This window comes from Molothrus aeneus, chromosome 4, assembly GCF_037042795.1.
Source record: "Molothrus aeneus isolate 106 chromosome 4, BPBGC_Maene_1.0, whole genome shotgun sequence".
NCBI classification, from domain to species: domain Eukaryota; kingdom Metazoa; phylum Chordata; class Aves; order Passeriformes; family Icteridae; genus Molothrus; species Molothrus aeneus.
In genome coordinates this window covers 67,337,275-67,625,632 of record NC_089649.1, presented here as the reverse complement: position 1 = coordinate 67,625,632, position 288,358 = coordinate 67,337,275, and the positions used below count along the sequence as shown (strand labels likewise).

Below are 288,358 nucleotides of genomic sequence, written 5' to 3'. Positions count from 1 at the left end.
ACACAGAGCTCCGGCCCTCCATCATTAGCAGATGTCCTGCACACGAACTGCATTACCTATAAAGTCTGCTTACTCCAAGCAAATGTTTCTCCATCTCTTCTCCTTTTTTTTTACTTCAATTTGAAGTGAAAGGTACAGTATAGGATTCAAATGCTTTTGCATTACACGGGTTTCTGACCACTTGAAAAACCCCTTGGAAAAAATGACTTCACAAACCTGAAACATTGGCTGAATCATTTTGCTGCACTTCTTTCTGCCTGGCTGAACTTTCTTATGATTTCTTTTTTTTTTTTTTCCTCTCTCTCTTTACATGGCATTTGCTTTTGCTTGTTTAATTTTATTTCTTTATTAAAAAAAAAAAAATTCATAGCTCCTGTTTCAGCTCTCACTTTGTGTCAGTACTTTTACCCTGTGGATGTGTCACAGAGGCAGGAACATCAGGAAATTGCCCAAAAGGCAGAACTACAGAGTAGCTCAAAGGAAGAAGCAAACCTGAACGCCACAGCATGGTTTGGTGTTGTCCCAGCTCTTGCCCACACCAAATGCTGGCTCCAGGGCTGCAGGCAGGGAAGTGCAGGCTGCAGAAGTAAGAGGTAACTCACAGAAGGGTACAGAAATTGGGCTTTGTCACCGACAGCTGGCTGGCCTGCTTGCCATGATCTGAATGGCTCCTCTGGCTTTTCTTTGGCTCAAAGATTTAACATTAAGGCAAAAATAAGACACAGTGTAGAAGCTCCATCAAATCTTTGGCACAACAGCAACAACAACAACAACAAAAAATTACTGTACACATGAGCTGAGAGGGTAACATTTCCCAGTTAAGCAAAGGGAAAAGTGCTAAATAAATTGCACGTACGAAAAGGTAGCTGGCTTAACAACAATAAGAAGCATCCCTGTCCTTTTGTTTTTCCTTTTCTTTTCCTTTTTTCCTTTCTGTTCCAGAGATTAAGAAAGTTCCTTGGCCAATCGTCATCTCCAATAGGGGTTTCTGCAAAAAAGCTGCTTTCAGTCTTCATCTGGATCGTGCAACCTTTGCCAAGACCAGATGTAACTCTGGCTGGAAGCTCTTCTGAATCCTCCCTTCCTGGTTGTTACTCCTGGAAAGAGAAAGATGCACCATGAGATCAGTGAACACGTGGTGTCCCTCGCATGGACCGTCGCTGACGCATGCGGGACCATCCTTGGGGACTGCTGGCCGTGGATCTGCGATTTTTAAGAGCTGGGCTCACAGTGGAACCATCTGTAGGTGCCACAATGGAGGCCAGAGCCTGCACAGAGGAGAGGGAGTGGCAGACAGGAAGAGGAAGGCTTGGGGAAGAAAAACAACACAGTAATTTGGTGTTGGGTCCAACTCCTGCTGAAAAAAAAAATAAATTAGAAGTGATGGCAAATACCCGCTATTTTCACTTCAGGAGCTGATCTCAGAAAGCAAAGGAATGGCAACTAGATGGGTTTAAGCAGGAGATGGGCTTTCCTTCCACATTTTAGTTGTTGTATTGAGTTTTCTGCAGGCATGGCTGCTCAGTCTGTGGGACTGCAACTTGTCCCATGTGCCTGTGCATCCCCTGTGAGTCACAGCTGTGGCAGATTACTTGGGAAATTACACTGGGCTACAGAATATTATGGCCAGGTCCATAGGAAAATGGTCAGCTCCAAACCCATGGCAGCTTTAGACAAGGAAATCTCATCTAAACCCCCTTCAGCATTAAAATAAGCCCCACAAATATCCCACAAACAATGGTTAACATAGTTCAAAACAGAAGAAAATCCTCAGGGCCTGAGGATTTCATGAGATCACATCCCCATTGTCCAAACTGCCTCATCACGTGGGCCCTAAATCCTCTTTTAAATAACTTAGGAATTAGAAACTTGGAAATGAGATCACATTTAGCTAGGGCTACCAGTGTTTCTTGCTTTTTGCCAGTGGATTTAAGAACCTTTCAGGGCGCAGTACAGCTTCTGAAAGTCCTTTGGACATAGTCACCAATTCCCTGAACAGGTCAGCCATATTTCTGTCAGTCTTAACAAGGTCAAACTCCTTAAAGCCTGGCCTGAAAAACTTTCTTCCCCAGTCTGTTTTGTTTCTATACTGCCTCTCCTTTTCCATCACTGCATATTGTAACATCAGGGTATAAAGTACTAGAAACCTACTGGTATTTATTTGATTTATGGCTATCATTAGGGCAGCTGCTGTGAGATCAACGATTACAGCTGATCATCCATGACAGGCTAAGGGACAGGGGAACCTAAAATCTACCTTTCACCCCCTCCTGTCAAGTGCAGACCCAGGGAAGCTCAGGACTGCCCCAGGACCATCAAAGTTTCTCTTGAAAGAATATTCCACTAAAAGCACCCAGGTCATCCTCCATGCAATAAGTGCTGGTGCCTGCTGGACCCCAGATTCCTGGAGTTGTCTCTGGACAATCCTACCTAGTGCTGCTCAGAGAAGATGTAGGAACTTGCTCTAATTCAAGGCTTTATTTGAGATTTTGAATAAATGAGGTTCAGGTGGGAGAATGACAAACAGCCTTATGTATTGCCAATGTTTCTGTTGGGACCCTTCAACAATAGGTAATATATATTAATAACCTGTAATAGAAAAGTAGGTTGTTTAATTTATCCCACATTTACCTATGGAAAGAAAATGTAAAAGAAGGGAAGCAATGACTGCTGTCATTAATATTAAAAGACAGCAGAGAGATCAAAAGCATTTGTGGGTTTGGGGAAGCAGGATGGCTTTAGGAAGAGGAGTCTCAGGGCCAGGTCTCTGCTCTGAAGTCTCTATAACTGCAGAAGATCAACCATGGGGGGACAAGAGGGAATATGCACAAACCAGGCCAGGGCATTTGTGCTGTACCTTCCAGACACAGGAAATGGGAAGGGGAATGGAGAGATCCCCCTGCAACACGATGGAGATGCTCAGCACACCTCACTGGCACCACTTGATGGGTCCCCAGGCATTGCCCAATGCTTGGCCATGGGTTATGTTTGGTGGGAAGAGGCTTTTATTTCCCCCTCCACCCTTTTTCACTCAGCCAGGAGCTCTGAAGACAGATTTATGAGCCTGGGTCTGCTTTAAACTAATAACATCAGAACTCCCATGGCTCTTGAATTTGACAACTGGCCCAATGACCTTGGTGAGTTTGCAGCATCCTGGAGCATTTCAATCTCTATAAATCAAAGCACTTCTGGAATTGAGTCAGCCTTTGTTCCAGGGCTTCTCCTGTCTCTTCTACTCACATCTTCCTTTTGCTGCAGTTACCCATTATCTGTGGGGTGGATCTTACCCCATTCTTGGCAACACCCTTGCTACAGAGGGGATGGACCTTCTGCTGGGATCCTGCTCCCACCAAGGGAGCAAATCCCTGGTCCCACCCCTGTGCTGTGACTGCTGACATGACTGCTCCAACACCCTTTAAAGCAAAGGGGCTGTGATGCAACAGGGGAGTCCCACATCACATCCTTTTGTAAGGAAAAGCTTCAGGCCCTGCTCTTTGGGGTACTGATGCTCAATGCCCCAGTGGGCTGATGCAGGGTGTGCAGTGCCCTTGGGGATGCCCTTGGGGTACCTGCTGCTGCCTCCCTGCCCAGAGTTGGGTGATCTTGCTCATGAGCTCATCACAAGCCTTAGCACCCATGCCCCACCTGCAATCCTTGTTTTGGGCTGCAGGACATAAAAGGCACAAGTGATAAAGTGATTAAACAAATTAATCTCACTACCCTCTCACTGCCTTGTTTATAACCAGGTCCGTGGGTGGGTAATCCTTCAGCCAGCATGCAGCAGGGCTAACTCATGGCTGGGCACACCCAGTCCCCTCTGTGCCCCCAGGGATGCTGTCCCGTGGTCCCGTGGCACCAGATGGACAGAGGGACAGGCAGCTCAGGGCGGGCTGCTGCTCTCCTGTGGTCCAGCTCCTCCCTGGAGCCCGCGGAGCTGGCGGCCGTGGGGATCAGACTGGCTGGCTGCCCGCTCGCGCCGGCAAGTCCTAGCAGGGAAATGAAGCTATTTTTAAAGAGGAACCTCTGCTAAGGCAAACTGCAGGGGAAAGGGAGGTCGAATCTCATTATGAGACACCCCCCCCCCCTCCCCACACAGGATGGGAAGCCACGAGGAAGAAATGCCATGCAGATCATCAAGGTTTTACTGTGCTGGCTCTGAATGGTTCTGATAATCAATATCAGATGATCAATAACAGCGAGACCCTGCAGCCAGGATCATCCGCACAAACCAGGGGGTGGGAGCTGTGGCTTTATCTCGGGGCTTTGTCAAAATAAATCACGAGTCATGATACAGTGTTATCAAAAAAATATGCTCCAAGCAAATGGTTTCAGTGCTGTACAAATCAAGTCTGCCACTACCATTTCTCTTTTATAATATAAACCCTCAACTTGTTCACTCCTGCAGGTAAATATGCCTGCAGAACACCCTCCTTCTAATTTTTTCAGCAGGAATAAGTGTTACCTACAGCAGGAGCTCTGCTTTTAGCAAAGTAGCAATAAGGGGGCATCAAGGCATGGCACAACACCACAATAACTATTTTATATAATGCAATAATTACATACATAATGTCAGCCCTTTTAGTATAGCAGGCTGCAACAAACAGAGAAGCTTTTCATTCCATATATGTTTCTATATAATTTAATTATCTGGGAAAAGACATATATACAGCTTATTTTTAATTTTTAATTCCTTGCGTCTGTGCTCATCCACACACACACAGGCACAAAAACAAGAAACTAAATTCCAGCCGAAAACTTTTATTGAGCTCCAACAGCTCGCCTGTTATTCATAACCCAGTTTCCTCCCTCACAAAGAGACCTTTCGCATGGTTTTGGTTTTTTTTTTTAATGTGTGTGTTTCTTTTTTTTTTTTTCTTTTTTTTTTTTTCCCCCTTCTGCCTCGCTAACAGCTGCTCGCAGTGTTGTATCCTGAGTGATGATGAGGTTCTGAAAGTGTTTTTTTGGAACAGATGGCCAGGAGAGAGCTGGGGAATGTGCCAGCAGTGAGCTGGGGAATGCGCCAAGTCCTGCAGTGACTGAGTACTCCGGGTTCCAGCTCGCGTGCCTTTCCCCTGCCCTCTGCCCCAAGTGGCGCCAGCAGGACTTCCCAGCTCGCGCTCCGAACATCTGGAGTCTGCGACTGCCAGAAGAGCCGCGACGGGGGGAGGATGAAGCAGAGAGAGAGAGAGAGAGAGAGAGAAAAAAAATCCCTCACCCATCCCTCCCTGCTCCGGCTGAGCTCCCATGGCCGCGGCGATGCTGCTGCCTAGCACGGGGGCTGATCCCGAGGGGAAGGGAAAGAGAAGGAGCCTTGCCATGGGTGTTTGGGGTTTTGGGTGCTGGGTGCGCCGTGCAGGGTGTTGGTCCGTGGCTGGATCCTGCTCTGTGTGCACTGAGTGACTGTGGTTGTGAATAAAGTTCTGCCCCACAGCTTTTGGGTCAGATGCTGTGGGGCTGGGGGGCTGTGATGCACAGCTCTGCACCCTACAAATTCCAGGGAGAGCCCCCAGCCATGCACCCTACAACCTTATCCTGACCCTAAGCTGCTTTCCTGCTGGGCACCAGAATTCAGCCCTGGGGGGGAAAAGCTGGAAAGAAGAGATTCTGGGACCAGCAAGCTGGACCCCAAACACCACAGAATCCCTGTGAGGCTTTCAGATAACCCCTGGCCACTGAGGATCCTGTGCCATGCAGAAACGGGGTACTTTGGGGGTAAGGAAAACTTGGACTTCCCTTTCTCTTGCTGCTGCTGCTGCCTTTCCTTTCTCTGGGCTGCTGGAGAATGCTCCTGGCTGGAGCTGAAGGCAATTCCCCCCCTTTTTCCAGGATATCAGCGTGGCCCCTGCAGGACTTGGGGCTCTGCTGAGGGTGTTGCAACCCAGATCTCCAACGTGGTGCAACTCTTGGGTGCATGGTTAAGGACAAGGCTTAGTCCAGATCATTTATAACCAAGCAAGAGGCAGCTTTAAAGAATGAAAACTATCATCAGAATTCACCACCACCACCCCCCCACAGTCAGCTTTTTTCTTCTTTTTAAGAAAAGGCATCTGAAGCTTCCTTTGTTGCTTATAAATGAGATCTCCCATCACCAAACACCCTCAGTCAAATCTCAATTGCAAGAACTAAAATCACCTTATAACTGTAGTTAAGACAGAGAAGGGGATTTTTTTTTCCTGACAACTTTGAAAGACTAAAGCCAACTTTTCTAATTAACAAAAATGGGAATAGAAAGGGGGGGGGGTAAAACCACTCAGTAAATTTCCTATTGCAACAGCAAAATATGAACAACAACCTAGCGTTAGGGACACAGGATAATTTGCCCCCAAAAACAAAGCAAAAGGCAATGCACAATCCAGCAAATGCAACATCTGGAGTCTCTGCCTGCCAAAACAAACTCCAACCAGCTACTTTTTTGTGCGAAAAGATCACGGTGCCACAGCACATTGCAACCAGAGAGCTGAGAGAGTGAGAGAGGCAGACACACAATAAAATGGAGATGACAGGAGATAAGGGTGTTGTGGACCCAACGTGCAGCTCAAGGAGCGCAGGTCTGTGCTCAGGATCGCTGGGATTTTTTTTAAAGAGAGAATATAAAAGGAAACTCAAAAAACCAGTAACAAAATAACAACCACCCCAAGGTCGATAACTCAGAGGAACTGCTCAGTGAGTAGTGGTTTCAGAGACCTGATTAAAACCACACAGAGCTCACAAAAACGTGCCGATCTCAACATGAATGAGAGCGCGGCGATTTTGGGCCAAGCCATTGTATCCTCATCCAGCCGCCTGTGTGAGACCCCCCAGGAGAGACATCCCTTCTCACCACCTGACACCCAGAGCTTGGATCAGCTGCACAGCCATCCCAGATCTGTAATCTCCCTCTGACAACAGCCTTTTCCTCCCCTGTGCTCACGATTTGCTTGGCTCAAGGAGAAAGGGAGATGTGCAAGATGAGTCCTCCCAACCCAGGCTTTGCATCCCTGCTCCCATCTACTGGGATTTACCAGAGTTACTCAGTGGTACCTGATGGTTTTGGCTTCATCAGCAGCTGGATGTGCTCTTGCCATCACCTGAGCAAATACTGCTGGAAATAAAACTGTACTTGTCATCCTTAAGGGAATCTGTGTGCTCCGGGGTTGCCCTAAACTGGCAGCAGAACTATAAATTCCAGCAAGACATGCAAGGCAGAGCAGGGATTAAGACCCTGCCTCGGGTACCAAGCCTGGCTTTCTTTTCTGAGGGGGCTTTTGGAGAAAGTTTAGGGTGAATGTCCTTCAAGAATGTGGAGAAAAGGCAGATTTTCTCCTGGTGATGCTGTTTCTGTGGGTTGGTGGTGACTGGGAGGTGCCCTGGTAATGTTCCATTGTTCAGGCACTCTTGGTTGGCTTGGGGCTTTTCTCCACGCATCCACTCTGAAGGGAACCACTGTAAATGGAAGGCTCTTAAATCTTCATTTAGTTTTTAAATTAAGGATGGGCCCAGCTCTAACCCTCAGATGTAAACACCCTGGGATTTGGAGCCACTTAAAATCTGGCTCCTTGTTTCCTGTTTTTAAGCCTGCACTGGTTTACATATGCCAAGACAATGGGTCTCAGCCCACTGGGCACCCAAAGCCTGAAGAGCAGCCCAGAAATGTGCTGCAGCCCCATGAAGGATGCTCATTCTCTTCTTTCCCTCCATTGTGACTTTGGGAGGGGACCCAAGACCTAACTAGCAATCTACTAAAGCCTCACAAAGGATGCTCATCCTCTTCTTGACATGGAGAGGGGCTCCAAGACCCAACCAGCAACCTGCTAAAGCCCCAAAAATTATGCTTTTCTCCTCCCCCATCTTAACTTGGAGAGGACACCCAAGAACCAACTCTCACCTTGCCCCAGGGTTGGTGGCACTGCTTCAGTGTCCCTGGGACACCGCTGCCTGTGGCACTACAGAGCCCAGAGTGAGCCCCCAATTTGGGGCTGTGCCCTGGAGCTCCCCCTCACCTCCCAGTCCCAGGCAGTGCTGTCAGCTGCGGGCATGTGGTGCTGTGTCTCTGTCTGCCTGGCACTGCTGCTCCGTGGGCATAAATACGGCCCCTGACAGCCAGAGGAAGCAACAGGGAGTGTGCTATTGTGTTTATTTATAAACTGAATTGCTGCAGGATGATTTGTTGGGCTAAAGAGGAGGAAAAGTGAGGAAACCTGCCCGAATCAGAGGCAGATCTTAACAACACCGGGGAAGGAGCCTGCTCCCCAGCTTAGCTGCCCATTCATCCATTAAAATCCTGCTGATTTATTATCCTGCCTGACAAGCAAGCTCAGAGAGCAGGGGGAAGTTCAATTCAAGTTTACAAAACTCTTTTTGTCATAAAAGCCTGAACAAAGACATCAATCACTCCTTTAATTCACCCATGTCACTCTCTGAGAGGAAAACTGGCAGAACGCTCTGCTTCTTCCTCCCGCCGCTTGACGATGATTTCACCTAATTGGTTCAGTGTTAAGTAACCTAAAGGAATGCAAGGCATAATTAGATTTAACATTGTTTCCTCAAGATACCCACATGTCCTTCAGGTCATACATCTTACTAATGTGTTTATACATATAATGTCTCCATTAGCTACCTTTTTTTTTGTTGTTGGGTGATTTTTCTCAGAGATAAGTGTGAGATTAAACAAAACAGAAAACACAGGAGGGTGACAGTGTTTTACAGGCTCCCAAAGGCGACTCAAGGTTGGTTTGGTTTAACAAGTAACAGTCCCAAGATGACTCTTAATGGGATCAGCTCGTGTTGAAACACACGATGGGCGACTAACGAGGGGAAGAGCCTGGCGCAGAGGACGGGGAGGAGAGAAAAGCTTTTGATTAGGGAGGAATGTGGTTATTACAAGATCAGATGGATGGAGGAGAAAAACAGAGGGAGAGAAAGGCAAGGGATAAAAAATATCAGGCAAATTTCACAAGGTTCAGAAAAGAAGGAAACCACTTTGGATTTTTTTTTTTCGGTTTTTTTCCCCTCCCTTTTGTAACTTTTACCATTTTTTAGGGGGTGAGTTGGGGGAGAGGCTGTAACATACCTTCCTTTTTTTAGATCTTCCTTCTGCTTGTAAGGTCCTAGTGCACTGCTCCACGCATTCAGAGAAGCTCATGTTACTGTGGTCAGCGCTGTAATCCAGGTCTGCTAGTCTGGCCAGGGAAAGGATATAGTTACAGGCTATTCTCAAGATGGCCAGTTTGGACAACTTTTGACCATAAGAATAGCAGGGAACCTAGAAAGGGCAACAGGGAAAAAGAAATAATTAAAAATTAGGCCAGATAAACAAAATATCTCGCTTGAAGCATGACAAAACAACTCTCAGTTATTTTCTTAGCAGTTTTAACACAAATAGAAACTCTAGTGATAAAATACCATATGGTCCCAACAGGTTTTTAAGAAGAACTCCCCTGCTGATCTCCATGGGGATGAAAGCAGCATGAAGCCTCTTGATTTCAGCAGGGCAGTTCTGCTTAAAATGTGATGGCAGGATGCGGCCCAGGACATCTGCCTGCTGCTCAGGTCACTTCTTGGAGGCCCTGTTTCTTAGAAACCTGCATCCCCATGACTCCCAGTAACTTGTCTGGAGTAACTTACTCCCCACAATTAGCTCCCGTGTCATCACATGTCTTGCAGAATAGGGCAATAAGAAGGCATGAGCAGTTATATCATAACCTGGTATTTTTGTGCTCAAACATCATCAATTGCGACTTTCAGCCCATGCAAAAACATGGTGCTGTTGAGTAGCAGGACCTTGAGCAGGCAGTAATTTCTACCTGTTTAAACACTCCATCATGGTACCTCACCCCACAAAAGAGACCAAAACAGAGCCTGTTTCAGGGAGCTGGGTGTATCTTATGCAATTTATTTCTTCACCCTTAAAGATTTCTAGTGTAATGTGAAACATTTGAACAATTCAAACTAAACTGAATGGGTCTCAACAACTGAGCAGTATGTGGTTCTTGCTGCAGAAGGGTGGGTTGCTTTTCAATCATCATCTAGCAAAACTCTGCATCTAAACTTGATTTTAGGCATAAAACTTTAATATGTCCAGCCTAAAGAGAGGTCTTCTGAATTCGACAGGCTTGGGCACCCCATTTTCAATTTGCAAAATTGCTGAAGGTCACTCAGCCTTTAATGAGCAAGAGTCTCTTGCCTACAGGAAACTGAAGCTGTGCATTCATGTGAAATCCATCCGAGCCCCTCAGGTTGTCTGACCACCTGTCAAAGTCTTCACAGTCATCAATCATTGGAACACCTCAATGTTTCTCCACCACCTGCCTCCATGCCAGTCTCCATTCTCCACAGCCCTCTAGGGTGTCACACTCAGCTTAGGGCTGCAGATTTTTGTTTCCTCTTGCTGTGCTCGTGCCTCAGCTTCTCTCTCCTCCACAGGGACACAAAGATGGGATCACCCCCGGAATGCTCTCACTGACTTTACAGAAGGTAAAATGGGTGCAGCCCCTCCACAAACCCCCCAGCAGCCACACACAGTTGCCAAAGGAGGAGCAGAACAGCTCAGGCATAGACAGGATTTCCCCAAGTGTCAGGCTCCAGCTACCATCACCTCCATCACTTCAGTTAGATGTGCCATCCCTGAATTTAGCAACCCATGATAGATCTTTTCTGCCCATGAACTTGCTCTGGTAAGCTGAACCAACCCTGTTGATTTTGAGGAATCACAATATCTTTTTGCAAAGCGTTCTCTCCAGTCTATGTAATTTTTTTCTTTTTTTGCTTGTTTTGAACTTGGCTCCTACTGTCTTTCCTTGAGGTACTACAGTTCTGTATTAGAAGAGAAGACAACAGATATTTATTCACCTCCTGTGTGACATATGTTTTTTAGTTCACCATCATCTTTTCAGCCTCTTCTCCAAAAGAAAAAGATTAATCCCCCTCAGCAGACAGTTCTATGGAAGCCATCCCATATCTTTGATGGCCCTTGCTGCTCTTTCCTGAACCTTTCTTAGTCCCTTTGGAGACGAGATGATCAGAACAACACAAAGTGTTCGTGCTGTGGGTGCATATATCTAACAGATGCTTATGTTCTATGTTTTGTTTACTATTCCTTTCTTCCTAATTCCTGATTTGATTTGTGACTGCTCCCAGACACTGACCTGAGACTCTCCTTGAACCATCTAGAGAAACCCCAAGGTCTCCCTTCTCTGCAATAATGGTCAGTTCAGGGTCTATCACTTCATATGTGGACTCTGGTATGGGTTTTTCCATATGCATCATTCCACTTTATCTGTGTGGTATTTATTTCTTCTGCCATATGATTACCTCATCACTCAGAGTCATGAACTTCAGCACAGCTCACACAGCCACAATTTCAGGCAGTGGAACCTGACATTCCCTGTTTAAAGCAGAGCTAAGCTCAGAGTCAGATCCTGGTTTGTCCATCCATGATGTCCCTCCCTGCAGGAACTGGCCCTGTTTCCCTACCCACCATTGCCTGCCTCTACACTGATCACTGATCCACACTCCCAGCCAAGCTGCTTGGTTTCTTCTTCCTAGAGAAGACCTCTGCCATGGTGCTTATGGAAATCCAAACTGATTGCTTGGCTCACCCTAACCCAAGAGCACAAGGGTTTTAGTGCTGTTGATCCTATGGGCCATGTCTTGTACAGCACATAGAATTTTTTAGGCTGGAAAACACCCCCAAGGACATGGACTCCAACCATTAACCCAGCACGGCCAAGGCCACCACTAGACCCTGTCCCCAAGCAGCACAGCTACACATTTTCTGGACACTTCCAGGGATGCTGACTCTACCACCTCCCTGGGCAGCCTGTTCCAATGATTGACCACACTTTTAGTGAAGGTATTTTTCTAATACCCAATCTAAACCTCCCCTGGCACAACTTGGGGACACTTCCTCTTGTGCTATCACTTGTTACCTGCGAGAAGAGACCGAATCCCACCTGGCTGCTCCCTCCTGTCATGAGTTGGGCAGAGCCAGAAGGTCCCCCCAAGCCTCTTTTTCTCAGGCTGAGCCCCCCAGCTCCCTCAGCTGCTGCTCATCAGACTTGTGCTCCAGACCCTTCCACAGCTCTGTGCCCTTCTCTGGACATGCTGCAGCCCCTTAATGTCCTTGTCAAGAGGGACCCAAAACTGAACACAGGATTGGAGCTGTGATGTGGCTGAGGTGCCTCTCCAGAAACCAGCCATAAAACTTCAAATGGCCTTTTTTTCATAAGCACCATCTACTACTGATTCCCCTAAAAATACAAGGAATCAGAGAATAGCTTGGGCTGGGAGAGACCTTTAAAGGTCCCCTAGTCCAAACTCCCCCTGCAGTCAGCAGGGACATCGCAGAGATTCTGTTTAAGAGCCCCTTTTTATCTGACAAAACCTCTCTCTAAATCCCTGCCTTCACTTTTTTTTGCCAGCATTATGCTCCCAGCAATGCCCCTGCCCTCAGTACCTGGTCCCCAGATGCAATGAGCTGAGTTATTTTGAAAGCAAGAGCTCCAGGCAGCAGAAACACCCAAGGCTCTTTGGACGCCAACGCAAGGAAAGCGGCAGAGACCCCAGATCAAACGGCATCAGGGAAGAACAAAGCAAGATGGAAACTAAAATGGAAGGATTCTGTGAAATGTGGGAGTAATTTCAGAATTAGAGCAAGAGGGAAGTTAAATTGAGTGGAAGGAAAATAGACCATGAAATCCTTGAGGCTGATGCACAGACGCTGTCCAGTTACAACACGAGCAGGCAGGCTAATGTCTCCTTTCCTCATCTGTTTTGCTCTTTCTTTTGTGTTTTGGGATTTTTCTTTTTCTTAAGGAAACAAAAAGAAACAAAACAAAACCCAAACTATTTTGTAGGACGTGTTTGCTACAAAAGGCAAGGAAGATTTCAGTGCTAACACAGCTGACAAAACCCTCATCTGGGATTACACAGCACTTTTCCCACACTACTGCAGCAGAGTCCAAACTGGAGCTGCCCGGTATGCCCATGGGAAGAGGTTCACCTTGAGGTGTTCAGATACTTCTGTGATGGGTGCAGGGCACCAACATTAAGAGATAAGAGTTTTTTTTGCCATGGTAACAGTGTTAGAAAAACTATTTCATAGGAACCCTCCCTGTCTTGGCTCAGCTCCTGCCATTTTAATGTTTCCTTTTGAATTAAACATGGGAAATTAGGAGAGGAATGAGCCACTTAGTTCAAATCCAGAGCCAAAACTTCCCCAAGTGTGTCTGTGTGTAACTTTGGTATTACCTCTTCTTTAACACAAAGTCTACAGGAAAGAGGGGACAGATTTGTACAAACTGCAGTAAAGGGTGTCAGTGGCACACCTGGATGCCAAGAAATCTTCAAAATCCAACTTAAAACAGAGAGAGAGTGTTTTAGAGGTGGGAAAAACACCTGAGGCTGGTGTGGCTCTGCAGGTGTAACCCTCCCAGCTCCCACAGAGCCTCCACACAGGTCTTTGGCAGGCAGTAACGTGAGCAGGTATCTGTCATGCTCCTGGCAAGGACCAAACCCTTTCCTTCTGTCACCTTCTTGCTCCTCATGCCTGAACTGAACAGACTTCAGTGCTTTAATGGGGCAGCTGTGATCTGAGCAGGTCCATACAGAGCCAGGGGGAACCAGGCTCGAATTCCTGGGCAGTTAATGAAAATATTTCCCTTATCTGACCTCACTGGTCTCTGCTGAGCAGCAGCACAGCTCACCATCTTGCCTGCAAAATTTGCAGTGATTATTAAAAGGAATTAGGAAGGAACTGCAACTGATATTTCACATCAGTCCTGAGGAATGCAGCTGTCTGCTAGAAAGGCAAGGACACCAGCACCATCCTCAGCTTTGGGGCATCAGCACAGAGTGAGCTGGGACCACAGGAACCAGAGCTCCAGCCAGAGGATGTTTGTTAGTTGTGTCTGCAAAGGGCTCTGCGGAGTCTCATGGGTCTTATCAGTGATCCCCAGGCTGGCAGGAGTTGAAGCAAGGCAAGATGAATGCTCCTGGGACATATTCCTGTGCAGAAGAGCCCTTCTTTGGCAGGAAAATAGAAAGGGATGTGACCTAACAGGTCTGTTCTATCCTTGACGTCTCACACTCAGGGGCAGCGCCCTTGGAAAACCAGAGATGCTCCTTTGAAGTCCTTGGGAAGTCTGCTGTCCTCTTGACCTGCAGCCAGCCCTCCTGAGGGGGGCAGAGATCCACTGCAGCTCCCCAGAGCATCACTGTCATCCACCAAAGCCGTGGGCTGAGAGCTGGTTCTGACTTGGCACAGGAGAGGAGGCTGCAGGAGGAGTTTGGGGAAAGCTGGAGATGGGTGAAAGGGCACAGCTGTCACCCTGCCACGTCAGGGTACAGAGTGTGTTCACTGTGATGGCAACACCAGGAACATCCTGTGCACTTTGGGAGCATTAAGCTCCTCACACCATTGAGCTTCTGTCTTTATAAAATAGATACCATTTCCATAAACACCCTCTGGACCTGTGCAGATAACATCTGTGAAACCAAGTCTGCTTTTACACTGTGTGAAAATGCTGGGGTAAAGAAGGGTGTTGAGTGCTGGGGGTCCAGATGTCTCTGTTACTGTGCTCCAAATGTGATTTGCCAGCACAGACATGCACAGATCCTCTCCACAGAAGGTCACACAGGGCAGAATTGGGCCCCACAGGCCCAGCAGGGAAGATGGGACAGCTCTAAGGCAGTGTAGAGCTCTAAGGCACTGCTCTAAGGCAGAGTTTGAGATGCAGCACAAGCCAAGCCCTCCTGACAGCTAGTTCCTCAACATGCCATAATAAGCTGCTGAATCTACCTGTCTGCTAATTCATCTGGTTTATTTTTATGCTTGGAGTTAAAACACATCAGGGCCCCTCTCCTTGCCCCCCTCCCCCAGGAAAACATTTGGCTGCCTCTCCCTGCATCCCAACACGCAGCCCAGCGGCGCTGCCTCATTGTTAGTGCTGAGCTTCCTGCCAAAAACATTTCCAGAGGTTCATATAAATGTCCAGTACTTAACAGTTCTGGCTGTTGCACATCCCTTTCTAACCCAGGGTGAGTCAGACACTTCCTGGGGCTAAGGCACCTTGGGGGAACAGTGGCAGGGTGGGGCAGGGGACTGACAGCGTCCCTGGCTTGTCAGCCCTGACAGGGGAAGCCCCTCTTGCATGATCTCAAATTATCTCCAGGCTGGCATCTGTAGAGCTGCTGTGGATGTGTGAATGCTCATCCCTGAAAGGATGTCTCATCCCAAGGCCAAGCTGGATGTGATTTTGAATAACCTGGGCTAGTGGAGGGGTCCCTGCCCATAGCAGTAGGGATGGAATTGGATGATCTTTAAGGTCCCTTCCACCCTAAACCCTTCTGTGATTCCATGAGTAAGATCCTTAACAAGCTGAAGGCCTTGCCCAGAAGATCATTGCCTCTATTCACGATACGTTACATTGTAGGGTGTTTTTGGGAAGGGTTTGGAGCCAGCCTTTTTCTCTTCCCGCCCAGATCTGGGGGTGAAGTGAACACAAATGTGTCCTCTTGCTGCTTGCAGGACTCATCTGATGACTTGGTTCAGGTTCACCAGCAAGGTGACTTGGCCTCCCTACCTTGCTCTCAACAGCTGCAGGCCCTGAGTCCTTCTATTATTCCAGGTGGGACAAAGATGACTTACACAGCTGTAGGATGGAAAAGCCTGCAAGTATTCCTGGGACATCCTTTCACAGTCCTATCAGATCCCTTCAGAGCTGATTCCCAAATACCCCTCCTGCAGCACAGCAGCAACCAGGACCCACCCATGGCTCCTCTGTGCCACTGGTGCTCACTACCCTGACCTGGACCTTTGGGGCAGCACCCTTGGGTTTGAACCCAGCCAGATCTGAGGCCACCTGTGGATATATGGCATGGCTCTCGGGGAACTGCTGCTGGAAAAGGGCCCCAAAGAATCACAGAATAGTTTGAGTTGAAAAGGACCTTTAAAGGTCATCTAGTCCAACCCCCTGCAGTGTGCAGGGAGATCTTTAACTAGATCAGGTTGCTCAGAGACCTGTCTAGCCTGACCTTGAATGTTTTTAGGGATGGGATATGTATCACCTCTCTGGGCAACCTGTGCCAGTGTTTTACAAGCCTTATTAAAAAAACCTTCTTCCTTATATCTAGTCTAAATCTACCCTCTTTTAGTTTAAAACCATTGGTACACCCTATTGTCATAGGACATGGCATAAACAGTTTGTTCTCATTTTTCTTATCATCCTCCTTTAAGGGGAAGGGGTGAGGGGGCTGGAAAAAACTCCCAGAACCTTCTGTTCTCCAGGCTGAACAATCCCAACTTTCTGAGCCATTCACCTGATCAACCTGGTGGCCTCCTCTGTGCTTGCTCCAACAGATCCACATCTTTCCTGCCCTGAGGATTCCAGAGCTGGATGCAGCACTGCAGGTGGAGCCTCACAGAGCAGAGCAGAGGGGAAGTCACCTCCCCTGACCATCTGTGGTGTCACAGTGTCAGATGTTCCACAGAGCTCTACTCCAGCCAGCAGTGGGCAGCTACTCCACGCCATGGGTCTTTGAGAGGTTTTTGTTTTCTCTGCCCCCAAATGCAGTGGCAGAAAGGGGCAGCCCTGTGCTAGCAATGCAATCCCAGCAGTCTGAAAGCAAGCCTCACCCCTGCCTCACCACAGGGAGCAGAGTGCTCAGCCCAGGCCCAAACCCAGCTGAAAAATGCCAACAAGAACAAAAGCAGCACCGCTCAGGCAGGAGCCCCAGTCCTGACAGAGGTGCCTTTGCCTCTTGGGTGGGTCCAGGCTGTCAAACAACCCAGCTCCTGGTTCCCTCCCAGCTCCTGGCTCCCCCATCACTCACATTACAAAAACATGAGTTCACTCCTTGGAGCGAATGAATTGGCTTCCTCCAAACAAAACCTAGGTGTGGTGCTGGGTGAGTTCACCCCAGGAATCCCTTCCAAATGGCAGTCTGGTTAATGCTGCCCCAGGCCTGGCTCTGCTCCCTTTTGGACAGTTGTCCTGAACTTCCCACAGAGGTTTTGCACCCCCAAAGCCTCCTGCACGTCCTCAGGGCACACACCCTCAGTATCATGCCTGAAAAATATCACATTGCTGGTTCTTTGAACCACTCCCCAAAATAGTAACTAGACAGACAATTCCTGGGATTATCAGAGGAGAAATCCCAGGGCTACTGGGCACAGAAAATCTCCTCTGAAAGGGGCTGCCTTCCAGCACTGCAGTAGGGAAACACTTTTTTGGGTGGTAGTTTAGTAGTGGCCATCTGCATCTCTGAAGTCTAATGGATTCAAAACCCCTGGTAAATACAAGAGCAAGCTCCACTGGAGATAATGGCATTAACTCAGCTTGGACTTGGTGACTCTTCAGTCACCAGCCACTGCTGGACACCATGGGATTTTCCCCTCCCTTGCTGTCACTGCTGAGCCCCAGGAGCTGGGATCACGAGCCTGTGGCAGCTGCAGAGGAGCACAGGCTCCCACAGCACGCTCATGGCTCTGTTTGCATCCCTGCATGGCACAGGGGGCAGTGCAAACCAGGACCAGGATGGGATATATCACCTGGGGAATACACATGGCACTGACCAAAGGAGATGCAGGCTGGGAACAAAGAGCCTGGGGAGCTCTGCTGCAAGGTACTGAAAGGCGTCCCACCTCCCTACTGCAGCCCAGAAAGGAATTTGACAGTGGATTAAGGCAGGGAGCAGAGGCTGGAGTCAAAGCTTGATGGAGAAAAGCAGACTCTTTTCTCCAGTTTCAGTGGGAGCCATAAGAAAACACAGAGGTTAACTCAGGGTGGCTGCAGCAGGCAGAGCAAACACCTCCCGACAGGTGCAGGATTTGTAGCAAAGGATAAAATCAGCTAGACAGCAGCCAAGGGAGCAAAAAATCCCTGTTCTTGGTGACACACAGCCATTGTTTTCATGATTTTTGTCCTTTTGTTTGGTTTCTCCCTTATTTTCTTTCCTCCTGTGCTGCTTCAGGCCAGTATTTTGTCATCTTCTTTAGCTGTTAAACCACAGGGCTGCCCCAGTCTGGGCTCCAAATATCCATCAGTGTCACTTGGGACTGGCAGCAGCCATGGAGATGCTCTGGTTAACACTGGGCTGTTCAGTGACAACACACAGCAGTGGCACTGCACACTGTGGCTGGAAGATGCTCCTGCTCTCCTGAAGTCCAACTGCATCTCTCCAACAGCCAAACCTTCCTGCCCAGCCTTCAGGCCCCGGGAGCTCAATGGGTGGTTTGTCTACAGGAGCTGGGTTTTAAAGCATCCTAGGGCTTCCTGCTGGTGGGATCACAGAGGGATGAATCACTGGGAATAGGGCTGGGAGATGTCAGCAGGTGACCAAGGATAGCTCTCAGCCTCCCCACCACACAGAAAGGACATGTCACCAACACTGGTCACATGCAGGGTCCCGCCTGCAGAGGTGACAAACCACAGCCACCCTTGGGATGACACACAGAGAGGGTGAGCACGGAATGATGCATCCACAGAACAGCCTCAGCCTCTGCTGGCTTGTGGCTCAAGCCACAGCTCCTGCCTCCATTTACTGCCTGGTTTGTCCCTTCAAACCCCTGCAGACAGTTTGTCCCCACAGCCACAAAATCTCCTCCTGTAGCCTTGAAGCTTCTGCTCCTGATGTCCCACCCTGCTCCCAACGGGAAGGAGCAGGGTCTTTTCTGCACTGATTTAACAGCAAGCCACAGCAGCCATGTGCATGCCAGTGGCACAAAGTGAAAGGATACCAGTGTGTGTGTGTGTGCGGGGAAAAGCCTCCATTCCAGCAGCTAAAAAGCCCTATAAAACCCTAAAGTATCTCCAGAACCCACACGAGTGCAGAGAGCGAGGCTGTCAGCTGCTGAGGCAGAGAATGTCCTGGCAACGTGGTGGTGAAAAGATTTAGGAAAACACCAGTGCACTTCAAGGGAAGATAAATGTCTGTGGACACATTCGCTGCCGGCAAAGGCTGCAGCTCACTGTGGCTCGATGCATCACTTTCTGCAGGAGGAGCTGGACAGCAGTGCTCCAGAGACAAACCAGATGTGCAAGCCCAGGCAGGCTGCAGATCAGGAAGGCTGCTGTGGTTGTCTCCATCCATCCAGGGAGAGTTTGCTGCCACCTTAGGGTCTGTCAGCACAGCTGAGGAGCTGGATCCCAGCTCCTGGGAGTGCAACAGACTGGTTTGCTTGGCTGTCCATGCAGTCTCATGGTGAAGAGCACAATTCTCTTCTGGCTAAGGCTTCCAGCAGAAAACCTGGTGGCTAAGGCCATACTGCAATAAAAGTTACAATGGTTCAGTTTCACAGATGGGACTTGCTGGAGGATGAGTCTCCTGCTGCCAATAGGAATTTGCAGACAAAAAAAAAGAGACAGAATTGCACTGCATGGAGAACAGTTGCTTTGAAGATAGGCAATGCTGTTGTCACATCTTGTCTCCTCCAGACAGTGGCACCACTCCGTGAATTTGAACACCCATCAGCAAAAGGATGGGTAGAGGTCTTCACATGGAGGACAAGGTGACCCCAGGTCCTTGTGACCTCAGTGCTGTCTCTGTCTGCATCAGAGATGTTTGGCTTCACTGACCACCCACGATGGGAGGTAGAGGAAGATGAAAAGGATGGAAGTGACAACCCCCCATGTCACATGTGGAGGGTCCTGCAGCAGCCAGGGCAGTGCAAGTACTCACTGACCAGCACCTGCCAGGGCATTTGAGGGCAGGAGAGCAGTGCTCCAGATAGGAGCTGCCCAGTCACAGGGACAGGAGCAGTCCCCAGAAGGGGACACCAGAAAAGCAGCAGCAGCAGAGGGACAGCCAAGTACAGCAGAAGTATCTCACCACCTCAAAGTGCTTCAGAGCAGGTCAGTGTTTTCCAAGGAGAACTACACTGTTTGCCTCAGGAGCCTGCTGTCAGTGGAAGGATCACTTGGAAAAAGGATACTTGGGGGACTAAGGGGTAGAAATCTCTTCCAGACTTAATAGCTGAAGACCACAAGTACCAAGACCAGGGGGAAGAAGCTGTTTCTCAGGAGCATCTGCTCTTCAGTCCAGCTTCAGTGCTATGGGCATATGGCAAAGGCAGCAGCTCAGTTCAGAGAGGGAGAGAAATCCTCGTTCCTGGTGGCTGTGACACCAAGGGGTGAACACAATGGCAAGGACACGTCTCTCCCAACAGCAGGCAGCTTCCCAGATCTGGCAGCTGCCCGCCTACCTCCCACCTCTGAGGGGGCCCTGGCCTCTGAGGCAAGCTGGGGACAGCTCAGTCCTCAGGGACACAGCTGGGTTAGCCTCTCCTTGAGCAAAACAACTGTGTTTGGCTCTTCCTCCACCAAGAACTGGGAGAAAAAAAAAGAACTCACAGCCCTTCCTGCCATCTGGAGAGTCAGCCAGCACAAGCCAAAACATGTGTGCCATATGCAGGCAGCTGTGGAGCGCCGGGACGCCGCCGTCAGCCCATCTGTCCGCTGTGCTTGCTGTGTGCCAGGCGCCTGCCCTCGGGTGGGCTGCTGAGACAGGGAGAGTGTCCTGCAGAGAGGCATGACTTCCCTTTCCTGCTCCACCTCCTCCTCAGCAAGCATGGATGGGCTCCCTGCAGCGTGGCCGTGGTGGGTCTGATCCTGCAGGCAATGGGGTTTTGTCTCACGTGTGCCAGTGAGGATGGGTGTCTCCACTCGTGCATCCAGCAGGGACAGGGATGACACCACCTGTGGGTGTTGGGTACCAGAGGCTGAGGAAGGCTCCTGCTTCCAGCAGCTCCACACGCAGCACCTGACCCCCAGCCAAAGGAGCGTGGGGCCAGGGTGGGCTGTGTGCAAGCACGGCACAATCCCCTGCTCCTCACCGCCTGTCTGCAGGGACGGATCAGTTTCAGTGCCTCAGGAAAAGCCTCCCAGCTGCTTAAGAGCCTGATATGTGATGACAAGGAGGGGACGGAGGGCTAACCAAGGAACAAGAGGGGAGGCCTGCAGCAGACAGCACACAGGGATTGCCTCTCTCAAGGGGCTGAAGGCCCTTGGTATGCCCTGGCGTGTGGGAAGCTGGTGCTGCCCTGAGAAAGCTTCCCTGCTGCGTGTACCTCCACCAGGGCATCTCCATAGCCCTGCTGCCCACCTGCTGGCCAAGGTGTGACAGAAAGGAACCTCCTGTCTCCTGATCTGAGCAGCACCCCAGAAACCCCTCTGCCGTGAGGGCTGCGGATGCCGTGAGTGCCAAGGCAGTGCTGGCGTGTGTGCAATGAAGCTGGCTGTCACCTGATGTCACCGACGGCACCAGGCGTGCCGCTGGCAGCCCAACAAGAAATGAATACAAATGTCATCCAATGATGGTCGGGACAGCCAGCCCACCCCTCAGCAAATTGCTAGGAAAACCTCGTGGCAAACATTTCCCAGAGAATGATTTCTTTCTCTCTGCAGATTGAGCACAGCTCTGCCAGTTTGCTCCTGTGCTGACCCTAGAGACCGGCTTTCACGGGAGGAGAGGACAGCAGCTTGTTCTCCAGGCTCTTTGGGCTCCCAGCTGAGTCCATGGCTGAAGTGATTTATAGAGACAGGGCCAAGGCCAGGAATCTGAGGCTTTTCAAGAGTTGCCCATTTCCCAAAAGAGTGCGGCTTTAATTTGTTGCCTGCCCGACTTGTGCTTGAGGCTCAGCCTAGAACAAGATTGCCAGTGATTTGGGAAATCAGTGCTACTTCCCCTTGCGGTTTTGGTGGTGTAGATGTCTGTCCATGGAGAATCAGACTGACACTTCCAGGCGTGTTACACACAGTCACCAAACAACTGAAATATGGAAGCAGCTCACAGAAACAAAATACATCAAGTCTGGAGTTTGCACAGACAAGGGGCGGCCTCTCAGCACCGGGGTACAGCACCCAGCACACACAGGGTTACTGGGATTATAAAAGGAGCAGTGAGATCCCACCACTGCACAGTGATCAAAAATGCTCTAAGTTTAGTTGTTCACCAGCAATTCTCTCCTGCCACACAGCCCTGGTCTCAGCCCCTGAAATCTGTTTGTCAAAGTAGATGATTGGAAAGGATTAACTCTTGGGGTGCAGCTACCCAGGACACAGCAGTCATTGAGAACTCCAGGCAGCATGCTGAAGATAGGAACAAGCAGATTTCCTCTCAGCAGGAGAGAGGACTGAGTCCTAAAGTGAGCACACTTGGGGAATGGCTCAGATTAGTAATGTCCAGAAGATGGTAGGGAAAAGCCTGCATGTGTGAGCTCCCCTGCAAGCAGAGCACGCTGCTCCCACCAGGCTGGAGGGACCATCCTGGGAGAGGTGATGCTTAACACCTCTCACAGTCAGCCTCATCTGCAACTTACCACACTCTGAGTGAGCCCTGTGCATCTCCTCCTTCCTGCACACCGGGAACGGTCCCATCAACATTTAACAGAAAGGCAGCACAGCTGGGCTTGCACAATGTGACAGCACATCTTTGTCTATCACTGCACTCTACACAGTGCCTACATGCAGAGAAGGCTGAGTACAGGGGCCAGGGCACTGATTTATCCTCGTGCAAAAGATACAAGAGCCTTGTGGCTTCTATGCATCTCTTCTCATCCTGGGGAGGTAATGGAAGGATTTTGACCAAAACCTTTCATTTACCTTTCAAAAGTGCCACCCTGACACTGTGAACATATCCTTTACAGACAACCATGAGGATTTTCAAGTCCTCTCAGCAAGAAAGCCCAGCACCAGACACACTTCAAACCCACACGACAGTAAGAAACATGGGAAGCTAACTGGCAGAGGACCTCAGCTCAGCTTGGCTATCCCAAGCACACAGGGCACAGAGAACATTTCAGAGGCTGCTCCAGGGGCTCTGAGGGATCAGGCACCCTGCACCAAAGTCGACAGGAGCACGGTGCTGTCCAAATTCCCGGTGATCCCTTTGGGGGAGCTCACCGAGCTGGACAGCTGGCAAGTACACGTGCTTTAGGTACAGGAGCATCACCCCAGCTCCCAGCTTGACCAAGTGCCTCTCTACACGCTCTGTTCTCCCTCAGAGGGATTTATCGGGTTTGCTTTATTTTTCGCTCTCTACACCACTCTCCCTCCGGGAGAGGAAAAAAAAAAGTCCAAAACTTTCTAACTGCAAGCAAATTAAAAGCCCTTATTTTTTATCTTGAATGTTAGCACAGTTCTAGGGTTGGTACTTCCAGGCATTTTGAACCGACTTCCCCTCCTGTCAGGCGGCCACTCTGCTCCTGCCCTTCACTTCCCCTGGCCCCGGGGCAGCGCGGGCGCTCCCCGCACACCCCGCGGGGTCCCGGCGGGCAGAGCCCGGGCCGGGCTGGCGGAGCGCTGCCCGGAGCCCCCCGCCGGCACTGCGGGGCCGGGCGGAGCGGTGCCCGGGCGGCGGCAGGTACCTGCTTGCGCAGCGCCTCGAAGGCGGCGCTGATGGTGTGGACGCGGGTCCTCTCCCGGGCGTTGGCCAGCAGCCGCCGCGTCTGCTGCAGCGCTTTGATCTCGGGCGAGACGCCGGACGCCTCGCCCGGCCGCGGGCGCGGGGAAGCGGCGGGCGGCGGCGGCGGGGCGGCGGGGAAGGCGCTGTTGGCGGCGGCGGCGGGGCCGAGCGCGGCGCTGCGCGGCTCCCAGGCGGGCGGCGGGGCGGCGGCGGGGGGCGGCGCGGGGGGGGCGCGGAGCCCGGTCCGCCGCCCGCTCAGCACTTTGAGCTCCACGCGGAAACTTTTGCAGCCGCCGTGCTTGCGCCGCAGCCGCCGCAGCCCCCCGAGCTCGGCGGGGCACAGGCGCGGCCAGGGCTCGCCCTCGGCCAGCGGCGCGCTCCGCATGGCGCGGGGCGCTGCGCGGCGAAGCTCAGCCGCGGCCGCTCCGCCGCTGCTGCTGCTGCTGCTGCGCCGCTCCCGATGCTGCCGCTGCTGCCGCCGCCCCGCTGCCGCCCATCTGCGCCCGCCCGGCCGCGGCGGGCAGCGGAGCCCCGGCTCCGTCCGTCCGTGCTCCGAGCCGTGCGCCCGGCCGCAGCTCCGCGCAGCTCCCCGCAGCCCGCCTGCCTCCCGCCGCCGGCAGCCGGCCGCCGCGCAGATGAGCGGCTTTAAAGAAACAGGAAGGCTGGCCTTTTTTTTTTTTTTTTTTTTTTCTTCCCAAAACAGCTGTGCTGCCAATCTCCTTTGTTCATCCCCCCCTACCCCCCCCCTTTCCCTTCCCTCTCCTCCCACCCCACTCCCACTTTCTTCTTTAATCTCGCTCTTCCATGCGATGGAAGAGAAATCCTGCCCCCCGGAGACTCGCCGCGACCCACCGTGTGCGCTTCTCCCCCAGCCCCCTGCTTTGCTTCCCCAGGGAAATCTGGGATTTGCTTTGGTTTCCAACCCGCTTCATTCCGCTTCTCCTCCCTTATCACTGGTTTTCCGCATCAAAACCCTCATCTGCGAGGCATGGGGTGCCTCACTTCACGTCGCCTTCCTGAATGTGCCTAGGAGCACAGCGGGCACCCCGGCGGGATGGGAAACTGGGGGAGATCCGGAGCTTCTCACACACGCATCCCTCCCGCCGCTCGCGGAATCCTCCCGCCGCTGCTCCGCCACCGACTCGGACCCGCTAGGAAGAATTATTCCGCAGCAACAGTCTGCCCTGCTTTTCACAGGGCTCACAAGGGAGTCTGCACTCGTGGGTTACTGCTGCCAGCTTTGGGCTGCCTTCTGCTGGCACCCCAAAACCCCTCAATTCCCCTCACCTCAGCCTTGGGGGGCCAGGGGTCTCTGCAGAGTGGGCAGACAGAGTGGGAGGGAGGGATGGAGAGGTGCAGTTCACAGTCAGAGCTGTGGTACAGCCGAGAATAAACTGCATTTATCAGGATTGTAGGAAAATTTTGAGGTGGAAGGGACTTCAGGAGATCCTTTGTAATGTTTAAAAGTATCTCTGTTATTTAGGCATCTGGCTTTTCAAGTCATCTAAACCCCTTAGACATTAAGTTGTACTGAGAATCAATGGGATGCAAGTGTGAGATGCTTGAATTCACAGCAGTGAAAGGGATGTTGGTTCCTTACCCTCCTCCTCCTCCTCCTCTTCCTCCCATGGTATGTCAACGTAGCAGCCCTCAGCACTGTGTGGGGTGAGGAGAAGGAGCTTCCATTGACCTCCTGTAGGTCTGTGATGCAACACCAGCGCTGCCTGATGACTAATTTCCTCTTGCTACTGTGGCCAGGCTGCCCTGGAGCAAACATTGGAAGGGTTTCCTCATGTGGAGAAAGCAGAGGTTGTGGAGAAAGTACTGGAGAAGATGTGCAGAGTGCTGGTTCAGCACCGTATCTGTGACAGCGGTGCTGCCTCCTCCATGGCATCCCGTGTCCCAAGTGTCACTGCAGTTTGATTTTCCCTTGCAGAAGGGCTTCAGGTGAGTCAGTTGAACTCAGAAGTGCCTGACTTCCCAGCGTGGGTAGCAGCACCCCCCTGCCTTGTGGTGGTGCTGGCAAACCGCCCTGATATCCTCAGCTAGAGCCTGTGAATTATTGCTGCTAATGCTAGGGCATGCCTTAATGACTATTTTCTCCATCTTTCATCTTAGTTCCTCTAACTCCCAAAGCTGAGAGCCAGCAAAGGGATTTTCAGTTGACCGTGTTTCTCCCAAGCATCCCAGTGAGTGGCAGTAGCACCAGCCCCTCCAGCAGGGTCTATCCTTCAGTGGGAGCCTCTGTTAAACTTTTGGGGGCTCTTCTCATGAGAGGAGGACCTTGGGCCAAAATTGCAGTCTCATCCATTAAATTCTGCCTCCCTAAAATCCCCTCGCTCTTCCAGCTTGACTCCATGAACCGAATCCATCTGGGCAGTAAACAGATGAAGGCCATTAAAACCAAAGGCATTTGCAGCCATTCACACAATTTTTTCCCTCATTTTGCCCCTAAGGCATGTTTATCTTCTCAGTGCTGGTTATGTAGCTGCTCCCTTGGCGGTAGCTGCGTTTCGGAGTCCTTCCAAGAAGAAACCTAAACCTGAGTGTCCCTAGTCACATAACCCCCTGTCAGACCTTCCCCTTCTCTCCTTTTAGTATCCCTGTGGTTATGGGTATCACAGGATGGCCAGGGTGGCCCAGCTCAGGGCTGAGTCACGCTGGGCCTCGTCCCTCCGCGTGCCCGCAGCCCGTCCCTGCCTGTGCCCATTCCCAGAGGGGACAGCAGTGACAGCTGCCAGCCCCAGAGCACAGAGTGTGAGCACAAACCTGCTCCCACCCTGATCACCTCTCGGGATCTCTGCTGCTCACGGTGACCCCAAGATGTGTTAGAAAGTCTCTTTTCCCAGCCTGGCGGTTGAAGAAGGAGTCAGGGCTCTTCAGTTCTTGGTCTCAAGGTTGTTTATTGTTCCTTATCTATAAAATTCTTTCTCCTGACCTGCCAAGGTCCGCTCAGCAAGACAGTCAGAGGCACTCTGCCTGCCCTGGGGTGGTGTTGTCTTTTTATACTAAAAACTACATTTACAATAACTTCCCAATACCTGTCACCTATGTTAGACAGTGAGCTTCTACTCTAAACCAATCTAAAAGTGCCAACATCACAGCAGAAGATGGAGGCCAAGAGGAAGAAGGAGAAAGGCTGGACACGCCCAGATTCCTCCATCTTGTCCCCTGAACCCCAAAAAATCTATTTTTCACCCCGTGATAAATTCACTATCATTCTACTTAAACTTTTGTGGCTTGTAATTCTTCATATAAGGTTGGTAATTGTTTTTTTCCAAGGGCTAAATCAAAGGCACAGGGGTCTTGGGCTCTGTGCCAAGGTCTCTGAGCCCCCTGGGCAGGGGCTCGAGTCCTCCAGGACAGCCAGAGGAATGTCCTGGGTTCCAACACTCACCTTCCTTTGTTAAAGCAGGGCAATCTGGGGGGGACTCTCTGTCACCATCCCATTGGGTTACTCCTCTTTGCCTACACAGAGATTGAAACTGGAACTTGCTTGGGACTAGACTGAAGGGAGAGAGATTTAAACTGCAGTGAAAGAGCTTGTGCAACCTTTTCTACCAGCTTAAGTTGTTTAGATGAAGGTTTGCTCTTTCAGTTAGGCAAAGGTGAGTTTCCTGAAGAGCAAACCCATCCCTTCAGTGCATGCCATGGCAGCCCCCCACATGCAGTGGGGATGGGCAGTGATGCCTGAGCTCACCACCTGGCCTCTGGAAAACAAAGCATTGTGCCTGTGCTGGCATTGGAATTTGGGCTGGGAGCAGTGTGTCCTGGTGCAATGCCACCAGAGAAACATGGCTTTTGGGAGCAAATGCAAACAAATCTGCAGGTGGTGCTGCCTGCTCTGTGCCATATGGATGCAGCAGCTCATCCTGCTGTGTTGTGCCTACATGCCAGAATGATGGCATGAGGTGAAGAGCAGATGGAGGGAATCACCTGGCTGTGGGGGAGTAATGCAGAGTGACAGGACCATGGCTGCGAGTTGTAGTGAAACTTTTGACCTCTCCTTTCTGCAGGCCACATTATGTCAGCCTTGTCTGCACTCAGAGCTGTATCATTTTAGCAGTCCTGCCATGTCCTGTGGATCCATTTTTCACAGATATGGATAATGCAGGTACTTGCAGGACATAGACACACTCCAGGGAAGGTTTCCTCTCTGGCACAGCCAAGCTGATGGTGCCACTGTCCTATCCCATTGCCCTTTCTCCTTCTTGCTGTACTCCCATTTCCTCACTTTGCCAGCTCTGAGGTTCTCTGTGCTTGGCTGAGCAAAGATAGCCCAGCCCAGCCCTGTTTGATATGCCTGGCATTTTTTGATGTGGTGATGTGGCCATGGCTACACACTGGTGAGGTGAGAAAGGAGTTGCTCCTGTGCTTGGAGACAAACTGAGAAAATAACTTCAGCATAAGCACCAGCATCACTTGTCATGCAACTCTGCTACCTTTGCCTTCAAGGGTAGATAAAGGACAAGAGGAAATGGCCTCGGATTACACCAGGGTAGATTTATATTGGATATGAAGAAAAATGTTGTGACCAAAAGGGTTGTCAGGCACTGGAAATAAGGAAATAAACCCTTTGCCTGTCCCTGTAAAGAACATAAGAGTCCTGGGTAAAAATCACTGGAGAAGTGGTAAGCTGTCCTCCCAGCATCCTGTGTCACTGAGCTACTCATTCATGGATTAACTCCACCCATACAGGGTCAAGCTCTCCCTCTCACTATGCCCTAAATCAGCCCCATACCCTAAATCACACTCTGCCTTCTGCCACTGGGTGACACACCCTGTTGGGTGGCTCTCTGCCCTGATGAAAACTAATGTGGTTGTAAGAAATTACTGTGAAAACCCAGAATGTGCCTTCAGACAATATATATATTTTTTAAAATAAATAAGTAGGAAGGAAAAGGAAATGGAAATAAGCGACTAGGCGGCAAGAATTAGTTGTAGGTGCAGTTGGGATGTTGGAAAGGCTTCTCTTCAGAGCCCAGGAAAGACATGCTGCAGGTGGGTGCCAGGGAGATGTCTCAAAAGCAGTGCCCAAGGGACAGGACATTTTCCCCAGGAAGGCATCCTGAACATTTCTGGAGGATGATTCAGCTGGTGACAGCTTTGTACTTGTGAAAACCAGAACACACTCCAAACCCTGTGAAAAACCAGAGCTCTGCACTTGTTAAAAAGGAACATCTACTCTCATGTACAGTTTCCAACACCCTCCTTAGGCAAGAGGAATTATTTTAAAATGCTGTTGAAGAGCAAAAGCAGAAGTCTGATTGCAAGTGGCATGTTGAAGATATCAATGTAAAGTTGAATCATCAAAGTGAGGCTGAGATGCAGCCTTAATCCTTCTTCTTTTAATGTTTAAATCTGTGTCATGCAGTCTGACATTATCATTAATAGTCTGACAGCATTTCAGCAGCCATCTTCCTCAGGAGGTTTCAGAGCTTCAGTATGTGTTTCAAAATGTACAAGATATAAGAAAGAAGAAAGGGAGAACTTTTTGCAGTAAAAATTCCATCGGGAGCACATTCTTTTATTGTGAAGTATTTAAATAACAACTAAAAAAAAAGGAAAAAAAGAAAGAAAGCATAAGCTTGGCAGGCTGAAAGTTTTGTCCAGTCCTTAATATGAGGATAAAAAAAAAAAAAGAAGAAAAGAAATAGAAAAAAATGTCTCTGGTTTTACAGTTCTATGAAAAACACATCTTAAAAAGCAGCAATTTGAGAATATAGGGAGGCAAGGAGAGGAAAAGTGAGGAAAGGCTGCTGAAACACATGTCTATTATTAGTGAAGAGAAGTGAAATTTCTCCAGCATTATGAAAACCATGTAGCATTTCTAAATACCCATAAAATGTACAGTGGGAGTTGTAAGAACCTGTAAAGTTGGTGGTCTCTCATCAGTGGGGTTTTTTAAAGCTATTTGGAGACTTGGCAAATGTGCATGGGCAGGATTATGGGAGTCCTCTTGAATAATATGAAACTGAGGAAGGATAGTGAAATGAGATAGGAAATGAGAATTATTCACACACAATGTAAATTGGAATCATATCTGTCATTGACTTAAAATTGTATTTCTTTTTAAATGCTTATTTTTTACTTGACACAGTCAATATGCATTTAGAGGAAAGAAGTGCTTATGACAGTCTGCAGCTTAATTTTATTCTCTTAGCTTAGAATGATGAGATTTAAGTATCTCCTCTCCTCTCCTCTCCTCTCCTCTCCTCTCCTCTCCTCTCCTCTCCTCTCCTCTCCTCTCCTCTCCTCTCCTCTCCTCTCCTCTCCTCGGCTCTAGCAGTGATCTAAGGTCTGGAAAATATCTTTTGGTCAGTGTATCTCAGCACAGAGCAGAGGGTGAGATGCTTTTGTTGCCTGTCCACATCTCCATGAGGAGGACATTGCTGCTGTCCAATGGCTCTCCTCTCTTTTAGAAAGAATGCAATGATTCCCAAAGGCACAACAAATGACCCTTGTGAGAAAACCAAAGCAGTTGTGCCAAACATAATGATCAATACATAAAAGAATAGTGGAGTCTATACTGATGGAATTGTAGAAATAAAAACTGGACTCAATTCAAAAATAGATGTTACATTTTAAGCTGGGGACACGATGCAGGAGTTACTGTATGAATTTGTGTGGAAAGCTGGACTAAATAATTGTACAGATCCCTCTTGCCCTACAATCACTGAATCCCCAGCAGGCATCTGACTTTCTGAAGCACCACCACACTCCTTGGTGGGAGACACTGGGTCCTTGGCAGTCTTGCAAATCAGTTTGGATCACTCTGCTGCAGGTGGAGAGGCTCAGCTTTATGAAGAAGCAATGCCATTTAAAATGAAAAGAAACTGAAGTTCTCAGCCTAGCCCGAGTGGAAGTGCTACTTTACCCAAAGCAGTGTCTCAGTGCCTCCCTGCAGCTGAGGGGGGACTATTGAAGTGTCTGCAGTGACTGTCAGAGGCTGGGCTATGCTGGGCCAGCTTGGACAGTGACCCTGGGGCCATGGAGGCCAGAGACAGCTCACCCGGGACTTCAGCAAGAGCAGTGCTGGCTCCAGCATTGCTTGGGTGTGAGATGTATGGGAGGCTGAATAGCTGGGTAAGGACCTGCAGAAACCTCAACTGTTTCTCCATCTGTGAGCCAATGCACTGATTTATGCACAGTTGCACTGGCAGCTGGTCTGGCTTCAGCTCCATCTGACCTCATACATCATTAAAACCAATAAAATCCTCCCATTTGTTTGCTTAGGACCTGTCTGAGGCTGGGAGGTTGTTCCTGTGGTCAGGAGAGGGGCTGTGTGTGGAGATGGACGTGAGGTATAGTCCCAGCTCTGCCAAAATCCCCTGGAGGGCTGTTCCCTGCAGTGTCCCTGGTCTCCTGGGTCCTGGCAAGCAGCAGTGCTGTGTCCTTCTTGCCCCAGCCCACCTCCTCCCTGTGCTCCCTGGCCCCTGCAGGACCAGCAAGATGCCCAGTTATCAACATTGGCTCAAACTTAGTTACCCCCTGTCATGTGCACACAGCATTCTTTAGGCTTTTCTCTTTTGAAGTTTCAGGACCCCTGAAAACAAGCAAACAAACAAACAAACAAACAACCAAACCAAACCAAACCAAACCAAACCAAACCGAACCAAACCAAACCAAACCAAACCGAACCAAGCCAAAAAACCCAACCAGAAAAGTGAAAATGATGAGGTCTGAAGATATTAAAGTCTTTCACTGGATATTATTTTATTTTAGAACAAGGACATTTGACCTTAAATAGGACATAGGTGCAGGACAGACTCTCTTTTAGTTAAAACCTATAAATTTTGGGTGGAAGTTTACTTTTGTGGGTGAGGGCAATGCAAACATTTGTTTGCCAGGCTTTTCAGTGGTGGCTGTTGACTGTGGTCTGCAAGGGCCCAGGAACTCCCAGTGTCTCTTAGTGGTTATGTAAAGAGTGTGCAATTAGAGGCATATTTATTCCAAATTATTTATTTATTACTCCATATTTATTTCACCATTAAAAGCTCTTTTACACCTGGAGAATCCTGGTCAGATTCTCCAGGTATGAAAGAGGTTTTAATGGTGAAAAGGGAAGAGTACTATCACTCACAGCTCCACTTAGATGAGCTAATGTGCCCACATCTCCAGTGGGCTGTTCCCACCATGGTGGAGAAATTGAGGTTTTGGAAAGGCAGAGGATGCTTACAGAGGCTGCTCTTCATGGAGGTCTTACCATCTGCTAAATTTATCATTTTCTTCTATTAATCATTCATCAGAAAGGCTGAATTTATTATTTGAGCAAACCAGTTGTGCATTTTGCCACAAAATCTCATGTAGCACCTTGTCTCTGGTTAAGTTTGAACTTCATTTCTTTAGTGGCATATTAGTGAATAAGGACATGGGGTCCAGGGTCATGCTGCTGTGACTTATCTTGAAATCATAAAATAGAAAGATGCTAACAAACTGGAAGAAATAATAATTAAAAAAAAAAAAAAAGAAGCACATTGAGTGCAGAGTGGTGGTACCTGTGGTACATCATTCCAGCTTCTGGCAGTCAGCAGCCAGGGAAATGCAAAATTCCAGAGGCATCTCCTGAGGTTGAATTTGGATTATGGTGTTTAACAGCCCTGCTGGAGCTAGCCACCATTACTATTTTAAGCCCATTTGTACTAATTTGTAATTTTTAGTGCCCATGACATTCCCATAACTCATTTCTGAGAGTATTGTCCTTTTTTTCTGTTCTTAAATTGGTGTCTCATAATTTCATTAGTTAGTGTCTATCTGTCCCTTAAAGTTTTGAGAAATGGTGCACTTATTTTGGATAATAATTTGCAGTTATTTCCTGTTCACCTTCTCCATGCAAGTCATGATTTCACAGACCTCTCTCAGATCCCCTCTGCTGGTTTTTCTCCCAAGATGAAGGGGTTTAGCCCATTCTTTCTCTTCTGTCTGGAAACTGTTCCCTGTCTCTGGTGTCTTTTTGCCCTTTCTTGCCTTTTGTAGTTCTGTTCTATCCTCTGTGAGATTGGTGCATTGGAGCTATGTGCAAAAATTTGTGATACTGCTCTGAAGTATTTTCCTGCTAGTTTTTAATTTTCTCTTTGCTTTTTTAAATTCCTGTGGAGCACTAATTTCTCATATTTAGAAAACCATCTAGGGTAGCTCTTACCATGAAATTTTTCACAGGTTCTCACATTTGTAAAGCCACATGAATGGCATCACTCATGTCCTCATTCCCTCAGTGCCAGCCCCAAAAAACTCAATCTGTGAATCAGAATTTCGTCCTACAGATACAACACTTGACTCTTCCCCGTTGCACCTTGCTCTCTGATGTCTCTAATGTTCTTTTTCATAATGTTTATCAGTTTGCCTTACATGGAATCACACTTGTCTCTATTCATTCTTTCTCTGGAAACTGCTTTTTCATTCTGCATCACATTTACTGCTTCTATTCTTTTGGCATAGGCTGACTGAAACAGCTGGCTGGCTCTGCACCATGGATAACCATGCAGCAATTTCCTCTTTGGATTTCCACAGAGCTCTTGGGTGAATGCTGTCTGGTCTTGCAGATTGGTCTTGTTCATTTTATCAGTTTGTAGGAAAATCTTTCCTGCTGATGTTTCAGTTTGAGGTATCTCTTCAGATGTGTTCTCAAGAGGGAAAGGCTGCAGTGTGGGATGCATCCTCAGTATTTATTTGACTTTGCTATCATGAGATTATGTGTTTTCAGTGCTCATCTATCACATATTGATCATCTATCAGTCTGAACAGCTGTCTGGAAAACTACTTGCTGTGAGGCAGCTTTTGTTATGAGCTTTCAGAGCTGTAGAAAATTGCTTTTCAGAAGGTTTTTTAATACATTTATATTGACTTCTAACACTGGCTTACCTGAGTGCATGTTTCTTCCATATTCCCTTTCTGAAGTTCATTCCCATACTTTGCTTCTGATAGACTTTATTCTGTTTTTCACTCCACTGACATTTAGGTACTGTTCAAATAAAGTCTGTAAGTCCTGAAACCATTTGACTCCTAACTTTCCCTTTCAGCTTCCTTTCAGTACAACTCTTCAGTTTTGTATTACTGCCTGTCAGCATCCTGAAAGTAGAGAAAAAGCTCAATTACTTAAAATATGAAAGATGTGACTGGTAACCAATACATCAGTTTAATGCATGACTTGGGTTAGTACGAGTCAGTAAATGTCTTCCTACATTTAATATGATATAAAATACAACCCCTGCCAAAATTCAAGGCAGTTTTGCAATACAGTTTCTCCACCTTGGCCTCCTAACATGTTTCACAGCACATAAATGCATACTCTGTGGGCATTATCAACTTTCTGACAGTTTGGTCTGTGAACTTCTCACTTCCATCCTGATCAGGGCCCTGCTGAACACTGTACCAAAAGAATACAGGGAAAGAGAAATTAGGCTGAGAGTCTCAGAAAGGTGGCCAGGATTGGGCAGGGCTCATAAGAAGTGAATGAAAATAAATGTGATCAATGGATATGAATTTGAAGGATACAGTGGTCTGGATAAGCAAGATGATGAGCTGAAGATTTGGCCAAAATACATCTAGGAACTCTTTCAAGAAGAAAATAAAAGTTTAGCCTGGGATTAAGTTGAAGATTGATAAGAGCAGTAGCACAGGTGAGGACCCAGGACAAGGACAGATGGGATGGGAATGAAGTCAGGGAGATGTGGACCAGGGGTAGGCGAGGTCATGCTCAGGAGATACAATCACAACCCAGAAGGATGGTAGGGAGCAGAAAGCAATGAAAAGAACTCCTTAAACAGTGACTGCTTGAGGCAAACCTGCAACCAAACCTTCAAGAAAACAACCAGGTGCTCAGGCACTTTTTTTTTTTTCCCCCTGGCTGCAGACCTCAAAACTAAGGCAGAAGTCAGCACTGGTATGGGAAATATTTTGGGACACAGCCAGAGAGGACATGAGAGGCAGTGACACAGAGACTTCAGGTTCCATGAATAACTCTGAAAATGGGCTGTGAGTAGTCCCTTGCTGTACTTGCCTATGTTTGTGAAACACGTTGATATTTATTCATGGTATCAATGGTGTCACCGAAAGCAAAAATAGCCACAGAGCTGACACATATGAGTTTGAGCAATGGCTTAGCAGTGATACTTCTGGTCTTCTCTAAATGCAATGGGACCAACCTTTTCCTAGGTGTCCAGATGTTTTTTTGGAATATGTTTGCTGCTGGTTGAGAGCTTGTTCAAAGGACGAACACCTTCCAGCAAAGCTGTAGAAAGCAGTTTTCTAAATAAAGTCTTGCACTTTTAGACATGATCCAAAACTGTCTTTCCATTGGTTTTCAGAGGTTTTTGGATTAAGTTTCATAGGCAGATTTGCCAATGCTCTCAGATGAAAAACTGTGAAGGATATGGAGTGCCAGATGGCATTAAGTGGATTTCATTGGGTTTGGAGGTAACAGAAACCCTAAACTGAGTGGACCCAGAAATTCTGGCTGCTGGATTGTGATTCCCCATCTGCACTGAACATCAAGGTGGCTCAAATAAAGGTCAGGGACCCACATTACCATTGTCTGTTCCACTGGTGGCTTATAAAATATTTTAGGATGCACTGAGTGGGCTGTATAGGAACAGACTGACTAGTTTAGCAGATGTCAGCACTAGAAGAATGTCTGCCATGATCTGGTGTCTTGTCCTTTGATAGCTGTTCAAAGAGCAGGCAGGAAATTGCACTGCTGAAAAATAAATTGGATATTAGCACACCAGAAAGAGCTGATAATGTTTCTCTTTGTGATTCTGGGGCTGAGCTGATCAGAAAGCCAACCTTGGCTGCCCTGAAACAGGAGCCTGGTGAAATATGTGCTGTGGATCTGACTCCAGTTTGCATGTGGACATTTTTATTCCTGTGCTTTCCACCCACCTTTGAGCAGAGCCAAACATGATACACAGTCAAACAAGACATTGAGGCTCTTTAATTTTCACATTTACCCTAACTTAAAACCCTTTTCCTGCTACTGATTGCTCCTAATGACATTCAGAGCCCCTGATACATTCCTGAGATTGTAATTTGCTTTCAAATCCACAGATGCATCATGATAAATATCAAACGTAGTCACAATCAAGGTGGAAATGGGATGTGAGGAAAGCATAGAATCATTCTGAGGATCTATTATGGAGCTTACCTGGAAGGGAGGATAATAAAGATTTCTCTATTTAAAGGTCCAGATATCTGTGTTCCAACTGATAGTTAAAATAGGCAATGTGCACTGCACTGATCTAGGCAAAAGAGCATTTCCAGGGCTGCTCCAAAATATTTACCTCTCAAATGCTTTCTGTCAGAAAATGCCTTTGTGGATTAAGCAATATTTTTTCCTTGATAAGTGTCTCTTTCTTGCATGAAATTTCAGATGTTTACTGAAGTTGTATATCTAAAAGCAGAAAGTTTATTTTTAGCTGTCTCTATTTATTTTAAGCAAAAGTCACAATTTTTGTGAGAGAAGAAAACTGAATTTTTCAGACCAGCTATAGTCCATTCACTCTTCCAGATGAAGAAGACCCTGAATAATGTAACTTTGAGGTGTCAAGCTCTGTGTGAACATTGGAAGCCCTTAGTAAGGTCTTGACTTCACAAGACTTCACTCCCTGTCGTGGGAGAGACTGAAGAAAAACAAGACATGTTCAAAGCCTCTAATAATAATTTCTGACAAGCCCCTAAAACTTGTCAGAGTTGAAATAATGTGTACATGTTAAATGTATGACTGCCTTTAGTGTAAAATAGTTTCACCCACGAAGGCTCTTGGAGAGGTTGGTTGAGTGACTCCTGTTCTTGATGGTGGAGGCCTGATGGGTTTCCAAAATTTGCCTTGCTCTCCTGTCACAAGCTCTAGGTGCCTGCTGCTGCTGCTCAGCCAATTCTCCCTCTCCAGTGCCAAATCCCATGAGGGCTGGATGAACCAGAAAATTAGTTTGGCAAGCTAGATACTGCAGGAATTTGAGAGTGTCCTTCTCTTTGGAGATAGGGTTTGTGCAAGGTGCAAGGCCACGTGGCGTCTGTGGGGAAGGGGAAACCCAGCTCTGCAGTGGAGAGGAGTGTTTTGCACATCCTCATATTGTCACTGTGATATTTTCTGGAAAAATCCCTTCGCCAGGATTTCTCCTGGGAAGCTGAGAAGCCTTTGAGAAAAATGTAAATAATAATCTGATTTGCTTCTCCTGTGTTTGCTGCTTTGGAATGTGGTCTGGACATTGTTTACCAACAATGTGCATGTTTGGTTGGTTTCATGTGAATTGTTTTTACTTAATGACCAATCACCATCAGCTATGTCAGACTGAGGAGTCAGTCACCAGCTTTCACTATCATTCTTGTTAAGCCTTCTGATGTATCCTTTCTGTATTCTTTAGTATAGTTCTAGTATAGTATTCTTTAATATAATATAAATATAATAAAATAATAAATCAGCCTTCTGAGAACATGGAGTCAGATTCCTCATCTCTCACCTCCTGGGGACCTCACAAACACCACACTCAGATGATGGTGGATGTGTTATTTGGGACTGCTCAGTCACAAGTCCTGGGGCAATTCAGGTTTTTAAGTTGCTTCAAGAGCTCCTCGTGGGAGTTGAGCCTCCAGCCCTGAGGTTCACAGTTGAGATTTGCCTGAGAGGATGACTGCTCCTTTTCCCTGTCACCTCTGCTACCTTCAAGCACAGAGAGCCCCACAGAACCCCCATGGGGTCCCAACCAAGCCCTGACACTGTGCCCAGTGCCCCCAGGGTTGGGTACGTGTCTCCAGGCATGGCAGGTTTGAAGTGCTCAGAGTCATTGTTTGATCGTTCTGTTCCACAAACAATCCTGCTCCCTCTGCAGGAGGACTTATCCTGTTTTCCATCAGTTGATTTTGGATCTTCCCACTGTGAAGCGATCCAAGCAGTGAAGAGCTCCTTAATCCCATTACTGTGTTCTGAATAAACTGACCCACGGTGAAGAGGCTGTTGCTGCTGAAAGGCTCTGCATAAAAAGGAGAGGTTTAGCTTCTCCCGGGCTTGATGCACAGCCTCTGCTTTGCTGTTGGATTCCCATGTGCCACGTGGGGACCCAGCTTCGTGCTCCTGTGGCATTCACATTCTCTGAAAAATCCCTTCACTCAGGATTTTTCTCCTGGGAAGCTGAGAAGCCTCAGAGAAAAATCAAAACAATTCTTATCTCATTTGCTTCTCCTGTGTTGTGCTCATGTGGAATGTGTTTGGAGATTGTTCACCCACAGGTGATTGTTTCATTGGATTCTGCTGTGAGTTGTTTTCACTCTTTGGCCAATCAGGGCCAAGCTGTGTCCGGGCTCTGGAGAGAGCCACGAGTTTTCATTATTATCTTTTTAGCATTCAGTAAGTATCCTTTCTGTATTCTTTAGTATAATATAGTATACTATTCTTTAATATAATATAGTATCATAAAATAATAAACTAACCTTCTGAGAACATGGAGTCAGATTCATCATTCCTTCTTTTGTCTGGGGGAACCCAAATACAAAATGCTCCTGCCCCAGAGGCTGAGAAGGCAGCACCTCTTGGCTCTGCCTTGTGCAATAATCTTGGCCACTGACGTGTTGGATCCTCAGGGGGAGTTGCTAGAAGTGATGTGGGAAGCTAAACCTGAAGTCATCCTTCCCTGCTTGCCAGCATGAATCATTAAATCATTTGCTTTTGCAGGCTGTGGCCAACTGTAAGCACCCGTGGAAAGGGAGAATTCACTCTCCTTCTGCCTCTGCAGCCACTCGGGGCCAGATCCTAGCCTGGTGCCAGTGGCTTAACACTAATGATATTCATTCTTTTCAAAACTAAGGAAAAAGTGGGGTTTTGTTTGTTTATTTAGGGTTTTTTTTTCCCCCCTCAAATATGGTCTCACCCAAAATTTCTTCAAGGTATTTTATGATGTGCTATTTGGGACGGGTCAAGAACATTTCTTGATGTGTCTAAGCATCTTTCCAGAGATTCCTTTCACTTTCCCACCTTGGCAATGTGGGGTAAGAAGGGCGAAGAGAACAAGAAGGAAGTTACCTGCACGCAGCTGGAACTCCCCCTTTCATACAGAGATCCTTCCTCCCTGGCACCTGATGGTCTGCCAGGAAGTGTCCTGTGTCTGCTGAAGATGAACTTGGGCTGCCACAGCTGGCTGGGGCTGAGCTAAAGCTGTCAGACCTGGTTTTGGTTTCTGTTGGATGATCCTGCTGGCAGCAGGAAGGAGGAACTTGTTGAGAAGATGATTTTGTTTAGATTCAACAACTTTCCTAAGCACAAGTTCCTTCAGAAAATCCAAAGATGATGGCTAGCAGAGGCTTTGGTTGGTTCTCTCGTCTCATTTCCTACTTTTGGCTGGGAAAAAAGTGATCCCTTTTCTCTCAATTACTGAGACAGCCTTCTTTAAAGATGGAAAGGTACAACAGTGACAAAACATAGAAATACCCCAGCAGGCTATGGACACCAAAATACAGAAAAATGGCTTGAGGTGTAGAATAACCACAACTGGCACGTGACTTATGGATTACACCCGTCATATGATCAGCCCTTAGCTAGTTATAAATATTATATTAGAAGTATTAGTGAAACCAGATGGGTTGCAACCAGTCCAAAATGTGGTGAGGCTGCGGCCTGAAATAAAGAGAGATGAAGCACAATGCTTTGGCATTAAAAATCATCTTCATGTGAGAACCAAGAACTGGTGAGGAAAAAGAGGAAAAGTCACATAGCCGGCTGTGCTGTGCACATGATGCTTGGGAAATAATTTTTATGTGTCTCATGGCACCAAAATGTAATTCTTAAGAGTCTGCAGTCCATGTTGGATGTTTCATCCCGATGCTAATTAACTCTGGTAATTAGTCAGATTGCTCTTACTTTGGGTGAACAGTGAAAGGAGGTAGAGAATGTGAAGGCCATCACCCATTGAGTGTTTCCTGCAAAGGGGCTGGACATGGCAGGACCTGTCCTCTGGATGTGCAAGGATTGCTCAGGGCTGGTGCTCAGGTTGTTGTGGAGGGGGTGATAAAATATGTAAATGTAGCTTTGTCCTCAATGCCTCCTTCCCTGACCCCTTCACATGCTATCCCCCATGCCTGAGAAGATCTTAACTTCCAAATAGTCAGTGCCTGCTGCAGCTCTTGCCTTTGGGTACCAAACACACTTAACTCTTGCTTTTTCCTTGGCTTTTTCGCTTTGCTCTTGCTTCTGCTTTGCTCTATTTCTGGTCACATCTCACAGCAGACATTAAGGAGAATTTATTTTCATGGGGCACTGACATTGCACCAGCATCAAACCATGACACTGAGACACTTGTGTTAGTTGTCACTATGTCAGCTCTTCTCCAAAGATGCTGGCCTCATCTTTGCTTGGAGTATCCCAAGCATTCAACATTTACATCAGGAGACCTTTAGAGCCACATCAGCTCCAGGGGCTGGACCAGGAGCCCCAGGAGCTCTGGGCATCCCGTGATCTGGGGTGCCCAGGTGTTGAGTTCTATTGTCAGTACATTGCAAGGGTTCCATATTGCTAGAGTTTCATACCTCCTTGATGTTTCTTGTAGGCAGCTCCTCTAAGCACTGATTCCAGTTTCCCTCAGCCAACCAATCCACTCTTTTATAACACTCCTCTTATTGGCTACAGCTGCGGCCTGTTAACATCAGGCCTGCGCCTAATCTTTAACCCAGCGGCAACTCTTTAGGGGGTAAGATTACATTCTATACCACCTTTATTTTCTTATGTTCTATCCCCCTACACCTGGGTGTGGTGGGGCTGGGCTGGCTGCTCAGCCCGAACCCCGACGGGCAGCAAGCAGTGGTGCATTAACACTTGCATGGATGAGCAGCAAGCAGTGGTGCATTAACGTTTACATGGGTGCCAGCTGCAGTGGAGCCCTGGGGTTACCGGGGGGTGAGGCCGGTTCACCCCGTGCTGGGACGGGCGCTCAGCGATCCGAGCGCCGTTCCCGGCTGTTCCAGCGGCTCGGGGTTGCACAGGTGCACGGCCAGCGCCGTGTGACAGCTCATAGCCTGCACAGCTGACAAAATATGCCCGGCATCTGGCACTGTCCCGGTGTCTGGGCTCCAGGCTGGCATGCCAGCCCCGCAGCCGGTGCCTCGCAGCGCGGCCAGGGCTGGATCCTTACACAAACACACCAGGAGCGCTGCCAGCCACGGATTTGGCCCTGCCGTGCAAAGCAGCTCCCGACCGTGCTTCCAGCCCTGTTTGTGAGCTCCTCACGAACCTCGCCTGTGCCTGCACCTCGCCTGTTTCCCCCGGCCAAACACGAGTCACCCACCTGGCCCTCCAGGGATGCCCAGCTGGTCCCCAGGCAGGGCCCTCTGCCTGCTCCTGTCCCTCTCCAGTCCCACTGAGGGCTCATGGAGCTGCTGGGGCTTGCAGGCTTGGTGAGGACTGGTTGTATCCATCCTGCCCGAGCCGCCACAGGGAAATTACCTGGCAGCTTCTCCTCATCCCCCATTGTGAGGTCGAGCTGCTGTGCCCTTGCTTTGGTGGGTCGTTGAGGGCTGTACATGTTTGCAGCAATACATGGATACAAATGACTAATAATAGGAAAGCATGTGCTGGGTCTATGTCCACTCCTTTCCATCCCAAAAAGGAATGGGCTCTCACCAAGAGCCCTAACCTTGTCTTGAAGGCCAGGTCAACATGCTTTGCTGATGAGGTGGCCTGAATTTCATCTCCCTCATATCACTTTTGGTTCTTGGCAGACACGAGAGTCCGTTGCTTATAATACAACTTACCTCTTTAAAAGGGCTGTTCATGTGAAAGGCCTTTAAAAAGAAGCCAAGACAATTATTTCCCTGTTCCAGATGGGGAAACTGAGGCGTGGGAAACAAAACCTATTTCCCCAAGTTACACAGCAGCACTGAGGCAGGAGAAGCAAATGGCTCAGCCCTGCCTGTCTCTGTTGGCCACCCTGGCTCAATCTGCGGCCCTGGAACACAGGGTTGGGTGTCAGAACTCACTGTGACATTTATCCTTTGGAGCGATTGAGTGTGTCCTCCCTTTCCTTCCTCACTGCCCATCAGTGCTCCCTTGGACCACACTGAGGGTGTTCTGGGAAGAACAAGGCAATTAAGGCACTTGCAGGCAATTAAGTGTCAAGGTTGAACAGACAGCTACAGCATCTAGAGCAGTTGTATGGGCTGGACACATCAGTGTGATACTCTTTACAAGAATTAATCATGTGGGAAAGGAGTTGGTGAAATGTTTTTTTTTTTTTTTCCCCAATACATTATCAGAAACTTGGATATTTTTTAAAATAATGGTTAAAGATACTTTACAATATAACCAAATAGTTGTCACTGTTTTGCTGTGCATACACTTTGTGTGAAACAGTCTCTTTCTTGAGATTTAAAAAAGCACAGTGAGGAAAAGTTACAATATCCATTTTACAGCAACAGGATCTGGGTAAAGGAGATTCTTCTCAAGATCACACAAGAAGCTGGAGACTGACCTGAGAATGCAATCCATATTAAATAAAGCCTTGGTCCAGTGATCTAATGACAAACTCTTGTTCAAAGGATGCATCTTAATAAGATGGAAATGAACTCAGAAAAGGAGAGCAATGCAGACCTTGAATGCTGAGGACATTTTAGTTCCTTCTACCCATAGCTGGATCAAGAGTCAAAATCAGGACAAAAATGTAAAAAGAAAGGTGTTGATGGAGAGACAAGAGTGATCAGGCTAAAACCATCTTTGCTGGACCAATGACTCTGGAAACCAAAAGTGGTGGGGGGAAAAGCTGTATTTCAAGTGGGCATTGTGTCCTGAGCTGATGTTTCAGTTCAAAGCCTGGTGGTCTTTGGACTTGGGTGGGCTGGTGGCTGTGTCACAACCATGCAAGGGCAGCTGCCAGGTCAGGAATCATCAGAAGAGCAGAGGCACAGACCCTGCTTAGGAGACCCCTCAGGGATCCCCACCTGCTGACCATAGCTGTGGTTTGCCTCCCAATTTCTCTGCTTTCTCTCCAATTTTTTCATGGCTTGATAAGATTTGTTCTTGCAGTAGTTTGCCTCTCCTCCTCCTGCAGCCTCAATCTCCCGGGTGACTTTTTCCTGTGGAGTGGTGAAACTGTGGTGGAAACTGGGTGGGTGTGGTGGTGCTGTTTGAGTGTGAAAATGCTTCAGAGTGGGACTGAACCCTGCAAGTTTGGAGTCTCAGGTAAAACTTGGTCTTTGGGTTTGCTTTCACAAGAGGTGCCCTCCCTCTCACACGTTGGGTTTTATTCATATGGATGGAGAAGGCAAAAAGGAGGGCAATTTTACTGCTCCTTTTTACCTCTGGAGAGCTGCCACGGCCGACATCAGCCCAACATGTGCTGGTGACTGCGCTGCATTCATCTGCTGGCTGAGCACTGATTTCCCGAGTTAGCAAAAATGACAGATCCCTAATGCTGCTGCTTGCTGCAAGTCAGGCCACCACCTCGTTTAGAGCCTCTCCTGCTGGGACACTTTCCCTCCCTGGTTTATTTGGGCTCTGCATGCAGCCTGGCACTCTGCACAAATGATATAGCAATGAAAAACTACAGATGTGCAGACAAAAATGCCTGTTGGGTCTTTCCCTCCTCCTGTGCTGTGGGGAGTTAATGGACATTGTTCATTGGGGGAAATTTTTCTTTTTGTCTTTTACCTCATTTCTCCACTCCCATAAAGCATATTGACCTTGAAAAAAAATCCTGCTGCTTCCCAAAAATATAAACAAAAGTATTTTCTGTAGTGTTTGATACTTGCTACTGGAGGAAAAAAAACATTCTAGTTTGCTGGAGGGTATTTTTGGCGGCACTGCCCCATCTTTCTGCTCCATCCCCTCTTTGGGGCTGCCCAGTGCTCTGCATCTGCAGCAGCAGGCAGGATTCAGCCTCATCCATGCCAACACAGCCACTTCTGCTGCCAGATGTGCCAGATGTCACCGCTGTGCAGCCCAGCAGACCCACGGGGGTATTCCTGCAGGAACGTGCCTTTCAGAAATACCATTCTCCAGCTCCCCAGCCTCAAAACTCCTGCTGGGGCTCTGTTTGCCTAGCAAAAAAAAAAAAAAAAAAAAAAAAGCAAAAAAAAAAAAAAGCAACATGCACACACAAGGAAAAAAAAATCTGAAGGCATCCAGTTGCTCCTGGGCAAATTGCCAGTGATTGAGTGACCTGCTGCTTCCCCAATATTGCATTCCGCTGGCATGTCTTTAGCCCTGGCTGACGCCAGCCATCTAACTCACCCCCAAAGCAAACATTTCCAGTTGGCACCACTGCCTTGTTTTTCTGAAGAACCGATTCATGCCTCCCTTAAAAAGTTTTACTATATCCATTTTTTTTTCTATTTTTTTTCCCCTCTTTTTTTTTTTTTTTTCTTTTCCCCCTGGTGTGTGGAGCCACCGGGGAACAGCTGCCACTTCAGGGATTTCTCCTTAAAATATAGGAGAAAAAAAAAAAGAAAAAGAAGGGGTGGGGGGGAGAGGATTTTTTGCCACCTCCCTTTTTAGCAAGCATGATAAATCCATTCAGAGCGCTCCTTGTGCGCGAGTGTGGAAACCTTCTGCTAAAAGAGTTATTCTGTTCTCATTCACAGATAATTGCTCCCCGAGGGGCCGGGCAGAGAGCGAGGAGGAGAGCCTGATAATCCGGGAGGACACGGATGCGAATATCGGGCTGCGGCGCTGAGTGCCTGCCTAAATTATTGGGGACGAGATGTTACTCAGCACTTCGCAGGATCAGCCCCGCTGTAATTCTGTTATTTAAGGAGAGGCAACAACAACCCACCCGGGGCCGTGGTGGAGCCGGGCGGCGTTGCAGAGGAGCACATGCTAGTTTATTTTTTACGCTATGGAAAGAATGAGCTTTTAGGACACAAAGTCCTGGCGGGCGGCGAGGGGGAGGTGGGAGGGGAGTGAGGGGACAGCCTGGCTCCGGGCTGCCCTGGCAGACCCGGCTTAGGGCTGCTGGGGTGCTGGGGGTTGGTGCCAGACAGGTGGTGACAGCACCCAGGAGCACCCAGGTGACAATTGGGGCCACCACCAGCGCCTGCTGGCTCCCACTCAGAGCACAGAGAGGGTGTTGTAGTGTTTGTATCGAATTGTGTAGTGAGCCAGCACCCCTCTGGTGGGCTATTCTTAGCTAGGACTTCACTAAAAAACTGAGAATTCAGACCCCTTCCATCTTCAAGTTTTCCTTGGGCTCTCTCTGCATCCACAAAATGGGGGTAAATTACCCAGCAGGATGCCAAGAAGCTCGAACAGAGTAAAGAAAGGTGCCTTCTCTTTGCCTTCTCTTTGCCTTCTCTTTCTGGTCCTGATGGACCTCTTCTTTCATTCTGAAATCCCTGTATTTGATGCAATTACCTGAATTTTCACTAGCCAGTTTCCTTTGGGAAACCAAAGGCCTGGAAAGAAATGTTTAGAGTTTCTGGTCCAGTTGGAAGTTTCACCACATTGAAATGTAGTGGCCTTTTCTGCAGAAGGTTTCTTTCTTTGACGAAAATAAATGTGTCTATCTGATTGTCTATTAAAGCATCTAACAGAAAGAGCCTGAACATGATGTGCTGGTTTTTCATGGGATGGTCAAATAAGGACTCTCTGTAGTAATTTGGGCTATTTACTTCTCCCAGGTTCTTGGGAATGTTTCTCACCTCAATCTCTATGTGTTTGAGTACCCATTCAGTGGGGAAAGAAAATCAACAAGCTCTTAGAAAACTCATTTCTCCTTGGACACATCTTGGCATACACTGTCAAACCAGAAGTTCCCACTCTGTCCATTTTACAGGTGGGGAAACTGAGGCAGCATGGATGAAATAAATTGCTTAAGGAAAATTCTGTTGGGTAAGGCAGTCACAGAGCACAGTCAATCTCAATCTTTGTTTAATTCAGCTGTTGCAATAGGAGAACTGAATGCCACTTTAGGGTTTCTCCACATACCAAATTATTTCGGAAGAGAAGAGGTTTCTTTGTGGCAGAAGGATTAGAGAGCCCTGGTGATGCTGGGATAAATGCTTACACTTCCCTTGAATGTATTATTGGGTAAGATTAATGGTGATTTTCAATCTGGAGGCTGAGGGGGGCAACATTCAATTGATACTTTCCCAGATTTCTCCAGTTTTCCCCTCAAAGATCAGCAATTTCTCCCCTCCTCCTCCAATTCTTGATTCCTGAGTGGTTTTTGGCCAAAACGACCCTGTGCTCATTTCATAGTAGCAGCTAGAAGAAAAGCTGACAGCTATGAGGTAGTAAAGACAAATGGTGGAAGGGAGAGTTTGGGAAAGCAGGTCTCAGGCTGTGCTTATGAGGAGTGATGACAGCAAACCCGTTTCTCCAGCAGAGTGAAATGTGAAGGGGAATACTTTGCTCTTTCAGACTGCTAATGTAAATAAAAGGCACACAGAGGGACACGGGTAGGTTAACAATCAATTAAAAGCAAATTTCCCTCCTTGTGTGATGTTAGAAGGCTGTGGTGATATAACATGAGAGCACCATGGCAAGTTTCTTCAGCAGTGCAGAGACTTCAAGCACATTACTGAACTGGGAGAGCTGGCCCAGCAGTGGGGTTTCCCCCTTTGGTTTGCAGTTTCACCTCCTCTGAGTGCTCGAGGGATATCTTTAAATTCATACAAACAATTCATTTGATTTCAACAAGAAGAAAAATGGTAATGATTCCACTGATGTCTCAAAACAGGCTATGGGCCTAATGAGATCTGAGTGTGTCCCTCAAACATCTTAAAGGTGCTGAAAACACAAGTTCAGCTCCCTGGATATGTCGTTTTTTAGCTGTTGTCTGATTGGTTGATTTAGTGAGGATGTTGTAATTCCATGACATCATATATAAGTTTTCAAAGCATTTCCATCTGGTTTCAATGCCATCATCAAGCAGGAGCAGAATGGGAGAATGGGAAAGTGCCTGTATCACCCTTGTTATGCTGCCAGGATCTGTGTGCCTTGGCTCCCTGGGACACCCCACGTCCTTGGGCACCTGGCAGCAGGAGGACCAACACTTGGGTTTCTGTCCAAGAGCCTGTCCTCACGTGGTGCAGCAGCTGGTGACAAAGTGACCCATTGATGTTGGTGCCAGGGTCATCTCTGAGGTGAAGTGCAGCTCGCTTGCTTTCCCTTTCTGCACATCACAGGACACATTCCCAGCATAACCCTACTGGACCAGCTAAAAATTCCCTCTGCCCTCAATGGCACATGAAAGCCTCTTGCTGGGTGCAGGCTGCCCTGGTCTCCCTGAAACCCTTCTCTCCCAGCATGTGCTCCAGCCAAAACATTACTCTAGTTTTTAGCAGACACAGAGTGGTACAACTCCCTGCTCTGTGTCCTAATTGTCTTTTTCATCTGGTGAGAAAGGGTGGTTTCCAAGGGTGGTTTCCCTCTGGTTTCTAACAGTGGTTTCTTTACTTTGGATGGTTCAAAACCAAACTTCCCTTCTCCCCCCAGTCAGGTCTGAGCTGTGGTTTGAACTTTGTTGCTCAGACCCATGCCTGGCTTGGATTTTTTAGTGTCCAGCACTGCCATGCTTTCCTAGGGAGCACATAAATAGCATCATAACACTCCTCGGGCTTAGGAACCAGAGTGGAAACAAAAGTACACTTAAAAAAATTTTATGTGTGCCCTGTTTTTGAAGGCAGTGTTATGACCTGGGTGCTTGACTCCTGAGGGTGACAGCTTGCCCCTGGCAACAACAAGCAATTTCTCATCACCCAGAGAGGAAAAGTGATGGGCAATGCCAGCAGCCCATCTGAAACTCTGCTGAGAATGTGGATGCTGGATGCAGATTATGCTGTTACACTGCACAAAGCACATGGTACATGGAGGGAATTTATGGGGATGCAGCCCCGGATCTGGCTAAGAGCATTCTCTAGCACCATCTAGTGCTCTGAGAGCCCAGGTTCTTAAAGAATGCTGAGGTTTAATCTTCATATAGATCCATACCATAGGGAATTTGAGCACCGTGGTGCAGAACCGTGAAGTGATGCATATCTTGCAATATATTACACAAAAGGGTGAGCATTAAATTAAGTATCAGCTGTGAACCAAGGTAATAAAATGTGGCATATATATTGCAGACAATGCAGATTTGAGATTTATGCTGGCTGGGCTCTGAAAGCAAGAATCCATATTGTTAAAGTATGTATTCAATCATTTCAGGAAATCAGAATGGATTAGTACATTTACACTTCAGGGGCTGAACCTGAATGTTCCTGAAGCATTAAAATGTCTCCTCCCTTTCCCCCTGGGCACTGCTACTTTTTCTCTATATATCTTTGTCCCTCTCCAAACATCAGCATCATAGAAAGGTTTGGGTTGGAAGGGACTTGAAAAACCATTTAGTTCCAACTCCTCCCCATGGACAGGGACACCTTCCACTAGACCAGGTTCTTCAGAGCACCATCCAGCCTTGAACACTTCCAGGGGTGTGTAATCCCCAGCTTCCCTGAGGAACTTGCTCCTTAATCCAAATAATTCCTATTTTTGCAAGGCTACCTTCAAGGCTGATGGGATTAATTCCCAGAGGAGAACACCCCAGTTGAAATAAACAAAAGGAACAGCAGCAAGCAACCATCAACACCTCCAGGAGCTGAAGGAGGGTTGCACTGTCTCTGGCTGTTGAACTGGACAGGACTAGGGATAATTAATGCTATAGAGGATACCAGCTGCCTACTTAAAATCCCAAAACTCAATTGAAGTTTGTCAGACACTTTCTCAGTAGTCAATGAAATGCACAGTAGACCTGGGGCCAAGTTTTGAGTGCCAGGAAGGGAAAACAAAGGCCCAATGCTTTTCTTTAAGTATTTTATTTTCCTTATTCGTTTGGTAGATGAGGATGTATGGGGCTGTTGTTGAGTTGTGAACCAAATTTGTGACGTTTTCTGTTTGGTTTTATGCCTGACACAATGTGCCTTAGCTCAGTGTTTTCAGGACTTGTCCAGCTCTGATGGAGGAGATATTTTTTACTAACATTTGTAATTTCCCTGGTACAGTATTTACCCAACACCACCATTTTGAATGTGGTAAACTGGTAAGAGGGAGATGGTGCTAATGGTTTTTATAACAAATCTTGTCAGATATCAGGTTTTCTTTCCTGAGAATCCTTGCAGTAGCAAAGATAACCAATAGCCAAGGGCAGGTGGATCTTGTCTGCCTATTGCCTGTGTTCAGCTGGTCTTTCTCTCTTCTCCATCACCACAGCTAAGCCAAAGCAAGAGACTCAGAGGTTACATGCTTTACATATTAAACCACAACTGTCCTCATCACTAAGTTACTTCAGCTCATCTGCATTCACTTCTCAGACTTTTGTTTGTATATTCATTTTTTAGGGGTCAGTGGCAGTGAAGTTTTGGAAGTTTTGGTAAAGTTATGAGTGAGAATTATTAAGGCTTTGTGAAATTTCAACACAAAAGCAAACCAGCCTCTAAGGCAGACACAGCAGCTTTGCTGCATGGTTTGTGCTGGTGCCAGGGGTTACAGGAGGACAAGGAGCCTGTACTTGAGATGTGGCCCACAATATTTTGGAATGCAAGTGAGGATGGGACACTGCACTTCCTTATGGCATCCCCATCACTGGCACTGCTGAAAGTCTCTCTTCAAGGAAAACCCTCCTGAGCCAAAGTGGCACAAAGCAAAAGGAGTAAAAAAGACAGCAAGAGGTGTGTGGTCATGCAGGTTACTCTAACCCTTCCAACATGGGCTAGCAATGTTTTGCATAGCATAGTAAAGACTGCAGGGTTCTCTTTATTAAAGTTAGGTGCCAAAATTATTTGCATGGACCCACACAATCATGAAAAAGAAATGGTAATAGGCTCAGCACACAAAATCCTTGAATGTTTGGGTTGGAAGGTATATTTTAAACTAGATGGGACAAAATGCATGAAATTGTGCTGATGGGGAGCAGTCAGAGATGAGGAGCACAGGGCCAGGCAGCATCCCATGTGCTACAGTGGCTCTGACTGTCTGCACTGAGGATGGGACACAGAACTCCAGATTTTTGCCTTAATTCTGTGAATATGTGGGATCACCCCTCTGGACTTGTTGGCAGTACTTTGTCTAATGCAGCCCAGGATACCACTGACCTTGACCACAAGAGCATGCTGCTGGTTCATGCCCAGTTTGGTGTTCAGCAGCACCCACAGGTCCTTTTCCATCAAGTGCTTTCCCACTGGGTGGTCTCCAGCATGTCCTGGTGCCTGCATTTTTTCCTCACTAGGTGCAGGATTTGGCACTTCTCATTTTAGAACTCCATGAGGTTCCCGTGGCCCCATTTCTGCATCCCCCTGAGGTCCCTCTGGATGGACAGACAACCCTCTGGCACACCAGCCACTCCTTCCAGCTTGGCAGACCTGCTGAGGGTACACTCTGCCCCATCATCCCAGGTGTTAATGAGGGGTTACACAGGGCTGCACTCTGTGTCTGACCCCTGGGGTGCAATTTCTGGTTGCTGCCCTCCAAGCAGACTCCACACCACTGACCACCAACCTCTGGTCCCAGCCACTCAACCAGGTCTGAAGCCAAACCCCTGCCTGCTTATCCAGCACTTAAAACAACAGCTTCTCTCTGAGGATCTTAAGTGAGACTGTGACAGAGGCCTCCCTCAAGTGCAGGCAGACAATGTCCACTGTCAGTCCAGGCAGACAATGTCTATCAGTAATGCACTTGAAATGATGCTTTCTGTTTTAGGGTAACTTTTCATAAAATCTGATGCAGAGCTGACCCACACTAGCTGTGGTTTAAGAGAATCCCAGTGGTGATATAGGCAGATAGGTGATATATGTGATAGCCCCAGTGGGGATATAGGCAACTTTATGCAGGAAAACAAGCACCACCAGAAGTGCCCAGCAGAAAGCAAAATGAAAAAAATTGCAGCCTGAATTTACACTCTGTCAGGGCAATTGTATTACTGTGATAATGCACATTTACTTGTAATGGAGTGCATGCTTCTTGAAAAGGGTGCCAAGCAAATGCATTCTCAGCTTTTGAGGCTAGACCTTCCTATGGTGTAAAAATTCTCATTGAAGATCTGGGACCTAGGATTTATCCTCTTGTGCCTGGTTCTTCAGATGGAGAAGGACCATCACCTTGGGAGACCAGTCCTCTGCAGACTGTGGTTGTTTATTTCTTTTAAAGAACAATCTCCCAAATATTTAAAAATGTTTATTAAAAATAAAAAACAAAATGCCAAAACCTTCAAATCAAAATAATTGAATTTTCACTTACTGGAAAAAAATTTCTTGTAAACAGTTTATTTCTGGCTCCATTTTAGCAATATGCGTCACCAAAAGCTATTTGAAAAACTTGCCAAAAAACCAAATATCAAATCTGTTTAAAAACACTTTTATTCTTGCCTTGTTCTGCTCTAATTCAATGTCCCCTTTACAAACATTTAAAACCCTACATTTAAAAAAATCATTTAGAGATGCAGGATACAATGGAGCAGGTAGAATATTTTACAGCAACAGACTTGACCTTGGCTAGAAAACCTTGAGTCTGACTCTAAACAAGAATGTCTCCAAAGCTGTGGGGTTTGGGCTGTCTTGAAATAGCAGGTGGCTGTTCAGATAAGAAATGCTGGTTCTGCCCATTACACAGACAGGAACCAGGTGCAAGGTGCAGATCTGCACTGGAACTTCCTGAAAATTTGGGAGTCTGCAGCCAAAATGCTTCTTGGATCTGATCACTTCTGCACTTCCAGTTATAATTATTGTATTATAGTGTGTCAAATTGCAACTGAAAGCAGAGTCTGGAAACATACATACTTTATTATGGCAATGAGAACTATGCTAATGAACAATTAATAATGAGCAAAGCTGTACTTTGGGTACTGTTTGCCTTCAAAGAAGATGAGTGCTGCTCTTGTGCTATGTGCTGCTCAGAGTCACAGAATCATGGAGTGGTTGTGGTTGGAGGCAGCTCTTGAGATCAAGTCCAGCCTTGAGCTCTAGTCCAACTCTAACCCTGAGCTCTAGTCCAACACTGCTCAAGCAGGGTTATCCAGAGAGGGTTGCTCAGAACTGTGTCCAGTCTGGTTTGAACTATCTCCAGATCATCACCAGGCAACCTGGTCCAGTGTTTGACCTTCTTCACAGTAAATATTTAATGTGTTTTAGTTGGTGCCCAGTCGCTCTTGTCCTGTCAGTGGAGTTTAATCCCTCATCTTCATTCTTTTCCATTGGGTATTTATAGACATTGATAAGATCTCCTTGAGCCTTCTCCTCTCCAGGCTGAACAGTCCCAGCTGTCTCAGTATCTCCTGATAAGAGAGATGCTTCAATCCAGTAATCATCTTTGTGACCCTGCGCTGGGTGACAATAAATAAAGTTCCAATAAATCTGTGTCACTCTTGCACTGGAGGAGCCCAGAACTGAGCAGAGTTCTGGGGCACATCCTCAGTGATTTTTCTCCTGCTTGACTTCATGTCACTGGTCACAACCCCCTGAGTTTAGTGGAACAACCAGTTTTTAATCCATTTTACTGTCCACATATTGAACCCATAATTTGTCATCCTATCTTTGATGATATTATGGGAGACAATGACATAAGATATGCTAGTCAAAGAAAACAACATCCACTGCTCTGCCCTCATGCATCACCTCATTGTGGGGGAAATCAGGTTGGTCAAGCTTGATTTCCCCTTTGTAAATCATTGCTGGCTACTCCTGAATACACTTCATGTTTTGAAGTCAGCTTGTGGGAGGAGAGAAAAAAAAGAATGTGATCTCCAGTGGGAGACCTTTAGAAATGGAAATTCTCATTTGGGCCACTGAAGAAAATCAGCACAATCCCACTATTACAAGGAGTTAATGCAAGGACAACTTAGGTCTAAGAAAAGACCCAGAGAGTAGTGAGGTGAGAGCAGTTTATGCCTGAAAAGGCTGGCTGCCAAATTTGCAAAGCTGGGCTATGGACTTCTGAGGACACATTTACCCCTGTGCATTCCTTGCCATGGCTTGAAATACTGGTGAGTGCTGGATTCCTCTGCTGCCAGACCCAGACCTGGTCTAACACCCCAGCACTGCCTGGCAGCTCAGTCTGACACTGACCTTGATTTGTTCCATTGCTCTGTTTGCTTCAGTCCCATCACCCCCAACTAAACATCAATTTGCATGCAGAGAACATTTTAATTATCCTTCTTTCAGCACTCACTCAACGTATTTAATCAGGACAAACATTCAGAGGTGTAAACTTTCCAGTATCCTGTGCTCCTTCTGTGTACAGGAAAATCAACTCAGTTACCTGTCAGGGAGGAGGAAGGGGTAAGGTCATGAGCAGCTAAAAAATGTGCAGGGAGAATTCTCAGCTGGTGTAAGCTTGCTTTCTCCTGTATTTTTACAACTCATTTTTAAATAAATAATGAGATCTCAGCTATGGCCCAAGAAACTCATCTTCATAAACAAATCATCTATTTTCCATTTGGAATACACACTAGAGAAATCAGATGGTGTCTGGTTAAACTGGAGTGTATATTTTTTTTTTAGAGTAGACAAGACATTAACAATCTGTGTGGGACTGCAGAAATTTGTGTTGTTCAAGATGTAGTTACCAGCTGAAGATATGCAAAAGCCTCATCTGCACTAGATATTGATAGTGGTGTAACCCAGGTGGCTGATGAGAGCCCTACTGAAGTTTCCAAGAGGAATATATTTATGGAATATATCACATAAAGTCACTGGAGATGAAAAGTAAGGAAAGATTGGATTTAATTGTGAGTAAAATCTTGCTGTGACATTGGATAGTCCATTTCCCATGCCATCCTCAGAGCTCTGCACCATTGAACCAGGCAGGCCCAAGCCATCCTTCAGCTCTGCCTCCAGATGGCTTTCCATTGCCTCAAGTGCATTTAAAGAGTTCTTCTGAGAAAATGGAAAAGCAGTACAAGACTGACTCATTGCAAGAGCTTTCCAGAAATGGCCAACACCTCTGTTATGGAAAAATTCACATCCCTGGAGGAGATCATATAAAAACCTTTGACAGGGCTTTATCCAGCTGAGATAAACTAACTCATGCAATTGGGTGAAAGTACTACAGATTTATACCACTTGTTTAAAATAAGGTTTTCTTTAGGTTGTTATATATTATTTTACACTTCATCTCACTTTTGTACATCCTGCTTTTAGCACTTTCTCATGTTTGTGGGTCTGATTTTACACTTACTGAAAATCAGACATTTAAATTTGCATCTAAACAACTGGAGCAGCTTTTCCTTGGGTTTCTGAGGCAAATATCTAACTACCTAATTTCACTCAGCACGTTGCACAGAGATCTGACTCATGAATGAAGGAGTTTTAAGGAGTTTTTAGGAGTTTTAAGACTCTTTGGGTCCCTCGTAAACTCAGAAGAAACTTGCCAGTTATACCAGAATCCCCTAAAGTGTGTACCCAGTACATTTCTTCTTTTAAAAATGGTTACTCAGCATTGAGCTGGGGGTCAAATTTGAAGCTCTGAGCTACTTTGCTGATCTGCTGTAGATCTGAAGAGGGAAGGGATCCTGTGAAAAGTCCTGGGCAGAGTTATTTTATTAACACCTGTGAAAAGCAACCTCAAAAATCCAGTTAGTGACTGTCAGGTTTTCTCTTCTGCTCCATTCTGTTGCTGACCACATCACCTTTACGGGGTTATGTTGGACACCTTGACTTCAAAAGCAGGGCCAGACCCTGCTCAGCTCAGAAGCTGTTGACCTTCCACAGGTTTGAAAGGCCTGGAAATAAACAGGGCAGGTAGTGCAAGAAAACTTGCTTTTCCATGGTGACCTGCATGGTTTTGTCCCCCGTCAACTGCCTGCTCTCCAAGGCAGGTGACTGTGCCCCATATTGGTTCACATGAAACTAATGAAATCACAGCATAATATTTTCCATACCTCATATTGTGTCCTTGCTACAGTGACTTACATGTTGCTTGTAAAATATTGGCTCAGTCTGTTGCAAGGGGGTGGAGAGAGAGTCCCTTTCACTTGCCTGATTTATATGTCAAATATAAAACTGAAATGAAACATGTGGCTGATTGCCTCCAAAGTTTTATGTCAGGTGTAGAAGTCAGTGGCCCCACTCATAAATCACGTTGCTCATTTGTAGCTGTTGCAACAGATTTATGCAATTTATAACTGGGTTATTGAGCTATGTCATCAGTGCAGGCATTTTCTTATTAATAAAAGCACTGCTAAATTGAGAGATGGTTTGTAAAGCAATTGGCCATAATTTTTTTCATGGGAGGAGGGAGATACCTTATTGTTTGTAATTTATTAAAACAAAACGTTTGTGAAAGTCCTGGGCCCCTCCCTGATCTCCAAAGGCTTTATTTCTTCTCTGGGGACCTGCAAAACAAGCTCCTCATTCATAAGTGTGAGATGAAGCTGTGAGGATGATGTTTCTGCTGGTGATTCATGTGATTTACTCAGAAGGTTTGATTCATCATGAAGAAAAACAACCTCTGGCAGAGGGACAGATGCTTATGGGGATTTGACATTTGATTTTAGCTGGGTTATACAGGGTTAGGAACAGGGATGGCTTTTCTCTATAAAACAACTTTTCCTGGAGCAGGGAACGAGACTAATGCCCCAAAATTTTGCCTCTGGTGTGTATTTACAAAGGAAAGGAGCCATTTCTGTAAGGTTTCAGTTGGACTCTGTCTCCTGAAATTCCTCTTCTGAAGGTCTGCATTATGCAGGAGGCTGCTAAACCAATGGCACCTCCCAAAAGGGAAAGGATGGAATTGCTCTGAGGGGTGGAGAGCCTTGAATGCTGTGGTTTCAGGATGCCTGACGGTGGAAAATGCCCTGTGATTTTTGCTATATCTGGGAGATCCTCAAGCCAAAGTGAGGGTCTTCACAGAGTTTAGGAAATGGATTTAATTGAAATTCCCAGGAGTGGCTCCAAAAGGGGCCCAGCAGATCCTCTGACCCCAAGTTTTGAGTCAGACAATACTGCTCATAAACTGGAACTTCCTAGCTCTTATCCATAACAGGTCATTTCAAAGTCCTGGGTCTGAGCATACAGAGTTCTAACTGAGGTTGAGTTCAAATTTATGTTATGATTTCACAATTGGGCGTTCTTTCTAATATTTTTCATTAAAATTTAAAAATATGTGTAATATCAAGAAATCACTCAATCTTCTAATTCGGAAATGACCTTTTAAAAAATAACTTTGTGTTTGAAGCCTCTTATATTTTAAAATTACTAAAAAAGACACAGATTTACAGTGATTTGAAACTATTTTTATGGGAGATTTCAAGAAAATGTCTCCCAAAGACTATATTTGAATCTTATTTAATGATTATTTGTAAAAAATGAGAGGCCCTCCCCTAGTGGTCTCTGTCAGGTCATTAAAACTAAAGCTCAAGTCAGATTTCATTGTAGCAGCAGCTCGTACAGCAAATACAGAGGAAACAAAATTCTGCCCTTCAAGGATGAGATTCTGAGTTAAGGTCATGAAAAAATCTCAGCACGTTTGTTAAAACCAGTCAAAGGTGACAATATTTTTTAATGTAAATCTTAAATTTTTAAAATTAATTTTTTTTTCTTTGGAAATTATTTGTTTACTTCTGTATTTAGCTGGGAATATACACAGGGCTGGGAAGGGGAGCGAGGACATGCAGATATTGGTGTTCCACAGGGCAAAAGCCAAGGTTTAGAAACTTGGTGGAGGTTGTATGGGAGGTCTGTGGTCATGCAATGTTTTTTGGGGATGTATCACTTGTGTTTCTTCTTGGAATGATGCACTCTTCCTAGAGTCACAGAATGGTTTGTGTTGGAAAGACCTTAAAGATTATTTATTTCCAACCTTTCTCTAGAAGATGATCTCTAGATGTCCTGTTCCACATGCCGTGACCAATGCAGAAGAGGAAGGAAAGCCAAAAATCTCCACAACTGAGCCTAGGTCTGAGTATTTGGTGCCCTGAAGGCTGGGGCCATGTAACATTATTAGTGATGGTGTTGGATCCAGCCCAGCAACGAGGATGAGCTTGAATTCATCTAAAGCAAGATCCAAACATGAGGCTTAAAAGGCTGCATGGATGTTTTGCTGCATCCGGCATGGAGAGAGGAAAAGCAAAAACTGGTTGGGAAGATGTAGAGGGAAATGTGGTCCCAGTGCTCCAGTTGGTTACATTTATTACCATGAGCAAGGCCAGCTTGAAGGTTTGGCCTGGTAAAGGGAATGAGTACATGATATCTGTGCTGCTCTGAGATAGGTTGGGCAAGATATGGATACCCCAAATCTTGAGACAGTGCCCATCATTCATTCATTTGAACTCCACTTGAGCTGCCTTCCCCTGCCATGCACATTTTTCTTATGTGCTTCGTTTGTGAAACATCCTGAGAAACTTGATTTTTTGTAAAGTAAGAAAAAGAAAAAAAGAAAAAGCACCCCTACCAGATTTTTCCTTTTCCATTTGGCAAACTCTGCTTTTCCGCCCTGCTGTTTCCTATGGAGCTGCAGCCAGCACAACTTTCCAGCTTGTTGATTTCCTTGTGCCATAATTTTTAGAATAGCCATAAATATCAGCTCTGCTCTGGGGAGTAGAGGCAATTCACCCTGCCCTCTCTGCTGGCTGTCTGTCCTGCTGCAAGAACAGGGTTAACTCCTGGCCAGGTGAGGATCCGTGTCCTGCAGTCTCTTTGCTTATCATAGATAAGGATGGTTTTAATAAAATACTGGGCACCGTTCTCTTCTATTTTTAACATTTCAGGATTTTTTATGGCCTTCTTGGAGGCTGGCAGAAATAAATTCTGCTCTGGCATCAATAGAAAGTTCTGAGTTTGGGCTGATGGGAAGGTGTTCAGGTGCCTGCCAGGAAGGAAGAGATCACAGAGATCTCCTGCACATGGATATCACAGAGTGCAATTCCATGGGAGAAGAAGTAATGAAAGTCCCCTCTCCTCCTATCACTTTTGGTATTGGTATTGATTGCTAAGGGCTCATTTGCTCTTCTTGGTGTTATCAGAGAGAGTCCTTGGGATGAAGGACTTGGGCTTTTTGTGGGAGATGTAATTTCCCTTTCCCTTCCAGGTGAATCCATCTATCACCTGCCAATGTGATGTGTGAACATCCTCATTTTAAATGATTTGCCATAGGTCGAAGACCTGAGTGGTTTTAACTGATTTTTTTTTTAGCTGACAAAGTTAATATTCTTGTAACTATTTGGGAAAAGGGAGTATGTCAAATGTGGATATAGACTGGGAAATAAAAAGGTCTGTCCAAAACTGAAGCTAAGTGCTCATGGCATCTTCAGGAGCATTGGATGTGGGTCTTCACTGCAGAAAGTATTATCTTAAATATGTGACCAGGCTGCTAGGGCTGCAGTTTGCAGACTGCACTGTTACCCAGTCTCCAAACAGAGGGATCATAACTCCATAATCCTTCTGGTGCCTCTGGTCTCTGCCTTCTGGTACATTGCCATTTCTGATGACAAAGCAAGACATAAGCACACGTATATTTTAAAAGAAACTCTCCAAACACCCAATTTCCTCTTTTCTAAAAAGATTTTTGCCAAAGAATTCTGTAAAAATGGGCCAAATGACAAATATTGAGGAGACAGATTTGCCTTCTTCATTTTTTCCTGCAGTAGAAGGAGAACATAGAGATAGAACAGAGTTGCCATGATTCTGATGATGGACTGTGTGGGGAAGGACCATGCTCCCGAGTCCAGGAAATCCTAACAAGTTGCAAGTTAATGATAAATACCCTGGAGGATTTTAGCAACTCTTCATGCAAATTCTGAATTGCCAAGGATCAACTTCTATTTACTATTTCGCATTGATCTTTCTGAACACCAAGGTTATGACACCAAAATGCTCCTTCCAGGGGACTCTGTAGTGCACCTGAGTATATGTTACTGCTGTGCAGTAAAGGCCCACACTAAAGACATGCCTAAAAAACACAAAATTCTCAATTGTATTGTTCCCATCCACAGGACATGCCAGGAGGAAGAAGTGGAGGCCCCATGGAGAGGATGGTGATGCTCAGGTGTGGAGGATCTCTCCATCAGAGCCTGGGGAGGACTGGGGCAGAGGAGGGATGCGCAGGAGGGGAAAGACAGCAAAATGTGTAGTGGAAGGCTGACAAGCTCCACGTGGCAACCTCCATCCCTGAGGCTATTTAAACAGGAACAGAGTGAAATGCTATTTCATGTCCTAGTTAAACCCAGTTACACCTTGTGTGGTCCTCTGCTGCCAGACCCTGCTCCAGCAGAGCTCCCCACTCTCACTGTGAACAGCTTCCCAGGGCAAAACCACAGATTTATTTGGGGGGGAAATTGCCTTTTAGCCTGCCTGGCACCTGCTCTAGGCCCTCCAAGGCTTCAGAGCAGTGTTGCTCCAGAGAGATGAGTTCAGTATCAATTTCATTTTTATATATTTTATTAGAGCTGTAAAATAAACTAACCTAAAACCAAGAAAACATCACTGAAGCTAAGACTTTTATTAATAAAATATTGAACTAACCCAACAATAGAATACTTGAACTACCAAATGGACTGGCTGGGACAAGACAGTTTCAGAGCTGGGCTGGAGCTGAATTACCAGTTGTATTGAAAGTGTAGTTATCTCTGTTTTAAGTGTGAAGAGGTATTCAAGAATATGGCTAATTGTAAATGGGTAGTCTGGAATTTTACCACTGTCATTCAAATAAAAAAAATCTGATTAAATCACTTAAATATCCCTTGTCTGGACCACAACATTTCCAGGTCCTTATATTTCAGTTCTCATGTTCAGTTTCTTTTTCTGCTCTCTCCCCTAGAAGGGATATCATAATTCAGACATTAAGGAACATTTTAGGTGTCTCAGAACCTTTATTTGCTGTGCTTTCAATGGCAGTTCAAATTCTGTGAACTTCTAACCACAGGACATGTTTCACCAAGTGCCTGTAATGATTTTCTTTGGAATATGGGATCTGGAGGACTTTTTTATCTGACACGACCTTTTCCCATGGCAGTTTCTGAGTGCACTGGGAGTGCACTGACACCCTAAAGCTAAATGGGGCCAGGGGACAATTTGGGCAGAAGCTCTGGTGAATTCTTGGCAGATTCTGGTGAAGTTCTGGGATGTATCTGGTACACTGGAGCCCTGTAACTTAGTCCAGTCAAATATGAATTAGGTCACTGTTGGTTGTCACTAAGTAGGAAAAGTCCTGCACATGCCAAGAATTTTTAGAACGTTTAGCAATTTGCATAGCAGAAATGACTGCTAGGTTTCCCTCCCAGTAAATAAACAAATAAACAATGAAACACAATATCTTGGGACATCAGGTCACTTTGGAGTAATTTTCCATGGCCTTATTTGAGTTACTAGCCCTAAGTTTTCTGAGAAGTTGTCATAACCTTCCCCAGGCAGGATGAATAGGAAAATCTCAGCCTAGGTGGATCAGCTGCCCAAACCCCCATCCAGCAGCAAAATCAAAATAAATTCACAGAAGCAGGAAAGCTCTGCATCATCCTTCTGTCCCTTGCCTCTGAGAGTTGACAAAAAGGCTGATTCTTTGTGGTGACAGGGTGATTTTAACAACCTCTCTGTTTCTGGGCAGTTTGTGGTCAGGGATGTACATCTCAGTGGTGCAGTGCTGCTGCAAGAATGACCAGGACTAGGCTTATTTGAAATACAGCCTTTAAAATTATCAAGCATAGGGAAAAAATGCATGTCCAAAGAAAAACAAAGTTCTGAAAGCAAGTGCTCAGATTAGGTGCCCAACCATCATGAGCTGAATTAGGAGCTGTAATTCATTAAAGCTCCTTGTGCAATTTGTATGCTTCTGTGCAGGGAGAAGTTTGCTGGGGGAAATTCAAAGGATTCAGTGCCATGGGGAAGGCTGTGCTCAGATCACAGAATGGCATTGCTGCTTCTCTTCCCACCCTTCCCAGCTCTCCAATGGCTGTGTCCAGATGTGTTTGTCTTTCCTCAATACTCACTAAATATTCCTTAATTTATGAGCTGTTCCTTATTTAATGCAAGCCACTGTGTTGCTGCTCTGCATTGTGCTTTGGTCATTGTACAAAATCCTTTTAAGGGATGGGCTCATGACAGGAACAAAACCCAGGCCCTGCATGAAGAAATCCCCCTGACTGGTGAAGAAATCTCTACAGTACAGAGTGCTCAGCTGGCATTCCCTGTGCATCCTCCCTTGGGTTTATTGCTTCACATATTGGCTTCCAGCTGTGCTGCCCACACAGGATAATGGCTCTGCCCCATCACAGGTGCTGCATGAGTTGTGTGTGCTGGTGGCACCTGGGAGCTACTAATGTGAATTTAGGTCAAAACCTGGCTGCTGCATCATTTTTCTGTTTCTTCCTCACCCTGCACTATGTGTAGGACCTGCAATGAGCTGGACCTCTAGGGCAGGTCAGACCTCCCAGAATTGGGAAGGTAGCCTGAGACAGGACAAAACAAATAGAAACAGGGCTATGGAGAACCTGTCACATGGGATGGGATGTCTGGATTTAGCTTGTTTAGTTTAGCAAAACAAAAGCTCATGGGAGGATGTGACGACTCTCTATAAATATACCAGGGAGAGAAAAGAGTTATTTCAGCCTTGGGACAATGTTGGCACAAGAACAAATGGGCATGAAGTGGCTGTGAATGAATCTAGGCTAGGAATTGGGAAGGTTGTTAGCAATTGGGGTAATGAACTCCCTCCTAAGCAGGAGGGAAGAAAACAGGTGTTGACTGAAGATGGAGTGGGGTTGATTTATAGGAGGATTTCCATGCTGGTTTTGCTTAGGATTGCAAGGGTCAGCAGCACAGGAGATCCTCCCAGTCTGTGTCCTGGTGCTCACTGGTGGGGATGCTGCCAGTGGTGCAGTTGCTAGGCTGAAATGAAGTGCAGGTGTTTATTTTACAGACTTTCAAAGCCAAACCAGAATCTAACACCCAACTGCTGTGACCTGTCCCAGCACAGGAGGTGCTGGTATCAAATTCAGTGTTTCTGTCAGAGTGTGTCCTTACTTCAGGCAAACACCCAAAATGATGGGGAATTCAGATGCCTTTGGGATCCTGTTCCTCAGGGTGCACACACAAATCTGCTGTGCACTAAGGGACAGCCCTGAGCAAGCACCTCTGTGCTCTGTGATGGTCTTTGCAACAACTGCTGTGATGTCACCTACAAAATATAAAATATAAAAACTCTGGGACTAAGAGAAGGTAAGCAAGCACTTCCTTATGCATCTTCTGCACTTCCTGGTGTATCTCCTGCTGGCATTCACAGTTCAGATAGTGCTACCAGGAATCTTGAGGAGCACTAGGATCAGGACAGCCAATTTTAGGAACACAGTGACATGCCCTCCCCACCCCTGCCTGCTGCACTGGGGCAGGGGTTAAGGTCTGATATTTCCTCCAGCTTGTTCTGCTGTGGCTCTGAGCAGCAGCTAAAGGAGGGGCAGGCTGGGAGAGACAAACCAGGAGGTTTTTTTAACAAACCAGGAGGTTATTTTTTCCAGATGATTTATCAGGCTCTGTTTTTTGCAGTGGAGGGCTGTTCCTGGCTGCTCTGGCCATGACTCATGGGGATGGGCTGCAATCAGCACAGTGATGGTTTTGTCACTGCAAATGGGGAAGTCAGGAAACCACTCAGACTTTTCCTCCTTCTTCCAGCCCTGGAGAGGAGACAGGGCTGAAGCATGGGAGATGTAGAACAGATTTAGGAAACTGTGGAGGTGTTGGGCAGATTTGGGTTCTCCTACAGGTCAGGAACATGCAAACCCACTTGACATCTCTTTAACCATGGCTTTTGCCCCTCAGTCTCATCCTGCAGCTTGGCCAGTTGTCACCCTGCAAACCCAATCATTCCTGGGTTGTATGAGGAAATCATGGTGTGGACTGTGGCTGTGCCAAGACCTTAGAGCCCAACAAGCACACGGAATTGTTGGCAATTTCCTCTCACTGGCATTTCTCAGACAAGCCAGAAGAAGCTCTTGCTTTCAGGATGAAAGCCATGGATCCTGGGAAATGGCCATTTCAGCAGGGACAATGCATCCCAGTGATGCAAATTTGACTCAATATTGGTGTGGTAACAGCCTGAAAAGGGCCAAGCCTGCAGATCAAGCACCTGCTGGACAAAGCAACCTAAGGAATGGCTGCACTCAGCTCATGGACATGGACTGAGCTGTGATTTTTCTGGGCATTCTGGTGGAGGATTGGATTTTCATTGTTTTTTATGTATCCTTACACAGAAAGCTGAGAGGAAGATGCTGGCTCCATATGTTTCTGGAAGACAGAGAGATAAGAAGCAGTGTCCTGTGCTAACCATGGCTGTTTCCCATCTGTTTCCTTTTGAGGGAACAGCTCCACAGAGAAAGCTGTGTAGTACTGAGGGAGGTGCTGGAATATGGCCTGGAACAGGCATATTGTGGACAGGTGAAAAAAATGCCCCACATGATGACAGGAAGGTCAGGAGTGCATTGTGTCTCTGCCTTGAAATGTGCTGAAACAAAACAAAAAAAAAAAAAGAAATGTATTTCTGAATACCCTGGGAGGATGTCATGGTTTAGAAGTGTTAGACAGCACTTTGGTGATATTTTTTCCATATGAGTTGCATAAAATTAATATATTAGAGTTGATTGAAAAAAAAAAAGAGGAAAATGTGCTGAATAACTAAACCAAAAAGTTTAAAAAGTATAAAAGGTAGATTTTTGTGGATTTGGCAGTGGAGCACAGCCATTGTAGCCATGTATTTTAATCATATCATTGAAGCCATGATCAAACCATTTTGACTAAAATGCTCAATCTTGTCAAAGTGTGTTCTCTGTATTTTCCAGGAAACTGGGAGAGCCAAAAATAGTCTGCCTGACAGCAAGACCTTCACTGCTGTGTTTTGTCTTAATTGTACAGTTACAAAATTACTTTTTTTTGATTCTCTGGACATTCTCCAGGAAATGCTGTCCTGAAAGCCATTTCTTGGAAGGGCCGTGGTTTTCCCATCTCCTGTCCTTCCAGTTCCACCCAGAGCCCCAGGTCACCCTCTTTGCAGGTGATGATTCTCCTGTTTGTGTCAGCCAAGTTGTGGAAGATGCTGAATAGGCTCAGTGCACAACTGCTTCTGTTTCCAGCTCTGATCTTAAGGCCAAGTATGATTGTATTTTTCCAACTTGTGAATGCTGTTCCCATCTTTTCCTTGTACTCTGAGAGGTTTTTTTGGGGTTTTTTTTTTAGCTTTTCAAATATCTTTCTGCAAGGATGAATGCAGTTCCCATCTTTTCCTTGTACTCTGAAGGTTCTTTGGGGGATTTTTTTAAGCTTTTCAAATATCTTTCTGCAAGGATCCTCTCTCTAGAGAAGAAGCAGGGCAAGAAAAGGCCGTGCTCTGAAGGGATGCACATAAAAGTACAGGGAGAAAGGGCAGCTGGAAAGCTTTACACGACCTCAAGTGCTAGTTGAGCTTAACATGGCAAAGTTCTCCTTGCCCACAAGAATTTATATGGGGAGGAGAGATCCTGCCAGAATAACCTGGGGCAAAGACAAACACCCAAGTGCAAAAGCCAGTGCCAAGCCAAGCAGTGTGGGGTAGCAGTCAAGCACTTTCCAGCAGTGAGAGCAGTGGGAGTTTGTCCACAGCAGCTTGGTAAGAAAAAACTCTCCACAAAGTAAAGTAACCTGTGATCCAAGGAGGCTTAGCTGCAGCCAATTGACCTGGGTGAAAAGCAGGTTGTGTGCAAAAGGCATTTTAGCATAAACCAGCCAAGGAGGTTGCTGCTGTTACTTCCTAGGATCCTTCACAGCGAGCTTGAAGTTGAATAATTCAGCAAAAGCTCCAACTTTTCTCACAAAACAGAAATCAACTGTCACTGGACGTTGATGGAGTGAGAAAAGTAATTAGGTCTAATTTCAAATGTCTAGGCCAATTAAATACCAGCTAGAAAAGTTGTGTAATTTAGCTCTGCTCATCAAAAATAAAACTGTCAAATTGTCCACATTTACAAATCTCATGCTGACTTTTTGGATGGCTTAGGGAGGGCTTGTTTGGGAAATACGCAAATTGTGCACAAGGTGTCAAGACCGAGGGCACCTTATGTTTTTCTGGTTCATAAAACTTGGATCTTTTAGGTTTAAATGCTTCAAAGCTCATCTCTGCCCTCAGACATTCCCAAAACCACCAAGGTGAGCCTGGCCAAACCAGGAGCTGTCACTGGGTCTGAGAAGAAGCCTTCAATTCATTCAATTCATACAAATGCTCCCCCAAAGGCAGGTGTGTGTGCTCAGCCTGCCAGGTGGCTGAGCCCACATAACCACTTGTCCCTGAGCCAAATTTTACAGCAGAGGTGTCTGCAACTGCAGAGCCAGATCCTGGTTGTGAATGTGTCACCTCCACGTGCAGTTGTGGTACTGAATTTGGTGGAGGTATTTGAGACTCAAGCTCACGTAACCAAAGCTGGAGAGTGGCTCCCAGACTCCAGCCCTGCCTGAGGTCCATGCTAGAGCTGGGCCAGCCCTGCTGCAGTCTCAGATATCACTGTTTTCTTGTGCTGTGTTTGCCTGAGAACATCTTGGACAGCTCAGGAGCAACAGAGAGACAGGGCCCAAAGTGCAAAGCTGCAGTGCAGAGTGTGGAAAGCCCAGGAGTGGAGCACGAGGAAGGTTTGTGCTGCCTGTACCTTGAAGGGACAAGGCCAGCAGCTCATGGGGGTCTGTCACCCTAAAGGACTGCCAGGCTGGTTGGCTGATGGGGGTTTCAGGACATAACCCTGGACCAGGTCTCAGATCCACCACACCTTTGGGTCTAGCACGAGACCCGTGCTCAGGGCAGATCCACCTGCAGCTGGTGAGACCAGTGAAGATTTCATGCTCAGTAATAGCATTTGTTTTCCTTTGGCTGCATGAAGGGTGCTCAGATGGGGGATTCACAGAGTAAATTTGCATGGCAATATGAGAACACTGTTCATTCTGTTGAAAGCCAGAGGATGAATATGGAGGAAGAGAGAAGAGGAGCTTGGATGTGTTTCTACTCCAGTTGATTAGTCTTGGCTACAAGCCCTTCTACCAGGAGAGCATGCATACAGCTGGTTTTATGAAAATAAATAATTTTCCCAACACCTTTCCTGCTGGCCCTGCTGAGACACTGGTGGGGTCACCCAGAGGCAGTGGGCTCAGGAGCCTGGCATCTGCCTGCTGGGCAATAAATTAAGGCAACCAAACTAATGTCACCTTCACCCCTGAGGGCTCATTGGATGAAGGCAACTTATATCCACTGTTTACCTGTTCTGGATTTGAATTGGTGACCCAGGGATGAAAGGCTTTCTGTCCTAGTGCCAGTACTTTGACTTGCTCTGCTGTAACAATAAATATCCCCCAAATCCCTTGGAGCTCCCAGCAATTACAGCCTTAAAATAAACTTATAGCATAGGATAGTGATTACCAAATGTTTCTTATTGTTTCCCCTCTGGGAGACATGTATCCCTCAGGAAATGAGTTTCTAATTACACAGGAGAAGCAGGAAAGTAACCATAGTGTGGGAAAGCTAAATTAATAAAAGCTCCTAGGTGCACTCTGACCACCCCTTTTAGGGGAATGATTAAACATGAATGGTCTGAGGGTTTTACTTTGTCTCTTCTTGGGGAATGCCTAGACTGGCTGTAGCAGAAGAGATTTGAGTAGAGAAAGAGAGGAGAGAAATAAAGGTGCTCTTGAAGACCCCAGGAAAAAGTTGCACTGAGCAGCATACAGGAATTCTTCAGCCTGCAAACCCCAAACTGTGTTGTACCATCCTGTGCAGAGCCTGAGGTTCTAATACATTGGGAAGGATAATAAAATAGATGTGCATCCTTTATCCCCTTGAGGTGCTAACACAGCTCATTTCAGAGTCCAGTACTCCTTTTAAATACACTTATAAATACAATTTTAAATATACTTTTAAATACAATTTTAAGGAGTGAATCCAGTTCAAGCCAGTGCACTACCCATTCATGGAAAGCTGAGGCTGAAACTCTCTTTGGGCACTGTATGGCTCAAAGAGCCTGAGACCAGTGGGGCTGGAAAGCATTTTGGACAATAACACATGTGATGGTTCATGATGCCAGCTGGAGTCCCCAGGGCTGGCTTTGTTTCTGTGAGTGCAAGAGGAAGTCCTCTCCATCCCTTGCTTGTACTTGTTTCATTTCCCACAGTACATACCCTTTATAAACTTTGGGAATGCAAGTACTCCCTTGGAAAATATCTCACATCTCATCCATGCAGCAGTGGCATCCAGAGCAGAAAAATGGCTGCAAATGCTCTCAGTGCCTCTGGAAGTGAATGCCAGGGTCTGCACCCACACTCAGTTGCTCTCCTCATGCCTGTTGCTGCTGAAGGACAAAATCTTCAAGCTGCAACTTTCTGGGCAAGACGAGGCTCATCCTTTTTCAGAAACTGTCTCCCTTGGTTTGAAATTCATTGCCCTGGTGGAAGATACACCAGCATATGAAAGAATGTGCCCTAAGGTGGGAGCCAAACCAAAACACCCATACTGCAGTTTGCATGTTTGCAGAGTGGATGTGAGGTTGTTTTGGGGAACCCCTGTGAAGTCTTGCTATGTAATTTACTCAATATTAAAGAATGGAGAAATGCCATTTGTGTGTGTACATAGCTCAGAAGCAAAGAAGACAGTAGAATAAACAGCAACAATTCAGAATAAAACTTTGAGGAAAGAATAGGATTTAATTTTAGGTGAGAATGTTGCCCTTCTCTGGGCAGTGGAGTGCTTTATTTTGAGATGGAAAACACAGTAGTCCCTGTATGACTGAGGATGTTTTTATTCTGAAGTCAGGCAAACTATTTTTGCTGAATTTATGCTTAGCCTGCAAATTGAAGCAAATTGCAGGGATCCCAAAACTACTTATACCAAAGTCAAGAAAGACAAAATTAGCTTTGTTCTCTTAGAACCCATGCCACAGGATCTCAGCCTGTCACAGTTGTCCTTAAGATAACTAAATACTCTGTTCTTAGGATTATGCTCACCATTTTGATCAAATCCACAGTCAAAATCTGTGGTGGTTGCACATTTAGTTAATCCGTACTCATCTTAAATTCCCAATATATACATTTATGTTATTCTTGTACTGCACAATTTGCCAGATGGGCTTTTATCCTTGAGATACACAGTGAGGAGCATCATCACCTCTCCTGGCAGTGCCAAACCACACTGCTTAGGGATTCTCTTTGGGTATTAATTGAATCTGAAATGGTAGTGCCAGCAAAACATCAGAATTTCAGCAACATATGTTGAAATGGCATCAATATAGGCTGTGTATATATAGATAATATGTTCAATCTGCCTCTTGGGGAATGAGAATTTAAGCTTCTGCTGATGCATTCTATCCTAAAGGTTAGGGTAGGATCAGAGAGCAAATCATCACATTGGCATATGGCAAGGATTTACTCTCCTGCAGCTGTAATTATGTTCATTCTGGCTGGTGACAGTGTAAAATAAGACAGGACACATTCATAATAGCTCAAGGAAGCCCATTTCACTTTGCTGTTGCTGCACATGAGGAGTTTTCATTATGTTAGAGAAGGGGTTACCTGTTCAGGTCACACAAACCCAATTGCTCATGCTCTTTTGTAGTTACTCCTAAATCATCCTGCCCCAGGGTACAACTCTTCTCCAGTAGAAGAGAATAACAACTGGTTTTCTTTGCTCTAGCTGTAAATAACCACCAGCAATAAGTACCTGCAGTGTCCCTTGAGAACCTGTTTCACAGCCAGTGGGGTGTTGCTATTTCCCAGCACACAAGCAGGTTTTTATGGTGAGTACAAAGACTACAGTGCTGGTCTTCAGGAAGGATAAATTATTTGGAACAAGATTAGACATTAACACCAGCAGAGCACAAATGGGAAAATCACTGGACAGAAGCACTGAAAATTGCCTGCAGCACTGATTTGTTATTTAGTGTCCTCCTGCCCCGTGGTATCAACTTCATCTGTTTAATGTGCACCAACAGTAACTCAGATTTAGCTGTGGTTGGGTTTTCTCCCTCTATGTTTTCATGTTTAATGATTGTTAATGCACAGAGCACAAAGAGGAAAAGTTATAACTGTGGAGAGCAGTGGTTCCTCTCCCTCTGTCCCATCCTGGATTGTTTTTCACACAGATAAGAACACGTAGCCACCTGCCATTCCTCTCATGCTTAGACTGTCAACTTTCTGATTCTGTATTCGTAAGGCACAAAAAACCAGCAAATAACAGGGTAGCTGACCAGCATGATCAAAATCTGCAATGTCTTGAATTTTCATTTTGCTGAATTGATCCTGGTCTGAGTGTTGCATAATCCTAGGCTGTAAAAGGTGGCTGTTCTTAGAAGGATCAACCTTCTTGAGCTATTTTCCCCTCTTGTTAACAATTTCCATCTCATTTCCTATTTCCGGCTCTAACTCCTGCCGATAATGCTCCTCAGCTAATATTGAAACCAAGAGGGAAAAATATATGAATAGTAGACATCCGATCCAAGCTTTGTGTGTGGAATTCAGGGATGGAATGTTCTTGAGAACAAGATGGGTTTTTTAAATAGCAAAAGACTGCTTGTTTAGGAAGAAAAATTGCACTGAACACCTATATGTGGTACTGCTGCTGTTTGTTCCCACAGTGCTCTTAGGCCAAATATAACCATCCCCTTAGAATGCTTTTTTCTTTTTTTTTTCTTCTTCTTTTTTTTTTTTTTCTTTTTGTTTTCACCAAGGTGTTCTCCATGCAGAGTGTGTCTGCATGGCACTTTGCTGCACAACTGCAGCTTGTACAGACATTTTATGCCAGCTTAAGAAGGTGAACTTGCAAATGCCATAGCAGTCACCAATGGGTTTGTGATGGCATGCAGTGCCTGCCTTTCAGTCTGCAATATTGGCCTGCTATGTCCTTGCCTCCTACTCTGGCTCCTCCGTCTCCTGCTGCTCATCAGTTGGGTCAGCAGGAGATGGAGGAGCCAGAGTTGTTCCAAGCAACACCCAGCCCCTTCACTTCCAGAAAAGGCATTTCTTCTGCACACCTGACACAGTTCTTGGTGCATGGATGGTTGTGCAGATATCCAGCTGCAAGTGGAAATGAGCAGCCAGGGCTATAAGTGCATGGAGAAGACCCATCCCCTCCTATATAATTGCAGCTAGAAGTTATTCAGAGCTAATCTGGCCATTCTAGGTGGGTCCCCTGGTGCTCTTCTTGCAGAAGAGACAAAAACAAATACATTATTTATGTAATGATGAGTGTCCATGCAAGAGGTGGGTATGGGAAGTGCTCCCTGAGCAGGGATCATGTGAGGGTCTCTCTGTGCACCAGTTTTGTAACCTACCCTGGAAATACATCAAAGAGGCCTTGGCTATGAAAGGCAGGAAGGGAGTGGTCTGAGGAACTGCAGCTACACCAGGAGTTGAGCAGAGCCAAGGAATGTCCTCAGGCATTGCAACTCAATTGTGCTGTTAAATTGTCAGTCCCTGGCCAGCACTGCAGACAGCCTGGGAGCTGGCTGGGGCTCAGCCCTGAGCCCATGGCAGCTTGGAGGCGTCCCTCCCTCCTGGAGGACACTGGTATGAACACACACAGCTGTGTGCCAGTGGGCTTCTTCCATGCTCCAGAGGGAGCCACTCTGGCCATGAGCATTGGGATGGACAGCTGCTGGTAGGAAGGAAAAACTGGATTTTGCTAATTCATTTTTTGGTATTAATATTCTCTGTAATTTCTCCATAAGAAGGGAGAGGGCATATATGGCTCTGAGTCTCGTGTGCAGCTTTGGAAGTGGAGTTTGGACTTTACAGAGCCATCTCATGCTGTCTGAAGATCTGTCTCCCCTTTGTGATTACGTCAGTGCTTGGGGCTCAGAGTTTTTTCCAGTGGATATTCAGCTATTCAAGGATGGTGCTGCACAGGGGGAATTTGCTTTTGTGTAACATCCTATCCAGGTCTGCCTCTACTCCTGCTAGTGGCCCTGGCTGGCAAAGACAGGGCCCCAAGACATGCTATGGCTCAAATTCCTCCTTCATCTTCCTCCTGCAGAGTCCTGGGCACCCACTGTCTGTGGCTGGTTTCACGGAGGACACTGAGGGGAAGTGGATAACATTTGTTGGGACCATGATTCCCAGAAGCAAGCCTTCACTTGGGTGTTACAGCTGGATGTCCTCACAGACTGACACAACCTCTGGGAAGGCTCTTACACCTCAGCTTCACCTTGGTTTGTAAGTTGAGGGCCTGAGAAGTCTGATCTGTGGGAATAATGAAGGTGAGTGTGGGGGGAACAAGGCAGATAATGGAGAGCTTTTGAGCTGAGGTAAAGCTTTGCCTCGTGGTGAGCCAGGGAAGATGTTTTAGGGTTGTCTGCAGCATGTGTGACAGAGAAGACCCTGCTTAGCTGCCTGCAGTGAAATGGTGCCAGTTGCTGGATACTAGTAAGTCCTTTTGATTTTTGTAAATCCAAACCCTGATGAGTGCCATTCTGAAACTCAGCAGTGAAGGTCAAAATAATTCTTGTGTGAAATGACTTTTCTCCTGTTTTTCCCTGGCAAAGCACACAAGTGATCCTTAGGGCTCCAGGGAGCCTCCAAATCACTTTTACCAGGTTTTGGTTGCTTTGACCTGAATACTGAAACATGCCCTGAGCCCAGCAGATTTGCCAGGGCCAAGTCTTCAGCAAAGCTCATTACTGAGTATTCAGTAGCCTATGGTTGTGTTCTGGTAGCTGGAAAATGCTCTTCTTCCAGGGTAACAAGAGACAGGAGAAGAGGAAGTGTCCTCAAGTTGCCTCAGGGAAGTTTAGATTGGATATTAGGAAACATTTCCTCACTGAAAGGGTGTCAAGCCTTGGAAAAGGCTGTCCAGGGAGGTGATGGTGTCACTGTCCCTGGAAGTGCTCAAAAATAGGTAGAGATGGCATTTTAGGGACACAGTTCAGTACTTGGCAGTGTGAGGTTAACAGATGGGCTCAATGATCTTAAAGGTCTTTTCCAAACAAAATGGTTCTGTGAAAATCTTCCCTGGAGCCCATGGCAGGGGGGGAAATCTGGATGGAGAGTGAGGGATGGGGCTGGGGAGGCATTGGAAGAGGTTGCAGAGATGCCTGTGAGAAAGAGAAAGGAACTGGATCTTCCCTGCTGGTCCAAGAAGGGCACAGGATGCCACATCTAGAGAGTGATTGTTTTCTTGACAGTCTTCCCCAGAAGACAGGCATTTGGGATGAGCTTCAGCCTGAGCCGTGGGACAGGAACTGTGGGACTCTCTGCTGGGGAAGCTCAAAGGGGCTTGTGGACAGGCCTGAACTTTCTCAAAGTCTTTTGGAGATGTGTGGAGCTGAGTGGGAGAAGCACAAGTAAAGATCTGCCAGCTGGAGCAGCTCCTCTGCTCACTGCCCAGTTTGCTGCTCATGCTGGGCCCTCAGCCCTGGCAGATTCCACCCATCCATGTAGGATGTCCTCTAGGACAAGGCATCACCAGGATGCTTTGCACCTCTGAAAGTCCAGAAGCAACACTGCTGGCAGGGCCAAATACAAAATTTTTCCAGTACTCCTTGCATGGGCAAGAGTGGGAAGCTTCTGCCTTCCAACATCTCTTCAGATGCTTCAGGCTGTGAATGTCCCCATGAAGCATGAGAGGGGTTGGGAAACAACAATACTTACTTTCCTGGAGCCTGAACAACAATAGAAAGGACATGGAAGAATAAAAAACTCTCCTGAGACAGCATCTGCAAACCTTCTATCTGCCCAAATCTAGGAAAGAAGCAAGACTGTGGATGCCTCATGAGGAGCAACCCCAGCAGAAAGAACAGCACAGTATATTCTGCTCCTGGCGGGGGGAGAGGATGATGCATCTGACTCCACTTATCAGAAGGCTAATTAATTACTTTATTATACTATCTTATTCTATATTATATTACATTACATCTAAACTGAATCTGCCAAACACTCAACTCTGCACACAACTGCTCTGACTCTTGTGACTGTCAGCCCACAGTCCCAACACACACACACACACCTGGCCCTGATAGGCCAAGGAAACAAAACTCCATCACTCTGGGTAAACAATCTCCATATTGCATTCTACTTTTGCACAAACACAGGCACAGCAAATAAGGTAAGAATTGTGTTTTCTTTCTCTGAGGTTCAGAGAATGTGAATCTCAGAAACAATTTTGGGAAAAATTGTGCCTTGCTTTCCTCTGTGAAGAGAAATGTGGTGACAGAACAGTGGCCACAAGATTTGCTGCTGACCCATTTTATGGAAAGCTGAAGAGCAGCCAAGATGGGTGAGAACAGGGGAGCCCGAGACTGGGCTCTGAAATTTCATTTTGGATACCCGAGAAAGCAAGAGGCTCCTCAAACACCCTGACTGAAGTGGGTGCTGGCAGTGCTCTCTACAGAGCTGCTTCCAGGCTAAGCACTTTTTTTTTCCATCAGAAAATGCCAATTCCTTACAATGGGAACACTCTGCAGGGTTGTATCACTGCCGTGACTCTGAGAGAAGCCAGGCTGTTTTCTTACCCAATTCCTTGGCTCCTCACAGCCCACCCTGGCAGGACCTGCAGAGCAGAGCCTCCATCCTCCACATTAACCCTTCATCCCATCCCGACACCTTGAGTCCCTCCTTGCTCAGTGGCCAAGCTCCTGCTGGCCTGTAAAGGGGAAGCAGTGCTGTGGTTTTCTGCTCCCCAGTTTGATAATTTTCTGGCTCAGGATTTGGTGTGACTTTCTATCTCATTGTGCAACTTTTGGGAAGTCAACCAGGGATTAATTTCATTTCTGTCTTCCCAGGATGGTTGGGAGATGCTGGGTCAGGACTGCCTGCTTTCCTCCTGGAAGCTGGTCTGTTTCCAGGCAAATGGTACATAAATGGTATCTAGAGGGATGCTATTAAAATTACTTAATCTAAGGAAATATTTTCATGAAATTGTCTTTTGAGGGGGAGCACTAAGCTTTTGACTTGAAGCTTTCACGAAATAAATGTCTCCATGCAAAAGCTACTTCCCTTGGGCCAGCAGTGGTGGGAAACCAGAGTATTTTGATTTCAGCAGGATGCCACAGCAACAGCTTGAGGATCTGGTTGGGTTGCTTCATACCTTTTTTCTCCTGTCACTGACAAGATACCTGGGGCCAAAGACTCGGAGGTGAAATCTGATTTTCCCTTTGTCGAGACAGAGACCATGTGGCTCATGCCCCAAGCTTGCCTCCCATCAGCATTTCCATTTTCTGTTTCAAACTTCGAAATTTTCAAACCCAAACTTCGCTTTTCCTGCAGATCTGAAGGGCCTGAGCAATTGAAAGCCTGTTTTGGCTGAAATTCAGAGCAATTCTGTTCACAATCACTTCTCTTAATAAACAGCATTAACATCTGGTGAGAATTCCCTGGGCTGAGCACAATGTAGCTGCAGCACCATGCTTGAGCTGAGCTCAGCTTGATCCAGAGACAGAGCAGTGTGAGCTGAGCCAAGAGCAAGGAGGGGAGAAAACAGCAAATGGAAAAATTAATTTCATGGTAAAAAAATCCAACACTCCAACTTCCATCATCTCAGGAGTTCACAACTGGCAGGGAGTCTTTAGTAAACTAATTAGTGGCTATGGCAAATTGTGGAGGAGTCTGTAAGTTGTTGTAGTTGAATAGAAGTCAACAGTGTCTGATTTGCAGTAGCCAAAACTCTTGCTCATGATTTTGCACTGCACAACTTTATAAAAAGTGGAAGTTATTTACCATTTCTCTGTTAAGATATTGCTGGTTTTGAACGAGTCTTTCCCTTAGAACTTTAATTTAGACAGAATTTTGTTTCAGATACATAATATTAAAACATATTTATTTGAGTTATCTGTATAATATATTAAAAAATAAGTTTACTCAGAGCCTTAAATTAGCTATGAGAGTGCAAACACCTCCCATGATTTAGGGATTTAATTTGCTGCTGCTTGGAGGGGTGCAGCAGCAGGTCAGGCTCTCCAGGTTGCGTGGCACAGCACAGGGACAATTGCCAGAGTAAATAAACTCTGCCTGGGTCTCCTTAAGCAACATTTCACTCTGAATAATCCTGGTGATTTAGCTCCCACTAGAACATTAGTTTTAGTTCCACTTTGCTTTATTGCTGCCATGCTTAATTGATTCAACACCAGGATGGAACTGCATAATGAGGCTACTTAAGTGTAATGAAACCCTTCATTGTCAAAAATGAACGTTTTGTCTGCAGATTCTGGAAAGATCTCTAATTGAACACTTCAAAACTTAGATATATGCAGACACAGGAATTTATTTAGTCCTCCAGTTCTGTAGCTTTTCATATTTCCTATTTCATCCAGGCCATTCTCCAAATAATTCTTTTGTTAATTCAAATTTCAGAGGCCTTGATTTTTTTTTTTTTTAACATTCAGCTGTGAAATTTCTCTGCTTGGAGATGCCTATCACTGAGAGACACTTGTTTGTACTGTGTAGGTTGATGTTAGCTGCCTGGTTGCCTCCTGACAAGTCCTTGGAGGCTGCTGCTTATTTTGGTTTTTTTTGGTGATAAAACGAAATAAGCAGTTCAAGAGGAGGCTGCTGCATGCCCCACACCAAGGGCCTCTTTGCTGGCCATGTGGGAGTGGGTTTGTAGTGGGAGACCTGAACTAAGTTGCTTGGTCCCAATGTGTTTTTCACCCTCACTGAGCACCTTGTGAAAAGGGAGGGAAATTCAGTTCCTATAGGAAAATAAGCCTGACTATTCCCATTACATCCTTATCTTCTTTCACTGTGTTTCCTGGCATCCCTCTGCAGCCCCACTCTGGAGCGGCAGAGCAAATTTGGCTTTCTCCACCAGGTGGTACTATTAGGCTGTCGTAGTGGGAAGATTTGCTCCCTCCATCCCAAACCCACCCAGTTATCCCCGGCGGCTGAGGCTCTCAAATAATTTCCCTCTTGGTGTACTGCAGCTAAGGAGGAGCCCCGGTTAATTGCAGCTGAATGAGGGCATTCATGCCCTGTTCCCCTTCCCACTGCAGATCAAATATATATATATAGATATATATATGTTTCTCTTTTTTTTTGTTTTTTTTTGCCCCATCCCTAAGGAAAGGAAGGGTCTGGAATCTTCTGGTGAGCCCATACTCACGGTGTGCACTTGGGATTGTTGCTTTTATGAAGATATTTTTCCATAAGAGCAGTGTAACTCCCTGATAACTGTGGAAGATGCATTACCTTTAACGTGCCTGAGGACAGAGCAAAGTCTTAACACAAGTTTGTGCTCCTGATCTGATGCTCAGCTTTCCCTGGATGAAGTGGATAACTGGGCTCTGCCTGCATGACAGGATGGGATGCTGAGGTTCCTATCTCATGCAGGGCTAATGTCTGTCCATATCTCAGACAGATTTTGCTCTTACCCAGAAATCTTGTCCAGGAAGACTCTTGCAGGTCTTTTTCTATGAATTTAGTGCCTCTGATGCCTGTAATGGCCCAGTGGCTGTGCATGGGCTGCTGTGTGTCCTCAGCTCCCAGGCACAGCCACAGGGCATGTCCTTGTGTGGCTCTGTGCAAAAAGCCAGAGGCACCTGAGAAGCCTCTCCCTTGCTCAATAATTCTGTCAAGTTGCAGACATGTCAGATTTAATGTTGGTATTGTTCACCTGGGAGGGAAGAGGACACAGGTACATGAAGAGGCAGCTGCCTCACTGACATTGAACTATTAATATGCTACAGGAGCAGTGCACTTGCTGATGTTGAAGACTCAATCCCTTAAAATCTGAGGACATTAGAACTGTCTGATAGATACTGCAGCTCTCAGCTCCACAGGTAAATTGTAGCAGTGTGCTCCATCCACTGGGATTATTTATAGACTTGCCCAGGTAAGCATGATATTTTTTTGTGCTTAGTCAACCATGAATTTGTGTGTGTCTGAGCAAACACAGTCCCTATCTACTGCTGACTGTCCACACGTGCCCTTTGAGCACTTCTCTGGTCCTCTTCTTACAGAAAGGGCTTTGCATGTGCTGTGATGGGCTGGCTGACACAAGGTTTCTGCTGTGAGGCCACTGCTGTTTATAGAGCTGGAGCTCATTTGCCACTGGGGTGATGAAAAGACACTTAAATTGGAAGATCAGGTGCTTTCCAGGGCATAACCAGCTGGCTGGCAGAATTGGGATGGTTGGAGTATTGTCAGCACTGCTTTTGCAGAGTTGCAGCTCTGGGAAGACTCTGTTTCTTGAGCCTCCCCCCCTCACATGATGTTCATGACACAGTGACAGTCACACAAAAGCCCTGTGATCAGAAGGACAGCACAGGCAGCACGAGGGGCTTTGAAGAGCAAGCCTTGCTGTAAAACAGTTCTGCTGAGCAGGGAAAAACTCCTCCAGGTTTGGCCAAGTGGTGGCATTATGTGCTAGGTTACCCCAAGGATCCAGGTGCCATAACATAAATTTGTATGTTGCAGAACTGAGAAGGTGTTTTTTTTTTCTTTTATCAGCCATGCAAGTTAAAAAAGCTGCCTACAAAGCCCAGTGGACCTTGTTATAAAGCATTGAGGATGGTCTTGCATCCTTAAAATGGTGGATAGGGTGAAAAGAGTCTCTTTTTTACCCCTCCTTCATCAAAATCACAATGTAAGATTTATGCTGGTCAATCAACAGAGAAGGGAATGAAATACTTCAATGAGAGTCTCCAAATTGGTCATTTTTTCCTGCTGTCCTGTGAAATGGTGGTAATTTGTAAACAGGACATCTGTTGCTACTTGGGTTTGAATACTCTATTTTTTTGCCACTGGCATTGGGGCTGTGTGATTGTATGACTGTGTGTGATGATGTTGGTCTGTGGAGGGAGGAGAGCACGATCTGCTGCATGGGGAGATGCAAGGGAAAAAGGGCTGTTGATGGAGGAGCAGTGGCAATTACCAGGAATGTTTTTGCAATGTATAGATGGAGAAATCTTCCCTTCCTCTGTCATTAAGGGTTTGTCAGGACTTGGTGCAACCCAAGTTAATTTGGATTATGTTATTTTTTAATAGAGCATCCTGCTGGATTCTGAGCCCTTTCTGTGGTTCTGCACATGGTGTGCACTCTTGAAGTGGAGCACGGATACCTGCAGAAAGACAATTGCTGAGGGCTGAGAGCCCTCTTGGGGCACAGAGTTCACAGCAGGAGCTGCAATGTCATCTCTAACTGCCCATTCCTGCTTCCTCTCAATTTAATTTCTTCCTGGTTTAATTTGCTGCTGCCCTGTCCATAACCCCACTTTTCCCTGGTGTCATTTCTCTGTGTTCCATGCTCTGGCTGCATCTCCTGTGCTGCATTTGGGGACCAGTGGAACGAGTTTCACAAGTTTCAGGCTGCACCATGCTGATGTGCCAAAGGGATTTGGTTCCCACGTATTGATAGCTGTGTTGCAAGTGGTGGGGTCATGGGTTGTTTTTGTCTTTGGGACTCCTTAGTACCAGTCCTTTCACTCCCCTCCTAGATTTCTATTCCTGATGTGGCCATTGTTCTAGTAATACCCACCTGCAGCACTTCTCAACATAATCATATTTGTGTGTCTGGCTATAGTTTTTCTTAGGGCTTAAACAGCATCAAAAAATTCCCTACAGCTGAAATGTTCCTTTTTGATCTGAGGATTTATCATGCTTCTTTTACTGTGCATTTCCCCCAGGTATGGCAGGTGATCTATATAATCCCTTTTATCCTTTTCTTTTCCTACTTCTTTTCTTAAAAATTGGAAAGAGATGGTATTTCTTCAGTGCAATTACACAACAGAGGAAGGTGTTACCAGCATCACATTTGGCTTGCAGTGCTCAGAACATTGTGCAAAGCCTCAGTAGGCTCTGAGTGATCTTTAACATCTCATTACTGGGGTTTGGTAACAAATTCACTCACATATCCCTATTGAACAGCACATAAATTAGTGCCACTGATATTCTCTAAATAAATAAATGCCTTTTCCTACCTGGTGAAATGGAGTCTGGTGTTTTATGGAAGAAATTCTTCCCTGTGAGGGTGGTGAGGCCCTGGAACATTCTGCCCAGAGAAGTTGTTGATGCCCCATCCTTGACAGTGTCCAAGGCCAGGCTGGATGGAGCCTGGAGCAACCTGGGATAGTGGAAAGTGGGAGGTTGGAACCAGGTTAGTCCCTTCCAACCCAAACTATTTGTGATTCCACGATTCCAGGCTGCTGCTATGAAGAAACTGTATGGGAATCATTTTTACCTGGTTTGACTGGGCAGGTGCAATCACTGTTGCATCACTGCCAGTACATTGAAACTGAACTCATTTGCTGGCCTTGAGCTGGTGCTGCATGGGGAGGGTGAAGGGATGAAAGGGTGTGGGCAGGAAAATGTCATGAACATCTCTGGTGCTTGGCATGGGTGTGTCAGCCAGCACAGGGTGAGTAACTGCACAGAAGCATTGAGGCTGCCCTGAAATAAATAGCCTATAGCAAATGTAGGCACTAGGAGGAAAATCCTGCAAATGCTCCTAAGCTCTGTAATTCCTTATGATTTTTAGGAACTGGTTATCCTCTGCTTGCAAACAGCCTGCAGGATTGGCCACTACCTTCACTGGAAATCAGTAAGCATTTGGTATATTAATTAGAGACTTTAAATGGAGACAGGAAGCCCACCACACATCTTTTGAAAGTGTGGCCAGACCCCACTTTGAGAAATTTCTTGTCCATCCCTCAAAAATCATAAGGTTTTTTTTCCTTTTTCACTCCAGATCTCATGTTTAAGCCAAATAATTTGAAAATTTGAATTTTGCAGATCACATCCATCAGTCAGGATGTGTGTATCAATATGGGAGTTATCAACCAACCAGCTCTAGAATCTGTACATACCATGCATGTAGATATGGAATTATTAAGGTTGGAAAAACCATGCATGTACATATGGAATCATTAAGGTTGGAAAAGGCCTCTAAGATCCTTGATTCTAATTACTTAATTAACCTACCACTGCAAGGTCCACCATGACACCATGTCCCTAAGCACCACAACTACATGTTTTCTGAACAGTTCCAGGGGCTGTGATCTCACCACTTCCCTGAGCATACTGTCCATCAAGACAACTCCATGTAGATGGGTGATTGAAATCTTACTTTATTCCATGAGAAAGTGAGTTTGTATTAGGCTGCTGTATTCCTAGGGAGAGCACCAAATTTAATCTTCAAATGCAGCCTGTGCCTTCATGGCGCAGGGTGCTGTTGCCATTCTGCAATGCTACAGCCTCTAATTCTGTGGCATAATTCACCTTCTGTCCCTCAGCCTTTCTGGCAGCTGCACAATGTCACTGTAATTGTTGCTTTCCCTTATTTTTATCCTTCTTTGCCACCCATCTTCCTTGCAGGCTCCTGCATCCTCTCCTGTGGTGGTGAGGCATTCATGCCCAACAGTGAAGGTGCTACCAAGGATCATCTGCTGGTGATCTTGTTTTGCTTTGGGTAGCTAAGGCCTGTCTCTTGTGCAGTGGGGAATGTGACATTTCCCTGGTGTGGAGGGTGTCAGAAGAACTAGTTCTGGAAGGGCTGTGAGCTAACAGACTGTGCAGCAAATCTGGGGCAGTAGGAGCTTTTCTTCAGTGTCACAAAGCCTCTGCTCAGCTCTTTTCCTGTTGAGAAACTCTTCATGGTTCACAGAGTGTTTCCTAGAAAGTAGCTTAGAAAATCAGTTTTGCAGTTTCAAGAACTAAATGAGTGCTTTTGTGTGAGGCTTTCCATGGCATTTTGGAGGGTTGATATCTTACTCAGATCTAAGGAAAGCTGTACAAAATTACTGCTTCAACACACACAAACAAAATGTTTTTGGCTTGAAGTTTAGGCCAAACCGATGAATTAATGATTCTTAGTCCTATTGGTACACTGAAAAGAGATTTATCCCTGTAGGATAAACCCTGTAACTGAGAGAGGTGTATGTTTTTCAAGAGTCAAACTGACTGAATGCTCATACTCTACGTGCAAGCTGTGGTCACTTGGATGAGACTCATGGTTTTTCTCATGGTCACAGCTGATATTTATTCTTGCATGTAGCAGTTTCAAAATTGGGTTTTCCTACAGGTCAACACACAGAGTGCATTACACAGAGCCAGTTTGCAATATTAAAAATGAAAAAAAACCAAAACCCCTGAGTAGTTAAGTGTCATATGCAGATTGCTCACTGGAGGTGACTAAGTGGCCTGGTGATCCTTCTCCTTTCGGTCAGAAACTTTGTTCTCAGGATTGAGTCATTACAGGAAATGGAAATATTATAAGCAACACCTGGAAAGGAGCTGCTGGTTGTAGAGTGCAATTCAAATTTTAAAAAGCTTCTTGGTAATGGATGAGCTGAACTGTTTGAAGTTCAACAGAGGCAAACAGGGAGTTCTGCAGCTGGGGAAGAATAACCCCAGCTCACTACAGGCTGGGGATTGACCTGCTGGAAATCAGCTCTGCAGAGAAGGACCTGAGTGTACTGGGGGACAAGCAGCTCTCCAAGCAGTGCCAATAGTGCATTAGGGGTGCATTAGGGAGAGCACTGCCAGCGTGTCAGGGGAGGTGCAGCCACAGGCAGTCGTGGAGACAGGATCAGCAGGTTCAAGGAGGAGCTGAACAAATTCATTGACAGTAGAAGGTTTCAATGCTCACTGATGTGACAAGCACTGGTTGGAAACATGGAATATATTTCCCCTATTTGTACAGCTAAAGCTTGAATGTTAGTGGAGCAGGAATCTGAAATGACAGCGAGATTGCCCATGCAAAATTAATTCACAGCCTTCAAGGAAAATGTGTATGGAAAACATGTTGGAGCTGACCTGCACCTCAGCCTCCACTCCACAAATGGGATCTTGATCCTGCCTGCAGCCTGCTGTGCTGTGGCCACCTCTGTTGGGACTTGGCATACCTATGAGCCTGCTGGAGAATTGTGGGTGCCAGGTTCTTGCCTGGCCTCTCCTGTCCTTAGTGTGGAAAAGATGTAGGTGTGGTGTGGGGAAGAGTTATAAAGTGACTGGTTGCTGCTGGGGGCTTGTTCATGCTCTTGCTGTGCTGTGGGGTACAGGCTGTGGAAAGACTGTCAAACCTAACACCAGCACAAGGGGAGAAAGAACAGAGCCCATTTCTCATCTGGCTGGGGTCATTTTGGCGTGTACAGCCCTCTGTTGTGCTTCTCTGAGTGCTGCCTAGGCATGTGCAAGCTATGGGGTGAAACTGGGGTGAATAGACCTGGGTCTGTTCTTGAATAGCTGCAGAAAATTCCTTTGGAGGTGTTATGTGTACACAGAGGCTATTGCAGGCTTCCTGAAGGCTGTTACACCTTCCCTCCTTGATGAATCCATGGGGTTTCGTGCACTGGATTATTACAGGGTGCCCTTTTAGCCCCTTCTAACACGACACCATTTGCATTTGTTCTCCCTCTGGAGAACAGGAGGGAAAGAACAGTGAGATATTCAGGGACTTAAAACCCCTGCACTTAACAAAACTGAAATGGGATCTCATGCCAACTGTGTGATTCGCACTTTCCTTGCTTTGTGTGCAGCACTGGGGCTCTCCCCCCGTTCTCTTTTAGGTGATTAATTCCACCTCCTGCTAAATAAATTTACAATTAAAATGGGCTTATTTGTAACAGCCACTGAATTTCCACTCTCTCTCTCTGTCTTTTTTTTTTTCAATATATAATTGAAAACACACCCAAACTCTAGTCGCCTGTAAGTATTAATTTTCATTTCCACAGAATGCTCTGTCTCCGGGGCAAGGAAGGAAATTCCAGAGAGTTAGCCAAGACAATCAGGGTTAATGTGCTCTTTGAAAAGTGTGGTGCAAGCAGGACCCTTGGTTTCTCATCCAAAGGTCAGGCCTGCTGTGGGGACAATGGTCTGGGTATAGGATGGAGAGGGCATGGGTCTGGCCCAATGTGCATTTTGCCCAGGATACAGTTTGGGAGACCATGAGCAGCAAGCATGAGAATGGTGAAATGAATTTTCAGCAAGGCTATGGATTGCTCAGGGGCAGCACGTGCTCCTTCACAGAGGAACAAAGGCTGTTTTCAGTTGTGCAGGGGATGCCTGACTTCATAGCATGAGGGGTGTTGTACATTCACAAGCACAAGAAGCATTCATGGGGCTGGTACTTTTTGGCTGTGCCCCCTTGACAAGCAAAAGAATTGTAGGCTGTGGCCTTGCCACCTTGCTAGTCTAAATTATATGGATCACTGCATGAACACTCATTTAGAGAATCACAGAACAAGCTGAGTTAGAGGGGACTCCCAAGGATCATCCAGTCCAGCTGCTGGCCCTGCACAGCCCCATCCCCAGGAGTCACCCCCTGTGCCCCAGAGCATTGTCCAGACACCCCCTGAGCTCTGCCAGGCTGGTGCTGTGACCACTGCCCTGGGGAGCCTGCTCAGTGCCCAGCCACCCTCTGGGGGCAGAACCTTTTCCTGATATCCCACACAAACCTCCCCTGACACAGCTTCAGGCCATTCCCTGGCTCCTGTCCCTGTCACCACAGAGCAGAGATCAGTGTCTGTCCCTCCTGTTCCCCTCACGAGGAATTTGTAACTGCACTGAGGTCTCCTCTCTCTCCCCTCCAGGCTGAACAGACCAAGCGCCCTCAGCCTCTCCTCACACGGCTTCCCCTCACGGCCCTTCACCATCCTCGTGCCCTCCTTTGGGCCCTCTCTGACAGTTTCATGTTTTTGTTATCTTGTGGCACCCAAAGCTGCCCCAGCACTCGAGGTGAGGCCGCCCCAGCCCCGAGCAGAGCGGGACAATCCCTCCCTTGCCCGGCTGGCCATGTTGGGCCCGATGTCCCCGGCACAGGGATGTCCCTCCTGGCTGCCAGGGCACTGCTGGCTCACCTTCAACTTCCCACTGCCCAGGAGCCCCAGGTGCCTTTCCCTGGCACTGCTCTCCAGCCCCTCATTCCCCAGGCTGTCCGTACACCCAGGGCTGCTCCATCCCAGGTGCAGAATCCGGCACTTTCCCTGTTGAACCTCACATGGTTGGTGATTGCCCAGCGCTCACATTTGCTGAGGTCTCTCTGCAGGGCCTCCCTGCCTTTGGGGGAGTCAACAGCTCCTCCCAGTTCTGTATCATCTGTGAACTTGCTCAGTGTCCCTTCCAGTCCTGACCCAAGAGGTGACCAAGGGCATCTCAGTGCTCTGGATACGAGCAGGTCTGACTTTATGGCTCCTCGCTCCATGATGCACATGGGTTCATCTTGCTTTGGTGCTGTGGTGTCCAAAAAAGTCATCCATGTGCATTACAGACCCTTTCCTCTGCAAATGTGTTCTTGCAGTGTTCTATAAACATTCAGTGCCTTCTGTCCCTCCATCCCCATCATGCCAATAAGATGTGATTTCATCTCCACTTGGAGACCACTCTGTCAAAGCTGTGTTTCAAAGAGCACTAGGGCTTCTTTAAAATAAAGCTTCAATAAATATTTTTAATAAAAAAATCCCCTTCTTCCTTCCCACAGCTACTTTAGGAAACCTAAATACAAATGTGTTTTTGTGCATTGACATAAAACCTTCAAAGTGAGACTAACTTGCTGTTTTTCCTCCTCTTCAGTTAATCAAATTTGGTTTGTGTGTTTTTTAGGTCTCGCTCTGTTTCCTGGCTGGCTCCCCTCTCCCCCTTTGGAAATGGGTAGGAACACCAAGTTCTGATTGCATGATAAGTTTCATGGTCATTCACCCACATTCCTTTTCTCCTCCTGGTCCCAATAGCCAAACTGCAGAGCAGGGCCAGGGCTTGTAAGGACATTTTCAGCTTCCCTGCAAGTATCCAAGCCAGCAGCATGAGGGCTGTAATAGAGCAACAAGGGTCTTTTTTTCCTCCCTGCCTTTTACCTCCTGCTGGCAATGAGGATAAGAAGTGGTTCTGATCAATTGCTAAAGATTTTTCCCTGATGAAAAGCTGCAGTATTACTCAGGTTGAGATTAAAATCAAAATTACGCTTACCCCATACCCCTCCATGAGATGGGGGTAGCAGTATTGTTAAATACTCTGCCTTAGCAACAATGCAAAGAATTTTTGGGGTAGTTGTATAACAGTTTGGGAAGGTGTCCAGCAGTGCTGATGCCTACCTGAGTGTCCTCCACTGCTCCCACATCCTGCAGACAAAGAGTGGCTTCAGTGAATGGGAACTTTTTCAGAGACATACTGCTATGAAAGCCTTCCAAAATATTTTTTCCCATTCCAAATTTTCTTTTGGACAGATTCACAGGCCCACGGCCTAGATAAGCTGTTGCTCTGTTGCTCCCTTGACTTTAAATGCCATGTTCATTGAATCACAGAATGGTTTGAGTGTGAAATAGGGACAACACGTATGAGGCTGATCAGAAATAAAAGGAACAGCTTTTGCTTAAAAAGAGGAGTTGAAGAGGTGAGGAGAAGGAGTTGACTGTTACTTTTCATCAGGGTCATGTGCAAAATCTGCTTTCCTGGACTCTTCCTGGAAGTGATAGTGCTATGGATTGTAAAGTTGATTTTATGCAGTTGCTGTGAGACTGATCTGGTGGCTTGATAATTAATAATCTAATTAAAAAACACTTTATGTCTCTTGGGGAACTGGGAAAGAATGGAGCAGCATAGTAAGTTGGGCACATGTTAATTCCTATGGTCTTAAAAAAAAAAGAAACCTGTAATAGATCCAGACATTGATCTCTTGACCCCAAGTATTTTCTTATATACAAAGATAAAATTAGACTTTATTTCTCTATGAAAATTCAAGTTGAAGCCTTCACTAATCTCTGAAAAAATCTTGTTTCTCAGTGCTTGCTTGTCCTGAAATGCTCCAGGCTGTTTGCATTAATAGCATATTGTCTGTGTAAGAGCTTAAGATATGCGCACCTTTGACCAAAAAATAGTATATAAATCAAGAGTCTGTGCAATTATGACAATGAGTAGTTTTATTTCTTTTAATATGCAAAAACATGCAAACAATATAATGACAGTGGGTTTGCTTTTCTTTTTTCTGAGTCAAATGATCCCTTCTAAGCAGATTTTTTATTTGTGAGCCAAGTGCTGAAGCCCTACTGGTGGCAAAAGAAAGAACAGACCTGCACACAACTTTTGAGAAACAGAGGCTGGGAGAGGGGATCTCTGGAGAGAGAATGATAGAGTGGTTTGGGTTGGAAGGGACCTTACAGATCATCAAATTCCAATCCCCCAACTAGATCAGCTAGTCAAACCTCCTGCCCTAGATCTCAAAGCATCAGCCTTGAATTTTTCAGAACTGCATCAACAGGTCTGTTAATTAACTGGTTAATTGTTGCAGCAAATATAAAATGGCTGAACAGGGATAATACTGATTTTTTGCCAAATTCAGTCATCTGAACTTGAGATGATTTAAATTTGCTGTGAGGACCACTGGTGTGGATGTGGCTGCATTTTGGGCAGTTTGTCTCCAATTCAGCACTCCTGCACCTTTAGCCTGTGCACATTGAGACATTGTGCTGTTTCTCTAGCAACACTGAGACCTAACCCCCTATAACCTGAGCAGTTTGGGATGCTCCTTGGGAGAAAATGCTGTCCCATTGAGAAAGTGATTATGCATTAGGGAAAAATGTGTCAGCTGAGTTCCTACACAGCACAGAAAACCTCAGTTTTGTGGTGTCAGAGTGGTGGCTTCAGGCATCATAATTATAGCAGGGTTATTATTTTTTTCCTACCTTTGCAGCAGCAAATTTGTTTAGGAGTCTGGGGTATTGCTTTGACAATAGTGAATAGTAGAACTTTATTCCCTTTAGGTCTTTACACAGAGTCAATCAATCTAAGAAAATGCATATTTAGATAGCATGCCAAAAAGTGATTACGTCTAATACTGAACTTTTTGTATCCAAAAAAGAATAAATTCCACGTCAGAAAAAGACCAGTTCAACTTTATAAAGCTGTCATTTACATCAAGCCAGGCCAGGAAGCTATGCTATGGGTAGGGTCAAACTAAACAGGAAAAAAAAATAGAGGAGAAATGCAGTGAGTGCTCTTGTTCTGGTCCCCTTTGTATTGGGGAATCCAACCCAATTTGAGGATGAGTCTTCTTTTAAAGCCTTTATCCTCATGACTGCAGCCAGGTCTTTGTGCACCAGCGTTTACAAATCTGACGCAGATCTTTTAAAAAGCTCGTTTGTGTTTGGTCAGTCTGTAGGTTTATTCCATTCAGATTCCAACTGTGCAGAGCTCGCCATGGAAAAAGCCCTCCCTGTGAGAAGTGACATTCACCACCGTGAGAGTTCTCCTGTTACAAAATCCCCTTCAGCTGACTGGCAGAAACAACCCCCTTTCCTCCAAAACACAGAAAACTGAGGCAGATAGCCCAAACCCTTTCCCTCAGGCAGGACTGTAAGCCTTACAGTAGAGATTTAACAAACTGCTCTAAGAACTTCATGACAGCTGAATTATGCAAAAACTATCATTCCTGTTCACATGCTGGGGGTATAGAGCAAGAGCAGCTTGTGCTGGAAACCATCTCACAGACCTGGTGTGCTGGCCAAGGAGAAATATGTTTTTGTGGAATATTTGAAATGTAAAAATTACTTTGTAAATGCTGTGTATTCCTCCCATTGCCCTGCAGCTTTGCTAGCTGAAAGCAGAGGAACAAAATTCACGAGGAGCGGCTGCATCTCTTATTCTCCAAACTGATGTGGTTGAGGCAAGAAAAAAAAAAAAAAAGAAAATGAGCAAATTGTCCTGAATGTTCACCAGGAATGGGGTTTGAGGAGAGCTGGTCCCAGAGCCAGACCCAGCAAGGCTTGTCAGGGCTGTGTGGCGATCAGAAGGGACAGCTGTGTGTCTCTGTGCCCTGCTGTCCCCCACGGCTGCAGCTGTTGGAGGAGGAAATGATCTGGGGGTCGGCAGAGTGGGACAGATTAAACAAAACCCCCCTGCCCACTGTAGGGGCTGGGAGGCTCCCACCCCCACTTTTGCCTGCTTGGTAAAAAATAGTTGTGGCCATTTGTTATCCCCCTGTTGTGTGCTTGAAATGCAGCCCAGAAAGGAACTGCATCCTGGGCTGCTTCAAAAGGAGTGTGACCAGCAGGTCGAAGGAGGTGATTCTCCAAATCTTTTCCTTGTAAGACCCCACCTGGAGTACAGGGGTCCCCAAAAGAAGAAGGATATGGACCTGATGGAGGAAATACAGAGGAGGCCATGAAGATGCTGAGAGGGCTGGAGAATCCACCCTATGGAAACAGGCTGAGAGAGCTGGGGGTGTCCAGCCAGGAAAAGAGAATGCTCAAGGGAAACCTCATTGAGGCCTTTCAGTACTTAGAGGGGGCTCATAAAAAAGAGGGAGAGATGGACTGAAGCTGTCATGCTCTGTACTTCAAACCCAAATCACAGGCTAGACCTTCACATTTCTGAGGTCTGGCCTCTCCCTGAGACCAGGTCAAAACAGCAAAAACCTCATCAGTCCCTTAGCAACCCTTCAGCCTTTCCTTCAGGAGAGCATTCCTCAGGGAGAGCTTCTGGTGGATTTTTCCTTTCCCTGTCCATTCTGCTGATTTTCCTCTCTGTGTGGGCACAGTGAAGCCCATGGTCAGATGGGGCTTCCCTGCTCTTGTTCCACCATGCTCCCTCCATGCTGAGCCAAGCCATGCTCTCTGCCATTGCAGCTGGTTGGTTTGGTGTGGGTTGTGTTCAGAGCATGACCTGGACTCAGGCCATGGCCTGGCCCTTCTCTGCCATGGGCTGAGACCTCCTCAGTGACCTGGTTTGGTACCTCATCATGTCACCTTTGCAATTTCATCTGGATCCTGATTCTGCTCCGGCCAGTGAGGTACACGTTGGCATAACTCTCTTCTCAGAGGGGATTGTTGTCATTGGCCTGCTAAAATCCTGGTTGGGCTGGGAGGTGATGAAGCACAGTGCATGTGCCACAACTGTGTTTTTGTAGAAACCAGGTTGTGGAAACTGGCTCAGAAATTGTCTTCTCCAGATTGTCACCTGCCCTTGGCTTTCATCTTGGTGAAGCCTTCCTTCTCTTTTTGTCTCATCCTCCCACTTAGTCCTTCTTCTTCTTGCTTCAGATGTTGTTTGTGTGCAGATGAAGGGACCACCTTTAGCTTTGCAGGTCTGAAGCCAGTGAGAGCAAAGCTGAGCAGCTGGAATTTACTCTGGTACAGCCAAGCCCAGGATATGGCCATGTGTCATTCATATTGATTTGGCTTCATTCATTTCTTGGCCACTTTCTGAGCACATTTGTCTCAGACCTTTGGGTTTTCCTTACTGGAGGGGATTTATCTGCTGAACATAAACTGGAAAACAGCTGTATTCCAGTAAGAACTTGATAATGTGATTAAAACTGTATGATTGCCATGAAAATGCCCCTGAATTGGGATAAGAATCTTGAAAAGTTTTGAGAATTATAAAGCCTTAACCCAGCATTTAATCTTCTTCTCAAGGCTGCTTGTCTATTGATTTCAAATTTGCTAACCTTTTCCTTGGGGTGACACTGGCACATTGGTACCCTAAGAACCCAGAAGCATGCTAAAAGTTGGAAAAATTTAGATTTCCTCTGAACTAATCCCCAAGCTATAGGTGACATTTCTGACAGGGATATTTCCTTTTCATGATGTAATCAAGCAGCCATAGATTACAAAAACTCACACCAAAATCTCCCTTTCCTCTGTGCTAAAGATCAGAGGATCGCAGGGGCTTGATTAAATCTCTGGATCAACAATTCCTCCTTTCCTGCTCTCCTCTTTTCCTGTCATACTTGCTCAGCCCTTCAGGTCAGCAGGTGAGTGATGGTCCCCAGGACTCAGGCTCCTCCAGGAGGCTTCATTAGAGCCTTCCTGGCTTCAGGCTTGTCTGAAAGATGAGCCCATCCACATCCCTGAGTACACAAACTGAGTACCTACAGTTTGGGATGGGTTTGTTTGGGATTTTTTTCTTTTATTCAGCCGCTGGGGACATCTGGTAAAGAGCTCAGTGTTTGGCTGACAAATGGATTGCTGGTATGGAAGAAAGCAATTCCAATTGAGCTAATAAAATATACCTGTTACCTGTCATTTGTGAGGAAATATCCCAGGGAAAGGTATTGACTTCCAAATATTTATGCTATGTTTTAAATGGATTCTCAGGGTAAAATGGAGAAATGAGAGGGGCATTAAATTAACAGCTGCAGTGTATTTTCTTCTGAAGTGCCACATGAAATGTGTGAAGTGCCCTGAAAATGGAGTGAGCAGGTTAAATTTCTCCTCCTCCTCGTGGCTGTGGTTGCTCCATTGCTCTCCTTGCTCTTTGTGCCCACACAGAGATCAGATTGAAAATGTGGAGGTGAAATACAGCAGTTGTTGCACTGTTTTTCCCCATCTTGATGTTGGAACTGAACCCAAAATCTTGCACTGCACAAGCAAATCTTACACTGCAGCTGCAGGACCCTTGCTCTAGTGGTGGGGGCATTCTCCCAATATTTCTTCCTTGGAAGGAGACCTGAGACTCTCAGCTTGGGAAGAAAGAGCTGCAGAGATAATTTAGCACCTAAACTGGAGAAAGGGCTGGGGCTGCAGCTGTGTCCCTGTGCCTGGTGTTACCCTGAGCCCAGAAGCAGCAGATTCCTATGAGCACCAAATGGTTTGTATTCCCCCCCTGAATTCAGGGAGGACACCCCACTTCCAGCCTCTGAGTGAGCTGGTTGGGGCAAGTGCCTACGTTATAACTGGAATGTCTGAAGGTTTGAATTTCACCTGATGTCCATCCAAAGTGAAATGCCAATCACATCATTTCCCAGACCACTGAAATCTTATCTCCACAGGTTTCTGCCTGGAAGTTCCTCAGCCTGGAAATGCCTTTGCTGGGAGGAGTGAGAGGTGGGACTGGGTCTGTGTAAAACATGTTGGGCAGAGAGGGGTGAACCCCAGCTCATTTCATGGCTTGGAGCCTGTACTTGGAGCTTAGCAGAGGCTGTAATTCTGAAATTGCTGCTCCACAAGCACAGTCCTTACCAGTCTGGGCTTGTGGCACAGGAATCAGTGACGCTGGCTCCTTTAGCAGAGGGCAGCAAGGCAGAGCATGTAGGTGCATGTGTCTGCACACAGGCACTCACCCTGGTATTCCTTACAGCCTGAGAATGAATGAAAGGCAAATGCCATCCCACCTGCAGGGATTGCTGCCAGCACACTCCGTGCTCTGCAAGTCCCACTGCAGCACTGCTGGTGACAGCCAACATGTTGAAGCAAACAGTGCTTCCAAAAGCTGCTCTGCATTGCTCTGCTGCCCTTGCTCCACGCTCCAGGACACTCAGGGCTGGCTGGGCTGAAGGATGGCAGAAGAGGTGAAGGTCAGCAGCCCAGAGGAGTAAAACAGGAGGCTGGGGCGGGGTGGGGGAGGGAATAAACTTCTAAATTAAGGGACATTTGGAAACAATTTCCTTAGCACTTTGCAATGTGGCAGATGGGAGGGGGCTCCCTGGCTCTGTACTTCCCCCACCAAACACCTGCTGAGCTCTTCAGAAATTCCGAGGACTGGAACTCTCTTTATCACGAGGTCAGACTGAAGGAGCTGCTGGCTTGGGGTGCTTACAATGAAGGTAGTGTCACCAATGCCAGTAAACTCGCCAGATTCAGCAGAAAAGCTTCCTAGAGCCTTATCTTAAACAAAGTTGCAGTTTAGTGATCTGAAATCATTAATCAAGCTAATTGCAGCTCATATTTATTGGCCTGTAGCTGCTGTGTAGCCACGAACAGCTGAACACACTGAACTTATCAGTTGAGTAATTGTCTCTGATAAATGAATTGCCTTCAAAAGAAAACAAGTGATGCCAGCAATCCATCATCAAAATGTCTGCAGGAAACCACTGGATGTGTTGCTTTCATACAGGCACAATCCCACTTGGTGTTAAATAAGGAGCAAGGGCACGTTCCTATAAGGCCCTAAATCCTGCACTTACACCCTGAGGTCATGGGGCATTTGGTGCTTATGACGGATTCCTTCACAGGAAGAGCAAATATATATATATATTATTTATATAGCTATGTGTGTCTGACAGTGCCCTTGCCATCTGCTTTCTTTCTTTTATGCTTTTCCCACCACATCTTCTGTCTCACAGACCCAAAGGACTAAAGGTTTAGCCATGAGAAGCAAACACATAGACAAAAGCTCTGGATTTAAAGAGGTGATGGCACAACTTTCCCAGATATCTCTCCTTCTCCACAGTGATTTTTTTTCTGGATGTCTAATTCAGCCCCAGAATCACCCCAGAAAGCAATGCAAATTTTGCAACTAATTTTGCAACTAAGTACTGGCTCTTATTATGATTGTAAGTTTCTCGAGTAATAAACCATGGTACTGCAGGCAAATGTTAGGGAAAGATAGAAATAGGACTTGGAGAAATGGAAGAAAAACGTGATGCTGTTGCCTCCTAAACCAGGAGAGTCCAAACCTAAGCAAAGCTCCATCCCTGTCCCATAAAACTGCAGCAGGGCTTGTAGTTTGTTAGGAGAAAAAAGCCGGGGGCTGGGTGTTTTTTTTTCTCAAAAAGCCACATGAATCATGTGTGTGAGAAAAGAAATAACTGGAAAAAGAAGGCACACATACCTGCTTGCAAAGAAAAGCCCGTTTGTGCTGCGAGCACACTGGAGGAAATTGTTGAAGAACAGTTCATCCATGTAAAAATACGACCAGCACGAGGCTGCCAAGGGTAGTTAGAGCTGAGCGGATTGGTCGTCTAAATGCAGGTCAGACAAATTATTGGTGTCTAGGGGCAGCTTTCAGTTACACACAGCATTTTTTCTCCCATAATTTATAAAACTTATGGACAGCAGGATACAGGCAAATGGCTCATTGGGGTCCCAGTTACTCCTTCCTCTTTCAAATTCTTTGGCCTCCTTGTGGAAATGCCCTTGCTATCGCTGTGTTTATCTTTAGACTTGGAGCGGTTCCTCTGGCTGGGCTGGTGGAAGAGTCCTTTTTTGCAAGAGAATTCACCTTTATGTTACCTTCTTTTCCTCTTTAGTAATAGGGAGAACAAACAGTAACTTGTTCTGGTGGATTTTATGCCTTTAGCTAGCAGGAATATGTCATAAATTTGTCAGACTGTTCGGAAGTGATGCTTCAATGATCTGCTCTCACTTCCCAGATAACACAGCACTCATTCCTGCAACAAGCCCATAACTCCTGCTATCACAGTAGTTTCTTCAAATATGACCATGATGTGAGAACTTCAAAAGGCAGCAAGTGCCCCAAAATGTCCACACAGTCAATTTCAAACAAATGTTTCAAATTTCAAGATTAGGAATCCATATTTCTATTGCTGTCCTAATTGTAAGGCAGCTCAAATAAAAGGAAATCTGTGCTGCCACCCTTCTGCTTGCTTAATTTCTGTTTTATAGAGAAAAATGGTTTACAGCCATGGGTTAAGAGTCAGGACTCCTGGGTTCTTTTCCCAACTTAGCTACTGACTCATATTACGCTTGGCAAGCCATTTAACATCTTTGCTTGACTTTCTCCTCCATAAGAGAGATGTAATAATACTTCAGTGGCTTAATTAACTAAGCCTTGTAAAGCACTTTGTGATCTTTGGATGAAATTGTTCTAAATGGTGTTAGAATGTTGAAATGGTAGAAACAACGAGATAGCAAAGCACGGAATTTACCAGCTGGTGTGGCAAGAGAGTCTGGTGAAGGTACTGAGGATGCTTGGGAGGAAGGAGCCTGAAATGTTCACCTCTGCTCCCAAGGAACTCTTGCCCTGGTGGGTAGTGAATGTCATGTTTTTGGAGGTGGAGGGAAGAGGTTTAGGCAGCTTAGAATAGTAGGGCTGAACCTCATGCCCTTCAATTCAGGTTCAAAGAAAGGAGAATCAGTTCAGTCGTGCAAGAGTAGGGTAACTCTCTGTGCCTTGGTTGTTCATTTTGCAAAAAAAATCTTTAAAAAAGCTGCTGCTGTCCTTTTCCATTTTTGCAACTCACTGAAGTGGATGGAGCAGTTTATGCATATCTAACAGGCCCCTGTTCCCACAGGGAGTACAGATGGTGCCAGTGCATCCTTCAAACAAAGGTGCTGGATGGAAACAAGAGTGCTGGGGCTCCTATACCATTCAGTGCCAGCCCATAAACCATTCCCACTGTGTTTTCTTAGTCAGTGGATGGCAAAGTTAAAAAATGGGCTGTATGGCCTCAGCTCCTCGGCCTCTGGGTGATGGATTGCAGATGTAGGAGCTCTTCTCAAGGCACATCCTGTGTGCAGCACGAGGCACTCCAAAGTAAACACCATTTCAAAGAAGTGTCCCATGCTGTGCTGCTCCCCAGTATCCATATTGCCTTGGACTTTGAAAAAAAGAGGAGGCCACGGGGTCTTTTAGCAGTGATTATGTGCTGATGAGAGGTCCCACCACCCCCAGGCAGGACCAGGCCCTACCAGGTGGCACAGGGGAAAGCCAAGTGCATGCCTCCTATGCCTTTAGTTTTAATTTTGACAAGGAATCTGGCTTGCAGCAAGGAGGGAGTGAAACAGCCAGGAGGGAATAGCAGGGAGAGGGTAGGAACTGTGAGGCATGTGGTTTCACAGGCTTGCTGGGTGCACAGCCATGGGGTGTTGAAATGTTTAAAGGGATTCAAGATAAATAAATCTCACTCAGGCCCCGTCTCAGCAATGCCTGTTAGCGTAACTCAGTGCTGGAGCAGAAAGTAACCCGCTCTTCATAAAGTGTGTGACTCAAAATGGGTTAATCCATCACTCACTCTCCCCCCCGCCCTCACCCTGCTCTGTCTGGGACAGTTTCTAATCAGTGCCTGGGCCCAGACATGGTCTCAGCAGCTGGCCATGACGCCACGGCGCAGCAGCCCCTCCAGCCCCTGCCAAAAGCAAACCCCATCCTTGCTCCAGTGAGCCCAGGAGCCAGCCCCAGCCTCTGCACCCCCTGCCAAAAGCAAACCCCATCCTTGCTCCAGTGAGCCCAGGAGCCAGCCCCAGCCTCTGCACCCCAGCCCTGGCCCAGAGGGGCCCCAGCTTGGCTGCCACTCAGCCCTGGAACCTGCCCCTCTAGCTGATGCCCAGCAGCAATGAGAGAGCTGCAGCCTGACCCAGTTTTCCGTGGCTGGTGGGGTCTCTCCAGTGCAGCAGTTGGACACGCTTGGTGCTGGCAGCAAGCCGAGGGCTGGGGGGTGGTTTATTTTCCCACTCCAATCTCCTTTTGGCAGTGTCAGGTGTCCCATAAGCACAGACATGTATTCTATGTTAGTTTCAAGGCAAAACTGCCTCTTTGGGAATGATTTCTCCAGAACTTGCCCATTTTTCTGTAAAATTGACCTGGCCCTTCCTGGCCCCCAAGGTGTCATTGCCTCCTGTGAGATGCCCAGCCTGGGCTGGAGGAGGGTGGTGTGTAAGCAGGGGGGGACTTCAATGGACAAAGACATGCAAGAAAGCAGAGGACAGGGATGTAACAAGGAGCCACTGGTTTTATAACTGGTTTTATAACAGGATTTATAACAGTTTTCCATATTCCCTTGCTTGACTCTCTCCTTTGAACAGTGGATGTGAAAGAAGGTAGAGTTTTTTTACATGTGATTTGTAAAAGCAGCAAGAAATGCAAAAGATGGGTCACTTGGGCTCTGTAAATGGTGTGGGGGGAGGAATTATTATGGGTAAGGTCATGGATGTAAAGCAAATGTTTCTGGAAGCAAAGGGGATGTATTCTCCCCCTTGTGCAGCCTGCTTTCAAGGGCTCATCAAATGCATCTCCCAGAAATATCATTGGAGCACATCTGGTTCTCTCCAACACAGATATTGCATGGGTCACAGTGGAGCCAACAAGATGTGGGTCTAATGAATTTTCCACCTCTGACTGAAGAAAGCCCATCTTGGCCCATTTCTTGAATGTTCCCAGTGAGTAGTTCCTGTAAGTTAGGAATAAATTCAGCAAAAATTTCCAGTCCACATTTCCACTGGTTGCCACCAGTCTACTTTCCAATGAACAGGTTCAGCCCTGAACCATCCACACTCTCTGGATGTCCTGGTTCGTGGTGGATCAGATGTTTATCACTTGCCTCTTCATGGCAATGCTGTCTCTGCCTTAGGAGAAGGATGCATTTCTCCACTACCCACTGCTCTGCTCCATCTCCCTGATGCACTGCAAGGGCATTTTCCTGCATCGTGTGTGGGACTGACCTGTCCTCCCATGGAATTCAGCCTCTGTGCTTTTGAATCACTTTTCACCTCTGGGTCCTTCCCTCCCCTCACTCTGAATGCCACTACATGAGTCATTCCTCAGTTTTCTTGGCAGACAGACCCCTGAGGAGCAACAATTCAGTCCACATTACTGCTGAGTGTGTTGTGTGATTGAAACTGTGCTGAGAGATTCCCTGCCAGGCAAAAAAGGACAAACAGTCTTTCCCCAAGGATACTCTGCTTCACTGATGCCCTCCCCTCGTGGATGGTTTGATTGTGAAGCTGGACTTCTTCCAGCATGTATACAAGTTGGACATGGGCTTCACTGGGCACAACTCAAGTCCCATTTCACCTCTGTCCTGCTGGGAAACAGTGTCCCAGGAGAAAATCTTCCCTCCCTGCAAAATACTTGGCAAAGCAGCAGAATTTTCTTGGTCTGAGCTCATTGATGGGCTTGACTCCTGTGGGATTGCACTGGACTCTCATCCCATCCAAAGACCTGCATTTATCACATGGAGGTGTCAGTTTGTCAACTACCAGCACCATGTGGATAATAACACTTTCATGACATGACATCTTTTGCTTCCCTTTTTCTTCCTGACAGCTTATGTTAACTAAAAGAGAAAGATGTAGCCTATACATGCAGTCTGGTGTACAAGCACCTAAACATGTATGTGGGGGCCCTCTTACATTTATATTTTGTGCAAAAAGGAAGGAAAACTGCACAATAGGCAAGGAAAGTGGATTTTAAGTGATGATTCGTAGCAAGGCAGGAGAGGGGAAGAGATGTCCCAGCCCAGGGCTGATTCATGTGCTGTAGGTGGGGAGGGGAATTGGGACAGACACGTTTGTGTCTGGTGCTGGAGGGGTTTGCAGTGTGCAGGAAAGACAGATCCCTCTGGTTGACATCCATGATGCTGGATCAGGGGAGTAAGGAGGAATGATTTCAAGGCACGGTGTGGAACATCTTCCATGCCATACACTCAGTGAGCTTACTGAGTTTTCTGTCATATGCCTCTTTAGACCACCTGAGGGCTTGACTTGGTGTCCAAGAGGGATTTATAGTCATACACAAAGAATATCTCAAGAGTTAATTTAAAAAGATTTAATTCAACACAATAAGTTTTTCATGGGACAGGGCTTGTAATGAAGCCCCTTAACCAGTGCCACACACTGGGGATGATCCTTGTCTCAGTGGAGTTGGTGAATTCAGTCTAATACACAGATTTTAACCAAAGGCCTCCTTCCATGCTAGGAGGGGTCCTGTTGCTTTTAAAGGGAAGTTCACAGACAATGAGAACAACTTGATGTTTGATGTCCAGCCAAGGTATCTCCCAACAGGATCGTTGCCTATGTCTGCAAATTAAAAGTGGAAGACGTAGAGGGGTGAGTGCTCTGCTCTCCATCTGACCTCTCATGGGCATCATATCAGAGCTAATTGCAAATAACTTTTGTTCTGTGAGCAGAGCTTATATTTTGTTGGGTCCTATGGTAATATTATTTTAAGAAATATCTCGGCGTTCTTGCACTTTCTCTTGTTGTTCACACAGATCAGATCCAGGTTGGCTTTAGGGAGCTGAATTTTTTTAAGATAAGGAGGTTTATTTTGGCTAATTCCGTGTCCTCACTTATCACTTGGTCTGAGTGCAGAGTGTTGTTTCTGCAGTGAGACGAACATTTCAGGAACGACATGACCATTGTGTCTTCAGTCACCTTGTCTTTTCACACTTCGGTGTTTTTGTTTCTCCACCAAGGCAAAGTAACCATTTCTCACATAAATCAATAGATGTAATGCACCTAGGGAAGCTAAAAAAAGCCAGGGCTGTGTCCTTTAGCCCTAGATAAACCAAAATTCTCTCTGATGCCAATGGGAATTGGACAACACGAAAGGATCACGCATCTAGAGAGAAACAACTGCCAGAAAAAATTAAGTCAGTGAAACTCCAGGTCAAAGACATTTAAAGACTGGCTGCAAACAAATATGGCACCTGCCTTTAAGAAGACAGTGAAATCAGGTCTTGGCATCTTCTGTGTAATTAGCTTGTTTGTTTTGGGGAAGTGTCCAGACTTCACAGTCTGTTGAAGGAGTTTGTGCAACAGCTGGCAGGAAAGTGTCCAATGGCCAGCAGACAACATGGCCGCTTTAAAACCAAATCATGCCAAAAATAATGTACAATTGCCTTCTGATTTGGTGGAGGCAGTGAATCTAGTGCATCCATGATGTGTTTGGGATTTGTCAGGATATTTGATATTGCACCGTGCTAAAACTGGATAAAAATACCCTTGCTCAGACAATATATTTACCTGAGTAGAGAGCTGCTGCTGTTGGTGAGCTCCCCTGGGCACTGCAGGGTGCCAAGGAGGTCAGCAGCAGAGGTGTCTCTTATTTCAGATCTTCAAAACCATGCCAGTGCCTGGTCATTTGGGGTCTTGCTCCTTTCTTGGTCCCAGAGGGTCTTAGGGAGATCCATGGGCTGTGGGCACCATCTGCAATGCCTGGGGATGGGGAATGGGGCCTCACCAGGGACATCAGAGGAGGATGTGGTGACATGAGCTCCCCTGTGGTGGAATGCTGTAGGTGATGAGCAACAAAATGGCAAAGAGAGAGATAGGTCAAAAATTCCAGCAGCAATCAGAGCAGTGAATGGAGATGGGATGAAATGGGATATTTCTTTAGGAAGGGAGAGCAAGGCCAAGGGTCTCTGAAATGCACAGTGCTGCAGGGGACCTGGCAGAAAACCTTAACTGTCAGCTTGTGATGCCAGATGGATAGGAGGACAGAGCCCAAGTGGAGTGGAGAGGAGGAAAACTGTTGCAGCAATGAATAAACAACAACCCATAAGTCAATTCAGTGGGAAAAAAAACAGTTCAAAGAAAGTTTGAAAGTTGCAGTAAACAACAAAATAATTACATGTTTAGATTGCTGATTTCAGAAGCCCACAGCCCTGACCCCATATGGAATATTTGAGTCATCCTTAGCCTATGCAATCATAGAAATGTAGGCATAGAAATGATCAAAAGAAAAATGCTGTAAGGCTTAAAAGCTGATACCTGAGGGGGACTGATATTTGGTAGACTTGCAGGGAGAAAAAACACTTCATATTTTACTACCAATGTGTTCAAGCAATGATGCAATGAGCAGGCCAGGACTTATTCTTGGGAGATGACTGTGTAACAACGGTGGTCAGAACTAGCAAAGCCCAGACCTCATTGCTGGGAGAGGGTGATGTGCTTCATTTCTCATTTGTACCCACCAAGCATCCAACTTCAGACCCAAAATCCTTCTTCTGCTGTTGGTGATCTGGGTGCAAGGGTGAGCTCAGCCTCAGGAAGCATTTTCCTGCTCCCCATGCAATGCCCAGAGACCTCACACAGGGCTGGGCTGCAGCACGGCGCGATCCAAGCTCCCATTGCTCCTGTGCCAAATCGCTGATGGCACTGAGCGAATGAATTACTGCAGAATCTGGACAAGTTCCCATATCTCCTCATGATGACAGACTTGCTCAAGGAGATACCCAGCATGTTAGGAAGTGCAGGCAGATTAAAAGTGGGCAGACCAGGCTGGAGTCATGTAAATCTTGTAAAAATCTCTGTCTGCTTCTCCAGCTTCAGTTAAGCTAACAGCAAAACAGTACCTTGACACTGGCTGATACCTGTGTGTAACATCAGCAGACTGCTTTCATAACGACCCTGATTTACTTCAAATTTCAGAACACTATAAAAAGACATTTTGAGACTAAACACATTTGCAGAGATGATTAAAATAATTAAATAGGATGGCAAATGCAGCCACGGGTCTGTCAGGTCCCATGCTCTGCAGTGTCTGAAATGCAGTGGCTATTTCCCTTTCTTGGAACAGGAGGTGATTTCATCCTTTCATACTGTTTCCTGTAGCAACATCATTATGTGCCAGCTCTTTGGTGGGGACTGCTGTGCACCTAATTCATCCAGCTCACACTAGTACTGCTCATGGCAATCCTTAGCATGGATCTTCCCTGAAGCTGTGTTTGCTTAACCAGTATTTAGTGAAGTCTTTGTTTCTAATTTGTCTGTCTGTATGCCTAATTAGCTCCTTTTGAACTCATCCTCCTGCACACCTACTTCTGCAAAATGATCCTGGTAGGTGGAGAAATTCTGCTGTTGAAATCAAGTGAGATGTGTTGGTGCAAGTGAGGTCAGGTTTGGGTGTGATGTGGCAGTGTTGGAAATTACTCCTCTTTCAGGGGCTGTGTTTTAAAACTTACATTATAAATTGTGCTGCTGGAAAAACAAGAGGATTTGTCAGTTAATTTTTTTGCATCAGGTCCAGGCTTGCACATTCAGACCAATTATTTCTCCACTAAGAGCTCTCTTCCCAAGAACATATATCCCTCTGCAGTTTTGTATCTTCATTTTTCTGCAGCAAAGGGTGGGTTGGGAACATCCAGTTCCCCATATTCGTGATCCACATGAGTAACAGGCAGCAGCTTTCAACATGTGTCCTCATGCATTTCTGGATATTTATGATCTTCCTTACTAGGGAGATGAGTATGTTTTATCTCTGAGGACCCTGCTGAGCCCACTTTCTTTTTAACTTTCCTGTGGGTTTGCTCATCACCGACAGGTGGTTCATAAGTGCACAGCCAGCCAAGGGGGTATAAGGGTATCTCAGTGTCTCACTGAAAAGATATGCTCAAATGTTATTTCTCCTCGAGGCAAGAACATCAGGCTTGGCAGACCAGGGCTGTGTTTGGCACCTCCTATGTCCCCGTGATCCTCACAAACTGCCTTGGGCTTGTGGCTCCTTTCTGCAGGTGATGTTACACCACAGCAGCTGAGCTGCCCTGACATCTCCAGATATCACTTCTTGAAGGCATAAGAAAACATCTCTCCTTGCATGCTGGAGGGAAGCAGGACTCCTGGAGAGGGAGTCCTCAGTCTTTAACCAGAAGATGGCACAATGTAACTGCTGTATGAACCTGCACCATCAGAGAGAGAGCTAAACCAGAGTGGAGGGCTGCTAAGAGGAGAGCTAAGGGGCCAGGCATTTTCCAAGGGGTCTGTGGTGGCTCTCAGATGCTGGCTTCTGTGTTGCTGGTCACTCCTCTCTCTTCCTGGGGTCTTCTGCAAATGCATCCAAGCCAGTGCTACACTCACCTCTCCCTTGTCCCCATGTGTTCATGTGCATGGGTGAGGATATTGTACATTCATCTACATGCCTGCATGATTTCCACGGGGTTACACCCCCTCCAGCTTGCCTGAACCTGGCAGGCATGCTGGGAATCCAGCAGCCCAGCTGCTTACTGATCCCCACAGCAAATCTCAAACCCTCCAGCAGATGCATGTGAGACCCCAAGGGCTGATGCATCAGGGACCCCGGGCTGTCAGCGCCGGCTCATGGCCCCTGGTCCCCCTGCTCTGTGCTGCACACCTGGCCCTGCTGGCAGCCTGGGCTCCCAGGTGCTCCAGGGCCACATTCCCCTCTCCTCTCCTCTCCTCTCCTCTCCTCTCCTCTCCTCTCCTCTCCTCTCCTCTCCTCTCCTCTCCTCTCCTCTCCTCTCCTCTCCTCTCCTCTCCTCTCCTCTCCTCTCCTCTCCTCTCCTCTCCTCTCCTCTCCTCTCCTCTCCTCTCCTCTCCTCTCCTCTCCTCTCCTCTCCTCTCCTCTCCTCTCCTCTCCTCTCCTCTCCTCTCCTCTCCTCTCCTCTCCTCTCCTCTCCTCTCCTCTCCTCTCCTCTCCTCTCCTCTCCTCTCCTCTCCTCTCCTCTCCTCTCCTCTCCTCTCCTCTCCTCTCCTCTCCTCTCCTCTCCTCTCCTCTCCTCTCCTCCCCTCTCCTCCCCTCCCCTCCCCTCCCCTCCCCTCCCCTCCCCTCCCCTCCCCTCCCCTCCCCTCCCCTCCCCTCCCCTCCCCTCCCCTCCCCTCCCCTCCCCTCCCCTCCCCTCCCCTCCCCTCCCCTCCCCTCCCCTCCCCTCCCCTCCCCTCCCCTCCCCTCCCCTCCCCTCCCCTCCCCTCCCCTCCCCTCCCCTCCCCTCCCCTCCCCTCCCCTCCCCTCCCCAGGGACTTTCTGCCCACTCTTGCATGGCTCCCATGGACTCCCAGCCTAGCTGTGGCCTCTGTGCCTTGGAACAAAAGTGCCTTCCATATTTTTGTACCCAAGGGGCCGGCAATGAGCTTCAGCAGCCAGGGAATGGCTTGGGAAGGACAACCTTGTTGAAAGGTGGTGAAGGAGACCCAGGTAATTCCATGGCCATGGATAACAAGTGGCCATGGCCACTTGTTCTTGAGTGGTCCCATGGCTGTGTCAGGCTGCCCTTGGAAAGGCTGAAAAACAGAAGTTCCTTTTACAAATGGGAAACTGAGGCTCATACAAAACATGGGGTTGGGCGTGCAGAAAAGGAGCGCAGCCAGGAGCTGGAGTCCTCCCTCTGTTCCTTGAGCAGCCTGTGACTGTAGACAAGTGTGTAAGTGTCTTGTGGCAAACGCAGCTACCCTCTTGTGCCTCTGACCAAATTCTTGGGCACATTGCATTGCTTAAGCAGTCAGGACATGTAAAGCCCTCTGAGAGTCTTGAATGAACAGGCCCGTAGGAGTGCAAAGTACTGTGGTGCTGAGGATGGATTATTTTAAAGGCAGGGCCCAATTAGTGTAGTTGATGATGATGGTCTGACAGGCAGTAGCATAATGACAGATCCTAGAGACAGCTACACCAGAGTGAATGAGTGAGCAAAGGCTAGATATGCCTATAATTTCCTTTAGTTCCTTTTCTTTTAGCTCAGGACTGACATCAAGGTCACACTTCAGTATCACCATAAGAGATGTGTGACAGAAGTTTTGTGTCTGTCTTCAAGGACAGAACTGATTCCCAAGGTTTCTGCTTGCCACTGATACTTTTAATGTCACTTTGGCATCATACTCAAACACAAACCCGTTGCCTACCTAGTGAGATTCAAGTCCAAGAAAACTGTGGTGGCAAAAGAAGCTTAAAAAAAAATTAAAAATTACTTGCTTGCATTTTTTTTGGTGTTGGTAACATTTGCTCTTTGGTGAGCTTGATATTATTTGCATTAAATTATCCTCCTCTGAACAGAAATTGTTGGGACTAATTTAGATTTCAGGGCATAAATCCAAACTTAGAAGACTATAATAACGTGGCAGCTCTTTGCCATTGAATTACATGTTAAGTATCTTACAGTGGAACTGTAATTACATGCTCACTCCGAGCATTGACAAGTAAACAGGATTATAACAGTCTCTGGAACCAATGTTTGCATGAATACTTCAAGAGAAAAGAGATACTTGAGGACACATATGGGGTTTATTTTCTGGCTGAAAGCATATCATTGTTATTTATTATTCACACACTGCTGCTGTACATGGCAGAACAGAGGCTGTGCAGCACTTACTAGCTAAGAGGGAGAGATGGATAAAGACAGAATAAACAAAAGCAAATCTTGGCATTTCCAATGTTTCCTTTAGCTATGAAGGGAAGGGAGGGATAATCAGACATTGACAGGAATTGAGGTGGCTCTGGAATGCACTGGAGCACAATGGAGACGTGCCTGCACAGAGTCTGCCCTGAGCCACGCCAGTGTTCCAATGATCATCAATACCCACCTTAGCACCAGTGGAGGACTCTGCAGAGCTTCCAACCCGTTTTTCCTTTTGCTCACTGGTACTTCTGGGTCTCAGGGACTTATTCCATGTGGGATCTTGCCAATAACTTTTGATGTGGTCTAGGAAATCACATAACTCAGTTCCAATGGTATCAGATATGAGGAACAAGGTGGTGGCATATTTCCTCTGATGGAGCTTAGATGGGTGTCCCTGCACCACAAAGAGAGTCCAGCAGCAGAAGTATAAACCACCCCTCTGTTGCTCAACCATAACTGAGACTTAGAGGCATTTATTCTCCCTTTCTCTTTTGTCTTAGTGCCATGGTGTGGAAGGGGAATGTTTAGCCATGGGTAGCTCCTTATAGCCCAGAATAACATGTAATTTCCTAGAACACCTTCAGCACAAACTGGGATGAAGAAATAAATTCCCAGCAAAGCTGAGAAATGTTTTCAAAGCTTCTCTAAATACAATACAAACTGGAGTGAGTTGATGAGGACATGTCAGGACAATGGGAGGGGAAGAGGAAGATGCTGGGTGTGCCATGTGCTCATGTAGGTATTTGGATCAGGAAACCATTGTGTCTCTGTGAGACTGTCTGTCTCCAACAGGCTGAATGGCAGCTCCAGGCCCAAGTGTTCCTGAGCTATGGAAGATGAGTTCTGTGGCTGCAGCTCATCTCTGACCAAGTTTGTCAGTCTTAGCCTGTGTGCTCAGCTTGCTCTTTGTGCAAACTGTGCTTGTTAGGGGATGATGGTGTCAGCCACTTGCCCTACACCTACACCTTTCACACCATGTGCCCTGACTCTGTGCTGGCATCCTGGGCTTCACACAGGCATTCTCACTTCCAGCTCACAAGAGTGATGGCATGAATTGCTCTAAATCAGGAGCTGCATGTGATTGACATCTGAAGTGGCAGTGAGAGGAACAGGGCTCGTATCTGGCTTATCCATGCTGTGCTTGGGTATATTCTGGGTGACAAACACTCCTCCAGTGAAAACCTGTGTTGTCCAACTCACCCAAGTACATGGTTCACTGTTCTGATGCCTAGGACTCAATTACTAAATGGCAAAAGAATTAAATACACATTTCCAGGCCTGTGGACAACTCTACCAAAGTTCATTACTCCAATCAGCTGCAATTCTGCCTTCAAACAGAAATGGCACTGAGCTAAGACTTTGAGTTTTGTGTCACTTCTGAGTGGCCCACAAGGCTTTATTCAGATCCAATAAACATGTTTGAACTATTAAGTCACAGCATGCCTCTGAGAGCTGTGCAAAAAGTAGTTACTAATCACTAAGATGTTCTTGCACGTGCCAGACTAAACTTCTTGGGCTGTATCTTAGAAAAGCATGGACCTATGTTTAAGAAAAGTAATTTGACAATGATACAAGTGCTAGCAAGGATGTTTCTCTACTCAAATAGAAGGGTCTTCTTATTTTCTTCTTATAGACACCATCCCAAATGCTCTCCTGTTCCACATTCCCTTGACAAGCCACTTTTCACAGACAAAGCTTTGTGTTTGTGCTGAAGTATGTTGCTCTTTTTCTGGACTCCTGAGTTTCAAGACACGCAGTCTTGCTTCCTGCACCCAAACTTCCTCCAGCCCATCTTGAAGCACCTTCCAGAGGGTCTCTCATGAGGCACAGCTTGTGTGCTGCTTGGAGATGGTGTCAACAGGAGAGAGCCCTGCAACTTCTCTGGGAAAACACCCTTTGGGAGTAAATCTTGGCCAGGTGAAAGCAAAGAGTTACTCTAGGATTGGTTGTAAGGAACTTTTAGCTGGTGAAAGCAGGAGCTGTGGCTGGCCACACCTTGCACTAATGCCCCATGCACAGGGGTTCACAGAGCTGAGTGTTCTGCCAGGGCACACCATTGGCATGGCTCTTCCCCCAGGAGTCATGGTCAGTGATTTGGAAATGCTGACCTGCAGCTTTAATTATCTCTTTGCTTTTGGATGTTTTCTGAACTGGTGCCCTGAGAAACCTTTCATGCAGATGACTTTGGTGTCCATAACCCAAGTCCCTCACCCTGGTGCTGGATCACACAACAGAGTCACACTTACTCCACTTTGTTGGAAAATATGGCTGAGTTTAGGCACCTTGGATTATTCAGATTGATCATCCTGCTAATTCTGCCTGGCCTTGAAATGTATTCACTTTTTCCCTAATGCCTGGCCTGGATTTCCTTGTCATAGATTCAGGATGTTGTATTCCTTGAAGAATTCTTTTGCACTGTATAACTTTACAATATGTGGAATTCCTTCTCTCCATTTATTCACTTTAAGTGCAATGCTCAAGTAGGGGTGGTTGTGTCTGCAATCTGGGTATCTCAATTTATGGCCACATCAGGACTCTGAGTTCTCACCCTTTTCATAATTGCAAATGATTTATGAAGAAGATATTTAGGGCCTGGTTAGAAAAATGCCTGCATAAAATTGTGTATTTTTAGCCTTCCTGCACTTGCATGTCTTTCAGCTGAAATGATGATCCCTATTCCCTTGTTAGCAGAGGAGAGGCAATACATCCATAAAGCTGAGCCAACATATAACAATGTTGTATATTGTCAAAACTCTTCATTAAAGCCTTGTCACTAAAGTCACAGTAGAAATGAGGAAAGGAACTTCATTTTTGGCTCCCAGATTTACTGTCCCATTTTCCCATCGGAAGGACCCTCACACCTTTAAAGTGCTGAGAATTTCCTCTGCAGATGGGAAACAAATGTCCCTGGGTCATGCACAATGTGCTTTTTCTGATGCTACTGCATGAACATGTGGATATCAGCTCTAAAATGTGACTTCACGTGTGTTTTACCCTCCTTGGATACTTGCAGACAACTGTATTTTCTTAGTTTTGTCCTGGAGAGGTGAGTGCCCTGTTTCTCTTGCAGTGCTGCTGGAGTACAAATTCCTGGTGAGCAGAGGGGGAATGCAGTGAGCTTTGTATCAGCAGCTTCTCAACTTTTTGCTGGGGGTAAAACTGCCTGTGAAGGAAGGCAAATCAATTGACTTAACAGCTGAGCTGATTGATAATGCCAGCTCACCATTCCCAAAGCTGGAATCTTTATGCTGAGGCTGCCAGGGAGTATTGAATCCTCCCATGCCTCTCTCCTGCCTTAGGACATTGTGCTGCTGGTCTGGACAGAAGCTCTGGCTGCTCCTCTAGGATTCCCTGTGCTGGAAAATCCCCTTACTGCCTTCAAACATCAAACATGCTCTTGGTTTGCGAGAGAAGTGTGAAAGGAAAAGGGGAGGGGAAGTTGAGAACTCAACCTGCCACTCCAGGTTGAGCTGCAGGGCTGGCAGTGAGGAAAGAAATGAGTATTTCTGCTGCTAAATAAATTTGATCTAGAATCAGTGAGAAACTAACTGGAGCTAACCCAGTTTTCTATACACTCATTTTGGAAAACTTGTGAAACTTGTACAGACCATTCAGAAATTGGGTGGTTTCTTCCCCAGCACAGCTTTGGCTGCTACAGGGAGCTTGCCTCTTCCTCTTCCTCTTTTTTTTTTTTTTTTTTCTCATTTTTTTGGGTACTGTTTCCAGTGTGGATTTGTGGATAGCCCCAGAGCATCTTCTGCTCCCCTCTGGGTTTTGTTGGTTCTCTTTCTTGCAGAGACAAACACCCATGTGCAGATTTTAGTGAGGGCATTATTTTCTCTTTGATTTAGCACGACCAGGAGTTATTCCATTATACCCAGACTTGTCTATTTACTCTTTAAAGCATGTTCCTTTTATTTACTCCTCCAGAGCTGCCTGTTTAATCCAATCTCTTTTCCACTGAATTACACTAGCACAATAACACAGGCCAAACAGGTTCAGCCTGGGTCATGGGTGGCAGAGTAAGGGGCTATATTCTTGCCAGATAATAACTGTAGTATTAAAAGAAAATTAGTATTTCCTGGGACCAGTGAGATTTGTAGCTAAAAAGGGAGTTTCTATTTGCAGTATTTGTAGTGGTTTTGCAGCACCTATCCCTGTAAAAACTGAGCAAATGGTCTGAAAATGAGAGTGGAGTCCGGCTCATTTTTGCAGGAAGCCTGAGATTTGACAAAAGCTCTGGCAAATGGATAATGCCTGGTCAGTCAGATTTAGGACCTCATGGAGGAGGCAGGCCCCAAAGCCCCAGCAAAGCTGCCCACACAAACCCTGGGATGACATTAATCTGTTTGAACTCACAGTTGTGTCGAACATGGGTAAAAGCTCCCCAGTAAGCAGACCTTGGAGTTCAGAGCCAGCACTGCAGTGGGTGCTGTGCCTTGTGTCCCAACATCTCTCTTCCCTCTGGCCTTGGGTTACAAACTGTGTGACAGCTGAGGACACCCTTTTATGTATTTATGTCACCTTTTGCTCTCTCACTATTGCATTACATCTGCCTTGCCGTGCAAGATTTTTATGTTCATTATTCTTTCTGAGTAGCAGATTTTTTTGTTCTTCATTACTAACACTATATCTTAATGGCTCTCTTAAGTAAACAGACACCTGGCCTTTACAGAAACACGAGAAGATAAGTCCTCTGGCCCATGGAGTTTAAGTTCTTATTTATTTCTATCATATATGATTTACAATCCAGCCATTTTTCTCATGAGATACATTGTCACCTTCTCAGTGCCCTGAGTACATCTGCTGCTCACCAGGACACCAGCCAGCCCTACTCTGCTCCTGTTATTTTGGAAACCCAGAGCTGTGAGCTTCATAAAGGCTGGGTTAAGTAAGCAACAGCTTTATCTTTGTCAAAAGATAGAAGTGTTTGGCAGCAAACGTTGGCAGCTCCTTGCATATTTCCAAGGCTCCTTAGTGAGCTCTCTGCTCTTCCCTTGGCTGGGGATGGCTGAGGGGGATGCTGCCCAGCCCAAGGGGCAGCCAGGCCTCACCAGACTGGGTGTGGTTAATATTTAACCCTCCCTGTGCCTGGGGAGGGTGGGCCAGATGCTCTCCATGTAGTTTCTGGCGCATCATGCCTTGGTGGATTTTGTATCCATCCTGTTGGGCTGTGGATAAGTGGGCAGAGCTCCTCAGTCCATCAAGGTTTGTCCTCCTGGTGTGAGAGGACAACACAGCCAGCCACCCCAACAGTGCTCTTGGATGAAGCCACGGGAGCAGCACCAGGATAAGGTCTGAAGAACATCTGAGCTATAGGAATGTGCTCCCTGTTGACGGAGTGACAAAACTATCCTTTGTCCTCTCAAAAAGGAAAGAAGCCTAGAAGTTTCCTTGATTAGGTGAAAAAGACACCTCATAGTACCTTTAGGACTTCATCTCAAACTTCAGGATAGCTAATTGGACCGAAGCCAAAAAGTCCCCCCTGGGCAATTTATTAGAAAAAGACGAGAACAAAGAAACCAATCGCTTTTGTGAGGTGTTTTACCAGGAACAAGAACCTCTTGCACCTGGCTTGGTTTTTCTCTGCTTGTTATTTTGCCTTTTATTAAACCTTTTTGTTTCCAACACTACAACAGAAGCCATCCTGCTGATTTTATGCCTCCAAAGGTAGCTGAGCTATCTTGGGTGAGTAATGGACCTCCAAGAGCTTATGAGACCTGGCTCGAAGAAGCTGCTATTACTTGTGGCCCCGACATAACTCAATATCACTCATTTGCACAGTTCAAACATATACATGTATCAATGCATTCTCAGGAGGATTTTTTGCTTCTGCACATCAAAGAGAAAAAAAGTAAAGACGTAATTAAACATTTATTACAAACATTTACATCCCTAAATATTCCTCAAAAAGTCAAAATGAACAAAAAGTCAAAAAGACCAGACTACGTTTTTGACAATCTGCAAGAGTTTTTCAAAATTGAGCAACTGCAGGGCCAAGAAATCCCCACTGAGTTCAAGGTTTCTCCCACGGGCAGCTCATCCCCCATCAGGGATAAAACCACGGCTGAGCTGTTGTGGTGTTGGTGTGGCTGCATGGGCTGAGGGCCATCCACAAGCTTCAAAAAAATTGTATCTCTGAGAGGAATGTCCTGGACTGAAAGCACTGAGGTGCTGGATGTATCTTCCCTGAAAACTTTATTTCTGTACCACAACAGCCCAGGCTGGATCTCTATTTGAGGGAATCAAGGAGAGTTTCTTGGACAAACCCTGGGCAAAACAAAGCTCCTGCCAGTCCGGGCAGGCTGGAGCAAGATGCTCACTGGGGAGAAGGCAGCACAGCTCTCCCACCCCATTTCTCAGCAAGTATCCCATTCCAGTCTCTCCTCTTGTTTCTATTTGCACACAGATAGAAATTTCCTATGAGGATCATTTCCGTGTGGTTTTTACGCACGAGAGTAAACAAGACATAGCTGTTGACTGTACAGTTAACATATTTTTGGTGGTGTTCCCATCCAGAAAATGCAGCTGCATTATATTCCTGATAGAGTGGAACAAAAGTTTGGCTTCAGAAAGAATGTTAATAAATGAAAGACCTTTCAAACAACACTGATTGAGGCAAAGTGTCAGTCCCTCTTCCCCCCACCTACCCCCCCAAGGCTTTACTTTTTTGCAGAGTTGCAAAAACTCTGATGTGTGACCTGGAAATCAGCAAATTTCTGCTCCTGGTTACAATTGCATGAATCTGCAATGGCTTTATTGGTTTCAGGGGGTTTGTCTGGGCCAGCACCCCTGCCACTGAGAGCAGGGGCTGTGCTGCTGCTTTCCTGCAGGTTTATCCTTCAGATAATTTGGTTTCTTTTTGTTATCAAGACCCAGCCAGAAAGGGGGGAGGCTGTGCTTGTACCACCTAAACTTAGTCAGTGCCCCTGACATGATGCATGTGGCTCTTGCCTAATCTGCCATTGCTGACAATTAAAACACAAATATATAGTCATATTTTTGGATGAAACTGTACAAACATTTCAAAACAGTTTATGCATGCAGATTTGTATGTTATCAGAGAGTACCACACATGCACATGGAATTTATGGAAAATACTGAGAGATTTGAAAGGAAATAGTTTGGGAAGTTGTCTTATTTTTGTGAACATAAATCCCCAAACAGTTTCCCTTAACATTCCTCACGTCTGTTCAGCAATTAATACTTGGCATTTCTGTTTTTCATTCTGTCTGTTGATACTGGACTTTTTTCTTTTTTTGTTATTTTTCACAACTCTTCTTTCATGTTTGCTGCATTTGTTTGCTAAACCAGCATGTGTACAAATTTCCTTGAACAGGAGGATGATGTGAGGAAGCAGTTGGAGGAGATTTAGGCCTTGAAAATTGTAGTCTCCTCCCAGAATGAGTATTTGGATTCAAAGGTTGCAAATTCAGTGTTCAGCTCAGCCTACCTGGACTCCTGGACTGAATAGTGGCTGCTCATATGAGCCTGTTGGCTTGATCAGGTTTTTTTTCTCACTTAGAATGATTCCAATGGCTCCAGTGGGATTATTCTTGTTCTAGCCAGATGTAGAAGGAAAGCAAAATCAAATCCTTCATATATCAGTGTCAGACTGACTCCAAGAAACCAGTGTTGAGTGATATAAAGGATAAGGGGCCTGAGGAAGGATGTGTTTATGGAGAACATTTGGAAATTTTAACTACTTGTAGTTTGAACAACCGCAGAGTTACAGAACTGCCTTCAAATATTTAAAGGTGGAAAGAAGCACAGAGTGATGAAAAGGGATATGAAAAAGAGGAATGAGATACAATTAACAAAAGGAGGAGTATAACTCTTTTAAACAAATGGCAAACTAGTCTGCCACAAGCTTTTTGTACCATATTCTTTATCTTGAACAAGTGAACACCTTTTAGGAGTGTGGAAATGGTGCTCAGATGTGGTTTATTCCTGTGATCATGGTGTAGTTGTTGGGTAGAAGGTAATCAGATTTTGTTGGAAATGTAGTTTCTTTTTTTAGATCTACTGAGAGAAGTCAGAAAAAGCAGATGAGGTCTGGGCCCTGTGTTTCTAAAACCTTCTGTGTGTTCTTCCATCTAGATTGCTTGATCTAAACCCCTTCCTTTTTCTTACCTTTCCTGCAAGGAAGGAGAATTTTGCATGGATGGTAGTATTTTATTATATTAGGACCTTCTGATATACCCTTTTGGAGCAGAGAAGGTTGTTTGAAGCTGGCAGCCAGGGAATATTGGTCTGTACTTCATGGTGCTGCTTTGGGATGCTGTTTCTCCTGCACAAGTGAGCTTTGCCTTCATCAGGAGAGCTCAGCTTAGCCTGGAGCAAGGAGTTTTCTTCTGCTGTCACCCACCTTGGAGACATGAGCTAAGCAGCTGAGTAGTGTGTCCCAGGCACTGAGACCTTGAAATTCATTTGGCAGCTGCTGGGGAGGCAGCGTGAGGGACTCACACTGCCAGTGAGATGCGTCCTCCTGGGCTGGCTGGGCTGGCTGGGCTGGGCTGGGCTGGCATTCCCGAGCACCTCTTGGACTCTGCTCAGGGCTGTCACGTTTCCCCGGTGCCAGGGAGCGCTGACACAGCGTGCCCAACCTGGCCAAGAGAGACAGGGCCTCCTGCCCAACTGGGAATGGTGGAAATGATTGCCTGCAGATGCTGTCATGTGCAGATTTAGCAGCAGTGAGAAATCCAAGCACATTCTCTAGGCACAGCCGGGCTGGGCACTGTGTGTGACTGGTCCTCGGTGAAAGGGCTGGGGACTCTCTCCTGGTGGAGCTTCAGACCAACCCAGAGAACACAGAGATCTCTGATCTGCACAGTGATCAGAGATCACAAGGTAGCAGATGGATCTTTTGTGCCTGTGGAAAGCCAGGAAAGCCCTGGTACAATGGCCATGGGGAAGTGGGGCCTCTCAGCATTGTGCACAGGACCCAAGGTTTGGATGACAGGACATCCTACCCTGTTACCACCACCCTTTCCCTCTGTCAGACACTGGCATTCATGCTTCATGTATAATAGAGAACCACATGCATATGATGAACCATTTGTTTTTTTGCAACACCACTTGGAGCAAACCTACTCTAAGGGACTAAAAGTATATTTACATGTGACATAGATTTCAGCACTGTATCACCCTGTTTGATCTTTCCATCTGCCCGTTCATCCCCTCTGAATGTTATCTAGGTTATAGCTGGGTCTCAGCTACCACATATAGGGAAGACAGAGATTCTGCTCTCATACAACACTGCTTTCTCTGAAAAACACCATTTCACCCTTAGCTACAGACGCAGATGGAGCAGGCAGTGACTCTGGTGTTGTGCAAATGGAAAAGTGCGTTTTGTGCTCCTCGTCTTCCCAGGAGAATTTTCATTTCATGTGACATTTTCTGAGCCGCCCTTGCCACACGCCAAATGCTTTAACAGAGCTGATCCACCCAGGGATCAATCACGTTACTCACCTTTCCCTGCATCCACAGCAGCCCCCTTGCCCAGGCATGCGGGAGGGATGCTCAGGCTGACCCCACGTGGCTGGGTAACCAGAGGAGGGCTGCAGGGACCGCGTGGCAGGTGGAGGGAATGTGCTAATCCTGGCCATGCCCTTCCATCACCTTCACGTGCTCCGTCAGCTGCGCGGAGCCGCCCAGCCCCGCACGCCCTGCCGTGCCCCGGTGGCATGTCCCCATGGAGCCCGGGTGGCAATGTCCCCATGGAGCCGTGCCACCGAGGGGGCCCCGTGCTCACCGCTGCCGGCCCGGGTCCCTTGGGGCACTGCAGCCGTGTCGTGGGCGATCCGGCTGCGTGGCTGCCACCTGCAGTTGGAAAAAAAATCACTGGAGCAGGTCAGGAGTTACAGCCTGAAGGTGCTGCCTCTCCCAGGTCATCTGCAGGGGGAAAGGAAAAGGACGAACGCTCAAGTTGGAAGGGAGAAAATGCGGGGAAATGGAGTTCTGTGATGGAGGAGGTGAGCAGCTCCTGTGAGAAAAGAGGTAAAAAAAGCTGGCAAAAATCCAGCTTGTGGTTTTGGAGACATAAGGAAAGTCACTCTGGGGATGGATGTTCACTAGACCATCACAGCTATGCAAAATTTGAAAAGCCATGGTCCGGAAACAGGGCTTTGGGGACAACTGGATACAAATGGACTGTTAGGCTGCTTCTCAGGCCATGTGGAGACACGGATTTTGTATTTCGTTGCTTAGCATTTGTTTTTATTTGTCAGCTCCAGAAAGCTGTTTTCCCACAGCCTTGTCTCAGGACCGTGGGGTGCAGGAGCAAACTGGGGCTGTTGACTTTCAGACTACTTAATCATCCTGCAAATTACAGCCAGCCCAGAAGAAAAACACAGCTCTGCATGTTTCCTTTTTTAGGTAGAAGTGTTGGGAAAACAACATGAGATTTTGTTTCTGATAAACTAGGAGCTGTTTCAGGAATATTAACTATTTTTCTTGTATCAATATTTTACATTTATTCCTCTGCTATGGTATTGGGATTGAGATGGATGAAGCCTACATCATGGTTTCAGACTTTCCTTCAGGCCCCTGAAAAAAAAAATAATAGTGCTGAAGTTTTGATGTCAGAAAGGTTTATTTTCTGGTTATTTTAGCCTGGGGTATGGAAGATGTGGGTTCCATTCCCTGCCCCATGTAATCCCTTTGCAACATCACTTGGAATCATATTCTTAAAAAGCTTCTCTATGCCTAAGGAAGGGGCTTAAAGGGCATCTGAAGGTGTTGAGGCACCTGAATTAATTTTAACTTCTTATGTACCACCTCTGTAATCCTTCATCTCCCAGAACTTCACACTGGTGGAAGGCTGCAGGAGAGATTTTGCTGCTTTATAGTTGTACTGCGAGGAGAAATTCTCCGTCTGGGAGATGCTGGAGCCTCCAAAGGCACACATGTGATTTTCAATAAGGAAGTGAGGATGGAAAGAATGGATCCATCAGGGGATTTTTGTCCTCTGTGTCCAACCTGAGCTGGATGCTCGGTGCTGAGCTTGGGCACAGCCTGGGTTGGAAGAAGATCTTTTCTTTCAGAGCTGATTGAGGCCCGGAGAGAGCTCACCCAAGTCTAGACAGTCTGGGACAAGATTGTCATGGTGCATCTGGAATTTAAGCCTCGGTCTCTGTGCATGACTCAAAAAACAAGACATGGAGTAGGAGCTCAGCCAGGTCCCTCTAACCTGGTGGGAAACCTGTCTGTGAACCAATATCCCACATCTGCACCAGAACTGAGGCTGCTTTGGACTTCAGTCTGCACGGAAGCAGAGGTGGTGTAGATGGTTTTGGGGCTGGATCACCTGTGTGGTGATGTCCTTGGGACAAAGACCTTGACTCCTTTGGGGTGAAATGGCCAGGAAATGTTACAAAGAGGTGTTTTACACATCATCCCCTGAGATGCAGGATAAGATGAGCTCTCATTCTGCTGCAAGTTAGAGTGATTTTGTCAGAAGGCATGGCAGGAACATGACCATGTAGATTAAGTCCTGAAGGTTTCCCTCAGTCAACACTGTCTTTGAAATCAATGAGGCTGAAGTTATTGCCTGATAGGAGGAGGGGTCCATCTGGGATTTCTCAGCTGAATTAACTTTAATGATAAAAATGATGATAAAAATATGAAAAATACAAAAACAGTGTTGTCAGCCGCTTTGTTTCTGGCTCAAGGGGTTTATATGTTTAGTCTTACATGTTTTTCACACTGATTTTGTGTATCAAGATTTAATGTTGTCAGGAACCACTCAGTAAAAATATTTAGTAATAACAATAAAAATAGAGGGTGTGATTTCATAATCCTAACAAAACAGATAAGACAGATGTTCAAACTAATTCTTGGCTTGGGTTTAGGCGTTCTCCTGGTGCCTATCACATTGAACTAGTACTGAGACAACTTTGTTTTCAAGGAGGTCTTCATGCTGGAGCATATCAAGTAAGAGATCTAAGACACTATAACATCAACAGTAATGATATTTCTTTTGAGATACAGAAAGTTTAGCCATTGAGACAGTATTTTTTCTTGTCGTTTGTTTAGTCTGTTTGGTGAATTCTGCCAGGTTGGTTTTGATCCTGTATGAAGAGTGATTTGCTGTAAGAGCGGATGCATCAGCCGAGTCGCGTTTGAAAGTAAATAATAAATAATTGTAACAGTTAATATAAGGAACTGACATCTCCACAGTTTATTTTCCACTTGGTTTCGCTTAGTTCAGGCCAGCTTCTTTCTGGCATCATTTGCCTCCAAGCCGAGAGATCAGAACGGGGCAGCCTGCGCGGTGGGTTCCCACGGCCGGGGCTCTCTCCCGGCCCGGGCAGAGGGGCGCTTCGGTCGGGACGGGTTCTGGGCTGCGGGGTCGGAATCTGCCCCGCCGCTGGGCTGACGGGGAGGGCAGCGCTCCGGGGCACGGCGATGTCGGCACCGCAGCGCCGGGGCTGCCGGGCTCGGCTGCGGCGGGGGCTGCGGGACGCGCTCTCCGCTCCCGGCGCTCGGCAGCAAAGGGTTAAGGGGAGCGGGGCCGGCGGAGGGCGGGGGCTGCCGGGGGCTCCCGGGGATTGGTGCGAAGTTTGGAGCGGGGCGGCCCCGCGCCGCCCTCCGCGGCGGCTCGGCCCCCACCGCCACAAAGCCCTGCAGGGAAAGTTGCTTTATCGCCGGTTTCTCTCTCTCCCCGGCTCTCCCCCCCCCTCCCCTCCCCTTCCCCAGCCCCTTTCCCCTCCTCCCCTCGCTCCTTAAACGGGATTCCGGCTGGGCGAGCCGCCGGACGGCATCACCGGGCATCCCGCGGCGCGGAGCCCCGGAGGCTCTGGCAGGTCCCCGCTGTCCCTCCCCGCACACACACGCTCAGCCCGGCCCGGAAAGCAGGAAAAAAATAATTTACAAGGTTTCCCCCTTTCCCTGACCTCCTCGCCCGTGACTCTCGAGTGGAAAAAAATCGCTCGCGGGGGCGAAGGGGGGGAAGGTTGTTAAAAAGCCGGTGAAGGGGCAGAGCCGCTCCGTGGGGAGGGCACCCCCAGGCAGCCCCCACCACCCCGGGGAGGGGGGGATGAGGTAGAGGCCGGCGGCGGAGCGCCCGCCGGGCGCCGTGGCCGCGGAGGGCATGAGGCGGCGAGCGGCGGGGATGGGCTCCAGCGCGCGGTGTTAGAGCCCGCAGCAGCCGAGGTAAGTGTGCCCCGCGCCGGGACACCCCGGGACACCCCGGGAGAACCCGGGACACCCCGCCGCCGGTGTCCCCGCACGGCTGCGAGCCGCCGGCGCAGCCCCGGGGCAGCACCAGGTGGCATCGCTCCGGGTGTCCCCCCGCGCGTCCCTCCCTCCCTACCGCGACCCCGACTCCCGGCGGCGAATATCCCGTTACCGCCGAGCCCCGGGCAGCCCCGGCGCCCCCCGCTGCCGCTGCCCGCCGCGAACGGCGGAGCGAACGGCGGAGCGGCCGTGTTCGCTGTGCTGGATGCTGTACGCGGGTTGTTGTGTGTCCTGGGGGCACGGGGTGTTTAAAGCGGGGAGTTTACAAGGGTGAGGAATCCAGACAGTGTTTAGAGAGTGAGAGTTTTAGGAGGAGAATAGGGTGTAATTAATGTAAACCTGATCTTCCCCGGGCGTGCGTATCGCAGCGAAGGCATCTTCAAGAATCTGGGTAATTAAGTGCGGTTGCGCTTTGGGACGCACCTCTGGAGCCCACGGAAACAAGTGGGGCTTTTGGTGGGGAGAGTGTGCCGGGGGTGGGTGCGGGGGAAGAAGAGGAAAGGAGGAATCAGTGCTGTACAGAGAAGTCTCGGAGTGGAGGAAGGCGCGTACCCAGAGCGGAGCCTGGCTGAGGGGCACTGGAGCAGCAGCACAAAGTTTTCTGGGCTGCTGATGGGAGAGGTAACATTCCTCCTCCCCCTTCCACCAAGTTCCTCCGCAAATTGTTAACCTGAAATCTTGTTTTATGGCCACTTGCTAGCGTTTTGTTTGCCTTCCAGACTGGTTCTGTACAGGATACTAAAGAATTATGCATTAACTGTAAACTTAGAGGAGCTTACTGGCCTCAGTGGGTTCTTGATTTATATCAGGCTAAAGCAGAGAGGAGGGCAAAGTTTTACTCACTGAGCACCAAGGAATGAATTACAAGTACGTTGCCCTTTCATTTGCTGTTTCTTCTTGTCAGTCTTCTCAGTAGGATTTAAAACTCTGCAAAGTTGAGGGTTTTTCAGGGTTTTCCCCCCGCAGTAACTATTTTGCTCTCCTTTTTCCTGCCTCCAGGTCTGAGAGGACAGTAGCCTGTGCGATACGGCGGGATCTGGTTTTCAAAATGGAATTGCAGCTGGCGCTCCTTTTGGCAGGGATAATTGCATTTTCGGACTCAGCGAGAGGTAAGGGGACCGTGCTTGGTGTGATCACCCTGTGTCTCTGTCCCTTCCCTCTGCTCCGTGGGCTCTGCTAACACCCGTGGTGCCCCCGGAGGGACCCCCCAGGGGAATTGCTGTCAGCAGGGACTCATCCCCTGCACATTTTTCATCTGCACAGAGGTGCAGACTCGTGCCCATGTGTGCCCCTCCTTACCTGCGAGGTTCGGGGCCAGGGTTTGGGATGGAGCGCGGTCGCTGCGGCTTTGCTGAGGTCTCTTAGGCACAGGTGAACTTCCAGGGGCTTTTCTTGTGCCTGTGTAAAAATACACAGACAATTTTAAAGAAAAGCAACTGCATTCCTCTGTGGATCAGAAATGCCTCTCCCCTCCTGTAATCCCTCCAGCCTCTGCCCTGTGTATTCCCACTTACAAACTAAACAAACACATCCATTAACTTCCCCGGTGACAGACAAATGACAGTTCCCAACAGCGAGAGCGTATTTTAGTGCTGAGGCTCCAGCAGTTGATCAGATTTCAATAAACAGGTTACCCTTCCAGAGGCAAATTGAAATACATTGACCTGGGAATGATGGGGGTAGGAAAAAAAGAAGTTTTTTTATGGCAAGGTGCTTTTAGCAGAGCTCTGGGATCAGAGTGCAAGGAGCGGCGGCGCTTCCTGCACTTTGCCTGTGTTGTACCTTGGTGGGTGCTGTCCTTAGAAAGCCTGAATGGGAATCCAGGATTTCAGCTCTCCTGCCTCGTCACAAAGTAGGGGCTGCATTGTTCCAGGAGAATAGGGGTACAACTTCAGGATGCAGATTGCTCCAGCTGTAATTCCCAACAGTCTCAGAGTTTTGTGAATTGTTATAAGACCTTGAAGTCGTCCAGTGTGAAGGACTTGTGAATTAAGAGGTTTAAACTTGCCCTTCACTTGGGCTCTAACTTGCCAAAAATAAATCCTGGGGGTGAGGGTGGGAAGGGAGAGGGGGAGAATTACTCTGAAAAGTTGAGTTTGGTTTAGTGCACTGTTTTTTTTTTTCTTTTTGGCATTGGTTCTCAAGCAAATATTTTATGGAGGCAAAAGCACTATAAAATGATTTGGCTGGAAGCTGAATGAAAAAGAAAACAGTATATAGGCTGTAATTCCTTCAAGTCTGAATTCCAGGCAAGGCTTACAATGGAGACTCAGTTTAAGTTGTGGGCGATGGGCAGCAGTGTGTGAATTAAGATGACTTCATGGATGTATTTTATTGCAATGGACCTGAGAAGTTGGTGGAGTTCCGGAAAAGATCTGAAGTGGGCAGGAGAAGACAAAAAGATTCTTTTCTCTGATGTGAGCTGAGTATCGGCTCCTTTACTGGCTGACCCTGTTTAAATTTGGTTTGCAATTGTCTTGCTCTTACACTTACTGCCCCTGGAAAGAGGAGCACTGTGGGCTGTTGTCATGTGAAGAAGTGACAGAAAATTAACAGCAGTAATTTCAGGACATCATTATTTTTCTTGTGGAAATGTCTTTTAAATATAACTTTGATAGGATCATATTGGTAGTTGGATTATTTGAACAATTTTTAGAGCTGGAAAGACCCATGCTGTAAGTGTATGGAGAGATGGTTCTGGTTATTTAAAATTATCAAGAAATAGAGGTTAAAAGCCAGGGCCAAACCCATGAAAAATGTCATTCATTTGTGTGCTGATTTAAGAGGGGGGAAGCAGAGAAGAAAAAGGCGTCATTGCTGTGAAAACAGAGACAAAATTCTGACATTTAAGTCCTGCTTTAGACCTCCTTAAGAAGGAGAACATTTTTGATAATGAAGAGGGTAGATGGAAGATCAAACTTGTGAGCAGAGATGAGACACTTCCCAGAACTTTGAATCTTTGTGCTGACAGATATCTCCAATTGTTAGGTGTTTACATTGGGATAATTTCACGTTCTTGGAAAAATGTGCCAGGCTTTTCATGTGCCTGCAGAATTTTTCTGAACGCCTCAAACGAGGGCTTTGGCGGCTGGAGATGTGTAAACGTTACCTGCCACAGTCACTCAGGTTTTATAGGCAGTCCTTCAGCCAAATCTCAGCCTGAGGTCGTGAGGCTCTTCTCTGGAGGAAGAAGGGCTCTTTGTTTTGGTCAAACAGCATTTCATACCTGTGTCCTGATTTCAGGTTAGACATGTGTGGCCTGAAGTGCGCCAGCACCTCCCGATCCGAGGCATCAGAAGTTCAATAGGTGCTTGCTGGCTGGCAATCAAGTGAGGAAGGTGGCTGAGGAGGCTCTCTGGGAAAGTGATGGTCCTTCTTTTCTACTCATTTTAGGCAAAAGTAGGTTATGCTGTAATTAGGGTGTTAATTTGGAGATGGCTGAATGCTGAGCCTGTGCTTGGGGAAGGGCTGTGCCGTGGTGCATCTGCACAAGGGGGCAGAGTTAAGTTGCCCACGCTCTCCAGCTTTGATATTTCCTGACAGTTGAATGCTCAGCTGCAATCTTGCATTAAATGTTAATTACATTGTATTATTTTTACATCTTTATTTAGGTGACACCTTTTAAGGCAAAGGGCCCTGCAGGAATGACTGATTTGGTTTAGCCAGCAGGTTTTTTTTTTCCACCTCCCAGCAAAAAGGGGCGTTTTTCCAGGGTCGGATCTGTTCCTGCTGGCTCTGTCCCACCAATGTATCTCATCACTGATGTAGAAGACACTGTAAAAAAAGGAATATCTTAGCAAACCAAGATAAACACTTAAGAAAGAAGCAGTACCTCTGAAGCATCCAGGGAAAACAGAGCAGGTCTGATTTTAGAGGTACAGCTGGTAGAGCTGTCTGTGTTTGAAGGGATTAGGGGTGAGGTAGCTCTTCCTGTGTTTGAACCAATGCTTTTGGGTTGAAAGACTTTGACTAAGGGCTTGTGTACACCTGAAAATGCATTGGAATAACCCTTCCAAAAAACTTAGTCTAGAATAACTCTCGGTGGCCAATCTTATTCCAGGCTAAGGATCTCCTGAAGGGAGCCTGTACCAAAAAAGTCTTCCTTGGCAGCTATTTTGGTAGATATCCAAGCCCCTTCTTTCCCTTATGGCTGAAGACTAGAAGGCCCGTGTGCTCAAACCCCACTCTTGGAGAACAAAACCTGAGTGCTGTGTTTTTCTAAGAGGGATTGTGCCTTCCAGCTGACAGCCAAGGCATGGGGCTTCAGCCTGGTTCTCAGCCTCGACAGATAATGTCTGCTCTGAACCTGGGATAACAGTGCAGGTCCAGCAGCTCATCCCTCGTGTTATTCCATTCCTGCTCTCTCCAAGCAGCCCCATACTGGGCATAAAAGTCCTCAGTGTCCCGCGCTGGCCCTCCTCGGCAGGGATTAATGCCATCCTGGGTCACTAACCTTTAGTGACTATGTCCTGCAGCAATGTAGCTCCTGCCACGCCACACCTCCAGCTGGACACAGGTAATACAATCTGATATTTTCCTGCCTGTGTTATCTCAGTGACCGACAACGCAATATTTGTTCCAAATCTGTCAAGTTGCCATCATATTCGCCTTGGTGACCGTATATGGTAACGCTGGGATGTGCCTGGCTTGGTCCCGTGGCTTAAGCAAGATTTTGCATGGTATGTTTAGAAGTTTTTGGTAAGAGCAGTAACCACCCTCCTGTTAGCAAGTAAACTGATATTCTGCTGGAAACTAATTAGTTTGGATGTTGATTTCATTTTCGGTGCATTGCGTAGGGAGGGGAAGAACGGGACCTTAATTGCTTTCTGTTCTGGCACTTCTCTGTGCGACCTTGGCTTGCAAACCTGCTTAGTGTCTGCTTTACAGGGAATTTGCTGATTGGGCCACATCAACGTTCAATGGTTTCATGCAGAAATAATGTTATGTGCCATTTTGGTTTCTCTTAATATTGAAGGAAAGGGAATAGGTTGATAGAGGTGTTTTTTTATTTCTTGGAAGTTGAGTTCTTCGTTCTGATGAACAGAATTCCTGTTCTGTAACTTTGGGGTTTATAAGAGTGAACTTTAGGGTTTATAAAAGTCCTTCAGTAAGCACAGAAAATATCAATAATGGTAATGTGACAGAGATGGTTATTGGCTTCTATTTTACACCTTTATTCTTGTTGAGTGGTTGTTACCAGATAGAACGATTAGGTAATTTCTCGCTTGTGAAAGAGAAGCATGTTCAGATCTAACAGCCTGATTCAGATTTTGTGGAAGTCACAGCACATCTTCTGGAGAAGTTTGGGGCATTTTTTTGTATATTGCTCTTAGGGAACTTGCTCATGAATAATCTGTCAGCATGACTTGTACCTAGAGTCAACATGACAAGCTAAGAAAATCCTGGTTATTTTTTTAAACGCTGGTTCCTCCCTTCTTCTGAGGCCGTCGGCCGCTTTAAATTGTGGCCCAGCTTAAACATAAAATTCAATGTGCGTCATACTGGAAAATTAGGGTTGATTTTATTTGTTTTTAATTAGGAATATTACAAAACTCAGCAAATTGCTCAAATACATCTAGATTTTCCCTAAAGTTTTTATAACTCTGTTTTCCAAGTCCATATGTTTCTTTGACCTTCATTAAAACATGCAAGCAGCAAATCCAAATGTCTCTTTTCTGGGATGAACTTGCACACAGCAAAGGCTGGACTCCAAAGCCTGAGTCTTAGCCACAGAAGCAACTTTCATATGCCATGAAGTGGTGCTTGAGATATTACAGGAAATTGTTTTTTTCAGGAAAAATGTATCATTTGAAATTGAGAAAGAAGTGACACTTGCTAGCAAGTAGGAACTCCCTTTTCAAGATTTGGTGCCATTGGTACCAATTTATTAACTAAAGCTGAAGTTTTTCATTTGACATGAATTGGCTGATAGAGCTGATCTTTTCCAATATCCTCTCTGATAATTCCTTTTTGAGTGTCTGTCTCACCATAAGTGACACTGATACATCTGGGTGCACTACACTCGTCATGGAATAGTGTGAATGCAGTAGAGTCTGCCTGTGCATTTTTGGATTAATTACTGGAAGAGATAAAAATTTCCACTGAAGGAGGAAAATAACAATGCAGAGATCCTCCTGTTCCTAGGTTGAATTAAAAGAAACTCAACAACCTTTAGTCATAGCTTTATTTATCCAGTGAGATTTGAACTGGTGCAGCTGATTTTCCTAAGATGTGAAGCTCCTACTTGTGTCTGCAGTGACTTGTAAAACCAAGCTGCCAAAAGCATCTGTGCAAATGTGTCCCAGCATTACAGGAGTTGGTGGAAATGCTCTTTTCTCACATTTCTTTCATTACCCTCCTCATTTTGTGTTCTTCAAGTAATTTGTCTTTCATCTGACCTCTTCCTGTGTTTTCTGGTGGGCTACTCAAGATAAAATGCATTTGATATTGTTTGAAACATTTAATTTGGATTTCTGTTCCTTGTCTTTTTCTCTGTAAAGGCTCCAAGCCTTTACTTGGAGCTTTCTCTGGTAATAATGCCCCCATACCTATTTAGCTGTGTTTACCTGTTCTAATCTTTTGCATCAAGGTCAAACTTTTTTGGTCATATAAGGGACTTTTTGAGAGTGTAGCCAGTGTGAATACAGAAGTTGCAAACACTTCTGTCTGATGCAAGTCTGTTCGGTCTGCTGCTCTGTCATAGCAATGTGGTACTATGGTAAAAGGAAAATATTTCCAAAAGCAAGCTTGATTAATCTAATTGTGCTGTCCTGATGTCGTATGAGATCGGCAGATGCAGCCCATGCTGGTTGTGACAGGTTAGGACCTGATTCAGAGCCTGAGAGTGTTGGTGCTGTGACTCCTACTCACTCCCACAGGCTTTGGATCCATCCCTGAAGGAGGACTTACTCAGATTATCTGTGATACCCACCTCATGTGTGACAGCAGAGGGGATGTGGGCTAAGTGTGCCACTAGCCTGCTTGGCTGCATGGCTTGGACTCACATTTTTTATTCTAGAAAAGCACATTTTGCTGCTACTGATTGCCAGCTCTGGCTGATGGGTGGAGGGTGCGCTGCCAGGACTGAAAACAATTTGAAAATTCACTACTTAAACTTTGGGTTGCTGCAGAGAGGTTTATCCCCAAAGACAAAGAGCCATCCTATGGGCAGTGTTCTGGGTCTGGATGGGCTCAAAAATTGCCTGTTATTAAATAAGTTAGTGTATGCTGTTTGTTGCTAAATCCATTCCCATCTCTGATTTTTTTTTTGCCTCCTCTTTCCAGTTAAATAAACCTGGACTGTGTGGAGTTTGGTTGGTTGCTGTGATTACTCAGTGTCCCCTTGGTATCACAGCAGAGACACAGCGTCTCTGCAAGGAACCTGACGTTGTTATTTCATCCCAGCCACTCCAATTTTCATGAAGAAATTCAGCCAATAACTCCAGGCTACTTCTTCCATTAAGTGTTCAAACTCACTTTGAGCTTCACTAAGGAAAGAAGAAAAATGTAAATTGGGAACAGAGGCTCCTTGGAGCAGGTTAATGTTTCTCAGGATGGCTGCATCTCTATGCTTGGCTTCTCTACAAGTGGTTTCCAGCTTGATGGGACACAAAATAATTTCTTCTCATAGGTGGTAAATTTATTTCATGAGAAATTCGCACAATCTTGGGTATCCTGTCAAGTGAGTAATGCAAGAGGTGTCATACCTTAGATGCCACTTGGGTGGCATTGACTTGTGTAGGTGTTTTAGGACCTGTCAGTATTTGTGCCTCTCAGATAAAAACACAGGAACACCAGACAAATAGGGAAATGTGGACTTAATTTGTGCAATAGGAATTTTTAAAAATTCACATTCTCCTTGCTAGGTTTACTCCACATACCCCCTGAACTGATAACCTTAAGAGTTAGGTATTAATGTGGACTGGCACAACATCTCTGAGGTAACTTTGGGCTTGTTAGTTCTGCCCAAGATATGGAAGAGGGAAAAAGCTGGAGAGGAACGTGGTGGGAAAAGCATTAGCCAGCCTCCAGGATAAAATTTAGTCCAGATTAATTAGTGTACCCCTGCTCTTGAGGCCTGCTGGTGCCAGGGAGAGGATCTTGAGCAGGCAGTGTGTGACTTTGAAGGGGACATTGGGATGCAGCTTTTCCAAGTCTGTTCTGTGGCTCTCTCATCTCTTGTGTCCTCCCAAGTGCCCCCACATACAGGTGTGAGACTTGATTGGCTTTTGGCCAATGTGTGACTGAGTAAAAGCCTTGTAATGTAAAAGGGATGCTTTCATTGTGCTGTGCTTTACTATTGCTTTGTATGGATTTTAATCTCCTTTGTTCTAGGCAGAAGTGAATGGGGCAAGGCCAAATCAACCACAAAGAAGGGAAAAGGGAAAGCTGTTCAAGTCTCTCAAAGCTGCACAAGCCAAAGCACTGGAGTTAGGCAGCTGCAGATGCTGGAGCACTGTGAACAGGTTTCTTTCCCTCCTCCTTCCTCTCTAGCAGATTTGTGTGAGTTGGAGTAACAGAGGAAGTTATTTTTCTCTGTGATTGTTCTCAGATCTGTTAGCACAGACCTGTTACACATCTGTAACTGCTGGTTAAGCAATGGCAAGTGCCAGATGAGCTACAGGTGTATGAACTGTGTGTCAAGGATGGAAGGGTTAATGAGTAACAGGATGAACCTCTGAACACTGTGGAATATCTCCCTAGGGATACTCCAGACTCTGTGGAAGGAAGGGAGGATGCTTGTTTGTCATTGACCAGTCAGTATTAAACTGGTGGCTCTAACTCCTGCGGGGTGTGGATACCCTTCAGAGAGAGGGTGCTGTGAGCCACCTTGCTCACCTTCTGGGTGAATCTAAATCTTCCCTGTTCTGCAGACTGACACAACATTTTGGTGGCAATACCGGCGTCTCGTTATCCAGACAAGTAATATTGGGAAGTGTTTAATGTGTTTTTGGGCTGTTTGAAATGGAAAAACTGGGGAGGAGTTGACAGCTCCTCCAGCATGTGGAGATCAGGCTCCATGCTCTGATAAGTCATTTTATATTTTAATGTTCAGGGTTGGATTACAAAGGTGATAGTCCCTTTAGGTTTGGTGAGTTGTGGCTGAGTAGGTGTGAGTAGGATTTAAATATATAATCCTACCAGAGAGCAGAAACTGGAGCCTCATAAGACCAGGCTGAGTTTCAGTTCTGTGCAGGGTGGCACCATGCCATGGGAGGATTCATCATGATCTGCAATAGTTAATATAAAACCAGAATAACAGATCAGAGCTGATGAGTATCTTTCCTCCTCCCTGCTATTCCCAGCCAATCAGAAATGCAGTATTGCCAGGGCTAATTTCATTAAGGGCTAATGAGAGTGAAACTTTCAACTTAGTCATGGCCAGGGCAGTAAGCAGGTGTTTACTTTGCCTTGTTTGAATGACAAGGAATCATGAACCTGTTAGGGAGAATCTGCATATGCAGGGAAGTGGCTTTGGACAGTTGATTGCTGGGTTTGTTCTCTGAAGGTGTTTGCTCTGAGCACACAGCCATTGTTTCTGAGTTACAAAGAGGTAGTCGAGGCTGGTGAGAGCATTTTGCTCAGGAGCTGCAGAAACCATAAGGTGGGGATGGGTCAGTGTTTTATCTAGACCAGAGCAAAGTCCTGCTTGTACTCCTAAGGCAGAATGCTTTTCCTGATTTCCTGCCTGCTCAAACAGGAGTAGGCCAGAGGATTTGGAGGATTTCAAGCAGTATTTTGTGATGGTGATTTGCACAGGTTTATTTTTGTCCTTGGAAGATCATTGGAAACATCAGACTAGTAGTCCTTGTATGCAGTTGGTAAAGTAGCCTTTGGATATTTAAATTGAAGTTAAATTCAGGGCTCTCCTCCCCTTGAGTATTCCTGTTTGGAGAAGGATTGTGGATTCACAGGGTTAGGAATCTGTCCCTTACTTTCCCATCAATACCAAAGAAGAAACCTACTGCAAGGGTGCTACTCAAAAGTAATCATAGCAATAGACCTGCATATTTATAAGAATTATGACTATTTATTGAGAGTTTTCAGTACATTAAAAAGAGATCCAAAAAGTGCTGCTCAGCATAGGCAGTCTTCCTCTTCTAGATACTGTCAGGAGAAAAAGCTTGTCTTTCTGAAGGCCACAGACTAAGTGGAGTTCGAAGCTTATTTTTCTTTTATCCAAGAAAATCCAATAAATCCAGTAAATTCTTTCAGTGTGGTCTTCCAAGAGTTTTTCAACTTGGTCTGACTCACAGATTATTTGAGTGCCATTATAGACTAGGGGTCAAGCAAGTTAATTCCCAGAACAGTATGCTGCCCTGTTTTCAAACTGTGCTAATCAGGGTTTTGAGTCAAAGCATGGCAGTTTGCTTAGTGAAATTATTTTCCTGTTAGAAAATCACAAATAGGCTCTGACTATTCATGTTGGCTTGGTCACTGGTGCACTCGCATCACATGCAGTGCAAAGCCCCCAGGGATGCAGTGGCTGTGGATCAGGGCACTGGTGGGGGCTCTTTTCCCATTTCACAAGGTTGAACTCGTGAAAACAGGCTGAACCCTTTGGAAAGAAAAGAAAGAAATTGTTGCTGTTACATTTCCACCTCCAGCAGGACGGAGGGAGGGCTGTGTGGAGCCCGTCTGAGCTGTGAATGTCCTTCCCCAGAGGAGACATTTGGTGGAGTTATTTGGTTACCTCTCCCCCTCACCTTTTTGTAATGGACTCTTGTTTACTTTTTCCTCCTCCTTTCCCGAAGCTTATTAGCACTGTTTAGGCAGAGGAAATGAATTAACATAATTCACTGTTGTTCAGAGCAGGACACATTCCCTGCATGTATGTGTACACACACTGGCATTCACCCTCCCAGCCTGTGCAGAGGAGCTTGTTTACAGAGTCTGGCTCCATTTAGGGAGAACAATACCCTGATTATAGAGGGCAGCCTTTTCTTTCCAGAAACCAGAAGGAACCCTTTGCTTCAAGCAGCTACTGCCCCTTGAAGGTGTGGGCATGGTGAGCTGCTGGAAAGGGGGGAATAAATCTCTTGTGGACACAAACCAGCAGCATTGTTCTCCACGGAAGTTGGTTTAGGGGTGGGGGTGAGGAATGGTGTTGGGATAAACCAAATGCCAAGTGTAAGATCTACCAGCGTGCAGAGAGGTGTCGTGACTTCCAGTTTAATTTTCAAATAACAGCTGTGAGACTTCATGGGGAATTATTTGGTGCTGCTTGAGCTGGCAAGGGAGCTGGGAAGGCTGGGTGGGAAGAAAATGGTAATTGAGTCTCAGAGTGGTTTTGGATGGGCTGAGGTGGGTTGAAATGTGCTGTTATGTGTGAAATGCTGGTCATTTCTAATTGCAGTCATGCACCTGTGCCTGGTAGATAATGCTGGAGCCGTGTCATATGGAGCATTTGCTTCACATGATGTTGAGAAAGGTCAAGCACTTGGTTTCTGTCCTGCTAAGTTGGGTCATTAGATGCACAAATAGGACCCCCCTTCCTTTTCCTGACTGCAGCCACTCAGATCCTGGCAGTAAATCCCTCTCAGGTGTGACTCCATGGCAGCTGAAGATGACTGTACTTGACCCCATCACTGGCCTGTCCTTGTCCTCCTTTGCTCCCAGCCTGGTAACTCCCTTGTGCCGGGGGAAGAGCTCCTCTGACCTTGCTTTGGATGTTTTGGGGAGGAAACTTGGGCAGGAAGCCAACCTGGAAAAAGATGTGATGGTTTAAATTCTTCGAGGAGCATGGGCTGAGCTTGTGGAATATCTCAGTGTCCTTACAGGCAGCAAGTCCTTTCTTCTGTTCCCACTTATGGCAGGAAGGCTCAGTACTTTGAAGGACTGGATACTTACGGGAACATTTATAAAATGACTCTTAAGGAATCTCAAATGCATCAAGGTCTGCAGGACAAAATGTAACGTAGCCTGGGGGCAGTGAATGTGAAGCCTGAAAAGTCATGTTTGGCTCTTTGTTCAGCTCAGGGGTAGCATATTGCTGGACCTTCTGCACTGGGAGATTACCTCTTTCACACTCTGCATTGTGACAATTTTCTGTTTATCTCAAAGATCCCTTGAAATTTGAAGGGATTTTATAGAGAAATGGGTGATACCTTCCTTCCTCTGTCTCTGCTTTTGTCTTCTGAGGCAGAAGGATCATTTTGGGGAAATAGAAAATGGTGGGTTAATCCTGTCAGTCAGTGTTTGCTGGCTTGCCTGCTGCAAGGAAGGAGCTGCTCCACGAGAAGCACAGTGGGCAGCAAAGGTGCCTGCAGCCAGTGCTGCTGGTGACCAGGTGTTCCCTGTGGTCCAGGCACAGTGTGTATCCACCCTAGAGCCAAGGTGAATGTGGGATTTCACCCAGAAGTTTCTCCTCAAGCTTGGCTTTGTCTCTACAAAACTTCTGACTACTGACACTGCTTCAGCAGGTTGCAAAAATAAGGCAGAGAAAATAACTTGGCCCAAATATTCCCTGTGGGTGAAAATATTTTTCCAGGGAGAATGAGAGCCAGCAGATTAAACAGGTAATGCTGCAGGGCTGCACCAACAACACTTCTAGGGGATTTCTGGAAGGGGATGTTTATGTTGACCAGTGAGACATGGTGCAGGAGTTCTGTCCAGGGGTGATTGACACATGTCTAACCTTCTGAAACATGACCCAGCACCCTGGAGAAGCTGTGGCTTTTGCCTCTTGATCCAGTTTTTTGGAAAGAGGGAAAGATCCTGGTGTATGTATCAGTATCCATATGAAGGCTGCTGGGCTTACTCTGCCTTGGAAGACTAAACTCGGGTACAGGTGTGAAAAGCAGAACCTGGTACTCAATAACTCTACCTATTGACAGAAAAAGTTTTTTTTTTTCCTTAAATATGCTTTAAAATCTGCCAAACCTTCTCATACCTGGACAATGGGTCCCTCTTGGGCAATGCAAGAGGGACAAGTGTAGGTTCCAACACTGGCTCACAAACTGCAAGAGGGACAACAGGAACAGGGCAGTAAAAACCACTCCAGGGTCCATCCCTGCATCTGTGATGGCTTTAAACTGAGAGTGTGAGGCTGTGTGGTGATCTGGGGAAAATGTGAATCTTGGCAACTGTCCCTGCCTTATTCAAAATATCTGGGAAACACTGAGCTGGGAGGTTGAAAATACATCTCTGGGGTTTCTTTCTCCAGAAGGAAAAACATCATCAGACTTTCACTGAGACAAGTGTTTGAAAGAAAAAAAGGGAGCAGCTTAGTTATCAAGCACTAACTGAAATAACAGCAGCAAGGAATAACCCTGAATGAATTTAAAAGGCATTTTGATTTGGATATTTTTCTTTGTGCTCTTACAAGCACTTTCCCTTTACCTCTGCAAGGGTAAGGCAGATAGTATAAAGTGTAAAATAACCCCAAACTGCAAACCCAATAACTTGTTTGAGACAGATGAAAAGTGCTAATTAATTGAACAGGTTTTCTGCTGTAATTAACACAGTGTTAAAACTGACTCAGGGCCTTCTGTCTGTGGCATGTGTTGGAGGGTATTTACTATTAAGGTAGAGCTTGAGGAGGACTGCAACATCTGAGATATTTAATATTGCTCTCAGAGAGCAGGTCAGCAAGTGAGCAAGGGTTTTGGTTGGTATGATGAACACAGCATAAGGCAAAGGTGTTATTATAGCTGGTGTGATATTATTATTATTATTATTATTATTATTATTATTATTATTATTATTATTATTATTATTATTATTATTATTATTATTATTATTATTATTATTATTATTATTATTATTTAGATTGGGGTTAGTGCCTGGAAGTCCTCATTGCACCAAAGTGTTGTGGTAAGGGCTGTTGAACTCAGAACTCAGAACAGACAGCTGCAGTGTTAAATGCAGTGTTAATCTTTGGAGAGAGGCTTTGTTTTACTCTGACAAAGGGCCCCTCCAAAACCAGACCCATTGGTCAGCTGGGTTTTATTTACCATGTACCCCCCAGAATGGTGAGGTACCTCTGGTGTACCTCAGGTGTTGCCCTGATAAGGATTTCCTGCTGCTGCTACAATACAGACCCACCAGGCCAATAGTTCTGTCCCCAGAGGTTGTTTCAGTGCCCAAGGTGAAACAGATGAGAGCATTTGTTCATGCACAGGCTGGAGCCTTGCACTCAGCACCCACCATGGTTCATGTGTGTGAATTGCAAGTTCAGTTTTCCCCTCTCTGCTGGGCACAAGGCACCATTGACTTCAGGGAGAGATGGCATTGCACCATGCTTATTTTTTATGAAAACAACCATCAAAAGTCCTGGAATGAAAAAAAAAATACACGGATTATTCAGGCATTGTTACTGTTATTATCATCCTCATCATCATCAAAGTGTCCTCATCCATGCTACCAGCAAGGTCTGACTGCTCCCAGGTGTTGCTCCACATCCTGCTGGAGCCCACCATGGGTTTCCACCTTCTAGAAAAGGTGGAAATAACAACCAACCTAAAATCTGGGAGAAGGAAAGAGAGTTGAGGGAGGCAAATTTTCACACAGTCACAGAAAAAGAGATCTTCCAAAAGATTTCATTTTCCTTGCAAAGGCTTCTGGTGGTTGTTGAAAGGGCATTTCAGTGGAAAAGGGCCAAGCAGCCCTAGGCAGAACCAACACCCTCAATTGAGAAAGATTTTTTCAAATAGTAGTACTGCTAAGAAGTAATTAAAGTCAAATAAAACACGGAAAATAGTGTATGACACATCTATTTGAATTCATCCCAGTTTGGATCCACTGAACCCATGTAGCACAACACTGGAGGCACACAAGGGGAGGTCCAAACCCAAGGATTTCAATGCACTTTTGCAACTAGAGAAGTCTCTGTTCTCAGACACCATTTTACCAAGTGTTTAGGCACATACTTCAAACACCTGGAGGTTTCTTGTATTTAAAGAAATACTTGCTGAGGACCTTCCACTCTTGCAGTTCCCTTTGCTTTGTTCCTCTGCCTCCCCTGCAGGGTTATCTTGGGCAAAAATTGAAAATAAAATAAAGAAAAAGGGTTATTTTGGGAGCCCAGCTGTGTCACTTCAGGTTTTGCTAGCTGTTTAGGAAGACTTGTGAGGACTCTCTGGGGGAGAAAGGGTCAGGTCAGAGGCAGAAAGCCACTCACCCTCTGTCAGAGGGGCTTATAATGCCAGGGCAGCTCCCCAGGGAATGTCTGTCTGTTTGTCCTTCCCTCTGGGGTTGACAAGAGGCTGATTCCTTCCCCCAGCTGTTCTCCCTGTCACATTACAAATGAGACTCTGAAAAGCAGCCCTTGGCTTTGAGACAGCTCCTCTCTTGCTAACTCATTCTACCCATCAATTAATGTCAAGAAAAGGTGTTTTATAACTATTTTATAACTTTTTCAAGAGCAGGACCTTCACACCTTTGCATAGGAAAAGTCCAACCCCTGTGTGAGGGGGCTGCCAAAATGCACAGTGAGGTATGTGTGAGAGCAAACAGAACTTTTGCTTTTCATGAAAAAAGTGCTCCATAACATCCAAATTCTTCCACAGAGACTTTATGCAAAAAGAGAGCATCTTTTTTATAATGAGGACAGAACATCTTTATCTTGCCCATCAGGGCAGTGGCACTGCCAGTGGCACATTAAGACCAGCATCAGTTGTGATCAGAAGATCTTCATCCATTTCTGATGAGCTTGAAAACCTGGTATGAAGAGCTGGTGTCTTTGCCTGGATTCTTTCCTAATTCCATTCCATTCTCATTCCTAATGTGAGCAAGCAGCATTTGGAGCCATTGTTCACCCTTGTAGCTCTTGGCCTGTGCAGTGGATGTGAAATGTACAGGGTGAATTATGGAATAAATAATTAAAAATCTTACATGGCAGTGTATTTCCTGGGAGGGAACAGCAAGACCATAGTGGAGCCTTTCAGACTGTCTCCTACCCACTCACCCTCTCCTCTTGTACCAACTTCCAGCAATTTGGCTGCGTGTTTTTTTTAGGAACTAACTTCCACCCAAAGACTACTGAATTTTTCTTAAATGCTGGCTTCTGTCAGAGCTGATAAGGCAGCAGCCAGCCTGCAAAGATAGCACAAGGTATCAAGGCTGCTTGTGTTTGTCTTTATTTGGATGTTTTAGCAAGCCTTTGACAGGCTCTGAGAGCTGTCTGGAGACTCTGGGTTTAGTGGGTCCTCCCTGCTTTTCTTTTTTTGTCTTTGGTACCAAAATGCTTTTAGGCTGATTTGGAAGGAAAAAAAAAAAAGGTCTGATGGAGCTGGGGAATTAGTGGTGTTTACTGAAGGGAGTGGGGAAGGTGGACAGTGGGGGCTGGATGCCAAGGATGGCTCTGGGATCTGTTGTGATGTCTCCAAGGGGGTGAGGAGCAATAGAGTCACTCTAAATGCCTGATCACTGGCAGGAATGTGTTAAGGTGTATGAAAACCTGTGATTAATTGTCTTTTCAACTTCCCCCTGACTCCCACTCCCCTTTTCTTGCAGAGTTGTCCCTGTTTGGGCTGCTGGCTTTTGTTAACCTCTGAGGGAGTGTTTATGCTTGGCTTATGTTAACCAGAAGGGAAAATTTTCCAGTCAGAAATTGATCTATCTGCTGATGCTAATAACTTTGTGATAGGGAGTTTATAGAGCAAAGCAGATGTGGATAGAAAACACAGCTCATGCCCTTACACAGAGATCTTCTGTCACCCTTAGAGTGAGATATTGGGGTCCATTTTCAGCCCAGGTGAGCCCTTAGTGAAGTGAGGGCTATCCCTCTATCCTCACCTCTTTGTAATGACCCTGTGTGTCCCCAGTTTTGTAGAATCATAGAATCCTGGACTGGTTTGGGTTGGAAGACTCCTTAAAAATCACCTCATTCCAACCTCCTGCCATGGGCAGGGACACCTTCCTCTAGGCTGCCCCCTCAGCTTGACCTTGAACACTTCCAGAGATGTGGCAACCTGTTCCATTGCTTCACTACCCTCACAAGAAAGAATTTCTTCCTGCCCTCTGTCTGATGCAACTCTGTGGATGGTTGTACCATGGGTCAGATTAGGACATAGATATGACTGGAAATCCTATTAAAAACAAAACAAAACAAAAAAAAAAAAAAAAAAAAAGGAAAGACTAAAAGTCATGGCATAGCCCTACAGCACTGGATTTTATATACCTGGCTGTTGCTTGTGGTACCCCTCAGGTGGTTTGTACCAAGCAGGCTCTTACTTGCTGAATTTAATATTCATAGTTTTGTCAGTGCTGTTTCACCATGGCTGGAATTACAATGCCAAACTAAGTGCCCTTTTCAAATTTCAATGCAATTTGTGGGCATGCTTTAATTAAGCTTCACAGCACTGCTTGGAGGAACATATTTTATGCCTACAGTGTTGTGAAGGCAACCTCACAGAGAGGGTCTGGAGCACTGGTTGGGAACACTGGTTTTGTTCTGTGCTTCTCCCCAGCAAATCCTTCTTGCTCTTTAATGTAACCTGTCCCATATGAAATTAATTTCCAACATGCATTTGCTTACAAAATAGCGTTTTTCACACCAGAAATATATAGCAGTAGAAGAAACCACTGCCAGATGTCTATATTTATAGAAAACTGGCATGTTCTGTCTGGCGATGACAGAATATTTCAGTGTATTTATGAAGTGCTTGTGTTTTTAGAAATATTGAAATCCAGTCAATATCAGTAGAATCTTGCTTTTCTTATTTTAACCAGCAGAACACGTTTCTTTAGTAGATACAGTACTAAAAAACTAGGAAAAAAGCTTTCACTACCACTCTGTCCTCACTGGTTTGTTTGTTTTGGGTTTTTTTTTTCCAGACCTCATTTTAAAGGGACATCTCTGGCTTTAAACAAATGTTACTAGAATCTCATGCAGCTTTGACTATATACTTCTTTATCAGGCATTTTTACTTGAGACATAACTGCTCATAAAGCTGAAAGAATAATTTTCACTCCGACAGTAGGTCATAAATATTTTTCAGTTTTCTGAAAAAAACTGAGATGTTTCTTTTTGCTTAGATGGCCCTATTTTGGGTTGTTATCATGCAAAGGGTCTCACATTTGAATCTGAACCTTCTGAATGTTAAATTTGGATCAAGCCAGAGGTGTTGGAGGGTGCAGAAGCCCTGGCATGGCTGGGCTTCTGTGGCTACAGTGAAGCCCATCAGAAATAGTGTCCTGCAGACAGTTCAGTTGTTTTCCAGACTGCCTGTAAACAGCTCTATTGAGCCACTCAGTGCCTCAGGGTCAAGGTTTTTGCTTATATTCCTGACAGGGACACTGGAGAGTTTTCAAAAGTAAAATTTGCAGAGATCTGGACAGATCCTGGTCGGAAGATGCTGTTGGAAGCCAGGGCTGCATGCCTGGCAGTAAAGAAATGGAAGGGATTTAGATAGGTGCCTTTACATATTCAGGTAACAAATGAGGAGCTGTACAGAAATGTAAGCAAGAGGGGCTCCTTGTGGGAATTACCACTGGAACACAATTGCTAATCTATGCAATCTACAAATCAAATTAATTGGGTTTGCTCAGGCTGTTGCTCACACCATTGCTGAGCACAGTAGCTTGAAGGCAATGAGGGTTTGGCCTCCCAATCTCTGCTGCATATTTGTTTTTTTTTGCAGCAAATGCCTTTGATAGATGTAAGTTATATTTCCGTACATTACAAATGATAGATTCCTCCCCCATATCCTGTGACAGCCTTCCCTGGAGACAGACAGTCTGTGTTGTTTTAGCCAGATGGAGAAAGATTAACGGGAAAGGTTTTGCTGGTGTTTGCAAAGACTTTTAGCAAAAGGGAGAGGTTTGGATAGAGGATTTAGTGAGAATGAAAAAGCATTTCTGAAAACTCCTGCCTGCCCACAGGGCTCCCCTCGCTGCCTCTCCTCTCATGCTGCCTTCTGCCTGCAAGGAGCATCAGGACAGTCCAGAGGAACCCTCAGGCTGGGCTCCCTCCCTGTGCTCCTGCTCAGGTGGGACTAATCCCACGGCATCTGCCGGGCTGCAGATGATTTTCTGATCCAGCTGTGCTGCTGCATTGAGTCTGTGGGTGGGCAGGGAGCCTCTGCATGGCTGGGGAGTGTGAGGAGGTGGGTACAAGTGGGGAAGGTGCTCCAGGGGACCCCTTTGTCCTCTCCATGGGACTCACCCCACCAGGCCTGGGAATGCTGCCCTGCACCATGAGAAGTGCTCAGCTCATGGATAAAATCATTTATGTTTTGGTGTCTGAGCTGCCCTCAGAGCTGATGGAGATGTTGGTAAGTAGGGCCTTGAGCCAATATTGACCATCTCTCTGCAGACTGTAATGGGAGTTTGACACCTCAATTGAGATGTGCCCAAGAGCTGAGTCCTGGCCATATTTAAGTTCCTGGAATAGCTAATGGTGATGCTGCCATAGTCATATATAGCTCATGCATATCTGCATGCAGTGCCAGTAATTAAAGCCTACAGGTTAAAATCAGGCAATTCCCACTGAGCTTTTTTTTCCCCCAATGAGTTTTTAGAGCTGGATGGGCTCTATCTCACTCCATAGCTGCTTAATATCCTCAGTCACTCTTACCCAGAGCTCCAACTCTTCCCTTCCAGGTGTGTCTGAGGACACATTGCAGTTAAACATCCAAGGACATTGCTCTGTGTTCCTATTAAATGTTTTGATCACTGCCCACAAAGTAGCTGAGTCTGGAAGTTTCACACACAGGCTCCTTGCTCCTCTGTGTGTAATACTATATGTATTTGAGGGAAGAGGTGGTTTTCCTTCCTCCTGGTGATCAGTTCATACCCCAGAGTGGGAAGGATTGATAGCCCTTGGGGCTTTCTCATCACCATGCAGGAATTAGCATCACAAGCAGGAGGGGCTCAGAGGTCTGACCTGCAGCCTTGCGTGGTGTTTTCATTGTGAAGTACAGACAGGATGTACAGTAAATTAGCTTCAGGCAGTTCTGCTTGCTGAAAACAACATCATTTCACAGCGACCCTGAAAACAACTTTTTTTTTTTTTTTTTAGAGTCCTAGCAGAGGGACTGTAGCTGGATCCAGGAGGAGGAGTTGTGGGTGGTGGATCGGGAGCTGGAAGCAAAACTTTCCTCTCTGGGTTAATCCTGCCCTTGCTGACAAGGCTGGTGACGCACACAGAGGACTTGGTGGCCTTCACCATGGCCTGATACAGGGCTGATAGAGCAGCTCCTGCTTCATGTGAACTGCAAAAGATGGACACCATGGCCTGGAGTCCCACTGTCATGAAAGGGGGCATCCAGTTGTGGCAGCAGTCGGAAAAAGCCACCAGAAGAAACTGCTCTGTGCAGAGCCCCAGTGGTCCCTTTGACAATGGGAGGGAGAAAAGCTCATCCAGCCCCTGCTGTGCTGCAGAACAGGATTTATTTGTGCCACTCTTTACCTGTGTGAGATTGAGATGCTTCATACCCTAAAAGCACATTTTCCTCCTGTAAAGAGAGATGAGGGACCCCTCAGGTGCCTCTGCTCTGTGTGTCTGAAGTTAGAGGGGAAGGAGGGCTGATGGGATCTAGTGTTGAGCATGTTCTGGTGTCAATCAGGAGTGGCTTCTTCGAAGTGGAAAAGGAAAGGCTAATTTAAAGCCAATATATGTGAATTTACCCTCAGGCTTCAGTGAGAGTTAGAAGGATTAGTATGTGAGCCAGCCCATTTCCTTACACAGGCAAAACTTTTCCTTATGCCATGAGATTCAGCTCATTGCAGAAGGCTCAGGTACCACCAAACTCCTCTCTGAATGGGAGGCATAATGTCTGTAGACATTGTGTTGCCTGTCTGTCTGCACAGGGAGAAGTGTCATTGTAAATGAATCCATTACCCAGGATTGTTGATATAACACCTTTCTTCTACCTCTGAAAGAAGCTTCCTTTTAGGTCTTTAAATCTGTGTTATCTACAGCTCCCTTGGTGTAATTGAGGGATTTGGGGATTAGAGGATGGAGCCAATGTCACTGCTGCTTTTCTGCATTTTTGGAATGCGAGGGAAGAGGCTGGGGGTGGAATGGTTCTCCAGTGTGCAGTTTATTGATGTGTCTTTGGTAGAGTTTTATGGCTTTGTTAAAAGACGTTGAGCTGTATGATTTATTAGCACTGCCAGAGAGTGTATTAATGATTATTTCACATTCCCTGAGATCTTAGTGGGTCCTGGCCATGGGGAGGTCAGAACGAAGGGGCATTTGACAAACTACTGCTCCGCTTACAATAACAACTGATAACGAGCCTAGAAAATAAGAAAGTTCCTTTGACTTCAGGCTGTGTTATCTTGCAGCAGATATCAACACAGCCTTCCAGAGAGAACTGTTGACCCTTTGCTGTGTGTTGTCAGATCTCTAAGAAAGTGCCATGGCAAAATCTGCATGCCCATGTGCACTTGGAGGTGCTTTTACCTGCTTAGGAGCAGGCACTCCGGCATCAGCAATTCCTCCTGGCAGATGCAGCACTCCCTGCTAAGCATGTGGGGTTGGGAGGGGTTTGGTTGGGAATGAGCAGACCCAGCTGGCATGAAAAAGGACTTGTTAACATTTGCATTTCTTTTTGAGGGGTATTCTCTCGTAAAAGTCAATCTGGCCCATTTGGTGCCTTCCAGAGCTAAAGAGCCAGTCCCCAGTCTGGGTCTGGTTAATCTCAGCTTCATACCTGATCCATTGACTATTTCTGGTGCATGTTCAGAGTCCTCTGAACAACATGGGTGTTTTTTGGCTGTAATTTCTGCATTGCACAGCAGCTGAAGCTTTAAGAAAATCAGTGATTATTACAACTCTGTTAAAGACATAAAACCAAACACCTGTTAGCAGAGAACTCCATTTTGGGTGATGGCCACCCAGCATCGTAGACCCATTCTGGTGTGGATTTGGTCAGGCTGTCTCAGAGAGACAAGGCTGTCTGTGGGTCAGCCTTGCCCTTCCAGCATCTGGACTGGTGGAGATAAGACAGCAATCACCCCTCAGCTGTCCCTGCTTCCAAAGCCGATTTTACAATGTTTTTTTAATTTTTCACAGGCTACTGCTGGCCAAGTGGAGACATTCCTTGTCTGTTATTCATGGGCAGAAATGTTTGATTAGGGCTCCTCTTCCTGGAAACATCAGTGAAGTTGATGCCCTGGATCCTCTTCCACAGATAAGATTAAGAGCATGGAAATCAGCACGCTTCTGGCAGTGGTTTTTACTGGCTCCAGGTGGTAATTGCAGAGAGGGTATTTTGGACTGTGAGAAATTTGCAGGATCATTTGTCAAGCACCATTCACTGGTGGGTTCTGGGGGCAGAGAACTCACCTAATAGGCATGGATTTTCCTTTTTTCCACGTTGTTTCTTTGGCTGGCAGTGGCTGTGAGGGTTGCTGCTGCTGCAAAGGGAATGAGTCACTCATTTGTTTGAAGCAGTGAAGAAAGGTTCTGCGTGTTCCCATTGATATTAAACACGAAGCTGTGATGTCGGTGGTTTCCTTTTCTCCTGCTTTCAGTGTATTTGGTTTTCATATCAGGGAGGTCAGGAATTCATGTTTGCTGCCTTTGAGGAGGGAGGTTTTGGGTAGTCTTTAGGTCTTTCTGGCTGCCCATCCCAAGCTGCTGCTATCAAAGCACAGTGGAGCCTGTCAGCTGAGGATATTTTCAGTTGCTGTTTTTGTGGGGAACCTGCCTGAGTTTCAGCCTCATGGATCTATCCTACTTCACTTGTTTTTATTAAAGTCAGTGACCAGTGCAATCCTGGAATGCAGCCAGGCTTTATTTCACGGCATTACAATTTGAGGGATGTGAGGATCAGCATGTACCATTAGAGTGGCTGGTCTGTCCTGCCTGGCACAGAGCTGGGAGCTTCATCTGCTGGATCTCTTATGGAGACACAAACCTGTGCTTGATTAAGTCCATTCTAGCACCTCTCTATATGATTATTTCCCTGCAGGCAAGTAAAGGATAGAAGTGAGACTCTTCTATCTGGTAGTCTTCTCCCAGTAAGCAGGAAACTTAATTTCCTATTTTTTCTCATAATAATCCCACTGGCTTTACCCCAGTGAGTTTTTCCTCTTTAGGGTGTCTTGCTCAGGAAAATGCAGAAGTGATTCCCCTGGTGTAGGAGGACTGGTCCATCAGAAATCTGCTTTTCCTGCCCAATGGTGACGTAACAGAGTGCATCCTCCTCTCTTTCACTTCCCACAGGTAAATTTTCTTCAGAGTAGTCACCTGGGGACACATCTGTGCATATTTAAAATTAGATACAAACCCCAGCCAGTGTCTTGTAAGTGCTTCTGTTGGCTGCTGGTTCTGCTAAAAGCTGGAACAGCAGATTTCACTCTCCAAGTAAAATTGGTCCCCTGAGGGGCACAGCTCCACCTGACATCAGCAGCACCCTATGGTTCCCCCATTGTTTTTACTTTTGCAGTGCCTGTAATTAAAAAAGCAAAACCATCCCATCCTCACCCCCACAGAGACCATATGTGGAAGTGACTGTGCTTGATGCAAATGCAGAAAATGTGTCTGAAAATAGATTGCAAGTGATGTAAAAGCTGTGCTCATCAAAGGAAAATGCCAACCCAGTTTGCCCTCATGGTTCTGGAAGGGATTTTGTCTTGTGTAGAATGTGTTTCCCCCTCGTCCCCCTCCTCTCCCCTGGAGCTGTAAGTCCCCTTTTGTTAGGCCACTGTCGTGGAGCTAAATCCTGGAAACGTAATTTATTCAAAGTGTTCCGCACACATGTAAATGGGCAAAACTTATTGACAGCTGAGTTAAAGTATCTCTTTCTTCTGTGTAACAAGGCACTTTTGCTGGATCTTTCAGCTGCTGGCTTTGTTCCTCAGGCTGGTGAAAAGAGCTTGTGGGGGGAGAAGCAGGCACACAGGGAGAATGCCTCGGGTGTGTGCTGTGTGTGTGCACAGGCACAGATTTGTGTGGGGACAGCCTGGCTGCAGCTCTCCCCATGGAAGGGGCAGGATGGCACACAAATCTCAGCAAATTCTTGGTATAAGAAGACACTCTCCGTGTCCCTGGTCCTTTGAAAGGCTCCAAGTGGCTGTGTGTCCACCTTTCACTGTGGGAAATGACAGTTCCCAAAAGGATCTTGGTATTTGTCTATTAAATTCCAAGCACACAGCAAATTCAGCTGAACTTTCTGCTGCTTAAGCACTACTCTTTCCTCCTCCATACAAGGCCTTGAATTAGCTAATTAAAGTCTAGGGGAGAGAGGGAACAGCCTGCAATGGAGTGAACTCACAAGATTTCTGAGGTCATTGCTGGTACAGAGTTCCCTCACTCTGTCCCATGAAAAGATTTTTAAGTATTCATTGGAAATCTCCCATGGATTTAACTTCTTCCTTTGTTTTCCTTTGCAGTAAAAGCTTGATTGAAAGTGGCTGTGGCAGCAGTAATGCCTGGCTGAGTTTGGAGAAAACAAGCTCTAGGCCCATTTAGACATTTCATTTGAAAGCAGCTTCCATTATCTCCTGTTAGGAGCTGTGCTTAGTAAGGAGCAGGGTGAATGCATATGTGTGTTCATCCATTATGACTTCTTTATCAATTATTTTTAATCACTGTTTTTTAGGAAGAGGTGAGATTATTATTTTTTTTTAATGTAAGTAGTTAATGTCTGATAAACCTGACTCCAGTTTTCTGGGGATAATTTTCACAGTATTAAGTGAGTTGATCTCAGAGTTAAAATACAATTTATTCTATTCTATCAATTCATCTTTTAGGATGTCATTCATATCCCATGAAAGAAAACTGACAGAAATTTGGGGTTTTTTTCCCCCCACACTTAAGATTTTTTTTTGGGGGGGAGACACAGTTCTTAAAACTTAATTTACATACTGAAATTTAAGGTGTCAATTACTGTGGCCTGATCAGAGCTACATTATATTTTATCAAATGTTTTCTGAGCCTCAGTTAACACAGGCGAGGCTTTGAGGAGAGTGGTTCTGCCTGAGTCCCAGCAGTGCAGCCCCTCTCACTTCAGTGGGACTGGAGGAAGGTTTTGGGTTTGTCTTAGCAAAAGTGGAGTAGATCAATGCACGAAATGGAGCACTTATTTATGTAAGGACATGACTGGAAATGTTTTGTCTTAACCCCAGAGCAGAGCAGATAGGGCACATGGAGGCAGTACTGGCTTCTGCAGCATATCTTGAGCAGGGAATTGCATGGGGGAAATTCTGTCTTAGCAACTCATGCCTGAAGCATGCTCTTTGTGTTGGGACAAAGAACTATTTGTCAGCAGAGGCTGTTTCATATAAAAATGGTATTTTCCATTGAGTTTTGTTTTGGAGGCCCTTCTCTCCCTGCATCCTTTCCTGCTGCTGGCTGTCTGCTGGCATCTCACTCTTCTTTGCCTGCACTGGGCCAATCAGACTCATTGCCCTGCTGGAAAGTAATGCAACAAAATATTTTCAGGTGATTTGATGATCTGAATCTTCCTTCTCACCACATCACAATGACTGCGCAGCGAGGAGAGGAAGGAGTCAGTTTGAATTTTGCTTTAGTGCTGCTTTGAACTTAGATCTCTCCAAGTTCATAGGGGCATGCAGATGGTTTTGTGGTGCTGTTGGGGTTTCCTGGTTTCATCTTTGCAATCTGGGCTTGAGTGTGGAAGAGCCCAGGCCTCTGGGTTCTACATGGAAGTGAGAGGTCTGACACTGTGGTGCCTCGTGCTTTCTATTTTTGTTGGGCTAATGATAGGGAAATGCCACTTGCTCTTCAGATTGATAGGAGGAAACAGCTCCTAAAAATACCCTTTTGGTGGGGTTTTCCCTGTCTGCTGGAGAGATGCTGGGAAGGCTCTCTGCTGGAACAAAATCTGTGCTAGAAGTGAACTGAAGTGTGTGAGGAAATGCAATTAGTCTGCACTCCCAGAGTCTGTCTGAGGCAGTGGAAGGAGTAGGATGAAACCCATGGCAATTTCAGGCCACCACTGTAGGTTCTCCTCTTGGGTCATCCTTGTTTTGACCCGATAAGGTGGAGTTGGGATCATGTTGGACCTTGTTCACCAGCCACACAAAATCTCCTCGAATTGGAGGTTACCTTTGAATTGTGTAAGGATGTCAGTGTGCTGGGCAAAGCAAGGAGCATTAAGAAGGGACAGCAAGCAGGGAGGACCTCCAAAAATCTGGGATGAGTTTTAGTCCTACCCCATGAAGAGCAAGAAGATGGCTGAGTCCATCTTTTGGGCTCATTCAAGAGTGAAGCTCCTGGGCTGACCAGGCAACATGCTCTGAGGATTGATTTTAAATTAGCCCAAACCAAATTACTTAGTGAAGCCTCATTCTTGAGAGGGTGTTGATGCTGTCAGGCTTGGACAGGGCCTCCCTGTGGCTGCTCTGGCTTCTGTCAGCTTTATGACTGTAGCCATGAAATTAGCCATTTAACCATGTAATGACTTTTTATTTCATTTAGTCTTCCAAAAAGTGTTATTTGTGCAAAAACACCGAGAGTGCTGCGGTTTCTAATGTAGCCTTTCTCTGGCTCATTTCCTGCCCAGCTGTTGTCCTCTCCAGCCCCTGTCTCCTGGCTGGGGAGGTCACACCTGCACATCTGCAGTGAGCACCTCAGCCTGTGCAGCTCCTGGGGGAGCTGGAGCCAGTGGTGGCTGTGCCCATCCAGCTCCTGGCTCCCTTCAGCTGTCATTGGAGCTTTATCTCTGGACCTGGTGTCTGATGAGGCCCTCATGGGGCAGGAGCACTTGCTGGAAAATGATTTACACTAATTAGGCAGCCTGAAGGTTTCTTGTGGAACAGTAGGAGGGAAGACACAGAGGTCAGTTGTCTTTATTCTCCAAAAAGCCATCATCACCTGATAAAGATTCAACTGCCTTAGATTTTGAAGAGGATGTTTCATGCTGCTCCGGCCAAAGCAGGGAGTGAAGACTTCAATCTAGTGACCTTTGTTCTCTAAAAGAGCGTGTCAAGTTTTGGCTGTGCTGCTGGCCTTGACTTTTAATTGTTGGAGAGGATGTGAGATCAGCCCCGAGCCTTTGTGCTGCAGCTTACCCGGTGAGAGAGGGGAAGTGCTGTGCTTCTCTGCACACCGCTGCCACAGTTTAATGGGAAAAAAACACAGGCAGCCTCCCCTTCCCCCCAAATAATGAGCTACCTCTTATCAGCAAAAATTTAAGCAAGAGAAGAACAAGAAAGGATGGGAAACCTGATTATATCAATAGCTGTGTTTTCATGCAGATTGTTACACTGTGATGAACGAGGGGGTTGCCCTGACTTTACCTTGTCTTCAGCACAAACTTCATCCCCATATGAAGGGCCAAATCCCCATTCCCTTGCACAATGAGGGCATGTGCTTGTGAGGTATCTGAATTTGGCCTGACAAGGTGGCCCCATCCCCCCTCACGCCTCAGAACCACTTCTCACCCTGCTGTGATCCAGCTGAAATGATGGACCAGGTGCTGGAGAGGGAGGACAGAGTGGGAAGGGTTTCTGAAGGGCCAGCACGATTTGGGGGAAAGGACCTTGTATCAATATTGATCTCTGAGACTCCTTTCTCTGCCTTGCTGTCTGTCCATTGTGTGTTACTCTGCTGGAGTAAGGACACCTGTGGTGGTTTGCAGGCACTTTTTAGAAGCATGAGGTGCCCTCTGGACCACATGGGGCCACCCACTGTTGCTCCATGCCTCTTCAGTGTGCCATCCTCTGGTTACCTGGTATCCTGCCCTTGTCCCTTGGGCTGATGTTTGCAAGGAGGTCCTTGACAGGTGCCCCTGTGCTCAGCTGTCTTTTCTAGACAGCATAAATGATTTACACCCTTTTTATGCCTCTTTGGCCCTTTTACTTGACAGAAAAGCACTAGAACATAACTAAATATTTCTGTGCTTCCCTGACAACAGCCAGGCCTAGTAGGTGCTTTCTCCTTTATCCCCAGCATGGCAGCCCTGTCACTCGTGATAGTGGGCAGTAATTTCTTGTCTGACCTCACCAAGCATAGTCCCCTAAGTGTTGACTAGTTACTATCTTGGTTTCAGAGTTGCTGAGATGTGTCCAGTGGGGAACAGCACTCGGGAACTATTTTTTTCTGGACAAATGTCTCCTCACAACCTTGCTGCTCACGTGGCTTATGTGATTTCCAAGCTGGCTGGGAGCCTGGAAGTGAACTCATGGGCCTCAAGGAGCAATAAGTGCTGTGGTGTTTTAACCAGCCCAGCCAAACTCAGCGTGCACGTGTGTGTGTGTGTGTTTGTGTGCATGTGTGAAAGCACTTTCCAGCAGACCATCTATCTGTAATGATAGCCCAGCTCCTCTCAGCTGTGGTAGCAGCAGCAATTCTATGGTACCAAGCCAAACAAGGAAATATGCTCCTGAAAACAGCCTATTTTAAACTGCACGTGTCACCTGTGGGTCTGCGTGAGTAGAACAAATCTCTCTCAAATGCAGCTTTTTGTGACAGAGGGTCTGCTGGAAAAGCTGAGGGCTGAGCTGGTACCTTTACATCAGTGAGGTGTGCCCAGGTAATCAATCCACCTCTGAAATCAGCTTCCATTCCTCTTCCAGTGCTGCCCACTTTGCAAGGGCTGTGGCAAGGAGATTTGAAGGCAGCTAGTAAGCCTGTGGTGAATTTGGAAGTTCTCTAAGGAAAGCCTCTGATGTGTGGGTTGGGAACAGAGTCTGTTCTTTTTTATTTGTGTTGTGCTCTCCTATAATTGGCTCTGCAGATGCTGGGCTGGCTCCTTTGAGAAACCAAGGAACTTGCAAAGGTGTTGAATGGTTCTAGTAGGAGCTGAAAGGAGCTGTGAGTGCTTCACAAGCCCATGAGGAGTGAAAAGTCTGTCTTAAGGTACCAAAGCAGTTTTGTAGTTGGCTTGAGCCCAAGAACAAGAGAAGAGAGAGAGAGAGAAAAGCAAAGTAATGCCTTTTCCAAAGGTCTCTTAGAGCTTCAAATCCTAGGATTGATGAAATCTTTGATTTGGGACCGAATTATTTGACAGTGTGTGCCCCTGTTGCTCTGTTGCTGCCTGAAGAGCCTGTCAAATGGATTCTTTGATGAGGGTGTGCTGGGCTGAGACCTGGTGGGGAATCATCTGCCCTGTCCTCAGTGCCTCAGTGCATTATGAGGAGATGAGCAGAGTCTCTCTGTACTTGTGGTGCAGGGAGCTGAAGGGAACTGGCTTGAACGTGGACAGCTGCATTGGGCAAGTCTGGGTTGTTATTTGCTTTTCTGAGCACAGATAACTGGTACATGGGGACCTCTTCCCAAGGCTCTGTTACCGTGCAGGGCTGCAGGCATTCCATAGGTTCAGGGTCCCATGTACCAGCTCCATATGGATGCCCTGGTGTGTCTTCTGCTGCTCTGGATATCTTATGCTTGGAGTCACTCAAGGCCCTAGAGCCAGGAGAGCTGTTCTCCATTCATGCCTCTATCCATGGCTCTGTCACCTGGCATGTTGGCAATTTCCTCTAATTATTGGAATTCTTTTTGTATTCTTGGAATATTCCCTTCTTTTATGACCTTGTGAAAAATCAAAGAAATGGGAGTAGATTAAAGCCCTCCATATTTTCATATTTTTAAGTATTTTTTTAGTCCTGAAGCAAGACAGAAAAGCTTTGTAAGCTTGCTAGGTTACAACAACACCAAAGCCTGAAAGACGAGGCAATACTGGGAAAAATAATTTGGTTAACACTGAGCTGGTGAATTTCAGACTGATGGAAAGTGGTAGCCCTTCAGCTGGGGCTTCAGTGCTCTGCAACCATAGCCATGACCCTGGCTGCCATAAGCATGCCCTGAGGCAGGGCAGGGCACTGCCACTGCCCCTTCCTGTTCCTGGGCATCTCTTGCAGAGCTCCCAGAAGCAGAGGCCATTTCTGAAACACCACCTCTCTGAGCCTCTGATCTCTACCTGCTTCCTCAATCTGACATGGTTGAAAAATACACTGAAAAGGCTGAAAAACACTGTTAGAGCCCTCCAGAATTTCCCATTTAGCAGGACCAGCCTGCCCTGAGAAGCCCTTGAGCTGTTGTAGCTTTTCTCTCTCAGCTTCCTGACAGAGGGTGCGCAGCGTTTCCCAAAGAGACTTCTGCCAGTGCCAGGAAAGGAGACAGTGTTGCTTTGCTCAGAGTTGTCCTTGTGCTTTTTCCTCCCTCGTGTTAGTGAGATAAGGAGCCTGTGAAAGACTGTGCAAAGCACCATGTCGGTTTAATCAGTGTACGAGGGAGAAACTCGATATGCCCTGTTAGTGTAGTCACAGTCCAAGCATGAAATTAAGCGGAGGTGGGGGTGGATGTGATGGAGAGAAATGCTGTCCATCTCCCAGGCATGAAGCTGAGAGTCCACAGGAAGGGAGAATTGAGGGAATGCCCTTGCAGAAAGCCTCCTGGAGCCTGGCAGGCCGGGACTGTGGTGCCTTATAATTATTGCACATAATAACCCAAAGTGGGTCACGCAGCAGTTTTGTGTGACGGTATTAAATGGCACTTTGGGAGAGTGTTCGTGCTGATTACAGCTGGTGAGGAATGCCATCACTTTAAGAGGGGTGAAAAAGAAGTGAGAATGAAAAGATTTTCTTTGTGCCTTGAGGGATGTGAGGATAGTGTTTTCCCCACCACCCCAGGGATCAGTGCAGAGTTACACTTGCTCAACCCAGACATCAGAGCCTGAGGCTGCATGTTGACATGGGATTTAGTGCAACCTGTCTGCTTGAACTCTGCTTGACTGTGTCCTGGTGGGTGCTTCCTAGCCTGAATGACTCTGGAGCAGTGCTGTGCACTACCAAATGCTGTCTGTGCTTTGGCCTGGAGCTGGCAGTGTTTAAAACTGGTACTTTCAGCCTCCACAAGCTGGTACTGCTATGTAAAGAAGTTGTCCCACCTGCTGCTGCCCTGGTCTACCCCTCCCTTGGAGAATGTGATTCAGGACCTCCACTGCAATCAGAAAAGGCCTCCTTGGGACACTAATTTTTCCCTGACTTTTTGCATTTTCTGCAGGGATTTCAATGTGCTCTCTAAGCTTAGAAATCACAAATGTTTTAAATTTAATTGCTCCTGGTACACAACTCTAGATGTTGTAGGTATGACAGTTGTTTCTGACATGACAATTATATGGGGAACCTGCAAACAAAACAGTCAAGGTGGCATTCCATGCTGCCCCAATCTCTGCTGTTTAATTATCTTTCCTTTCCATCTTGTTCAGAATGAACAGATTAAGCAGAATAGTTTTATTTATATCTTCTTTTTGTCTGAAAATGAAGGATGATTTTAGTAGCCTCAGGTTACCCTCTGAGCTCTGAGTGCTGCCTTATTCAAGCAGCAGTCCTGCTGAAATTAGTGGGTGCTGCACCTTGTAGTGGAGAAGTCTTAAAATGCCTTACAGAGGTAGTTGGCACCCTTGTCCCTGCTTTACAAATGCAAGGCACAGAGGGAAGAGCTTCCACCAAACCAAGCAGCAAGGGAAAGAGAATGTGACCTAGCTGATAGTGACAGCATTGTAGCTCAGTGTTAGATTCCCCCAGCTGTGTCAATTTGCAGATATGGAGTCAATTCCCCAAAACAGGGCCATGGCTAGGTAAAATTTCAAAGATGAGTGAAGGCAGGATGCTCTGGTGAAAGAGACTTCTCCTGAGTGGTGGAGAACCTGACATTCTCACTGCTTTTTCATTGGGGAAATCATTCCATGTCTTTTTTGTTTCTTATTCTTGTTATCTCTCAGAGCTCCAGTCCATCCCTGGCTGGACCCTTAGTCCTGCTGTGGGAAGGAGCTCTCTGTAAGTTGTATCACGGGGTGGCTGTGCTTGTTCTGTCACCCTCACTGGTGATCTCTGCCATTCCCCAGCCTGGTGTCCTGAATTCCCCACTGCCTGCCCTGCCCAGCCCTTTGGCTGCAGAGCAGGGGTGAGCTCTGGGGCTGTGCAGAGTGGTGTCCCTGTGTCCCTGCCAGGCTCTCAGGGGTCCTGCCAGCTGCTCTGCTCCCTCGGGCTGACAAAGGCTGGGGCTGCTGCGGGAGGAAGCGTGCACAGATCCCAAGGGGAAAAGGAGAGCAGGCACTTTGTATCACTTGACAGGAAGGCCTCTGCTTGACAAAAGAGCACTGCTGACAGGCTCCAAAAAGCGGCCTGGGGCTTATATTTCCTGAGCCAGCAAGACTTAGTGCAGAGGGGTTAAAGAGATGGGAGTGAGAGTGGGGTCTGCGGGTGTCAGCAGACCATGGCAGGTTTGTTCCTGACCTGTGCATGGCTCCAGCTTCCCAAAAGGTGAACTTGCCACCCATCCCTTCCAGCCTCTGGTTCTCTGTGCAGCTGCTGGGGCATCAGGGATGCTGGCAGATAGGGAAGAAGCACTTGCCAGATTTTTCACTTCCCCCCCTGCTCCCCCCTCCCAGGCTCGCACAGCAGTGAAGTAATCTGTGACACTGAGACAGCGGGAAGGGGAAGCTGCTGCAAAATAAAATAACAGCATCAGGAAGCAGCACCGTGCTTTCCCCCACTCCCAGCTGGGAAGTGACAGCACTTCATTCAGCTGCTCAGAGCCCGGTGCCAGGGCAGCCCTTGCTGAGCAGGGCTGGCTCAGAACTCCCCTGGCTGCCCAGCTCAGCACTGCCTGCCTGGTGGGCTCAGGGCACTGGGAAGATGAGACAGGCGAGGTGCCAGCTGACAGTCGCTTTAACAGCAGGGTCTGCACAGTAACACCTGGCAAAACAGTTGCTGGGGTTTACAGCTTCTGTGAAGACCCCCGAGGGTGTTTCTTTTACATTTTAATTCCTGCTAGTTACATTTTGCAAGATACAGGGACCTTCCCTCCTTCCTTTTCTGGTGGCTGTTACTTTTACAGATGTATTGCATCGTGAAATTTCACAGCCCAAGTCCAGTGTGTTATGTGCCAGAAGCAAGCTGACCCTTTGGACAGGTGGTGTGTGAGTTTGGAGAGAATTTTTTCTCTCTTCTTCCCCTTCTTCTAACAAACCAACCCCTGGGTGGAAGGCACTGCCCCTATACACAGGTGTCTGAGTGCAGGAGGTTGGTCCCTGTGCTCCTCCCCTTTCTAAAACTTTAGGCAAGTGTTGTATTTTCTGGGACCCCCGACAAAGGGAGGAAAGATGAATCTGATTCCATGTCCTTAGAAGGCTAATTTATTATTTTATGATCTATAATACATTAAGAATACTATAGTAAAGAATACAGAAAGGATACAGATGGAAGGCTAGAAAGATACTAATGAATTTCGTGACTCTCTCTCCAGAGTCTGACACAGCTTGGCCCCAACTGGCCAATAAGTCAAAACAATTCACATGAAACCAATGAAACAATCACCTGTTGGATAAACAATCTCCAAACCACATTTCAAAGCAGCAAAACACAGGAGAAGCAAATGAGATAATATTGTTTTCCTTTTTCTCTGAGGCTTCTCAGCTTCCCAGGAGAGAAATCCTGGGCAAAGGGATTTTTCCAGAAAATATGACAGTGACAAGGGGAGGGAAGAAAGTCAGCCTGGCACATCACATCCGATGATGGCACCAGCCAATCACCTTAACATGGACAGTGAGATCCACAGACTTTAAATCCTCAAAAGCAGATTATATTTTTTGTTTATGTGTGACTGGAATGTTAAAATAAGTAAGGCAAAGCCTCCCTTTTAGGGCTGGAGTCCTAAACCACAGATCTACTGTGGATTTAAATGCTTGTTCTCCTCATCTGAATCTGAAGGGACATAAAAGAGCCAGCACCTGGTGATGGGCTTGAGGGCCATGGTGATTTTCTGTCCAGAGTTTCAGGTCTGCTGGGCCTGATTGTGGCTTTTTAACCTAGGATGTGACTTGTCTTGTAGGGATCGTAGACCTGATTTTTCATTGACTTCAGATGCACAGCTCCTAGAACACAAATGCTGTTCTTCTTCATTCAGGTGTCTTCTACAACAGCCACGTATTTTAGTATGCACCAACAGCATCAGGAGAGAGAAAAAGTTGATGCAGTCCTACAAGTTGTTCCTTCAGCTTCCAGCCTCTCTCTTTGGGTGCTGTGACTTGCTGGCATTACCTGAGTCACGATGTCACCCCATTGCTGTGCCGGCATTGCTGGGCACATGGAAAGAAGCACACATTCCATGGTGTGAAATGTGAAATACCAAGATTTCACCTACACCTTTCAGCCTACAGATTGCTGTGAGGCTGTGCCCACTGTAGTTGAGTTTATTTCCATCCAGCAGCTTTGGGGGCTGTCACTTCAGCCCTTCAGATGGTTTCAGCCTGAGCTGTTCACCATCTGCACGTTGCTGCCTTGTGCTCACACAAGGATGACATAAATGTCTGTCCGTGTTCCTCTGGGGTTTTTTGAGTTGCTTCTGAATGTTAAAGTAATTTTGTGTTTTGCACCTGGTTTTTTATCACCCGGGCTCCATCACTGTCAATCCTCTTCCAATTGTTTAGGTTAATCCTCTTGCTGGCTATCATTTTTCCTCTACCCAGCACTGGTCTCCCCAAGCTTCTCATCCTGCAGTACAGCTAAATCCTGAGAGCACTGGACCTGCATCCCAAATCAACGTAAAATGCCTGTTGCTTTTTTTTTGGCGAGGTGCACTAAGAATGCAAAGGTATTAAATGATGTCACTATCTACTGATGATGCACTTTTGGTCCTGATTTGCCACAGAAAGCAGGAGTGCAGCTGTGAGCTGTAAAGAGGAGGCTCCTGGCATGTATGTCTGGACTCTTGGTGCCCCAAACCCACGTTTCCCTCTGCAGTGAGTCTGATTTTAAACTCTCTGCTTGTTTACAGTTGTGCAAACTTGTGCAAAGCTTGGAGTGACCTGCCCTTGGGGTGATTCCTGGCCCTAGAATGGATCTCCTGTGGAACTGTGGCCAATTATTTTCATAGGTCTGTTCATCCTCCTGTTTTGTTTCTGGTCTGTCCATTTGGACAGTCTCTCTTTTTGCGTGTTTGCACTGTACCTCATTCAGTCTGGGGCTCTGGTCCTGGCTGGGACCTTGGGGGAAATGCCACAGTAGTCATGTAAAATCTTACTGTGTTCATGTGACAGGGCTTTAACCTGTTTTACATCACTGCAAATGACTGCCCTGGGCATCAAAGAATGACAAATATACACTCTTCTATTTTCTGTGTATGTGATTACATTACCTCTGATGTAGAGACTTAAAAAAAAAAAAAAAAAAGGGGAAATAAATATTATATATAGAGGAAAATAACTATTTTCCTTCAGAAATCACAATCCTATCCCACTGAAAGTAAACTTCTTCCCAGAGTTGTGTGAGCTTTGCTGAGCCTGAGACTTAGACAATTCTATTGAAAATCATCATAGAATTATAGAATGCCTTGGATTGAAAGGGATCTTAGGGATCCTTTCATTTCCATTCCCCCTGCCTGGACAAGGGTGCCACCCATGAGACAAGGTTGCTCAAAGCCCTGCCCAACCTGGCTTTGAACACTTCCAGAGATGGAGCATCCACGGCTTGCTGGGGCGCCCTGTCCCAGTCCCTCACCACCCTCACAGTAGAGAATTTCTTACTAACATTTAATCTGAATTGCCATTCCCCCTTGTCCTATCTACCTGTCCAAGACTCTTTTTTTAAAGTGTTTCTTATAAATACCCTTTAGATACTGGAAGGCTCCTAGAAGGTCTCCCTGGAACCTTCTCTTTTCCAGGCTGAACACCCCCAGCTGTCTCAGCCTGTCCCCACAGCAGAGGGGCTCCAGCCCTCTGAGAATCTTTGAGGCCTCCTCTGGACTCACTCCAACAGGTCCATTGTTTTCTAAAGGAAAATAAGATTTTCCTTGTAAGACAATTTCCACACTTCAGGTGTTGCTGCTGCTCCACTTCGGTCCGGATTTCAAAATCTCTGAAATCATACATGAAACCAAACACCCATTTTGTGCCAGACCCTGGGTGGAGGAGGCTTTCAGTGCCCTGTGCTGTGGGCAGCTGTGAGCTCCTGAAGGAGCAGGCTGGGTGGGAGCAGCAGAGACACAGCTCAGGGAGCCAAGTGGTTTCAGTCCTGCTGTTCACCTTGGTACAGGCTCCACGTTCAGCCCGGGTCAACAAGGCATGTCTGCAGATAAAGAGCTATTCTGGTAAAGTGTGCTGAGAGGGGATGTGTAAATGCAATAAACCCTTACATTTATGCAATATATCCAGCTGAGCCTCCACTCCCCTGCAGCTGGAGCTTCTTCTGATGAGTTTTAGGGAATGATCCTCCTTAAATTAAACAGCAGGACAAAGCCACCAGTAACTAAATGGGCTGGTCTGACACAGAGGAGGCCGGAGCTCTGCTGTGGGGGCACCTGGCTCTGGGCAGGGGACAGGGACACTGCCCACCCCTGATGGCTCCAGCTTGTTAATCTGAAACTGCTGTGTGCCAGTCTTGGTTTTAAATAGCAAGTCAAGAGGGAAGCCACATTTGTCTGGGGCTGAGAAGGGAGCCAAGCTGAGATAGTGCTGCTTGCTGGAGTGTCTGGACAGCATGGACAGAAAAGGCCTCCTCTTCCCAGCATCCAGCCCCCAAATGGGTTTTGGCTTCAAAGGTGACTTTTTTCAGATCGATGTCTACTGGTGTGGAGGTTGGGGGAGGAAGAACTGGCAGCTGAGGCAGAGAAGGGCTTGTCCTTTGTTCTGTCTGCTGAGGGAGTGATCTGGACTGCTGCAGTGTGTGCTGTGAGGGGCTGGGCTGGGCTGGTGGGCAGGGTGTGACATGGCAGATGGAACACACAAGGTGGGAAGGGCTGGTGTGCCCTGGGTGTGTGCCCTGGCTGTGTGGGGATGGCCAGTGCTGGTGGGCAAGGGTGGGGACTTGTGGCAGGGCACGACAGAAGAGAGAGAGGGAAAGGTCCTGGTGACTGGGAGCCAGCCCTGCAGCTGTGAGCAATGAGGACACCAAGGGTTTCAGGAGAAAAAAGGGATGAAATCGTGGTCAGATAGAAGCACCAACCACTGCAGTTGGAGCCTTTCTTTATGGTGCTTCTGGCCAGGGTCAGCTCTTGTGCCATCCTGTGTCTTACACTTTTATTTAATGGGTGTTTATGGGATTTGTGCCAGCATAAATCTAGTGAATAGGCCTCAGAGGCAAAGCAGCTCCAAGAGGGCCAAAAGAGTGGGATCAGTTCCTGCTCCTGAAAAATAAATGTGGAGTGGCTCTCTAAAGTGCTCTCTTTCCAAGGTGAGAGGAGACTGTGGTGAACCCAGCATCTCAGCCTCCTGCAGTCCTCAAAACTTTTTACTTAACCTGCATGGTGGCCGTTTTCACTTGTGACTGCCCTCTTCCTTCTCCCAGGGTTTAACTGTGACCTTTGAGCAAGGCTGGGGTGGGAGCTGGAGCCTGGGGTCTGTCTCAGTCTGAAGGGGTGCAGTGGTGGAGTCTCCATCCCTGGAGGTGTTTGGAGAGGCTGGATGTGGCACTCGGTGCCATGCTGCTGTTGGGTCCCAGGTTGGACTGGGTGATCTCAGAGGTCTTTTCTGACCTCACTGATTCTGTGGCTCTGTGGTGGGTGTGCTGTGTGGCTGGGGTGCCTGCATGTCCTGCTGCTGGCTGCATCCTCCCAGGTGTGAACTCTGTCATTTGGAGTTTATATCTGGCACAGTGATGTTTTCTGGAAAAATCCCTTTGCCCAGGATTCTTCTCCTGGGAAGCTGAGAAACCTCAAAGAAAAAGGAAAACAATATTATCTCGTTGCTTCTTCTATGTTTTGCTGCATTGGAATGTGTTTGGAGATTGTTCATCCAACAGGTGATTGTTTCATTGGTTTCATTGTGAATTGTTTTGACTCATTGACCAATCAGTGCCAAGCTGTGTCGAGGCTCTGGAAAGAGTCACAAGTTTTCATTATTATCTTTTTAGCCTTCTGTAAGTATCCTTTCTGTATTCTTTAGTATAGTTTAGTATGGTATTCTTAATTATAATACAGTATCTTAAAATAATAAATTAGCCTTCTGAGAACTTGGAGTCAGATTCATCATTCCTTCCTTCATCTGGGAACCCTGCAAACACAAGATATATCCACTTCCTTGGGCCTGTTTGGACCAAGCAGATCAGAGGAAAACCTTTGGCCAAGAGTGCTCTCCTCATTTATTAGAACCTTGACAAGTTAAATAGAGGTAGAGATTAAATATGAATGGGACTTATGTTGGAAAGCTCAGCCTTAGAGCCATTAAAGAAAAGGAAGTAAAGTCAACAGGGAAGCCAGGTGACTAACAGGAGGAAATTCTAAGTATGAGGGGGGTGCTGATGGTGTCCCACTTCCCTTGTGGAGCAGAGGAGCTGGGGTAGGACACCTGAAAGGTGACAGGCAGATGTGGCATTGTCCTGTTCATGAGGGAGCTGCAGCCACAGATAGGCATCATAATTTTAAGCTCTCTTATAAGTTTGTCTTTCTGAAAAACAAAGCAGTAAAAGTTGTCTACTTTTGCAACTTATGTGCAATGCAATTAGTGGATCCTTTCCATGTGCTGACAGATTTCATCTGTCTCTGTCTATCTTTAGTTATTAATTGCCTAGGATTCAAACACGGGTTTCTCATTCTTTATCTTTATTTATAATCAATACTTGTCTGATGGTATGAATAGCTGTCAAATTAAGCTAAGTATTACCAAATCATGGCAGATTTGTATATTATTTGCATGAGAACAGCTTTGTGCTGCCTGTTTAAATTAGAGTGACTGAGCAGTCACGTTATGGACAAGATCAGGATGAGTCCAACTTTGTGTCAGTGTAACAGCAAAACTTGGATTACAGGCTATTTTTTTGCCATTGCCTAGGATGGTGTTTTCTTTTTTTTTCCTGGTAATTGATGGTCTTTTCTGTTCCTTTTCCTAAAGCGTTTACTGAAAATGTGAATGCCATTTTAAGAGTGTTTCTTTAGCAAGGAAGTGTGTGATAAATAGAAGGCAAAGTTCTTCATTCCAAGAAAGCACTGCAAATCCACACCACATCTGCTGACTTCAGCAGTCTCACCAGGTTTGCACAACACACACATTGCAGCTGGGCTCACACTGTGCATACTTACAGAAAGTTAAGTTACCACGAGAGATGATGGAAAAGTTTTTTGGGAAATGAAGCTTTCCTGAAATTGTTTTGTTACTTTTATTGAGACCAACATACTTGTATAAGAAGAAAACATAAATAGGAGTATGTCCAAAAAGGTCAAGACACAGGAATGGCAGAACAGCAAGGTGCTCTTCATCTTGAGTTCAGGTTGCTGGCTTAGGATATGGATCTCCATGATCAAATCTCTGATCTGGAGATATCTCTAAATATGTTTTCCCTTTTAAAAGGGAGACAGTGAGAGACACTTGACCTTGCATCTTGGACAGGTGGTAAACTGTAACTTCCTTTCAGAGAAAAAGCTGAAATGAGAGTAAAATGAGAGAAACAAGAGACAAAGGGGGCTACATATTTGTCCCTAGCTGGTGCAGTGTGTGTTTGTGCATTGCTTCTGGAGACACACAGCCTTCCTTTTGCTGTCTCTGTCCAAATATTTTTCTCTCTCCAGCATGGAAAACATGAAGTTCCCAAATATGATACCTTCCTGTTTGCAACAAACACTTAAACAGTGTCGTGTTTATGGGGCACTCAGTCCTGCATTCAGGGGCAAGGATGGCTTGTGTCAGTCCCAGAGCCCACGGGACTTGGTATGTTGCTCTTCCACTGTGCTGATCAGGTTGTTCATATGTTTGCTTGGCAAACAGGATCATTCAAATGAATGACTTTTTATTTATTTATTAATTTTTATTTTTTAAGCAATTAAAAAAAAAAAAGATGCCCAGGGAGTGGTAATTTTTCCTCACCCCTCTTGTTTTTTTCTGTGGAGATTTTTCAGCACAGAGAGCTGTTTATTCTGCTGACATCCTTCAGAAGATGTGTTATAAACAGGAAGGAAAGAGGGAAGAGCCCAGGTCTTGTTGTCAGGGAGCATGTGGCTATTTTTGTGGGTGGGAAACCTTACCAGACCCAAGTCTGGAATCCGGGTGTGCTTCTGAGAGGTAGCCAACCTCTCCAGTGCTGTTGCTGCTGAAATCCCCATTCTGACATCCTAACCCTGCTGGAGTGCAACCTTTTCATTTCCTGGCTTCTTTAACTCTCCCAGTCGGTCCATTCAGTCCCTCCTGGGACAGGCTGTCCTGCTGGGGTGTTGCACTGCAATTAGATGTTAGGTGTCAGGAGCAGATAATGGCCAAGCCTGTATCAGAGAGGATGGCACTTAGCTAATCACTGGCTCTGTTTATCTTACAGGCTATTTTAGGGAAAAACAACAACAATGCAAGAAAGCTGCCACTGTAGTGTCTGTGGTTGAGGTTGGCTGCTATTGCTTTGGGGTTGTGCTGGCATTTCCACTCTGGCTTCACGTGGTGCTTTCCCAGTGGCCTTGTTTTCACAGCTGCCCCATGACCGGGCAGGAGCCCAGTGGCAAATGAATTCAGCCACAGCTCTGGCCAGACCTCATTGTCAGCACTTCTGTCTTCTGCTGGATCACTTCTGTGTTGTCTTGATTTTTTTTTTTCCCCCTGGAAAAGCAAGAACCTACGTATGGAGGCGTTTGGGAAAGGCAGATGAGCTTCTGGGATAATTAGCATCATCCATGAAACTTCCACATTTTATATGCTTGTTACATAGAAGCCTTTAGGGTTGAAGTTGCATCTTTAGACATTTTAGTATGTTTAACACTTGATTCTCTGAGTCTCCAGTATCTGCCTGGTTTAGGTGTCTTCCATCATCTTTCTGGGATCTCTTTCAGCAGCAGAAAAGAATAAAGATTGTTGAACACAACATAGGATGGCTGACCTTACATACACAGATTATTTTTCAAACATTCTTTGCCTGAAACTAATTACCTCATACTAATTAGCCCTTTCTAAGTGGTGAATTGCAGGGCAGGCAGCTGTGGCTGCTGTCAGTCAGGCTCCAAAGTTTAGCTCCTGGTGAAATGAGAGCCTGGTTGAGTCTCTCCAGTGCACATGAGGATTGTTACTCCAAGGACTTGCCCTGGGCACCCCATCTGGAGAAAAACCAGGGGAAGCTGTGTATGTGTGACAGTTTTGGGAAAACAGCTTTGAAGAGAAGTGGAAGTTCTGTCTTGCTGCTTGCTGCTGTCCCATGGAAAAAAGAAATCCTGCCATGTAACCCCTGAATTGCAGGAATTCCTGGAGCCCCAGCAAACCCTGTCTAATCTCTCCCAGTCCCTCACATATCACCTCTGAATGTTTTCAGTGAGTTCCCAGACCTCGTGCTTTCTTGCTCCTGATAACTAGCCATTGCTGGGATGCCAGAACCACTGCACTGCATAGTTCAGCTATCAGCAAAAATATAGTGAGATAAAGGGGATGGTTAATACTGGAGTGTCTGTGGTAGTGCAGATGTCAGAGATACTCAACTGGCTTTCCTGGAGAAGTTCTTTAAATGGGTCAAGTTACTTTGGGAAAACAGTATCTAGCCCTTTTGACAGTGTGAACATCCCTAAGAGCATCATGCAAACATTTCTTCCCGTTGAAGAGTTAGGCAGCCATGAAATAGGCACTCAGTACTTCAGAGTCTTGGCAGGGTCCTTGCCGCCTCCCCTGGGACTTTCCGAAGACGGCTCTTGGGTGCTGTGCACATTTGGGAAGATGAAAAGCTGGCCTGAATGATGGGCTGTGAGTTCTTTTGAGAATTAAGCCCATAAAATAATGAAACCAAATAGAGGTGCTGAAGGATTTATTGAAATGACTGAGCAATTGTAGGATCACAGATGCCAAAGAGGAAGAATAGGGCTATTGGCTTTTCCTGCCAGGTCAGGACTGCTGCCTGTAGTGTCTAGTCTAGCAGCCTGTTCAGTTGTTTTGAGTGATCATTTCCATTGCTTCCCTTCTGAGACCCTTGTATTTCCTGATAGGAAAGCTTAGTAACAATGAGACCTAAGTGCCAGGCTAAATTTTTCTTCTAATTGCTGGTTAATACTCTTACTAATTCAATGGGAAATGCATACCAAAGCAGAGAGAAGGGTTCCCATGGGGCTCCTTAGAAAATGTGCCATTGTCCTTGGTGTTTTCTCCAGTGCATCATTGGAGAGTCCCTCTTGGCATTTCTGTGTTGTGTCTGTCTGTGTGACAATTTGGTGGCTGAGATACTTTGTATGGCTTGGTGTGAAGAATGATGTTTTGGATTGAGGTTTGTGGCCTGTGAGGTTAAATAGCAGGAGTGGTGGTCTTGGTGTTGAAACTGATTTCTGGGAACCAGTGTCTGGCTGACTTTGCTCCTAACATGGGCAAATATCCTTAAGCTATGGTGAGCTCATGAGTGAAATAAGGTTTTGTTCCTCCTGATGCCCATCAGAGGGACAGTCAGTCTCTTGGCAGCCTAAATACCAGGCACTCCTATAAGTGTCTGAGCTTTTGGCATGTGGAAAGTGCAGGGCAGAGTGTGTCCCCTTAGTTTCTAGGAAAAGGCATTTGAGCTGAGACATCTGCATTGGAGATGTTTGCAGAGCAGTGTTGCCCACTGAGCAGTGGTGGATTGATCCTGGCTGGGCGTTTGTAGCTGCTCTGGGCAAGGCTCAGGGAATGACTGGAGCAGCTTGTGCTGAAGAAGCTCTGCAGAAGTGCAAAAGACAATGATTACACTAGTCCAGGGTTTTATCCATGGGTCTCTGGCTCAGTGTGGGTCTTGTATGCCTTTGTGCTGAGTAGGGAAGGAAGAAGCAGGAAAGAAGAGATTGCAGCCACCTCCTCTGTTTGTGGGGATGCCGTGCTTCACCATTTGTGGAGGGGGATTGGCCTCAGCTGTGAGGGCAGCTGCCAGTCTGCCCCTCCTGACCAATATTTAGTGCTTGTTAAATGAACACAACCCTTAGCTGAGGTTCAGCATTTCACTTGATAGCTCTCTGTGCAGCCACCAGCGCTGGGAAAAGGGAGGGAAGAGGAATCCCAAGAGCAGAAGCAAAACAGAGGAGAATAGTGAGGGGAAGGGAAAAAAATATAAGGACATTGTTTTTAACAGCACTTAGTGGCCTAGATTTTCCTTTCACAGCTATTTCTAAAGTGTGCTCTATTGCAGATCCATTCAGCTTTTATTGGTATTTAGTACACTGTGTAGCAGCAGCCACTGTTGTCTGCTCAGCTCTTAACATGATACTCTGCCAGATGGCAAGGATATAAACCTGCATTTGTACTCTGGGACTGATCAAAGTTTTTTTGCCGTTGTCATCCCTGTAACATTGTCACAGATGTAAGGCCACTACACCCCACTCTCATCCCTGCAACCTTCCGTGTATAAACTCAGTACAGTGCCCCTTTTCATAGCAGCATCATGTCCACATTCCTTAAATCCCAAGAATAGCCCTGTGCAGGGGAGGATGCACAGCAAGGTTTTGCCAGGAGGTTTTTAGAGGAGGTTTGTGCAGGAGTGAGCCCAGGGAGTGGAGTTGGCTGGAAGGAGGGTGGATCTCTAGGAGATGTAAATCAGCAGCCCAGTTCCAGTAGCTGGGCTGATTTACTCTGGTGGAGAACTCAGCTTGGGATCTCAGCAGGAATCCTCCAAAAGAAAGACATTTGGGAATGATTAAAATAATACTGAAGGCAACAATTGTTCAGTGGTTTTGGATGAACAAAACCTTGCAGAGGAGAAAGGCTGTTTTGGAAGGGGATGTGGAGATGCAGGGAGATGACACAAGGGTCCTGCTCTGTGCAGACAGTTTGCTCAGGACAATTTAATTAATCTTTAATGCATCTTTACCTTCTCATCTGCTTATTCCCATTCTCCCATGGCTTTCACTCCCTATTCTACCACTCTTTTTTTTTGTGCTGAGGGCTTATATATGCCAACAAGCTTCTGCAAAGAAAGAGCCAGAGCAGTTTTGGGTGGCTGCACCATGGGCTGGACTCAGCTCCTTCCCCCTAAGGCCGGGGAGGTTTGGTGTCCTGATACACCTCCCTGCCTGCTGGAGGGACAGAATTACATTAGAACATAAAAATCCAGGGATATGGTCTGTGCTCAGAGGGAAGATGGTCCTGCTCCAAGAGAAGGAGGCTGTCCTGTGCCCAGGAGTTGCATGCCCACACTGGACAGAGAGAAGCAGATGACAAGAGAGAGCATCATGAGCAATTTTCCTCCCCCTGCTCTCTAAAGAGACTTGTAATTATGAATAGCAGGGAGGGGGGAAAACATGTCCAGAGGTCTGTAGGGCTGCAGAGAGAGCAGTGGGCACTAGGTTGGAAATTAAGGGGGTTTAGAGAATTTAATCAGATAACAATACCCAGTCTGTGCTGGAAGAGGTTCTGGGAACTGTGCCTGTTACTTTTGATGATTTTTACAAGATTACACTGTTTTAATCCTGCCTCATGCTGCTGAACCAGAGCCTTACTGTATGGCATGGGCAGGTGAGCCCCTTCAACATGCTGCTGTGTATGAGTTGTCTCTGGGAAGCTCATGCTGTTGCATGTTTTTAAAAAAGGCAAAAGGTGCCAGTTTTTGCCTCCCAACATTCATGAAACTGGCAACATTTAAAAAAAATAATTTAAGTTTGGGTTTTTCTCACATTGGTGGGGATGATGGCAGAAGAAGCCCGGGTTGGGATGATTTGTGGCTCCAGGAGGGGTTAATTTTTTTGGCAAAGTTTGCAGGAAGAGCCCCCTAAGCGTGCCAGCTGTAATCGGCTGAGCTTTCAAGAGACACAGGGAGAGAGATAAAATGTTATTTATCCTCACACACACAGGCTGATGGAAAACGTGCATGTCCCAGACGAGGAAATTCTCCCTCCTCCCTCTGCCCCCTCGCCTCAGTTCAGGCTCCCGGGAGCAGCTGGGCTCTCTTACTCCTGCAGTCCCCAACAGCTTCAAATTCACTTCCCTCAGCGCCTTCAAAGGAGGTTTTGATAAATGCATTGCACTTTGCAGCCAGCCAGGCTCTAATTGCCAGGAGGATTATGATAAGCTTTTTTCTTGTTGTTTCAAAACAATCTGGAGGACAGCGTGCCCTCCCGGCGCAGACACCCCCAGCCCCGCTGCAGCCAGGCAGAGAGGAAGCACCAAGGTGCCAAATTCACCCCGATTATTGCATTTAACTGGGGGTTCTTTGGTCTCGGTCCAGCCCAAGTGTTGTGGGCTGACACTCACTGCAGCCCTGAGGGTGACCTGTGCTGGAGGGAGCCTTGTGCCAGGGCAGCTCCTCGGTCGCTCGCCAAGCGTCCTGGCACCTCTGGGGCCCTGGGAGTCCCAGCAGCAGAGCTGCCTCGTGGGCCACTGAAGTGGAAACTCAAGAGGTCTGTCAGCCCCTGGGAGTGATTTTCTTTCTCCAGCCGTGTGGTTATGCTGCTTGTGCAGTGGTTTTTTGTAGTGTTTTTTTTTTTTTTTTTTTTTTTTTTTAGTTTTTTTTTTTTTAAATTTTATTTAAAGGGCACTCTCGTTTCTTTGCCTTCTAAGTTTAATAACCATGGTCTGGTTAGAAAATAATGCAGGGGAAAAAGCAGAGCTGCCTTAATTTGTGATCTAAAAATAGGGAAACCTACACCATTAAATTGAGAGGATTTAGAAGCATAACCACAAAGCCAGGAAGAGTTTGCCAGGAGCTATCGAGTGACACAGATTTCAGCTTCCTCCTTCTTCTAGTTTTCTTCTTTTAAAGGTGAACTGAACAGCCTTAGATTACTATTTTGCTGCTTTTGATTACAAATGTAGTTCAGGGAGTTTTCACTGTGACAGTTATCATTAGAGCTTCCTTTGTAATTTAAAAAATTTTATTTGTAATAGATTTTGAATACATTCCCACCAGCAGAGAAAATGCTTTGTAATCCCTATTTAACCCTTAAATATCCCAATGTATGATTGATGTACCTGAGATCCATTCCAGTAGAGGAGTCCAAGGATGTAACCATAGAGAGAGAAAGACTGATGGTTGCTGTTCTCATCTGACACTTAACAAACCATCATTTAAATCTTTGTGAATCAGTCACTTTCCTGACTGATCTGAGAGAAATCCCTTTTGTCTTTGCCATCACCAGCATGGGGATGAGTTTCTCAGGTGTGAAACAAGGATAGTGATGCTTCATAGAAATACTTCCAGTGGAAAATGGCAGGTTTTCTGTAATCAGCTTTCTTTGGAGAGATGTGGCACCCAGCTCTGCTCCTGGAGTGGTGAATGGGTTGGAGACCCTGAGACAGAGTCTTCCAGCCTCTAAAAACTGTGTTATGCTCTGCCAAAAGTGTTAGTGATTTCCTTTAGCAAGGTTTATGCTGTGGGTCCTTTTGGAAGAACTCTGCTAAGGAAGGTCCTAGAGGTTGACCTTTTTTCCCTGATCCTAGGTGGTTTCCTGCCCAGGCACTGACCAGTTCACCTTACTGGTCCCCATCTCTTCATGCTCACTGATAATTTCCAGCATGGCTCAGTGAGGTGCTTTCAGACAAAATGAGTTCCACCCAATTTCTCTTGTGTTGTTGGCTTGAGCCAATGATGGTTTGCTCAAACTCAGCACCATCTTTTCTTGTGTAGATAATCAGTTTTCATATCAAAAGCAGATTCATGGTTAGCTGTCATCTTTGATGAAGAAATGTTGCAGTTTTTCCAATTTTCTTGGCTAATTAGCCACCTTGGATTGCTTAGGGCTTCAAGATCTGCTATAAAGCCCTGCATTGAGTATTGAGATTGTTTTCTTAGTCTTGTGCTCACCTCAGATGACACTGTGCTGGTTTCACTAATGCTGTGTATTGGATAGCTTGCTGTCCAGGAGAGCCTCATTTGCCTTCTTTTTCTTTTCAGTGTCTCAGAGTAGCTGGAATCTGTTTTCAGATGCCTTGAGTATGAACAGAGCTGTCCAGAAAGCCAAAAGCAGCCTGACACACAAACAAGGAAATATTCAGGGAACTTTGAAGGTGATGAAAAGCAAAGTTATTCCAGATAAGCTCTGGAACATACTGCCATGAGATAATTCCAGGACCACATGCTGGTTGGGATTAAAAAATATGTAGATATGTGGATAATGGGAATATCTGCTCTCATATTACCCAGTTTTTCTTTTTTTAAGGGATGTTAATCCTGATGCTTTAAAGGCTGAATACTGAGGATACAGTTATTTAAGGAGCACTTTGCTGGTAAATAAGGGGAGGATTAGTGCCTGGATGGTGGCCTAGGAAGGACCTTCAGATTAGGGAGGCTGTAGATGTGAGACAACACCTACACATCTGATCTGTGCTGAACATCCTCACACTCGCCAGGAGTGCTGAGCTTTGTTTAGGGTGCCCTTGCCAAAAAGCTGAGGAAGCACAAGCACAGGATAGAACCATAGAATTGTTATGGATTTAGAAGACCTCTAGGATTACTGAGCCCAGCTGTTCACCCAGCACTGCCGTGTTCACCACTAAACCATGTCCCCACATCCACACACCTTTTGCACACTTCCAGGGAGGGTGATTCCAGCACTTCCCTGGGCAGCCTGTTCCAGTGATGTTGTGCAGGCCAATGCACAGACCTGAAGTGTTAAGTGTGACATAGTCAGACACCTCAGTATCAGGGAGGAGCTGTGATGGCTTGTGAAATGCTGTGGTTGGTGGTAGTGAGGGTCTAAACTGTGATGTGTTGGAATGAACCCACCATCAGCTTTGAAAACACCTTTCTGTCCCCCATGCTTGCCAAATGGGTGCTGTTGGGGTGATTAATTTGAATTTTGGTGGAAGGGAAAAGAGATTCTGCTGTCTTAAATATAAGGTACTGCCTTAGTTGCATGGCTGACGTACCTGGGTATTTCCAGTGTGCTGGAAATGGAGATGAAACAGAAGAAAGAGCAGTGTGGCTTGTCTGGGTATTTAGGAGAGTGCTTCAGTCTGAACTGGAGACATGAACTTTGGATAGCTATGTTCTGCATGCTTGGAAACTGGGTCAGAGATGTCAGAAGAAGGTTTTCTATTGATTCAAAGGGATTTGCCTCTGTGTGCTGACCCACAACAATCTCTCTAGAGTTCCCCTCACTACTCTCTCATTTCAGCACAATCCCATTTGTTTTTAACTCCTCCTCCCCGTCCCCATAGCCTCAGCACTCAGCTGTTTATTTAGCAGATGTTGGCCCAAACTTTGGAAGCAAGGGTAAACAGAGCTAAGGTCAATCTGAGAAACACAGCACCCCAGGAGAGCTGCTGCTTCTCACTGCTGCTGGCGAGCCTGTATCCAACTGGAATTGGAGGGAAGCTGAAAAGACATGGATAGAGTTTGTTCCTGCAAGGATAGCAGCATTTATGTATTTTTTAAAAAAAAATCACTCAGGACAAAAGTGTGGAACCTTAAGGTGAACTGGGTGAAACTATACCCTTCTTATGTTTCCTCCCTTTGAAGACCTTGCATTGTGTATTCACAGCCATTACCATATGAATCAATGATTAAAAAAAACCTAAACCCAACATCTTGATAAGAATCCAACTTTGCTTTACCAGTCCATCCTCTGAGGTAACCAGAGCGAGCTCCTTTCACTCCAGCCATTGTTGGCAACACAGATTATGTTCTTCAAAGACTGTCTGTCTCGTTCCAACACAAGGTCCATATCTTGACTGAACATTAACGTCACCTGATAGGCCCCATGTCCAGCTCCACCTTGCCCTTCCCAGCAAACCAGGCTTTACAGCAGAGTCACACCGTGAGCAGAGGGAATAAAGAGCCTTTGTGCTCCTCCTGGGTCCATCCCCTGGAACTGATCAAGCACCAGGATTGATTACCAGGCAGGTAAAGACCTGATAACCTACCAAATCTGTATGAAGACCCCTTTCTGACGACTCCTTCCCCTGATTTGCATTTCAGGCCTCCGTCTGCTTTTAGAAATGATTTTATCTGGCTTTCACTATAGTCCAGACTGTAGAAAGTTCACATGAGAAGAGGCAGCAGGGAAGCTTGGAGGATACTCCTCTAGTACTATTCAAATAGAAATTAAGGCCATAATCTTTTACTTAATGTGCAGCAATGATTGAGTCAACTCCTGCTTGCCAAGTACTAGGAATTAGCATTCACTTACCATCACATTAAATAAATTAAATAAACTTACAAATACATAAAATCAAATTTAATGATTTAGTAAGGCTGCAAAACAGAGAATTGAAGATGTCCTTTTCTGCCTTAATTCAGCTCATGTGTGAATATGCCAAATCATAGAATTTCTAATTGGATGTTTTACTATTTTTCTCTCATAAGAATAGAGTTATATGTCCCAGGCATTGGAAAGACTTAGACCAAATGGTTCTGTGTGGCAAAATTATGAGCAATTAAACTTTTGTCTTCATCAATTTAAGCAATCTGTTGATTCTCACCACAACCACAGGGATTTGTGGTAGCTATTATGTGTGGAAGTGCCATATGTAGCTCCTCAATTTCTTTTATTTGGGATAGCAATAGCCCTTGAAGAAATTTTGTATAGAAAAGGTGTTTTTTTAAAAAAATGCCATTTCTTTTTAAAAATGCCACTTCAGTTTAAAAATGCTGATTCTTTTTTTATGGATTTATGGAAATCCTGGCAAATAGTGATGAATTTTGTTCAGTGCCTCTTGTCTGTCTACAAAGTCGGTGTGTAGTGTCTCCCAGAAATGGGTATGGCTTGTGCAAAGGGCTCTGAAAGTGGGACTGTCCTCTGTGCTGTTTGTGTCCGTGTCTGCTGCAGGATCCCTGCCAAAACATGTGAAAGAACTCTAGGAAAATTCCTCTGATTTTCTCTGTTTGGGAAGTGACCCAACAGGCCCCAAAGCTGCATTACAGGAACTGTAAGGAGAGGTGAAGCCCTTCTCACCTAAATCCAACAATTATAAACAAGCCACTTCGCCAAAACATAAAAGCTGGTGTAAATGGAAATGATGCCTTCCCTTAGGGTTTTCCATCAGAGGGTCTGTTTCCCTGGGATGGGTGGATGACATCCAGCCTGCTCTTTTGTGAGCGATTCCTGTGGGAGGTCTGAGGAATTTTGAAGCTGTCAGGCTGTAATACTCTGGGTTTAGCTTTTTCGAGAAAGCACGCTGTTTTCCAGAGAGGGAAGCCAGATTGCTGGTTTAAAGCTGCTACATTTCACCAAAAGAATGCTGATTATTTCACAGTCATGCGAGCGCCTGACCGGTAAAACGTGTGGGCAGTCTGTCCACTTTTTTTTTTTTTTTTCCTGTTTTCTCACCGATTTGGCTTCTTAATACAATGCCTGAAGATCTTTTGAGAGGGCCAGAAAAATCTGCTGACGGCTCACGCAGCTGATTTGACCCAGAGCGCCTGCTTGGCTGAGCAGAAAGATGACACTGCAGCAAAAATGTTACTTTAAGGGAAAAGAAAACAGGCACAATGCTCCTGCCATTGTTCCCAGGCTCTGTTCTGGTGCCAAGCCCTGCACTTAGGAAAACACAGAGGTACCAGGTTTTAACCTTTCCCCTGCTTCCCGCAGGTGTTATCTTTTGCTCTGAATAGGCAGGATGAGGTCCACAAATCACATTCAAGCCTCTAGCAGCCCCGCTGGCTATGAAAAGACAGCTTTTAGTGGGTTTTGTAGGGAGGAGCTTTACAAGATTTTCAGCAAAAAGAGTTGTTTGCTCACTTTTATTCTTTCTAGGTTTCAGTGTAATATTGGGTGAAGTCACTGGTGTCTTCTCTCCCATTTACTTCTCTGAAAGTAAATGGAAGTAGTTTAGTGTTGGGATATCCAGCCTATGATGCATGTGATTTAACTATATTTTACCACTGACAAAGAAGAAAAAAAAAATCTGAAATGGCTTTGGTGAGGCTCCCATTTAAATAGTTATTGTTTTGAGTGAAAATGGTTTGTGGAAGGAGAGCAAAGTGCTCTGACTTCAAAGCTTGTCATTGTAAAGAAATCTGATGGCGAGTGGTCACGCATACCTGAACGTCACTCCTACTGCAGCAAAGCCAGAAGTGCTGGCAGGCAGCCTGGGCATGTTCCCATTGCAGGCAGGGTGAGAGATCCTCAGCTGGTGGAAATCACAATAGCTGGATTTAAGTTGGAGATTTCTTTTTCAAAAACTTACTGGCTGCACTGGGGGCTGGAGTGAGCCCCTTATGTGAGTCGTCTTAAAACCCTCTGATCTTATTATTTGTTCAAATCTTACAGAAACCCTTTGAGCCTAAGAAAATTTCGTACAAGTACGAGCAGGACTTCTGTTTTTATTAGGTTTCCAGGCTGGGTTGCCATTCTGTTGCTCTTAACAGGACATTGATGACCATCCAGGTGGTGTTTGTGCCCCTCATATCTGCTTCAAGAAACTGAAACTGCTCCTTCAGCCCTGCTGAACAGTCATTTTTTGAATCTACCATCGACATTCCTGAAACTCAGCTTGTGCCATCCTGGGCTATTGGGACAGAGTGATCATCACACATTGTGTCTCTCTGCAATATCTAAGCAGTCTTGGTGTTCAGCTTGTTACAAATTGTTTTTTTCCTCCCCAGTAGATACACACACAAGGTAAGAGGCATGCACAGTCCCACCCTGCAGGTCAGGTAGCTCCATCATGCAAGGATGATGCATTTTGCAGGGATAATGCAGCAGTGATGACAAATGGGTGCCTCTTAGTATTTAGAGAGTGCCTGGAAGGCAGACAGATTATCTCAGAAGCACCTCAAGCTAATCCTGCTCAAGAAAACCAGTTTTTCTTAGCCTCTAATCTACCTGCTGAAACCAGGGTGGATTTGGCATGCCTTCTTTTCGAAGAAGTGGGAAGTAAGATGACATGCAAACTGTCAGTTCAAGTCTGGAGATTGGATTTCTGGGTGTGGAAAAATTGGAAGACATCTAACATTCATTGACCAGTAGTCATTTTTAGTGTGAGTATCCTCCTGTGCACTTGGAAGATAAAGCTGTTGATGAAAATGCACTGCCACAAAGCAGTGCTCACTGCTTTTGTCAGTGAGGGCACTGTGTTTAATTCTGCACTGGTCATGCTTGATGAGAGATTTGAAATTATTCAAATTTTGCTTCTTAGCCTCCTTTTTGAGCCCAGTCAACAAAAGTGTCAGAGGTGATGTGCACCCAACTGGGAAGATGCTGCAGGAGGAGCTGTTATGGCAGATTTATCTTCCATTGCTTTCCTGAGACCAAAAATACCCTACTGTTCTGCACTGGAACAAACCCAAAATATTTCACTTTATTTTCCCCCACAAACTGAAATGTCAACAAAGTGTCCCTCTTGGCCTGAAAATGTTGACCTTTTCCATTCCTCCTGGCCCCTGCACGAGTTCCTTGAAGCACACAGTTACTTATCCCTGCTTTTTCAGGAGCAGCTACCCAAGGCCATCCTGGCAGCAGGAGGTTCAGCTGTGCCTGTGCAGGGTGTTCTGGGTCCCATTGACCTCTCCTCTGGTAACAGCAATGCCTTCCCTTGTGAAGCTGCAGCTCAGTTTTTTGCCAGGATTCTCCTTTTTTGTAGACGAACCCATTAAGTGTCACTTAAATGCCCCCCAGCCCCATCTGCAAATCACAGTTTAAATAAACATCAAACTATTTCCCACCCACTAAAATAAATCTTTTAGCACTCTAACTGGCACATTCAGGGTTGTTTTTGTCCTTGCTGGTTTTGTTGTCAGGTCATGCTAACCTGACCATAAATGTATATTTTAGTGGAAGGAAACATGGTGTTGATTCTTCAGCTAACATTCAAGGCTGAGTTACAATTGATTAGCTGCACAAATTTACTTTACGAACAACATCTGTGACTTTTAAAAGTGACCCAATACCTAAGGAAACAGTTTTTAAAAACAAGATGGGCTCCCACCAACCTGCTGGGTGGGGGCAGTGGCAAAAAAAGAGAGAAAAAAGGCATAACCTGTACTGCTACAGGGCTGTTTGGTAATGATGTTAGCTAGGATTGTTCTGGTGCTTTCCCTTCGTGAAAATATAGCCACTTCTTAAAAAAAAAAAAAAAAGAGAAAGAAGAAGATAAATACCACCATCTCCATTATATAGATGGGGAAATGAGGCAGAGAGAGATGAAAGGACTTTGGCCCATTCATCCCACCAGGAAAACAACATCCAGGTCAGCCAAGTCCCTGTCTTTACACTTTGGTCCTTAGGCTATGGCTTTCTAACTACCTTGCACCTGTGTAAATAGGGAGGCAGGTGCAAAGTCCCCTGTGCTGTGGCAGCCTTGGGAGGGCAGGAACGCAGAGAAACGTCCTCAGAGGGTGGCTGAGCAATGACATTGTCCTCCCTTATCTCTGCCCCAGCCAGCAGGACTTGTGTCCTCCCCGGGCAGGAGGCATTGCTCTGGCACTGTGAAAGCATGTAGTCAGCACCAGAGATTTCATGCTCTGTCTCTTGAAATCCAATATTAAGCAGTTGCCTTCTCTCCATCCCACAGGCTCATTACACAGCTCTGTGTGTGGCCTCTCCCCATAATTAACCTGAGGGGGTTACTTTCCTTTTCTAATTTGTAGGAAGTGGCTCATGACATCTGTTGCAGCCCCGAGGCTCCTTCCTGCAAACCTTTAGCTGCTTCTCGTTGAAAGAAAAGGCAGCACAAAGAGGTGTAACAATTAACTGGGCTGAGTCCTGGCTTTGAAAACAGCATCTTTCAATTGCTCAACAAAAATCTGCTGAGAGCACAGGACAGTGAATATTCTTTTCAAAGGGAACCATGGGATTAAACCTCATGACTAAGTATCTTCATTTCTCTTCTTGTTAATACTTCAGGGAAAAACTAACAAACAACAACGAACCTAAGAAGATTTTTAGCATGTTTTGCTTTTTTATTCTGTTTATCTCATGGTACAAAATTATGATAGTGCTCTTTCTCACAGTTCACCTGTTCTCCTTTGGAGACGTGCACTCTTATCTGTTGCATCATACCTTATCTGGGGCTTGATACAGCAGGGAAATCCCCTACAAAAACCACTATAGAGTTTGATCCTGAAACTTTTGGAAGTGAGAAACATCTTTCCTAGATTCTAAAGGAAAGAGGGATCATTCAGATTCTCTTATCACTAGAAAGCTTTCCAGTTTTATCATTGTATTTTGGAGTTAGGTGATGTTTTGGCAAGGACAAAATCTGAAAGGGACAGAAAGGTGCGCCAGCTTATTCTGTGGGAGGGAAATCACTGGGGTGGGTGGGAAGCTGGTTCTCACCAGCCAAGCTATTTTGAGGTGATGCTCTCTCAGTCTCATTTCTAGGAGCTCTTTATTACTCTTTTAAAGTCAGTATTCCTCAGGGCAAGAAGAGAGGAAAGCTGTACAGGTGCATCAGTGTGTGCATTAGAGCTGTGAGAACATATGTAACTCTTATTGTCACTGATTTATTACAGGGCTTGCAATGAGATTTTTCTGATCTGGGCTGTGGCTGTTCTAAGAAACATAAATTTCTATCCTAGACCTAAAACATTTTTTTACAGTAGATCAATTCTGATATACTTTCATCCCAAATTTGTACTTCCCCTCAATTTGGCACCTCCTGACTGAAATGCAGGCAGCTGGAAGTGGTACACTATAATCTCACCCGACCTCTTGTGTAATGTGCTGCACAAAATCTCTCCTGGTCCTTTCTGCAGCGTTTCTCTTGGGCACAGAGCATTAGCTGTGTGTAGATAAAAACCCTTTTAGAAAGCTGTCTGCCCTGTGTTTCCAGCAGGCAGTTGTAGCCTGAGTCAGGCAGCTCTGACCTCTGCCAGGGCTGGTGATACCTTAACAGCAGTTGTGTGTGTGTGTGTGTGTGTGTGTGTGTGTGTGTACTGCCCTAACAGCAACTGAATGAAAAAGGCTTTGAAGTTGCTGGCTGGCTGGGGAGCAAAAGTCCCTTCATTTTTCAGCACCAGTGGTGCTTGCCAGGCCATCCAGTGCTCCTGAAAAGCCCCTCCCTGCTCCTGATTGCCAGCGTAATGAAGATGACTGATAATCAAAGTGCCATTTGCCTCCTGCTCTCCATGCACAAAGGAAGCAGCCTGGTGGGTCCTGCTGAGGCTCCTGTGTCTGGAAGGGCTTTTTAGGTTGATGATTCTTACTGGGGAGTTTTACAGGGAAGGAATCCCTTCCTGCAAGGGCTGAGCTGCTGTTTGTTGTGTGAGGGCTTGCAGGTGAGCAGAGTTTTGTGGAGCACTTCATGCCAGATTGTGGCCCTTCCTCCAGAGCAGTTTCAGATCCAAGAGCAGGGACTCCTCAGAGCTGAGTGCAATGTCTCCTGCAAAGTCAAGAATCATCCAGTGTGATGAACCCAGGTCTAAATCCCTGTTGTCTCCCAGCTGTGGGCTGATAAGTGTGGACTGTTCCCTGCCACATCCAGGCCATCAAGTTGTCCTCTTGGGAATGGACCTGTGTCCCCAGCCTGCTCCCTGTGCCCTGGGATAATAGCAGCAATATCCCTGTGCTCCCCATGAGTAAGGCTGGAGCTGTACCTGTGTCAGGGAAGAAACATTTCTCCCCACAACACTGCACAACTACAAGGGCCCTTTTAGTTCTAACACTCTGTATTTGAAAGGTCTGCTTGGCAAAGAGCTGAATGGCCCCATGAGCTGTGTGAAGGGGAAACGTACTTGGCAGGAAATGTATGGCTCTGTTAATAAATAACAAGGATTGTGTGAGTGCTGTGTAGGGGGCTACAGCAGGAGCAGGCTGTGGGGATGCAGAATTGAGGGTTCTGTTCCAAGAGAAGGGGGGCTTTTGTGTGGGATGGAGGTATGGGGGTCTGCCCAAATGTGTAGGGTCCTGGATAAAAGCTGATGGGCACGAGGGTTGCTGAGCTGATTCACTCTTAGAGTGAATAATAGTGCAGAGAGCACATCACTTGGAGCCACTGGAGCCTGGGCTCTGCAGATCCATGGGTGAAGGGGCTCAGGGAGGAAAGGGAACCCCTGCCATGTCCCTCAGCATGTCATACTTTGCTTTGTGAACATCAGAAAATTATTTTGTGAGCTCCTCCAAAAGTGCTGCTTGCTTATGTTTTGGGAGGAGAGGAGAAGGTGGAGGGTCAGGGGACAGTAAAAAGTAAAGACTTGTTGTCTGTAAGTGATCTGTGACAGCTTTAGCCATTGACCTGCCCGAGTGCAGATTTGTTGATCTCACATTCACACTGCAGTGGCTGTGTCTTGCTAGAGAGGCCCTACTTAGGGCTGCCTAAGAATTGCTCAGAATTGCTCTTCTGATATGACCTTGTTATGTCCCTGGTGCAAGATAGTTCCACTGCTCATCTCATTCAATTTCAGGTTACTTTACAGGCACTAGAATAATTTTGTGATGCTGTGGTTGAGATAGAGATTTATATTTAGACCTAAGTTATATGGAAGAAATAACATTAAGGAGTTGGGGCCAAGCCTTCAAACTCAAGTTTTTAGTAATAGATGCCTAAATCTGCACAGGCATTTAAAATTTATTGTCTTGTCCTGATCTGTGAATACTGTTAAGCAGTTAATTCTATTAATTTAATGTGAATTTAATAGGCAAGCATCCTCTGCTACTTGCTGAGGACCATCCCCTCCACAGAGGGAACAGAGGCTCCAAATTATTACAGAAAACCTGATTTCATCTCAGCCAAGTCTTGCACCAGACCATAAAGCTGTAATGTTACCCTTCCCAGAACCATGACTCAGTCTCCAGTACTCAAGAGGATATTAAGGCATTTAAAAATTCACATTTAGGCACTGGTTACTTGTTTTCTGTCTAAGCATTCAAATTCTCAAGCTTTCCACAAGCTTGTCACCACAACAGCTAAAAAAATTCCTTAAGGTTCATCCTTTTGTGTTATCCCATGACTCCAGAAGCTGTGACTACATGAAAACATACTGATACCATTAACTCAGGGTGAAAAGAGCACAGTTGGCATCTTGGATGGTTTTTTGTAAGCCCTAATATTACCAGCTTGGCTCTGCTCTTGTAAACTAAGGGCTAAAAGTGGCACCTTCTTGTTCAGTTGCCTTTTTTCAGGGATTTTTTAGAGCGCAGCCGAGGGAGGGCGAGGCTGCTCCTCCTCTGCCTTGTGCCCCCATCAACAATAAAATGATGGAAGCATTGATTGCAGAGTTTTCTTTAATTGTGTGAGATGGCTTGGAGAGAACCAGCTGTTGTTCCTCCTCCCCAGAGAAGGTTCTGGGCTAACATAACCCAGCAGCAGGGAAGGTGGACAGACGTGGGAGGGAGGTGGGAAGGGAGAGCAGGTCCCACGTCTCCCCAGACAGAATTATGCATCTGTCACTGCCAGGTCCTGAAGGAGATGGCTCAGGCAGCAGCTGGCATAGGTTAAGCACTGCAAGAGCAGGACAAGTGCTGTGGCACTGAGTGTCTCAGCTGTTTGCATGAGTCTGGTTCAGTGTCTGGTTCAGTGGAGGCACCCACCCACCCACATCCCACCCCTCAAGGCTCCCTGGCAGTAGTGAATGGTCCTTTATCACCCCAAAATAAAAGTGTGGCTGTGCAGGAACCATAGAGCTTGGCCCTGGCTAAGCCCTTGGTGGTTGGTAATGAAATTCAGGGAATTCCAGGCACAAGTGCTTCTCCCTCTACTTTATTCTGGATGCCAGAAGCAATCTGTGCAGAGGAATGGAAGATCTCAGAGGCCACACAGATAACTCTGCACGGAGCAGCCTCCCAGGTGCCTCACAAGGGAGGTCACTTTGCTGTGGTTTCACTTTCCCTGGAAGGGAATTAAGGGATGGGGCCTTCCCAGAGGGAAGGGGTGCATTGCTGACGTGTTCACCCATCCCTGCATGCCAGTGAAATGAGGAGATGCATCTGGCACAGTCTCAGTGCGTTTCTTCCTCGCTGGCTGACGTGGGGAGCTGCTGTGCTGCCCTGTGTCACAGCTCACTGGCTCTGGGCACGAAAGAATTCAGTTAATTTCCTTTCTCATTGACATTACCGTGTAGGAGAAGGGGTTACTTTTGCTGTTTAAAGTCTGACGTGCATGAAATCTTACATATTCAGTGTTTAAGAAGAGCAGCTAGTGGCTGTTCCAGTGCACAGCTGCTGAAGCACCATGGAATGACATAACACCCATGAACTGCTGTGAGACATGGGAGCTGAGGATGCTCCTATATCACCCTTGGGTCTAGCTGAGAATTTTTGGAGGTAACACTTCCAGGGTGCAAGATTCCAGCTCATCATAGCTAAAATTTTGAGGGAATGATTGATTTTGGTCATTCATCAGGTTCATTTAAAAAAAACCCCAGCACTCTGCTATTATCATGTTTCACAACTGTGCCTGGGGGACTTTATCTTGGATCAGAAAAAGGCTAATTGTTGTACAAATAAAGAATGGTAGGAATAAAATTGTCTCCCAGGGAGGTTGTGATTGCCATTTACTTTCTTCAAATGAAATGTAAGACTGTCTGATTTGGCATAGTTTGGGTTTAATCTACAATTTAGGTTACTTTTTTACAAAAAAGCTTGAAAAGATAAAAAATGAATAGCAGCTGCCAGGATTGAAAGGAAACACTCCCAAACTGCTGCTGGAACATCTGACCAGATAGAAAAATGTTCACAGATTAAAGTTTTAAGAAAATGCTGAGGTTCTTACTTTCATTATTTTTTGTTACCCCTCTTTGTAATAGAATTTTTCTTTTGACATTTCACAAAAATATCCGGGGACTGTGAAACCATTTTCTCCTCACTTTCTTCATGGCTGCTGAAATTAGGCTATGGCAAGGGGGTTTTGGGGTGTGGGAGCTTTTCCTCATGGTTTTTCTTACCCCACTCTGAGCAGAATTAGATGATCCAACACTAAAAACAGCTGAGTCCAGTATTGCATTAGAGCACTGCTCTTGCTGCTACTGGCTGAACTGCACTGGGTTTTTTTTGAATTGTGGGGTCGGTTTTTGCAGGGCAGACAAGGCCATGATTATTCTCTGAATGTGGGGCTGGTGATGTCATGCTGCTGCAGAAAGTAGGCTCTGCATGTGCTAAAATAGCCATGTATTTCATGGTACAGAGAGGGAGCCCTCGTGGCAGTGGAGTAACATCACACATTTCAGTAATCCAGTGCTGAAGTTCTACTTTCATGAAATATGTGGCAATACACACACATGGATTTTTTTTATGTAGGTTGATGTCATGTCCTGATCTGCAAAGAGATGTGATAAAATGCAGCATTTTTACATGCTGTGTGTGTATACATATGCAGAGAAACTGATTGTAAGATGCTATAAGCTTTGCAATAATCTTTTCTATTGTTATAAAAATGGATTTTAAATAATGTCGGGTCCGGCTGTCTGTCTCTGCCCCGACACGGGTAGGGTGGTTCTTGGGTGGCACGCGTTTCAAAGGACGAGTCTGGACTCTTCAGCTTTTCGGTCTTCAGATTGTTTATTGTTCCTTATCTACAAAATTTTCTGTCTGCCCAACAGAGGTCTGATCTGCAAGGCAGCTAAGGGCACTCTGACCACCCACGGGGCGGTCATGTCTTTTTATACTAAAATCTACGTACATGATATTTACCTTTATTTTCCAATACTTTTCACCCATGTTGGCAAGTGCACCTTCACCATAAACCAATCCCCAAGTGCCAACATCACCACAGGAGATGGAAGACAAGAAGAAGAAAGAAGAAGGACGAGACACGCCCTGATCCCTCCATCTTGTCTCCATAACCCCCCTGTACCAAAAACCTTAAAGTTTATATTTCACCCTCTAAATGTGTCCCTTTTACACCCTTCACTCTAAAGTGATTCTCATGTCCTCAAACTGCTGTCACTTCTGTGGATGGATCAAAATCAAGCCACCAAACACTCTTGGCAACATTCCAGGATTTCCAAGACCCCCAAGGGTTCTCCTGGCATCTCTGGACATCGGGAACGATGTGCTGAGATCCCACAAAATAATTTTTAGTATCTTCAGTCATTTGTTGCACTGTTTAAACCTCCTCTTTTGCCTCTACCCTTTCCACTTTGCCTTCATTTCCAGCAACAGGCAGGGTATTTTAGCACAGCCTGGATGGCCTGTTGGGATTTCCAGGCTCAGAGGAGCTGAGTGGGGAGATCAGCAGGGGCACTCAGCCTGTGCAGGCAGCAGCAGTGCTGTATCAGCAGAGGTGCATCAGCACCAGCCAGAGCACAGTGCACCATCCTGATGCCACTGGGAGGGTGGGAGGGAGAAGGAACACTCTCTGCTAGGCTTGGTTTCTTGAACACCAGCCAGAGGTTCTCCAAGGCACCCATTCTGGCTGCCCATCTGTGCAGAAGCCCTTACCCCCACATCTCCATGTCCTGCAGGTGTGTGGCATTGTGCACAGCCCTGTGCTGCAGTTTGAAGAGTGGTGTTGCAAACGTTCACCATCCACTGGGTTTTGGAGCTGGGTGTGTTCCTGACACCCTGGGCTTGCAGGATGACACAGGCTTACTCACCACGAGCAGCGTGTTCTCACAGGACAGAGGGACAGAGTCACTTCTGTGTGCAATCCTGTCTCCTGTGGGTGGTGTGGGCTGCTTTGCCTCAAGGCTGCTGCACAAAGTTCCTTCCAGGTCAGACTGCTGCCCTTTAGTCCAACCTGGCTCCTGCTCAAGGGTGAAAATAGAGGGTTTCTTGTTCCAAAACAGCAGCAGAGCTGGTGGCCTCAGTCCAATGCACCTCCCAAAGCAGAGTTGGCACCTATTTTCCTTACCTGTTTAGCCATGATTTATCCCACAGCCTTTTTCTGCAGTGCTGTGTGGGTCCAGAGTTCTGCTGTCCTGTGTGTTGTGCAACCTCAAGCCAGACAGGGCTGAACTCTGTATCCTCCTTCTCTGCCACACCTGAGGACACGATCCCTGTCATGGCAGGGAAATGCACAATCTCTGTATAGATGCACTTTTCCCTCTGCTGTCAGTGATGAGAGTTCCATGAGTACTGAAAGCACCCTAAAATACATATAAATAAGAGAATAGATTTATCTCTTGGCAGTTTGTAGAGCCACTGGAAGTCTTCTTTGTACAGCATGCCATGTCTTCCTTCTTTGCTCATCTCTTAAGTCTGAGTGTTTTCATTTTGCTCTTTCCACTTCCCTCTGGGAAAAAAAGTACCTGGAGCTTGTATGGCCACGGAGTCACCCCCTTCCTTCTCACAGTACATGATTATCTGCCTTACTTATTGTATTGAAACCACAGAAGATTAGGTTTGTGAACAACTACTAACTAGAAAAAGAGAGGTTTGTTGTACAGTACTGAGGGGAAAAAGTGATGAAAAGGCAAGAGAAGAAAAAAGAAAGAAAAGAGAAGGAAGAAAAAAAGAAAGAAAAGAGAAGGAAGAAAAAAAGAAAGAAAAGAGAAGAGAAAAGAAAAAAGAAAAGAAAAAAGAAAAGAAAAGAAAAGAAAAGAAAAGAAAAGAAAAGAAAAGAAAAGAAAAGAAAAGAAAAGAAAAGAAAAGAAAAAACAAGAGCAGCTTCACATTATTTTGAAAGTCACTCCAAAGAAATCCCTTTCACTTGTACAATGATTTCTTCTCCTGGGACATCTCTCTGCAATAGTTGTCCTCTTCCTTTAAGTGGTTACAGATTGAGAATGTGATATCCTGCCAGAAGAGTCCTGATTGCTCTACTTCAGGCTAAATGAACTGGAAGGAAGAAAGAAGCTTTATAAGATTGGTGCTTTCTGCTAATTGTTCTGCAGAGAGGCTCATGCCAGTGCTAGTCTATGTGCCAGGTAAAAAACTCTCGTGGCACAGTTGCATTTCTTTCCCATTTCTGTACTGGGGATATGTTTGCAGTAATATTTTCAAGGCTGCTTCTCCTTACTGTACCTGAGTGGATTTAAAAGATGTGCAGATGTGACATGTAGGGACATGGTTTTAGTGGTGGACTTGACAGTGCTGGTTTAATGGTTGAACTTGATCTTAAAGGTCTTTTCCAACCCAAATTGTTCTGTGACTCTAATTCTTTGCAGATGTGTCATCCTGAGCACATCCACAGGCTGAACTCCTGACACTGAGCTGGTTCCAGTCCTTGCTGTAACCCTTAGAGCTGCAGCTGACATTTGGTGTGTGCCCACAAGACTTCATGTCATGTCACTGTGTCCCTAACTTCTTAAAGAGATGGATTCTCCCTGTTTTGCCATGACCTGCCATGCTGCTGCTCCATAAATCAGTGGTTTCCTTTTCTGTCTTTCACAAAAGAAAATGTTACTGGAAAATGTTTGGGCACCTTTTGACATTTTACACTGAGGCCTGCTGAGCTCCTCGTGCAAGCCATGGGGATTTGTCCTGGCGTGGGGAGGCATCACCTGCTTGTCACAGTAAGCACTGGGAGTCAAAACTGGATTCCTGATGCTGCTGCTACAGATTCACAGGGCAGCCTTGGGCAAGTCTCTCTCTCTCCCCACAGGCTGCATTATATTTGCAGTGCAGATATGTGACAATATGAAATGAGGCAGAGGTGCCAGCAGGGATCCTGGCAGCAGTTGATGTGTGATGTAGATGGACCCAGTGTTTTCCTGTCTCTGATGTGTGTGAGACCACCAGACAAAGCTTTTTGAAGCCTTTAATTCATACTGTATCCTGTGTCATCCTTGTGTGAACAGGCAGCTATGTAAAGAATTATTACTCCTGGTTCTTGTATTCCTGAAGGGAATGGTGAGCAAGAACATCTTCTAGAGAGTTTCCCATGCACAACTGAAGTGGAAGAACTTAAATTGTTCACCTTCAAGATGGCATTTCCCCTTCTTCCCTAAATTTTGGGTTTTGGATAGTTTGAACCAGCACTTTTTTACTGTTTTGCCTTAACTTCTGTATTTGAAACACCAGATCACTATACCTCCTCTGTGCTGGATGAACTCCAGCCTAAACAATCTCTATTCTGTGTGCTTAAATTCCTTTCTATAGTTTCAGCTGAATGTGGAATTCTTTTCTGCTCCTCTGTCTGAATTGCCATGTGCCATTCCTCAGGGCAGTGGGACAGCTCATGTGTTCCTCCCTGGAAGGGGCAGCATCTCAGTAGTGTGTGAAGCAGGGTCTGTGTAATCCTTTGGGATCTTTCAGGATAAAAAGCTGCTCTATAAATACTATATCATTTTCGTTGTCATTCTGGATTCAGGAGTGAAATGATCCCACTTAGTTAAAGCAGGATGAAGTGTCTATTTTCATATTTGTTTAATTGAACCACTCAGCATGTCTGATAGTAATGGCTTTATTTGAAGCATGTGGTTCTTATGAGCTGCTAAGATACCAATAGCATTTGGATTAGTCTTTTTGCCAAGAAAGCCAGGTCAATTCTTCAGGAGAATTAAAAAAAAAGCCAAAAAACCTAAAGCAAACTTTATTTTAACAGTGTCTTGAATTTCACTTTAGGTTCCATAAATATTTGTCAGTGTTCCTTTTGTAATACCCATGAGAGCCCTTGGCAAGACATGGGGTCTATCTCCAGAACACAGAATATAAATAAATTCCCCAACCCATGCTGGAGAATTGGAGGTAACTTTAGCCCATGCAAGAGACCTGAAGCCAAGCAAAGGGGTGATCGTGGTTCTTGAATTACTATTTGTAGAGAGAAGAGGGAATGAGAGGAAAAAAGGAGAAGTACTGAGAGAGGGAAATCTAAACATCAGTAGAAGGTATGTGGGAGCCCACACCATCCTGTGCAGGAAGGTGGAGGTCATTTACCAAGGCAATGACAGAAGAGTGACTTCTGCTTGGATTGCAGGTGCTGTCTCCTTCTAATGCTTCCAGGAAAGTTTACAATATTTTCTCATGCCCTAGAGAACAAGGGAGGAAATTTTACATTTTTGATGAGGACTGGTAATGCCATCTATTTCAGAAGATCAGGCCAAGAAAGCACTGGGGGAGCCACCCTATGAGCCCCCTTCCCCCACTTTCCTCTGAATACCTTTCATATTCCTGAGATCTGGGTTCACTTCTGTGGTTTTCAGCACTATATCTAAGAAAAAAGAAGCCTGTGGTGATTTCAAAGACTTGCCTATAGTTAAGTACTTAACCAGAGGTTTAGGGTGCAGGGCTTTTGATTTAAGAGCAAGCCCTGTTCTGTGCAGTTGAGGGGGGAAATAGCTGAAATTTTATCCTATCCCTGACCACAGATTGAGATTACCAAAGCTGTACAAAAGCAGGGAGTCAGAATGAAGGAGGTGTATTGAAGGAAGCGGGACCTTGGCTTCTAGCAATGTGCTCTGGTTGCTGGATCAACTCCAATAAAAATTCAAATTCAGACAAGCTGAATGCCTTATTTGTCTGGTTAAGGGGGAAGAAGGTGGGGATGGGTGAAGTTTTTCCTTTACCTCTGAACATTAAAATAATGGTAGTAGGATGTGAGAAGTATATATTCCTTAAGAATCAACTATTGTAGTATAGGATGGTTGACAACTGTTGTTTTTTTTTTCTTCTTTATGTGCTTAAGCTGGAAAATTGCAAAGCATGGATAAATAAAGGTGTGAGAGGGGTTTGCTGGGGGACAACCTGTTTTATAGTGAGATGGGAGCCTATCTGTCCACAGATTTAGAATACCCTACAAAATGCTTGACAACTTTGATCTCCCTTAAAATTAATGGGAATTGAGTGTTGCTGACACTTCACAAGATCTGTGTGTCTCTTTGCATGGAGAATTTCCAGCAATGATCTCCATACCAGTCCTCAGTTGCAAGTACTGAAGGAAAAGTATGAAAGAGCCATTAACCCCATGTTTCCTGCTCTCACAGACAGCTGTCTGGGGCCATGTAGCTGTTGATATTCTATAGCTTTCTATTCCTGCCATACTGTTCCTACATATGGTTTTGGAAAAGCAACTGAGGCTTGCCAGCAGTTCCTTAATCTGGTTACTATGGAAGTTAAGGGAAAAAATCAGGTAACAACCTCCATCTGCAAAACTACTTCTGGTTTTATGACTGGGATTCATACACAGTCAGCATAGTCAGATCATTTTTTACTTAAAAATACCCTCTCTCCCTCACCAAAACAGGAAGCATCTTTCCAGGAATGCTTGGGAAAGTGTTTGACTTTTATGTGACTGAGATAACTGGGAAAAGTATTAAGGCTGGAAAAGGTTTAGCCAGACAGAAATACCCCTCATACTGGATAGATGTATTACCTGTGCTCAATCTGTCGTATTCCTCAGTTCCTCACATTTTTCTTCCCAGGCTGGTTATGTTTAAAAAAAATATGGATTTTCAGTTATCCTTTGGAGCTTCATAAAACTATCTTAAAAAGCTTTGCAGCCCATTTCTTAATCCTATTCCATCACACAGCTGATGCCAGCAGTACGGTTTGGCAAGGGGCTGTTTACCTTTCTGCACCATGTCCAGGAAAAGTGCAGGAGGGGCAGAGGCACAGCCAGTGTGTGCTGGCAGGGTGCACACAGGCAGCATGAGCTGCATTATTCCCTGCATTACCCCTCTGCCTGCAGCAAGAGCTGCATTACTGAGGGGTCTGGGCAGCATTTACAGGAGCTGAGCACCAGCTCCTGGCTAATGAAGAAGGAGGGGAGGGATGCTCTGTTCCTGTACCCAGGGCTTTGGTTTACACAGCTCCATTGTGTTGCACAGGGCCTTCCTGCCCTGCAGCTTGACTTGCTCCGTGACAAATTATTCCTTAATTACTGGATGGCAGAAGAAAAGCTTTACAGCCCTGAGGTTATTCCTAACAAATCAGGTTACAGAAGACTTGAAAATTATATTGAGCAGAAAAGCACCATGAGGTTTCCTTGGGTGCTTGGGCTGTGTTAAGCTTTACCAAGGCAATGTGCTAATGAAGCTTGTTAAAATGCAATTATACATTAATGCTGTGGATGCAGAAATGAGGATAATCAGCAGAGAGGTGCTAGTGAAGCTGTTGTGATTAGCATGATTTGTGTGTGTCACTGCTGTGCTCGGGGCCTTCACCTCACTGTGCAAGGTGTGTGAACACAAGAAGGCTGTGCCTCAAGAGCTACCTGGGGATATGAGCTGAAGGAGAATGGCAGGAAAATGGCTGGAGTAAAGCAGCAGTGAGATCAGAAAATCTTATAATCATAGAGTCGTTTGGGTTTGAAGGAACCTCAAATATCAATTTCCAGCCTCCACTATCCCAGGTTGCTCCAAGCCCCATCCAGCCTGGCCTTGAGCACTTCCAGGGATGCAACAGCCACAGCTTAACAGGGCAACTTGTTCCAGTGTACGCTGAGTAAAGAATTTCTTCCATTCATCTGATCTAAATCTCTTCTTCTTTTCGTTTTAAACTGTTTGATGGTGTTGGCCATGAGGACCAGCAGGATGCCAGGCTTGGCTGCTGACCAGTGATGGTGGGTTCCTGGTGCAGGAAAGCTTTAGGGGGCATGTGCAGGGAGACAGCCAGGAAGGAAACACCTAGGCAGGAAATACCCATGATTTTCTTTGAAAAATGTAGAAAAGGCAAGAGAGAGCCTGGACATCTGGCACAGCTGGAAGAGGGTGGACCTCTGGTAAGGAAGAGGTGGCAGAACAGAGATTGGGAAGAGGCCAGGAGGAGCCTTGACAAGTGAAGAAAAGTAGCAGCTGTTTGATGTGGCAGGGAAAGGGAAAGGTGGATGTGAGGAGAGGGGGAAGTGGCCAGAGCAATGCCTAGAAAAAATTAATATGGATGAGGCAAGAGTGTGCTTTGCCAAGGCTGGAGCAGAAGAGTCTTGATGAAATATGATGGGAGTCTGGATGCAAACTCCAAGTGAGTGGACAGGCAGCCAGGGCTGGGCTTATCAAGGAGCTGCAGAAAGACTTTGGCTCAGGGTCTGAGCCAGGATGGGGAGAGCTGGAGGGAGAGCAAAGCAAAAAATAACACCAGGGCTGTGGGCCTGAGCGACAGGCAGGACAGTAGCAGTGTCCACAGCAATTAAGGAAGGAGGTGGGGAGGGGGAGGAAGATTAAGAGCTCTGAGCTTGAGCTGACAGCTCGACATCCAGGAGATGTCAGGGAGACAGGCAAGGTTTTCGTCCGGACAGAGAGAGACAGGCCCGGATGATCGGATCAGACAACTGGGCGGACTGATTTATGTGAGAAGATTAGAAGAGCTGCTTGTAAATATATCTATAGCTTGGCTAAGTGACACCTGAGGGGACAATAACTGTCTGCAAGTGTATGAAGGGATTGGATACTGGAGCCAGGAGGAGGGGGAGGGAACAGTTTAGGAGCGTAGATGAGGATTTTGACTAGAGGCAGTGGAATGAGGTGGAGAAAAGCTGCCTGTATTGCCTCCTTAGGGAAAGGATCTCCCCTGGAAAACTGAGAAGATTCTTTGGTGAGTCTTAAGAGATGCATATCCATTCAGGTTCCCATCTGCCTGTGATCACAGGGTGCCTTGCAATCTGGTGTGTGTCCTCACAGCACCTCAAGAGAGGAAGGTGTCCCCAGCTTTGTGCAATTGTGCAATTTGTGGCACTTTGGTACCTTGTGTGACCCTTGCTCTCTGACTATCAAGGACCTAAGAAAGTACCTTATCCATTAGGTTCTCTTCCCTTTTATTTGTCTCTGTTTTAAAGGGTAATTTCTGCAGATAGTCCAGAGAGATGGGTGGGAACGAGACCTAATGGGGCTCCTCCAGCCCACAGTTTGTGACATTTTCTCTACCTGGTCCTTACAACTTTTTAACTTAGAAAGTTTTACTCCTCTGTGAAGCCAAGGGAAGGAGCAGCAAGAATTAACTTGTTTCTGTTGGGCTCATCTATAGGCCAGTGCCAGTCCAGTGCCTTGTCGCTGCCTTTTTGGGTATTTCAGAGGGAGATGCAGGGCATCTGCCGGAGGCAGCTCTAGAGCGAGCTGTCTGTTGGGAGATTTGGTTTCCTTACACTGGTTACTGCCTTTTGCAGGTCCCAGGTTTCTATTTATTTTGAGCAACATTGCTCAGAACATGAAAGGGTTTCCCTAGGAAACTTTAACAGAACACTGAGAAGAGTAAAAGGAATGAGCATAAAGTGGATCCATCTCAATGTTTGTTATTTGGTTTTCTGGTGGAGGTTCTGCTGTGATACCAGATGGGGGTTAAATCCTCAGATAAATCTTTCAAAGAAAGAGCCCTACTTCCAAAGTTAAATACCAGCTGTCTCCTTCTGTCTGAGCACCCTTTCCATACCCATCCTTGTCTGGCTGGTCTTTACATTGGTGTCCTAAAGAGATGAAATTCATGTGGTGACATTTTTTGAGGGTCAATCCATCTCCATCCCTTCCAGTAGCTTTTAAGCCTTTAAGCCAATTTCACACACATTGTTTGAGAAGGAGTGATGTGAGAGATACTAAGTTCAAACTTTGTGAAAATGGGAAGTCATGTAGAAGGGATTGTAATTGTGCTGCATCCCCCTGCCGCCACGCTTGGAACAAAGGCCATTGTAAGTCTTCAGCTTTTCTAAATATATAGATGAATTTTCTAAACAAAGAGACATTAATGCAACAGTGACAAACAAGCAACTAAATAAATTAGGATGTCATCAGATTCTTGCCCCTTAATAGGCCCTGGGAAATGGCTCCACAGAATGTAGGGCCATTGGAAATTAAGCTTAGTTAATAAATTGCCTGTCATTGCAAACTGTCCCTTCCCCAGTGTGGGGTTAGACAGGTATCAGTGGGAGATGTGAATTGCTGGGGGCTGTTGCACCTCTTTCTGTGCATGAGGTGCTCAGGGTGTCATCCCTTACCAGTGCCAAACTGAATCTCATTATGCATTGTCAATAAAAAATAATATGGAACCAAATAGTACAGAACCAAATTATACAGAGCCAAAATGCATTTCCAGCTCTTCATGCAGACTTTAGCTGCATTTTAATGGTGGAGCCCTTCAGTAGAGACCAGAGGTCTCTGACCCATGAAGGTTTCCTTTTCCCTGCAAGGAGTTTGTGTTTGACCTTGGCAGTCACAGTTACAAGCAGAGCTCCCTGCTCTGACTTTGGCTTCTGTTTCAGCAAGACCAGAATCTGTGGGGTCTTTCTGAATATTTCCCTCCTCACCCAGTATTGCTGAAAATGAGCCTGAAGTGCTGACAGACAGCAGCACTCTCAGAGTGTAGGAATCCAACATAAACAGACTTGCTGGTTGTGTACTTGGACATGTTAAACGAGGTCCCTGCTTTGATCTTCCTTGCACTATCCTAAAGCCCAGCAAGCAAAGGCTAAGTAAACAGACCTTTGATTTCAGGGCTGTTTGGAGCAGAGGTCTTGTAAAACTTTTATCAATGGCAGAGCTGAGCTACTGAAGTCCCTCTTGGACTGTAGGTGCTGCAAGAGTAGCAGTGTGGTTTTATTGACCCTAACATCTCCCTGCTTCCCATAATGACAAACATCTGGGAATATGAGCCAGCTTCCTGTTGATTGTAGTGTGCCAGTTTCTCTAGGAGAGACACCTGCTTATAATCTCCTGTATGGTGAATGGAGCATAAGCTATTTCAGATCCTACAGCTATTGGATCCCACAGCCAGTGCAGCCTTTTGTTAATGCATGTCATAAAGATGCTTAAAAAAAAATCACATGGGACACATTCGTGGGAAACACTCACGTTACTAATCCTGTGTGTTCAATGCTCCTTGGTCAAACCCCACAAAAGCCAGCACTCTGGCTGAAATAGCTTGAATGTTACAACAAATTGGATTTTATTTATTTGTTTCCTGTTTTCGGAGCATTTAGTGATTCCCCACAATCACAAAGGTCACAAATTTTCTTTCATGTTTAAATAAACAGGAGATTCTCCTTCAGGATCATACCCTCCGAAAAGAGACAGGAAGAAACAAGCACCTAATATCACAAGATTTAAAAATTAAAATCGTGAGTTCTGGCAAACTCCCCTCAATGGATGAAACACAGGAATAGGAATGGCCTCTACTTTCTTCCAGTTTAGAATTTTTCTCTGTCTTCTGGTGAATTACATGAAGGAGGCTTTGTTTCCCTTATATTCACCATAGGAAAGTGACGTAGGAAAGTGAGATCCTGCCAAAGTATTTTATTTTTTAGAAGCATTATCAAAATTTCATTGTTTTCAACACTAAAAACCACTGTACTTATAATAATGGAGTCCAGACTGTTCCCAGCGGACCAAAGCTCTGGACCCTCTTGGTGGAGCCATTTCAGACAAAGCTTGAGTGAGCTCAGGACCAGAAGCTGAAGTGTTTTGCTCAGCCCTACCAATGATTATTGCTTCATATCAAGAGAAATGCTAAATGACAAAATATTTGACCAGAAATAATCGACCAGTTGTTCCATGTCCATAGTGCTCCTGCTGTACCTTCTGGAAGTAAAGTTGAGATTGTTGGTGGAGTAAATTGTGAGTCAGAGTGCATCTAGACCCTCTTGTCTTCTGCCCTCACACTTTTACAGCTTGGCCTTAAATGGTGACCTTTCCTACACTGCCTGCTCCGCCTTAGTCATGAACTGATCCTTTACTGTCAGTCAAACAATGCAGCACTGTTCTTCCTTCGGAAGTGAATTTTGTCTTTTGTTAAATAGTCACATCCACTATTAGAGAAGAAGTGTTTTTAACAGTCCTCTGTTTGTTGCTATTTGATGGCAGTTCTTTGATCCCTGGAGGGGTTTGCGGCGCTGTTTGTGATATACAGCAAATCGATTTTACACATTTCCATCTTTTATCGATGAGTCTTCCAATGGGGCTTCACCATAATCAGATTGGAGAATACCATGGCACAGACATTGGGAAGGGGCTGGAATTTACATGCAATAAAGATTAGGGGATTAGCAGCTGATTAGGAATGTGCTGATTTCTCCAGCCTCAGGTACAGCAAGGGATCCTGCATGTCTGTTGTTCTCTGACCTTGGGTTTCGACCTCTTGACTCCTTGCTCAGAAATGCCATGCGAGGAGCACGGAGTGATTCCTGACGTGGCTTCAAGAACGAGTTCAAGTCACTTCAACAGTAAAACCTATTTCTGTGAGCAGGGAAGCCCAGAAACGGGGCAGGCTGGGCAGACAGGCTGTGGCAGCACTTGAGAGTGCAGGCAGGAATTCCTGCTGACAGCTGATGCTCCGTGCGTGTGCCGGTACCCGCACGTGCGCCATGGGATGCGGGGCAGCTCCGCATCGAGACAATACTTCTCCATGCACAGCTTTTCCTAGATAGTGCCTGTGCTCTCAAGGTTTCTCCCCCTTCCACTTGCAGGAGGGACTGCACATTACCAGACACTGAGGTAATAGGATTGCACATTAATTGATATTCCAGTGGCTCTATCTACCTGCTGGATATGATGTTACATTCCAGCGCGCAGCCCGCCAGTGGAATGGCGTCACTCAAAATCACGGAGCAGTCGGTGTCAGCAAAACTCCTGTGTGCCTCTGTAGCTGCTGAAGTTTGGGCAGCTCAAATAAAGCAACAGGCTGTGCTCAGAACAGGGGGTTGGTAGTTTGCTTGTATATCAAATAATAATTAGCACCATTTTGCTGCTGATGGAGATGTACAGGGATGAAAAGCAGGCAGTGTGGGATCTTCAGCAAAGGAGAAGTATTTCCAAACCCATAGTTTGTGGAATCTAAATGGATTTATATTTTAAATATTTGTTTTCAGTAGTTCAATTTTGGCAGATTATACCCACTGCTAGGTGCTGGTTTGCTAATACCCTTCATCCTGACATGTGCCATGCTGGTGTGTAGTAGAGGTACAGGAGGAATACCTTCCTCCAGGTGATGTGAGGCAGCTTTTGAGCAGCAAGGGGTGCAGCAAACCTTTGGACATACCACGTTAAATGCAAATCTGGTTTTATCTGATTTTAGAAGCTGAACAGTCCCAGGACATTACAGCACAGCCTCTGGCAGTCCTAGGTGGTGCAATTGGACATAATAAGTCTGACAGCAAAGGAGTCTTCACTCTCTCCTGGTAGTAAAACAAATAAAAGACAGGTAAGAGTGCACTAACCCTGTTGGGAGCAACCAACAGAGAGGGGCAGAGGAAGTGGGTCCGTTTGAAGCTCTCCCAGATGCAGGCAGGCTGCAGAAAGCTGCACTTGCCTCTGTCCCAGGGAGTCGATTGTGTTTTTACATCAGGTAGTGTGTGCTTCAGTGTCTGAAGAGCAGGAACATGATGGGAATGCTATAAGAATTCAGTGATAGTTTCCCTATGCAGGAGACTTGGTGTCTGTTGAGTTTAAATGAAGGTTTTCAATGAATCAGCCTTGGGAAAACTTTTTTTTAAAGTGCATTCAAGTATTTTCCCCTCCTGGAAGTGATGTACAGGTGTGTATAAGCTAGACTGTAGAATGGCACAACAGGAACAAATCTTTCAAGTGAAGTATTTGGTGCTGAGGAGGCGATGTTCACACTAAAGGCACTTTGGGAGTTTATTCTGGATCAGCTCCAGTTTGGTCATGTAGATTGAGTGCTCGTTAATGGAAATGCCAGAGGACAGCTTCTGCTTTTGTTTTCCCTGGGGCCCAGGTAGCAGTTGCTGACAGTCTGTATTAGCAGCTGGTGGGGTTTGGGAAGATGGGATCTATAAAGCAAAGCATTTGGTTTTCAGGATGTGGCACCTCTGTTTCAGAGGAGTATTTCACTTCAGAATAGCTTTAGTCTTATTCTGAGAACTAAATGCCCCTTGCAGCTCAATTTCATAAAGAAGCATCTTAGTCCATGTGCACCAAACCAGCTTCATGATGTGAAGCAAAGTATAATTGGTATAATTGGTGGTGAAGATCAAAAAAAAAAATTTAAAGTATATCTCTGGTCCAGATTATGACATTGATGTAGGCATATGTAAGGCAGACCTTTATGATGAGAGTTTAATTCAGAGAGAAAGAGCCGGCTCCTATCACACCTACCATGAAGGTTTTGGTAGGGCAGCAGTAAATGGTTTCAGGCAGATTTTAAAATGCTGCTGTCTTAAAGGTGTGTTGCATTTTTCTTTTAGAGCAAGATTTGTCTTTTTACTTTTAATTATTCTTCCAGAGCAAGACAAGTTATATATATAAATATACACACAGACAGATATATATATTCAATACTGTTTTCAGATTTTAGGAACACAACAACCAATTTAAAAAATACTACCATTGCTTAGTCAACATACTTTTAAAACCAGAACTTTTTTTGCTTGCATGTGTTTTACTTTGATTGGCCAAAATTATTACACAAAATATTTCTCAAGCTGAAAAGGGGAGAAAACCAGGCAAAACTCTTTGAAAGAGAAAACCAGGTGAAGTCTTGCATCTTGACAAAAATGTGATTTTCTCATAGGAAAACAGTTCTGCCAGTGGCTCCATACCAAGCCTGCTATGCAGCCATTCAGCTGGAAATGCTTTCTGTTCTAGAGAAGCCTCTGAAAATATCTCCAGTTCTTAAATACCACAATGTTTATCTCTTTGTGGTCACCATCAAACAGTTGTTACCATGCTTTTGTGGTGACCAAACATAGAAGCCCCCAGAGACGAGGGCAGAGGAGAGGGAGGGCTGAGAGCAGCCTCGCCATGCAGGGCACTGCCACTGATTTCCCAACAGCAGAAGGCTTAGGGATATTTTGGCAGTGTCTCATGATCGAGAGTGGGTGTTCAAGATGGTTTTCTTCTGAGTCCTTAGTGCACTAATCACACCTTTTCCATCCTCGCTATTGGGAAAGGCCAGTAGGAACCAGCAGTGAATGGAAGAGTTTAAAGTCTTCTCCACTTTTATACCTTAGAGTGAATGCTGGTTAAAAAGGTTTTTAAGAATATTTTGAGGAAAACCAGTTCCTTGGATACAAGTGAAAAAGACTCCTGTGTCAGTCTATGGCTGAAAACTTGCTGCTGTGGGCTAGCAGGAAGGCAAACCAGCTATTTAAAGGTCTGTGTTTGCATCTTTCCTGTGTATGGCACCGAGTCAACCATCGTGGTTTCTGTTTTCCTGCAGACATAAACAATGACACTTACAATTTCCTGCTTGCACAGTGCTCACACAAGAGCCTGTCCATAAGGGAAACGTCTAATTACTTATTAAACCCTGCACAGTGCTCAGACTGGGTTAAATATTGACTACCAAGGTTCAAGGGGAGCCTGTGTCACCAAACGTGAACTTGGGCATCCTATTTTCTAGGAACTGTTCAGATCAAATGGATAGGTGACAAAGTGCTGCATGCAGGGAGGAGGGACAAAGAAGGGGGCAACAATCAGAGCAGGTTGTCTCAGAAGTAAACACCTATCTTTGGAGCCCGGGGATCCGGGGATTTGGAATGTGGTTGCTATTGGTGGCTTGAAGGGGACTTTTGTTACCAAAAAAAAAGTGAATTAAACTGAGTCTTGTGGAGTGCTTGGTTTGTTTTACTGAAAGTCTTAAAGATGTGGGTGATTTGGCTGGAAAATCCACTGGGCTTGTGAAGCAGGATTTGCATGGCTGGGAAACAGTTGGAAAGGCATAGTACAATGGTATTTATGTTAAAATTTGGGTAGATCCAACCCAGAAGGTAATTCAGGGCTGCCTGACTGGATTGTTTCCCAGAGATTATGGGAAGAAAACAAATGTCTTGTGTTGGCAGGAATGGTCCCTCTGTGACCTGTGGTGGAGATGGTGGAGGTTTGGGTCAGGTTTGGAGAGAGCAAGTTGGGGCTATGGAATTTCAGTTGGGTTCTGGATCCTCCCTCAAGCCAGAGGATTTCTAGCTTTCTTCCAGAATTAGGCAGTTTGTCCTTCCTGGAAATAGCAGGCTAAAAAAAAACAAACCAAAAAAACCTTCTAATTTTAAAACCTTGAAGCCATGTTTTAAGGCCATTTCTTTTGAAAAAATGCCCAACAAATTAGGAATGAATGTTTTAGATGGGCTTGCCTTCTTGAATGAGAATGGACGAGATAGATTGTGAGGGTGTGTGTGCCAACACACCTTTGTTGTACTTATCTCTTCTGTAAGAAAAGTTTTCTGATTATCCATTGAGCTGCATACCTGAACTGCACCGTCAGTATAATTTTAGCATTTGAGTAGAAATATTAGTCCTCTCCTTTGGCCCACACTAATCCCACTGGCAGAACTTGAGAAACAATAAATAATATAATTTCTTCCACACTAGAAATTTTCCAGCATATGAAGTCTGTTTCTTCAAAAGTAGTTTGAAGTAATCCTAACTCTCCTTTGCGTTTGCTACCTTGAAACCTGAGGGATAAAGTTACTATTTTTTGCTGCTGAAAAAATGTTCGGCAACAATTGATATTGAATGTCACCCATGCACATTTAATTTAATAAGATGGTAATTTCATGTTAAATAAATACCAACTGATTATTGAAAACATATGCTCAAAGGATTTAGAAACCACATAAGAGATACGTATCTCATCTACTGTTGTTGAACTAATAAATCTAAGCAATAATCAAGTGCCAATTGTTTAACATACAATAACTATTTTATTAAATGTCAGTGAAATGTGGATGCGGGGCACTTAATTAATGGAACACGTTCCCAGATATTCTATTTTTCTTAGTTTTGGAACATCTAGAGTAGGAAATTTACTGGCAGCCTTCACACAAAGGGCTAGTTATTAGTCATGTAAAAATAAGGCATGTACTTTTTTGTGCTATCAATAAATATCCATTTCATCAGCAAAGCAACTCCTACCACAGAGGTAGTGAAGAAAGGGAAGATATGGCACTTCACTTGCTGTGAAATGGACCTGCAAAGCAGTTTTCTCCATCAGGTTGTTGGGCTGAGCCATGCACCCGAAGCCTGGAACTTGCTCCTGCAAACAGTCCATGATTTCCAAATCTAAGCCTGACCAGCCGTCGGGGCTGGTCGGCAAATACTTGTGGTGTTTTTGTATTCCTCGCTCAGAGTCTTTGTTCTACAGAGATGCTGTTGGTTTTTTCTTTAATCTTTTGATTGTTTTTGATAAGCATTGTTTTTGTCTGTGGGTGCCTATGTTTTCAAGCCAAGAAGGACCCATTAGCTCATCTAATCTGATCTCCTCATGTCACATACCAAAGCATTTGGACCAGTTACCCCCACGCTGACCCCTACTTTACTTGGCTAACACATACCTTTTGGAAATGCAAACTGTTTTGTTTTGAAAATATGAAAAGATTTTGGATTCACCAGTCCTTTGAACTGCTTATTCCATTAGTTAATGGGATTCATGGGCAACACATTCATCCTTTTATCTCTCTCAAAAAGCATTTTTATCAGTTCTGCTCTCCATGTAATGGCTTCCAACTGTGCAGAGAGCCAAGAGTTCCTCTCTTTCAGGAACACCTACTCCTCTTGATTGAAACTGTTCCCAACACTGCTTTGTAAAGCCTTCCCTGTGGGATTTGCTCCTTGGTAGAGTTTGTCCTAGCAGAGCCAGGCCTCTGTCCATTCATCCATCATTACTGCCTGAATGCCAATACAAATAATGGTATTAATGATACGCAGAGAGTGTGAGTGCATAATCCTCATGTTGGTCTTGCAGAGAGGGTTAAACTATTGTAGAAGAGGTTAAACTCTGGTTGTAAGCAGGAATTGTCCAGCCCAGCTTTGCAGCAGCAGGTACCCCAGGATAGGCAACTCTGGAGATGTGTTTCAAACATGGCTTTTAGGTGGTCCTTTCCAGCTGCCTGTGCACATTTTGAAGTGTTAGAAGGGTAAAGAAAATCCACTTTGCTGTGAACCACCCTGGCAATAAAGACTTTGGAAGCTCAGGTTTTACAGTGAGGAGTGTGGTGAAGGCCAAATGTTGCCTCAAGTTTTGGTGGAAGAGATTGTGTTTACACCAAATGAGCAGTTTGGTTGGTAATCTCCGTCCAATTCCATCATCTCACTGTTGTAGTGAAAAATTTCTGTGCTTAGCTTTATTTTCCTCATAGGACATACACTATCTGTGATACTCCAGCCCCTCATGCTAATTCCATGTGTTGATGGGCTGTTTGGGTGCTTCATTGTGAATGACTTTGCTAATTTGCTAACACAGCACTTCAAAAGAAGTCTTATCTACATAGAAAGTGAATGTGTTTGGTATTAAATAATAAAATATAAATAACCCATGGGGCTCTTAAAACTTATTTAACTTCTTTATAAACTTTACAATACAGTATGTGGATATTATAAATTACTTTCCATTCCAAGAAACTGTCCGGGCTTGTTGACCTTCCTTGGAATTTCCTCTTTGTAATTATGTTTAATGTGTTAATAAAGTTCACTTTGAACTGTATGATGGCAAATGGTCTCATAGGACATGGGTCAGTGCTGGTGCGTTCACCATATGTGAAGCTTGATATTAGTGTGCAGTTTAGTTGTAGGAATAGCAAGGATAAGTCCAAACAATTGCAGAAGCAGTATCTCCTCCCCAGGTTAGCAGTAAAAAGGGGTTCATGGAAAGTTAGGAATGTGGAGTGGGAAATCATTTAGCTTTCACTGCTAGGTGTTACTAAATTATAGTGCTGGGTTTGAGTCACTATCAAAACACCATATATTTAGAGGGTTTTCACACAGAGCTGTAAATCATGTTTACTACATGTATAAGTTGAATGAGTGCATGAACTTTGCAGTGCAGCCCAGGAAAATATAATTACATGTGTGTGTGTGTTTTTGACTGTGAGAAATATGGAAGAGAGAACAGGAAGCTCCAGGCTATTCCACTGTTGCGTCTTAAATACACTTCTAGAAGTTGTTTTTGCTGCTTCCTGGAAATAGCTGTTTGCTAAAGGAAAGAGGCTTTCTTGGGTTTTACATAATTCCTTTTGCCAAGAAATGGCAGCTACTATCCCTTCCCAAGGCACTGGGGAGGAGAGCAGGAATGCTAGTAAAGCAGTGTCAGCAGCAGAGCAGCAAGTGGGGCTTTTCTGTGTCGTAGGATAGTGGATATAAATTGAAAATTGCCCAGCTGTTCAGTAAGACAGGTGTAGAGTCTGTCTTTTATATAATGGAACAGAATGGGGATTCCAGTTGCTTGTATTCGTAAATGAGGCAAATAAATCTGCACACTTGTCTGCATGTATATGAGGAGAAATATTTAAAACAAATGAGGTGATCATGGCATTTCCTTGTTAACGTTTGACTGAGTTTATATGATCTTGAACAGAAAACTTGGCATCTGGCTGAGCTTGTTGGTTTCTTTCTGGTTGTGTTTATATGTATTTGCAGATGGGGAAACTACAAGCAAGAAAATAACTTGGTGGAAAATGTAGGTTCTGGATTGTTTAAATTATATTTTAAGCCTGATTGCACCCTGGCCCTTGGAACTCCAGGCATGATCCCTGCTAGTAACTAAAATTATTTGAATGTTATGGGGCAAAGTTATATTTAGTTTGTGTTTGGAGAAAGAATAACAACGAAGCACGGGGGATGGCAGCTGCATTCTCATCACTTCTTCCCGAGTCACATCCTCAGATGTCAAATCCCACCCTTCTCCCTCAGACAGAATATTAAGAAATTAGTCTCTCAAATTATTGGGTTGAGGACAAGGGGGACTTAAGGAAACCTGCCCCACTGGGATTGTGTTGAGGTGGGGCTTAATTTTCTGAGCAAGCTCCTTCTGTTCAGACAGGCTGTAGAACCAGCTGCGCTTCTCCACTCTGATGGGGCTTAAAAGCAATGCCCCATGGCCATGGAGAGCTGTCCTTGCCTGGTGGAGACCTGCAAGAGTTCCTCTCCCTCCCTGACTACAAAAATGCCTAAAAATCTTGGATGGAATATCTACCTAGGGTCTTGTTTTCATGCCCATATCCCATGAAAAAAATACTGCAGGAAGGAAATGCTGTGTTCAGGAGCATCACAGATTGGAGATTCTCAGCACTTAAAAAAGGCTGATGTTTCCAAGAATCACTGCCTAATGGCTAAGAAATTGGGAGGAGCACAGTGTAGAGACCCCTCCAGGATTTACACTCAGGGCCAGAGGGCACTTGCTCTCTGCTGCTCCACCTGGAAAGGATCCAGGAGCTTTGACCTGTGAGTGCAGGCACATGGCAGTTGACAGGATTCATTCCCCCCTAGCCAGAGAAATGACACCTATTAGCATTAATTTTGCATTGGTAAATATATGAAGTCACTATTTTAACAGCCTGGGTTAATGAAATGTTTTCAGGTTTCAGAACTATCCCTTACGATGTTGCTCTCCAGCTCCTGGGGTGTTGCCTTGCCCACAAACAAGGCAGGAGCAGTGCTATAGTGAGCAGGCATAGGGTATTGCACTCAATTAGAGCATTTCTGCTCACACATGACGCAAAGCTGGAGCCCAGGACAGCAGAGATCGTGACTCTGGCTGCTTGAGCAGTAATTTCATCTGCCTTTTACTGCTGCCTTAGAGCACGGGACAGACACCGGCAGCGGTGAGGGATGGGAAGTCAGTCAGAGCCAGGGCTCAGCCTGTTTTTACCTCCCTGGCAGCTGTAGGTGAAGCAGCAGGTGCTTTCCTGGGATTTTGCCTGGCTAAGCAGCTGTAGATATGAATCCAGCCTGCAGGGCCCGTGTCCTGGGCTCCGCTCCCACACCGCGCACTCAGCTGTGAGCGCACACGTGCCCCGGCCCTGCGGGGTCGGACACCAGGGACAATCCCAAATCAGCGCCTTGGGAGGGCTAACTGGGCACTCTGCTCTCCTGGCCACCCCCTGGCATATTAGGGGCCAGTTCTGGAAGGTGGGGAGCTCCTGTCAGTAACAGTGCTGCACACAGGAAATAATTTGGCTGGCTCAGCGTGTTTTTACTACATCTTTTTATCATGCAGTAAGAGATGGAACTACTATAGAGAATCCTTGGACTTTAATTTCCAAGAGAACCTGAGTAGTGCTGAGCAGCTTAATATCTGGATTCAGAGGGGGAAGATATTTTTGCCTAGGTAGTGCAGATATTTTTGCCTAGATAGTGCAGATTTGCCTAGATAGTGTGTGAGGCAGCTCTGTGTCAGTAGCACCCGCTGCCCAGAGGATATTGGAGAAGGGCCTTTTTTCAAAACAAACTTACCCCTCTCTGCTGCCTCCCCTGATGCCTCTGATGGTGCAGAGTGGCGAGATGTGCCAAAGTGTGTCTTGACTGGAACAGTATTCATCCGTCACTGTTGCAGTCCCAAGGCAGGGCTCTACAGATATGTAGTGAAATAAGACCCAATGAATGCCTGTACATGAGAAAGAGAGACAGACATCCTGATGATATCAATATTTTATTCTTGCTGTAGCCCAGCTTCAGGAGGTCCAGCTACCATTGGCTTGCCAGGGTGTCTGAAGCCTCTGACATATGTGAAGGTGCTGAATTATATTGGGGTTCTTTGTAAACACAGTAGTAAATTCCAGTATTGTAATAATTACCATGGTGCTCAATATTTACATCAGAACACTGATTCCAGAGAGTACTGCTTGAGCAGAAAGTTATTAATGCAAAGATGGTAGGTAATAAAATGGAAATACTTACAGCAGAAACAAGGCCTTATCATCTTTGTCCTAGAGCTGTACACTACTGAGAAGTGCATGCTGTATCTGAAAAAATTCACAGCAGGAAAAAACAGTGAGGGGAGGGTTTTATTCCTGTTCCTGAGAAAGCTGCTGGAGGAGCTAATGAAGAGCTGCAGTAATGTTTTTAGGCAGAATGGCTCTAAGAAACGCACCCTTTTCTAAATGTCATAAAGGTCTGCGGATAGATCCTGTGACAGGGACTGATCCAACAATTCCTCAGAATGAAAGGTCAGTCAAAGGAAAATGGCATTTAGGAGGACCAAGCTTACCACTGACCCAAACATGTGACAGATCCAGAGGCAACTCTGGTGCCATCAGGAGCCCCGCCTGTACAGGCGGCCCCAGAGAAGCTCATGACGTGACTGGGAAACTATCTGATTCCTCCAGGTCTCCAAATTCATCAGGAGTCACCATGAATGTCGGAAGGAAAGGGGTTTTGAAGGAGCCTACAGCAGGCTTCCAAGCTGGGAGGAGAGTGCTCCTCTCTCCACTGTCCCTGCTTGCCCTGCACCAAACATTTTTTTTCCCAGTACTAATTATAGATCTGGTTTTGTCATTTGAATATGCATGAAGTAGTGTCCTGGCTCACAGGCAGGTTGCAGTGAAACTACACTTAAGGTTTGACTTGGTTTGATAGTGCTCTGAGTCAGAAAGAACCTCTCCAAGGGCAAACCCAGAATTTCAACAAGTCTGTGGACTTGTCTGGGCATTTCAGCTCCTTTGCACCGAGTGGGTGCATGGTGTAGGGAAATAGAATTTGGGGGCAGATTCTCACCCAGTGTTTGTGAATTCTGCCTTATCAAAGGCAGCGCACACAGCCCCTCTTCATGGGTGGATTTTCACTATAAAATATTCAGGAATGCAATTTGTGTCAGACCAGCATTCAAAAGGCCTTGGGGTTGTCTCTCCATCCACAGAGATGGCTGGAAATCTCACAAGGTGAAGAACATAAGGATGGTTTGGAATTTTTAGAAAATCTGGGCAAGATTTCTCATGGTGTTTTGCCAGTTCCCTTAGAGTATGGGAGGATACCATCACCTCCAAGATCTGTCCCATAGGTGACTGCAGAAGATGTGAAGGGGTGGGTGTTATCTTTGCCTTCTTTGTTATTTTTTGTTATCTCTGACTTTTTCAGAATAAGTGCTCTCAAGGTCCTTACTTTGGGTCATTAGGAGTTCATCAGAATCTGAGTGTGTCTAAGACCCATTGATTTAACCAGCCTCTTAGTTAAACTCTTTAATAAGTTCATTCACCACTCTGTTCTCAGCTTGAGCAGTATTTTTCACCAGCAAAGCTGCAAAATTCATGGGTGGGATTCAACATGAGTAACTGCAACAGCAGCTCTGGAGTCATTCAGGAGCTGGACTGTATGTACTGCCTCAGTCATGCGGAGGAAAAATCAAGCAGACTTTGGAATAATAGGAATTAGTCATGAGGAAGTGCAAATATAAGCTCTGTAGTTTATCCCCTGTGGGTCCAATCCTGCAAAACATTAGGAACAGGAGTAAAATATGAGGGAACAGTTCCAAATCCCACAAACATCTTGTGGGTTTTGGGTGCAACTCAGCATCAGCAATGCTTAGCAAAACATTTTGTCCTTGTGCAAGAACAGGGCACTTATTATCACACCCATTAATAGACTATTCTGGGAAGAGCACTGCTATTGCAATCTCTGTAAAGAACTTGTGCAATTAATGAAAAGGCAGAAAAGGCAGATGCAGGAAAAAGGCTCTCAACTTTTCAGAGCCTTGAGAAGGAATTTCAGTTGGAATTCAGCTGTGGGAGCATTCCCACTGTTGGAGTCTTTATCACTTCTTTTTTCTGATTGTTGGCCTGTCCAAGTGCATCCTGTTATCATGTGGCCAACAGTGTTTTTAGTCTGACATTCCAGGGACACTCTCTTTTGTATGAAATTATCACGTTTTACAAAAAGCAAATATTTGTCAAGTGGGTCAAACCGGCAGGGTTGCTAAGGAAATTTATAAAAATATCCTCTTTTGGACTAAAAGCAATGTTAACATGTCAGGCTAAGCTGTGTCTTTTATTGAAGCACGACCCAATGAATATTCTGTGTTCAACAACTGCAGGCTTATGTGTCTCAGATAAAGCCCATCTGGTGACTATTAAAGGGAATTACTGTACATACAACATGAAAGAATTAGAACATTTGAGGGGTGTGGGGCAGTGTTTTGTTGTAAGTACCACTCCTGTTACTAATTTTACCTTCAGGATAGGTGTTAAGTTTAAAACAACTACAGTTTCTTTACCAAATATACCAGGAAAGTTTGTGGTTGGGCTCCTTCTTGTGACAGGAAGATGCTGGAAAAGCAATAGAGCCTCAGAGCCAGGCTACCCTGGTGGGTTAGCGTGAGCTGCAAAGCTACAGCTTCAGGTCTTGCTGTATCCCTCTGTAATTGCTGACATTTTCAGCCTTGGTTGTAAGTGATTTTTGGTAAGCACCTTCTATTCTGTGTAGCAGTCAGTGTAGTGGCCAGATTGATGACACAGCTTTGAATCAGTGCTGTGTCACTGGCAAAAGTCATAACAGCTGTTCCCGTCTCTGTTCTTTCCTAGGCCCCCCTAGGATCGCTGATAAAGTGATTCACCGCCAGTCCGTGAGGCTGGGCAGGACCATCAAGCTCCTGTGCCCGGTGGAGGGCGACCCCCCGCCCCTCACCATGTGGATGAAGGACGGACGGACCATCCACAGTGGCTGGACGAGGTTCCGCATCCTCCAGCAAGGGCTGAAGATCAAGGAGGTGGAGAGCGAAGACGCGGGGACCTACATCTGCAAAGCCACCAACGGCTTCGGCAGCACCAACGTGAACTACACCCTCATCGTCATCGGTGAGTGGGGCTGGGCAGAGCCAGGCCTCACCTGCTCTGGGACCACTGCCAGAGCTGATTTCCATGTAGCTGTCAGAGATTGCAGATTTGCTCTGTGTTGGGGAAGATGAAACAGGAAAGCCTTATAAATATGATTGCCTGGCAAAAGATTTTGAGAATGTAGAAACTATAAGTGAGATTGAAATGAAAGCAAGCTTTGAGATACCTTAGTTACTGAACAATGGGAAAACAATGGTGTGGCTGGATGAAGGTGATCCCCTTTTGATGAAACAATACCCTGTGTTTGCAGACGTCCAAGGGTCAGAGCAGACCCTACTAGCTTGGCAGAAGGGGTCCAGAGAGGAGTTTTTAGGGTTTAAAATGTAGCACAGTATGGTAATATAGTGATTCTTACAGGCTGTATGTAAATGCTATAGGATTTGTATATTGTACTAGATTGATTAGTGAGAATTAGAATATTCAATACAGAAGAAGATTTATCGTATTGCAACAGGAACCTCGCTCTCTTGCGCTTTTGCTCTCTTACCCTTTTACACTCTTACCCTTTTGCTCTCTTACCCCTTTTACTCTCTTACCATTTTTACTCTCTTACCTCTTTTACTCCCTTACGCTTGTACCCTCTTACTCTCTCACCTTCTCATCCTCTCTCCCCCTCTCTTCTCTCGGGCCTGCTCCAAGCTGTGCCTGGCAGCTCCAAGCAGGGCCCCTGCACCCAGGCCCTTTGCAATGAACCTCAAGTCCCACAACCTGGCTGCAGAGATCTCTCATCTCTGTCCATCCCAACTGTGCTACCCCCCGACGCTCCTACAGCTCTGCTAATCATTCACTGGCCTCCACTCTTAGGTGGCCCCTCCAGTGTTTGAGGATTGCCAGAGCTGGCGGTGCTGCTGCGCATCTTCTGCTGCAGCCGGCTGCAGGCTGATAAGATTGCAGAGTGCCAAAGGTTACACATAAACAGAAATGATGCAATAGCCACTGGGGTCCAGATCACAATGAATTCCACACAGGAAAGGCTGTGTGATAAGGAGAGGTCACACTGATCTTTATGTTTGCTGTTGGAACAGGATAGCTCTCAAAACAAATGTTGGAGCACCCGTATGAAAACGCACAGTGGGGAGATCCATGTGCTGAGCTGTTGTAAAGCGTGGTGTCTTCAGGAATAATAATATCTGGGTTGAAACAAAGCTCTGAGCTGGCATGTAACCCAGGGATGCCTGGCTTCTGAGAAATCTTGGTGGAGGCAGGGTTAAAAAAGCTTCAGAAGCTGTCTCAGTTGCCGTGGGTTCACTGGCAATGCTTTTGAAATTTTCAAAAGGCTTGCTTGGCCCAGCAATGAGATTTTGGGGCCACTTGCTGGGCTGAGCATTCCCAGAGACTCCCAGAGACATTTCTCTGGGTAATCAGATTCCTCTGCACGGGCTGCCACAGAAGTGTGCTCACTGGGGCTTGGCTGGGAGAAGGAAAAGAGCTGGGTGAAAATCAGTGTGTTAAAGGATGTTGAGGGAGCCAAGGGGAGGGCTACAGAGCAGGGGGTGAGATGAGATGTCTTGCTCACCTTTTGCCTGATCAGCATCCTGAGCCTCTGGTCTACAAAGTTCTGTTTCTCTGAGATGGTGGGAGTGAGGACAGAGTTTAGGGCAGTTTCCAGCTGCCTACTGGTTGGCTCTTGGCCTAGTTTTGTTCTATTTCTCCTTTTTCCTGTTTGCAGCAGGAGGGGAAACTGCTGTGGGCTCAGGGCATGTAGCAGACACTTGGTGCTGCTTGATGGAGGATTATCACCTGATAACAGGGTGATTCTTGGACAATGCACTTTGCTGCACAGCCAGTATAAGAAAGGGACCAGAATGTAAATACCTTATCTGGAAAGAGATGCTTCTGTGAGGGAAACCCTTTGGTGACTCCTGTAGCATCAGTGGGATGCAAAAGTCATCTTAGTTTACATAGTTTGAGGATTTGGTTTTCCTTTCACCTTTTTCTTAGCCACATTTATCTATTTCTCTGTGCTACACTGAACAAACAGGGGGAAGTGGAAAGTGGAAGTCTTACAGAATCATGTCTACACAGACTCCAGACTCTTGGCTGTGGAGAAATTAATGCTATAGGTAACTGCTTAGTCCAGCTTGTGCTTTTGCAGTATGTGGAAGTTGCCAAAGTCTTTGATCTCTTGTGTCATCCTCTATCTTCTATAAAGCTCAAGCTAGATCCCATTATTCCAGAGCAGAGGCATCAAGGTATCTGTAAGTCAAAGAAGGCTCTGCCTATTCTTGGTAGCACAACAGAAGCAAATGAAAACAAAAAGCCAGGAGGCACAGGGTAAATGTTGGACTAGGATTCAGGAAAGATTGGGACAAAAATTCCAATTCAGTTGCTCAGGGAAATTGGATTATCAAATATAATTGTGTTAAGAACAATAGTATTCATTATATTTGGCACTGAAAAGCCCTGGGCAGAAACTCTAGTTATTTAGAGCCTCGTAGGCATCTATGGAAGGAAATGGCAAGCTCCCATTGGCCTCTGTGGGTGTGAGATTGAGCCCTATGCAAACAAATATTGATCCCCGAATGCCAAGAAAAGGGTGACTTTAACCTAAATCTGTGTCAGACATGTGGGCTGAAGTATCATTCATTCCCATGCATCCTTGTTGTAAATACTGGCTAAACCCACTACTTCTTATCCTATTTTGTACCTTCTTTCCTTGTCTCACAGTGTGCCCTTGTGCATTCTTGTTGCTCATAGCATTTTTGATGGATTGCTTACGTCCCCTCTCTTCAGTGGTGCAGTTGTGTTCATGTAGCGTTTCAAACCGATTGCTTTTCACTGGAGCAGTTTCCCCTGAAAACAAATGTTCCCCTTGTGTCTTTCCTGTCAAGCTCTGTAAGTAAACACAAGGTATCACTGACTTACTCTTTCAAAGGACCCAGACATTTAATGCAGTGACCAGATGCTCGTGTTCGTCTTGGTGAAAATACTTTTGGTTGAGAGAAAATCAATCCCTTGTTGGTTTTTGAGAAGGAGCCAGTGTTTTAAAACCAACTGCATGTCAGTTTTGATGATGGAGATCAAATTGATGGAGCTGTTTTGTTTGTGCTCTGGAAAGCACAAAACTTCATTAGGCTTCTTGCACCATATGGCTTCTGTATTTTCCCACTCCTTCAAAGGAGAAAAACTCCTCTTATTCCAGCTTTACTGCTAACACCAAACATGTAAAAGCCCACAGGTGTCAGACATGGGCAAGGTGGTTAAGATATTAGATCTAGAACAGCATTAAATGATTCATGAAACACTAGGACTTGAAAGAATATAATTCATGTTGACATGAAAGCATTCTGGAAATTTAATCAACATTATCTGGAAAATGTTAAGTAGCTGATTGCAAAGTTTTGGAGTTATGCTGTATAATTCTAACCGAGCTCTGCCACACCACTGGCAAGTGAGGAACTGTCATCCCAGTGTTATTTACATGGAGGCTGCAGCAGAATAAGGTGATGGTTTAGCCAAATCCTACAGAGAGCTGTGACTAAATTCAGCAATATCCAACCTCTCTGCCTGCTTTCAGTGCTATGTAACTCTTACTAATTTAAATTTTACTAGCCACTGTATTCTATAATAGTACAGAGAACCAGCAGAAATCTGGGATGTTGTACAAAGGAATGAAAAGGTCAGTGGATCCTCCAGCACTGGGGGGTCCAGCAGACGTGGCAGAGATGAGCTCCCCAGCTGGACTCTGTGAGATGTAATAATTCAAATATAAGACTGTTTGAATGTCCCTTTGTGGCTCCAGGACAGATCTTGCTTGCAACCAGCCAGCTCAGTGCATGAGCAGAGCAGATTTAGGTGTGCCTCTGCATGTCTGGAGACAGGACTCCAGCTTCCCTGGCTGGAGAACCTCTCAGTCTGAAAGTGCAGATGAGATGGATTACAGTGGTTTTACAGATGGTAACTGAGATAAAGAGAGACCAGGTGATTAGGCCAAGACCACATAAAATAGGAGCTGAGGCTCAGAGTTGAGTCAAAATCTCTTAAATCTCTCCCTAAAAGACGATTCCTACTTCATAACACACACTAAAGTATTTTCCTCCTAATCTTGCATCTTCCCAGCTGCTCTTTTGGAAGTGAATCTTCTCTTATTCTGAGGTTTTGATCATCATTCTCAAACAAAGGCTTTGCCAACCCAGATGGTAGCAATTGGTTTCTGCCCTGCTTATTTCCCCATCTTCTCAGACTGCAGGGCCTGGATCCCAGAGATCCAAGGAATCCTGCTTTAATACAGCCCTGCATGAAATGTAAGCCAGTAAAAGCAGATTACCAATATAAGTCAAAACTACAATTTCCTCTCTTAGCTATCCTTAATAGTTTTTGTGGCTCACCACAAGATTTGGGATGCCAATTACACTGCAGACGGATTTACAAATGCTGGAAGAGGAACTTTAATCAGTATTTAATTACATTGCAGTTATTAAGTACAATGGTTCCTTATTTTGGAGAATTGTGTGTGGTTCATCAAAACAAATGGGCTATACCTTCCCCAAAAATTATATTTACAATGGTGCTCATTAAATCTTATCTTTTTTCCCCTCAACTGAATTAATTCTAAAGGTGTGAAAAGTAACTTTATTTAATTTATAGATGGTTGGTTGGAACCTGTGGTTTCTTTACTGCATAATTAAAAAATTCCTTGCCAGTGTGCTCTAAAAGGAAACTTAAGGCCAAAGAGGAAGAAAGAAAGTGCTGAATAGCTACTCCTTATTTGAAAACTGTCCACCTTGTGTGCTGAAGGGAGGCATGTTCTGCAGAAAAAAAATAGCAGGTGGTGGTGTAACTGAAGCCTCTGTCCAGCTGAGGCCAGCTTGGCCAAAATGTGAGTTTGCACACATGGAGCCACACTCCAGCCATCAGGCCCTCCCTGGGAAAACCTAGCCCAAATGGGTGAGCTTTTCCTGACTCAAAAATAACTGAGAAAACAAAGTATTCTAACATGGAAGTGCTGGAGGACCTCCATTACTGCTCTCTCTGCAATAATAAACAGTATCCCGAGTTCCAGGAGTCTGGACATTCTCTGAAGGGAAAATTGTTTGTGAACAGCTGTAGGAAAGACTATAGGTAAATATTTATGCAGTAACATAATGACCTCTTTCACTAATACACAACACAGAGGACTTTTCACTTGCAGAAGTGTTGTAGGCCAAATCCTGCAAGGTGTGCCAGCATTACAACATGTGGGGCTATTGCTACAGGTGCTGCCAGTAAATACTTCTTGCATCAGTTGCTCAACCAGGTGATGAAAGATCAAACTGTCTCCATTTTCACATCTGCATCCATGTTTCTTACTGCTTTCTGTAGCAAAGGGAAAAAAAAAGGCAGCAGCTAGAGTTTGGGACTGTCACCTTCTTGCCTCACTTGGTGTTTGCAAACTGGCAAGGACCCATCTTACTTGGGTGCATCTCAGCACAAAAAATAATCAAGATGTAAGTCCAAGAAACAGCTTCTCCTGAATTTATTTTTTTGCCCTATATCTCTGACTGCTGCACTTGTTTATTTTGTTCTTTGAGGGTTTTTTTTGAAGAATCTGTCATCTGTCCAGTTCATATCCCCCTCTGGTGCTTGGCCCCATTTGGACTGTGGAATAGTAAAGTCTTGATGCAGAGAGCAGGAGGAAAAGGGCAGCTTGTTGTCCTAAACTGCTGATGGGCTGTTCAGAATTTGAGCTACATCTCACTTTCAGACAAATCAAATTTGCTGTTAAATGTCTGCTGTCTATTGCAATTGATTGCTTCAAGAATCTGCCCTGGCATCAGTTGATTTATCTTTAAAGTAGCTTTTTCCTGCTGAGCCAACTGCTATTTTATGCTTTTTTACAGCTTGTCCAAAGACAGCTCTCTTTGATAACAGGCATGTGTGAAAAATTTGCATTAAAATAACCATTTTTTTTAAACAGTCAGCATAAGTATCCTGAAAAAATTCATGGCCTTGTCTGAGTGGATATTTATTCTTACATTCTTTTTTCTGTTTGTAGTAGTAGAAAATACTGTGTGAAAAAAAAATCAAGTACAGTAAAAGATGGTTTGCATTACACTTCTGCAATGAAGTCATCAATCTGTGTCTCAGAACTCATTTACAGTGCAAAAGCTGAGAAAACATTTCTAGCCCAGAGTCAGGTGCCACCAGCCATCTTGGAAAAGCATGACAAATTCATTTATGCTTGGGTTTTGGCCTCTTAAGAAACTCTGGGGACCAGAGAGAGATGTGCTCAGCAAGAAGATGTGAATCAACACTGAGTCAGCAATGTGTGCTCCAAGGGTCTGCTAATGCTAAGCAAAAATTGAAATGAGTCAACACTTCAAAAATAAAGGGAGAAAATATGCAGTTTTTGCATTTGAGAACAAGGTGGTGTAGCCTGTGCTGATCATGGTATGGAGTTAGCAAAATGTCTTTAGTGCATTTACTTCAACATGAAGTGCAAAGGGCAGTCCATCCAGCGTGGGACCATTAACACAATCACAGGGCATATAATCATGGCTAATGATGATTAGTCAGTTGTTAGATGGAAATGAAGAGTTCCTTGTGACAATAAGCAGTTACAAAGTTCGTGTTTAGTTTGTTAAGGCCCCAATTCAGCAGCTGGATCTACGTTGGTGGCCTCCTGTGCACACGCAGGGTGATTAACACCAGATGAGGATCTGGCCATAGCCACTGATGCTTAGTAATGGTTGTGGTGCTAATTAAAGCTCAGATTGGCTTGGGCCTTTGGGAGCTGAGCAGAATAGGGGAGCCTTCCCAAGACCCAGCCACTGGAATGATTGCACAAGGGCTTCTTGTCAACATGTGATGATGAGGTGCCACCGTGTCACCCTCTGTGGAGGTGTAGGTAGGGGTTTGGTTCTTAACAAGAGCTGCCTTACTGGTGTTGCCAGGTGAGGGAACCCTGTGTGCCGGCCTGTGGGAAGAGACTGGAAATGGGCATGAACGGGTCCCAGTGAGTAGAGGAGTCAGTGAACTGTGAATATTTTCATGTTTTGGTGCAAAGTCATAGTTAAAGCTGTTCACTTGGAAGTGAAGCTCCTTTTCCACTGGAAGTGACTCATCGTTGACTAACGATGCCCTCACCCAAGCAAGGGCTCTTCCTTCTTGGTGTTCATTAGCGTAGGCATAAAGACACACGCCCTGGCCAAGCTTGGTGATGCTCAGGGACAGCACAAGCATGTGAAAAGAAATCTAAAACCAATCAGTGTTCCTACCCCCTGAATTTCAGGGGTACTTCACTTCTTCCTCATTTGAGACATCCAACTCAGAGTCCAACAAACTCCCTGTCCAATATATTCAGCTGTAAAATGTCTACTGTCCTGGGAGAGGAAAGGAGGAGAAAGAAATATGCTGAAGTGAAAAGGTGTGACTATTGCTGCATTGCTACAGGGAAACAATTTCACTAGTTTTCGTCATTTTGATGAGTGCTGCACCAGACTGATGTCACAACAGCCCATAACAATTTGTTCTTGAAAAGCTTGATCCATAAAGAGGTGATGATGTGAGGACTGGTATTAGCTGTAACTGTCCTAAAAATGACTGATCAAAAATGTAACACTGAGTGGTTTGACTGATGGTCTTGGTGAACTGGTGTAAAAGGCTGGAAAATACCACAACTGGGCAGCAGTTTTGTTTCTTCCAAGTCCAGATCTATTATGTAGCTCAGTGCTAATGCTGTATAATGTCCACAGTTTTTACAAGATCTTTGTTCAGTTTTACTAGTTTCATTTGATTTTATAACAAACTTTACGGTATGCTTATCAATACATCATGTTCTGGCTAACAAAAGCCTCACTGTTTCGGGTAGATCTCTTTTTTCCCTTCGTGAAGCTGTAACATAGAAGCCAAGTTAAGAAGGTGACAACACCTGTTCACAATTTAAAGGAAATGAAAAGATTTTTTTTCCATGGATGTAAGCATGAAATTCATACATATATGTATGGATATATAATTTCCCCCCATACTCCATCCTGTGGCAGACTGTGGCAAGCCAGAGCTGCAGCCAGTGTAAATCCCAGGCATGCAGGACATATGGATGCATTTAGCCCACAATCCTTTGCAGATGCTTTGGAGTGTGTAGTGGCTGCTACACCCGTGCAAATAGCAAGCTGCAGCTCTGCTTGCTGCATGAATATTATTTGGGAATGAAAGCAACACACAATACCAGGCAGGCTGACATTAAAACCGTGTTTGATCTGAGCAATTTATGGCTTCCTTCTGTTAAACGATATTAATAGAAAGAGCCTCTGATCCCAGCGAGTTTGTGGTGTTCATGTTGGGTTTTTCTCGTCAGTTTGTCTGAAGCTAAAAACATCTCTTGCCTCTGACTTTATTAATCAGAGCTCTCTTGGTGCAATCCTCTGTATGGGCAGTGGGTGGAATTTCTCTGTGCAGTGCTGATGTGCTCAGCCAGAGATTTGTCCTCATCTGCGTATCCACAGTGCTGAGAAATAGCTCTGTTCCTGAGTAAAGCCAAGGCAGTCCCTGCTCCAGGCTGGTGATCTGTATGTGTGGGGAAGGCAGGCTTTCCAAAGGTGGTCTGGCTTCTCAGGCAAGGTTTGCTATGACTGCAGAAGAGTAGTTAGGAGTCTTTTAATTACTAGCACCCCAAGTAATGAGAAGACATCAAGCTAATTGCAGGCCTGGGCATCAGCAGCTTTGAGATATCTACCACCTTGCCAAGCATCCAAGATGACTTATCTTCTCCAAGTAGCAGGGCCTTTCTACAACTTCCCTACTACTACTGCTGTTCTCCCCTATTCCTGACAGTTTTTCCTTGGAAGTTGTGCTCCTCCCTCTGCTTCTTGCTGAAAGCTGGGAGTGAAGGATTTAGCATGGCCTCACTGGACTCAGAGGACCACAGAAGCCGAGTTGAGCTTCATGGGCACAGTGTCTCCAGGAGGTCTGTGCCAGAGCACTGTGCCCCATTCCCTTGTGCCACCACACAGCCCTGCTGTCCTCAGTTTGCACAGTAAATACCACAGATAATGGGGTTTTAGCCAAATTTTCTCTTTGGTATCAGTTAACTCAGAAATACCCAAAAGGCACACTTGTAAATTAAAGCACAGTGAAGAATATTTATTATAGAGTGAGCAGTGCCAAGTTGGACCAGTTTATAATGTGTAGCTTGAATGTTGTTTTTGGAGACTGCTTTTTTATGTGTAAGTGCACGTACACAGCACCAATTGCTCAGATGCTGCCTCTTGATCCATGCATGTAGGTATGTTGCCTGTTAAAATGTATGGTTGCTGAGGAGCTGTATTTTTACATTCCTGTAGGGTCTGGTTCTTTGCCTTTCCTGTGCTGTCTTTGGCATTCACATTAAGAAAAAGATGAAAAAAGGAAAATAAAAATCAACAGAACTGCTGAAAATTAGTGTACAGGCCTATTTTAAAATCCAGTTTATTTTTGTTTGATGAGAGTAGGAACATATTCTGTGTTGTCCTTCGTGAATAATATCATTGTGCTAGAAAGCTTTGATTCTTCCTTCTTTATAATAATGTGGGTTTCATAGTCAGAAGACCTGAGTGTTTACATTATACACTTCTTGGCAATAAAATTGGAAAAGAAGAGGAAAAAAAAGTACTAATCCCAGGAGTTCTGAAACCTACACTCCTTCTCAAACGTACCCTGTTAAATACATTAAGTCCCTTGCAAACATCCATCTATCAGCAGTTGAGAGTTTGTAAAAGGCGTACTTTGTTCTGAACTCCCTGCCCTACTGATTATGCACAGTTCTTTTATTTTGAGAATAGGATGACGACCCCTTAGCCTGGTAATGATGACAGATTTATGTATTTTAACACCCAGACGCTGCTGTATTTGTTAAGGGCTGCCAGACTCCAGCAGTGCGGCGACCGTAGTTTATTTTCATTGTCAGTTTGTGCTGCTTTTTAAGGTGTTCTGCAGCCACTGGAAACAGCACCACTGCTGCTTTCAGAGGTTGAGATGTCAGGCTGTTAAGAGCATAAGCCACCATCCTTGGACTGTTTCCACTCATAAAATGTCAGTTTTATTCTGGTTGCTCTGGCGGGATGGAACCTGTTCCTCGCACCGAAGCCAAGAAAAAGAGGGGAGAAATAAACAGTAAAAGGAGTCAGATAACACAGAATTTATCCCTTCACTTTCTACTCCCATGATGTATTTTGCAGCTCTCGAGATAATGTTTTAAAGAAAACCTTCTTTTAATATGCAGCAAAAAACAAATAACATAAAGGCACTTTGAGGTGTTAAAGTGTTAAAGTGCTGTGTAGGTCAGCACATCTGTCCTCTCCACAATGCATCTGTCTGTGATTTTTTTGGGTTGTTTTAAATTACTACAAGTGGCAGAACAATAGGGAGACAAACAGTGAAAACAATGCTGTTGTTTAATATCAAGCTAAATGATTAACAGGCCTGTACAGAAAATATTTCATGTAAATTAAAGGGAAGAAAACTATTTTATTTTCCATTGCAATGATCCAGCGCAACAAAGGCAGTTGATGTGTTTCTTCTTTTCTTCTCTTCTTTTCTTTGATCTTGCTTCAGATATGTCTATTCCTGTGTGTGTATGTAAAGTTCTTACAGACACACTGAAGGTTGTTAGGTTATAGAGCAAAAAATGCAGAATATGGGTGGTTTTCTGATCTCTTCATGCCAACCAAACCACTAAGCCTGAGTTTATCACACAATTGAAATTATACCTAGGACTTTCATTGCTTTTTTTTCTTCCAGTTCATTGTTTCCCTGAAAAATGTTGTCAAGTCATTTGAACTATTGAGTTGAGTCAGTTTTCTGCTTGATTGTCAACAAAAAGCTTTGAAATATTTGGCATTGAATCTTCCATTGCGAAACTATTTTGATTTGGAAAAGCATCACCACCACATTCTTCATTGACTTTTCTTTAGTCCAATATTGAATGTTTCTCTTCTTAAAGAGAAGCAGTGTGACCTGGTATGTTGGTTTTGTGTTGGGTTTTTTTCAAACTGGAAAAAGTTATGGTGACCTCTGCACTGAAGTAGACAAGGATCTTCGTCTCACCTTTGCTGAATGTGCAGCTGGCAGGAGAGAGGGGAACTGGTGACAGTCCTCCTTGGTCACTGGTAGGCAACTGGGAGACTTGGATCCACTTCAGATGCAGGCTGGGATTCCCTGCTGAACAATTCCAGGAATCTCATGGAGGAGAAGAACGACGCCTCCCCAATCCCCAGCACAGCCCAGTGTTTGTGCTCTGTTTGCAGTGTCTCCTGACAACTGCAAGCCCACTGCAGCTCCTCCTGGTAGCCCTGGTGTGTGCTTTGGCAGGAGAAACTCCAACCCAGGAGAAATTTGTGGCAACAGCATCAAGAGGGTTGTGTCAGCCAAGGTCTCTCATGAGCTGCTTTGGTTTGAGTGTGGTTTTGTTAATCCCTTTCCTTCAAGGAGGTTTGGAAGATGCAGCAGCCTTCACTTCTGGGAAGTGAAAATATTGATAGTGAATTTTGAGAAGCTGGTCTGTGTCTTTGATTTGAAAGGCAAACAAGGTGCTGAGCATGTTCCTGGCATTGGAACTGTGTCCTGCTCACACTGGCTTCATCTGTAGGGACTCCATCATCCCCTTTCCTCTGGCATGGTTTTCAGAGCCTCTAGGGAGGTATCTGAGAAACTCTGACCAAGAACCGTTGTAAAAACATGCCTGTGTGACCTTCAAAAAGATGGTGGTGTTTTCTGGGTGCTCTGTCCTTGGATAATTATGGAGAATTTTGTGGTGGCCCCTTGAGAACTTGCCTTGATAAAAAGACAAAAGAGCAACATCTTTCAGGGGTAGATGGGTAGAATTTTCTGAGAGAGGAATTTGGCCACTCAACATCCTTAGTACTGTCAGAGCTCGTGTTTATCTCATATCCCTTCACAAGGAATGATTTGGATACATTTTATCCTTGTCCTGTGCAAAAGCTGCATCATGGAGATATTCAGCAATGAACTAGCCTGTTAAATCTTAAATACACAAGTTGTGCCTTGTATGTGATTATTGCTATTCATTTGTTTGACCTGTGTTAAATTTTTCAGAATTTTTGGCCCTGCTATGTTCAAAGCTCCTCACTTATCAGGAGAATGGGCTGCATACTGGGCTGTTCACAAGTGACATTTTTGCCACCCTTCAGCATCTTCAGCAAGGGAGGGGATACTGCAGATCCTGTGACAGCACCTGTGTTGCTCCAAAGCCATGTCATATCCTTGGCATATCCTGAAGGAGAAACTTTTAAAAAGTTTCACTACATCCTTCCCACCTCGTATTTGGACAAAGCACTCTTCTGTCTTTTGGGCCAAATGTATTCATTTTTTTCTCATATTCTGTGGACCACAGAAATAGTTACAGATGTGAGGAATAAAAGTCAACAAGATGCCTGCATGTCATTCCTGTTAGTTCTGCTGTAATCTTTTTTTAGAGTATTTTACTGACAACTATCTCCCTGGAGCTCTGTACCAGCTTTTATGACACTTGGTACAGGGGGCCTGTTTCCTGTGGAGAAATAACCAGTTTGTTTATTCCCATATGGAGTTCTGACTTTTTAATATTGCAGATGTGACATGACACCTGGTGCCACCCCAGCACCCTGAGGATGTGCAGTGATAATGATTTAACTTTTGGGGATGGTGTTGCTTTTGGGCTTTGCTTGTTTATGGCCCCATGGACTTGGAAAATATTTTCAAGACTGTTTACTTCACCCTGCCTGTTTTGGGGCATCTGCTATTGTAATGCAGTTGGATTTTTCTCCAGCCTCAAATGCTAAACCATGGCTAAGGGGAGATGATGGGGCCAGCTCTTTGCTGATACTTTGGTCTCTGCTCTGAGTAGTAGGTGGATTTTTTAGCCACTGCTTTTCTCAAGCCTCTCTTCAGATATAGTATGACTCAGGCCATGAGTGAAACGCTTTTCATGTTCTTACCGAGGGGAGAAGTGGACCCCACTTAGAGGCCTGTAGTGTTAAAGGAGGATGGTAAACTGAACTTGCAGCATTTTATCTTTGGGACCATCAAAGATAGCAGATAAAGGGGAGTTTTTCAAAAGCAGTCAGCCGAGGCTGAGTCAACCCCTTTTGAAGAATTCCCATGAAGTTCCATGGGAGGAATATTGCCATTGCTGAAAGCTTTTGAAACCTTACCTAACCATCCAGTGACACTTCTTGAAAAATGTGTGTACTAAGCACACATTCCTGGGAAAATGTAAGTAGGGTTCACATGTGTTGAATACTGAGGTGCTTTCTCAGAAGCAGGTGTTTTGAAAGGAAATTGAGAAAACTGATTTCAAAAGCAGTTTTAAGCAGTCTGCCCTAGTCAGTAGGGACATGGTACTTAAAAGCTATTTTTTAGAATAGTTTTCTCTCCTGTAAGCAAGGCCTGACTGGTAAGTTGGCTGTGGCAATAAGCAATTCCCTAACAATAGTTCAGCACATTCAGCTGATGTGTGAAGTCGTGCTGAGAACAAAACCATTGCTAGGTTTGCTGGTGTCTCACTTGGAGCTCATAGGATGCTTTGGGATTCAGGATAGGAAAGCCATTTCTGTACCACCTCTGGATAGAGCTGTAAAAGTTGAACACAAGCTAGAAGGATACGGAAGCTGAGAACTGAGACAGTCCCAAGGTTGCAGTAATCAATTTTTTTCCCCAGTTTATGAAAGCTGGAGGCTCAAATATCAGGAACGCTGCAGTTGGATGTAGTCCATGCATGCAGTTGCCATTGACTGAGGTGGGAAATTGATGGAGTTACTCAGAAGGAATGTATGTGAATGATGAGCAGGATGCCCCACCCATGTTGCAGGACTGCATCCTCATACCTGCCCTCCTTAGCTTTAGGACTCATCTGGAAATTCATTGGACTCATTTGAAGGGAATGGCAAGTCTTGCAGTTTTACAGGGAAGAAATGAAGGACAGAAGGAGCAAAAGAAAAAAAAACATTAAGGGAGGGATTTTTTTTAAAAAAAACTTTCCTCCTTTTTGCATTGCAGACACATTAAGTACTTAACATTTTAAGAGCATCCCCTGACTTAGAAAAGCTGGCAGAGATGGGCTTCAGTATGAGTCTGCCAGATTGATTTACAAATCGGCCTTACGAACTCCTGCTGCTTAAACATACCAGAATGCAACAATTAAAGCCAACATCTGGAATTCATTGGTGGAGCTGATCCTAGATAAACATTAAATGAATGTCCATTTCCTTAGCATTGGATTTCCTCTGGCTACCACAGCTTAAGCAGTGTCATCCTATCAGATAGAGCTGATGCTGATAGCAGAGCAAATGTCAAAGTCATGAGCCAGATCAATTTGTTCTGTCTTTTAGCACTGAAACTAGCACTAAAGCTGGGCTGAAGACACCCACTGTTTTTTTCCACTAGACTGTGGGAATGGATTCTTCATCTCACTAACCTGGGCTAAGCTGGCTGTGTGACTCCCTGTCTTTCCTGTGCAGAATACTTCAGATTGCTTAAGTTAATCTCACTTGAGGAACTTTGTCTCAATACTTCTCTCTCTGTTTCCCCCAAATCTGACAAGGCTATTGAAGTCTCCCTCCACTCTACAAATCCGGGGAGGGATTTTGTTTGTTCATTTGTTGGAAACATAGGAAATCAGTTAATGAATTTGGGACTAAATTAGTTGCAAATTACATAAATGGCAGCCAGTCACAACAAATACACGTCTTCCTTTGCAACAGATCTCCAGTATTCAGCATCTTCCCACTCTCACCAATCTGACAGTCAATGGATTTCTTCTTCCCACCTTTTGCCCAGTCATTCAGCTTTATAAAAGCATCAACTCAGCGCTTTGGTTTCCCTAGAGAAAAAATTGCATGAATCTTTCCATTTTCTCCCCTCCCGTGTTTTTGCACTCTGCCTCCCCTCACTTTGTGGAGAACCTGTATCCATGTGGAGACCATCTTGGCTTGGAAGTGACTTTTCAGGAGGCATTTGGGTTTCCCATCTCCTGTATCCAGCTCAGCAAGGAGCAGCACAGCCGTGAGGGCTGTGCTTGTCATACCCCAGAGCTCTCAGTGTCACTGTAGCCCCTCAAGGGCCGGTGCATTTCAGGAAAGGGTCACAAGTAGTTGCCCTGAATCCCCCTAGGGAACCAGCGGGACGTTCTGCACAGAGCGGGCGCCTTCTGTCCTTCTCTCCTCTCCTTCTCTCCTCGAAGCGGCCCCAGCCCGGCTGAGCTGGAGGGAGCTGTGACCCCTCTCAGGACACCGAGCGGGCTCAGCACGGTGGTGCAGAGCCCGGGCACTTTGCATTCTCATGGTCTAGAGCTGCCTGCTCGGGGTAGGCTCCAAGAGGCAGAGGTATTTTCCTTGCTGCTTGGCCCTTTTTCTCTTGTGGCTCTGCAATGTTAATCTGCAAGTGGAAACTGAAACGCCAAAGAGCTCCTCAGAGAGGAAAGATTCAGGTGAGTTTACAGTTGTGTTATTTTGCTTTGCTGGTGACTTCTGTCTGGTGGCTTTTCCAAAGCAGCTGGTAAATATTTTTCACTGTGTTATGGTGCCCGACAGTAGCCTGGAGTCCCAGTTTCTTCCTATAGAAGATAGACCTTTGAGGTCTATAAAATTTATACAGTACACTTTCTGATTTTTATTAGCCTAGTAAAAGAGATCATATTTTGTGTGCTTCTGTATCTCTGGAACGTATGGCTGGGGAATTATTCTGCAGGGCACCAAGCTGCATGTTATGGTAGAAAATACTGATTTATCTGAGCTGTGAAAATGGTAGACCAAGCAGATAATAAAAGTCCTTGAAATGTTTCAGACATACACAGCCATTTTAGAATATCCCACAAGGGGGCTGTGGGTTACATTGTCATTTAGCTTTTAGTTGTTGCTAATTAGTTCCACCTAAATACTAATTTCCCCAGCCCATTCCTCGTCTCTCAGTTATAACACTCCAAAGAGTGAATTTGCTTTACTCTCCCTGTGTTTGAAAACAGTTTCATGGCACGTGGTCTGTTTGTGAGCATGCAGTGAATTCAAATACCTTTAAAATGATTTAAAACAATTTAAAACAATTATTTTTAAAATACACATGCTTCCAGGCCCAACTATGCATGGGGAGATTAGGGCACAGCAGAAGGCAAGTCCCAGCCTTTAGAGTCTGAAGAGATAAAGTTGATCGAGGACTGGTGGAGTTAGAGGTACTAAAAGGTGGAGGAAGTTTCTAAACCTTGTGCAGAACACTGGGAGAATAAGTGGCCTCTTTATGCCTTCTATTATTTTTTTTTCTCTGCATTGCTTTTCTTATCTGGGCAGCTAAAAAAGGAAACAAAGTATTGGCCAGTGAAGCACATGTTGTTTGGTAGCCTGTTTCTGTTCAAATAGAAATTTGTTCCAAGACTGGGCAAATCGTGATGCTTGTGACATGGACTGGAAAGTAGATACAACTTCCCCCTGCAAGATCAGCCATGACTTTTACCTTGATAATAAGGAAAATTGCATCCTTCCAGTGAAGGAGAAAAGGAAATGGTGGAAATGTGTATGAAGAAGGAATAAAAGGTTTTTTCCAATGCTTGGCCTAGGCTGGAATACTTATAGTTGTACACATTCTGCCCAGTTCCTTTGTTTGGTCATTTCCAAAATGACCTTATGCCAATACACTGGCAGATGTGGGAGTGGAAGGGATCACACAGTGTCACTTGGGTGGGATGTTGGGGATGTGTTTGACCATCCTCTTCTTCGCCTCTGGGAAGATGATGCCAGCTGCACAGCCTGGACACAACTTAGAACTTGCCTCTGTTGGTTTTTGTGCCTCTTGCCTTGAGGAGGCTGAGCATGGAGCTGAGGAGGCTTTGGGTCTCTGTGACCTCTGCACAGTCCTGGAGGTGCTGTTAGAGGGAGATGCCACATCCTCCTGGCCTCCTTCTTCCATGCAAAACCCCACTAAAGAGCTGAGTCTTCACCACAAACATAGGTGAGTCCCCTTACCACCACATGGAAGAAATAACCAAATTCTTTGGACTTTTGTTCACTAAAGACCAGTGGAAGGTAACTCTGAGGTGACTCTGTTTCCTTCTGCATCATTTTTCTGACCTAAAAATAACACTGTGGCCCTTGTGGTTGCCATTAGGGTTATTTAGTGCTGCAGCCTTTTTTTTTTCCCCTTCCACTTTCCAGAACATTGGTGCTGCTGAGCAGAAGAACTGCCCCATTGTGCGAGCCCAAAGGAAACACTGCATAGAAAATGTGAGGAATTTTTAGGCCATGATATGTTTGGACTAGGAAGCAGGGGACTCGGAGGAATGCAGAGTACAGTTCCAAAAATATTCCTTGCAACAGTGCTCTTGGTCAGTACAGTTATTTTTGTTGGCCTGCCAGCTCTCTGGAGCAGGGCTGATGTCATTCCCCGGCACGGTGGAGGTGGGAATACAGAGAGTGCCCTGTGGTTTTGCAGGGCTGAGAGTGGACAGCTGAACCAAATGCCTGCTCCTGTCTCAAATGCTCTCTCTGTTGTGAAAAGAAAATTTAAAGGCAGCATATTGTAGGGGATTGTGGGGGTAAAATAATTAAGAGCACCATAAAACATTTTCTGTAGTCGTAGTCCCTTCCCTGTGAGCTCCCTTCCTCTTAGATCTGCTGCTTTTCTCCTCTCAGTGATTTATGTGCTTTGGAGTGCATTTTGGGTTGTGTTTATGATGTTAGACTGCTTTTGTTATTAAAAGTGATCAAATAATAACTTGTAGTGCTCTGGTATCCTGAGCATCTCTGGCTGAAACACAGGCATGTGAACATCTTCACAGTGATTAAATAAGCTGATAATATACCCTAGAACACCTCTGGGGAAGAAAACCAGCTTTTTTTTTTTTCTGTAATAGGCAGAAAAGAGAAGTAAAATATTGGGACCTTTTTCCTTGCTAATGACTCTCAATGCTTATTGTGATCTTGGTGATGCTGATTTGACTTCTATATATATGTGAGGAAGAGGCCAAGAAATAGAAAAATCTCAATTTTCATTAAAACTTTATCTAGACTGATAAGCTGGTAAAAGGTGTGTCCATCCATGAGTGGTACGAACCCAGCATAATGTGACTTCACCTCAGTCCTCCATAATCTGAATTATGGTCAGCACATTACCCCAGAGACAGGGGTGGCACAGCATGTTGGACAGAAGGCAAGGAGCTAAAAACCTGGATTTTAATCCTGGTTCTTGCATTTAAGCAGACCATTTAACCATGTGTGCCACTGGTTATTGCTTTCTACCTGGGTCTTATATATGAAACACGTGTACCCCTAGAGGGGCTCTGTTGATCCTCAAGGGGCTCTGGTTTTTGTTTTGGCATCTGGATTAATTGCAGCCACACTTTGCTTCTTCACAGCCTCAGTGAAAGTTGTGTCTCATGACTTGACATGAAGGGAGACTTATTTGAGCTATGGGAGTGGTCCAAAAGTCCCCTGTTCAGATCTTTATTGCATCCTGTTTTATGGGGAAAGGAAGAACCCATAAAAAACCCACAGTGCTGCCTTTCCTCAGCCAGGTATCTTGGGGCTGCAGAGGGAAGAAAACTGTACAAAAACAACCCCAAAGCATATGAATGCAAAGGTTTCCTAACTTTGAAACTTAACTTTTGGGTTGATAGAATTCATACAATGCTGACAGCTATACAGTGGCAGGAAATTATTAAAGGTGTCAGGTTTTCCATTTTAATTCTGGGAACACACTGGCTGTAGATTTCCTTGAAAATATTGCTGAAATGGTCCCACTTTCTAAATTGGAAAGATTTACAATTTACCTTTTCTGTTAACCTCTTGTTCCTCAAAAGGTTAAGTAAGGGAAATTCCTCTTTTTAACACTGGTAGCTGTTTGACAAGCTTTCCTTAGCAGTGGGTAACAGTGGATTTCTCAGCAAATGTGCCAATGTAATTGTAAAGGAAACATTAACTTGCAAGTTGTCTACAGCAGTCTTAGAAATCTGCTTCTGTCATATAATTCATACACCCTGTTTAATTTTCATGTTGCATAATGTACCAGAATGGAATAGCATTAATAGAAGAGATTATTTCAGTTGCATGGGACCTGCAATGATCATCTGAGGAATTCAAGGATGACCAAGTTAATGTGTGCTGCTAAGGGCATTGTCCAAATATCTCAAGCACTGACAGGCCCAGGGCAGCAACCACTACTCTGGAAAGTCTGTTCCAGTGCTTGGGCAACCTCTGGGTAAAGAAATTCTCCCCAGTGTTCAATCTAGACTTCCCTTGGTGCAGCTTGGATCCATTCCCACATGTCCTGGCACTGGATACCAGGTAGAAGCGCTCAGCTCTTCCCTCTCCACTTCTCCTCCTCAGGAAGCTCTAGAGAATGATGAGTTGCTCCTCAGGCTTCTTTTCTCCAAACTGGAATCACAGAAGTGTCTGGTTAGAAAACACTCTTAAGGTTATTGAGCCCAAGTAATGACTCTGTTCCAGTGCTTGACCACTCTTGTGGTGAGGAAATATTTTCTAATATCCAATCTTAACCTCCCCTAACACAACTTGAGGCCAGCAGGACAGTCAACTTATGCAGGTGAAAATAAATATAAATATAATAAGTATAAATATATGTGTATATATGTATAGAGGAAAGTGGAGTCTGGTAAATTTTGTGTTAGCATGGGGCTTCAGGCTCATCTTTAATCTTACCTCAAGGTTTGCTGGGGAAAAGATGGAGCTTTGGTAATGTGAAATAGATGCAATGGAGGCTGCTAGTTCAGGTGCAGGTGGTTGCTGGGTGTTGGAGTGCAGGAGGAGGAAATGATGCTCCAATGTGCTTGAAATGTGAGTGGAATCTTGGGCAGTGATTGGATATTCTGGGAGCTAATCTGGATTAAAACTAGAGCAACTGGAAAGTTGATGTCTCTCTAGGAAGGTAAAGCTGATGAAGCTCTTGGAGAGTCTGGAAAGGTTCTCCCAGGACTAATCCACATTTCTAAATTTCTGTCTATAAGAGCTAAATAACCAGCTGTGTCTTCCCTGCATGGATCTAGTTGGGACAGGTTAAAAAAAATTAGTTTTGTCTGGTGTTTCATCAGAACTTCTTGGTTTATGTGTGAAGCAGCCATGGAAGGCCAGGGGGAGACAATGGGCTGGGGAATATGTCAGGGTTAATAGACCAGCAGTCCCCTGATTAGCTCTACCCTGGCAGCTGCCTAGTAGTCAGCTTCCAGTATAAATAATCTTTCAGCTCCGGGGTTGATATTTCCAAAGCTTAAAATATGAAGGCCATACTGTGCTCTTTCTCAACATCATGACCTTAATAGGTTTCCAGTAAGAGCTGTAAAAGCTGTCCCCACACCCGCTCTGCTTTGTGACTTGAAAACATCTGTGCAACAGTGCATGGCTCACTGTCCTGGACAGGACTGGATGAAGACCAGTGCCTAATTGGAGAAGGAAGGTCTTTGATGTGCCCCAGATGAAAGACATCAGATGGTCTCTCTAATTAGTCACTGAAGTAGGTTTGGAATTCTGAAGCAAGTAGAATCAGAAGCATTAATGGTCGTGGCTAAATATTTTTAGAATAGAATAGGCTATTTTGATTGGAAGGGACCTACACCAACAATCCAGTCCAAGTGCCTGACCAATTCAGGGCTAACCAAAAGCTAAAATATTGTTGAGAGGATCTCCTAGAGCATTGGCAAGTTTGGGCATTGGCTGCCTCTCTGGGAAGCCTGTTCCAGTGTTTGACCAACCTCTTGGGAGAGAAACCCTCCTTGATGTCCAGTTTAAGCCTTCTCTGGCACAGCTCTGAACCATTTTTGTTTCTGTTCTTCAGCCAGTCAGATAAACTGCTGTGACTGGGTGTAGTGGCCTGTTGGGACACATACTGAAGGAGACAAGCAGGACAAAGGAAGCAACAGCACATTGTCCTGCACTGGGAAAAGCAGGCAGAGAAGAGGGTTTGAAGAGAGTGATGGTTAAAGGGTTCCAAGTGCTTCTTTTTAAGGGACTCAGTGGGGCAGGTTGTGGACACCTTATGCTGACACCTAAAGCATCAGGGGTTTATTGATAAAAATTCCTGTGGTACCACAGAAGTTACTAAAATCCCATGAGAATTGAAGCAAGGCTGTTCACAGGAAGTTTTATACTGGCTGGAGCACCAAGGGAAGCTGAGACACCTTTGGACTTAAGGAGTCCTGGCCCTTATGAAAATACTGAAATGGGGAATGTGCCAACAGTTTCCTGGAGAGCAAAGACCTGTGTGTCTCCTAGAGCCTTGCCGTGCTATTGATATGAAAAAGGTTTTATTGAAACAGGGTGTTCCCATAGTCACTTCCTCACACTGTCATTGCAGCACCCTCCCCCAGTGAAATTCCTGCCTTTATTTCAATCATTAGCAGAGTCCCAGTTTTTAGCCAGCTGTTTCCCCAAGGGTTGCTCTGCAGGGCAGGTCATTGCAGCCAGGACCCTCTAAAGAAGATTTCTCTGTCTGGATTGTACTGTGAAGCAAAGCCGGCAGTGAACACTGGATTCATTTTCTGTGTTATTGTTAGAGTGAGCTCTTTATAACCATTCAATTTTCTTTTAAATAAATCCCATTTGGAAAAACAAATCCTGCCCATAAAAGCAGCTCTCTGTGCTGGGTTAGTTTTCAGCATACCATACACAGCTGTATATTTGGGTTTATGTCTCCAGGCTAAATTCTCATTCCTGTGTGCAAGCAGCATGCTCATGTTAAAGCAATGGCAAAGCTGTTTCTTGGGACTCTTGGGCTTTCATTGGCATTAGGAAAGATGGAAAGAGAATAAGTTAGAAAAGTGAATAAACCAGACAGTTTGTGTCAGGGAGTTTTGTGTGAAAGATTAGAAAGGGACCAAGTTCCTACCCATGGAGTCTAAGGTGGCAGAGATCCCTGTGCCAGCTTTTCCTCTCCCTTCTGTGCAGTGAAGGATTCCTGCTGGTCTGGCTCCCAGGTCTATTGGTTCTCATCCCTTCTTCTGCCTTCATGTTGATCCAAGTCCCTTGTGCATCGTGGAGATGAAGCATCACCTCTGGCCACTCACAGTGGGAGGAGGGACATGTAACCAGGGTGTCCCCTCTTCAGAGCAGAAGTCTGATTTTTCTCTGGCCATGACTTTTCTGTGCTCACAGAGGATGCTGGGAGGGCTGAATAGGGATAGATGCAGTGGTGCCCTTCAATCCAGGCCATCCTATGATTCTGTGATTCATGCTTTCCAAAGCTGTGCAGCTTGCAGTTAAAGCTTCGCCACTTCACACAGGCTATCTCTTTAAATTCTTTTTTCTCCTTTTATTTTTTTCCCCAGCAAGAGGGAGATGAGAAGAAGCAATTGTCCCACAATTGTTGCCAATTCTTCACTGGCTGATGCTTAAATATAAGGAAAAGTCAGCAAAATATAGAATCTGTGAAGGGAGAGAGAGAGATCTCCAAAGAAACCATGGGAATGTTTGAAACAAAAGTGCTATTATTCACTGTGGGCTTCGTTTTAGCATTTCCAGTATGTAAGGCACTGCAGACCTCCACTGCTGGGACACAGAATGGGAAATTTCAGCTGGAAAGAGCCATCTAAAGATACAGCTCTGAAGGAGTGTGAGGCACCCTCTTCCTTTCCATCCACATTACATCTGGAATTATTTCACACAGTTATTTATGCTACAACAATGGAGCTATTAATGCTGCCACAATAATACTTTGCAGTTCTTTAATGAGGTTTCTAAGAATGTCTTTAGTGCAGGGTCACACTTAAACTATGGAAGACTATTTTAAAGTACTTAAAATGTTAATTTCTATGTCTAATTCTTGAGACAGAGCAGTTTTTTTCTGCTTCTTTCTATTTGGATGTTAGATAATTCAAAGACTTTTTTCTGGATTTTGTCTTTGCAGCGAGGTTGGGGCTTTTTTTTTCCAGTGAGCTTTAAATGGTGGAAGGAAGCCTGTTTTAACACTTTAACCAGGGTGAAATATTTTAAAGCAATTTTTTCTTACTCTAGAGACAATGTGCCAGTGTTGAGGGGGTGGAGCAGGATTTGGGACACTGAAAAGAATCTGTATTACTCTGTATAATGCAGAGCAAATTGTATTGGGACTTCCTGGTCCTCAGTACACGAAGTTGGCCAAAGGCTCCTGTTCCTGCATTGCTTTTGACCTCTTGTCATCCTTCCTTGTGTAAAACAATGCAACAGTCATGGGGGAAACCTTCTTCAGTTCCTGTGGATCTTCACAGCTTGCAAAAGGTTCAGCATTTGCATGGCTTCTGCTAAAACAATTTCCCTGCCAAAATAATGTAATACAAATTGAAAAAGTAGTCCCTTTATTTCAGGTGGCTTATCTCAGGCTCAGGTAAAAGCAGCTGAGCTGAGATTTTTCATTAGAATTCTCATGTTTTAGGAAATGAGTGAAGTGTGGGTTCTGATGGTCTGAAAGGTTAGGGCTGAATCAGGAGGTACAGAGGGAGAGAGGAGTGATGTTCAGACTTGTGCCTGCAGTATTGCTGTGAGCCCGTGGCTGGAGCTTGCCTTGGGCCAGACCCTGAGCAGCATTTCCACAGCAATTCACGTCACACCAGCAACACTTTGCTTTTCCTCAAGTACGTGTTTTACAAGCTGAGTTCATGCCCTTGGGGAGAAATAACAAGTGCCTGTGATTAGGAAGGTGATTTGATAGGACTGAAAAGGAAAATAGCCAAAGTTTTTCAAGGGAAGTAAATATTTAGTGCTTGTGTCAGTTGTGCACAGCATTTGATTTCCTTAGTGCATTAGTTCTCCTCCCTCCCTCTCCACTTACATCTCTCTGTCACTTGCAGTTTGGTATGATGTGAAGAACCTGATAGAGGCTTATGAAGTGGAGGCTTTTGCAGACCTTTTAATTTGAAGTGTGGTGGTGTGATGGCCAGAAGTGTTGGTGAAAAGCTGCCTCGTGCAGTCCCTTGAGCTTTGGTCTACCCTGAGTTGCCCATTTGCTTGGGAATATGGCAAGGTTAAGTTTGATTCTCCAGTTTTGAATTCTCCAGTTTTGAAATCTGTTTCTATCTGCAGGAAAAACCTTGCATATATTTTTTCAATATTTATACCATGGGAGAATAGGGCTTATGGAATTACCTTCTTCATGGCCTTGCACACCTCTCCCATGGTGACCAGCAGCAGAGGAAACAGCAGCAGACACTGGGGTCCACTGGGTGAAAAAGGGGCAGGTGACACCATAGACCCTTGTTGAGGGATTGAGGAAAGGGGATCTTCCAAGACAGAAAAATCCCAGGAATCTACTGCCTCTTCCCAGCTATGAACTCTACCTTTCCTGCCTCAGAATCTTTTTTAATTTTTTTTTTATTACTGTCTTGTCCCCATCAGCCATTTTTTTCCTTGTTCTCCCAAGCAGCTTTAAATACATGGCGATTGTTCCTTACTTATGTCAGAGTGCTCAGAGGTGCCAACAGAAAGCAAGGCCATTTTGTGCTGGTTGTTTTTCTAACATGTAGCAAGAAATAGACCTCACCCCTATGATGTTACAGGTAAGTCAACTGTATAGACAAATAATAGTCACCTGTACAGACAAATAATGAGTGACATTATGGCCTTGTCCCATTTTACTGAGTGAGGGAACTTGCCTGAAGTCCCAAAAGAAATTTGTACAGAAACTAGAAACTGAGCCCCTGTGTTACAAGTCCAGGTGCCATAATCAAAAGTCTTTCCTTCATTTACAAAACTTAATAGGAGATATTATTTTTCTCGAGAGGGTTTTGGGTTTTTTTATTTCCTCATATACAACCTAAATATTTTCTTTATTAATTTCATTCTGCTAGTTTGAGGTACACACACTGTCAAAAATTCAATATCCCATTTCAATTTGGCTTTCTGCTACTAACTACACATATAGCTGATAGAGAACAATGACTGCCAGGTTTGCTCCTGCACACAGATAGAAGACCTAGTGGTGCCTCAGGAAACTTCTCTAACTCATATGGAAGACACTGTGTGTTGAAATTTGCCAATCAGATAGGCTTATAAAGTATATTAAATCAAGCTAGAATGTCTCAGTGTGAAGAGGAGAATACATGGGATGAGGACACAGACATACCTGGATGAAATTGGCAGTTATAATCTTTTTACAATTTAGAAAGTTCTGCTGCCTAAACTAAACCCTGACTGTGATGGATATTTTCCATTTTAATTTGTATCATAGTTTAGTGGGGATTTTTTTTGGTCCAAATTTATTTTACATGCATGGGGTTTTCCATATTTTGTTGTTAAACTAAGGACCAGCAGTGTCTGTTGAGAGTGTGCCAGTTCAATGAAGGTGATGTAAATCTTGTTGACCCTCTACAGCAGCAGTTTGGTCTTAGGATTTAACAGCCTTTATAGCTTTATTACAATGAATGAAATATAATTTCTGTTCCCTAGGAATTTTGTTTTTTTGAGGAGTCTTTGAGGTCAGAACTTGTACTAGTCACTGTGCTATGAAATTGTCTGTTCTATGGCTGATTACCATGTTATCACCTTCCTGTCACTGAGTTAATGTCCTTAGATGGGGCCTGTGCTGGCCTTAGGAATGGGATATCAGGACATGGACGTGCCCAGCACAATCTCTGTCTGTGACTGCCAGGACAGTGGGCACCCAGGGCAGCATTGTGTGGTATTCCCCTGGCACAAGTGCCCAGACTCCAACAGTTTGATCCTTGGGAATTCCCTGAAACAGAAATACTGTCTGTACGGAATGCAAAGCACTGGACCCCTGCCTGTGCTGGTTCATTACCAACAGCACAGGGGAAATATTGTCAGAATTAAAAACTGAGAAAACGTCCTTGTTTAGCACATGGGAGATGTGGCTGGGTTTGTGCCATGTAATTCACTGGCTGTGAGAGCAGCAGTGGACTTCACTCTGCTGTCACAGTGGGCTGCAGTGGCTGAAAATTCCTTTCCATAGCTGCCAGCAGCATTAGGGCTGCAGCTGAGGGACACCACCTCTCTCAGTTCTGGGTGGCTTGGAGCAAAGAGTGCTCCTTCACCTCTCACAACAAGCCCTTGAAGACTAGAATACTGGTCATTCTGAGAACAAGCCCTCCATTTCATTGTCTAAATTATTCTAGAGTTTGAACCATAATTTTCTGTGAGAATATAATTTCTGTGACAAAAAAAAAAAAATCACTTTTCCATAAGAAAAATGGCAAGGGAAATCTTCCATGGATAATGTAATTTTGAATAGTGTGTTTAATGCCTGAGAGACCTTTCTGACCAAACCCTGCTCAAGGGAGGTGGAGAAAAGCTGATATCCATGAGGGACCAGGATAGGGTGAGATCTCCTGGGAGGTCTGTGCCCCATACTCACCATGGAAGTTCTTAACTTTGCAGCAGAAGAAAGTGTGCAAGATGTTTTTTCTGTCCTTGTTCCTACACTCCCATGGCTCGCCCCACATACAATGCTTATTCTTCTCCTGCACAGTATCTTGTATGATGCTTTACCAGTAGGGCCACCCAGCATGTGTGTAAATAGGATTTTATATCCACTTTGGGTAGGTGACTGCACAGTCTTCAAGAAGATGAAGAATGAAGGTTGTTTCCTCTGATTAGAACATATTCTAGAGCAATGCTTCTGTGATTCAAACCAAGGGGAGTTTTTTAGGTATGCAGTGTACAGTAATTGCAAATTGGAATTTTGGCTAGAACAAACCCCTTTGCTTTTTTTGAAAAACTGCAGTGAGATTTTTAACGATGATGGATGATCAGCATACTGGTTTTATGTTTTGCCCAAGAGGGATGAATCATAGATGTAAGAGCTGGAAAAGGCTTACAGAAAGAGGTCATCTAATCATCCCCAAGAAGACAGGATCATATTAATTTTTGATGGTTAAAGACACTTGAAGAGCACTTCAGTAGTAGTATCTTAGCTGTTCTGTTCACGTGCTTCTTCCTTGTGCTTCCAGGTTTTCTTTCAGTTCCATGGCATTTCTGCAAAGGAGGAAAACTCAGCCTAAGGCTTTCTCATGACAGATGCTAAGCAGTGCTCAAATCACATAAGCCAGATTCAACCCACAAGTTTTTGGTGACTGCCAACCAACCAAGAATTTCATAGTTTGAGCATTTTTCAAAGATAACAACCACTGGATCAGTCATTTGCCCTGTGCCAGGAAAATACTATGTTGTTTTTTACTAGTCACAAAGCTGGCATTTTCTCTGCAGGCTTTTTATGATGGTTTAATTTAAGTTTAGGAGGTAGCTCTGTCATCTCTCTCCTTTAAAAAGTGTGTACATATGGAAATAGCTAGAAGTAAAGTAAATGAGTAAAAAAATGACATCTTTTCATAGGTAGGACTAAGCAGCCTGATTTAAAGGAAACTTTTTTGACAAGATCTTCTAAATATAGCCTTTCAGCTAGCTCTCCTGGAAAGTGGTGGCAGCTCAGGATTTCAAAGTTTTGCCTGAAAATAAAAGTCTGCAGAAAGCATCCCCAGGATTTTAAGAGATATTTAGAAAGCCATCAACCCAACATCATCCTTTATTTTCAGAGTTTCTGTGACTGTTGTCTTTTATACCATTTGGATTAAGGACACTTTAATTCCACCAGGCTAGGGGCTGTGTTGACAATTTGCCAGGGTCTTGAGAGCCACATGTAATTTTAAAAATATGGAGAAAATTGCAGCTGGTGCTGATTTGGCAGGTCGTTTCACTCAACCATGCAGAAGTGTTTCTATGCCCACAGAGGGACACATATTTTGACAGAGCTGTGGTTGTGCCAGGCTGTCCTGGGTGTCCTAAAAAAACCCACTCTTCCTGTGTCCTGTTTTGTAAGTGGGGATTTCTGAGTAATTTCTGAGCAGGAGACGTTGCATCATGGGATGGTGTTAGGAAAGTTGTCTGAACAGCTGCAGCTGGTGAGCTTCATTCTAAGTGTGCTGGGTGCTCATCCAGTCCTGTGACTGTCTCCTACTGAGGGTCCTGAAAAACACCTGCAGCAGGCTCAGAATACATGGAGTGGAAAGCAGCAGAGAATTCCAACAACCAAATGGTACAAAATATTTTTGAAAAAGTAAAGGTAGTTATGTAATTTCCAGGTAGAGAGATAAGCTCGTCCTTGACTTTCCAGAAGGCCTGAGCCAAGACATAATTAAAAATGTCAACATGTCACTCACTTGGGTTTCTGTGAAATACCTGAAATCACTTAATGTGTTTTTTAAAGCAATATTCATTGGTCAGAAGGACAAATAATGTCATATGTTATGCTGATAATTCTGTTTGCTAACACAAGGTTTTTCTCCTATGCAGATAGGACTGAAGGATTTTGTTCCTGGTAGCCAGAGGAGGGAATTGTGCTTGTCCCTTACTAAAAGCAAAACCATGGGCTGTGCTTATCACTCATGTGGCCAGGCAGGTGCCAGGAAGGATGACTGATACCATTGCATCTTATGGTTAATTACCCAACAGCAAGACAATAATAACACCTCAAAACCTGCAAACCAGACATCAGACTTGTTTGCATAATTATGTCACCTTGTGCTTTGTGCTCCTGGTTTGTGTCTCATGGCCTGAATGGAGTCTCTGGGCTACAGAGTAAATAAAAAATAACAAAACCAGCAGTCATTAAAATTACTGTGGCCCTACATTTTTAAAATTGACAGCCTAGCCCCAAAAATTCAGGAAATCATAAGGAAAATTGTTACTTCCATGAAATAGTTCCTATTATCCTATTTTCTAGCCCAATCCAGTAGGCTCTACCAACAAAATGGAGGCTGTCCTATTTCTGAGGCATTACAGTGATTTCAATATGTGTCTTCTGCATATCTCTCACACAGCAAGATCTTCCCTTGCCAGAGTTGGACCCAGATAATTTTTTCTTTAGGACTTTCTGAGGGATCTCTCAAGATACTTTCTCTGTGTGTTTGCAGTTAGGGATATTGCAAATACTGGGGCTTACCTCAGGCAATTGACCCTCTTTTTCACCAGGGTCTGGAGTGAGTGATTGGGCATTCCTGGTTGTGCTTGTTGTGGGTGCCTGAAAATCTGAAGCTGTGTTAGCTAAGATTCTTGCATTTCCAATGAACAATCTAGGCAATGTGTCATGCCATGGGGTAGGTGGTGGTCAGTGCAGGTGTGCCTGTGATCCCTCTTGACCTACAGCTACAACATCTAAATGTACAGGTTATTTAGGAAAGACTGGTCTGATCCCACAGACTTCTCTGTGGTTGCCTCAAGAGAGGAGCCTTTCAGCTTCTGTGGGCAAGAATTTGTCTGACTGTAGAACAGCAGAGTCAGGCCACCGCTGTCCGCTGCAAAATTCAGTAGCTGCCTTCACATTGTATAAAGAAACTTGATCAGGAGCAATGTTTGTGGTTTAAAAAGGCTGAAGACAAGTAGGAGATTTCACTGAAAGCTGCAGGAGTGGGAGGCTGACTGCCCACAAGGTTTCTTTGCTGAAACAGCCTTCTAATAACAGTGATATCAGCCAAGGCTATGGCCACAGAGCCAAGTGAGTGTTGCTGTTACCTGGGCATCATTTTCTTTGTGTGAAGCTCTGCTGGGACCTTCTTGCAGGGCAAATGAAACCTTAGACCAGCTGCTCAGCTGGAATAAATCAATTTTACTAACAATAGCAGGATTTGGTCCATATGATAATTTTTTTGTGCCTGTTTGAGCAAGGAAGGGTCTGGCAATAAAGCTGTGCAAGTGTAATGTTTCTGGTGTAGATGAGGCAACAACAAAGAGGCTGTACTGGAGACAGGTTGGATTATGTTTGCTAAGTGGATGGAGCCTGTCAGGGAGATCACACCTCCTTGTAGAAGCCTGTGTACATCACTGTCCTGTCTCACAAATGCTTTTCAGATGTCTCTCAAACATGGACGACATGTTTTTAAAAGGAAGAAATGTCAAGCTTTCCTAATATTGTGTCCACCCTTTCTATGTGGTTCTCAGTGTGAAATTTGATTTTGCTGGGTCAATGTCCCACACCTGGACTTCGACTCTCTCTGTTAACTGTCCCTCCACTCATTTTGTCCTGCACTGTCCCCCTGAGTTTGTTAATTACTGATCAACAAACAGATGGACAAAAGAATCACAAGGCCTTGTTATCAGTTTGTACTAATTTTAATTAAATGCTCTCATCAGACACTCCTGGAGTCTTAATGAGGCAGAGGAAATCAGTGAGTGACAGAGTGAATTTCTAATTCACTGTGCAGTAACTACAGGCAGTGGGAATATCTGAGATCCTCTGGGCTGCATAGGAAACCCAGAAATGTTGTAGCTCCAGAAATGGAGCTGGACCTGACATCCTCTGCTGGGGAAAAAGAAGATGCCTTCAGATTAAGGATAAATGAAGAAGATTTGTGAAACATTGTTAAACTATGTACTGTGGTTTAGTGCAGAAACAGGCCCTGTCTTGTTTGCTAACTGGGCTTTTATTTTTTTTCTTTCTCCGTTTTGAGAAGAATCTCACTGTATGCCAGGACTAAGTCTGGATTCACCAACCCTGTGGGAATACACAATGCAGAATTGAGCCTCTTTGATACAGCTCATATGAAAGTACAGGACTAATGCACTGGCTGCCTTCCATGCCACCAGGATTTTTGCAGAGCAGCACGGGCAGAGATCTTTTTGATGGCGTGAGTAAGCTCCTTGCCATTCAGCACAACTTCTCAGAAGGCAGATTAACCATCCAGCGTCTGAACATGTTTTCAGCACAGGGAGAATGCACCAGGGGGACTGTAAACATTCACATTTGTTCCTCTTCAAAGAGATGGTTCTGCTCTCATTACTTCCCCTCTCTCCTCCACCTGGCCCCAGCCCTACCCTATTTTGACTCATGATTTACTGGGCTTCCTTGAACTCTGACCTGTGTCAATAGGACAGTGATGTAAACATCTTCCTGTGGCTGCAGAGCTGTGACCTGGAGGAGCAGGTGGGGGGATGAGGATGGGGTGACAGCCGTGTCATCTGTGTGACCCTATTTTTGGCCCTACAGTTCCTTGCTCTCCAGGGCAGCGAGAGCCAAAGCCCGTAGGAATCAAGAGCAGCCTTTCTGTTGACTTGAATGATCTTTGGATTGGGACATATGTTTGCTGTGCCAACTGGAAGATAGCCCTCATAAACCCCAGCAAGTGAAAGAGGGAGATTCCCCCCCAGGCATGCAGAGGTCCTGCTCTGTGGTGATCTTGCTTTGGGAATGAAAGCAGATCCGCAGCTCCTTGTGTCGGACAGCGCAAGAGGAGCTTGCACAACAAAAGAGGAGCTGGCGTTGTGAAAGCCAGGCAGGAACTCTCTGGCTCCAGACACGTAGGCACAGCTCAGGGCCTGGCCCAGGAGAGGAGGATTCTTTGTGTTTTGTTGCTCTCATTAGTGCAGCTGCCAGGATCAAACTTGAGTCCACATGGGAGGATGCAGCGGGAGTGGGAGTGGAAGGAGAGTGGGTGCAGAGAGATGTTGTTTTTGTGAAATTTGTGAAGGTTATTGGGAAGGAGTCAAGTGTCAGTCAGTGGTTATGGTGTTCCTTCCAACCTGTGTTGTGGACATGCCAGCAGTGCTGCTCACTTTTCCATAGTGTTTAGTTTGAAATCATATTTCAGCCTGGCTGCATGACCACTATGACTGTCAATTAATATTTTATATTATTTATTTATGAAGATGAATATTGCAATTATTGTGGATGCTCTAGATGCTTGCTTTTCCACCTGGAAAATGTTTTCCTGCAGGACTGCATCTGTTCCTGATATGTTTATATTTGTAACATGATTTTCTCCAAGAGCCATTCATGGAGCCAGTATTACAAACATGAAATGAGATCTCAGACTGAAAAACTTGGATAACATGGTCACTGTGGGACACTCAGATACTGTTATTTTTCCCTGAGAAGTCTCTCTGGTGAAAGAAGGAAAGTGGAAAATTGAATTTAGTTCTTTCTACTGACCTCAACTTCTGCTGAGCTGCTCTACAGAAAAAAAAAATAAAATAATGTCAGCTTAAAACTGAGGTTCTAAAATAAATAGTTTCTCTTGGATTTCACTGGAACTCGAAATAATTGACCTTGATTTCTTGTCCTCACCAACTTCAGCCAGTTGGGAGGACTCTGCAGACAGTGGGGACCTGACAGAGAGTTTTTTGAGGCACTATCACAACACAAATGTTAATCAGCATTTCAGTGAACGGCCTCTGTCATGAAACTGTAACATCAGCTTTCTTGGAAAGTGCCATAATAATTCAATAATTCAATTTTTAGAGTAAACCAAGGACTTACATACCTTTTTGAACACAATTTCAGTTTGTCTTAGAGGATGGGCGAAGGTTTGGGTCAGCACTCGTGTTCAGTATCCACAGACAGCTGACAATATTTGCTGCTCTTCCCAGATCTAAGCTGAGGCAGAGGGCTTAGTCTGAGTGCATTTGTGTTTTTGTATCAGTAAGCTGATAGTGGATCTACAGCTGAATTCAAGTAACCTAAAATCCCAGACTTTGGTAGAACAGTGCTGGTGTGGTTGCCATTTGGTGAGCTACCCCTCATCAGCTGAACTGTGGAAGCTGAAGCAACATTCTTATAAAACCCTGGAATCATAGAATGGTTTGGTTTGGGAGGGACCTTAAGACTATTTCATTCTAAGCCCTTGTCATGGGCAGGGACACCTTCCACTATCCCAGGTTGCTCAGAGCCCCATCCAATCTGGCCTTGAACACTTTCAGGGATGGGGCAGCCACAGCTTCTCTGGGCAGCCGGTGCCAGGGCCTCCCCACCCTCACAGTCATTTACGTTTTTAATTTTCATTGGGTCAGACTGAGTGATTATTTACTATGACAAAGAGGTGGCAGGATAGGCAGCAGCTCTGATGATAGTCTGATGTGAAGAGCAGAGGCATTTCAGCCAGGTGTGTGAGTGAGACCTGTTAACCCTTCCTTGGTTAAAGCCTTCATCAGGTTTGACAGCGTGGCATAAAGACAAGGGTTTGCACATGCTCCTGGAGAGGAGCAACTGCTTTGGACAAAGGATGCTGGAATCTCTGCTGACCTAGAGAGGAGACTGCAAATAGCATCATATTGGCATGCTCAGCATGTAATAATGATTCCTGGGAGTCCTACATCTTGTTTGTTGGGTGGGGCTTTCCCCCATCTGTCTACCTATCTCTGCAGTGTATATGAACCACAGCTGTTGACAAGGAAAATATGCAGTTGCTCTGCAGCAGAAGGAAGGAAAAATAAATCATCCTCCCCCTGCCCCTTCTGTTACTATTGACTTACCAGTGACTATGCTAAGGTTAAAATCACACAGGGCTATATGTGTCAATGACAAGGAATTTGCTCTGAACTGGACCATGCTGCCACTCATGACAGATAAATTCTATTTGTAGTTGCACTCCCCTTGGCAGATAGCTCAGCTTTATGGCCACGATGGTTATTTCAGCAAAGTTGCTCACATTTTGTGCCAGCACAGTGTCTGGAGAGCATGGCTTTAATTGGAGTTTTGCCACAAGAGGGTGAGAACTGGGCATTGAAGTGACCATCTAGAGCAGAGCTCCAGAGGGGTTGATTGTCCTCTGTGCAACTGAGGGGGGAATTTGCTTCTTGAGATGTTTAATTTTGCTTTTTATGCAAGAGCTCTCCCCCTGCCCCTCGTGATTCTCCCAGCCGATAGAGATGCCCACATTCCCCAAACAATCTTGACAGATAGTAAAATTTGCCCCATAAGGCATGCATATTTTTGTGAATAGATCAGATGTCACCAAGGGCACAATTTCAGTTTGTCATCTTCCTCTGGCTTACACTGTAGATGCTCCTTCTCATTAGTGGGGTTACATTCATTTACACTAACTGACTGTGTAGCCCTGTGTTTTACATGACTTCTGGGATATATGTATTTTTCTTTTTTGAAGTCTTCTGCCCTCAGGCTCCCATTCTGCCTAAAAAATGAATGTTTCAGGAAGACATCCAAAGGCAATCTCTGTATCCTGTGGTGAAAACAAGACTGACTGTATTCATTCCAGCTTGTCACTGTCTAAAATATGTCTTCCTGATTAAGTTAGTGGACAAGAGCTAGTCACACACTACAATATGATACAAAGAATATGAAGAGGCACGCTCTGCTCTCCGTGACCTTTCTTCCTTCATGATCAAATTTTTTAGGGTTGTTGTTGTTTTTGTTGTTGTTGAATACCTTCTGCCTTGAGAACTTACTTTGGCTGATCCTGCTGACTTCTGTGTGAGCAGATCAGACATGAGCAAGGACAGAATTCCAGTCCATCTTGCACAGACAGCACATATTTCTGCTTTGCTGTAACTGTTTATATCAGAGTAAGCACACAGAGGACACGTTTAAAATCTGGATCCAGAGTACTACACTTCATACAGCAAATTTGATTTCATTGGCCTATACTGTCTTTTATTTGCCTGCTAAGCCTTTAAAATCAAATAACTTCACAGATTTCAAATCATACAGTCTCCACTCTCCAGCTGGAAGATTGAAGGGGGATTATAGGCTAATCTCAAATGTCATCACAGTTGCTACCTCTGCTACACTAGTTCCTTTTGTTTAAAAATGGTGAAGTATTAGGACTTGGTCTTTTGTTTTTCTTTTTTTCTTTCTCTCTCTTTCTTTTTTTTTTTTCAAGAAGTTAATGTTAAGCATTGCTACCTGCAGAGGTTAATGTTAGTGAAAAATTACAGGCTTAGGAATCCACAGAAGATTTTCTGGAAAGAACAGTCAGTTTTTTGGTCCCGTATTACAGCGCTACGCCCATGCTCTATGTGTCCAGGAAAAGGTTGAAAAATTCTTTACTCAAGATCATGAAGATGCTTCTGAATGAGATTGGAAATGTTCCTTTGCCATTTGTTAACTCCCACCACCAGCCACTGCCTGATATTCTGCCTTGTTCACCAAGACTGCAGAGGCACCAATTTTATGTGTTGTTTATGCAGTATTATCTTTTAAGGAGGACTAACTCACTTCTCAGCCTTCTTTCTGACTATCAGGGTATATTGAGTACTTTAACATTTACAAGTGTTTCCTCCTCTTCTCTTACTTATTTTGGCTTACTCTTACTTTTTTTTTTGGTCTCATTTTTCTCATTTAATTTTTGAGCCATGACATCAAGTCTGAACCCAGATGCTGTCTCAGGTACTGTTGTTGTTTACAGCCTACCCACTTCTATGAAGGATTCCCCTCGTGTCCAAAAAATGCCTTTGCTGGTTTTGCCATGTATTTTGCCTGAGAATTCAAGTTGAGCTGTTCATCCTGCAGTCTCTGCTTTTGAGCCCCGTGTCTCACAGCCTGAAGCTTTGCTCTCTTCCAGACTCACACACATGTGCCCTTCTGAATGGTTACCTGTTCACTGAGTGATGCAGTTTGTGCTCTGTCATCTCTCTCCTCAGGCTATACATTCTCACAGTTGGTTTTGCTTCTGTCTTTTCTGTGCTACCACTGATAGTTTTTCCTTCCCTATGCAGCAATTGTTTATCCTGAACTGGAAATGGATTTTTAACTGCTGCTTTATTGATTTTGGCTTGATGAGTCTCTGGTGTTTCACTCCTTTAACTTAACTTTTTTGCAGGCTGTGTTTTTTAAAGAGTAATGACATTCCTCATCATTAATCTTCTCCCTGTTTTTTCAGGGAACCTTATATATATATGAGTGTGTGTGTGTGTGTGTGTGTGCGTGTGTGTATGATTTAATTTAATGTTTTAGTATTACTTTCACACATCATTTCAACCAAGACCGTTTTTTGCCACCAGGAAGGTCAGGCAGCATGAGGTGCCCAGGGAAATTACTCCAGCAATCCCTGGAGATTTTTTTTTTAAACAAACAAACCCCCTCCCCCCATAATTAAATAAACACATATTATTACTAGAAGTTTAAGGAGCAATCATTGTCTTTATTAATGACAGCTTGCTTTAGGTAAAAGCTGTAAGTCTCTCTTCCTCCTTCATACAGTCTGGAAATGTTCATCTTGTCCTGTTATTAACCAGTGCAGTGTTGCATGGCCATTACTGTCCCTCCACCCTTCCAGGCACAGCTTTCTCTGTGGAGGATGGTAGATGTTCAGTTCAGGAAATCCTATGAAGAGTGGGACTGCTGGCAGTGTCCTGAGCACCCACAAGTTATCCAACACAAGTCTTCTGCATCTTCCTGTTTCTGCTGCCTCATCAGCTCTGAAAACTGGGGTCTGCACTAGCCACTCTAGGTTCTTCATTTGTGAAGAAATTCTTCACAATTCTTCACATTCTTCATTTGTGAGACCTTTGGTTTGTCTACTCTGTACTAGAAACTGGGATGCCATAGACTAGACCAGTCAAGCTGACAAGGTAAATTTGGTTTGTTTTCTACAAGAATACAAATTTCAATGCCAATTAACCTCCTCAAGTTTGTGAAGTGATTGGCTAGTGTGCCTTTAATTCCCTAGTCATGCAGTTAGTTGCAGAGGACAAGAGAGCCCTCACAAGTCTCAAAAACATCCTTCATAGTGCACATTGCTCTTATTTTCTCTGAAGTTTAGCATGCATCAAAAATTCAGGCTTTTTGCATTTTGTTATAAAGCCGTGGAGATGGAGTTAACTTCCCCTGAAATTTGTTTCCTCATCTAAAGCAGAACACACATACACTTTTTGCTTGAGTGCACCTGTGTATGGCATCCCTGTTTTTTATGCAGTGAAGAAAAAACAAGTGCCTAGTCTTCTCTAATGAGGAAGCTGACCAAGGTGTGCCTGTGGTTTTATTCAGCATGCTGTGTTAAAAGGATGAAAGGCACCATAAAAGAGGAGAGTTTTTCTGGAACCATGGTCCAGTTGTTCGGCCAATGGGGCATGCTGCATTTTCCATTTCTCACATTGCCAGTAGGCACATGAGTAATCGTGTGGTAAGGGAAAGAAAAGAAGGGACCAAAAAGAGCACAGAGGGCGAGCGTGTCAGGCCTTAATGAATGCCGTGCCCCAGCCCAGGTGCTCGTTTCCAGCAAAGTGTCCGTATGTCACTTATTATTTAGAGTCTCTAACACTTGCTCAAGGTGCCAGAAAATAAAAACAGATGCTGACACGCAGCGGGCACAGAGCGCGGCGGCGGCGCAGATGGAGGTTGGATTTCACGCCCCGGCGTTGGCTAACATGGCGCGAGGGGGTTCGCTTTCACAGGGGCCGACCGGGCCGCGCTCCAAACGAGGCGTTCCACATGATTTCACATCCAACAATCGCTGCGGTGACACATTTGTTGTTTCCACTCGTGCGATAGCGCAGCGATGTGCTGGTGCATTCATGGGGGCTTTATCGATCGGGCTGTTTTCCTAATGTGCTTTAAACCGTGGAATTACGAATCCTGGATGGCGAGTTACCGTGCTCCGCTGGCTCGGGGAGGCACACGGGAGCCATTCATCCTCATCAGTTACTGTCAAATACTCTTCCTCAGGCCCTGAAGATAACTTGTCTTGCCTGGAGGAGTAGGTGTGTGCCATGAGAATGAAGCCCAGCATAAAACATAACTCTTGTTCCCCTGCCTGTGGGTTGCTAGCCACAGAAAACTTATTTGATGGTGCGTTGGTAAAGTACAAGAAATCAATGTGAGTCTTCTGTGTATTTTCATAGTAAATTTGGCATTTGAGCCATGTTTAGTAAAGTTTTGCCAGGGGTAGTAAGCCTTGCCAGCTTCTTTTGTGATCCAAGGAAAAGTTCTTTATCTGGCAATGCAAGAAACTTCATGAAAGTAAAATTGACTTATGGCTTGAAGATGAAAGTAGTATGCCACAAGAAACAAAAAAAGATGTTGCAAAACAAGGCAGTGGTAGTGTATTTTTTCTAGTATTTAATTATATTGGCAAAAAGGGAACATCTAAGAGCCAGAGCTCAAAGCAGGACCCAGTGTCCAGTGAACAGAAAGATGGTTGCTTCCTTAACCAACAAAGTATATGAAACAGATTTGGAAACTTTTCCCAGCAACATTTTTCTGATGGAAAAACAGAATTTCCAAAACATTATGAATACAATAATTCAGATCTTTGATTATCCTAAAAATATTGTGAAAATCCCAACAAAATTTTACTTGAGTATGCATAATTAAAAAGATATGTTATTTTGCTGAATCTGACTCAACTTACTATGATCTGAGTCAGCTCAATAAACTATTAAGTTGCTTCCACTAATGCAGCAAGAACCTTCAAATGTTTAAATTACTTGTTTTTCTCTACTCTTACTCTTCAATTCTCAAATCTCTCTTAAGAGCTTTGTGTTAGTTGCTCTTGCATACTTTTAACCTACATCTTTGTAAGGTCACTAGGCTTTAGCCATACAGTTATTTATTTCAAGACATGTTGTGTATTTCAAGACACTTTGTGTATTTCTTCCCTAATTTTTTTCCATTTTCCTTGTTTAGTTCAATGAACCTAAAGGTTTGCATAGTGCTTGCATCAAATATGACACACAAGTACTGATAGAAAGCTATTTAGCTTGAAGGAAGGGCTTTGCTAGAATATATGCCTAGTTCAGGGGAGGAAGGGGTCTCTAATTTCTCTGCTGCAGTGTACCCTATTGATATGTTACTGTAAACTGTCTTTAATTCTGTTGGCTCCATGTGTTTTCACAACCTGAGATTTTTCAGATCCTGAATTTTGGCCTGAGCCAATCTTTGAGTAGATCTGTAATATATGAAAAGGGCAGTATAATATATTTATGTGTGTTATGTATAGAAGGGCTATTCTCATTGTCTGAGTTTAAGTTGACTGTCTTTCTTGAAGAGGGAATAAAGTCTTTAAGACATGAAACAGATTTTTTTAGATGAATACCTGGAGATTTGAGAGATTCTACAGTATTCATAAGTGATAACGCTGCTGTGATCAAACAGTTGTGGTTTTGTGTTTAAGCAATCCCCTTTCTTTGTGATCTTGTGCTGTGGGTGTGGCACTGAAAAGAGGGATTTGACAGTCAAATCCATTTCCAAAGGGAGACCTGTGTTCTAAGGCAAGACTTGTAAGCAGAGCAAGTAGGGGCAGTGATTAGAATCTCCTCACACTGCTGTGATGGCAGAGAGGGGTAGTGTTACACCAGGGGAATGCTCACGATTTACTTGTACAGGAGATGAGAGAAACCTCACCCTTTCTACCAGCAAAGAAGACAAATATTTAATTTGTGTCTCCAGAGGAATGATTCTTTTTCTGCTGTTATTGTGGAATCAACAAAGTTACTACATTTTCTTTTGATGCCGAAAGACCATTATAATTGGAGTTTTCGTTTAGCAGATTCCTTTTGCCTTCATTACAAAGAGCAGCACTTTTAAAGGGAACTTGGCCAGCTCTGCTGTTTTATAGCCTTGAGATCTCTGCAGTGAAGTGACCACATTTCACACCTTCATCTGCTGAATAGTGAAACGTAGATCCAGCACCTTTGTGCAGCACAGCCTTGTTCCTTCCCTGGGGCTGCAGTGTGGATTTGGAGGCCATGGGAAAGGGAGCCCTTGGTCATCCCTGATGGGTCACATCCTGCCTGCAGGACAGACCCTCCTCAGGCGTCTGCCTGTCTGCAGCTAAAGATGACTCCCATCCAAAGGGGAGAAGCCAAGCCAAGGCAAAAGTCCTGGAATCACCAGCGAAGAGCATCTGCCAGGCCTGGCTGTAGCTGTGTGTTGGAAAAGCCTCGTCTGCATGGGGAATGGCACTCATTCAGCAGATGGCAGCCAGCACTTGGCAGGGCCCCACCAGCCCTGACCTTTGGGGCAGGTGGGAGGGCAAGCCAGTGTTTACCTTGGCCAGTCTAGACAGGGTTTATTCCTCGTGGAAATGGAAATAAACTCTTGAGTACTCCCTTCCGACAGCTCCCAGTGTGCATTGGTGGGGTACACTGCACGTCAGGATCTGACCCACTAGCTGTGCCCCATGGCTGCAAGTGGTGATTGGTCTTGCTGGTGATGTCACCAGTCTTATTGGAAAAATCCTTAGTGACTGGAAAGATCACAGGATACCCCATGTGCATTATTTCTTTCCCAGCAAAGTCTTACTTGGTTAACAAACACAGCAAAAAAACGCCAGCTTTTGGAGCACCTGTACTGAGGGAAAATTGTGTTAAATTAAACCATTGCATTTAAACACACACACCATTCTATGTATATACACTATATATATATAAATATATATATATGTATGTATATACACTCTCTCTCTCTCTCTCTCTGTATATATATATATATATATATATATATATATATATATATCTGTATATGGCATTAAATAGTACTAAACTAGACAGTTTTTGCCCTCTACAAGCCCTCTACAATGAAGACAACTCATGCTGAGGTCTGGGCTTCCTTCCATCATTTATGCGACAAGATTCCCTTTATCACACTTTTAAAAAATACCATTTTTGAAGATACTTTCTTGTGGACTAACTGGGATTATACTGAGGCAAAGGTGCAATTCTGAAATGTATGTGTATGTAGATATTGTACAGTAAAGCTCCAAGGCTATTTGGAGCTTTGCATTTTCAAGTGAGACTGGAAATCCTGTACTGCTTTGATTGGAAGATGCTGGAATAGAAAGGGGTCAATGTGTGGTTGAACTGACAACTGGTACCCCAAATCTGAACTGCTGCAAGATACTTACTTTGATTTAACATTTGGCCCCCTCATTAGAGTTTTTTTGCCCAGGTTGAAATCTATATCAGTAAACCTTATATATGTTCAAGTGGCAGATTTTCCCCTTCACTCTTGGAAGACAAAGGTCATAAGGAACTTTTTTCTTGTGATCATAAGCCAGGTCCTGATCTTGTTTCCACAGCTAAATATCTGGAATAACATAATGTGTTTAATAGATTTGCTTCAGATCTTTGGCCATGTGAGTGATACCGTGAAGGACTCTCCCATCTCATCTAGAGCACATTGCACTGACCCACTGAGTCAAATTACAGGCACATCAAGGAAAATGGGGTTTCAAAAATGTGTGTGCAAACCACACACTGGTTCAGCATGGTGGGTGCAGCATGTGGCTTGCTGCAGTTTATTGTCAGAGCCTTTCATTAATTAAAGCCAACGGCAGAAGCTGATGCTTGGACATCACCCAGTAAAGAAACTCTATCCTCTGCAGAAGGCGCAGGGAGTCCTTGGGAGGACTGCGGGGATAAATATATGCACATTTGCCCATCCTGATACAGTAGCTCTCATCTCCCAAGCTTTCATCTGACTTCTGCTCTGTAAATACCTCTGGTCATACAAGGGAAAGGCTATACCCAGTAAAATGGGAAGCCAGTGCCTTCGCCCTCTTCACTTCACGCTTATGTGTGTTGTCTGTCACCTTGTAGTTAGAGATACACTGATAAACTAGTAGCTGCTGGTAGTTATCAGGAATTTAATTGAGAACCATTTAACATGAGGGTGACCTTGTGAATGAAATTCTGAATGAAATAGTTTCTTAGACACTCACCACACACTAAATAGTGCTGCAGCTCTCTCTGTTCTCCCTTGCTGTGCTGCAGTCACTATTCCAAGCACTCAACAGCATAGATGATCATCCTTCAAATGTTGTACATTGTTTTATCAACACTTGAGGAGAAAAGTGTTGAATAGTTGTGGCCAGAAACCAGAGGGATAAATGGAGAGTCCAGCACACACTCCACACTCTATGATAGAGAAGAGAAGGTCTGTGAGACCTGTCAGAGCTGCTTCAGTCCTACCTGGTCAGAGATGTAAGTGGTCTTTAAAAAAAACAAAAACAAACAAACCACTAGAAAACAAACTGGTTTTAGTTTTTCCTTCTAAAACAGGCATAGACCATGATGGGTTTCTTAATTTCCAATCTTTTGTAAACATATTAAGAGACTGCTATTTTCATGAGGTTTTCCCTGGTCTCTGAAGCCTGACTCTCAGATAGTACATTTTGACTCAGATCTGCTGGTGCCAGCACAGCTGCACTGATTCACAACAGTAACATGATCTAGTTACTTTTTCTAGTAACACATTCACAAAACCTTTCAATCTGCTTTCTCCAACACTGGCAGGGCAGAGTACACACAGGCAGATTAAATCTTCATGAAGCCTGGACCCTTCCCATTTCAAGGATGCCTACATTTTGATGACTGTCACTACAGGTTTTTACTCTACCATCAAGTCCATAATCCCAAGCAAAGCTCTCCAGACAGGCAGTTATTAGCAATTTCTAATCTGCTACATGACCATCTGCTGCTTTGCTCTTAGTTCAGTGCTGCCTGAGTCTGGGGACCCAGCTATAATGTGCCCTTGCTGATACTTAACAAACGCTGAGAGGAATATTTTACTGTTTTGCATTTTCCACTCTGTTTCTTCCCCTTCTTGGCTCCATTCTTTTGCCTAGTTTTCACATTATTGGGTATGGTGTCTGGTTTCTAGTAGCATATTAGTAATGTAGGAAAAATGAACATAATTGCAAAAATACCACACAAAAGACTCATATGCTGCTTTCATTGCTTAATCCGCTTGCTGGGAATAATTGAACGGGATTCCTTTTGTTTTGTAGCTGCTTGATTTTCTGAGTAGAAGTCCCCTCCTCCCATGCTCGACCCTGTAAGTACTAATGGGCAGACAGGCTTGAGAGAAATAATAACAGAATCCAGCCCTTTGAAACTGAGCCTGCTCCAGGGAGTCTGAAATGCATGGTTGAAAGTACTACTGCTTGTCATTTCTCATAGCTCGTGTGCTTTGGAGACATTGGCAAAGATTCACCTGGACTGGGGTGTGAATTCAGCTGCAAGCTGGTGATGATAAGCTCCGTGCTACTGGAGTAACACAGATATCAGGGGGGCTCTGCCATTGGAATGGGGAGACCCTCTCCTAGGAGAACCATAATTCAATGTTGTTGTAATGGGAAATGCCCCTAGAAGAGACCTCTTCTGTCAAAAACACATTTCCCTGGTTCTGTGTAGCTGTTACTAGTTCAGTTTAAAGCCTCATTCATCCAAACGTGTGTCATCACCCCTGTTTTAGATAAATGTGGTGGTTCAAGGTGGGCTCAAAGCCACAGTGCTACTTTGCACACCAGCAGGTTTCAGCTTCTCTCTGTTCTGCAGTACACAGTGATGTGGAATCGCCTTACACAGCTCCGAAGATGTTACTGGTCCTACTTGTTCTGTTCCCTATTGCTTCTGCATTTTTTGGGTTTGTCCAGAGCACAGGCAGAAGTGTGGTTGTAGGAGAGCAGAGCAGGAGCAAGAGCTGCAGGGAAAAATTCATCTGTGTGTTCCCAGACAGGCTCTGGGCTGTTGGTGGCATTTCCAAAGCTCTGGGTATCTACTCAGGGGCCTGTCAGGAAACTGGAGTTGCTGTTGCTGGGATGGTTTGTGATGGGAAAGGAAACACTGAATGTGTGCATCTAGTGTGGTCTTGTATGTTAGGACTGAGAGGTTGTTTTGCTACGTGAACAGCAGTGGTGAGACAGAGGAATGTTAAACCAACCAAGGGCCCCTGCATTAAAAAGCACATTGATATATCATGGGGATTATACAAAAAGTCACTAATATGTTGACAAGATGAAGATAGGGCCTTGAAGGAAGAGGTTTAAAGACCTTCAGCTGTAAACCTTATCAACAGGCAGATTGAGAGGTGACTTAATTGCAGCCTGTAAGTGCTTCATGGGTGGAAGATACAGGATATTAAACAGCTCTTTAATTTAGGAAAAGAAAGGCATAAGCTGATAGCAGAGCTAAAAGGTGAGTCTGGACAAAAGCAAGGTAGAATCTAGACAGGCAGTGGAGGTGAAAAGCCTCTGGGACAAACTGCTGAGGGAAAGCATGGATTTTCCATCTTTTGATGTCTTCAGCTCATTTCTGGAAGCTTTCCTGGAAAATGCTTTTGCCAAATACAGCAGCACTGACTAGATGGGAGTTCAGATTAGATGCTCAAACACTCCCTATTTGTGTAAAGCCCATACATCTTCTTGTCATGCAGAGAGGACATAGCTCTGGAGAGAGGCTTGGCAGACCTGGCACGTTCCTGGGTCCAATGCTGGTGTGCAGTGTAAACCTGCACAAAACAACCCTGAATGGCCATCTAAAATCACATCCAACACAAAAGATTTGTACTATATTTGGAGGGTCAGACACTAAAATAAATGACCTGGTTTCATTGTTGCTTAGCGGAAGTGAGCGCTGCAAACACTTTATTATCCTGGAATAAGGATAATTATTTATGCACCAAAATAAAATCTGGATGCTTAAGGATTCTGTACACAATCAGACATTGTATCTTCCTGTTCCTATATGGAACTGGCAATATTTGAGCTCACCCACACACTGTGAAGTAATAAACACTGCAAGTCATGCCTACTTTTCCTTTGGGAAGGAAAATGAAAGCTGTTCCTTGCAGAAGGCTGTTGTCCATACAAAACTCAGCACAGGCTGTGGCAGCTTTATTGTGCAGCCATGTAACATTCCTACCAGTAATGTACGTGTGTGTACAGAGGGCGGGCAGGCAGTAATTGTTTCACTGACAGAAAAGATATAGACAGATGCACAGAAGCATTCTGGAACAAAAATGGGGCTGCATCCACTGAAACAACAGATGCTGCCTTGTGAAAATATTTTTTCCATTATAGCTCCAATGTCATCTCCCACTTATCTCTCTCAGAAGTGCAGAAGGAGCTCATTTCAAGGGTACCTATTCTTGCCAGTGGCATTCCTCCTGCCTCACAGCCTCAAAAAAGGGAATGGGTTTTTAACAGGCATCGTGGTGGGGGGACCATTTGTCTGCGATTAGGCCCGAGAAAGGAAAGAAACTTTTGTCCTGGTGAAAGGGAAGCTTGTAGTAAATTAAGCGGTGCAGGGATTAGCCATGTCGAGAGCTCTGTTCTCAAAAAGGGCTGGAGAGGGCCCGGGGAGGGGAGGGCTCCTTGTAAGAACTTTCTTCCTTTTCTCTTCTATTCTGTGGGTCTTTAATGGCTTCCCCGCGGTGGGGCACGGTGTAAGTAGGGGATCCTGGTCTTATTAGTGGGCTTTGGGTCCCCCACCTCCCTCCAGCCCAGCGTCTCTTTATCATTCTGCCAGTTCATTACAAGCCCCAGCCAAGTCTTCACTGGCTTGGGACTAGGCTAAAGGGAGAGAAAGAAAAGGGATGGGGGGAGGAAGAGGACACAAAGCAATTAATTTGGGAGCATTCAGGCCTGAGAATGTAGGCCACTCCAGAAGAAACAGTCCCCCCAAAGAAAAGAGAAAAAACCAAACTTTAACAATGTTTTCTTTCAAGGTTTTGGCTACTGTTGCATAAAACCCTCCAGTGCTTTGATATTTTTCCACTTCTAATTTGCTTGCACCAAGGAGTTTCTCCATAGAAATGTTTCTTTTCATTAGGAGCTTTCAGATTTCCCCTTGATTCCCAAATGCTTCTACTTTGGAGGAAGAAAGGCTTTTGTTTTTTTGGTATCAATAGTCCCTTGGGGCCAAAATGTGAAATTTGTGTGCAGGTAAATTCCCTCTGTCCTTGCTGGGAACCTCAGATGAGTACTGGCCACTATAACAGGCAAGTCTAGGCTCCATGGTTTGCTTCCTGCTATTCCTTTGGAAAATTCCTTTTGCAGTCAAAACACTCCTTGTTCTTTCAGGTGGATATGATCAAATGCAGAATTACTGCAGGTCTCACTGGCACAGAGAGCCATCTGGGGAGCCCACTTTGCGTCCCTTGCTTGGAAATTCTGGAAAAGATATTCTGGCATAAATTGATCGTTAAACATCAGTTCTGGAGTGGAAACCCCTCTTTCCAGAGGTCTGAGCTCACCAGTTATTCCTCATCTGGACTGAGAGCTCATGAATAAGAATATTGCTACAGGACTGATGGCAAAACAGTTTTTCCAGAATCAGCTCCAAGCACAGATGCTGTCAGAGCTATTTCCTCTGGAGCAGTGGGAGTTTTGGTGGGCCTGGAGGTCCGGTCTCACTGCCTCACCACGCCAGACAGCATACAGAAAGGCATCTGAATCATTTAGCTTCATGAGAGAGCCACAAATGAGTAATACAAAAAAATTCAAGTTAGAATTTCCAACTGTTTGTTTTTACCTGTGTGTACCCACTTGTGACTTCCTGGCTAAGAAAGGCACACTTCTGTGGGTAAGGGGGTTTGTGTGCACCCTTTTATGGGGAAGGGGATTTACAGCTGACCATTGGGCAGTTTTGGCATTTTTCAAAAATATTTGGATAGATGGAGGTGTGTTGAAGTTGAGGGAGGCTGCCTGAGATGAGACCGTGTTGCTTCTCCTGTAAACCCAGCCATGTGTTTTCTGGGCTTGCATTTCTGCCCTGACTGCATTCACCACATCCCTGAAATACTCAGCATATGCTGCATTTCCACTCGAGGCGAGCCACAGCTGAACCCCTCACATGGCAGTTTGACTAAAGAAATCTGGTCTGATTTGTTGCTGTGTTGGCTCCTAGTTTTGGGTGCCAGTGTCTTTGCTCCAGGCTGTTTGGCTTCCTCAAAAGGCACCTTCCCATTTGCTGGTGATCTTACACAGTGCAGAAGAGCAGCGTTCACAAGTCAGTGCAGGAGTTCTCTGCTACTAGAAATCACAATTCAAATATTTATTCTAGAAAAGTCCCATGGTAACACTCTGACATTTGACTGCTGACAAATGCAAAGGTGTGTCTGAGCCAGGAGGGGCACAAACATAGGGTGGGAAAGAGCATCTGCATTGTGTTTAAATCTGCAAAGTGCGATGGTTCTGGGATGATCATGAGATCATGAGACTCCTAATGAGGCAGATGAGAGAAAAGTTGGGACACTGGCCACACCACTGGCATCCCATTCTGTCAAACATGAGCAGCTCTTCATCATCCCTGCAAGGATGCAGAAAGACAGAGTTCCTTTAAGAGACTGAGATGAGCCCTGGGGCTCTGCATCTTTGGGAAATGACCTTTTCCAGTGCTGCCAAGGGCAGCAAAGATGATTTCCTTTGCCATGACCTGTGGTTAGAAATGTGGGTGCCAAATTCTTTGCTCAAGCATTTGTTTAACAACTGGGTCGCCTGTTTCTATCAGAGGGCAGGATTTAGACGCATAAATTAAAGGGATTATCAGGAATGCTATCTTCACTTACTTTTTTTATTTCTCTTTTTGCTTCCTTTTTGGCCAAGGTTAATTCAGAGCTCTCATGTGGTCCCCCTGGAATGACTGGAGAATATTGCCCAATATTTTCCAAACTGTTTTCCAGCAAAGGCTGTTGGTATAAGGCACTAAAAAGACCAGAACAAGGTTCACACTGGCAATCAGCAGCTCTGACTTCCAGTATCTTACTGCAGGGTGAACCATAAAACAGGGGGTGGTGCATAAATTGAAAATAAAGTTGTGGTGGGTAAGAGCTACAGGCAACATCTGCCTTTCCCATCAGTGCAAAGGCAGAGCAGTTACACTTTTTATTTTTAGCAACTTTATTTGCAAACATGTGATATTCCACTGAATAAGAGGTGGTCAGTTAAATGGATGTTTTGGCAAGGTACTTTCCTCCTGGAGTCCAGCCTTGATGGAGAGAGGCTGAGCCCACATCCCATCCTGGGCTGTGCCTCCCTCACACTTCTCAGACTCAAGTTTTGATTCATAGCCCGTGGGGAGAAAAGCTGGGCTTTAATATGGATGGATCCAATCAGTCAGATAAAATGACAACCCACTCAGGTTTTTAGCACAGAATTCACACTGCATTTTTTTCAGTGATTACAACCCAAATCCTCCCATTTCTCTCCTCCCTACCCCCATGTGTGTATTCTTCACTATTTCTGGGGTTTGGTCTGGTTCAAAAGCAAAAATGCTGAGAGGTAATAAAAATCAAGGTTAATGTACCATAATATTGAGTCAAGTGACTTGTAAAAATTCTTGCTTTAGTTTCTCTTAGTTCACAGACACAAGGTTCAGAACTTTTTCCAGCAAGATTTGTTATTGCAACATGCTCTTATTATGACAGCTTTTATTTTTAGAAATGTTGAGAATCTCTTTGGAAACTATTTATAGGTTTGCTGCTCAAGTATGCTGGAGCTTTTTATTTTTGTTTAATTATTGCATGCATAGTTTTGCTTTAATGTTGTTTTTATTTAATGACATGGAATATATATTTTTTTTCTTTTTTAGTAAAACTCAAGCATACAAGCCTTTTCTTTGCTGATGTATATATTGGAAAAGCTTGAGGCCAGAAGTGAGTGCTTCTCAAGAGAATTTAGACTCAGCTACGGCTTGATTTAACTGTGGTAGTTAATTGGGATAAATTCACATGGGTAGACCCCCAGATTAAATTGTCAGATGCCCTGGGTGAGTACTTAATTGTCAGGGTTTTATGCAAACCCTAAAGAGGCTGTTAGTTTAAGTGTTCAAGCTGACTCCCTGCAGAGGGGGATGCTTTGCTCCATCCTTTTCCTGCTCATCTGTCCCCATCCTTCTGTTCTTTTGGGTAAGTCCTCCCCATGCATCCCAGCTGCTGAATAGAAAACCAGGGCAAATCACCTTGTCCATTTTTGTATCACTTATTGCCTAGAAAGTAACTTCCATCATCATTTCAAATTATGCAATTACTCTCTTTTTCCTTCGCTAAAATCTCAATATTTACAAGGCTCATTGCCACACTTTATAGGCCACTTTAGGAAAATATCAGCATGCCTGTGATTTTCTGAGGACTCCACAGTGGAGAAATTGGATATATTTGTGTCCAAGTCAGAATGACAGGGGCTGAAATGCATGGAAACATTTTAATCTAGTATGCTAATGGTCTTTCCTGTCTCGGAAATGTCCATTCTCTACTCAGGCAATAGAAATTCAATGCAAAAAAAGAAGTTATGAATAACATCTAATCAAAAAGCCATCCCTGTTTTTATATCTTAGAGCAGAAATTAACCATGACAGCTGCTCCTGGAAGGTTATTTGTCCATGCTATTATGCAGAATTCTGAAAATTGCCATTTTTTCCTCGCAGAGTGTTATCAGGAACAGTTATGTGTTCTGCCTAAAGACTATTACTTCCATTGTTTTTGAACTTTACACCAGACACAGTCTATCAAAAAAATAATCACTTGTCTTGTGACAAAACAAACCATTCCATTTTTTTCCTTTTTCCAAGGCATCTCATTATCAACTTTGGAAGGAAGTTGAATTTATAAAAAGATAAGCCATGTAAATAAGCTGGAAGAAATCTAATCAAAGTCCTTTGTCTTCTTTGGCAAGCACAGCTCCATTAAACTGTGATTCTCCTTTGAAGCTTCAGTTACCTGACTTACCAGAGCTGGAGCAGGGGAGAAATGGCTAATATTTCTGAACAATGTGCATGTGTGTATGTGAGGGGGAGTTATTAACTTTTTGCGGGGGGCAAGGAAAAAAAAAGTCTCAGCAATTTTACAGATTGCAGCTTTATAGTTTTGGCCAGCTGCTTGGAATCACAGGATAAAATTTATCCCTGGTGTGTCCCCACTGTAAGCAAGTGGAGGAGCAGGGCCAGTAAATGCTGTCTCTCCAATGCCCCATTCCCTTCCTCACATGGAACTCTCTTGCATCCACTTATGTTCACACATGTTTGTGGCCCCAAATGCTGTTTTCACCAAATGCACATCAGAAATACCTTGCATTGCTCCCCTGTGAGCACTCCCCAGGCTGTATGGCACAGGATTCAATTTACCACTGTGTTTGGTTCAGTTCTTTCCATTTAAAGGTAAATGTCAAATTCCCCCCACTGTTTTTTTTTGAGTGTGCATCCACAACTGTCTTCAGTGTTGACAGATGCAATTAGACCAGATCTCCTGGGGAGCAGCATCCACTTAGCCCTGGTGGTGTGAAAGCCTGTGTGTCTTATCATACTGTTAGGCAGAGTAAATCAGAATAACTGAGGAATCTTGAGTATTTGAGTAAAACCGCCCTACTGGGCTCTGTGCTGCTGCAGCTGAATTTCTGCTGCCTGGAAAGCTTTCTCTACACTCATCCAGGCTCCAGAAATTGCCACAGAGAGGCGTAGGACTTGCAAGGCAGTAACACCTACCTGCCTTCTCCCAGGTTACAGAGACTCACTTTGTTATTCTTCAGTCAAGCATTCAGCTGATGCACCAGTGATCTATACACATGCAGTTTGCCACTGATTTCTTACAAACAATTTTAATCCTTCCAACTCTCCTCATCATTCTAGGTTGTATAAATAACCTAAAAATTGAGGGCAAAATACATGGATTTTCTGTTCTTTGTTGGAATGCTGCTCTGGTGTAACTGAGAGGAGAACTTGACCTGCTGTATCCGTTTTTGTAGAGTTCAAACTGTAATTCCAGGCCAGATTTAATCTGTGCTTCTTGCTCATATTTCACTGAAGCTCTCAAAAAATACACATGCTGTGGACTGCAGTGCGGCATTGCAGGCAGTGTGTGACTGTTATCTGGCCTGAAGGATCTTCTGGAAATAAATTAAAAAAAAAAAAAAAAAGATAGCGATCAAATTGCTGAAGTGAACAACTGATGGGTGTTTTAAGTCTTTAATTTGTTTTCATTTGCTTGGAAAAGCAGACCACGTTTGCCTTCAGAGCAAAAGGCAGTTATTGATAGCGCTACTTAAGTGAGCAAAATAAAATGCTTGCAATGACAGTTATCAAAGGTTAGGTCCTTGGAGATGAAAAGCTTTTGTGTCCATGTGCACTCCAAACCAAATCTTTCTGTGGGCCTACATAAAGTATACAACAATGTGCTTCCCTTCTGAACTTTTTTGGGACATGGCATGGAAAGACTGTAGCAGTCTTCATGAAGTCAAATCCCAGATGGGTATTGGTTTCAAAGGGAATGATGACTAGCCAGTATGTTAAATATTTTAATTCAGTAAAGCCTCCTGTTCTCCTTGATGTTTGCTAAAGTTACGTTCAGCAGCTGTAGAGGAGAATGTGCACAAGAAACCAAAGGAGAATCCTGTGTCCTCTCCTCTTGCCTACCCCATAAATTTTAGCACTGAGTAGGCAGGCACCAGCCCTCCTCACCTTGGCCCGTGGGGTGGGGAGATGAGCAGAGAGGGGTTTGGATGGAAGCAGAGCTGTGAGCAGCTGGACCAGGTGCCACTGGTGCTCTGAAATGTCACTTTAAAGGCTGTTAACATAGTGAAGGCTTTTGAAGGCTGCTGAACTGTTTGTAGCGTAATCCTTCCGCTTTTGTGCCGCAGCACTCCCTGCATGTTGTGCTAATAGACACTTGTGCTGGGGAAGCCCACCATGTACAGAGCCCCAGAGAGAAAAGCTGCTTCAGTTGCACTCAGTGGCAGATAATTGCTGGTGGTGCTGGAAGTCTGATACAGGCAGGCAGGTCTGACCTGCCCCATTTTTTAGATAGATTTGTGTTGCTTTGTATTTTTAAGGGTTTTTTTTAAGTTTTCTGAGGTTTACATTCTTGTAATGAACTTCTTTACACACGTTATGTAAATAACTTATTGTTTTGTATTTTTCTTATGGAAGAAGAGAAATTTGATGGACTGTTGGCTTGCCCAGTGTCATTGGAGAGGTGGCACTGTAACCCTCCAATTCACTGTCCCTTTCAGAAATCTATAAATGTTAGAGTCAGAAATTAAAAGCTCTCTTTTTTCCCTCAGAGAGCTGCGTGTCTGCCTCATTTTATTTCGTGTCCTATAGCAACAGATTTGAATTTTCCCAGAATCCAGGGTTGGTTATCTGGTTCTGGGCAGAATCTCTTGGAAGATAAGGAATTATTATAATAGAGGTGAGGAGTTTTGGGGATGGAAGGTTTGTCTTGAACTTTGTCACCTTGCCAATGCTTTCTGCAGTAATAGAGAAAATCCTTTCTGCAATATTAGGAAGTTATTTGCCAACAATTTTTGGACAAAGAGGCTGCTTTTACAAGCAGCAAGTACAACAAAGAGCCTTTGGAGCAACTGCACTGGCTTTTGGGTTCTCTTGCTTTCTTCTGCTATTTTTTGGCTTCTGTAGAATTTGTCTAATGCTACCTTGCTTGAACTGTGAATCAGAGCCTTTAGACCTGCTCAATTATTCCAGAGGATTTAAGACAAGTCTTTGTGTAGCTGATTTCTCACTGATGCCCCACTTCTCTCTGAGCATTCACTTGGCTCTGAGCTTGGCTAGACAGGAATGAAGGAGGCAGGTACCAACTTCTCAGGCAGATATTATAGATATTTATATAATAGTTGAGGCATAGGAAGAAACCTGGATTCTGTTCTGCTATTCATGGGCCAGGCTTTGCTGCTGAAAACGTTTTTAGCTGTGACTTTATACTACAGGTGTTTCTGCTTTTATGTTCTGTAAGTTATGAGGCATTTAGCTCATTTTCAAGAGCATCTCCTTTGCTTTTCATGGGGCAAAGCTCCTGTGTCCCAATGCACTGCACTGCAGATGGTTATATCAGTTCCCTCTTGATGACAATTTTAGTATTTGATCAGCTTGTTCCTTTTCATTTTAATTTATTGCCAATTATGTTTTCCTTGCTCAGAAGCAGTAATGTATGACATAAAAGCCAGCTCTCCCCACCCTCCCTGGCTACACTTGTCAACTGTGTTCAGTCATAGCTGCTGCCATTTTAATAACCAGCTCATGCTCTTGGATCTTGAGAATGTATGATCAAAAAATCCAGCATCTGAGACCCAGAGTGAAATGCAGTGATTTTGCTGGAAAAGGCAACCCTTCAGCTTACCTTTCACCCTATGGAAATGGCAAAGGTGGGAGGTGTTACACTGGGTGTCCAGTCTCTCTCCTTGCATGGAGTAAGGCTGTCTAAATAATTACATTCTCTCTAGCACTAACTTGCTGAGTTACAATCCTCTCAGCATTTCATCTGTTCCCAGTGGAACCTTGCCTCCTTGTCCCTTTTGCAGGATTGTCACCCTTTTCTCAGGTGAATTGCCTGTGCTGGAGTGGCCTCACACTATCCACCATTCCAACAGAATAATTGTTGCTGAATGTAAAGCAACAATTGTCACTTCTCCAGCTCGGGAAGGCAGGAAGTTTTGGATAGGTTCCTGAAAAATACACTTTTTTTTTTTTGGCCATGACAAGGATGTTTTAAGAAATCCCAAGCACAGAAAAGCACTCAGGGCCAGGTGGTGTTAATCTGGCATGGAGTAGTCCCTTTCCCAGTGGCACACTGTTTGGGTGCTCTCTCATTTGATAGGTGGTGCTGGAAGCTTGATTTTTGGTTAGATGACAGAAGCACAAACTTGGGTCTGTTTATCCACTACAGGCAAGCCAGAACATATTTAGACAAACTAGATAACTTTTAAAACAATTTTCCCTAAATTCCAACACAAATTGCCTATGGGTCAATTGACTGCATGTAAGGATCAGGATTCATCATAAGGCCTACTACTTGTTAAACTCCCAAAAATACCCCAAGGTGCAGATCAAATAAGGTATCAGAGAACTCACACAAATAACCACACAACATATGTTGTCCTAAGGCAAACATGTTACCAAGCAGATGGGTTTGCATCTTTCACTGCTGCTGTTTGCACTGCAGCTGCTCACGAGGTGTTTCACCTTCCCATCCAGCAATTCCCCTGTGCAGCAAAGGTGTGATTTAGATTTGGTTTCAGGCAACAGCTTTGAAGGGTGAAAGGGTGAAATTTTATCCAGGCTTTTTTTCTAAGTAATTTGTACTGTTCCTTTTCCTGGGACCTTTTACAATTTGTGCTTTCCATGTCTTTTTTTTTTTTTTTTTTTTTTTTTTTGGCATTGCTTCAGTCTTGATATAATCCCTTAATATATGATGGGGAACAGTTCAGCCCTTCAGGGAGATGCCATTGGAGACCATTTTCAGGTTATTGGGTCTTTCAGTACTGTTCACATCCATCCTTAAACATTAATATTCCTCATCCATTCTACTTTGAAGCCAATGAAACATTTTAATTGGCTTTAGTGTCCTTTGATCAGGCCTGTGATAGTTGTATGGTGTTGCTGTCGTGCTGTACATGTTGTTAAAAGGAGTTTGTATTTAGCCTTTCCTCCAAGGGAGTGCTAATGTTGCTCTTATTTCTGGCTCCTTGTAGAGAGGTGCTGTTGCACAAATAGTTGGGAACAGTTATGCAGTCCTTACCCAAAGAATATGTAATTTTGGTAACAGCAGAAAATGCAGAATTAACATTACTATGATTAAAATTTTTGAGGTGGTAAGAGGAGTAAATATCTTCCTCATTTTCACCCAGATGCACTGGGTGAAAAGCAATCAACTCTCTGTGCCTTATACCTGTGCCTTCTCCTCCACCAGCTGTTCCTGAGCACACCAGCTACTCCCATTTCAGACCAGTGGAAACTCTGGAAGTGTCTGAAAGCAGAGTCTGGCCTTTCCTACAGGAATCCATTTGCCCATCCCTGTGGAGCATCCACAGAGAAAAACTGTTCAACAGTACAAAACCCACATTGTATATGAGATTAGGACAGGAAATATGGGATTGCAAGCTGAAACTGCATGGTAAATTTGAGTGAGTTACACACACTGAAACAACATGCTTCTCTCTCTGCATCCCTGCCTGTACCAGAGAGGCTCACAATTTGGCTCTGTTTATCCTCATGTTACTCCCAGTTGGGAGCCCCTTGCTCCTGGGTTCACAGATGAGTCCTGGGCCATCAGCAGGGAAGGTCACCTCTGCAGGGGTGGAGCAGAGCCCAGAGCCTGGCTGGTGCTGTGCTGCCTGCTGCACATCTCCCCTTTAAAGGAAAGGAAGAGGCTTTGATAACTTTGAGATAACAGCTCCTGAAGGTCTCTTCTGAGATGTGCCCTGAACAACAATCCATGGTATGTTTACCTATGAACATGGGTATATGTTACCCAGCTTTACTATCCCCAAAGTAGCTGTTTTAACTTTTTTTTTTTTCCCAATGAATAGCCAAAAATGCTTTTCCACTTTTTTTCTTTTTTCAAAAGGGCTAATGGAAAGAAAAAAAAAATCTGCTTTCAGAGGTGTTTTTTCCCCTTTGATAAGATTAACCTATTGTTTGTAAAGCAGAAAACAGAATTTTTTTCCACTGAGCAAGCAAAGCCACAATTTCTGTAATGAATATTGGGTAATTAACCCTTCTCATCTGGAGGAGATAGCACATAAGATTCACTGCACTACTTTCCCTGTGGAATAAAGTAGCAGTGGTATTAATCCAAGCCAAACACTGAAGTTTTACAATTGGTTGTATTATTATTGCAGTTACAGCATTTTTACAGCCAGAGCAGAAGGCTTCTGAAATTAAGGTGATATTTAATCTTCTTAAGACTGCTGGGCACCAACTAACTGCTCATGCTATAGAAGGGAGACAGCTGCCTTCTGCTCTGCTTTATACAGAATTAATGCCACACCTCAGTTTCTGGGAATTTTCCAATGCAGTTTTCATTTGGAATAGCTGGTCACTTGAGTAACGTGCAGCTTAGAAATAAAATAGAAGCAATTTTCTGCTTAATTAGAAACATAATCCTAAATTCTGCCAGCTCCAGCCTGGCAGTTCAACAGGAAGGTTTCACCATGGGATTGAATGTCATGTTTTGAAGCCTGCTCTGCATCCCTGCTGGACTGACAGTGGGGTTGCATTGCCTTTTTCTTGGGAAGGGGCATCACCTCCCAGGCAGGGTCTGGGTGGAGCCATCCCAGCTTCAGGCCAGGCATCTGACATTGGCCAGGGAATCCTTAAGGATCAGCCAACTTCAAGTGGGCAAGTTTGAAGGGAAGCAATGGAAATCTGCCCTCTGAGCCCAACCAGCTGGGCTGTGCAGGAGGGGCAGCGCTCTCTGTCACAAGGAGGCCTCTTGAGGAGACTTCTCACCATGTGGAATGCTGACAAATTATGGTTCCACCAGCCAGGAGTCAAATTAAGGGAGGTTTGTCCTGAGGCTGAGATTGTTTTCCAGCAGTATAATTTCTGAGTGCTCAGAGAGCAAGGCCAGCACAGTCAAACATTGTTTTTCTGCTGTGTTATCTCAGAGGGAACTTGCCAAATCACCCTGATTTGCAGCGGGACTCCAGTGCAGCACGTGGGAGTCAGCTGGGGCTGTGCTAGTACGGGTTTGAGGACACAAAGGCAGTGGGGTCCCTGGCCCTCAAGTGGATCAGACAGCTGATCCCGCTCCAGGAGTTTAGTAAAAAACCAGTGACAAATCTGTATCCAGATGGGGTTGGCTTGGGAGTACACAGGGATGTGTAATCAGACTTCCTTGCAACAGGATGGTGATTGTTCAGTGGGATGTGGGGTTGTTCATTCCATGTCATACTGATATGGGGAAGTCCTGATTGCCTTGGACATCCCGAGATCCAGTGGCTTCCACAGGGACATGCTGTACTCAAGCCTATTTTTTCTTAGAGAAACCCCGTCCACAGATGTGATCCAAAACCCTGTGCTCTTCCTACATTCTGAGTTTACCTTTTTTCTTTTGAACAGAAGTAGCACTGTTTTGTATTTTTTAGATTTTCAGAGTTACCAGACTTCCTACATCATAGTATTCCAGCTTGTGGATCCCCAGCATTTCCAGACAGACAAAACTATACCAAATCATTGCAAAAGCATGGCTCTTTGACTTGTCCTCAGTTATCTTCCCTGTGCTTTTGCAAGCAGTCGTGGATACACAGACACATTGCAGGCTTCATCCCATTGCTACTTCTCACGAAAATTCTGATTTTGTTAAAAATATTCCTCTCCCTGGTTGCTCCTTCTTCCTTTCAGCGAGTCCTCTTTGGAGCAACCCTTCTCTGGCGTTTCTCCCATCCCTCTGCCATGAGGCTGCCTTTATTCCTGGTCAGATTACTGAAGCCTTCCCTCCTCCCTGTGGCATCCAGGGCTCCCAGCACAGGGTTTACCCCAGGCTTCCCATTGCGTAGGCTCTGTACTGCTGCCAGGCAATCCTCACAGTATATGCTGCGGGTGATTCTCTCAGCCTCTGGAATGAATTATTTTATTGCTGCCAGCTTGTCAGAGAAATCAGCTTGAAAGCTGAGCCAAAGAGAGGTTCCTGGGAGCGATCGACTCGGAGTGGAAGCAAATCACCACGGAGCAAAATAAATGGGGGATGCATCAGCTGGAAAATGCAGGTGCTGTTTTATAGCAGAATTTCAAAAGAACCAATTAGGCTTCCACAGGTCTTATATGCAAAGCTCATAAATATACAAATCATGATCTTATAATTAAGCATTGTTGTTTCCCTGGTTTTGGGTTTTAAGGGTACAGTTTTCTGTTTAACTGCCTTCCTTGTAAAGATTAGGCATGGTGTGGACATTTTTCTCTTCCCATTTACCTCCCAAGGAATTTGCATTCCCGTCCTGGGCCTGCACTTGGGTGTGCGTGCTGCCACTGAAAAGACTGTGAGCCATAAATAAAAGAACAATGTGACCACAAGCACCCCCTGCAGAGGAAGAAGAAAGGCATGAGTAAAATAATATGCCAGAGAAAATCGCAGGCCAGATAATTTATCCACCCCTAATTATTTCTGGGCCAGAACGAGGTATTTCAGATAGTAAGAAGACACCTCTTTACCTCTTTTTTCTCTTTTTTTTTTTTCCCTAGTAATTTCAAACCATTGGACTATTAAAATTTGATTCAAATTTTAGTTGACTCTTTGTCAAGAAAAAATCACCAAAGGTCACTCACAAGCACCACAGAATCCATTGCATATATTTCTGAAGCAGAAAGACAATTTTTTTCATGCATTTCTGTTACTTTCAGCCATTCAGACTCCTGTGTCTTGAAAGAAAACACATCTCAGGTGTCATGTTAATCTGGTTGGTATGAGATTATGGCTTGCAAATTGCTGATTTTGGATATGGATGCCTGGCCCATTTAAAAGACTTCAGCATAAATAGTAATAATAGACTTACAGTGGCTCAGTCTTTCAGAAGACGAGACAAAAAGCTGTGCTTGTTAAAACAACAGATACCCCAGAAGCAGGAAATTTAATATTATTAATGAAAACAGAAGGAATTATTAGGAATGTTTTCACATGATAGAGCTCCCCATTCAGGATGTATTACCGTGGGGACTGCACCAAGGGGTCTCGCTGGATCTTTTTTTCCCCCAAGTGTGTCTGCAGCACTGAGAACATTCCTCTGTTCTAGCCTGTGATGTATTTGTAACATTTGCATGTAATCTGTCAGGCAGGGCCTCTGCTATAGAGCGTGGGAGTTTCAGGCCCGTGGGATTTGTGAGGCTGCAGATGCAGAAGTGGAAGTCAGTCAGATTTGTGGCAGGGACAGGGGTTTCCCCACTGCTGGAAGGAGGGAAGAGTAAGCCCTGCAATCTGACTGTGCACAGGCAATTCTCACAAGGTTTCTGTTTTCAACTTCTGGATGTGTTTTGGCATTGGAGTTCTCCTTTTCAGCCGATCCTCCCCAATTTTTCAAGGTTCACCCACAAGTCATAATTGCCCAGGGGGATAGCAGCACATGGATGCAATGAAATGCATTCATAAAAGTGCTTGTTTTTTTGCACTGATGGGGCTCTAACTGCTTGTTATCTCTGAGCATGATTTAGAGGGACATAAATGCAGCATCTCAGCCTCACACATTCATAACCCCTTCCATCAAAAAATCTCGAAGCATTTTACGCACAGATGTAACCAGATAATATGTCCTGTTGTCTGTGTGGCATCTCCAACATCAGTCATCATCATTCTAAACCATATGCCAGAGTCTAGAGTATTCCCTGAAGTATTTTACATGGGAGGAATCATGTAAATAGAATATCTGGCAATCTATGAATGGCTCACAGGATTTCAATCAACTGCACAGTTTTAAAATTGGCATTTAAATCCCTCTCACATCTGTTGTTTAAAATAGCCAACAGTGTGTGGAACACATTCAGCATGAAATATTCATATGAGTATGTTAATAATAAAATGCATTATCACAGTAAAAAAATAAGGTGTGTAAACTGCAGTGCTTGTTAGAGTAAATATTTAGAGATTTAGAGAAAGCACTTTTTACTAGTCAAAAAAAATAAATACTTTCCTTCCACAGATAATACTGAGATGTTCTCTGTTTTTTGAATACAGGACTTAAATGTTCCCAGTTGGCCTCTTGGTGCAGATTTTGGCTTCCAGTGCTCTCCAAGAGCAGTCCATATGGAGTAACTTGCATAGGGAGCTAATAAACTGCACCTGCTTTAGCTTTTAAATATCAGAGGGTGGAATACCTCTTGGAAGAAGATTTTTATGGATCATCTGGGCAAGGTCCTAGGTGACACCTAACTCTGGTTAGGTGCTAGGTAGTTGTGGATCATTGACAGGCACTGAGTTCCACTTGCAGCCCGAGTTTGTCTCCTCAATGCATTTTCCTCTCTTCAAACCAATATTGTTTATGAGGACTCCCTGCCCCTGCTTTGTCTCAGTGAAGCCTTTAAATGAGGTTCAAGGTGTGAAGTGCATTCACATGGGACATGTTCTATCTGACCATACAGGATTCAAGTATTGGGGAGAGCTGTACCCTCACTGAGAAAAATGCAGTAACTTTGCTACTGAGCACTCAAAACCTGTTGAATTCTACCTAAAATAATGTTGAGTTTCATACATTTTTAGATGACCTTGAAATGCTCCTTTCAACCCAGGCTGTCCTATGATTTTATGATTCTCTGTTTTCTTAGGTAGCTTCTGTCTCTGGTTCTTTCTGATCCTAAGATGGTGGTTGTTCTTACAGGCTGCTGGTCATGTGCCAGGACAGGCATTAAAAAAAATGCAGAAACGCGCAAAGGAATTTAATTCCATCCCACAGGAATGACTGTACTACGCTAGTCATTGTTTTGAAGCATGTTTCAGAAATTTCTAATGACAGCATTGGGATTATATAGTTAATTGTGGAGCAACCATTTTTATAATTTGTGTTTTACCCCACATGGAAAGCTATAATTTACTCCATGTAATTAGGTTAGGTTTAATTTTGGCAAGACACAGGCCAGCATTATCCTGTGTAATATACTGTAATCCTCACATTAGGTAGGGTGCCAAGTATTCAGTTTGTTTTGGGAGCTAACAAAATTGCCACTTGTCCATGGTTGTTCTTGGACAGAATTGTGAAATTGGTAACATTTTGCCGCTAAAACCAGTTTATTATTAGTCTGACAATGACCTGGAGATATATGTATCATTCATTGAATATTATGCAGAAAGTAAATGGCACTTCATTAATAAAATTATGTATTTAACAGCTTATGGGGGCAATGTTGCAAGTCTTGATATCATCTTACACCAAGGCTACTTTCTGTCTTTCATTGAGCCCAAAATCTTAATTTCTTTACCTTATTGTGATGCTGTAAAATGTAGTGTCAGAGAGATTACACCACTTCCATATTTCTGTTACACTGATACTGCGTATCAGTTTGCTTATAAAAGATAAATATAAGTTTAAAAAGCTAAAAATTATTTTTTCTTTCTACCCTTTCAAATGCCTTTTCTTTACTGTTTGACTTAATGGTTTACCTAACCTTTAGAAAGTCTATTTATCAAAAGAGATATAAAGTTGTGGGATGGTGACTGATGTGGGGCTGACTGCTGCCAATGCCATATTGAAATTTGTATTTATTACATATATGGACTGTTTTCTGAAGTAGTTCTCTTCTGAAATATGAGAGGAAGGATTCCCTAACAACACCTTTTGCCCCACTGAACATAATGAACATCGTAGACTGTTATATGCTCTGCAATGTCCAATTAAAAGTTATCATCCTCTGTTGATGTCTTAGCACTTCTACAAGTTTCAGGTGCTGTTATTTTTTGAAATCAAAGTTAAACTGTAATAGCCTGTTGACCTATCCTGATGAGGTGTGATTTTTAACTTCAAGCAAACACACTTTTCCCATTAAAGATGTTGACCAGCAGTCCTCTCTGAGATTTTGCTTCATTTGGTAATTGTCATAGGATGTTTCATTTTCTTCCACAGGAGATGTTTTTACTTTTCTACCAGAAGACTATGAAATATGTAAGCCCATAAAGAATGTTTCAATAGTTTTCATTCTGGGGTGGAAGAAACAGCTGGATCCACATTCCTGGCTGTAAAGCCCAGTATTGCAATTCCCAGTTCATTGTGATAGATTGGGTAATTCCACACTAAGGAATTATCTCAGCGTTTGGAAGGCACAGGACTGTACAATTGATTATTTTTGTTTGATTATAAATGCCATCCAAAAATAATGCCTGTGCTCAGTCACTGACATGGGTGACCTCTCTTTTCCTTCCAGCCCCTCTGGAATCTCTTTGTGCTGGCCTGTTTTGGCCATGTGAATTTCCAGGGAGATGGAACACATATCAATGATGTTTCTACACATTTTGGTGAAGAAAATAATAAACATCGATCCGTGCTAGTAGGGAGGGGAGTGATAGAGGTACAATTTTATGGGGGACAGCAGCTGTGTAGTGGTTAAAATAGAAGGCTGGGAGCCAGGTCTTATCAGTTTATCCTTGGCTCTGCTGTAATCTTCTTCTTATCATTAACCTTGCATTAGTCCTTTCAGTGGCATGCCTCCCTCCCCCAACCCTAAGCAATTTAGGATTGTTGAAGATGGAATTTTGGCCTGTATTTTTGGGTGGAGTGTTCATACCACCTCTCTTTTGGCACCCACTCTACGTAGCCATCATCTCTTCCACAGTCAGGGAAGAGAGGTAGGTGTCACCCTGACCTTCTTTTCATTCTCTGGACTTGGCCACTAGAGTGAGGTTTCCAAAGTAAGGACTGTTTAAACTTATTTGTCAGATAACACTTAAAATCACAGAATTCTTCCCAGTGTTTATAAACTTTCTGTAAGTAACTAGTGATTTATTCTTATGAATAATAATTGCAGTGAAATGGTTATAATTCAAAAGGGCTGATTGGTGTTATAAATGAAGCTTTTCTCCTCAACTCTATGAAGTGCAAGACCCCCCTCATTCCCCCACCAGGCCAAAATGGGTGGATACTAAAAATATTTTTTTCATTTTTTTAATATGTGTGACAACTACTTTGTGCCTGCACTACACAGGCAGTAAACTCTTTAAACAGGGTCTGTCTTCTGTGCTGTGAACAGCCTCTAATATACTGGGACCCTGTCTCTAAGAAAGCCTTGATGCTAGCATTAAAAAACACTGGGAAATATTACCAATTTGTTCTGGGCCTGGAACAGCTGGCTGGTAATTGCTGTCTTTTGGGGGCTGCTATTTCATGCTCAGAAAGTGCTGGTGACAAGGCAGAAGCCTAACCACTCATCTTGTTCTCTGATTTCTTCTCCCTTTCATCCTCTGAAGTAGCAGATCAAGACTGCGACCGCAGACTGGTGCCTGTGGTACAGAGCTCTCGGGGCTGCTGTCTGTGTGTGCTGGAGCATGCTGATAAAAAAGCAACCTCAACAACAGCAACAAAGGAGGAAGGATTGTTTTCTTGCCCCCTGTGGAATGGAGACCTGAAGTGAGGCGGGAGGTCCTGGTGTCTGGAGGAGTCAGCATGGCGGAAGGGCTGTGATTGCCTTTGTAATGTAATTGTTGTAATGGCAGGCCAGGGAATTGCAGTGGTTGAGTGAAAAACTCCAGCTGTTTCTCCTTGTGGTTCTTTGTGTGGTTGCAGCAGGAGCTGGAGCATCCCCATGAGCAGATGGAGCCACGAGTGAGAATGTGTCTCGGATGACTTTGTGAGCTCTGTGGGCAGCAAGAGACCACAAGGGGCAAGGAAGAGCTGCACTTTCAGAAAGGATTCTCCCTCCACAGCACTATGGAAAGTGGTTGGGGACGGAAGGGAGGAAGGTTATAAAGTAGGTGCAGATCTGGACCACATTCAGAGTCATAAGCACAGAGAAGGAGAGGAGAGAGGTCCGTGTGGTAGGCACAGGTCATATCCTGCATGAACTCAGAAGAACTCCGGAATTCCTCTGTATGGATACAGCCAGAAGAGTATATTTCTCAATCTTCAAGGACTCCTTTTTCACTAATATCCTTTTCTATTGTGTGTCTTCTTTCTTATCAATCGTACCATGCTCCAGGAGTTACTAAAGCTCTCTTTGAGAGCTACATGAGCGAACTGTGGCAAATGGAATTGTAAAATCTATAGTTCAGCCATAGTTAGATCATTATAGTTTTACCTGTTCTAAAGTCTGAGGCTGGAAAGATGTCTGGCAGAAAAGGAGCTGGGGATGTTGGTTGAGAGCCAGCTGAACATGAGCCAGTATGTGCCCTGGTGGCCAAGGAGATCAGTGGGATCCTGGCCTGGGTCAGCAATGGTGTGGCCAGCAGGACCAGAGCAGTGATCGTCTCCCTGTGCTGGGCACTGGTGGGGCTACATCTCAATGAACACCTCTGTGTTCATTTTTGGTCCCATCACTGCAGAAAGGACATTGAGGGGCTGGAGCATGTCCAGAGAGAAGCAACAGAGCTGGGGAAGAGTCTGGAGTCCACACCCCATGAGGAGCAGCTGAGGGAGCTGGGTGTGTTCAACACAGAGAAAAGGAGGCTCAAGGGGGATCTTCTCAGTCTCTGCAACTCCCTGACAGGAGGATGTAGCCAGATTGGGCTCTTCTCCCAGGTAACAAGGTCAGGATGAGAGGAAATGCCAAGTTGCACCAGGGGAGGTTTAGATTGGTTATTAGGAAAAACTTCTTCATGGAAAGGTTTGTCAGGCATTGGAACAGGCTGCCCAGGGAAGTGGTTGAATCACCATCCCTGGAGATATTTAAAAGACACGTGGATGTAGCCCTTAGGGACATGGTTTAGAGGGACTTGGCAGTGTTAGGTTTGTAGTTAGACTCAATCATCCTCTGATTCTGTGAAATTGAGCTTCTTTCTCTTCTACTGAGTGACTATTCCATAGTCAAGCAGATGCCCCTCTTGGGAAGCTTTCACATATGTTCAATTTAAAGGCTTTCATTTTTTATCTCAGTTTTTTATGTATTAATCCCTTTATATCCTTAAAATACCCCACTTTTCTGAAGTTCCACCTCTCCACATTTACCTCTCTAAGGAAATATGTGACCCCTTTCCATACCAAAGTTTTTAAATTAAGCCCAAGCAATAAACCGGAGCATTCTTTATGCAGGAGTACAGAGCAGGGATATGTCCATGCTGATCTCCCAGCAAAGATTGCAGTATTAAGGAGGAATTGGTAGTAAAAGATTTAGTCCAGGTGCTGGTAGCAGCTTATGGGCAGCAGTGAAATATTCTCTCTGGGCTGCTGAGCTCTCAGTGGAAGTAGAATCGGTTTGTCTGTGCTGTTGGAGCTCAGTTTGTACCAGCCTGTAAAATAAACCAGTTTCCATAGGTTTGTGCTACCCCATAGTCTCCCTTTTTCTCATTCTGTGCAAGAGAGTTAAGTCTTCCTTGGTCTCAAAGCTGTCATCTCTGATTATGTTCACCTGTTGTTGAGATGTGGGATGCAGCAATAACCACCAATTCAGAGCTTTGTCACTGACAGGTAATACAATGGGCCTGCACATCGTCACAACTCAGAAATGTGAGTTACTGATGCAGCTCTGGACACAAGCCTCATTTCTTCATTTCCCAGCCAGGGCTTTTGTCTGTGTTCTGTGGAGTCTCTCCAGTGTTTCAGGAGGCAGGTGGCCTGCAAATGTTCCTTTTGCAAAGCATCCTGCTTACAACAGATTCCCTGGGCCTGAAGTGAAATCCGTGACAATTTTTGCATGGAAATTCTCATGAAAATGGCCAGAGCTGAAAATACAAAAAAAAAACCAAAACCACCAACACATACTTTTTTATTTTTATTGTCAGGAAATTCCAGTTTTAATACTTCTGGTTATTTTTGGCCCAACTGCAGTTGAAGGCAATAGGTAGTAAAGTCTCCAGTGCCTGTCACAGAGGGAAATTCTCTGCCAGTAACCTTTAACTTCATGTTGGTTTTATTGTGAGTTCTTTGGTTTTACTTTGGACTTTGGAGTTTGTGTGTTTTTGGTGGGTTTTTTTGGTTGGTTTTTTTTTGATGAGGGGTGGGTTGGGGGATCGTTTTGGTCTTTTTGTTGGTATTTTTGATTGGCTTTTTCCTTTGGTTTTGTGGGGTGTTTTGGAGAAAAGCAGAGTGTTCCTTGACTATGCACTCCTCTGAGTGGGTTTCTGTTTTTCCACCTTGAGGTGTTTTCTCTAACTGGACCCAAGTAGAGGGGGTTCCTCCATAAGGTCTTTTTTATCCAAATATTCCTGATACCTTTGTGTTCACTGAACCCTTCCAAATAAACTCTAAACAGATTTCCTGTCTTTTCATAACACCAGCACTGTTAATACAGTAGGTCACACTGTTAATACAGTAGATGACACTGTTAATACAGGTAGGTTAAGGAATGGTGAGCATGAGCTGGAGGGTTAATGGAGGATCTACAAAAACCACTCAAAATAGTATCTAATATTTATGCCAGGTTTGTGTCGATGGGATGAGTTCATTGGAGTTTGGTCCTGTCTGCCTCTGGCAGGAAAGAGGGTTCAGAGTGGACACTTGCTAAATTAGACCTCGATGGCAAAAAAATTCAGAATTAGTCCAAATGAAGACTTTGCATCTTAATGATTTCAAGTCACCTTTGGGATTCACCTGTCTCAAGGGTCCTGCAGCCATAGTTCAGGCCTCACAAAAAACACAAAACAAGCTGAAAAATCACAAGAACTCAAAAATTAGTGTTTTGCTCCTCTTTACTCAAGATTCGAGTGTATTTGCACAGAGTTCTTCAGAATCACAGGTGTTAAGAGTTGTTATTCAGTAACAAAAAAAACCCCTGTGTTTTAAAGTAGTGACTTCAAGGGCAAGATCGTATTCAAGGTCCTCCAGAAACATCCCAAATGTCACAAGATGAGCAATAAAACCCTGTCAGCTGGCAGGGGTAGCTCTCAGATGGTGTTTGTGCTAACCAGTGGGTTGGGCTGTTTTTCCCTGGCTGGTGAGGGTTAATTCTGAAATTAACTGAAATTCTAATGAAACCTGGAGTGTTAATTAAAGTCCCCACATTAAGGAGATCTGGGGACAGCAAGCACCTTAGTCCCTGTAATATCCCAGAGACAAAGTTGTTGCTGCCTTCCTACACAGGTACCTCATGGACCATTCACCTGGGCATCAGATAAATCAGTTGGGATAGCAGAAGACTCCCTAAAACAAAGTACAGAGAGATCTCTGCCTTGTGTTTCCCTTGAAATTCGAGCAAGTGTGACAGGAAAATGTAAATGCATCTGAGATAAACTGCAGAGACCTACTTTTTAAGAGTGCACTTGCTTTTGGATGTGTTTGTCCACCATCTACTGCACCTTCAAGGCTGCTGAAAAATAAGTCCAGTCTTTCCCTGTTCGAAGTTTATGGTCTAAGTTTTCCTGGTTAGGCTCAACAGAACAAATTCTGATATAACTCCTAGAAAAGCCCAAGGTCCACCTCCCACAAGCAACCTGAGTTTGGTCACTCCGTAGAATTCTGGAGCAGTGAAGGGCATTGGGGAGCAGATATGATGTGTCTGGGTAAACGCGAGAGTCAGCTCGTACAGCCGGCGTTCAGAGAGATTTCTTTCATTCATCCATGGGAGAAGGAGAAGGCCTCATTATAATTGTTCAAGCCTGACTGGATTACATCACTTTCCCCCTCATTTCACTCCCTCCCCACTTGCCTCCCTCCTTTTGTTTACACCCCTTGTTCAGCAGCGGTGTGGAGTGGGGGCTGCTCTAATGATGGATGCTGATCGCTTCATTCCCCACTGCCCCCCCAGCGCCTCCCCCGGGGCTTTGAAGTGTGCTCAGGTCTCAGGCTCCAGTTCAGAGGTCACTTTGTTTATTTATGCAAAGCTGGCTCATCTGTGAAATGGGGCTTTCAAGGCCTCTGACATCAAAGGCTCCAAAGCTGGTCCCATCAAGTCAGAGCAGGGACGGGCCTTGCATTATAACAAATTGAAGCAACTTTGTGAATCATGGGGAAATATGATGGCTAGATTTTTGCTTCAAAAATTGGGCTGTTGTTTTGACTTGTGGTTGGAAGCTCAGCACATGATATTGGCCTGAAAACCAGTCATACCCTTTTGGCTAAAACATGTAGCCTTCATGGACAGCCTGTGGGTAAATAAAATTTGATCCTGACTCAGTAACAATCTAAATATTTCTCATCAGTTGCTCTCAGAGCTGGATTGTTATGCAGAATTTTCCATGTGCTTTAACTTTTAAGAGGGAATGGAGCAATTCTGCCATGGTAATAAACAGTAACCATATCCCACTGATGTGGCAGTCTTTGACCCATAGGCTCCTCAGTGGGCTTTGTCAGTTGATGGAGTTACATACAGAAATCCCTTTTCTGCAGAAATCCAGCCTGCTTTGGGACACCCCGCTCTTCCCCAGCACCCTGTGGCATCTCAGACCTAAAAGCCAGCTTGGAATGAGATCCTGAGGCAAGGGAGAGGCAATGGCTGGAGAACAGCTGAGGATGATGCCACTGGGGTGACATTCCTGAAGAGTGGGCTGATGCCTCTATCCGTCCTGGCCCTGCTTTGCATGGCCATGTGCAATTTTTGGAGGGGAAGGGCCTACACGAGTTTGTCCCATGTCTCCAAGTCTGTCACCTGACACGATATTGGAGCCTTGCCCTTCAGGTTTCTTGACCAGCCAGCATGCTCTGTAACACCATGGAGCCAAATTGTACATTAAGGACACCTAAATCATGTGTATGTTTTCTTAGCATCAGATACTCGTGACATAAAATTAGTCAGTGATTGCTTTTCAGGGCAGGTTTTCCACTTCATATTCCAACTGGCTGCTATCCTTAGCGTGTGATACTGTCCAAGAAGTCCAGTGCAGGATGACCTTCCAATATAGGTCACAGAAAAGGGAGCTTGTAGGATACTTCAGCAGTTCATCCTTCTTAGCACTGCCTCTCATGGTAATCTGCTGGCAGCAAATTTGGCAGTGCTGCATAGCTGGTCCCTGCTGCCCTTTGACTGCAGGCTGATTTTTCTGTATGTACTCATCACCCTGAGCTGCCCACCTCTGTGGGGAGCTGACAAGAGCATGAATAAGCAATCGGATTATTAGGTCATTTCTTGAATATAGCTAAGACTCATGATCTCTGCTACTAACTCACCATTTTGTATGCTGCTCCTGTATAGCTGGATGTGGCTTCTTTCTCCAGGTCCTCTCTCTGTCTGAGAAGAATACTGCCAGGCCAGTTGTGTTTGTGACAGTTGCAGTGAAATGCAAACAGCACTGTCCTCAGATCTGACATTATTAACCAGGCTTCAGACTGCAGGTTTGGGCTGAACCAGATGCCTCTGAACTTCCAGAAAATTTAGCTTTGCTTTCAGCATCACAGACCCCTGTAAAATACCACAGAAGTGTTTCTCTATCCTTGAAAACCTCTTGATATTAAAATTGAGAAAATAAGAAAGTTCTTCAAAGCAGGGAGAAACAAACTCCATGCAGCCACAGAACTGACTTTGGTTGAGGCAGGTGGAAGTTAAATATTGATAATGTCTGAATTAGACAGGGGCCTTCCATCCTCAGGGTATTCCTGAGTTTTCTCTCTCCCCAGGTAAGAAAACTGCTCTTTTTTGTGCTTTGCAGCCACAGATCAGAGCTTAAGACTCACCCAAAGTGCAGGTGGGGAGATTCAAATCCCTCTACCTGACCCTGTGTCACTCACATCACAGATTAGCACTTTATCATTATATCTCTGCTACTCTACTGCCTCCACCAAACCATCTATTCCATCAGCTCAGCATGGTGGCATAAGTTAGCCTGACCTCTTTCCCCAAAAATGTTTTTTTCTGGGTTTGGTAGGTGACTCCAGAGGTTTGCGATTTGTCGGGATAACAACTGAGGATGCATCTTGCAAGGATCAAACAGATTCAGAGCATTTTTCCTCACATCAAAAGCTTGGCAGCAAGTCAAGAGGCGTGGAGTCCACACTCAGTGGCTGTGTGTTGGCAGGAGGAGGGCACAGGGGCTGACTTTCTGTAACGTGAGGCAGCGGGCAAGGGAGATACCCTGCTCTGTGTACATCAGACTCATCAGGATTAAGGCATAATTGGCAGAACATTGCCACTTAAATCTCATAACCACTTCTATGATATTCAGCAGTTAACAATGGACAGGAATCCCCCAACTCTGACCACAGTTTTTCCTCTTCATTACAACACATTTTTCTAAATGTGCTGAGGGATTTACTATGTTCTCTTGTCAGACAGCATCCAAGAGCTCATTTGTGACACTATGGATATTTTTGGATAAAACTGCACAAGTGCCAGGAGATAGTCAATTTGGTATTTTGACTGAAAGGAGACAACATCATATGCAAACCATCATGTATAATGTGTATTTTTGTATTCCCTGCATTTGGTTTGCCAAGGCTGTAAAAATAAACTTGCAAAGCACAGCTCAGGAGGCACTGGCAGTCCCCTGTAACGCAGGCTGCAGGCAGAGCACTGGCACTCAGGCTCTGTGTGAGACTTGGTGTTTCCTGAGTGGGCCCATGGTTTGGGCTGGGAGCTGGCTGGGGCACCCAGGAAAGGCTCGAGGTGTCCAACAGAGGGTGGCAGGAGGTGGGATGGGGCAGTCAGCTGGAGGAGCTGCTGAGGTTTGAGCACAGCACTGCTGCCCACAAAGTTTTCTTTTGCCCTCAAACTGACAGCTGTACATAGCTGTACATGTACATTTCCAGGAGAAACTGCACTGAAGTAGCCAAAAGGAGAAGAGAAAAATCTCTCAGGGTCAAGGGGGGACAAAGTCATGTAGCATTGCAGCCTCTCTGCTTCAGGGACAGGGCTAACGAGAGCAGAGCATCTGTTGGCATAAAATGCCCTGTGCTGAAGAGATGGGATGATTTTCCAAAATAGCAGAACCTGGGGTGAGGATAGGTTAAAGACACATTTTTCTCTCTCAAAGACTGCATACAAATTTACACACTAAATACTGCCTTAAGCACAATCCAACTTGTAAAACAACTGTAAAGAGAAGCTTTACTATTTGTACCTTTTGGAGGAAGCATGCTTATATATAAGTTGAGATCAGTTTTTCCTCTCTGTTGCAGAGATTACAGAAATAATTATCCTGTCTTCTGCTCGCAAGAGCCTTTTCTTATGAGTTTCAGGAGTTGGGCATTTGGAGGGATTCCTTCCTTAAATTAGATATTTCCACTTCTCTTCATTTGTTTGGGGTTTTTACACCATTGTATGCCTCATTGAGGCAAATTTTTTCCCAGCCTTCACTTGATCTGTCTCTGAAAATCAGTACAGTAGAGGTCAAGCTGGAGGAGGAAAAACTTTCACATCTGGGTGCTGCAGATGTGTGAGGCCACCAGTATCACCCAGGCTGTAGAAGGAGGCTCAGGGCACTCTCCTGCCCCCTTGGCCCTCCTGGAGAGCTCACAGGTGGCCACATCACTGTGACAATTTGAGGTGGGGCTGCTGGAGAGATGGGGGTTTCACCTTGTAGGGATTTCTATTTCTGCAGGGCAGAGCTGAGGTTTTGGTGCTGCTGTGTGGTAGTGATACAGACAACAAGAGTGATGAGGGACAAAGTGGTGTGTTGATACAGGTGGATGGGTGGTCTTCATTAAAAAGAAATTCTCACAAGGAACTTTTCAAATCAATATTGTTTTTGCCAGCCATAAATTTGCATTCAGTATCCCTTGAGAGCTCATTTGGCCCCAGACCTGCTTGCTTTTCTGATTTTGTCTGGAAGCTGAAGGGTGAATTAGCAGCCACAATCACACTGCTTATGCTCTCTATGACTGATCACATAAGTCTTCCCCCACTTCCTAGGTTTAATTATCTTTAATTTTGATTTATGTCGTTATTTGCATAGATGGTACCACAGATCAGGTCCTCCTTGGGAACAGCAACCTGTAAATATAGACAGAGGGGCTTTGGTCAGCTATCAATGGCAACATTGATTAAACTCCCATTGATTTGGTGGCCTGCTGAAAAGCCCATAAAGCAGAAAGCTAAATTGTTCATTAAACTGACCAGGCTGTAGGTGCCAGGATGTGGGTGCCTACTGAATGTTGAGTTTGCTTCAGCTGCATGGTGTCTCCAGCAGGAACTGCAAACTCCTGTTGTCATCTTGCTGTACTGCAGGAGACCTTCTTAACATCTTCTCTTTCCTTTCCTGCACAGATGATGCCAGCTCAGGAAAGGACAGCCAGGTGCCTGAAGGCTCCAATGGAGAATATGAAGATCATTCTGGGAAGCAGTGGGGTAAGGAGCAGTGTGTGTTTTGTGGTTTTCCTCAGACCTTGGTTCAGTGCTGTTCAAGTGGCACATTTCTCAGCTGCTGAAGGAGAGGAAAGGCAGAGCAACTGGAGTGAGTTCTCCCTACATATGGTCAAATAATAAACAGAGTGTCAGCTGAATGTGTTGGTGTGAATGGATCCCATCCAAGGGTCCTGCAAAATGCTGCCTGTGGTCGGCCCTAGGGCCCCCTGCCATTTACCCCAGCATGGTTCTCCCTTGTATTTGTTTTTCTGGGCAGCGACTTTTCTTTTGCATGTGCAGCTTTTACAGCTTTCATAGACTCCCTATAAAAAGCATATTGACTTTTACAGCAGTATTTCCAAAAGTTTTCAGTGCCAACATAACGTTGCTCCCAGTGAGGGCAAATGGGAGGTCTGACTTCACTTCAGGAGAATTAGCACTAAGCCAAGATGAGTATTTGTTAAGATCACCCTCTCTTTCAGACACCTGCCTGAGCTTCTCCAAGCCATGGACTGTTCAGGCATAAGATTTTGTAGCTGTTGCAGAGCTTTGGGGAACTGCTAAAATCTCACTCAGAACAGGCTCTGAATCACTGCAAAACTTGCAGGCCCAGTTTGGTCCAAGCACTCCTTGAAGGACAATAAGTTGTCAGGCTGATGCCAAACAGCTTTTGGCCATTCCTGACAGGAGTGTGATGTGAGTTTATGAGCTCAGTGGATGAAGCACAGCATTTCATTTTGCTTGTGCAGTGGATGCATCCCTCTCTCTAACTTTATAACACAGAGATGGCTTTGTACCACATTTGTGCCCAGGTAGAACCTCACAGTAGCGGTAGGGGTGGAACCTGACAGGCTTTTGCTGTGTGAGTCCCCACCACTTAAACTGAGGCCAGTTTTCTTCAGCAGCTGGCAAACCAGGGATATGTGGTGTGCTGTGGTGAAGTCCAGGCTACACTTGAATTTATTTATCTCAGGCTGAGCTTGCTTGGGGAGAGCAAAGTAACCTTCACTCATTCTGGAGAGGGATGAAGACATTTCAGAGCTAGAGGAAGGGTGTCTTAGATAAACTACAGGTCAGGAGTAGGTTCATCAGCTGCCATCTCTCCACTTTCCATTGCCATTGTGCTCCTGGTACAGCTGCTGGATGATGGATCAATACAACAATAGAACAATAATATTATGAAGGAAAGATGTGAGCCCTACTAAAATTATTAGGCATTGACAATCTCATGTCAGATTGTGTCTTACTCTGTGCTGCCTTGGCCCAGTCTGTTGTGCTGCAGAATGTTCCTGAATTTCTCCTTTTTCTTCTTTTCATCCTTCCTGTCTCCTTTCCTCTCCCCAGGCAGAGAAATGCCTGGGGCCAGCCATGCACCCACCTAAGCCCTTTCCATCCAGCACTGCTCACCAGTCAATTGCTGGTGTGAGCTGGTGTGCAGGGAGGGTCAATGTGTGTCTGCAGGTCTCTGGAGGATGATGGGTGAAGAAGCAGTTGGTGTTGTCACAGGGCCCTTGGAGAAGTGTGAGAGGAGAAGCATGGTGGAAAAAAAGCTCCACTTTTCTTTCCATCTACCATCATAGAGTGGTATCTCTGGGGAGAGCAGGGGACTGATGTGGGGAAAGATAGAGACCTTCATCCATGTCTTCCCACAACTGACTGAGCTCTTAACCAGAAGGTTTGAAATATATTTCAATCCATAGTCATATTGTGACACTTTTTTTGTAATTATCATGAAAGCTGAAGTGGTAGTGACTGTCACTACATGGGGGTAATGGTGGTGCATCACTGCAGACAACATTTTTCAGATAATCAGCCCACTTTGTGTGAGCAGTCTCTGACAGGAGCCTCAGGGACTGATCCATGCCTCTCAAGGTGTCCCACAGGGAGAGGACACCACTGAATTGCTTCACAGGTCTTTGTGCTGCATTTAATTTTCATTAGCTTTGAATAAATCTTCATGGTAAAGAGCATTTCAGCCAGGAACCCATACACAACACTGTCTCTTTGTCCCCATCCACTTGTGTTTTCCCTTGCTCTTGAGTGGGACATAATTTATACTGTACAAATGTGTGGTTCATGTTTATGAAGCAAATGCCAAGTGATGTGGAGGAGAACAAGCATGTGAATAACACAGAGGCACTTTGTAATTGCCTTTGCTGGCACTCCAACAAGCAAAACTTCTGTAAATGGAACAGATTTGGGGACAGACATTTAGCATCAACTCAAAAGAGACCTTTTCTTCCTGTCTCTCACAGTGCTGCTTCTCCTCTTTCTCCTTTGTGCTTGCTGGGTCTCTTTTCTCTGTAATGTGTATGTCTCTCTCTCTCTCTTTCTCCTTTTTTTTTGTTAACTGACTTTTCTAAACTTGTCCAATTCAGGCTTTTGTCAAGAAAACATTCAGGACTGTGTAAATGGGATCTGGTTTCAGCATATTGCACACAGCCTGGAGTAGCTTTTGAGACCGCATAATCACTTAACCTTTTTTAAACAGAAAGAGAAAGAAAGGCTGAAAGATCCAAAAAAGTGTAGCTTTACCTGTAGTTTAGTATGTATTTGGGCAACCATGTGCAGGGAGTGAATGCAGAACTCCAGACAGACTCATGGGAGTCAAACTGGGAGGAAGACCAGAAATGTTAAAGACCTGCTTTTTTTGGGGTGGAAAGGGTTTCTGTCTTAAAATGCCCTTACTGAGCAGCAGTGCCAGCAAGGCCTTCTGAGACTTCAGAGTCACTAACTTGACTTTTCAATCTGCTGGGGGAGTATGACTGTCCTGGCTCCAGTTTGCTCTTTGGTATGTTAGTCCCCACTCAGGAATCCTGTCCATGAGGATCTCCCCTCTACTTAGACCTGGTCTCAGAGAAAATTACTGCCATATTACAGAGTAACTGTTCAGACCCATTGCATAGCTGATTCCTGACCTCTCGATGAGCCTTGCAGACATTTTCTCAATTTCCACAGTGACAGCCCTTATCAGCACATCTCCCTCAGCCCAGACTAAAATTTGGGATGCCGTTGCCCACAGTGTGCAGCTCTGACAGGGCTCATTGTCAGGGAGGGAGATTGTGTCTGCTGTGAGGGGGCCTCCTGAAGCAAAGACCCCAAGGACCCCAGCAATTCAGGCCCCAGGACCTGTGGAGGGGGTTAGTATGTCACACTTGCTGCTCAGCTGTCACGGCAAAGACTTCCAGTGCCGGAGTTACTCCAGTTCATTGGATTACACATGAAAGCCTCTGCATGGAGAGCAAAGCATTTCTGAGCAGGAGTTTGAAATAACATGAAATGGCTGGGACCCAAAATGACAGCCAAGGGGGGCAAGGGAAGGCTGTGGAGACAGATGGTTCCCCCTACGGAAAAGCACTGTGCGGAGAGGGGTATGCCAAAGGGTGTCCTCTTCCAGAGGGAGGGATGTTGGCCAAGGCTGCAGGGGGGTGAGGGCTAAGGGGTATGCTCAGAAACCTCAGAAAGCAATGGCTGCCATTCCCCAGTGCTTGAGATAGGAAGCTGCAGAGCAGCCTCTTCCATTCAGGAAAGCTGCACTGTAATGCACATCCCAGAGCTTCTGGCCCTCAGCCCTGGGCAGCAGGGCTGGCTGTCAAGTAAGAGGTTCCACTAGGCCATCCTGTAGCTGGCCAGGGAATCCCTAGAAGTGCTTAAAAAGCATGTAGATGTGCTGCTTAAAGCCATGGTTTAGTGGTGGAGCTGGCAGTGTTAGATTAATAGTTGAACTCAATAATCTTAGAGGTCTTTTCCGACTTCAGCAGTTCTATGATGGGTTTAGTTAGAAGTGCCCCTGGACTGGCATAGTTAAAGTAACTGTGAGAAATTTGTTATTTCTTTTAAATTCTTCATTGAATTTCAGATTTTGCAAGATGAGGGCCTTGCATTTCTTTAAGAAATACTGGTGATTTCTTTGCTAAGACAAGATGACCCACACTTCTATGCATCAGCAGTTATTGCTTCAAATTCTCCAGTTTTGGGATGGACTGGCATGGGGTATCCTCTATTAACAAGCTCATAAAGTTTTATTGGGTCTTTCCATTTCTTTGTTCATTTCTCTGGACCATTCAACATGAATATTTTGTTAATTGGAGCTGAATGAATTGCATACATTTAAGTTCAGACCAATGTACAAAAGTGTGTCACACTTCTGAGACTTTCCTATGCATGCAAAAGATGCTGACTCTTCTTAAATCTCTATAAAGCCACTGAGAACTAAGAGGCAAACCATCTTCAGGAAATGAAGCTTCATATGACAAGCAAAAAATTGAGAAAATGGTCAGCGTGACAGGAATCTGAGTTTTTTCCTTTGTTCTTGGCCAAGGAGTTTGTGGAATATGGTAACAATTACAGTGTGATTATGGGGCTGCATTTTGCCTTCAGCTGCAATAGTGTGATTTTGGTATTATTTTGTGAGATGGTCTGGTGCAATTGCCTTACAGACACAGAAATTCTGGGACTGTGCTATGCAGAAGGTTAATGACAGAGCAGTCCAGTGGACGTTCAAATGCATTGGATGGGTTGTGAATCCCTTCTAAGGAACACAGTTCGAGCTGATATGAGGGAGAGCATACACTGGCATGTATAGGGCTGCCTCTCAAGCAAATTTGGCCATAAGACATAACAAGTTTCCTTCTCTGCTCATGCCCTGTGCTCACCTCAGTCCATTCTGATGCCTTTGCAGCCCGGCCCAGGTTCACCCAGCCTGCCAAGATGAGACGCAGAGTGATCGCCCGCCCCGTCGGCAGCTCCATCCGCCTCAAGTGCGTGGCCAGCGGCAACCCCAGGCCTGACATCACCTGGCTGAAGGACAACAAGCCCCTCACGCCCCAGGAGATTGGGGAGAACAAGAAGAAGAAGTGGACGTTGAACCTGAAGAACCTGAAGCCAGAGGACAGCGGGAAATACACCTGCAGGGTGTTTAACAAAGTTGGAGAAATCAACGCCACGTACAAAGTCGAAGTGATCCGTAAGTGCAGCAGTGGGAGGGAGAGCAGAGAGGGGCCTTTGAGAAAGGGACTGGTTCAGTCAAGACAGCGTGGGGAGGCAAGGAAGCAGAGCCTGGTCCATGCTCTGACACCTCCTTGTAGATACTGATGTCTGGACATGGAAATGGGGAAGTGCTAAAAGCATTAGAAAAAACACTGCTGGAACTCTAGAATGAATCTGAAACCTGGGCAAGACAGAGTAGCAAGAAGACAACTGAGGAGATGTGAAATAAGGAGAGGTACTTGGGAAACAATCATCTCCACAGGCACCTGCATGGTGAAAGTCATGCCCAGTTTAGTCTTCCACAAGAGAATCAATTCAAGGACAGACAGAGAACTAACAGAGAAAGTCCTTTCAAGTACCATGGGGGAGGGAGGGAAATATCTAGGATAGCCCAGATTAGTATATCAGAATGGGGGAAACCAGTCAATTTTAAATTTAGTTGAGAAGTTTCCAAAGGGAAACTTCAAAAACAAGAAATCTTATTATTAGAGTGACTAGCCAGACAAGGCTTTAGGGACAGATTCTAAAAAAGGTTTGGCCATCTGAAGGTCCAGGCAGGTAGAAATTAATTACAAAAAAAAAACCCCAAACCTTAAAAACATCCACTAGGATCCTGTCTGTATCTTTAGATGCCTACATAGCTTTAAAGATTCAGTGCTCAGAAGATGAGCTGTGGGGGATTACCCTGCATTGTGGTGAGGTAAATTGCTCTTCTTACTATCTAGCTATTCTGAATCTTGCTCTCTAATCTTCTGTTTCCCCTATTATTGCTGAGGATAATTATACTCAAATCCTTCCTAAGTTTACCAGAGAAGAGCTCTTATTCTTAAATCATTGTGCTCTGCCTATGACATCATCATAAGTTGTCATGGAAATGATTACAGAGTAGCCAACTCAAGAAAGAGAAGATGAGCTGAGTGGAGGGAAGATTGAATAGCCTTCAATAATGAGGAGCAGGGGCACGGAGGGCTGTTTCCAGCCACTTGGAAATCATGTTGTTTGTCTGTGCATACATTTTAGCATGAGAAAGTTTATCCCAGTGTGAAAGATTGTTCCTAAAGGTAAAGATCTGTTCTCTGATAAGTCCTTTCCCTAGAATCACAGGAATTAAAAGCACATGTGGGAAGCTCTGTTGGGCTCTGAAGGCACAAACCTGCTGGACATCTGGGATTGATAAAGATGCAGCTGTGTGGAGACAGTAAAAACATGTGTTTACACTAAAACCAGGAGCAGAGGCAGGGAAATGAATCAAGCCCCATCCTAATGGCAGCTGTGGCATTTTCACTTCATCAAAACCAGACAGCACCAGGAACAAACCCCTTTCTGTGTCCCTGTTTATCTTGGTTTTTATCAACTTAAAGATGTATGTAACCTTTGTTTTCATTAGCTTTTTCTGGCTAGGAGTGAAAACAGTAACCAAAGCTGGAACCAGAGTCAAGGAGATAAGGGCATTAAGCAGTTTTCAGACATCTTTCTATTTTTAACATCATTCTGTGGAGCATTACAGGTTTTATTCAATTTCCTCCTTTCTTTCCCCTCCCCTGAGCCTCCACTCCTAAGTCCTGCTTATCTGAGTCTCAGTCTCCCCGGCTGTGATTGTTGCTCACAGTCCAAAGGCAAAGCCTACAGAGACTACTGTGGTATTTTTGTTTCCTAAGCACATCTTTAGAGCCCTCAATATTGAAAGTATCCCGTGTTTTTGAAAGAGGGTCCATTGTTTCTTCCTTTCACTCCAAAGCCACTGCTGGTGGGAGCTGTTTTGTTACATGCTCAATCCAACAGTGTTTGCCATCAAAAGGAGTTGATGATTACCAGCAGTTACCACCCACTGTGATACCATAATTTCTCCTGTGCCTAGGATAGAGGTTTGCATTACCTCCTTGTCTGGAAACTGCGACTGATTTATCTGATCCTAACACTAAAAAAGATCCAAACATTCCTCAAAAGGAGGCGTACATTTTTCCTTTCACTTTATGTGGTGTTGACACAACCTTAGACTTACAATCATGCTGGAAAGGATGGTCTTGTGAAGCTCTTCCAAAATATGAGGGCTCAGAGGGAAACCATCCTTTTCTCCAGGTCTGATGCAGGTAGAAAAGCAACTTCTTTGTTATAAACAGGAAGATTCAGGTTGAGCATGAGAACAGACTTGCTAAAGCCTCAGACAATGGAGGAGTTGTTTGGAGAACATCTGCCATTGGAGGCTTTGGCAAGAGGCTGGCAAAATGTATATCAGAAGTTTGCAGAAATCTCAGCCTGCCTTGGGGCAGGGAGTTGGACTAGACTATGATTTTGCATCCTTCCTCCTACACCTTTCCCCCGTGTTTCTGCAACTGCAAGTTACTGAGGCTGGCAAACCCCTTTGACCATGGAGCTCCCTGTGTTTGTGTGCAGAGAGGACGAGGTCCAAGCCCATCCTGACAGGGACTCACCCCGTCAACACCACGGTGGACTACGGTGGCACCACGTCCTTCCAGTGCAAAGTGCGCAGCGACGTCAAGCCGGTCATCCAGTGGCTGAAGAGGGTGGAGTACGGCACGGAGAGCAAGTACAACTCCACCATCGACGTCGGGGGGCAGAAGTTCGTCGTGCTGCCCACGGGGGAGGTCTGGTCCCGCCCAGATGGTTCCTACCTGAACAAACTGATGATTACTCGAGCCAAGGAGGAGGATGCAGGGATGTACATTTGCCTCGGGGCAAACACCATGGGCTACAGCTTCCGGAGTGCTTTTCTCACAGTCCTGCCTGGTGAGTTTCCCCGCCTCTGTTATCAGTCTTCTGTGCCATGGTGTGGCAATGTTCCTCACTCGGGGCTCACCAAATGTGGTGGTGGTGTTCACAGGGGTCCCAGGACGAGGGAAGAGATGAGATTCTTGACTCCATGTTCCAGAAGGCTGACTTATTATTTTATTATATATATTATATTGAAAGAAAATGATATATTAAAACTATACTAAAATATTAGAAGAAAGGATTTCATCAGAAGGCTAGCAAGGAATAGAAAAGAATGGAATGATAATAAAATCTTGTGACTGATCAGAGAGTCCAAGACAGCTGGACTATGATTGGCCATTAATTAAAAACAACCACATGGAACCGATCAAAGATGCACCTGTTGCATTCCACAGCAGCAGATAATTATTGTTTACATTTTATTTCTGAGGCCTCTCAGTTTCTCAGGAGAAAAGATCCCAATGAAAGGATTTTTCATAAAATATGTCTGTGACATCGTGGTATTTATTCATTCAGCTGCTGTTCTCATTGGCTCTCTGTGATGCTGTGCTGATTTAGGCTAGCCTAGTTCTAATAAGAATCAATGGGAGACTAAATCAGCCCTGATTTAAATCAGTCCCTGCTGAAATCCTGCTGATGGTATTTCCTTTTCTCCCTTTGTGGGGAGTAACCACAAAATGGGTCAGATTAGAAGGGACCACAGTGGTCATCTGGTCCAACTTCCCTGCTCAAGCAGGGTCAATCCAGAACATGTGGCACAGGATTGTGTCAGGATGGTTCTGGAATATCTCCAGTGAGGGAGACTCCGCACCTCTCTGAGCAATCTGTTCAGTACTCGATCACTGCACAGTAAAGGGGTTCTTCCTCATGTTCAGGCAGAACTTCCTGGGCATCAGTTTCTGCCCTTTCTTTGTCTCCTATTGCTCAGCATCACGGAGCAGAGCCTGGTCCATGCTCTGACACCTCCTTGCTGATACTTATAGACATTGTTGAGGCCCCTCTCAGTCATCCAGGTGACATAAATTGAATTATCTACTCCTGTATGAAAGAGGAGCAAGCTGAGAAAAGATACTGCAGTTGCAGACACTAAATCACTTCAGTGATAGGCTGCAGGATGGGAGAGGGGAACTGAATAACAGCACAGTTTGCAACCTCATTCCCTAAAATTCCTCCTTTCTCTTGCCCTTATTTATATTGCTTTTACTGGTAAAAGGAAACAATGATACGGGCCCATAAAATGAGGGAAGAATAAAAACTGTCTGGGTCACAAAGAAATGAAATGAATGAGTGTGAAAAACAGAATGATTGATTAGTTAAATTTTTATCCAGTGGTCCCCTGGGGCCCCTGTACACAGCTGCTGCCTTCCCTCCCCAGGCCTCAGAGCTGGTGGCCACATCCAGCTGAGACTGTATCATTTGTGTTTGAGACACACCATCCTTGCCTGGTCATTTGCTCCTTTGTCTGCTGACTGTGCAGTTCTACCCTGATAAACATTTTGGATTTAGAACTACTGAAAGGCCTGTAAATACCAAGGAAAAAGCAGCATGGGTGGGATATAACTCAAAGCCTCTGGCAGTTTCTGACCTATGAGAGTCTGATCCAGCTCCCACTGAAATCAGGGGGAGACTTTCCATGGATTTAAATGGGACTGTAGTGAGGCCTCGTGCCAGAACCAGAGCCTGCAGGGCTGTTGATATTGGCAGTGATGGAGAAGGAGAACCCAGCTTGCCCTAAGATGCAAAGATGTGGTTTTAAAGCCATGACTTTAAAAAGACCATTTTGCTTGTAAATCTACCAGATTTGACATTGACAGCTCTGAGGAACGTGGATGAATATCAAAACACTTTCTTTTCAGCCCAGCATAGGATTTCTGCCAACCAGCATGGAGACTTCTGTTTTCTGTGGTCAGCTGATGGGTCAGCTCTCTGATCATGTCATGTTTTTAACAGGGGGCTGGACCAGAGTCGCCTTCTAGCCTAAATTATCCTGTAATTTCCAGAGTTGGTGAATCAAAATTTCATCTATTAAGGTCAAAGTATAGGTCCTCCTAACTTCAAAGAGACCACATGGTATATATTTAACATTTCAAGCTACCCAGAGGATTATTTGTCAAGGAGAGAAAAAGACATTAGTGTCTTAAAGAAGTTTAGCTTGAAAGTTAAGTGATAGATGTTTGAATATAACATATTGAATGATTAGAATGGCCTGTGGTTTTGGAAGTTTTCTGGGTGTCTCCCTGCAAGCTGAATTCTGTGCCTGGGTATGTTTCAAGACATTGGATATTCCAGCTGGTAGCTATCTAGACAAGGATTTTCACAGCTAGAATCCTACCCCAGGACTCCTTTTGGGTCTATAAATGAGGAGATCAGGCTGAGAAACTGGAGTGGCTATCCAGGGATAGCCACTGACTGCCAACTGCAGAGAGATAAAGGAGGAGGTAGTTGTGAAAGATTATGTCCAAAGCATCTTATCTCCTCCAGTAGCTCAATTTAGTGCCCTTGAAAAGCCTGCAGCAGCTCCAAAGAGACTGGTGGAGGTAGAGCCCATTTGGGGTAGGAAGCTGGGGACACATTTCAATGCTGGATGAACTTTTAGTTCTCCATGGCTTGGGAACCAAGGAGGGGCCACCAGCTCCCCTACATTTTTCCCATTCTTCAGCCTTCCTCCCAACCACACAAAGAAAGTCAAGCCAACACCTTCAAAACCCCACATTCATTCTCCCTGCCATGGTGGAGCACTGCTGGGTAGCTCCAGGATTGCTAGACAGGATTTCTAGAGAGTGTCTGAAGCCCTTGCAGGCAGAGCTACACCTGGCAGAGGTGGGTGGGCAGCATGCTGTGGCTCTGTGCAACCTGGGCTGATGACAATGGCATTTTACTGACATGTCCTGTGTTGTGTCCTTCAGCCTGGGCAGCAAAGCCCAGTCTGTCACAGTGAGAGCGTTAGGAAACTCTCTCAGGCTGGCTCTAGTGTGCATCCATTAAAACTTGGATAAGAGAGTTATAAAATCCCCCAAAGACTCCCCTCCTGACCCCTAAACCAGAGAAAATGAGTTGCTTGTCCTTCCAGGAGCACTGAAAAGCAAAGCAGTTACCAAACATCATGCGCTGGCTTGATTTCTCCTTTGCTCCTTGGTCTGGCAGAGTTGCCAGACAGTCTGTCCAGCAGCCAGCCCGAGTGTGACGTGTTTGGAACCCACTCTGCCTGCATTCCATTAACTCTCTGTCTCTCCCTGCCCAGATCCCAAGCCTCCCAGCGCACCTGTGCCCCCTTCCTCTGCCAGCAGCCTGCCCTGGCCCGTCATCATCGGCATCCCAGCCGGGGCTGTCTTCATCTTTGGGACCATCCTGCTGTGGCTGTGCCAGTCCAAGAAGAAGCCGTGCTCGCCCCCGGCCACCGCCGCCCCCGCGCACCGCCCGCCGCCCCGCGACCGCGCCTGCGTGCCCCAGCTCCCCGACAAGGACTGCATCTCCTCCATCAACTACGAGGAGTACGTGGCCCAGCAGCAGCATTTACTGTCCCAGGGGCCCGGCCTGGCCCCTGCCATGGCCTCCAAAATGTACCCAAAGATTTACACGGACATCCACACCCACACCCACTCGCACGTGGAGGGCAAAGTGCACCAGCACCAGCACATCCAGTACCAGTGCTGAGGGCTGGCCCCGTGGACAGTGGCTCCTTTGGGCTTTTCTCCTCGTGGTACCTCAGCAGAGACTGCTCCAAGTCAGCTCAGCACTGCCAACAACAGGCAAAGCAGACAGAAAAGGTTATATATGTAATTTTAAATATATATATATACATATATATATAATTGTATATGCGTGTGTGTATGTGTGTATATATATATGTGTATATATCTATATCTATCTATATAAATATATATATATAATAGAGAAAGACACAGAGAGAAAAGAGATTTTTTTTTTAATTATTGCAATCAGGATGTAGCTGAGGAATAATGAAGGAACTCCAATTCACAGCAGAGAGGCAGCTGTCTCCAGCAGCAGAGCCTTCCTGGATATTTTAATCAAAGTGGCAACAAGTGAGATGGGACACAGGGATGTGAACCACCAGCTCCTTCCTTGTGTTACTGAAGGGAGCAGGTAGAGCAAGAGGTGTGTGTGGTGCTTTCCTGGCTGGGCCTGGATGCCTGCTGGGCATCACTTGTTTTGGTGGGAAGCCCCCAGGCCTCTCCTGCTCTGAGTGACTCAAGCTCTGACATACCTGAGGTTAAGTGCCAAAGCACCAGGAGACATAACCCAGTCATCTCTTCCAGGGAAATAAAATAACACAAGAGGGTCTGAATAAACCAATTTCTGTTCACAAGGTGAAATGCCACGTGCTTCTCAGTTGTGGTCAGCACAATCAGCTAAGCAAGCTGGTTGGTTCAGTTTCTGCAAGGTGAAGGCATCTTATTTCCCATGGGATGTTCTCCAGATCAGCTCCACTCCACTGGTCCTAGGACTCAGTGCCACTGCCAGGAAAAAGGAAAGAAGGAAAAAGGAACATTGTACAGAACACCTTTATATTTATATTTAAGAAATAATAATAATTAATAATAATAATTGAACTGCTGATGGTGAAGAAAGCAAAACACACTGTCCTTCTCTGATGGCTTAGAGTGACAAGCTACTGGATTTTCTGCATCAATGCAAAATACATGAGAGCATTAGAAAAAATAGTAAGAAGCAAAGAGAGTGAAATAATCTTGTAGGAAAAAATTGCATTTGAGAAATATCCACCTAGGTTGTGTGTGGTTGTCCCCTCCCCTCAGATATCACTTCGTAAGTGATAAAGCATTGCAGTTCAAACAACAGTAAAAACAGAAAGAAGAGAAAATAAATAAGGACCATATTAAATACTTATATGGACTGGGAATGAATCCAATTGCAAAATATAAAACCTTTGTAATTCTATATAGAGTTTAAACAGAAGTCATGTATATTTAATTTATTTTGTTAAACAAGAAAAAAAATGTATGATATTTTCCTCAAAACAGGCATTTCTATATGTATTTTTGATCAAAGAAAATAAAGCGTTTTTTTTCAGGTTCTGTAGATGCCATGCTCAGAACACACTTGATGTAGCTTGTGACCAACTGTGCTTCTCCTAACCTGGAGGCCACCTGTCTCTATGCCTTTTCACACTAGCCAGGTGTCATCTCCTGTCACCTCAGGTGCTGCTGGTGCCATCCTGTCCATCAGAAACTGACCTTTTCCACTGTCTGTGTTCTGACTGTGAGGGTCTGCAGTGCCCAGATCACTCCTCATGGGCCCCAGCCATCTTCAGCAGCAGGGTTCTTCTCTCACAGGGAAAGCTGTTTCACTATGCATTTCTGGGGGGTGTGGGGAGGATGATTCATTAGTTTTTTAAGCCCAGACCTGCAGTGGTTTGTTGGTTTGGGTTTTTTTAAATAAAATTTTGTAAATCAAAGCATAATAATTTGTGAGGCTGTAAAAGGAACTTTGGCCTCAGGGTGCTTGGGAGGGGAAATCATGAAATGGAGGTGAAATACTTAATTTGTAGCTGCAGCTGCTTTAAGAGCCAGTGGAGGGTGAGCTGGGCACAGTGAGGAGAGAACACAGGAGCTGCTCCCCTTCAGTGGGGCTTGAACCTTCCTTCTGCTGCACACCACAGAGAGGCAGCCAGCTCTTCAGGGGCCAACATTGTCTTTGGAGAAGGCAGGTTCAGCAATGATGCAAGTGTTTCTCTTATTTTCATTTAGAGTTTGATGGTTTAAAAAAAAAAAAAAAAAGAAGAAGAAAATTTGAAACATGCTAGTTTTTAAGTTTGGAATCACTTCCTTCTCAAGCCTGTTCCATGAAAGAGATCCTCACCAAACCAGCTGCTCCCTTTAAAAGTGAAACACTTTATTTAATCTGAAACAAAGCTGTGCTTTAGGCTTTGCTTTTCTCTGAACATTTGTGGAGGTGTTTGCTCTGTGTTGACCCGCGGTGATTTTTTTCTGGTGGTTTGTTTGAATCACCATCAAACCAAACAGTTCCCTGTTTGCTCAGCCGTGGTGCTGAGATGGGGCCCTGATTCAGTGAAACACTGAATCAGCTCCTGCTTTCTTCACCAATACATTCTGCTCCAAAAAGTCCCTTTCTTGCCTTAGGAGGAGGTTATCCATGTAATAACCCCTAGAGGAAGACCATCCCTCATGATGGTCCTCTTGTAGAGGTTGTAATAAAGCAACCCATTGATAACTATATTTTTCAGCAGGAGGGTTCACAGCAAATTTATTAAATCCCTAAAATTCAGATTAAGGATATCTTTATATGCATCCTCTCAGCTTTAGAGGGAGCTTGAGAGGAGCTTAAGTGTGAGCACTGGTATAAGACATGGATATTAGGCATGATTTAGGCAGGAGTTCTTAATGGCTGAAGTACACTGAGTCATTTAATTTTAAAAAATAAATAAAAAAGCCTCTATACACTAAGGGCATTGCCTTTATTTCAAGGAGACAGTAAGTGTATGTTTCCATGAGAGATACTAAAACCTAGATCTCATATCTTGTGCCCATAGGAAGCTACTTATTACACCGTGGTGTGTCCCAAAGTCCTGCACGTTCCAGCAGCACTGGGGGCATGGCAAAGGGCAGGATTCCCCTGTAGGCCCATGGTCCTTCTCTGCTCTCTGGGCCAGTGTTGTAGCAAGGAGACACTTCTGACCCATGCTCTGTGGGCAGCACCAACACCAGCCCCAGAGGTGAGCACTGGGTTTGTGGGGTTCAGCCCCAAGCAAACCCTGAGAGTTTTTCTAATGGCGCCAGTTCAAATGGCAGCTCTGTCCCTGAGCCTCAGAGAGGGTTTGGTGGGTTAAGAGCAGCACTCCTGCATTTCCCATGCAGCACAGAATTCCAGGCTCTGTGTAGCACTCTCCACCTGCCCTTAGTGACCCAGCTCCGTAGTGCTGCATCACGCAGGCAAAAACTTCGCATTTGGTCAGATGGCTCAAGTGGAAGGAGTGGCTTCTTCCTGCCCTGCAAAGATAAATCTCTAGTGCTGCTGACAGAGCTCTCCAAAGGCAAATGTTGCATTAAACTACCCTGTGTGGGCAATGCATCAGGCCAGGGCAGCTGCAGCTCTCGGCTGTGGCACTGGAAATGCAGCTCTGGTTTTGGGTGCACCATGAGAGATGCTATAGAGGTCTTGATTTGCAGAAAGCATGGGGATTTGATCCTGCCTTGGCTATCTGCTCCATCCTGACCACCAGAAATGGTGTGAGATTTCCCCCCAGGGAAATACCATCACATGCCCTGTTTAGGAGGAGCTGTGTTTTTTGTCTGGGCCTTGCACTGGCTTGCTGTGCCTGGGTGGATTTCACATTTTTGAGGAATTATTTTTCCTTCACAAGGTACCTCTAAGACCTTTTCTGAGTCACTCTGTCCCAAGCCCTACCACATGCCATTGAATTTTAGGGCTTGATTGTGCCTTGCATATATTGCAAAGTCTTCCATAGTTTAAATAAATTCAACCAGGTCACACTTGTGTGTGAATATGTATTTTATTCAGTGGGAAAAGATTTGGATGCATCTTCATTCCTAAACAGAGGGTGTTCAAAGAAAACCATTGTCTTGTTTGTGGTAACTGACCCTATGTTGAACACAGGAGATTTTTCATATTATGTCTTTGTATGCATATAGGCATATAGATGTACATACCAGGCCGTGATACAGAAGGCAGTTGTACTTTTAAAACCATGAAGCTTCAAAGATCAAAGGAATTTTAGGCTTAAAACTCACTATCTTTGTTAATTTTATTTGCATTACAGATCAAACATTGCTTTACCTACCGGTTTGTGCATTTTTAAACTTTGTATGGACAATCTTTCTGTGGTCAGCCCCTTTCAAACTGGAAACTTATCAGACATTGAAGATAAAAAGTGTTCTGTGGTTTTCATTTGGTGACAAATACAATAACTGAACACATCAAAGGAGACAGAATGGCACAGTGTGTCTGTGGCTTTGTAATAAAAGTTGCAGAAAAAAAGGAATAAAAGCCTGGAATTGTGTTAATATGTTTTAAGAGTTCTGTGTTTTGAAGGGGAGTGTGGCTGTGTGTGTGTGTTAGCACACATCAGGAGTGTGTGCTGGCAGGGCAAACAGAATTGTAAAGTTACCTGTGTGCCACAGCTTGGTCTGATATTTTGTGTGGGTTCTGTGAATCAAGCCAGAGGCATTATTTTTTTTTATTATTTGGGAAAGATTTCTGGGTTTTAGTGAAAAAGGGCAGTTTTAATGTGTTTACCTCTAGAGCCAAATGCTATAACTGCACTAGGAGCCAAATTTTAATTAGCAAGATGGAGTTTTGGAGTACCTGGAGTGGACCAGAGATTTCAAGGTCAAGCTCAGCACCTCCACCTCTTTTGAGGCAAACCTGTGAGTGTCTCACTACTCACTCCAGGGACAGTAAATGTCCAAGCTGTGGCATCTGAAGTTCAGAAAAGCTGGCCCTCACCCAAGCTTCATCGTGACCTGACCTGGGCCTCTGACCCCAAAATCCCTGTGCAGAAATTGCACACTTGGGGTAGGAAAGAGGAAATATTTCTCTGTTGACTCCATTTCTGTGGGTGTCTGAAACTCTTGGGAGGTTTGAAACATTGGAATAAAGACCTGGAGAAGATGTAGAGGTGAGCAAACCCTGGGAGGTGGTCAGATATTAATGGGGAATTTACCATGGCTTTCCTACCTGGGCAGCACCTCTGCCTACATGAGGAACTTTGAGCATTCCCAGGACTCCAAATTGCTCAAAGCTGGTGATTAACATGGAATCATTGGAAAAGATCCTTACAATCATGGAATTATTACCCATATAGAGCTTGTTCCAGCTCTCAGAGATGCCAGTGGGAAAAAAAACATCCCTGCAATGTCCAGTGGGAAATCAGTCAGACACATGGAGCCATTCCCAGGTTTTTACATCTTTTCCCTAGCTGGGCCATTGGCAGAAAAAGATGGGGCAGAAATTAACGGCCCCAGTGTGAAGCCAGACCCACATAAATGGGAAATGCACACTCTTTGGAAGGAGCTAGCCAAGGAAGAGGTAGACACTGCATCTCAAAATCTTCAAGGCTGGGTGCTTTGTGAACAGCATGTGGCTGAATGCAATGTTTTGGGAATGTTACTGGGCTAAAGGGATTCATGGAGCCCAAATGAGGTTATCTAGTGGTGCCTTCTGGCCCTAAGGAAATGCAGCTGAGCTGCAGAGAGAAGGAGATGGCAGAGCTTGTCCCTGCAGCTGGCTGTGCTGCTGGCAGTGAGCACCATGAGTGACCTCAGCTCCACGGGCACAGGGCTGCACAGCCAGGCTGCTCACCCAGCTCCAGCTGCCTCCAGGCTGGATGATCCCAGCCCTTCCCAGCTCAGTGCTGCAGTCATGACATTATTTACACAAAGTGGGGCTCTGCACCCACATTTACTGCCCTTTGTGCAAGCAACAGCATGTCTCTGTGTGCACTTACACCCCTGCATTGTAGGGTCTGTCTTTCAAATGTGCTGGCATGGCTTGGGGCTGTCATCCAGTGTGTTGGGGTGGGTTAGAATCTGTCATCCCACATGTCCTTTGATGACCAGCTGAGGGAACACGGTGGTTTAGTCTGGAGAAGAGGAGCCTGGCTTGGGGGAACCTCATTGCTCTCCACAACCACCTGGAAGGAAGATGTAGTGAGGTGAGGGTTGAGAGGGTGAGAGGAAACGGCCTTAAACTGCAACAGTGGAAGTTCAGATGCAATAGTTGGAAAACATTTTTCACTGAAAGAGTGGTTAGGCATTGGACTAAGTTTTCCAGGGAGGTAGTGGAGTCACTGTTTCAGGAAATGTTCAAGAGGTGACTGGATGTGGCTCTTAGGGAGATGGTTTAGGGGTGATTATGGTGGTGCTGGTTTGACCGTGGGACTGGATGATCTTGAGGTTCTCTTCCAACCCTGATGATCCTGTAAATGCAGAGAGCACAAAGACACAGAACCAAACTGCTGAGAAAAATTCGAGACCACCAACCAATTCGTATCTTCCAGTTACTTATTGCCCTTAAAATCTTTAAATCTCAAATTAGACATAAGGAAAAAATTCTTTTACAATGAGAATGGTGAAACACCAGAGATGTGGTGGGTGCCCCGTCCCTGGAAGCATTCAAGGACAGGTTGGATAAGGTTCTGAGCAACCTGATCAAGTTGAAGATGTCTCTGTCATTGTAGGAGATGGGACTAAATGACCTTTAAAGGTCCCTTCCGACCCGCTCCATGCTGTGAATCTATGATCCAAGTGTTCTGGGATGGGTTAGGGTCTGAAATCCAAATGTCTTGGGATGCATCCACCTGCCAGGTCAGTTCTATATTCTGGACCTGGCAGAAAATGCTACTAAGAAGGGAGCTGTAGGCATAGACTTCCTCTTCACCTTTTCTTATCAGCAGAGCATTTCTTTGCCCAAGATTCTCAGCTTTTAAAAGTTTGCTACAAATGTAAAAAAGCCACAAGCAAGTTCCAGCACCAAAAATGTGGATTACTGTAGTTGGAAATAGGAAATAATGGCTGATAAAACCACATTTAAAATACTGGTGTTATATTGACTGTTAGGTGGCTCATATATATTGTCTATTTATGGAGTGGAGTCCGGAGAAAAGAAAATGCCCATTTTACATTTTGTGTGTGTTTACCAGCTTCAGGTCTTTGTGAGCAATATATGGAGTTATGACCTTTATTTGTCCTCATTTTAGCTTATGCTTTTTTTCTTTCCTACTTTTTTCTTTTCCTTTCTTTCAGTCTGATGTAATTAGGATTTAACATATCCCCCAATATGCATCAGAAAAGCAATGAATATTCTTTTTTTCCCTATTTTCACTAAGCAAATCCAGTCCTAAGTGCTATTTCTATCCGAGCTGATCTATGCTTTAGTGAAAGGAGTAATAAATAACATTTTAGACCAGACTTCAAAATGCCTTTTTCCTTTGATCTGAGTAATTAAAGTCAAGCTGC

General features: G+C 45.1%; 2 protein-coding genes across 2 annotated transcripts in view; one reads left to right on the top strand and one right to left on the bottom strand.

The window, feature by feature from the left end:
- The window catches only part of ATOH8 (atonal bHLH transcription factor 8), a 24,301-nt gene extending 537 nt beyond the window's left edge, over nt 1-23,764 (bottom strand). Inside the window, exons 1-3 of the mRNA XM_066549234.1 lie at nt 23,342-23,764; nt 9,050-9,241; nt 1-1,097 (exon numbers count right to left, since the gene is read on the bottom strand). The exon at nt 1-1,097 is cut by the window's left edge and continues 537 nt beyond it. Of these exons, the coding sequence (XP_066405331.1) occupies nt 1,092-1,097; nt 9,050-9,241; nt 23,342-23,764 (621 nt within the window). The 3' untranslated portion in view covers nt 1-1,091. The remainder of the gene's footprint in view (nt 1,098-9,049; nt 9,242-23,341) is intronic.
- A 91,916-nt stretch (nt 23,765-115,680) lies between these two features.
- FGFRL1 (fibroblast growth factor receptor like 1) lies at nt 115,681-281,221 on the top strand. The gene is made up of 7 exons (XM_066548750.1): nt 115,681-115,834; nt 116,918-117,027; nt 198,475-198,747; nt 269,586-269,666; nt 274,345-274,629; nt 277,047-277,400; nt 280,627-281,221. The coding sequence occupies exons 2-7, from the start codon at nt 116,967-116,969 to the stop codon at nt 281,037-281,039; spliced, it is 1,467 nt and encodes a 488-aa protein (XP_066404847.1). The 5' UTR covers nt 115,681-115,834; nt 116,918-116,966; the 3' UTR covers nt 281,040-281,221.
- Nucleotides 281,222-288,358: the final 7,137 nt, after the last annotated feature.

Excerpts from the sequence above, each read along its gene's own strand:
- FGFRL1 (XM_066548750.1), top strand. The coding sequence starts at position 116,967 with ATGGAATTGCAGCTGGCGCTCCTTTTGGCAGGGATAATTGCATTTTCG. Across the intron at positions 198,748-269,585 it reads CTACACCCTCATCGTCATCG|ATGATGCCAGCTCAGGAAAG; the intron begins GTGAGTGGGGCT and ends TTTCCTGCACAG. Across the intron at positions 269,667-274,344 it reads TCATTCTGGGAAGCAGTGGG|CCCGGCCCAGGTTCACCCAG; the intron begins GTAAGGAGCAGT and ends ATGCCTTTGCAG.